The sequence below is a fragment of the Schistocerca nitens genome, chromosome 1, assembly GCF_023898315.1.
Source record: "Schistocerca nitens isolate TAMUIC-IGC-003100 chromosome 1, iqSchNite1.1, whole genome shotgun sequence".
NCBI lineage: Eukaryota > Metazoa > Arthropoda > Insecta > Orthoptera > Acrididae > Schistocerca > Schistocerca nitens.
The window spans coordinates 945244332-945485687 of NC_064614.1; the positions used below are offsets into that span (position 1 = coordinate 945244332).

At 43.9% G+C, this 241356-nt stretch overlaps 1 protein-coding gene across 4 annotated transcripts; it reads right to left on the reverse strand.

Moving 5' to 3' along the window:
- Positions 1-37074: 37074 nt before the first annotated feature.
- LOC126194106 (chitinase-like protein Idgf4) lies at positions 37075-216778 on the reverse strand. 4 transcript variants are annotated; one of them, XM_049932740.1, is made up of 6 exons: positions 216617-216764; positions 75973-76211; positions 67450-67582; positions 63248-63420; positions 47955-48144; positions 37075-37780 (listed from the first exon to the last, which is right to left on the reverse strand). In XM_049932740.1, exons 1-6 carry the CDS (start codon positions 216735-216737, stop codon positions 37329-37331), a joined length of 1308 nt encoding a protein of 435 aa, XP_049788697.1. In that variant the 5' UTR covers positions 216738-216764; the 3' UTR covers positions 37075-37328. The 4 variants fall into 4 exon arrangements, with proteins under 4 accessions (XP_049788697.1, XP_049788698.1, XP_049788699.1 ...); XM_049932741.1 differs by lacking the exon at positions 216617-216764 and adding an exon at positions 93264-93422; XM_049932742.1 differs by lacking the exons at positions 37075-37780; positions 47955-48144; positions 63248-63420; positions 67450-67582; positions 75973-76211 and adding exons at positions 117469-118023; positions 150289-150478; positions 157402-157574; positions 157918-158041; positions 167012-167250 and having other exon boundaries at positions 216617-216778.
- Positions 216779-241356: the final 24578 nt, after the last annotated feature.

Sequence of the window (241356 nt, forward strand, 5' to 3'; positions counted from 1 at the left end):
TCACTGCGTTCCTACACCTCCATGAGGTAGGAGAAAGGACCGTTTAAAACTTGAAGGGTTCCTAACTATTGCCGCCATTTTAAGTAAATTAATAACGTCTCTCTAAATTACCCCTGGATTATGTAGGACACTTTCTACATTACTTCATATTGGAAGTCTGTCTTTTGAAACTAAATGATGCTACTGTCAGTTTTCTTAGCGAGTTAACAAATCACTTCATCTACAAACATTATTTTCTTGTATGGAAATATTTCGCAACTCTGTTTTGCAGTTACTTACAGTTAGTTTCGAAGTATCCATCTCACCTGCTTTCTCATCTGTTATTTAAAGTCATACACAAAGACAACACATATTTTTGTGAAACTTTACCCACGAGAAACATAGGATGAGAATGCAGATGAGAACGGATATTTCGAAACTAATGAATTGCTCAAAATATAGTCACGTAATATTTCTGGACAAGAAAATTACGTTGGTAGATAAAGTGATTTGTTAACTCGACAACTCAACTCACTGTAATTTCATTTAATTGCTGATGACAAGCTAACAATATATAGAAAGGCTACCCAGCCATTGACATTCGTCTGTGCAAATGCACACAGGTTGCCCAAACTCTTACGGGAATCGCCAAAGCGTGCGCGAGAAATGAGTGGGTGGACAAATGTCTATAAGGTACAATACATATGTAGAATTGTGGACAGTTGAGAATGTGAGTCTCACGGGAAGCGTGCAAGGGATAAGTCCCTGCAGTCGCGCTATTCATCTGTGTCCTCGGTGGCTTAGATGGATAGAGCGTCTGCCATGTAAGCAGGAGATCCCGGGTTCGAGTCCCGGTCGGGGCACACATTTTCAGCTGTCCACATCGAGGTATATCAACAACACCTGTCGGCAGCTTAGGTTGTCAGTTAGACATGATTTAACATATAAATAGTTCAGAGCATAGATACGAAGCAGCAGCGCTGTCCAGTCGTTGAGAGACTAATAAAGAAATAGAGAGCTAAGCTTCCGTCTCTGCCCATACTACGTCTCGAATACCCCGTCGTGTTCCTCACACTGTTTATCCCATCTGCAGGACTATCGAAGGTCCTCTCTGCTGCCGCACCGCTGCCTACGTGCGGAGGAATGGTCGCTATTGTAGGTATAATTGAACGTGGTCCTCTCAATCAACTAACAACATTTCGTACTTACGAATCTACTTTCAATAAGACTACAGAAAATATGAAGTCTGTGTGACTACTAATGTCACAAACTCATCAGAATAATATTAAATTAAATTAACTAAAACCGTAATTCTGTCAGTTTAGTCCCTGGAGCAGTGCTTTGTTGTTTACGCCTTACAAGCTAGCTTCTTGGAGTATCACTACTGCTGGTTGGGTAGCATACCTATCAGGCGCTCTCGAACTGGCCGTTAAAAAACCTGAGAGTGATCTCCTACATAAGAGCTTAATATGCTTCGAAACTTTTTGTGTATAGGAGCGACAAATTTCGTAAATCATTGGCGAATGGGCACTTTAAGTCTGTAAACAGTATTAACGACACCAGTAAACAAGAAGATCCTGACTGAATTCCATTGGAAAACTTTCACTTTATCATCATCTTCCACACAAGACATATCGATTCCATTAAAACTTGAATGTAAATCACCATCACAGTTCAAATTCAACAAAAGCCACATTATCAGGAAAATTGTTTAAAGTTATTTACTACATGGCAACGTATAAACCCGACGACTCAACCGTGAACTTTAGTAATAGTTTATGGTTTTATGACATTTGTAGTCACACAGCCCACCATTTTTTTAGAGATCGTACTGAAAGTAAACTCATAAGTTGGAAATTTTGTTAATGCATTGACACGACTGGGTTTTATTACACCTATTAGTGCGACCATTCCCATGGAAGTAGGCACCGGAGCAGTAGCAAAATGTACTTCGGGAGATCCGCGGATGGGACAAACAGCTTTGGGAACGCCACCAGGTATCCGAGATACAGTATGCGGGATACCGAATATTAGCTCTCTTTTTCTTTATTAGTTCCTGCATGATTCGACAGCTATGCTGCTCCATACTTGCTGACTGAATTATTTCTTTCTTACGCTGTCTGACTGTAAAAAAAAAAAGAAAAAAAAAAAGACGTTCAGTCTGTGAAGAAGGGTGAATGACGTGTAGAACGCATCTTTGTATTTCAGACACATACGCATACGAGTACAATCATAACATAATATTGATTACCTTCAGAAAGTAATCGTGGGATTAGCGATGTCTGCTTAATGTCAGCTCTTAATCATGGTGCACGGATGCTGTTCTTGTATACCGCACTCCACTGAAAAGTCAGCTAGGTAACAGTTAGGGCACAGTAAACACAGCTTGCGGGCGCGTCTCGTTGACATTACCAGACGCTCGAATGGAGATAGCAAGGCTCGCAATCAACTATTTTAAATTTTCTACATCTAAGTAAAATACCACAACCATAAAATTCATTTTTTTCACCTAAGTGGGGCGTACAATCCGTTTCCGTATTCTCTTTAGTTCTCGTTCGAAATATTTTTACTTTCACTACAAGAGCATGTTCGCCAAATAAAGATACAGAATTTGAAGGAATCTGTAGTAAATTAAAACTGCAGTAAAACAATCTTCTGTAATATAAGATGCGAATACACTCCAGCGTGCATACATTATGCAGTAGTTCTCATAAGATTGCTTCAGTACTTCGCTTAAGCTCTATTGATTTAGTAATGTTATTTATGAACCTCGCTTTTAAACACCTTCCATACATAATAGCTTATTTCCCTGTCATGCAGAAATTCCGAAGTACAATAGTAATCGCATCCGTGATAACGGTCTTATATTTTTTACCAACAAAGTACAAAACAGGGTACCTGTAAGTCCTGTGAAATGATATTGCATACATTCTCCATTATCCACTATTAAGCTCAGCACCATCAGAACAGAGTTCTCCAGAGTAAATAGCTGTAGTGGGCAGACTGCTTGTTGTACGTCCGTGTAAAAAGTCACCTGTTCGCTTGTGCTAACCGTTACTTCGGTAGAGGAGAAGAAATAATACAAAGATACAAGAGCTTCAATCAATGGCTACTATAAATAAGATACCTGAGATGAAGAAACTGTAGTGTGATGGAGCAGCAATGTGAATTGCATGTGACACAGATACAGTTATGCCTCGTAGTTGTATTAAGGACTTCGCCTTACTCGCGAATTTCGACATGGAAACAATTTGAATTCCCTGTGCTTCGACCAGTATGACAGCAAAAGCGTTGACCAACTTGTTGCGTCGCTACCTTCTAACTTGATGGCTGTAATCTGCGCCCCAGCAAACAAAAATCTGTCACAGCGTTCTGACGCAAGAAGCTGTAGAGAGGCCGCACTGACACAAGGAAGTCTACGCCCTGGTCCAAGAGGGAGAGTAGTTACCATAGTTACCAGACGGCTAGCCCCCGAGGCTGAAACACTGCTGACACAGTATAGTATGGGGACCAGACTGGAACGGTGGAGACGCGGATTACACCATGTCCGAGCCTGGTTGGTAAATTCAGTTCTATTAAAATTAAGTTTCTTGACAATTACGACAACTTGACTCTTCAGCGTAATTGTATTATCTTCGTGAAGTCGTGTAATTGTGTCCTACTCGAGACTAATTGAGTGTAGTCCTTTGATATACTATCCAGTCTTCTTTTAGTTCCAACTAATTGAAAGTCAAGTCCAATATTCACTAGTTTCGTCAATAAAGTTCAATTAACCCGTTATGCTCGGTTAAACGCGTCTATCAGTTCCTGTCTCTGCTGAGAAAACCAGTTTCCGAAGTTCGTGAATCACGTCACGCAAGAAACACTTCTGAACGCAAAACAATCTCGTCGCGTTCCGTACTCTCAGTAACTAAGACAAGAATTGTTCTCGCACGTCTTTAGAGGACGAGAGCCAGCAGGCAACTTCTTCTGTGAAAGAGTATTGTAGGCGCATTGAATTTCTTCGTTGCGCTTACAACTCTCTTCCACACAAAAGTTATCTATGACTAACATCACCTTGGACTTAGCTCTCAAGATATTAATTGCAATTATCACTTGGATATTTGTCCATTAATTAAATATGAGGTTTCTTCCTCCTCTTTTCATAACAAAAACTCTCAGTGATGTATAATGTTGTTGTTATCAAAACTTCTTGGTGTTAGCTTATCGGCAAAGATGTATTTGCCAAGATAACTCTTCCATACTTCATATTATGATGTTATGTCTTAATTGACTTTAAGGGGGTCGTTGGGGTGATATAAGGCGTAGCGTCCATAAATACTACCTGTCCCGTTTGTATACAGTATCTGTTACAGTCTACAGGCAGCTCCGTCAGGTACTCTACTACAGTCATCGGCCTCAGAGGGTCTCTCAGCCTGTTGCTGCTAGATGCCGTCTCTGCTAGCTGTGGGACTAGGGGCTACAGCTAGTTCTTGATGCAGCGGGAAGCTGGACTGATGCCCTCCAGCTGGTGGCCAACTGCTGACTGACTTCAACTGACCTTAGGGCGCCTAACGAGGGGTCTCTGATTCGCACCTGCTCCTACCTAGTTGCCAAGCCGTTACCTGCGCAGCGTGCACGCACTCTGTTACCACAGACACTGTATCACATACTGGAATCCTTGGTTCGCCTCCACGCTTGGGTGTTCCATGCACTGAGCCCGCCCCATGCTATTAGCTGTTCATGCATCTGCATCTGCATCTGACGACGTGACTGATTTACTAAGGATCCTGCAGTCACTGGGTGCCTGCCACCTACCCAGGCTGCAGCAGCCCTCCACTCGATGAGATGCTGGCATCACTTCGTCACTACTGTTGCCTGCTCGCCTAGGCGACCCCGTGAGCTGGCCACCTCCCGAGGCTGAGTCATGAGCTGATAACACACCACCTTCCAGGCCCGGCCTCCGCCGCTGGGTGCTGACTACAGCAAGACGGAGCTCCGACTACCGTTGTACTTATAATGAATAAATTGAGTATTGCTTTCTCGCTGCTTCTATGACTTTCCGATGGCCGTCCACCGGCCTCTATATGCCTGCTGCCCCGCAAGCCATCCTCATAGTCACTGCGATCTGCAACGAGGTCAGCAAAACGCTCAGGACAACCTGACACCGCTGCAAGCTAAAGGAAGAGAGAAACTATGATTTTTTTTTCGCTTGTTAAAGAACTGGCCCATTATAGTGCCTCAGTTCATTTCAGACAAATACGAGGCGAGGTGGTAATGGGGCAGAGGGGTTCCAAGTTGGGAATAAAAACGGTTCAAAATCGAACTACCACTGCTTTCATACCTTGACAGCGTGGCACAGAAATGGTGTGTTAATGCTATGCAACATGACATATTTCAAAGTCCGACGGGAGCTCAGATCAACAAAGGGGGAATGAACAATTGTGAACTGCTGTTGAACATTAGGTTCTCACCATAGTAATAAACATCAGTATAGAAAATTTTTTTTTGACTATTGAAACAGAAGAATGCTAAGTATGAAATTGTTAAACGGTAACTCTTACATAACAACTCAAATTTATGGTACCCCATCCTAAAAGAAAGTAAAAATAGCCCAACTCCACAGAGGGAACATGGTTATAATATGAGCATGGACGCTGCGTGAAACATAATATTATGTTTATTTCGCAAGTTAAGCACCAATTTTAGTGTGATGATGAGTTCCAAATACAAACGTTAGGTCGTGCACGATGGCTGCGACTGAAACACGATTTGTAGGGGCCCAAGGGTTATTCAAGTCAGCTCAATAACCATCTATGCGTAAAAATAATAGCAAATTTGACGACCTGTGATCTCATGCGACAGTGTCCGGTGGACTCATTGTATTTCGCTGTTCTGAGAGGAAATTAGTTAATTTAGAACAGAATAGTAACAGAAAAGTAATAGAACCCAGTATGTTGCTCTCGATGGGAAGCTTTCATCAGAGACAAGGGTATCGTCAGGAGTGCCCCAGGGAAGGGTGATGAGACGGCTGTTGTTCTCTCCACAAATAACTGATTTGGCGGACGGGGTGTCAGCAATCTGCGGTTGTTTGCTGATAATGTTGTGGTGTACTGTAAGGTGTGGTAGTTGAGCGACTGTAGGAAGATACAGGATGACTTAGACAAAATTTCTTGTTGGTGTGAAGAGGTGAGATGACTGGCAGCTAGCTCTAAATGTGGGAAAATTTAAGTTAATGCAGACGAGTAAGAAAAACAAACCTGCAATGTTTCGATATAGCATTAGTAGCGTACTGCTTGACACAGTAACGTCGTTTAAATATCTGGGCATAACGTTACAAAGCGATATGAAATGGAACGAGTGTATGAGGACTGTGGTAGGGAAGGCGAATGGTCGACTTCGGTTTATTGGATGACAGTGTGGTTCATCTGTAAAGGACACCGCACATAGGACGTTGGTGCGACCTATTATTGAATACTGCTAGAGTGTTTTGGATCTGTACCAGGTCGGACTGAAGGAGGACATCGAAGAAATTCAGAGGCGAGCTCCTACATTTGTTACTAGTAGATTCGTACAACTCGTAAGTGTTACGGAGATGCTTTGGGAACTCAAATCCCCGGTGGGAAGGCGACGTTCTTTTCGAAGAACACTATTGAGGAAATTCAGAGAACCGGCATTTGAAGCTAATTGCCGACTGATTCTACTGCCGCCAACATACCACGAAGATAAGATACGAGAAATCAGGGCTCACACGGAGGCATATAGACAGCCATTTTTCTCTCGCTCTGTTTGCGAGTGGAATAGGACAGGTAAAGACTAGGAGTGGTACAGGGTACCCTCCAACACGCACCATACACTGGCCTGCGTTGTATATATATATATATATATATATATATATATATATATATATATATATATATATACATATAACAGTACTGTCAGTATAGTGTGTCTTGGTTTAAATATATGAAGAGTGTTTTCAAAAAATTGGTAACGGTTATTCGTACGAGAGAATCCCAGACAGTACTTATTATTCAGTTGGCGGTGCTGGTGAACATGATGAACGCGGTAGATAAATGAAGGCCACACGGTGAACAGGTACGTGAAACCGCGGCCCAGGTCAACACACAGTTGTGAATCACATTCTTCTGTAGAGTGATTCCATGTGTCGACTTAATTCAGACTCCAGAGTTTAGAATAATTGTGGTCGTGAACAGTGCGAAACGGTAGTCATGGAATGATCAGTTATCCGCCTATTAACATAATTCATGCGCAAGACACATGTTGCAAGCGAAAAAGAGCACCTGATAGACATGGGTACTGCAGCCCGTAATACTGCACTGACGTGCAGTGCCTGTAGTGCTGAAGGCGCTCTTGCCTGCCCCCGTTTGTTGCTTATTAATACGTTTTACGAGAGCCATTCGAAAATAAGGAACGATAGGTAGCGAAATGGAAACTACAGTGAAATCCAAAATTGTTTTATTCGCAACAGTTAGCTACAACTTCCAGCTACTTATATTCATAGTCGTCGATCAGACTTAGACGTTTGTCGTAGCGTTGTTCCAACTTTCCAATACCCTCGTTACAGAAGGTAGCCGCCAGTGCTTTCCACCAATTCTCTGTGCTGGCCTACAGCTCGTTGTCTGTGCCAAAATGTTGTCTTCATAGCCAGTGGTTCATGTGAGCAGAGATGAAACACAGAGGGAGACAATTACCGGCTGTATTGTGAGTAATCAAACATTTCCAACTGAAAACGATGCAGGAGCATCTTCATTGCCTCTGCAGAATGCGGCTGACAATTGTCTTGAAGAATAAAACGCACGACAGTTATGTAATGGTGGCTTCCTCACCAGGCCCTCGTACTGGGAGGGAGACACTATTGCTCTAGGTACCATTATGTGCTCCCTCTGCGCTCAGAACTAAAGACGTAACGCGATCGATGGCCATACTAGAGACACTGCCCAACACACCTGTGTAAAAATTCATCGGATTTTCACTGTGGCTTCCATTTCACTACCGATTGTTCCTTACTTTCCGAATTACCGTCATAGACGTCGGTGCGTCTCATTTACCGCAGCAGTGCCGAGGAAGCATACCGTGAAGTTGCGCTAACTTCCTCGAAACATGATTCTTCGAGAAAGCTTTGTGATTGTCAGTTTTCTGGATCCTCCAGCAAACACTCCAAAACACATAAATCGTGTAAACGGAGTAGTTTGCGATCTTTCTAGCCTTAAATATTAGTTGCATTGCGGCACTGTATTAGAATGTACAGGGTGTTTCAAAAATGACCGGTATATTTGAAACGGCAGTAAAAACTAAACGAGCAGCGATAGAAATACACCGTTTGTTGCAATATGCTTGGGACAACAGTACGCTTTTAGGCAAACAAACTTTCGAAATTACAGTAGTTACAATTTTCAACAACAGATGGCGCTGCGGTCTGGGAAACTCTATAGTACGATATTTTCCACATATCCACCATGCGTAGCAATAATATGGCGTAGTCTCTGAATGAAATTACCCGAAACCTTTGACAACGTGTCTGGCGGAATGGCTTCACATGCAGATGAGATGTACTGCTTCAGCTGTTCAATTGTTTCTGGATTCTGGCGGTACACCTGGTCTTTCACGTGTCCCCACAGAAAGAAGTCACAGGGGTTCATGTCCGGCGAATAGGGAGGCCAATCCACGCCGCCTCCTGTATGTTTCGGATAGCCCAAAGCAATCACACGATCATCGAAATATTCATTCAGGAAATTAAAGACGTCGGCCGTGCGATGTGGCCGGGCACCATCTTGCATAAACCACGAGGTGTTCGCAGTGTCGTCTAAGGCAGTTTGTACCGCCACAACTTCACGAAGAATGTCCAGATAGCGTGATGCAGTAATCGTTTCGGATCTGAAAAATGGGCCAATGATTCCTTTGGAAGAAATGGCGGCCCAGACCAGTACTTTTTGAGGATGCAGGGACGATGGGACTGCAACATGGGGCTTTTCGGTTCCCCATATGTGCCAGTTCTGTTTATTGACGAAGCCGTCCAGGTAAAAATAAGCTTCGTCAGTAAACCAAATGCTGCCCACATGCATATCGCCGTCATCAATCCTGTGCACTATATCGTTAGCGAATGTCTCTCGTGCAGCAATGGTAGCGGCGCTGAGGGGTTGCCGCGTTTGAATTTTGTATGGATAGAGGTGTAAATTCTGGCGCATGAGACGATACGTGGACGTTGGCGTCATTTGGACCGCTGCTGCAACACGGCGAACGGAAACCCGAGGCCGCTGTTGGATCACCTGCTGCACTAGCTGCGCGTTGCTCTCTGTGGTTGCCGTACGCGGTCGCCCTACCTTTCCAGCACGTTCATCCGTCACGTTCCCAGTCCGTTGAAATTTTGCAAACAGATCCTTTATTGTATCGCTTTTCGGTCCTTTGGTTACATTAAACCTCCGTTGAAAACTTCGTCTTGTTGCAACAACACTGTGTTCTAGGCGGTGGAATTCCAACACCAGAAAAATCCTCTGTTCTAAGGAATAAACCATGTTGTCCACAGCACACTTGCACGTTGTGAACAGCACACGCTTACAGCAGAAAGACGACGTACAGAATGGCGCACCCACAGACTGCGTCGTCGTCTATATCTTTCACATCACTTGCAGCGCCATCTGTTGTTGAAAATTGTAACTACTGTAATTTCGAAAGTTTGTCCGCCTGAAAATGTACTGTTGTCCCAAGCATATTGCAACAAACGGTGTATTTCTATCGCTGCTCGTTTAGTTTTTATTGGCGTTTCAAATATACCGGTCATTTTTGAAACACCATGTAATATCCCAGGGGCATTATTCATTTCTTCTTACCTCCTCTGTTCATACTTTGTCAGTTTTAAAGTCTGGGTTAAGTTCATACGTGGTACTATCGATAGAAATAGTAAGAAGAAAACAGGTACCCCTCAAATTTTTGTCGTCAGTTTTCTGACTGATCTGATGCGGTGCGCCAAAACTTCTCCTGTGGCAATCTCTTCAGCTTAAAGTAGCACTTATCCCCAGGTTCCTCAGTTATTTGCTGAATATGTTCCAATTTCTGTTTTCCTCTACAGTATTTACCCTTTACAGCTCCCTCTACTGCCATGTAAGTTCTTTCCTGATTTCTTAACAAATGTCTTTTCATGGCGTCCCTTCTTTGTCTCCTTGTCGGCTGAACGGAGGACCTCCTTATTTCTTGCCTTCTGAGTCCACTTACTGTTCAACATCCCTCTGTAGCATCACTCGCTGCATACATACTTTACTTCGTATTTCAGTTAATTAGCGACAAAGCAGCTGGATACACTGTACTTGATCTTGTCGATCGACCGTTCGTGTATCTGCGCTGACACTTCCTGAACCTGTAACAAAATATGCTTCAGGCTAAACGGTGAGCAACGAAGGCTGTAGAATAACATAATTTTTTTAAGAATCAGATTTTGTCAATTTCTTCTTAATCAAACAACTTATACGTTGATACGTTAACTTAACTACTGACAAAATAGCTGTAAGCTACACATTACCTGATCAAAAGTATCCTGATACATCTATGTAATTCAGGACTCATCACTAGATGTACTGACGGAGAAGGGCTGTCTAGTATTGTAAAAAGTCATAACAAATCAGAGAAAGGAATCCCTCGTGAGTTCCTAATTGCTACCAACAGTTAACTCGCACAGTGATCGCGTGTAGGTAATTAAAAGGATGAAGCATGCGAGGTAACGGGCGAGTTGTGGCGGCCTGGAAATATTATATGTCAGGAGTTGGGGCGGCCGCACAGGACGCTCGTCAAAGCCGCGGCCCGGCAGCGACCACGTGGTGCTGAACGCTAGCCTAGCAACTGCGTGATGCTGGACAACGGCCGGTCCAGCCACGTGGCTGGGAATTCCGTGGTGACGCAGTGTCAATGAGGGAGACACACCGGGAGTGCCAAAGATGGAGGACTTTGTGAAACCTTAATGGCAGACATTTCACAGTTCGTATTGAAATTAATAGTAGCCAAATGAATCATGGTATCTTAAAAAGAAACATGAACATTACCATTATTTGCACGACGATTCTGATGATGTAATCAGATTTTCAAAATGCTTCAAATGGCTCTGAGCACTATGGCACTTAATTTCTGAGGTCATCAGTCGCCTAGAACTTAGAACTACTTCAACCTAGCTAACCTAAGGACACACACATCCATGCCCGAGGCAGGATTCGAACCTGCGACCGTAGCGGTCGCGCGGTTCCAGACTGTAGCGCCTAGAATCAGATTTTCAATATCTTTATTAGTTTAAAGTTTAATATCTTACGGTGAATTATACAAGTAACACCCACAACGAATTTCCAAAATCTAAACGGTTCATCCGATTTTTTCGATCTACGTTTCTTTAGAAAGCTATTAGGGTAAACCTAAATTGGTGTAAATTACAGGCATGCAACTTGAATAGTGCATGAGTTATTGGAGGTCAAAGTGGCCGATTACTATCGATGGCGTCAGGCCTTAAGTACTCCACAGTTACACGGAAAAACGGTAGCAGCATGCTTATAAATATATTTATTCATCTATGTCTTTTTTTATATCCGATAAATACTATTCATGAAGAAATTGGTTAAATATTTACTGTGTTATAGAAAGCACAGAGACATTAGGCTACTGGCTGACCTTTTGCTCTATTCCTTTGATATATGTTTGTTTAATTTGTTTATATATCTAATAATGTGTGTTGGAGCGTGTTTATGGTCCAGCCGTAGGAACATTTATTTAATTTCAAGCTATTTAGATGTAAATCCAATACTTCGAATGTGTTTCATTATGTTTGTGTGGGTGCGTCGGCATGAAGACATGGCGCGAGCGTTCTAGCCAGTCCCAGCGCTCGTGAATGGGGAGACTGGATGGAAACGAGTTCAGGTGAAGAGTGCTGGGATGACAGTCGCACAGGACACGGGAAGTGGTGGACGTGACGGCGCGACGGACGCTCTGTCGCGGCAGAGACTTGGAGAGTGTGGATCGGTTTGCGCTTGGTCGCGGCAGATAGAAATACTTTGGAGTGCCGACTTGTGCACTTGTGAGATTTCCGTGGCTTCTACAGTGAAGACGTAGTGTGCGTTTAGAAGTGGATATCTCGCGAGCTATGTTGTTGTTCGTAACTAATTACGTGCTGTGGGAATCTGTTCAAAAAATGGTTCAAATTGCTCTGAGCACTATGGGACTCAACTGCTGTGGTCATAAGTCCCCTAGAACTTAGAACTACTTAAACCTAACTAACCTAAGGACAGCACACAACACCCAGCCATTACGAGGCAGAGAAAATCCCTGACCCCGCCGGGAATCGAACCCGGGAACCCGGGCGTGTGAAGCGAGAACGCTACCGCACGACCACGAGATGCGGGCGGGGGGAATCTGTTGTTTCCCTGTTATTCAACTTACATTTTATTTAATTGCTGAACCATCGACACCAATAAGTGTTCTGCAGAAATATACCGCATTCACAAAAGTACTTCTACTATCGTACTCATCATTTATAGTCGTTAAGATAGCACCTGCATATTTTATTCAATTGTAGTCTTTCATTTATAAATTTATATGTTACTTTCATAATTCGCAATTACCGAGTGATAGAAACCTTCGACCATTCGATTCATGTGTGTATTCTTATCGTATACTGTAGACTCAGCAGTATTTGGCTTGTAATATGGCAACTACATATCCCAGCCCCTGGACAACGAAACCACCCAAAACTTTTAATATTGCAACTCTGAGTCGGAGGGTGCGTAGTTATTGAAAGCCCGCAAGCGCATGGCCGAGGTATTTCTCAGAAGCTAAACATATCTGTAGTCAGTGCTAAGCGACACTTGAGCTGGTGTAAAGATCTGCACCATTAGCCAGTGGAATACTGGAAAATAGTCATTTGGTGTGGCGACTCGCGCTATTCCCTGTGGAATCTGATGGAAGGCTCTGAGTTTGTCAAATGCCTGGAGAACGTCACCTGACATCGTATGCACAGTGAATTGTGGAGGATGAGTTGTTGTGGCGGAATTGCTGTGGTTTTCGTGATCAGGGGAAAGGGGTGTGTCTCCCATTACTGCACTTAAGAAAACATTAAATGTGGCACGATATGAACACATTTTACAGCATTGTGTACTATGTCCAATGGTGGAACAGTTCGGCGACGATGATTCATTGTGTTAACAGGACGATGCACCCTGTCATAAAGGAGCATCTGTGAGGCAATGGTGGGAGGACAGTAGCTTTCCTGAAATGGTCTAGTTGGTCAGAGTCTAGATATGAACCAAATGGATCACGTTTGGCATCAGGTAGCACATCGACTTCACTCCACCGTCCAACATCACTGCCTTCTCTGGTTTCTTATAAAACGTCTTTGCCGGCCGCTGCGACCGTGCGGTTCTAGGCGCTTTAGTCCGGAACCGCGCTGCTGCTACGGTCACAGGTTCGAATCCTGCCTCGGGCATATATGTGTGTGATGTCCTTAGGTTAGTTAGGTTTAAGTAGTTCTAAGTCTAGGGGACTGATGACCTCAGATGTTAAGTCCCATAGTGCTTAGAGACATTTGAACCATTTGAAAACGTCTTCCACCTCATCTGGTACAGCTACCGAACAAAGATTATTCTTACATAGTCCATAATAATCTGATGATGCTCTACAAAGACGAAACGCGTCATTAAAGCTATAATTTCTCAACGAAGACTTTTATTTGAGAATTCCTTGGGTTTGGATCTTGAAGAAAAATGGGTCTACATTCGCTCAGAAACATTCAGACACCTCACTGAAAGCACAGTCTAATACATACAGTCATCACACTCTCTGGTGCGAAAGTTGTTACCGATACTACGGCGCCAAATGGTGAGAAAGCAGACAGTGACATGCTTATTTCCACGCGTTAGTAAGTGACCAAAACACATTAATAATCGTGAAATACGTGTAAAAAAAGTCGAATCACACTGATAAAATTCGTAAGCTACACTCAGTCATGAAAAAATGCTTTCGAATATGTTCCCATTTGTAGGCTATTCCACTGAAAGTAAGAGAATATAAACACATTTCATTCATATATTTCTATCGTTGGGTGTTGTTATTATCACAGCCAATTTACTTGGTATTTAAAATTTTTTATGGGAGCAAATGATTCGCCATTTGATACACTCCACTCGACTTTCTAATACACTAAAATTTTTGTAAATGCAGTTACTTGTACTTCAAAAGCGAATGTGTTGAAGATTCTTGCCGTTTGTCGCTCAGATTTAGCAATAATTGTGCAATTTGTGTCTCCTGTGTGGGAAACAGTTTTACTGCTTTTGACGATTTATTATCACGTCTGCGTCGTTTTCCCTTAAGCTAAAGATGTGTTGACTTATTTGGATCATTAAATAATGTAGGTATCAAATTCCTAGGTTCCATATTCACTGATATGGCTGAAAGCGTAGCGAGCAAAACTCTGCTTTGTTGAAGAGATATACGACTTCTTTCTGTAAAAGGCCAGGTCTTCTGGTATTTACTTGCAATTTTTTGTTACTGAAGAAAACCGGCATTATTCAGTAAACGTCTACACGTTACACGAGTCCTGCCGTGTAGTGCACCCTTTCGTATCTTCCGAAATACACCATTGGAACACCACCTCTGCCTCAAAGAGCACACGAGTTCCACACTCTACGAGCGGTGCCAACCGACTCCTCGATTTCGCGAGATTCAGAGCAGTTTAGAGAATTATTTACAAATTAGACCTTATAGCGAATCAGAATCAGGAGCAAAACGTAAGCATTTTCATTGACTGCTTCCTGCTCCCGCTTATGAGTAGGAAAGTAGGCAGAGAATAAATACTGTGAATATTTCAGTGATAGGATTCTTGTCGTCTGTTTCGACAGCAAACCAAAGCCGATAACGATAATTCAGGTACACATGCCACGTCACAAGTAGAATATGATAAGACAGATAAAGTATATGAAGATATTGAACGTGTAATTCAGTATGTAGTTGGAATGAAAATCTAATTATCAAAAGGGATTGGAACGCGCTTTTAGGAGAAAGAACAAGAGAATGGGTTGTGGGAACATGTGGTCTAGGCAGCAGGAATCAGGGATTACAAAGGCTAATTGTGTTCCGCAATAAATTTCAGATGGTAATAGCGAATACTCGGTTCAAGAATCACAACAGGAGGAGGTATACACGCAAAAGACCGGGCGACACGGCAAGTTCCAGCTGTATTACATCATGATCAGACAGAGATTCCGAAATCAGATATTTCATTGTTAGGCATGCCCAGGAGCAGTTATACATCATGAAGAGTAGACTCAAGTATAAGAGAATCGTCCGGAAGAATCAATGTGGGAGGAAGTGAGATACTGAAGCGTTGAGGATATGTTGAGAAGGATTTGAAGTTCGCAGAGGATGTGGGTACTGCAATAAGGAATGTTACAATTGCTAGTTCTATTGAAGAGGACTACACATCCCTCAAAAGGCCAATCACAGACGTTGCAGCCAGACATACGTACAAGGAAGCTAACAGCGAAGAAACCTTTGGTAACATAAGAAATACTTCAATTGACCAAAGAAAGGAGAAAGTACAAAAATGTTCAGGGAAGAACAAGAATACAGCAATATAAATCCCTTAGTAATGAGATTACTAAAATGCACAGTGCAGCCGAGGCGGTATGGCTGCAGGTAAAATGCGAAGAAATGCAAAGAGAAATGACCGTCGGAACGAGTGACTCAGCGTATAGAAAAGTCAAAACAACCTTCGGTGATTTTAAAAGCAAGGATGGTAATATTAAAAATACAATGTGAATTCCACTGTTAAACGCAGATAGAAGAGCGGTTGGGTGGAAAGAGTACATTGGAGAACTGTATGAGGGGAAGGAGTTGTCTGATAATTTGGTGGAAGAAGAAACTGGAGTCGGTAAGGAAGACATAGGTAATCCAGTATTAGAATCAGAATTTGAAAGAGCTGTGGAAGACCTGAGATCAAATAAAGCAGAAGGGGTTGATAATATTCCATCGAAATTTCTAAAATCATTGGGGAGGAAAGGGGGGGGGGGAATGGCAAACAAACTACTGTTCAAGTTGGAGTGTAGACTCTAAGAGACTGGCGGCATACCATCAGATTTTCGGAAAAATAACATCCACACAGCTCTAAAGATAGGAAGGACAGATAGGTGCGAAAACCATCGCACAATCAGCTTATCATCTCATGTATCAAAGCTGTTGACAAGAATAATACGTATACAGAAGAACAGAATAGAAAACTGAAAAATTCTGGGAAAAATAGGCGTAAGGTACATCTACATCTATATTTATACTCCGCAAGCCACCCAATGGTGTTTGGCGGAGGGCACTTAACGTGCCACTGTCACTACCTCCCTTTCCTGTTAGAGTCGCGTATGGTTCGCGGGAAGAACGACTGCCGGAAAGCCTCCGTGCGGGCTCGGATCTCTCTAATTTTACATTCGTGATCTCCTCTGGAGGTATAAGTAGGGGGAAGCAATATATTCGACGCCTCATCCAGAAACGCACCCTCTCGAAACCTGGACAGCAAGCTACACCGCGATGCAGAGCGCCTCTCTTGCAGAGTCTGCCATTTGAGTTTGCTAAACATCTCCGTAACGCTATCACGCTTACCAAATAACCCTGTGACGAAACGCGCCGTTCTTCTTTGGATCTTCTCTATCTTCTCTGTCAACTCGACCTGGTACGGATCCCACACCGATGAGCAATACTCAAGTATAGGTCGAACGAGTGTTTTGTAAGCCACCTCCTTTGTTGATGGACTCTGCCAATGAATCTCAACCAGGCACTTGCCTTACCAACAATTAATTTTATATGATCATTCCACTTCAAATCGTTCCGCACGCATACTCCCAGATATTTTACAGAAGTAACTACTACCAGTGTTTGTTCCGCTATCATATAATTATACAATGAAGTATCCTTCTTTCTATGTATTCGCATTAAATTACATTCGTCAATGTTAAGGGTCAGTTGCCACTCCCTGCACCAAGTGCCTATCCGCTGCAGATCTTCCTGCATTTCGCTGCAATTTTCTAATGCTGCAACTTCTCTGTATACTACAGCATCATCCGCGAAAAGCCGCATGGTACTTCCGACACTATCTACTAGGTCATTTATATATGTTGTGAAAAGCAATGGTCCCATAACACTCCCCTGTGGCACGCCAGAGGGTACTTTAACGTCTGTCGACGTCTCTCCATTGAGAACAACATGCTGTGTTCTGTTTGCTAAAAACTCTTCAATCCAGCCACACAGCTGGTCTGATATTCCGTAGGCTCTTACTTTGTTTATCAGGCGACAGTGCGGAACTGTATCGAACGCCTTCCGGAAGTCAAGGAAAATGGCATCTACCAGGGATCCTGTATCTAATATTTTCTGGGTCTGATGAACAAATAAAGCGAGTTGGGTCTCACACGATCGCTGTTTCCGGAATCCATGTTGATTCCTACAGAGTAGATTCTGGTTTTCCAGAAATGACATGATACACGAGCAAAAAACATGTTCTAAAATTCTACAACAGATCGATGTCAGAGATATAGGTCTATAATTTTGTGCATCTGCTCGACGACCCTTCTTGAAAACTGGAACTACCTGTGCTCTTTTCCAATCATTTGGAACCTTCCGTTCCTCTATAGACTTGCGGTACACGACTGTTAGAAGGGGGGGGGGGGGGCAAGTTCTTTCGCGTACTCTGTGTAGAATCGAATTGGTATCCCGTCAGGTCCAGTGGACTTTCCTCTGTTGAGTGATTTCAGCTGCTTTTCTATTCCTTGGACACTTATTTCGATGTCAGCCATTTTTTCGTTTGTGCGAGGATTTAGAGAAGGAACTGCAGTGCGGTCTTCCTCTGTGAAACAGCTTTGGAAAAAGGTTTAGTATTTCAACTTTACGCGTGTCATCCTCTGTTTCAATGCCATCATCATCCCAGAGTGTCTGGATGTGCTGTTTCGATCCACTTACTGATTTAACGTAAGACCAGAACTTCCTAGGATTTTCTGTCAAGTCGGCACATAGAATTTTACTTTCGAATTCACTGAACGCTTCACGCATAGCTCTCCTTACGCTAACTTTGACATCGTTTAGCTTCTGTTTGTCTGAGAGATATTGGCTGCGTTTAAACTTGCAGTGAAACTCCCTTTGCTTTCGCAGTAGTTTCCTAACTTTGTTGTTGAACCACGGTGGGTTTTTCCCGTCCCTCACAGTTTTACTCGGCACGTAACTGTCTAAAACGCATTTTACGATTGCCTTGAACTTTTTCCATAAACACTCAACATTGTCAGTGTCGGAACAGAAATTTTCGTTTTGATCTGTTAGATAGTCTGAAATCTGTCTTCTATTACTTTTGCTAAACAGATAAACCTCCCTCCCTTTTTTTATATTCCTATTTACTTCCATATTCAGGGATGCTGTAACGGCCTTATAATCACTGATTCCCTGTTCTGCACTTACAGAGTCGAAAAGTTCGGGTCTGTTTGTTATCAGTAGGTCCAAGATGTTATCTCCACGAGTCGGTTCTCTGTTTAACTGCTAGAGGTAATTTTCGGATAGTGCACTCAGTTTAATGTCACTCGATGAGGGAAAGACGGGTGATATACGGGGTGATTATAATTAAAGTTAAACTTTCAAAATGCTGTAGAAATAACATCACTGGTCAGAATGACGTCAAATTGCAACGGAATATTATCAGAGAAGGGGGGAAAAGGTATGGCACAAGGAAAAAAAGTGTGAGAATTGATCAATAGATGGCTCTGTGTGTCAGAATACGTAAATGAAAACACCTGTCATGCGCACGACCCACTGAAGTTGGTGTAAACACGCCGGGTACACGGCTTTTCCCCGTCATGATTGTCTCAATGCAGGATCGCGCTCTGCTTGTAAAGCTGTATTACAAGAATGATGACTGTGCACACGTCGCTCTGCAGAAGTTGCGGACACTGAAGAGTTAGAAAAAAGGCGTTGGTCCAATGACTGCCGTGGGTCTGGAGAAAATGATTCTGAAATTCGAAAAGACGGGTTCTTTTGATGTGTAACCTGCTAAAGTGAGGAAACGAATTGATTCGACGTCAGTGGAAGCAATGGATACAGCAATGCAGGACGAGAGGAGTGGTGGTGTGCAAACGTGTAGTGCACGGAGAAGTGGCTGAACATTGGACATATTCGTGAGCACACTGCGTAAAATCCTACGAAACATCCTTCTTTGCTATCCATTCAAAACTACCCATGTGCACGGGTTGTTTCCTATTGACCTGCCAACAAGAGAGACCTTTGCTTTATAATTTCTTGCTCGCATGGAAGTGGACAATGATTGGCCGTGGAAGATTTTGTGGACTGACGAAGCTCATTTCCAGCTGACAGGATATGTCAATACACAGAACTGTCGAATATGGGCAACGGAAAATTCAAACGGAGATCAACCAGTAACACTTCATCCTGAAGAGGTCACTGTGTGGTGAGGGTTTACGACTTAAATTTAACGTAGGGCCATACCTTTTTCGAAGAGACAGGTCTTCCGGTCCTGTTACCTGTACCGTCACTGGTAAGCGCTATGAGTGTCTTTTGCGCAACCACGTCATTCCAGCTCTCCAACAGCGTGGATGTGCGGATGGGATCATTTTTATGCAAGATGGCACACCTCCGCACATTGCAAACACAGTTAAGCAGCTGTTGAAGCGCCATTTTGGAAATGTTAGAATTATGAGTCGCCATTTCCCTACAGCCTATGTGATGACCTCAACCCACAGGAAAAATAATTATCAAAATCTGAACTGTGATGTCATCCAAAATTCTAGTTGTAAAACTACACTCTTTGTTATACTTCTGAATTGGTCACGATCCCACTTTGTTTATGAACTGAAAACTCTAATATTCACGAGAAACTGCTCTGAAATTAACCTGAACCGACAAAATTGCGTATATATTCTCTGAAACTTCAAAGACATCTAAGACAATATCTGAAAGAAATGAGAAAAAGTGACAAAATTTCATGAATCACACACAATACTGTTAACAATCGCATGAACACTGGGGGGTTTCACCATACATCTACCCACTTTTGAGTATAACCAGTGTCTCTTGATACTACGACTCGTAGCAATACAATATCAAATACTTTTATTATTGGGTAAACAGTCACTACGTGATTTGACAGCTGACATTTATAATTCCCGCTCACGTCAGGAAAAGCACCAATACGGGAACAGCAGCTTTTACGTTATTGGTCAGAACGCAAGCAATTATGGCGGTCGCCGTAATTTTCGCGCGAAGCCATATTTCGCGACAAAATACTCTTATTAGTCACTGTCATATATCTAGTCTCATAACAATACATAAAACTACATAAAATAACTACAATAATTTTCACATGCAAGGAGAATTAGTCCTAATGAGAGGAAGAAGTTTATATTCACTGGTGTTTCAACAATGACTACCAGGCAACTTTTAATTCACTGATTGTAATTTTATTTTCGTTAGCAGAAAGCAAACAAACTAAACAAAGAGTTTAATTAAATAGAGTCTGTAATTCTTATACTTTTAATAGAGAAAGAAAGTTTCTAGGTCAGGGGATAGCGTTCGGCGAAATCCCTTAACTTTTTGTTGCATACGAAGCGTTGCGCTAGGCAGCACGATGTCGGCGGGTTACGATGATGAGAGCAGGATACAGACAGTTCCGCTGGTTAATCTTCTCCGGCGAAACGCAAATAAAGTTTGGGCACAGCTGTATCATTAACCCCGTGGTGATTAACAAACCACAAGACGCCAGTATACGAACGTTGTTGACATGTCCTCTCTTTCAAAGTACATGACGTAGACATCGCTCGTTTTTACACTTTATGCACTGTCCGTGACGCTATCGTCCATAATTACACGGTTCGTCACATTCATATAGTCTTAGCCACAAATACACAGTTCATAGAATTGTTCTTGTGTGTGAAGCACACCGTAAACAATGTCCACTCTGTTCTCGCATTTCAAACTTCGACAACGTCACTGAAAGCCATTTATATTGCACAGTTAATTAGTCTTCACTTTCACGGCTTGATAGAATGTGATATACAACAGTTCCACCACCCAAAACCAATACCAGCAAAATTCATTCGCATAAAAGCACAGTTCGTGTCGGCCACAACAAAGTTAGCGGCACTTTCACAGTCCGGTTTATTTGCTCTTAAAGTTCGCTGGCGATGGCATTACCTACCGCAGTGGTAAAGGGAATTAACTATCTGATAGTTCGGTATCACTGACCATACAATTACGTATGCTTTTCATGAAACACAGTACTATTTTTCCCGCGCACGCTTCACAGACACGCCATTCACCATCCCCTCTACTACGCAACAATCTTTCGACTCTCGATATCACTATCGCTGTCCCCTGTCTATAGATGTTATATCGTTATCGTAAATCACATAAACTTTTATAAATGTTATTGACTGCATTTTTCACAATTAATAATATTCCAAAAGAGAACTTTACAAACTTTACCACAGGTAGAAAGCAAGAAACATATTTATCCATTGGCAAACGAAATAATCACAATTACATCTTTACATTTAAAAATCACAGTAGAATGTTACATAATCACAATTAGAAATGCCCATATGAACAAAAGAAAAAGAATAGAAATCTAAAGAAAACCACGAAAAAAAAATTTTATATGCGTCATTAGCAATGCCTTCACACCTGGCCGTCCCGATCACCTGATCTTAAGTCGTGTGACTTGTGGCTGTGGGGCTATCTGAAAGATGTTGTGTTCAGTGTTCCGACTGCAAACTTAGCAACGTTGAAGGCACGCATTGCGCAACACATTCTGAACGTGACACCGGAAACACTTCGATCAGTTGTGGAACATGCTATTTTTCGATTTTGATGCGGCTTTTGGCCTCAGGACAATTAAAACCTGATGTGATTGATGCTTGTGCTACACCCATGCAAACTGAACAGTACAGTGTGTTTAACGTCAAACGTGCACTTTAGGCATTGTTATATGATTAATTTGTCATTTGTAGTCGACCACTATTAAATTATGATGATTATAGAGCTACCTATTGCTACATTTTGCAACTATTTATTTTGCTTCTGCCATACGTTTTCTCCCTTCTCTGATAATATTCCGTTGCAATTTGACTTCATTCTGACCAGTGGTGGTATATCTACAGCGGTTTGAAAGTTTAAATTTAATTATAATCACCCTGTAAATTGCGTGCATTGCAGTCTTTGGCCCCTACTATTCAATCTATTCATGGAATAAGCAATAACGCAAATAAAAAAAAAGTTCAAGAGTGTAATTAAAATTGAAGGTGAAAGGATATCAGTGATAAGATTCGCTGATGACATTGGTATCCTCAGTGAAAGTGAAGAAGGACCTGTTGAATGGAGTCAACATGCTGATGAGTACAGAATATGAGCTGAGAGTAAACCCGAGAAATCAAAAAGTAATGAGAAGTAGCAGAAATGAAAATAGCGAGAAAGTTAACATCAAAATTGGTGATCACGAAAGCAGATTAGCACAGGCACAGAAGACATTGTTTACCAAGAGAAGTCTACTGGTACCAAACATGGGGATTAATCTGGGCAAAAAACTTCTAAGAATGTACGATTGAGCATAGCATTGCATGGTAGTAGACCATAGACAGTGGGAAGCCGACCGTGTCGCAGACAATAGCTACACGAAGAGAATACAGGCGCAGTGAGGAAATGAGATATTACACCATCTACATCTGGTTTATTTTATGTAAATGCCCTAGGATGAAGAGTGGGATATTGTACCGTTGGCAGCCCAAGCTCCGTCCATATGACGCGAGGGGTATGAAATAACAACAAAGAAAAAATTGTTTTCTCCCCACAGATATATTAAGTATATGGTGCTTTAGGCATCACAATTTTTACTATGTTGCAAGGAACTGAGACGTGTAATTTTTAATGTATTTATATTGTTAGGATTTTTGTTTGTTCTTGAATCTATGATAACGTTTGGTGTTGTTTTTACCACCAGGTACAGTAGCTTGACAATACTCAGGGGTGTGAAATTACTAATCCCCACTTCATATAATAAAGTATTTGTTTCAAAATAAAAGAAGAGCATATGCAGGAAAATTACTTCCCCAAGATATCTAGCGAGATGTTCGAATAACCTGTTGACAAAAGAGAACTCCTCGATTACTCTTTGCATAGATGCAACTTCGACCTCCAAAGGAGACAGTGCCATGTTTCCATGTTGGAACAAAAACTGTTACAAGTACCAGCACTCAAGCAGTTTTTGTTTTGTTACGCGAGCGCTAGAAGGAGAGAGAGAGAGAGAGAGAGAGAGAGAGAGAGAGAGAGAGAGCGAGCTTACAAGTTTGATGGAAGTACTGCAAATATTTTCATACACACTGCGATTTCTTTCTTTTGCACAATCTGGTCTTCCTTTCATTTTACAGAGTTGTACTATTCATGATCTTCGTCATAAAACATAAAATATAGGATCTTACCTGAATTATGTTACTCATAACGAAGTGTAGAGAAGCGAGACGTATGATAGTGTCCTATTATTTTTTGACCTGCTTGATCACACGTATTTGTAACCATTAAAGCATTCATGCGCAGGGGCTTAAGGGCAACGAGCGAAGTTGAAGTGGTAACAAAAGGTTCGTGGAACTGCGGACAAGATGCTAACAGACTGTTCCTTAGCTGGCTCGTCACACTTGCACAATGCCTCACTTAGCAGCCTGTGGGACGACGTTGCGAAAGAGTTCTTTTTTAAGTCGTCAGCATATTACGTGGATTTCTCATTCTTCACGACGGGGAACCACATCTTGTGGGTGATGACCTACTGAACAGGAAGACGTTGCGAACAACTCAGTCAGTTTAACGTAAATGGGAGAGGGGTAGCGTGGATGAGCGGACAGAGAAATCTGGCAAACCTGGACTGGTTTGTGAAAATTGCTTCATCGTTTTGGTCCGTTTCAACGTTTTTTCAGGGGTGCAATACCAACCTTGGCCAACTTTCTAATGGGAATACATTGAGTGTTTGTGACATAACAGCAAGAATTAAACACCGTTTCACATGTTCAGTATGGGAGATAGATATCTGGAAGTGGTAGTAGTCACCTGTTGTTGCCCCGTTAATCAAAGGAGTCTATTATTTCTTTGTTTGTTGAAAATGTAAATTCATTCGGCATGTTCGAATGAAATTCATATCTCTACACACAGAAGCTTTCCGTATAATTTAAAAAGTATCTGCGGTGTCTGTCCAAAAATTTTACGGGATATTTCGTTTTGCAACTATTCCACTCTACAAAGAAATGAGGAACTTAATGAAAAAATTTGAAAGGCTAGAGCAGAGTGCTGATCTGCAACACGAATACTGGTTGTACTTTTTAATAACGCAAAGTGAAGTACTAATTTTTTCTGAAACACTATGATCGATCCTACAAAAAGGTAGAGATTTCCGGTTGCAAATTATTCATCGAAATATAGCTGTTACTCAGGTAAAATTTTCAACGTGAGTTTTTAACGGAACAAATGAGAAATAAAAGCGCATTCCTAGCAAAAACAAAAACAGCAACCAGTTGTGCCAAATCGGCAAATCTGATTAGTATGTGACGTAACAGTTAGTATTATTACTTTTAGTCTAACTTCTACTATATTTATTTTCCAAGTAGGTTAATGAAAATATGAAGACTGTTGTAATTTTAAATTTGACTCCTCGCGGAGAGTCATTTTAAAGGGAGAAGTGGAGAATTTCAGGCCTTCCTTTAGTGACTAGTTGCTATTATCCAATGAGGCAGAACAGAACCAGGAAACAAAAGACAACACGTAGCGAGTTAAGCGTCCTGGAGCCTTTTGCTGAAGAGCCCTGGTGGAGAGGCACAACTGGAAAGGAAGATTCTACCAGGACAACCCCTTGTGAAGGACGAAGCCACCGTGTGTCCCACAGTACCCTACATACACTTATGAGCTGACATAGTACGATCACTGCCCATCTCGAATCTGAAGGCCACTTGTATATGAACGGAGCAAAGACGAATCGGAAATCGTTTCAGTGATGTTATGGACGGAAATTCGAAATTCGACTGATTGATTAATCGACTCTAACAACTAGCAGGTTCTTATGTCCCGGGCTCTGGGAACGAGTATCGCGGAAAGGGCGCAGCTGGTCGGCTGTCTGCTTGCTGCTTTCGAGAGTTACTACTGCACGTAAAGTGGTTGAAGGACGGTGTAACAACGAGTAGGCGAGAAGGCGTTGGACGTCCATGCCTCGTCACAGATCGTGGAGGTCGGAGCCTTGCACGCTCTGACAACAGGGTAGACCGCCGTCTGTGGCAGATCTGATGACATTCTACAATGCTGGTACAGGCAGAGGACATACTCTTCAGCGCACATTGTTAACATGGGTATTCGCTGAAGATGGCTCCTGCGCGTTTCTTGTTGATTCAACTGCATCGTCAGTTACGATTGTAATGGACACAGGATCATCGAAGTTGGACTGTGGATCAATCAAAACCTGTCACGTGGTTGGGGTAGCCGTCACTCAGGCGAATGGCTGCTCGAAATGCACTGAAGAGCCAAAGAAACTGGTACACCTGCCTAATATTGTGTAGGGCCCCTGCGAGCACGCAGAAGTGCCGCAACACGACGTGGCATGGACTCGACTAATGCCTGAAATAGTGCTGGAGGAAATTGACACCACGAATCTTGCAGAGTACGAGGGGGTGGTCACCTCTTCGGAACAGCGCGTTGCAAGGCATCCCAGATATGTTCAGTCAGGTTCAAGTCTGGTGGGTTTGGTGGCCAGCGGAAGTGTTTAAACACAGAAGAGTGTTCCTGGAGACACTCTGTAGCAATTATGGACGTGTGGGGTGTAGTATTGTCCTGCTGGAGTTGTCCAAGTCTGTCGGAATTCATAATGGAAATGAATGGCTGCAGGTGATCAGACAGGATGCTTACGTACGTCTCACCTGCCAAGAATCGTATCTAGACGTATCAGGGGTCCCATGTCACTCCAACTGCACACGCCCCACACCATTACAGAGCCTGAAAGGGTCCTGTAGCCACCTTTCATTAGTCCGGTAGCCCATTTGCACTAGCATTTCTCTTTCTTTCCCTTGTTTCTCTTTCCTCATAACTCTCATAGTGGTGTGATTGAACGAATGTCGTTGTGTGTCACGCTGCTACTAGGTGGCGTAGTCTGCTGCAGAAAGTCAGCGATAGTCATACAGATTCAGCAGCAGTTGTACAGAATAGCCAACTCTCGTAGTGGTCAAGTAGGCAAAGAGGTTTGCGCCACTGGTGAGAAACTCACCTGCGTTAGGTTGAGGGCGGAAATGGCATCCTTGGGTTTTCCGGGCCACGCAGAGCGTGGAAGAGGCTGGAGATGAAAAAGGGAGGCAGTCTGCCGCCGGTACGGGAAGCGTCCACAGCTGTGCTACAGTCGAAGAAGGGTGAGTTAGACTGACCGCGTGGCGCGCTGTTACTTGGCGAGGGGAGAGCTGTCAGCTTTTGGTCTCGCTTTTCAACTCTGAAAGATTGCTTTGCCTTGTCGCAGCGAGGAATGCAAAACTTTGGCAGATTTTTCTTTTAGTAAATTTCTATAGCAGACTTGGATCCACCGGAAGAGCGCCACACAAATGTGTCGATAAGAAGTGAGCACTCGCTTCTGTATGAATGTCTGTTTGCCTTCAGCTCTGCCTGTATGAGCTTTCATTTTTCTAAATATTAATAGCTTTGCCTTCTCGTAAATTTTCCTTACTTTATGTATCTTTCGTCCGTGGGTAGCCGTCCACGTGTTTGAACATTAGAGTTAGTTGGGCTACCGTCATCACTAACTGTCCCGTCTCATGTTTGTTTTAAAGAATGTTAACTGTTCATGATTGTGTGATGTGATATTGTTGCAACTTGGCCACGATACCTAGAAATTGCGTCTCCATAAACCACGTGGGCACGCGGGTGTACTGCGAAACGTGTACCGCTTCACGATTTATTGCGATCAGTTATCAGCCAACAGCAGTTGTATGAATGATTCAAACCAATGATTTTAGGTGTAGATTATAACGGTGTATGTATCGATGCTTTTCTTTAATGTCTTAGGAATTAATGTTATCAGGAATGGTGTACATGCCTCACATCCATATCTTAGGAATAAATGATTTTATACACAATTTTCTCTTGCATTCAGAGGTTACGTTTTTGCACCTAAGCCACTCACCTCGTAGCTTTCCTGTTAGCACATCTAACGCGATTCCTTACGCACAGGTCCAGTGATTAGTTTCCTCTTTTATTTTAAAACAAGTGCTTTAGATTAAGTCTTATTTTCAGGTGTACCGCTCGGAGCTGATCTTCTGCACAGTGTTCATGCATGTGCTATTTTATTTTAAATGGTTGATTGTCGTGGACAGTGTACGGGAAATACTATTAATTACATCGCATCCCCTACGAGCAATATCACGACGTACGTACTTTTATGAGTTTTTGGTCTGTGATCAAATTAATTTATTTTCCGACTCGACCAAACCTTTGATTAGTTGTATGGTTAGAGTCGGTGGCGACCCTAATCTTCTCACGTTAATTTCACAATCAATAAGCATTTCCATTCCCACTCTTAACATAATAACCCGTAGAAACAGGTTAGTTAGAAGCCTCCACCAGCTTGAACAATCCTCTGCTGACATGCAGAGTCCAGTGATTCATAAGGTTGTCTCCGTACCCGTACACGTCCATCCACTCAATACAATCTGAAACTACACTCGTCCGACCAGGCAACGTGTTTCCAGTCATCAACAGTGCAATGTCGCCGTTGACGGGCCCAGTTGAGGCGTAAAGCTTTGTGTCGTGCAGACATCAAGGGTACACGAGTGGGTCTTCGGCTCCGAAAGCCCATATTGATGATGTTTAATTGAATGGTTCGCACCCTGACACTTGTTGATGGTACAGCATTCAAATCTGCAGCAGTCTGCGAAAGGGTTACATTCTGTCACGTCGAACAATTCTCTTCAGCCGTCGTTGGTCCTGTTCTTATAGGATTTTTTTCCGACCGCAGCGATCTCGGAGATCTGGCGTTTTGCCGGGTTCCTGATATTCATGATGCCCTTGTGAAATGGTCATACGGGAAAATACTCACTTCAACGCTACCTCGGAGATGCTGTGTCCCATCGCTTGTGCGCCGACTATGACACCACGTTTAAAGTCACTTAAATCTTGATAACCTGCCATTGCAGCAGCAGTAACCGATCTAACAACTCCGCCAGAGACTTGTTGCCGTATATAGACGTTGCCGACGGCAGCGCCGTATTCCGCCTGTTTACTTATCTCTGTACTTGAATACGCATGCCTATACCAGTTTCTTTGGCGCTTCACAGTGTAGGACCATAATGTTAGGGGGGATAATATTCACCGGGGCGTCCATGGGACCTATTGTAGTAATCGAATGCACCACGACAGCTGCGAAGTACGTGAAGAGTATTGCGGGCCATCTACATCCCTTCACGCTTAGCCGGCCGTTGTAGCCGAGCGGTTGTAGGCGCTACAGTCTGGAACCGCGCGGCCGCTACGGTCACAGGTTCGAATCCTGCCTCGGGCATGGATGTGTGTGATGTCCTTAGGTTAGTTAGGTTTAAGTAGTTCTAAGTTCTAGGGGACTGATGACCTTAGCCGTTAAGTATCATAGTACTCAGAACCATTTGAACCTTCACGCTTACTGTCTTCCTCGATAACAATGGCATCTTCTAGCAGGATAACAGTTCGTGGCACAAGGTCAGAACAGTGATACAGTGTTTTGAGGAGCGCGTTAATGAATTCACGTTGATGACTAGGTCATCTAATTCATCCGATACGAACCCGATGGAACACTTCCGGGTTTATATCGCGCCAGCTGCACGCCCACAAACCACTGACTCGTAATTTACGGGAAATACGTGACCTGTACGTGGACACCTACTGCCAAGTACCTTCGGAAACCGTCCAAGGACTTGTCGAATTCATGCCACGCAGAATCGCTGCTGGATTCTGTTCGAATTCAGCTGGAACAACATGCTATTGTGCAGGTGGTTATAATGTTTTGCTCATCATTGTATTATGTCTTATTATGGTATGATCATCATGGAAAACCACATACTGGTTGTATTGCTAGAGATCACCTCCGCGAGTGTCGGATTTTAGAAACAGTTTGCATGTTAAAAAATAATAATAGTAAAATGAAAACAGAAATAAATTTCAGCATAACAACGAAACAGGGAGACTATATACGACAGCACATAAACAGACTGTTGGCATATCTCATTGAGGGTCGGAAATGTAGTAGCCCGTGTCACGTCCACGCTATTCGCCGCCTCATGCCTTCTGCATAAAGCTGGGGGCGAGCACAGCTAACAGCTGGACGTCTGTCGTAGCTGCAGAGGCTGAGAGACTGCTGTTGCATTGGGTTACAGTAACGACAGTGCCTTCCATGATTACTTAATGGCCGAGTGGCTAGAACATAGGGCACAGAATTCTGTGCACTCCATCCAACGCTTCATTTCCAACGTGTACTTCTTTCTCATATGATAAATAAGTCCCTATGGTAGCAAGTAAATGAGAGGATTCTCTTTTTTCTAAGCATCGTGGGGTGAGCTCTCATGTCGGTAACTTTTGTACTAGTGCTTGACTCACTGTGATAGTCTCCACAAGTCGATGTCAGAACTGTTTGTAATAACTTAACTTTTAGAGAACAGATGTTTAAAGACATCAAATAAGTGAATGTTGACATTTCTCCCCTCTTTCAACTACCTCCTTTGGTTAGCTTGTAAGCGTCTTATATGTAACTGATCTGAGTATAAGAAGATATTACTTCAGAAAAATGTCCTGAATGTATATCCATTTTATACACAATTATGACGCAAGAAATAAGTTATAATGCATCTGACCCCAGTTTCATAAACATATTGAAGAGTAGCTGATGCTTACATTGCACATCACAGAGAAATGAAAGTAGTGAGGCTGTGAAGGTGTTGTTGCAGTCTGCATTGTTGACAGATATCCCCTTCCTCCTCCCAACGATGCAATGTTGCCAAATTTCCCCCTCACCTATGACATCATGGATAGTTCCTAGATTCCCCTCCTTTCCTCTGATATAGCCCAATTGCTCTATGTATAAAATGGTAGGAAATTGAAGAAAATTCAAAACAGTCAGTTTTTTCTCCACTCCTACCAGGTAACTGTGGAAGTAGGATACTTGTTCAATGTGTAAAATGTTGGGAAGTTAAAAAAATCTAAGATGGGCAATTATTCTAGTGGTTGAAAAATCTAAGACAGCAGGCTGAGGAATACTGATATAGTCCTGTGACATCATAATCCGAGATGGCATCCCTACAGATACTGGCACAGCCTGCATCGTTGTCAGGTTCTCTTCAGCCCTGTGATGTCACAATCCGAGATGGTGGACCTGAGGATAATTCCACAGTCTGCATGTTCCCAGATTTACCAACTCAGTGCCGTTGTCTGCATGGTTGCCAGGTCACTTGTGCTATGTATAGAAGAATCTGGTCCTAAGTTACCCGAAATTTAAACCCAAAAGAGTTGACTTGCCTCAAGTTTAAAACTATGTGCTGTTTAAACATCTATTGTAAGAGAATATGGGAATATTTACACCACACTGAGTCCAGTCAACTCACCTGTGTTGATGCTGCCACCAGGTCAGAGGTACAAGCCTTACTCGCCTGCATGTCACACCATCATCCACAAGTGACAACTCCAGGTACAGGGGTGCGACTGTATATTTCCAATTTGACTAGCTAACACGAAGTGCAGCATGGCAGCTTCACTTTTTTTGAAAGACCGTTGGTTCTGTGTCCTTAAAATTAGCTACGAAAGTTTTATGGGTGGTGTTGACAGCAATTATTAAAATGTGTAATAACATCCCTTAACCATAGCCAAAAACCGCTGGGAAACTCGTCGATCTTATGCGCATCCATCATGAATTAAGCACATCTGACAGTAAAGAACGCTTATTTTATGCTGCAAGTCGAACAGTAACCCTCAAAACTATTGCATATGTATAACATACATAAAAAGAGCTATATTTCGCGATAGTAACGGTCTGTGATCTGGCAGGGCAGTGTCAGGTGCAGGACTTGGTGTCATCTAGTGAGGAGACGTTGAACACACTGCCGGCCGGAGTGGCCGTGCGGTTCTGGGCGCTACAGTCTGGAGCCGAGCGACCGCTACGGTCGCAGGTTCGAATCCTGCCTCGGGCATGGATGTGTGTGATGTCCTTAGGTTAGTTAGGTTTAAGTAGTTCTAAGTTATAGGCGACTGATGACCTCAGAAGTCGCATAGTACTCAGAGCCATTTGAACGTTGAACACACTGGTTAACAATGGCGCAGTCTTTCCTGCTACCTGCGGTCCAGGAAAGAGCGTTATACTTCATAAACAGAATGCAGTTACATGATTCATGCGCACTGCCCAGCCCTCTGCTGGTGCTAGCCCTCAAGACTACTTACGTACTAAGAGGTAGAGGTGGTGGATGATATCGCGACAACCGTCCAACACTAACGATTTTCGGAAGGTTATCGTGGTTGTAAGCAACCGCTGGGAGACTGGTACTTCTATTAGCTAGCAAGGTGGAACATATGCAGTATATGCAAATCATTGAATTTGTATCTCAGTTGCCTACCTAAATCACTGAAATATGTACCTTATAACACCATAACTCTGTGGATGATCGTACATTTTCTACATATTTTACGAAGTTTGTTTTATTAGCTGTGCTGAATATTATTCTTGTAAATATGTTGTCAAGTTACAAATGCTATTTGTTATATGAGAAAGAGGATACGCATGGAATGTTAACTTTTTTTAAGTAGACACACTGGCCTCGTCAGGGAAAAGCTATTGTCAAAGAGTGTAATAAATTGTAAATGCATTATCGCTGGGCGTGCGAGCACGCCAAAAAAGTAGCAGTTTAGAGTCGCGAGGAGACTGTTGTCGTTGGTTGAGTATATTCGCCGGTGTGGCTATGCAAAAGTGCGGAGATAAAAAGTCTGATTCCGAGGTTCGGAGCAGTGAAAACTGAAATTGTTATTTTGACCCATGTTTAATATGGGCATGCTATGTGTATGGCACTTATTGGGCACAATAGAAATGCAGCAAGAGTAATTCACATAACATCAAGAATACTTTGGGCCCTTGTTATTGGCTATGGTATGGCAAGATGATCAACCTGTGCCTTAATTTACCGCTAAATGAAGCCGCTCGACAAAAGAACGGCATGATAAACTAAAGTAAGATCAAGACTTTTTATGACTAGAAGTGCAATAGGCTGACTACTGTAGTTGGAATTTTATTGCTTAAATGACATTGTTTTCGTGCATATTGTCACGTTATCCAAGTAGTATTCTTCCTATCCCTTTGTACGATCCGAGGTAATCAGAAAATGAAATGAACATTAATTTATTAGAGTATCAAAACCTAGTTTTTCCAACTTTTGGACAATTACGTAATAATGAAATCTTTGGCTGTAGTATGAATAATGTCAGAAATAGAATGATGCAAAAGCCAATGTTAATTCATTTGCTAAAAGTAGAGTAACTTCCGTAATAAAAAAAAATTGGTAGTAAAACTTAAAGTAACTTGGACACTGAATTTCACAGTTTCTAATGTATAGCTTGTGGCATAATTTATAACTGTTATTACAAAGAAATATTGAAGTAAGTACTAGGTAAATGACGTAAATGACAGACCTTACTAATGAGTAAATTCAAACAATCTTTCTGCTTGCTACAATTTCGACAGACAGAATTACGGTGAGTAACGTAACAAAAAGTTTCTGTCCACAGTCAGTAAAAAATATTAAATTAATTGATCTTTGAAAATTAAAATAATATGTTGTTGCGTTTGCTATTTGATTATTACCTGGCTACTGTGACATGTGTGGTGTGAAGTACTTGAAAGTGTGCGTTAGGACTACACACCATGACGCCAATAACTATTCTTACGTAAAATTGCCTACGAGTAGTAAGTTCAATTTCAATTTAATTATTCTTGTTCCCTTGAGGAACTGGCGACCGTTGGTTATTGTCATTAATGATATGCTTTGAAAACCATTTTTCCAAATTTTCCACTAACTACTGTTACTTAAAAATTAGTTGACGTAATAAAAGTATATTAAGCCAACCGAACTTTGATTCTAATCGTTATTGCTAAAGTATTGAGCAGTACCGATTCGGTTATAACTTCATCTACTTCTCTCAGTTTTGCATTATTCTTCGGAGTAGATGCCTTTTCCCCACATATTAGGGACTTCAGGTACACGGTCATATAGAAAAGCCTAATTAGCCGGAGAGGTAGGAGGGTTATAGCCTAAAGCAATGAATTACGCTTAAAACCTGTTCTATATAGTTAAACGTCTAGGCTATACATAGCTGTTATGATTCCTGCAGGGCGCCTCTTATTTCGTTCGACAACTGGCATCACACTTCCTTCAAAAGAATTACAAACGAACCTCCGCAAATAATTGTAGTAGAGGGTTGGGTTGTTTGGGGCAGGAGACCAGACAGCGAGGACATCGGTCTCATCGGATTAGGGAAGGATGGGGAAGGAAGTCGGCCATGCCATTTCAAAGGAACCATCCCGGCATTTGCCTTAAGCGAATTAGGGAAATCACAGAAAACCTAAATCAGCATGGCCGGACGCGGGATTGAACCGTTGTCCTCCCGAATGCGAGTCCAGTGTGCTAACCAATGCGTCACCTCGCTCGATGATCATAGTAGAGTCTTCTACACTATTTGCTTTACAGTATGTGGAATTTTCCGAGAACCATTCCATTTACGTTTGTGTTTCTTAATACTGATTTAACAAACTCAGCAAATGGTTTGGTATGGAGTGTTTATGAGATTTCTGTCCGACTCTGGTTCGGCAACTGTGAGTTTTTTTAATCATCCTGACAGAATGACTAGTAACTTCTAAGAGTTGAAGAATGGGTCATAACTGAAATACAAGTGCTCCTCAACCCTCATAGCTCCAACATAGTCATATGGTATTGGTTTTTTTGTCCCCTAATCTCTCATGTTGTAATAGTTGTAGGAGCTATTTATAACTCACAAAGATTCAATAATTGGTGCAGTCTGCATGGTTGTCTGATTTCATTGCTCCAATTGCGTTTTCTCATAACGTCACAATGGAAGTAGGTCATTTTTGCTAAGTACAGAATCCAGGATGGTGACTAATTTTAAAATCCTAGATGGTGGACCTTTAATGTTGCAATACAAGGTGGTGATCCAGGATATCATCAGTGACGTCACAATCCAAGGTTGCTATGCAGAATGGCAGTGCTGCGGTTATAGGCAGATCCCAGAAGAGTTATTCCAATTTCTGTGACGCTGCAGTTGCTCACCTGCACCACTCTGCCACACCATCCACTCAGCAGGCGAAGTCAGCAGATGTGTTCAGTACACTGTAGTGAAAGATTGCTCCAATGAACTGTCATCGTAGATTGGCCACATCCAGACAGAGGAAACTGACTCACACACTTGAGTTTAATTACTTACCACACTATGTTTATAATAATAATAATTATTACAATTATGCATTATGTGTATTTGTATGTGCTTTCAAGGGTTTCATTTGTTATTTCTCCCTCAGTACAACAGCTCCCTGATGTGTAGCAGCAGCAATCAACTCAACACACAGTCAGACACCCTGATGTAGCACCTAATATGTTGAATATGTTGGAGCAGGACACAGAGTTGTTTCCAGACCTCGGGTTTCCTCTATATCCAGCATCTGCATCGATCATCGAGACGCCAGCATTGCATAGTGAACTAATATATCTGAGCAAACATTTTGTAAGTATGCAGAATTATTTCCACACTTTGATTACCACCATCGAACGATCGACATAACGTAACAAGCTGAACGTGAATGACAGTAAACGTGTTTTTACAGGCTTGGCATGTGATTGAGAGTTCAGTGTAGTAAATTCACGATTAAGTGACATGGAAGAAGTACTGCCAGACTACGAATGCTACCAATTAAGAGTACATCAGCGTTCATCACAAATATCTGCAATGTTCAACTTTCAGTTGCTATCGGTTATAATGGATTGCCGCACAGTATGCATTCGGGACTGTGATAATTCCATTTAGTGGACTCACTTTCAAGAACCTACTTTCACAAACTTGATGTGTGCTACCTCGGCCATCCAGTGCGCTGTGGACAAGCACCTCAGGTTACAACATTATGTGTATGGATTTTATGAAAATGTCTGATGCGAACACAACTAACAGATCAGAACTAAACTATGTTTCAGTTAATCGAAAACCTCAAATATGTTGAATTAAATAAGCAGTTAAGATTACTAAAATATAACTAGAATGAAATAAAATAATCAGTCATGATCGTAAAAAAAAGTTGTTTGGTTTATAATGACCGGTTTCAGTATTGAAACTTCATATTTGGTCCCAGGGAATCATCTTTTCCGCGATAGAGATTCACTATTTTATTAAATCAGATTGATCGTTGAGTTTGCCAATTATGTCACTGAAAATTATTAACTAGTATGATTTACATGTTCAGTAATCTAGATAAAGAGGCAGTCGATACGTATCTGAAGGAGGAATTGGAAATGTTCACCTATGGACAGGGACATGTGGTGTAACTGTAGCTCAAGTTTAAAAGAATAGTTGTCCATGCCCAAGATATATACATATTATCTAGTAAAACAATTCTTGAGGTGAGAACCATGAATTTACAGTCCAATTATTGCTATGTTGAAGGGATTCAGCAAATTTTTACATCAGATGAAACTTAACAGCTCAGCTTTTGTACTGTCAGAGTGTGAAATAGACTTAACAGTTGTAACAAAATACGTAACAGGAAAAATTGTATCAAAATACCCCATGTTTCAGCAAAAATTGTATCAAAATACCCCATGTTTCAGCAAAAATTGTAACAAAATATCTCTCCATTTAGTTAAACATTAATTTTGTGATTTATCTACATAAAGCTTATTAGCTAATAAAGCTTATTAGCTAATAAGCTTTATGTAGAGAAATGACAAATTTAACCAACTGAGATACATGAAACAGTAGGTGCAAAAGCATAAGATTACACCTGGAGAGAGATTTTCCAGTCCGAGTCGTTGCTGTGTCAACAGGACTTAGCTCATTTTACTCGAAATGAAACTCAATAGGTGAACTGATGCATTTTTCAGCTGTTGTTAGAAATGGTAGATCATCATTAGAAAATAAAAAGTATGGAATGTGATTACTCAAAAATTGAAATGTGAACAGGTTAACTATACAAGTCATGTATGGATGGCACCGAAAGTACTACTTGCAAGTAGCACCCTTAAGTATTGGACAGGACAGCATCTTGGATGGATGGTATACTATAGCCCTACATCCAAATGCAATATCCAGATGGGATAGTACAGCACATTAGCCAGATGGTATGGTATAGTGTAGTGTTGTACACAAATGGGTTGGTACAGCGTGTTAGCAGAACGGTATTCTATAGAGCTGTAGGGTGGTGCTGTATCCGAACATAGTACAGATATTATGCATCGTGGGACGGGGTGGCAGTCAGACCAGGACTGTGATTGAGCAAATAAGCCTACTGTATGAATGGAGGAGTGAAAAACCAAATCTGTACCCTGAGCATAGAGCTTGATGTACGTCACTGAACAATGGCAGTTACATTGGACGATAAGTGTAGGCACATTTAAAGGCATTAAATGCATGCCATAGTCTCACCATACTTCTCATAGTTTGAAGCCTGAGAATAGTCATCTGAAAGTAACCTCAATTCAAATATCGTCTGTCGACAAACAAGCAGAAACACCTGTCGTCCAGAACAGAACCGCATGCAGGAATCAGAAGGAACAGCAACTGAATGCAGGATGCCAAAAGCAGAAAGAATGCTTTGTCCAGCACTCAACAGGGCTCACAAACATGTGACATGGCCCACACAGGCCTATGATTGGCTCGTAATTGCTACCTCCAAAGTATAGGTCAGTAGACATCTCCCCAGAACTGAACATTGGACCCATATCTGAAATTGGCTTGTATGGTATCTACAGTAGACGATAAGTGATTTAGCGAATAAATAAATTAATATACCAAAAAATGTAACTATATAAATTACTTTTAACGAGGATATTTTATTATGTTACTATAAACTACATATAAATACTGTACAGATTAACATCTATAACTTTTGTTGTCCAGACATCATGCACTATTCAGTATGTAAAACAAAATATGCAAAAATGTAATAACACCTTTCATATAATGAAGGCTACACACATGTGGCACAAAAAATTGTTTGATTCAGTTGTAGTTGGACAGCTATCAAATGATAAATATCGACATAACACGTACAAATTATTTTTGCATTACTTGTAACGTAGTTTCAGTGTTCCAGCTCGCACAATGGGGTACTTGTCACCAGTGCATATGCCGTGGTAGTCATCGAGAGACAGGTCGGAGAACGCGATGCCGCCCAGGCTCTTGATCTTGGCGTACGCTGCCTTGTACTGGGCAACGTCTGGGTCTTCGTAGCCGACCCACAGGCCAGTTACCTCCCCAGAGGGCAGCCGGAAGCCGTAGGAGCCCAGGCGGTCGGTGGGGTCCGTGACGCGGCTCAGCGTCGTCTTGTAGCCGGCGTTGCCTGCGTTCGGCAGCAGCATGCACACCGTCTGGAACGCCATTATGCCGGCGGTGTTGGCGATGTTGTCCGTGTCACCAGCTCCGTCTGCCTCGATTGGTGGAACTCCCGACACTCTGCTGTCATCGTCCAGTTTCCACGTGCGAGCAAAGGTCGGAATGCCGAGGACAATCTTCCTGGCTGTAAAGAGAAGGCAATCCATGAAATCAGCAATTCCTGATTTCTTTCCTCGTATTGAGAAACAGAATAGTTACCTGCACCATTTAAGGATTTTAGGAACTTTTGAAACATGGAGCGATTGTTTCCTATTTCATCTTACGGTGGATACATTTTGTTTCTCGTAGGATGGACATCTACTTAGCAATCATATACAACCGCTCGCTCACCGATAGATCTGTACCTACAGATTGGAAAATTGCGCAGGTCGCACCAGTGTACAAGAAGGGTAGTAGGAGGAATCCATCGAACTACAGACCTATATCATTGACGTCGGTTTGCAGTAGGGTTTTGGAGCATACATTGTATTCAAACATTATGAATCGCCTCGAAGGGAAAGACCTATTGACACGTAATCAGCATGGTTTCAGAAAACATCGTTCTTGTGCAACGCAGCTAGCTCTTTATTCGCACGAAGTAATGGCCGCTATCGACAGGGGATCTCAAGTTGATTCCGTATTTCTAGATTTCCGGAAAGCTTTTGACACCGTTCCTCACAAGCGACTTCTAATCAAGCTGCGGGCCTATGGGGTATCGTCTCAGTTGTGCGACTAATTCGTGATTTCCTGTCAGGAAGGTCGCAGTTCGTAGTAATAGACGGCTAATCATCGAGTAAAACTGAAGTGATATCAGATGCTCCCCAGGGAAGCGTCCTGGGACCTCTGCTGTTCCTGATCTACACTCCTGGAAATGGAAAAAAGAACACATTGACACCGGTGTGTCAGACCCACCATACTTGCTCCGGACACTGCGAGAGGGCTGTACAAGCAATGATTACACGCACGGCACAGCGGACACACCAGGAACCGCGGTGTTGGCCGTCGAATGGCGCTAGCTGCGCAGCATTTGTGCACCGCCGCCGTCATTGTCAGCCAGTTTGCCGTGGCATACGGAGCTCCATCGCAGTCTTTAACACTGGTAGCATGCCGCGACAGCGTGGACGTGAACCGTATGTGCAGTTGACGGACTTTGAGCGAGGGCGTATAGTGGGCATGCGGGAGGCCGGGTGGACGTACCGTCGAATTGCTCAACACGTGGGGAGTGAGGTCTCCACAGTACATCGATGTTGTCGCCAGTGGTCGGCGGAAGGTGCACGTGCCCGTCGACCTGGGACCGGACCGCAGCGACGCACGGATGCACGCCAAGACCGTAGGATCCTACGCAGTGCCGTAGGGGACCACACCGCCACTTCCCAGCAAATTAGGGACACTGTTGCTCCTGGGGTATCGGCGAGGACCATTCGCAACCGTCTCCATGAAGCTGGGCTACGGTCCCGCACACCGTTAGGCCGTCTTCCGCTCACGCCCCAACATCGTGCAGCCCGCCTCCAGTGGTGTCGCGACAGGCGTGAATGGAGGGACGAATGGAGACGTGTCGTCTTCAGCGATGAGAGTCGCTTCTGCCTTGGTGCCAATGATGGTCGTATGCGTGTTTGGCGCCGTGCAGGTGAGCGCCACAATCAGGACTGCATACGACCGAGGCACACAGGGTCAACACCCGGCATCATGGTGTGGGGAGCGATCTCCTACACTGGCCGTACACCACTGGTGATCGTCGAGGGGACACTGAATAGTGCACGGTACATCCAAACCGTCATCGAACCCATCGTTCTACCATTCCTAGACCGGCAAGGGAACTTGCTGTTCCAACAGGACAATGCACGTCCGCATGTATCCCGTGCCACCCAACGTGCTCTAGAAGGTGTAAGGCAACTACCCTGGCCAGCAAGATCTCCGGATCTGTCCCCCATTGAGCATGTTTGGGACTGGATGAAGCGTCGTCTCACGCGGTCTGCACGTCCAGCACGAACGCTGGTCCTACTGAGGCGCCAGGTGGAAATGGCATGGCAAGCCGTTCCACAGGACTACATCCAGCATCTCTACGATCGTCTCCATGGGAGAATAGCAGCCTGCATTGCTGCGAAAGGTGGATATACACTGTACTAGTGCCGACATTGTGCATGCTCTGTTGCCTGTGTCTATGTGCCTGTGGTTCTGTCAGTGTGATCATGTGATGTATCTGACCCCAGGAATGTGTCAATAAAGTTTCCCCTTCCTGGGACAATGAATTCACGGTGTTCTTATTTCAATTTCCAGGGGTGTATATAAATGACCTGGGTGACAATCTGAGCAGTTCTCTTAGGTTGTTCGCAGCTGATGCTGTAATTTACCGTCTAGTAAGGTCATCCGAAGACCAGTATCAGTTGCAAAGCGGTTTAGAATAGATTGCTGTATGGAGTGGCAGGCGGCAGTTGACGCTAAATAACGAAAAGTGTGAGGTGATCCACATGAGTTGCAAAAGAAATCCGTTGGAATTCGATTACTCGATAAATAGTACAGTTCTCAAGACTGTCAATTCAACTAAGTACCTGGGTGTTAAAATTACGAACAACTTCAGTTGGAAAGAGCACGTAGATAATATTGTGGGGAAGGCGAGCCAAAGGTTGCGTTTCATTGGCAGGATACTTAGAAGATGCAACAAGTCCACTAAAGAGACAGCTTACACTACACTCGTTCGTCCTCTGGTAGAATACTGCTGCGCGTTGTGGGATCCTTACCAGGTGGGATTGACGGAGGACATCGAAAGGGTGCAACAAAGGGCAGCTCGTTTTGTTTTACACGTAATGGGGGAGAGAGTGTGGCAGATATGATACGCGAGTTGGGATGGAACTCATTAAAGCAAAGACGTTTTTCGTCGCGGCGAGATCTATTTACGAAATTTCAGTCACCAACTTTCTCTTCCGAATGCGAAAATATTTTGTTGAGCCCAACCTACATAGGTAGGAACGATCATCAAAATAAAATAAGAGAAATCAGAGCTCGAACATTAAGGTTTAGGTGTTCGTTTTTCCTGCGCGCTGTTCGGGAGTGGAATGGTAGGGAGATAGTATGATTGTGGTTCGATGAACCCTCTGCCAAGCACTTAAATGTGAATTGCAGAGTAATCATGTAGATGTAGATGTAGATGTATTTTCGTATTTATGTGGGATCAAGCGAAATGCACGTTATCTCACAGGACAAAATGTTAGTCATCCTCTTAAAGGAGCATACTGGGTACTTTGGTGTGCTGTATGTGGTCTAGGTGGTGATTATGTGACTATCCACTACTGACATAAGTCATGGCAGTCAAGTGATTCGTATATGCTAGTCTGTTGTATGCAATCATCTCAGTAAATCCTGTCTCACCCAGAGTAAGACTCACTGTATGCTTACTTGCTGCTTCATGTGAGGCTTCCAAGCGGTTTCTGACGACTGCTAGATTGTTTCCCTCGAGAAGGCTTTGCATGTTTTTGCGTGATAGCTCTGGATCTGTTTCCCTTGTAGTGTTCTCTGACTATTGGCTGTGGAAGCCATTTAGGAGCCCTGTCGGCGTCTGATATCACAGTCTAAAACCAGAGCCTCACCGTAAGTGCCACACCAGGGAGGCACTCTGCTGGAACTTAACCTCAAAGTGTCTATTAGTTACCACAGATGTCTCCACAGTGGATTAGAGATTCCTCTCTTGCCGGCCGGTGTGGCCGAGCGGTTCTAGGCGCTTCAGTCTAGAGCCGCGCGACCGCTACGGTCGCAGGTTCGAATCCCGCCTCGGGCATGGATGTGTGTGATGTCCTTAGGTTAGTTAGGTTTAAGTAGTTCTAAGTTCTAGGGGACTGATGACCTCAGATGTTAAGTCCCATAGTGATCAGAGCCATTTGAACCATTTTGAACTACTCTCTTAACTGATGCATACAGGGAAGAGGCAGTCTTCTATTTGAGAAAATTCGCAGGTAGTGCTTGAAGCGGTCATGCAACTCGCACCAGACCTTACACCTTGTGATTGGTCTGGCAGTCCCTATAACTTGCTAGTCAGCAGTGAAGTGTGATACGCAGCAAACTTACAATGAATCTTAATCGTGTGAGATGGTCTTAACATTGGTCGACATAGTGACAGAATGACAGGTAGAAGCTACCGTGTCTGGACTGGCCCATGGCTACACTGTGAACATAGTAGCTCGATTTACTGGCCGGTCAGCGCAGTCTTCGAACGTGTCTACAAGGAGGGGTGCACCATTCGCAGCCACGTAATATGACCTAACAACAAGGTTCGTCAAAAGACACTAATTCAAAGTAACTGGTGACAAGTGTCCCGCCTTATCGACGGTAATCGGTTTCAAACTCGACAGGAATTGCTGTTGTCACTGAATTCAGGTCCACCTCAATAATCTTCCGAGTGAACATTGGCAAGGCAGCTGCATGTACACTCCTGGAAATTGAAATAAGAACACCGTGAATTCATTGTCCCAGGAAGGGGAAACTTTATTGACACATTCCTGGGGTCAGATACATCACATGATCACACTGACAGAACCACAGGCACATAGACACAGGCAACAGAGCATGCACAATGTCGGCACTAGTACAGTGTATATCCACCTTTCGCAGCAATGCAGGCTGCTATTCTCCCATGGAGACGATCGTAGAGATGCTGGATGTAGTCCTGTGGAACGGCTTGCCATGCCATTTCCACCTGGCGCCTCAGTTGGACCAGCGTTCGTGCTGGACGTGCAGACCGCGTGAGACGACGCTTCATCCAGTCCCAAACATGCTCAATGGGGGACAGATCCGGAGATCTTGCTGGCCAGGGTAGTTGCCTTACACCTTCTAGAGCACGTTGGGTGGCACGGGATACATGCGGACGTGCATTGTCCTGTTGGAACAGCAAGTTCCCTTGCCGGTCTAGGAATGGTAGAACGATGGGTTCGATGACGGTTTGGATGTACCGTGCACTATTCAGTGTCCCCTCGACGATCACCAGTGGTGTACGGCCAGTGTAGGAGATCGCTCCCCACACCATGATGCCGGGTGTTGGCCCTGTGTGCCTCGGTCGTATGCAGTCCTGATTGTGGCGCTCACCTGCACGACGCCAAACACGCATACGACCATCATTGGCACCAAGGCAGAAGCGACTCTCATCGCTGAAGACGACACGTCTCCATTCGTCCCTCCATTCACGCCTATCGCGACACCACTGGAGGCGGGCTGCACGATGTTGGGGCGTGAGCGGAAGACGGCCTAACGGTGTGCGGGACCGTAGCCCAGCTTCATGGAGACGGTTGCGAATGGTCCTCGCCGATACCCCAGGAGCAACAGTGTCCCTAATTTGCTGGGAAGTGGCGGTGCGGTCCCCTACGGCACTGCGTAGGATCCTACGGTCTTGGCGTGCATCCGTGCGTCGCTGCGGTCCGGTCCCAGGTCGACGGGCACGTGCACCTTCCGCCGACCACTGGCGACAACATCGATGTACTGTGGAGACCTCACGCCCCACGTGTTGAGCAATTCGGCGGTACGTCCACCCGGCCTCCCGCATGCCCACCATACGCCCTCGCTCAAAGTCCGTCAGCTGCACATACGGTTCACGTCCACGCTGTCGCGGCATGCTACCAGTGTTAAAGACTGCGATGGAGCTCCGTATGCCACGGCAAACTGGCTGACACTGACGGCGGCGGTGCACAAATGCTGCGCAGCTAGCGCCATTCGACGGCCAACACTGCGGTTCCTGTTGTGTCCGCTGTGCCGTGCGTGTGATCATTGCTTGTACAGCCCTCTCGCAGTGTCCGGAGCAAGTATGGTGGGTCTGACACACCGGTGTCAATGTGTTCTTTTTTCCATTTCCAGGAGTGTATATTTGGAGTTAGGCACCTCGCAAAGGATCTTTCCTGACAGCGGTATTTAAAGCTGCGCATTGTGAGTGGCGAAAGACACAGAAACTCGTCAACTGATTGCGGGATGTAGATGGTGTGCTCTGGTGAGAGGACTCTCCGATGTGAAGTGCTTATGGCGTACAGATAATAGTGCGCCAAATTTCTTTAGACTGTGTTTTATATTCAGAGAAAAGTGTTGCAGCTCATTTACTGACAGATTTGCCTTCTATTTTAAATGACAGTCAAACGAATGTGGTAGATATTTTTGTTCCTGAGGGCCTAGTTTGCAAAATATATGTTGTAATTATATGATTAGATAACGAAATGCACTATGTGATCAAAAGTATCCGGACACCCCCAAAAACATACGTTTTTCATATTAGGTGCAGTGTGCTGCCATATCGGCGACCTCAGTAGTCATTAGACTTCGTGAGAGAGCAGAATGGGGTGCTCCGCGGAACTCACGGACTTCGAACGTGGTCAAGTGATTGGGTGTCACTTGTCTCATACGTCTGCACGCGAGATTTCCACATTCCTAAACATCCCAATGTCCACTGTTTCCGATGTGATAGTGAAGTGGAAGCGTGAAGGGACACGTACAGCATAAAAGCGTACAGGCCGACCTCCTCTGTTGGCTGACAGAGACCGCTGACAGTTGAAGAGGGCCGTAAGGTGTAATAGGCAGACATCTATCCAGACCATCACACAGGAATTCCAAACTGCACCAGGATCCACTGCAAGTACTATGACAGTTGGGCGGGAGGTGAGTAAACCCTGGATTTCATGTTCGAACGGCTGCTCATAAGCCACACATCACGCCGGTAAATGCCAAACGTCGCCTAGTTTGGTATAAGGAGCGTAATCATTCGACGACTGAACAGTGGAAAAAAGGTTGTGTGGAGTGACGAATCACGATACACAATGTGGCGATCAGGTGCAGGGTGTGGGTACGGTGCCAGAGTGTGTAGTGCCAACAAATTCGGAGGGAGTCGTGCTTTTCATGAAAGGGGATTGCACCCCTTGTTGTTTTGCGTGGCACAATCACAGCACAACCTTACATTGATGGTTTTAGTACCTTCTTGTTTCCCATTGTTGAAGAGCAATTCGGGGATGGCGACTGCATCTTTCAACACGATCAAGCACCTGTTCACAATGCACGGCCTGTGGGAGAGTGGTTGCAAAGACAGTAACATCCCTGTAATGGAGTGTCCTGCACAGAGTGCTTACCTGAATCTTATAGAACACCTTTGGGATATTTTGGAACGCCGACTTCGTGCCAGGCCTCACCGACCGACATCGATACCTCTCCTCAGTGCAGCACTCCGTGAAGAATGGGCTGCCATTCCACAAGAAACTTTCCACCACCTGCTAAAAGGTATGCCTGCGAGAGTGTAAGCTGTCATCAAGGCTAAGGGTGGGTCAACACCATACTGAGTTCCAGCATTACCGATTGAGTGCGCCACGAACTTGTAAGTCATTTTCAGCCAGGTCTGGATACTTTTGATCACATGTGTACCAGTTGCACTATGAGTTTTATTATCTACATCACATTCAGCTCATTTCACCATACTGCTGTCGTCAGGTGCTGTGTAAATACATTTATAGGCAGTATGCTTGATATTGTAAACTGTAACTATGATCATAACGGTATTACACATTCAGCTAGTGTTTTTTCCTTACTTGTAATATCGGTGCTGCCATACGCTGTCTTTGTTGGAATTTGTATTTAGACATTATTTGGATGTTCGTTGTACACGTAATGTTATATGTAATGTTTACATATGGATTAGTCCGGTTTTGCCCGCATCTCGTGGTCGTGCGGTAGCGTTCTCGCTTCCCACGCCCGAGTTCCCGGGTTCGATTCCCGGCGGGGTCAGGGATTTTCTCTGCCTCGTGATGGCTGGGTGTTGTGTGCTGTCCTTAGGTTAGTTAGGTTTAAGTAGTTCTAAGTTCTAGGGGACTGATGACCATAGATGTTAAGTCCCATAGTGCTCAGAGCCAGTCCGGTTTTGTGCCTTATTGTCTCTCTTGACAACTTGGATGACGATGGACCAGCGATATTACGTTTTTACATAGTTATCACTATAAGTAGTTGATGTGGTACTACTTTTAAGTTTTTAGGAGATGTCCTACTTGTTCTCTAAAATATTTTAGGAGTTTTTAATACATGAGGGTGGCTGGCTCATCCATGTTTCTATAAGTGATCAGCCAGTCATGTAATCCGGTGTCATTATTTTAGTTTTTTCCTCTTGTCTTGCATATGTTTTAATTGCTAGTTTGCTCGCCACCGTAGCTGTGGCCAGTGTGCACGCTTGTTACACGGGGGGCCCGGGTTCGATCCCCCGCTGAGTTGGGGATTTTCTCCGCTCAGGGACTGGGCGTTTGTGTCGTCTTCATCATCATCATCATCATCATCATCATCATCATCATCATCATCATCATTTCATCCTCCTCGACGCGCAAGTCACCGATGTGGCGTCACCTCAAAAGACGTGCACTAGGCGATCGGTTCTACCCGCCGGGAGGGCCTCACTACACGACATTTCATTTCAATTGCTAGTTTTAGAACATCTGACCAGTTTTACGCTTCTTAAAAGATGAGAAATAGTGTGATTGTGTGGGTAATACGTCGCAACAGCAGTCGTAAAAAGAGTGATTGAGTGTAATTCTGTCAGACTTAACTGTAACTTGCTTTATGACATCTTAGATGTTTTAACCACACTTGTTCCTATTAATTTTCGCACGGACATGGATAACGTCGCCATTGGGCGCCCATTAACGAAAATAATACACACACGACATTCAGCATCAAAATAATCGCAAGCAGCATTTATAATATCGTTTAATTCTGTGTAATATCGTTATGAACCATCACGTTTCACAAATATACATTATTTTTTTAACGTCAACTATTACGTTACAATATGATACTAGAACTCGGATTATTTTACAATATGAAGTCGCTACGTGTATATGTATGCAGATTTCGTATTTCATTTTCTATCCACGAGGATCTTAGAAAAATGGACGCAAGTTCGAAAAATGTTTAGTTGAAAAAGTAAACTTCTATAATACAGTTGATGCTGTCATTTACCGTCTAGTAAAGTTATCAGAAGATCAAAAACAACTGCAAAATGATTTAGACGAGACATGTGTGTGGTGCGAAAAGTGGCAGTTGACTCTAAATAATGAAAAGTGTGAAGTCATTCACATGAGTACTAAAAGGAATCCGTTAAATTTCTGTTGATCGATAAATCATTAAAATCTTAAGACTGTCACTTCAACTAAATACCTAGAAATTACAGATACGAACAACTTAAAATGGAACAATAACGTAAATAACGTTGTGGGGAAGGCAAAACAAAGACTGCTTTTCATTGGCACAACACTTAAAAGACGCAGCAGGGCTACTAAAGAGACTGCCTGCACTATTGTCAGCCTGCTACCAGAGTACTGCTGTGCGGTATGGGATCCTTACCGAAAAGGATGGATGGAGGACATCGAAAAAGTTCAAAGAGGGCAGCTCGTTTTGTCTCATTGCGAAACAAGGGAGAGAGGGTCACGGACATGGCACGCGAGTTGGAGTGGCAATCATTAAAACAAACACTTCCTGTAGTTTCAGTCTCCAACTTTCTCCTCCGAATTTTGTTGACACCCACCCACGTATGGAGAAAGCACCATTGTAATAAAATAAGATAAATCAGAACTTCCACGGAAAGTGAACCGTAAGAAAACAGAGTGAAAGTGATTCGATGAACCCTCTGCCAGCCACTTAAGTGTGAAGTACAGAGTAGTCATGCAGATGTACGTGATATTTTGAAGATGATTTTTTTAAGTACATGATTCTGTTTTTGAAATTCAGAGGTCTCCTTTAAATTACTGCCGGGCGGAGTGGCCAAGCGATTTTAGGCGCTACAGTCGGGAACAGCGTTACTGCTACGGTCGCAGGTTCGAATCCTGCCTCGGGCATAGATGTGTGTGATGTCCTTATGTTAGTTAGGTTTAAGTAGTTCTAAGTTCTAGGGACTGAAGACCTCAGATGTTAAGTCCCATAGTGCTCAGAGCCATTTGAACCTTAAATTACTCTTCCTGAAGAACATATCAGTTTCCTCCTTTATCTCCTGCTCCTGCGTATGACTTCTTCAGGACGAGGGAAAGGTCCTTCGTCTCTCGAAATATTGCGGACATATTACGACCTGAGGCGGCTGTAAACCTGGAATAGTTCAAGTTGTAATATGCCGCACAAATCTTCGAACACACAGATAATATTGTGGCAGGATTTATCATCATGTCCTTTGACACACACACACACACACACACATTCGTCATTCATTATTAACGTCACGTACAGGAACACACACACACACACACACACACACACACACAGACATGTTAACGAAATGAGAACGTAAGAACTTAGAGCCTATAGTCTGCTGCTCTCTAAACGAATGTACGTACAAGGGAAGCCCCTCTCGAGGAACCACCTCACGTTGCCGTCGGCCGTGAGGTCTGGGTCTCGCTTCCCCGCAACGTACAGTGGCGCCGGGTAGTCAGCTGTGTTGGGAGTCCGCTGAGGGGTGTGGTAGTCGTAGGCCAACAGGTGTAGGTGGTCCACGTGCGGCGACAGGGCTGAGCAGTCGTAGTACAGCTGCAACAAATTACAGACGCTCATTTCATATGACTCGTAGAAGTGCAGCAGTAATCTAAATACGTGCGCCAGTTCTTGTGGTCTAAAGCTACACCAGTGTAGAAAAGCTAAGCACAAGCGAGACACGATAGTATAATTTTTAATAGCATGTTTAAAAGGTTAAACAGTAGGGCAGAATGTAAACAGATCATATTGCGTACACAAAAATATTTAAAACATGTACTTAGGAAAGTTCTGAAAAAGGAAGAGGAGGAGATTAGTGTTTAACATCCCGTCGACAACGAGATTTTAAGAGACGGAGCACAAGCTCGGATTAGGGGAGGATGGAGAAGGAAAGCAGCCGTGCCCTTTCGAAGGCACCATCCCGGCATTTGCCTTAAGCGACTTAGAGAAATGATGGTAAACATGAATCAGGATGGCCGGACGCGGGTCTGAAGCGTCGTCCTCCCGAATGCGAGTCAAGTGTGCTAACTATTGCGCTACCCCGCTCGGTAGTTCTGGAAAACAAGAAACACTTTTCTTCTTCTGACAGTGAACAGGGGATGTCGCTATATCCCCGTACAAGTTCGGCAGTAAAGTGGTTTGTTATGTGGGCGCTTCAAAGGTAGTCGATCCCCGTGCTCAGGAGATAAAACGGTGCGTAACAATCCTATAGAAATGGAACTTATCCACGAAAGAAGTGGCTTGCAGAAGACTCGTCGACCAATACTGAAGTACAGCTCGTCGGTTTGGGCCCTTAGAATTCAGGTTTCATAGATGAAGTAGGGAATATGAGAGTATCCAATGAAGAAACCACGTTACGTCACGGGTTTCTCTAGAAACAGCGGAAGCATCATGAAATGCTGATATCTCCAGAGCTAGACGCTACAATAGATGTGATCAAAATCACGGAGAGGTTTAATGTTACACGTCCGTGTCCAAGGAAAGTCACACAGCATAATATTGCTTGTTCCCACGCATTCCCGCGAAATAATCACTCAGGGAAAAATCAGGAAAATTCGAGCTCATAGGGAAATGTACCGACAACCGTTCTTCCTGTGCACCAGTTTCGACTGGAACAGGAAAGTGGTTAAATCATAGTGGCACCCGAAGTAATCTCCGCCACACACAGAGTGGTGGCTTTGTAAGTATATGCGCAGATCTGTAAGAGTCCTTCAAGACTTCTGCTGAGCTGAAATTTTACTTCCGATTGTATCACATACAAGCTCCATAGTGGTCAGAAATATACACTCCTGGAAATTGAAATAAGAACACCGTGAATTCAGTGTCCCAGGAAGGGGAAACTTTATTGACACATTCCTGGGGTCAGATACATCACATGATCACACTGACAGAACCACAGGCACATAGACACAGGCAACAGAGCATGCACAATGTCGGCACTAGTACAGTGTATATCCATCTTTCGCAGCAATGCAGGCTGCTATTCTCCCATGGAGACGATCGTAGAGATGCTGGATGTAGTCCTGTGGAACGGCTTGCCATGCCATTTCCACCTGGCGCCTCAGTTGGACCAGCGTTCGTGCTGGACGTGCAGACCGCGTGAGACGACGCTTCATCCAGTCCCAAACATGCTCAATGGGGGACAGATCCGGAGATCTTGCTGGCCAGGGTAGTTGACTTACACCTTCTAGAGCACGTTGGGTGGCACGGGATACATGCGGACGTGCATTGTCCCGTTGGAACAGCAAGTTCCCTTGCCGGTCTAGGGATGGTAGAACGATGGGTTCGATGACGGTTTGGATGTACCGTGCACTATTCAGTGTCCCCTCGACGATCACCAGTGGTGTACGGCCAGTGTAGGAGATCGCTCCCCACACCATGATGCCGGGTGTTGGCCCTGTGTGCCTCGGTCGTATGCAGTCCTGATTGTGGCGCTCACCTGCACGACGCCAAACACGCATACGACCATCATTGGCACCAAGGCAGAAGCGACTCTCATCGCTGAAGACGACACGTCTCCATTCGTCCCTCCATTCACGCCTGTCGCGACACCACTGGAGGCGGGCTGCACGATGTTGGGGCGTGAGCGGAAGACGGCCTAACGGTGTGCGGGACCGTAGCCCAGCTTCATGGAGACGGTTGCAAATGGTCCTCGCCGATACCCCAGGAGCAACAGTGTCCCTAATTTGCTGGGAAGTGGCGGTGCGGTCCCCTACGGCACTGCGTAGGATCCTACGGTCTTGGCGTGCATCCGTGCGTCGCTGGGGTCCGGTCCCAGGTCGACGGGCACGTGCACCTTCCGCCGACCACTGGCGACAACATCGATGTACTGTGGAGACCTCACGCCCCACGTGTTGAGCAATTCGGCGGTACGTCCACCCGGCCTCCCGCATGCCCACTATACGCCCTCGCTCAAAGTCCGTCAACTGCACATACGGTTCACGTCCACGCTGTGGCGGCATGCTACCAGTGTTGAAGACTGCGATGGAGCTCCGTATGCCACGGCAAACTGGCTGACACTGACGGCGGCGGTGCACAAATGCTGCGCAGCTAGCGCCATTCGACGGCCAACACCGCGGTTCCTGGTGTGTCCGCTGTGCCGTGCGTGTGATCATTGCTTGTACAGCCCTCTCGCAGTGTCCGGAGCAAGTATGGTGGGTCTGACACACCGGTGTCAATGTGTTCTTTTTTCCATTTCCAGGAGTGTAGTTTCGCTGGCCTGTCCATGGGGATAACATCTTCATACGAGTAACTTCCACCCCCACCCCCCCTCTCCTCCAAGAAAAATGCGGACTGCCATCATCGGGCATAAGACGATGTCTGGAACACGTCTACCGCTGAAAAATGGCATAAATGTTTGCAGTAGCTCATCAGTGTCTCTGATCATAAAAACTTCTCCCCTGAACACAAAGAAAGACCGAAGTACTGTACGGCCATCCAAATTGGTACCTTTCCTCACCCTGATCTCACCGCCATCAAAGTGGTCCCTGATCACGGTGCCACTATGGTCGTTTTGACTACTACACTCCTTCAAGTAAACGTACGGGTAAAATTATTTTACGCTCTGAAGCGGAATTCATCTTTGAAAAGCGCATTTCTCCCACCCAATCTCGTTGTTGTTGATTCCATAACAAACGGGACAGTCTCTCTCGTGTCATGTGAAGGCCAAAGACCATCAGATGTCTGACACGCAGTAACTAGCTCGAGGACCCGGTAGTACAGAATTTGTTGGGAAACGTTCCTCCTGAGCCATCTAGACGTCTTGCCAGTCACCACTGGAGATCATAGTACATTTAAAATATCGGTCATGTTGCGCGGTTTTGCTGAAGGTTGACCTTGTACTGGTCTACGACGAACATTTCCTGGTTCCCAGGAAGGTCGCTAAAGCCTTGAAAGGGCTTTTTGCTACGTTCAATGCCACTGATGCTGTGATCTATTCACAATGAAGCTCAAGGTGTCCGAGAATTGTACCTCACAAAACATGATCCAAATGGGGTCTTTGTGATATGTCTTTGTAACTTGAGCAAGGAGCTACCCATTGCTGAGAACGAATTATATGGATAGTGCACTAATTTTCCTTGTCTTTGAATCATACGCCTACAGAGGCTGCACAGTTCTAGATTGTGGGACAATCAGGATGGTCATTTTTGATGATTCTTCCTCATGGTTGCATTTCATGTTCCTCTTTTCTCATTACACTAGTGTGGTATACCATGTGCGACTTAACCAACAATAAACTGATGACACAAAACATTATGGCCACCTGCTTAATAGCTTGTTTATCCGTCTTTGGAACGGAATGCATCACTGATTCTGCGTATCAGGAATCCGATAGTTCGTTGGAAGGTTTGTGGAGGTATGTGAGAAGTTGAGTATGTCGTATGCTGATAAAAAATCGAGTTGAGTTACGCTACTGTTGTCATTATTTCAATATTTCAGTATACTAGAGTAGTTAGTGCAGCGACCTGCGACCGTAAGTTTACTTCAGATATCTGTGCCTATTAATGAACAGGAAATCATAACAACTAACAGCTGAAATTTCAGATCGACCATTGAATAATATTTCAGTTAACTGAGACTTTGTTTATAGTCATTAGTAGAAAAATGAGTTAATTACGAATTGGATGTAACTCCCGCTACGTTGCTATGGGATAATTTCACTTCGCATCTGATGCCTTATTCTATTCTGTAGAGATCCTTAGGAACACATGTCACTATAAACAAAGTGTAGTACGGGAGTGGGGTGTTATACATGGCGACTGTGACAGGACATCGCAAATTGTTTACTACAGTTCCGAACTTGGTAAAAGCCCTTTTTGAAATTTGTAGTAGTAACATAAATTTCAGTAAGCAATAGTAAAGAAGGTCGAATTCGACAATGCAGGCGTAATTAGAAACACAAAATCACATTCTGAATATAGAGATGTTTGACAATCAATTAGACATCAAAAGTGAAGCAAAGAGTACTGAGGAAATGGAAGCTATAACTATAAACAGCGTAGTAATAAAGCATGAAATTTTTGATCATAGTCTGGAAAATGTATATGCAGATAACGCGGGATACTAAAGTCGTTTGGCCGAAAGGCTAACAGAAATGAAACGAGTAGTGGGACAGGAAATCATATTGGGTACAGACCATATGGATACGGTAATAGAAATGCTTAAATCAGTGATCTCTGGTTTAACTGCCTTGAACAGTAAAACTGACACATCCTATCAGTCTTTGAGCACTTACGCGAAGAATTCAAATCAATCTTTGAACACTGACGTAAATAATTTGAGAACTGGGTTCAGAAATTCTAATCAGTCTTTGAATAGTAAATCTGACACGTCTATTCAGTCTTTGAAAAATAAAATAGATAAGAAATTTGGAGATGAAACGGAAACCCTTAAAAATTTGTTTACCAATGAAATAAAGAATACGAAGTTAAGTGTACAACAGGAATTGAGCAGGTTATAGAAGAGAATAACAAGTATATTGTGTCTCAAATAAATCAGAATGTAGTTACAAAGATAAAGAAGATTAGTGATGCGTCCAAACAGATGTTGATCTAAAGATAGGAACAGTCAGATCAGAGGCAAAGCAGTCTGTAAATTCTTGGCATGAGGAAACAGATGGGGTTACAAAAGAACCGGAATCGCAATTACAGGGAGCTGTAACTGTGATGAACACAGAAACAAGCAAAATTCAGGCATGTGTTAAAAGCCTAGAGAGTACCAGAAGTCTTACTGTAGGCCAAGTGATAGGAGGATCGTGTCAAGTTTGATGCAAAAAAGCAGAAGCCATCTGGTCGTGTTCATGGATAAGTATACACCATTGATACGGAAAGAATTTCCCTAGGAAAACCGCCTGAGAATTGCTAGAACAAGATTGAGTGGAGATGTAGATATTTGAGCAGTTCACATCTTGGGAGGTTGCGAAATGCTAGACGAATTTTTTAAAGGTTTGAAAAAGAATATTTGTCAGTAACTAAGCAAGAGGAAGTGATAACAGAGTTTACTTTTCCTGTTAGGATATCGAGTATGAAAATCTACTGTGAGGACCTGTATAGAAAACTGTCAAATGTCAAATGTGTGAAAAATGAATGCTGGGCATATTGTGAGCCAAATCACCATGAAATGTCCGAGTGTACGTTACTGGAGACTGTGATAAAATCTCGTTTTAAAAGAAAGTGGGAGACTTAGATGTGCTGTACCGTGATGATGAAAATTGGTACTACAATAATGCTAACAACCATCCAAACTGAAACCGTTATAAAAACAACGCTACCAGAAGAGAAACCACAATAACGATAATGGCAATCATAATCGTCAAAATGGTAACGCGATTGCTACAATGTGAGATCAGCTCAGATAGATAGAGGGAGAAGAGGCGGAAGAAGTTTTGGTCCAGCAAGGGGAGATTATAATTACAAATCTCGTGAAAATAGCTATGAGAAAAACGACGATTCGCATTAGTATAATGGTGTACTTCTGCGGATAGGCCCTGGCACCAACGGGAAAGAAAGCAGTTTTGCTGCAACCATAACTATGACAATGTAACTGAAAGTGAATAAGAAAATATGTTTAGGCACAGTCAGGGTCGCGTAGAGGCTAGCGGGCCCGAACAACAGAACCCCAATGGCTTGTTTCAGGTACAAGATGAGTCAGAGGTAGACGCTCGTGAAACTACGAGTGTTGTCGGAGTGAACGCTCGCGTGTGCATGAATAGCGCTGCCACATTGGTTCTAGCCCAGTGTTCAGTTACAAATATGTAAAGTATCTCAGTAAATGAAGTCGAAACTGAATGAGGGCTTAGAATAATGGAAAAAGGGAAATAAAATAGGTTTTATAGGGAATAATGATGAAGCTAAGAGGAAGAGAAATGAAAGTGTACTTAAAAAGAAAATGAATAATGAATATATAATGAGTAAAGCAGATGAAATTTTTAGTTATTGTGAGAAGTGTGAAGAGTTTGGGGTATATGAGAACGATTTTGTTGATGCCATATCTGAACCGAATGATGATATAAGATTAGAAAGGACAGATAGAAACTGTACTATGGGGCAATCTATAGATGATTGTGGAAGATTAATAACTGAAACCGAATATTTTAATGTATATGAAGTTACAGCCGATGTAATACGTTCAGATGAAAGTGATAGAGAGAGTGTTCTTGGTGATACGATAAATAGTATAGAAATGAAGCACATTCTGCATGAAAAGGAAGAAAGAGCCTCCGGATAAAATGCAAAAGCAGGAGGAATTTCAGTAGGGAAATTTAGAAATTGAACAAGATTTATTGCGGAGAGATAAACGTAATGAAGTACGACGATGTGAACAACACTGATGGCTCTGAGCACTATGGGACTCAACTGCTAGTCCCCTAGAACTTAGAACTAGTTAAACCTAACTAACCTAAGGACATCACACACATCCATGCCCGAGGCAGGATTCGAACCTGCGACCGTAGCGGTCTCGCGGCTCCAGACTGCAGCGCCAGAACCGCGCGGCCACTTCGGCCGGCGAACAACACTGATCCCAGTGAAAGTATACCATATAGAAATACAAGTGTTAGTTGATAGTGGCAATGAAATTAGTGCTTTGGGTCAGTCATTTTATGGGCATATAAAAGGAAAATCGTAAATAGCAGAAATTCCCGTTATGAGAGTGAAAATAATAGGTGCAATGGGTAGTTGCAGCAAACCAATTGAAGCTCAAGTCTTGTAGAATTTGATACAGTGTTTCAACATGACTTTGTAGTGGTTCCTCAGTTGTATACTGAGGTAATTGTGGGTGTGTACTGAATGATGAAACATAAAGAAATTGTTGACTGTTATAGGGAAGTAATCGTTTGTTCAGTAGCGGACAATAAAATAGTAGAAACTGATATGAGAGAGGATGTAAATCTGAGAATTTTTACACTACCAATGTGTAGGTTTAAGTGAAGGAGCTGAGTGTTATTGTATTAGAAATGTGAACGGAGTGAACCCATCTGAACATGATTTAAGAGCCTGATTAGAAAGAATACCAAATGTATCATTAGAACATAAGAATGAGTTGAACAATATTTGGTAAGCAACAAACAATTGTTTTCAGATAAGCTTGGTTCAGTCCATGGCCTTGAATATAAAATAGAAATGGTACCTCATGAACCATTCTTTGGGCCAGTTTACCAGACACCACTAGGTAGGAAAGAAGAAGTACAAAAAGAAATAAATCGTGTGAAGGAATCGAGAATAATAGGAAGATCTAGGGGTCAGTATAACAATCCTGTAGATCGAGTCAACAAAAAAGATTGTGGAGTGAGGATCACGACAAATGCTCGTATCTCAATAAAGTAGAGAAACGCGTAAGTGATAGGCCAGAAAGTCTTGATGATATGCTACAGAAATTCCATATGGTAAAATATATGACGAGTCTTGATCTGACTGAGGGATGTTGGCAAATTGCTCTTGAACCAGATTCGAGGAAGCTGCCTTTATTTCTCTTTGCAGGCAAATGTTATTATTACAAAGTGGTCCCTTTTGGATTGAACACGTCTGTGTCAGTGTTTACCCAAGTTTTGGATGATATATTAGGGAAAGAACTGAGTTGCAGGATAACCATAGTTGTGGACGACTTTTTCATAGTGACATCATCATAGGAAGAATATTGTGAATTATTAGATGAGATTTTTTGGGCGTTAAAAAGAGGTGGAATGACTTTGCAAATAAAGAAGTGTGAATTTATAAAAAAGGAGTTGGAGTTTTTAGGCCATATTATTACGACAACTGGAATAACAAAAGATCCTAGGAAACTGGAAGCAATCAGGGACTGTCAGCCTCCAAAGACTAGAAAACAGTTAAAATCGTTTTTGGTTCTATGTAATTTCTGCCATACACATGTAAATGAGCAAGCCTTTAATGATACAGATTTATGTAATCTGCTGAAAAAGAATAGTGCATATCTATGCACAGAAAAATGTCAAGCTGCATTTGACAGATTGAAACAAGAATAATCAAATTATTCACCATCTAAATGTATATTTACCATTTCATATTGGGACTGATTCATGTGATTATGTCATCTGCAGTTCACACATGTCAGGAAATAGGAGAAGATAAAGAAAGTCTTTCAATAGCTATTGCAAATACCTTCATAACTGACAAGCAGATTAACTTCGGAAATATTAACAGCCAACTGTCACTAGGGTTTTAGTCAGAATAAGATTGTCAAAAGGGATGGGTTGGGATCCAGTCACACCTTGGTTGTTGATTGAAGGTAAGAGGTGCTTACTTTGAAGCGATCCTTATCATTGTCAGAACGGTTTCCTAATCTGTTTAACCATTAAGCACAGGTGCGCATCTTAACCCGGAACCTTTCGACATATAGTTTATAAATTTAAAAAAAAATTATGAAATGTGTTCCAATAATTGAACCACTCTTGTCATCTAATTGCTTATAGGTTTTCATGTGTTGCAGAAGGGCATTTAATAAGAGAAACTGTGTACAGCACGGTAGTAAACACCGCTGTTTCACCCGTAAACGGGCGGGCTGCAGGTCCAGTCGCCTTGTAATTATTGTCATGTTGTTCTTGTTTTGATTTCTTTTGCAAAAGCTTACTCATTTCACAAATTTGTTAATTTTGTAAAGAAAACAAATTTATGATTACATATGGTTAAATCAACAGGTTGTGTGGAAAGAAAGTTAAATTGGTGGGTCCTCCCTTCTACGTTTTCCTTAATTCCAGAAATATCACATCTCGATCTGATTTCGGAATCCCTGTCTGCCGTGACGTGAAATCTTCCCGTATGTAAATGAGCAAGCCTTTAATGATACAGGTTTATGTAATCTGCTGAAAAAGAATAGCTCATATCTATGCACAGAAAAATGTCAAGCTGCATTTGACAAATTGAAACAAGAACTTACTAATAATCAAATTCTTCACCATCTAAATCTATCTTTACAATTTCATATGGGGACTGATTCATGTGATTATGTCATCTGCAGTTCACAAATGTCAGTCCAAGTATACCACCTCCTCTTGTGATTCTTGAACAGAGTATTCGCAAATACTAGCTGAAATTTATTTTAGAATTCAGTTAGTCTTTCTCCTGTCTCATTCCTTGCCCCAAGCCCATGTTATCCTGTAACCTTTCCTTCTTTCCTTCCCCTACCACCGCATTATAGTCCCCCATGACTATTAGATTTTCATTTCCCTTTACGTACTCTTTTACCCTTTCAATATATTCATATACACTCCTGGAAATTGAAATAAGAACACCGTGAATTCATTGTCCCAGGAAGGGGAAACTTTATTGACACATTCCTGGGGTCAGATACATCACATGATCACACTGACAGAACCACAGGCACATAGACACAGGCAACAGAGCATGCACAATGTCGGCACTAGTACAGTGTACATCCACCTTTCGCAGCAATGCAGGCTGCTATTCTCCCATGGAGACGATCGTAGAGATGCTGGATGTAGTCCTGGTGAACGGCTTGCCATGCCATTTCCACCTGGCGCCTCAGTTGGACCAGCGTTCGTGCTGGACGTGCAGACCGCGTGAGACGACGCTTCATCCAGTCCCAAACATGCTCAATGGGGGACAGATCCGGAGATCTAACTGGCCAGGGTAGTTGACTTACACCTTCTAGAGCACGTTGGGTGGCACGGGATACATGCGGACGTGCATTGTCCTGTTGGAACAGCAAGTTCCCTTGCCGGTCTAGGAATGGTAGAACGATGGGTTCGATGACGGTTTGGATGTACCGTGCACTATTCAGTGTCCCCTCGACGATCACCAGTGGTGTACGGCCAGTGTAGGAGATCGCTCCCCACACCATGATGCCGGGTGTTGGCCCTGTGTGCCTCGGTCGTATGCAGTCCTGATTGTGGCGCTCACCTGCACGGCGCCAAACACGCATACGACCATCATTGGCACCAAGGCAGAAGCGACTCTCATCGCTGAAGACGACACGTCTCCATTCGTCCCTCCATTCACGCCTGTCGCGACACCACTGGAGGCGGGCTGCACGATGTTGGGGCGTGAGCGGAAGACAGCCTAACGGTGTGCGGGACCGTAGCCCAGCTTCATGGAGACGGTTGCGAATGGTCCTCGCCGATACCCCAGGAGCAACAGTGTCCCTAATTTGCTGGGAAGTGGCGGTGCGGTCCCCTACGGCACTGCGTAGGATCCTACGGTCTTGGCGTGCATCCGTGCGTCGCTGCGGTCCGGTCCCAGGTCGACGGGCACGTGCACCTTCCGCCGACCACTGGCGACAACATCGATGTACTGTGGAGACCTCACGCCCCACGTGTTGAGCAATTCGGCGGTACGTCCACCCGGCCTCCCGCATGCCCACTATACGCCCTCGCTCATAGTCCGTCAACTGCACATACGGTTCACCTCCACGCTGTCGCGGCATGCTACCAGTGTTAAAGACTGCGATGGAGCTCCGTATGCCACGGCAAACTGGCTGACACTGACGGCGGCGGTGCACAAATGTTGCGCAGCTAGCGCCATTCGACGGCCAACACCGCGGTTCCTGGTGTGTCCGCTGTGCCGTGCGTGTGATCATTGCTTGTACAGCCCTCTCGCAGTGTCCGGAGCAAGTATGGTGGGTCTGACACACCGGTGTCAATGAGTTCTTTTTTCCATTTCCAGGAGTGTAATTTCTCTGTCTCCTCATCTTCAGCTTGCGGCGTCGGTATGTATACCTATAATGTCGTTGCCGGTGTTGGTTTGCTGTCGATTGTGATAAGAACAACCCTGTCACTGAACTCTGCCGGCCATTGTGGCCGAGCGGTTCTAGGCGCTTCAGTCCGGAACCGCGAGACCGCTACGGTCGCAGATTCTAATCCTGCCTGGGGCATGGATGTGTGTGATGTCCTTAGGTTAGTTAGGTTTAAGTAGTTCTAAGTTCTAGGGAACTGATGAACTCGGATGTTAAGTCCCATAGTGCTGAGAGCCATTTGAACCATTTGAACAGCAACACTCTCTCTGCCCTACCTTCCAATTCATAACGAATCCTACTCCCGTTATACCATTTTCTGCTGCTGTTGATATTACCCTATACTCATCTGACCAGAAATCCTTGTCTTCTTTCCACTTCACTTCACTGAACCCTACTATATCTAGACTGAGCCTTTGCATTTCCCTTTTCAGATTTTCTAGTTTCCCTACCACGTTCAAGTTTCTGACGTTCCACTTCCCAACTCGTAGAACGTTATCCTTTCGTTGGTTATTCAGTCTGTTTCTCATAGTCACTTTCCCTTTGCAGTTCCCTCCTGAAGATCCGAATGGGGGACTATTCCGGAATCTTTTGCCAATGGACAGATCATCACGACACTTTTTCAATTACAGGCCACATGTCCTGTGGATACACGCTATATGTCTGCAATGCAGTGGTTTCTATTGCCTTCTGCATCCTGATGACGTTGATCATTGCTGTTTCTTCCGCCTTTAGGGGCAATTTCCCACCCCAAGGACAAGAGAGTGCCCTGAACTACTGCCCGCTCCGCCGCCCTCTTTGACAAGGCCGTTGACAGAATAGGGGTGACTTCTTATGTCGGAAGTCTTCAGCCGCCAGTGATGATTATCAATCAAAATTCAAGTGATGGCGGGTTTAGAACCCAGGACAGAGGAAGTCTTGATTAGTAATCAAAGACGCTAACCCTACACCACGGGTGCAACGTTTTGTTTAACAGCAATGAAAAGAAACCTTCCTTTAAATGTAGCATTTCCGTTTCATAGCTGTGTGAATGCATTGCGAGAAGCTGAGTAAGTTGTATGCTAATAAGAAATCGAACTGAGTTACGCTACTATTGTCATTAGTAGTAGTAGTAGTAGTAGTAGTAGTATTGTCGTTAGAGTAGTCCCTGCAGCGAGCTGGCGACCATAAGTATGTTTCAGTTGACTGTGCAAGTTAACGAACAGGAAATGAGACCAACTAACTACTGAAATTTCTAATAGACTTTTGAATAATATTTCAGTTAACCGAGGCTTTCTATCGTCATTAGTTGAATGACAAATCGGTTATAACACCCGCTATGTTACTAGAGGAAATTTTACCTCGGATCAGTTCTTTATTCCATATTGTAGGAATCCTTGGGAACACGGGTAATTACAAACGATGTGTAGTACAGGAGTGGGGGTGTTATAACATGTACGTACTCAAGCAAGGCAGCGGGAAAAAACTCCTCCTAAACGTCTGCATCCATTTCACCTAAACTTGGCACACACATTACTTCCTATCTGAAAGGAATTCTGTGAAGGTAAGAACCACAAGTCTGTTGTCGTGGTGGGAGTGATAACTTGCTGATGGAGAGGGAATACGAGGAGGTGGAGGAAATAGAGGGAGAAGGGGAAGGAGGACGTGGACACGGGTGTGCGTGAGAAGGAAATGAACAGAGAGGGGGAGGAGGAAATCTCAGAGAAGGGGAAGAGAGTGAAATGGATGGAGAGAGGGGAAGAAGGATATGCATAGCGGAGAGGGAAGATCAGGAGATAGACAATGAGAGGGGAGAAGGAGATTGACTTGTTGTTGTTGTTGTGGTCTTCAGTCCTGAGACTGCTTTGATGCAGCTCTCCATGCTACTCTATCCTGTGCAAGCTTCTTCATCTCCCAGTACCTACTGCAACCTACATCCTTCTGAATCTGCTCAGTGTATTGATCTCTTGGTCTCCCTCTACGATTTTTACCCTCCACGCTGCCCTCCAATGCTAAATTTGTGATCCCTTGATGCCTCAAAACATGTCCTACCAACCGATCCCTTCTTCTAGTCAAGTTGTGCCACAAACATCTCTTCTCCCCAATCCTATTCAATACCTCCTCATTAGTTATGTGATCTACCCATCTAATCTTCAGCATTCTTCTGTAGCACCACATTTCGAAAGCTTCTATTCTCTTCTTGTCCAAACTATTTATCGTCCATGTTTCACTTCCATACATGGCTACACTCCATACAAATACTTTCAGAAACGACTTCCTGACACTTAAATCTATACTCGATGTTAACAAATTTCTCTTCTTCAGAAACGATTTCCTTGTCATTGCCAGTCTACATTTTATATCCTCTCTACTTCGACCATCATCAGTTATTTTACTCCCCAAATAGCAAAACTCCTTTACTACTTTAAGTGTTTCATTTCCTAATCTAATCCCCTCAGCATCACCCGATTTAATTTGACTACATTCCATTATCCTCGTTTTTCTTTTGTTGATGATCATCTTATATCCTCCTTTCAAGACACTGTCCATTCCGTTCAACTGCTCTTCCAAGTCCTTTGCTGTCTCTGACAGAATTACAATGTCATCGGCGAACCTCAAAGTTTTTACTTCTTCTCCATGAATTTTAATACCTACTCCGAATTTTTCTTTTGTTTCCTTTACTGCTTGCTCAATATACAGATTGAATAACATCGGGGAGAGGCTACAACCCTGTCTCACTCCTTTCCCAACCACTGCTTCCCTTTCATGCCCCTCGACTCTTATAACTGCCATCTGGTTTCTGTACAAATTGTAAATAGCCTTTCGCTCCTTGTATTTTACCCCTGCCACCTTCAGAATTTGAAAGAGAGTATTCCAGTTAACGTTGTCAAAAGCTTTCTCTAAGTCTACAAATGCTAGAAACGAGATTGACTTAGCGGGATAAAAAAGGATATTGACTTCGAGGGTGGGAGAGGAGGTGGACTTAAAGTGGGACTGAGGCGATCCACAGAAAGAAGGGGAGGAGCAGATGGACAGACAGAGGGGTAGGAGCGGATGGACAGGGAGAGGGGGTAGCAGGAGATGGACTAGATTTTAGTAATTAACGACATAAGACGTTATGCACTGTGCAGTGATTTTCGTTGATTGGTCTAGAGTCTAGAAGCTGCCTGAATGATATTTAATAATTAACGTTTATCGAAATAATATTTGGATGAGCTAACAAGTAACGAGGCAATTTTCAGAGATAGTTAACAATGTGATTTATATGTGATAATATAAATCTTACACCTCTCTCCCATGTCTTTGACCATTATTCTTTGATATTTTTATCTTTTTTCCTAATCAATAGTTTAATCTACGAACTGAAATCAGTGGTGCAAGGTCATAGAGTACATACCAAATTACCTTCGTTCACCGCTTTCGTGGATGAAACTTGATTTATATTGGTTCCGAATGGGTACACAGCCACAACAATTTGTTTAAATAATAAAATATTCCACGCTGGTTGTTACTGAATGGAGTAAATATTTCTGTTTACTTTATTCCTACTTGCGTAGACTTAGGTGTGAGTCAATTCTCAAATGCAGATATGTGCACAATTCTTGAGCGTGTTCATGATGTGCTTAGAATAAAGAACCTGACGTGTGCAGCGCAATTTCAAGCCGTCAGCTGTATTGCCAGAGTCGGAGACAAAGGCATAACAACATCTTTGTCGAATAAAGTGATTATACAGTTAATCCACGCAATGGTTCGTGCATGTGTGCACACGTTTAATTTTAAAATGACATCATATCCGAAGCCGTCCAGTAATGCAAATTCAAATGAATTAAATAGAAATTTTATTTCATTTAAATTAAGCCAGCAGTGAAAAATTTTGCCATTTGAACAGAATAGGATTCCATTATTTGTAAGCAGCCTTTGCAGGCAGCAAAACATTTGACATCGGTATTCAGGACACAGGGAAATGTTTTATACTCACAGTATGATTGATGTAAGGTATCACGCTGAGGGTCAGCAGCGCATTTTCAGTTTTCAAAGACGTTTTCAGTTCCTGAATCAAAGATGAGAACTCTCTGCGATGTTCGTCTGCCTTCTCATCTTTGTGGCTATGTGCGAGGCCGATTACTTTCTTGAAGCCGTGCCAGATGGATCCTGAATAAGATTAAGTACATTATAAATAACTCTTAAGGATAAAACTAAACCGGGCGTAGCTACTTCCCTTTGCAAGCTAATAGTTAAGAGGAGTATATGACTGAATGGGCAGCATTATCCTCAAGTAATGTAGTGCTAACATGTGAGCGTGTCATATGCACTGACGAAAAAAAATCGCAACACAAAAAATGATTAATATATAGCAACAAAATTTCGGGAATCCATTTGTCTAGGTACCATTTTTAAGTGATCTACATGGCAAGATCACAATTTAATGTAAGCACGAGTTAAGCCATTGCAAATGTGATATGCTGGTACGTTAAGGGGGCTAGGACGTCAAACGGGCCGACTTGGAGCAGGAGAGGCACCACAGGACATTTTATTTTCTACTGTCTATACTTTTACAAATAAATTCATAAAACTTTGTCAGCATGACCAGGAAGGATTCAGGATATACTCTCATAGCAGTGGAAGTGCAAAAACATAACAAAATAATTTTTTGTTTTTTTAGATATGAAACTCTAGAATTTTCCAAATTTATTAAAAACTGTGGTAAAAATTGAGATAATTAACTACAAAATTCGATTTGTTTCTAAAGATAAAGTTTAAAACGTAACAGCTTATTCATTTTTTCATAAATTAAAGAGATTCTAGAGTTTCAGACACCTGTAAGTATGGTTTGTATGCTGTGCGAAATTCATCGCTCTTACTTATGAAGAAAATTGTACCTATAGCAACAAATGCAGCCAATAATAAGTGAAAAAATGATGAAATTTCATATTTAAAAAATATTATTTAGTTATGTTTTTGAACTTCCGCTGCTACGAGTGTGAATCCTGAATCCTTCCTGGTCATACTGACAAAGTTTTATGAATTTACTTGTAAAGGTATAGACAGTGGAAATTAAAATGTCCTGTGGTGCCTTTCCTGCTCCAAGTCGGCCCGTTTGACGTCCTACCCCCCTTAATAACCGGCATAACCGCCAGAATGTTGAATGCCAGATGCATTGTTTTGTGTAGGTGCCGGCTGTCAGTTCGTCTGATGGAGTTCCATGCCTTCTGCACTTGGTCAGTCAATACAGGGACGGTCAATGCTGTTTGTGGATGACGCTGGAGTTGTCGCCCAACGATGTCCCATATGGGCCCGATTGGAAACAGATCTACTGGACGAGCAGGCCAAGGCATGTCGACAATGTGTAGGGCATACCGAGTTACATCAGCAATATGTGGTCGAGCGTTATCCTACTGAAAAACACCCCATGGAATGCTCTTCATAAGTGGCAGCACAACAGGTTCAATCACCAAGTTGACATACAATTTTCTAGTCTGGGTGCGTGGGATAACCACGGGAGTGCTCCTGCTGTTTTACGGAATCGCGTCCCATACCGTAGCTGCAGCTGTAGGTCCAGTGTGTCTAGCAGGTTGTTTGCAGGGACCCAACTGGCCTCCTCCTATCCAAAACACAACCATCACTGGCACCGAAGTAGAACCAGATTTCATCACACACTGGTCTACAATGAGCTCTCGCATGACACCACTGAAGTCGCAAATGGTCGTGGTTTAGGGTCAGTGGAATGTACGCTGTTGTCTCTACATCTACATTTATACTCCGCGAGCCACCCAACGGTGTGTGGCGGAGGGCACTTTACGTGCCACTGTCATTACCTGCCTTTCCTGTTCCAGTCGCGTATGGTTCGCGGGAAGAGCGACTGCCGGAAAGCCTCCGTGCGCGCTCGAATGTCTCCAATTTTACATTCGTTATCTCCTCTGGAGGTATAAGTAGGGGCAAGCAATATATTCGATACCTCATCCAGAAATGCACCCTCTCGAAACCTGGCGAGCAAGCTACACCGCGATGCAGAGCGCCTCTCTTGCAGAGTCTGCCACTTGAGATTGTTAAACATCTCCGTAACGCTATCACGGTTACCAAATAACCCTGTGACGAAACGCGCCGCCCTTCTTTGGATCTTCTCTATCTCCTATGTCAACCCGACCTGGCACGGATCCCATACTGATGAGCAATACTCAAGTATAGGTCGAACGAGTGTTTTGCAAGCCACCTCCTTTGTTGATGGACTACATTTTCTAAGGACTCTACCAATAAATCTCAACCTGGTACCCACCTTACCAACAATTAATTTTATATGATCATTCCACTTCAAATCGTTCCGCACGCATACTCCCAGATATTTTACAGAAGTAACTGCTACCAGTGTTTGTTCCGCTGTCATATAATCGTACAATAAAGGATCCTTCTTTCTATGATTCGCAATACATTACATTTGTCTATGTTAAGGGTCAGTTGGCACTCCCTGCACCAAGTGCCTATCCGCTGCAGATCTTCCTGCATTTCCTAACAATTTTCTAATGCTGCAACTTCTCTGTATACTACAGCATCATCCGCGAAAAGCCGCATGGAACTTCCGACACTATCTACTAGGTCATTTATATATATTGTGAGAAGCAATGGTCTCATAACACTCCCCTGTGGCACGCCAGAGGTTACTTTAACGTCTACAGACGTCTCTCCATTGATAACAACATGCTGTGTTCTGTTTGCTAAAAACTCTTCAATCCAGCCGCACAGCTGGTCTGATATTCCGTAGGCTCTTACTTTGTTTATCAGGCGACAGTGCGGAACTGTATCGAACGCCTTCCAGAAGTCAAGGGAAATAGCATCTACCTGGGAGCCTGTATCTAATGTTTTCTGGGTCTGATGAGCAAATAAAACGAGTTGGGTCTCACACGATCGCTGTTTCCGGAATCCATGTTGATTCCTACAGAGTAGATTCTGGGTTTCCAGAAATGACGTGATACGCGAGCAATAAACATGTTCTAAAATTCTACAACAGATCGATGTCAGAGATATAGGTCTACGGTTTGGCGCATCTGCTCGACGACCCTTCTTGAAGACTGCGACTATCTGTGCTCTTTCCCAATCATTTGGAACCTTCTGTTCCTCTAGAGACTTGCGGTACACGGCTGTTAGAAGGGGAGCAAGTTCTTTCGCGTACTCTGTGTAGAATCGAATTGGTATCCCGTCAGGTCCAGTGGACTTTCCTCTGTTGAGTGATTCCAGTTGCTTTTCTGTTCCTTGGACACTTATTTCGATGTCAGCCATTTTTTCGTTTGTGCGAGGATTTAGAGAAGGAACTGCAGTGCGGTCTTCCTCTGTGAAATAGCTTTGGAAAAAGGTGTTTAGTATTTCAGCTTTACGCGTGTCATCCTCTGTTTCAATGCCATCATCATCCCGGAGTGTCTGGATATGCTGTTTCGAGCCACTTACTGATTTAACGTAAGACCAGAACTAGAACTTCACTGTGGTGCCAACTGCTGCCCAAAAGGCTGCTGCATATGCAGTGCGTTGCGCTTGAGCTATACCTCGAGCACGATGGTGTTACCTCTCGGTAGTGCCACATGGCCGGCCAGAGCCCGGTGTTCTTGCAATCGTACATTCTCGTGACCACAGTTGCCAGCAATAATGTACAGTTGCTACACTACTGCCAAGTCTTTCTGCAGTATCGCACATCCAGCTTCTCATACGCCTATTACACGACCTCGTTCAAATACATTGAGGTGTTGATAATAGCTTCTTTTTGTCACCTTAAAGGCATTCTTGACTAACATCAACTCACCACACCCAATATCAAAGGTAACTAACGCTCACGACCGTTACAGCGTACGTTTAAAGCAAACCTGATTTGCATCCTCACAGTGACTCTAATGGCATCGCTCTTATACGACTGGCGTGAAAGATGAATAGACATCATATTTCAGATGTTGAAACACGCTTACCAACTTTCGTTTATGTCTCACAACTACCTTTAATGCTGTAATTTTTTTCCGTCAGAGCAGTAAGACTGATGTTATCCAGCAAGTATTATATTTGTTTAAATATACGCTACACTGTGTAACATAAACACCAATGAAATTGTGTGCACTTACTATATCTACAACATTTGATGTCTGCATGTATTAGATACATCTAATTTTTTTTAGACAAGCAGTTATGTATCCTTACTGTACTTACCAAGCGTGCTTCGTTCTTTCTTTTCCTTGTTCATAGGGAATTCCCATGCTATGTCAATACCGTCAAAGTGGTATTGCTTAAGAAGGTCTTTCGCAGACTTCACAAAAGTTCTTCTGTGCTCATCACTTTCAAGCTAGAAAACAAGAAATAAGGTTAAAAGTAAACACCTTTCAATGTCTAAATTATTATTTCTCTAACAACATCATCGTAGGTGTTGCATATTTAATTGTTTTATGTAACAGTACAGAACTTTGTTTGCCAGAACTTCACCATTTGACGTTCAGTGCTGTTTCATTTTGCTGTTTGCTATTTTCTGACCACTGCAATTTTAAATACGTTAACTGCATTTTTTTTTGCCTTACAAGAAAGTATGCTCGTTTTCTTTGTCACACTAGTACCCTGTATGAAACTATTCAAAAATACTCGAAAAATGGACGAAAACAGTCTCGGCCGTAGAAACATTTATTTTGATGGTAACTTGTTTCGGTCAGTTTTTGACCATCCTGGGACCCTCATACTATGATGGTAGGCGGTGGCAGTGAATGGAGCGAGTACTTTAGCTCCACGAACGTCAACTGCTACAACATCTGCTCGATTCACTGCCACCGCCTACCATCGTGGTATGAGGGTCTGAGGATGGTCAAAAACTGACCGAAACCGGTTAACATTAAAATAAATCTTTTTGCAGTCGAGACTGTTTGTGTCCCTTTTAAATTACTTTTTGTAAGACCAATGTGCTTCACGAGATACATTCTATTCAAAAATAGTTTTTATTTCCTAATGTCAAATAGGAATGTATCATTTTTTGGGGAAGGATATGGAGATAACTTTAGATTCTCTTCTTAACAGAATAACAGAAAGGTAGTGTTACATATGACGCTATATTTCAAGACTTTTTTTCCAGAAGTAGCTATGAGTAGCAGCGTATGATTTCGGTCTTCTCTGCTGGTACAGCCCTAAATTTTTAAGAAATTAATGAGAATCGCTGGACGTAGGTGCGTCTTTTTATTTTCGGTAATAGCATTTCAGTAATGGTCCTATTCAATTCTTGAACTCCACTGAACATTTTACAACGAGCTAGAATTTGACTCGAACTCTTTTCAGCCTTTCTGACAGGTTCTTCTGTTTTCGTAATAACTAAAAACTCTAAGCGAAAGTATAAATGAAAAATGGCGGATACCTTTGATGTTATGACAGCAGAAATATTGTGTTCTTACGCTTTGTCATGTACGCACGTATTACCACCAAAACACTGCACCGACCATGATTAGATACAAGGTAAGTGGCTATAAAAGATTTGATAACAGACCAGCACAATGGGTCTGATCAGCTAGTTTTTTTACACATTTAATTATGAATTGTATTATAGCCTATATGGATTTGGAAACTTGGACTAAGTTTAGCATAAAGTCACCCAACGAGCAGAGGAGTTCCCGGTGGGATAAACGCTGCTGATAGGCTGTGTGCTGAATTAGGACTTGTTCGCCACCATATGCCGACCCACTTTCGAAACTTGGATTTTATTAAACCGATTAAACGGAAAACTAGAACAGTTTCTTTGACAAGGTCACGGTCGATTTCCTTACCTATCCTAGTCCAATCCTCGCTAGCGCTTGGTTTTCAATGTCTGTAAAGCATTCAACATCTCGCTAAAATTCGATAGAGTAATTATCATCACAGTACAGAAGAAAGTTGAGTGGCTAAGTGATGGAACTAGAGGAGTGTCATCTAATATAACGTACTTGTAAATTACCCACTATAAATGTGTGACGATGAACAGAAACTTGAAAATGCATTGGATGAACACCTATTCGGCCCTGTAATAGACCAAAGAAGTAATTTTTATTTGCATTTGATAATATATATATTTGAGAATGAAAGAAAAACGGCACACCTTGATGAAATTTTTGACTTGGAAGACGCTTTTCATGATATAAGGTGGAATACGATGCTCATGCTTTTTGTGAAAGATGGATGAAATACAGCGAAAGACATGTGATCTTAAGTACCTATAAAATCCCGCTGGTGTAATAAAAGTAAAGAAACTAGGAAGACGTGTTACCCAAGTTACCAGGTAAAATGTAAACCTCTACCCAGTGTCTCATGGAGTGAAGGCATAAGAGACAGTAGACTGTGTCACGTACTCCGGACTGAGACTGTAGCTCAGTGACAGAAGAGTATACCACAGGTCGATACAGGGTTTTACATTGCCTCTTGTGTTATGTAATCATACATAATGGTACAAACATTCATCACAGTTGCACTCACGACGAGACACACATTTGATACATTGCAGTCGTGGAAGAATACTATCACAGTATAAGAGGAGCCTTAAGAATCATTGAAGTCGATGTCAACGTTCGGATTCGAATCAATGATTTGTCAGGTAGGTAATTTCGTGAGTACTCAATGTACAGCGTTTCAGCGGCCTCTGGGAATAGGAGAACGCAATAGAAGGCTTCAAATGTGCAGAGACACAAGAAATAAACACGAACAGATGGTTTCCGAAACTTTAATTTTAGCTGAAAATAATGAGTAGTAACTTACTATGTTGATTAATCGGGTTCCCGCCGGTTATTCGCGTCTTTACTGTACGATATTTCAACTGCGTGTCTCGCAGTCTTCTTCAGGTCTGTCTGATACTGATTCCAGTGTGGAATGAGTCCGTATTTATGCCTATGGTGTGCAGGAAAGACGCGAATAACCAGCATAAACCCGATTAATCAACATGACAACGCCTCGCCGGGAAAACCTGAAGAATTAAAGTATCTTACTAGCTTGTCACAGGACACCTAAATCTCCTGTATTACTCAAACTACTTCTTGGAGTTCGACAAATTACTGGAGGAACGCAACCGCCAGTCGTGATATTGCGCTGATCACAAACTTAATGACACAGATCGTTATGGAAAACTTCACATAGCGCTCGGGGACGCGTGTGACAGTAACAGTTCTGTTATTTCCTTCATGCACCAGAAACTCTAGAGGACAACTGCCTAAAAGAAAAATAGATACGCACACGAATCTACCTATACACGAAAACAGAAACTCACACGAACCTACCTGTGTACCTAGATACACACCGAAGGAAACTGCAGTAGCGACTGTGCCATTTCTGATGACACTTTTTCGTGAACTGCCTCGGCGCTTAAAATACAGTTCGCTTTTATCTTGTTGTCGGTACCAAAGTTACCCTCTACCACACACTGACAGGTGGCTTGTGGAGTACTGACGTAGATGCAGATGTAAGAAGGATGGTTAGAGCTTAATATCCCGTCGATGTCAAGGCCATTAGAGGTAGAGCCCAAGTTCGGATCGGGGAAGGAAATCGGCCATGTCCTTTACAAAGGAACCAACCAGGAATCTGCCTTTAGCGATCTAGAGAAATCGTGAGTGGCCGGATGCAGATCTGAACCCGGGTCGTCTCCAACGATAGTCCGGTGTCTTATGTACGTTGCTCGATTTTTACGGCTTACAATAACAGTGGTAATTTGGGGACGCGAGTCTGGTGATTAAAGTCATGACTCTCCAGGTAATATACTGATCTAGCCCGTAAATTACAAGGTTCTGGAACTGTTTTCTTCCAGAGAGTATTAAAAGTGTGTTTCTTCTTTCGACCATAAACGCTGATCCACATTTTAATAAGTCGCAATATTAGAAGTATAGCTATTTTTCCTCCAAACGTTGCGTGTCATGCTTCACAATCTAACGTCCTAAACTGAGCGAGTCTCGTGCACAGTCAGTTGCAGAAAATATTAAACTTATTAATCTACCCGTCTGCCTTACCTACGACTTAAACAAGATGACGGAAACAAAGCACCAACAAAAATCCAATGCGCGTGAAATACACCGTAACGAGAATTATACGATTAGTATGGCTCTGAGCACTATGGGACTTAACAGCAGTGGTCATCAATCCCCTAGAACTTAGAACTACTTAAACCTAACCAACCTAAGGACATCACACACATCCATGCCCGAAGCAGGATTCGAACTTGCGACCGTAGCAGTCGCGCGATTCCGGACTGAGCGCCTAGAGCCGCGAGACCACCGCGGCCGGCTACGATTAGTATTTCTCATTCGTTGTCTCCACCAACTTACAACAGAACTGTGAACTTTGAAGCTAACCTAGATAAAGAAAATAAAAGAAATATCAGAAAACAAAAAAAAATGTCAGTATTCTGTATTCTCTGTTTGTCGACAGAGTGAGTTGGTGCAGTTGTCAGGACACGGGACTCGCCTTCGGGAGGCAAAGATCCCCCCGTCTAGCCTTTCATATATAGATACTCACTGATTTCTTTTGAAAAGGAGACGACCAGTTTCCTTCCTCATCGTTTCCCAGTCCGAAAATCTCCGTCTCTAGCGATTTCCTCGCCAGTGGTATGTTAACCTCTAATCTTCTTGTTCATCTTCATGCAGACTCCACAAGCCACGTTATGTTGTTTGGCGCGAAGTACATTATGCAGCAGTGTCACTTTCCAAGTTTCATTTTGCAGTCGCGACTGATACGTGAGAAGAACTATTTTTGATAATTCTCCTTGTGAGCTCTAATCTCTCCAAATATGCTCTCATTGTACTTTCCTGAGATAAGCGTAGGTAGAAGCAATATACTGGTTGGCTCATTTAGGAACGTACGCTCATGGAATTTGAACAGTAAACGACATCTCCTGTAACGTCTGCTGCTGGAGCTAGATGCGAATGTGCGACACACTTTCGTCCTAACTAAACGAACCTGTGACAAAACTCTGTGCTCTTCTTAGAAACTTCTCTGTTTCTTCTCTCAATTCTATCCGGTGTGCGTCCAAGACTGACGAACAATATTAAAGTATTAATCGACAGTTGTAAACTACCACTTTTGTAGGTCAAGTACCCTTACTGGGGATTCCTCTGATGAATCTTTCTAGTATCTGTCTTATGCGCTGTTAGTTTCTTGTGATAGTTCGATCTTAAATCGCTCTACACGTATACTCCTACATATTTAATGGATGTGCCTGCCTCCAGTGCTAGTTTAGCAGTTGTCTAATAATAAACACATCAAAAAAAGTGTTGCGTCACCTCGGCTCCAAGAGTTACGGAACCTGTACAGATAATTGGAATAGGGATCAGCATAAACATCATTTCCGACCTTTTTATTGCTCATGAAAACCACACCTTGCATGTTGTACCACCATACAGCGAGACCTTCAGAGATGCTGGTCCAGAATGCTGTACACACCGGTACCTCTAATACCCAGTAACACGTCCTCTTGCATTGACGCATGCCTGTATTCGTCGTGACATACTATATACAAGTTCATCAAGGCACTGTTGGTCCAGATTGTCCCACCCCTCAACGGCGATTCGGCGTAGACCCCTCAGAGTGGTTGGTGGATCACGTCGCTGAAAAAAAGCCCATTTTAGTCCATCCCAGTCATGTTAGATAGGGTTCATGTCTGGAGAACATGCTGACCACTCTAATCCAGCGATGTCGTTATTCTGGAGGAAGTCATTCACAAGATGTGCACGATGGGGGCGCGAATTGTCTTCCATGAAGACGAGTGTCTCGTGAATATGGTGCCAATATGGTTGCACTATCGATCGGAGGAGGGAATTCACGTATCGTACAGCCGTTACGGCTTCTTCCACAACCACCAGCGGCGTATGTCGGCCCCACATAATGCCACCCCAAAACAGCAGGGCTCCTCCACCTTGCTGCATTCTCTGGACAGTGTGTCTAAGGCGTTCAGCCTGAACGGGTTGCTCCAAACACGGCTCTGACGATTGTCTGGTTGAAGGCATATGCGACACTCATTGGTGAAGAGAACGTGATGCCAATCCTGAGCGGTCCATTCGTCATGTTGTTGGGCCCATCTGTACCGCGCTGCATGGTGTCGTGGTTGCAACGATGCAGCTCGCCATGGACGTCGGGAGTGAAGTTGCACGTCATGCAGCCTATTGCGCACCATTTGAGTCGTAACACGACGTGCTGTGGCTGCTGGAAAGCATTGTTCAACATTGTGGCGTTGCTGTCCGAGCCATAATCCGTAGGTAGCGCTCATCCACTGCAGTAGTAGACCTTGGGCAGCCTGAGCGAGGCATATCATCGATAGTTCCTATGACTCTGTATCTCCTCCATGCCCGAACAACATCGCTTTGGTGCACTCCGAGACCCCTGGGCACTTCCCTTGTTGAGAGCCATTCCTGGCACAGACTGACGATGGGGACGCGATCGAGCCGCGGTATTGACCGTCTAGGCATGGTTGAAGTACAGACAACACGAGCGGTGTGCCTCCTTCCTGGTGGAATGACTGGAACTGATCGTCTATCGGACCCCCTCCGTCTAATAGAGGCTGCTCATGCAAGGTTGTTTACATCTTTGGGCGGGTTTAGTGACATGTCTGAACAGTCAAAGGGACTATGTCTGTGTTCCAAGATCCACAGTCAACGTCTATCTTCAGGAGTTCTCGGAACCGGGGTGATGCAAAACTTTTTTTTGATGTGTGCAATAAAGTGCCTTTCCACCTATGTATGTGCAATATGTTGCATTTGTTTATGCTGAGTGTCAACTGACAATCCCTGCACGAATTTCCAATAGGCTACAGGCCTTCGTGAGTGTCGCTACAATTTCATAACGTTGCGATTTCTGGATATACATCAGAGTGATCGACGAACAGCCTCGTCGAGCTTCTGACATCCACTAGGCCATTTATACACGATGTTCGGAAATTCCCGTTACGAACTTCTAGGGCTTGTAGGCGAATGTGAGTACAAAATATTTTGTATAGGAATCCACGTACGGAAACAGACAGTTTGAATTGAGGCGTGTTACGTGCCCACATCTTCTGAGGGAAAGGGGAATGCATCAGAGTTGCTTGTCCTGGTATGCAATAGGGTAGACAGGATGACATGTAATACATCAGACGGTCACCTAATGTCACTTAACGTCAACCTTGCTGCGAGAGAGGAAGACCTGTTGGCACAAGTTCTGGCCGCTGCACTAGAATCTGAAGAGATACCAGGTGCGATGGAGAGTGAATACTAGAACATGATTCATCGGTAAAATGTCTGTAACAACGTTGTTGGTCGCCATGCTGTTGGAATACATCAGTTTTGTTCTATCCATCCAGCATGATGTGCTCTTTTTTGTTTTGGAATAATGTTAACACGTAATGTTTAAACGTTAGTACAAATAAATGTGCTTAAGCTATAAATGAGTGGTTCGTTTCGTTTTCTTTCGAATTTTTACCTAATAATTGTTCTTAATCATGCCTAATTCAGTTCCTCAAGCAGAAGTGGATGATTCAAACATTTGAACTGAAAGCATCTTGTAATGGAAACAGTACATTTCCAGACATGGATTCCTATTCGAAATATCACGCATTCACTTCGTTCTAAAAGTCGTAGAAGTTTGTAACGAGAATTTCCGAAGATCTTACATACATTATACAGTTAATATTCATGGCTCTAGATCACGCTCCTGCAATATGCCCAAAGCTAGTTTTATGACTGAAGATTTGTTAAGAATGACATGCAGTGTTCTGTGTCCCATGAACTCTTCACTCCAAAAACAAAATGAAAATGCAAAACTGTATCGAATTCGTTCCTGGAAATGAAGAAACACGGCTTCAACCTGGGCACTGGTGTGTATACGCATTCAGTGCTTGTGGACGAATAAAGTGAGCTGTGTTTCAAATGATCGTAGTTACCGAAATCCATGTGGATTCTTACAAAGAACATTATTGACCTCCAGAAATGACAAACATAAAACAGATTCCAAAATTCTACAACAGACCAACTTCGGCGATATAGGTCTATAGTTGTCTGTGTCTGCTCGACGGCCCTTCTTTGTTTGTGAATGTTTGACATTACGTGGCACGTCATCACATAGTCACAGGTCAATGCGGACGTTCGCTGTCGGTAAGTTCAATCGGCCCCAGTTGTTGACCAAAGTGAAGTGAAATGATCATATAAAATTAATTGTTGGTAAGGCCGGTGCCAGGTTGAGATTCATTGGTAGAGTCCTTAGAAAATGTAGTCCATCAACAAAGGAGGTGGCTTACAAAACACTCGTTCGACCTATACTTGAGTATTGCTCATCAGTGTGGGATCCGTACCAGGTCGGGTTGACAGAGGAGATAGAGATGATCCAAAGAAGAACCGCGCGTTTCGTCACAGGGTTATTTGGTAAGCGTGATAGCGTTACGGAGATGTTTAGCAAACTCAAGTGGCAGACTCTGCAAGAGAGGCGCTCTGCATCGCGGTGTAGCTTGCTGTCCAGGTTTCGAGAGGGCGTGTTTCTGGATGAGGTATCGAATATATTGCTTCCCGCTACTTAAACCCCCCGAGGAGATCACATATGTAAAATTAGAGAGATCAAGCGCGCACGGAGGCTTTCCGGCTGTCCTTCTACCCGCGAACCATAGGCGACTGGAACAGGAAAGGGAGGTAATGACAGTGACACGTAAAGTGCCCTCCGCCACACACCGTTGGGTGGCTTGCGGAGTATAAATGTACATGTAGATATAGATGTAGATGTGACGCTCACCAGGTGCAAGTACTTCTCCCGCTGGCCAGAGTCGGCGCTCCCTCCGCCGATGGAGAGCAGCACGTTGAGCGCAGGGAATCTCCTCTTGAGCGCCACCACGCTGGTGTAGTTGGTGCCCTCGCCCTCGTGCCGCGGCACAGCCTTGTAACTGTCCGTGTCGATGGTGGCGTAGCCGTAGATGAGTTGCGTGCAGTAGGTCAGGCTGGGCTCGATCTCCGACACAAGCATACGGTGTGGCTCTGCAACATACAGCAGACTCAATAGCAGTAGTAGTAGCAGTTTTATTTATCAGTTGATCACTTTAACAAAGATGTTGGACATGTCATGGCATTACAGTTGAAGAACAACAAAAATAACATAATTCATGTATACAGGCATTTAAATTCACTACTTGCCATTAAAAATGCTACACCAAGAAGATGACGTGCTACAGACGCGAAATTTAACCGACAGGAAGAAGATGCTGTGATACGCAAATGATTAGCTTTTCAGAGCGTTCACACAAGGTTGCATTTCAGAGCGTTCACACAAGGTTGCAGCTCTACTGTATGATTAAATGATGATGGCGTCCTCTTGGGTAAAATATTCCGGAGGTAAAATAGTCCCCCATTCGGATCTCCGGGCGGGGACTACTCAAGAGGACGTCGTTATCAGGAGAAAGAAAACTGGCGTTCTACGGATCGGAGCGTGGAATGTCAGATCACTTAATCGGGCAGGTAGGTTAGAAAATTTAAAAAGGGAAATGGATAGGTTAAAGTTAGATATAGTGGGAATTAGTGAAGTTCGGTGGCAGGAGGAACAAGACTTTTGGTCAGGTGATTACAGGGTTATAAATACAAAATCAAATAGGGGTAATGCAGGAGTAGGTTTAATAATGAATAAAAAAATAGGAGTGCGGGTTAGCTACTACAAACAACATAGTGAACGCATTATTGTGGCCAAGATAGACACAAAGCCCATGCCTACTACAGTAGTACAAGTTTATATGCCAACTAGCTCTGCAGATGATGAAGAAATAGATGAAATGTATGACGAGATAAAAGAAATTATTCAGGTAGTGAAGGGAGACGAAAATTTAATAGTCATGGGTGACTGGAATTCGTGAGTAGGAAAAGGGAGAGAAGGAAACATAGTAGGTGAATATGGATTGGGGGGAAGGAATGAAAGAGGAAGCCGCCTTGTAGAATTTTGCACAGAGCATAACTTAATCATAGCTAACACTTGGTTCAAGAATCATGAAAGGAGGCTGTATACATGGAAGAAGCCAGGAGATACTGACAGGTTTCAGATAGATTATATAATGGTAAGACAGAGATTTAGGAACCAGGTTTTAAATTGTAAGACATTTCCAGGGGCAGATGTGAATTCTGACCACAATCTATTGGTTATGAACTGCAGATTGAAACTAAAGAAACTGCAAAAAGGTGGGAATTTAAGGAGATGGGACCTGGATAAACTGAAAAAACCAGAGGTTGTAGAGAGTTTCAGGGAGAGCATAAGGGAACAATTGACAGGAATGGGGGAAAGAAATACAGTAGAAGAAGAATGGGTAGCTCTGAGGGATGAAGTGGTGAAGGCAGCAGACGATCAAGTAGGTAAAAAGACGAGGGCTAATAGAAATCCTTGGGTAACAGAAGAAATATTGAATTTAATTGATGAAAGGAGAAAATATAAAAATGCAGTAAATGAATCAGGCAAAAAGGAATACAAACGTCTCAAAAATGAGATCGACAGGAAGTGCAAAATGGCTAAGCAGGGATGGCTAGAGGACAAATGTAAGGATGTAGAGGCTTGTCTCACTAGGGGTAAGATAGATACTGCCTACAGGAAAATTAAAGAGACCTTTGGAGAGAAGAGAACCACTTGTATGAATATCAAGAGCTCAGATGGAAATCCAGTTCTAAGCAAAGAAGGGAAGGTAGAAAGGTGGAAGGAGTATATAGAGGGTTTATACAAGGGAGATGTACTTGAGGACAATATTATGGAAATGGAAGAGGATGTAGATGAAGACGAAATGGGAGATAAGATACTGCGTGAAGAGTTTGACAGAGCACTGAAAGACCTGAGTCGAAACAAGGCCCCGGGAGTAGACAACATTCCACTAGAACTACTGATGGCCTCGGGAGAGCCAGTCATGACAAAACTCTACCATCTGGTGAGCAAGATGTATGAGACAGGCGAAATACCCACAGACTTCAAGAAGAATATAATAATTCCAATCCCAAAGAAAGCAGGTGTTGACAGATGTGAAAATTACCGAACTATCAGTTTAATAAGTCACAGCTGCAAAATACTAACGCGAATTCTTTACAGACGAATGGAAGAACTGGTAGAAGCTGACCTCGGGGAAGATCAGTTTGGATTCCGTAGGAATGTTGGAACACGTGAGGCAATACTGACCTTACGACTTATCTTGGAAGAAAGATTAAGAAAAGGCAAATCTACGTTTCTAGCATTTGTAGACTTAGAGAAAGCTTTTGACAATGTTGACTGGAATACTCTCTTTCAAATTCTGAAGGTGGCAGGGGTAAAATACAGGGAGCGAAAGGCTATTTACAATTTGTACAGAAACCAGATGGCAGTTATAAGAGTCGAGGGGCATGAAAGGGAAGCAGTGGTTGGGAAAGGAGTGAGACAGGGTTGTAGCCTCTCCCCGATGTTATTCAATCTGTATATTGAGCAAGCAGTAAAGGAAACAAAAGAAAAATTCGGAGTAGGTATTAAAATTCATGGAGAAGAAGTAAAAACTTTGAGGTTCGCCGATGACATTGTAATTCTGTCAGAGACAGCAAAGGACTTGGAAGAGCAGTTGAACGGAATGGACAGTGTCTTGAAAGGAGGATATAAGATGAACATCAACAAAAGCAAAACGAGGATAATGGAATGTAGTCAAATTAAGTCGGGTGATGCTGAGGGAATTAGATTAGGAAATGAGACACTTAAAGTAGTAAAGGAGTTTTGCTATTTAGGGAGTAAAATAACCGATGATGGTCGAAGTAGAGAGGTTATAAAGTGTAGACTGGCAATGGCAAGGAAAGCGTTTCTCAAGAAGAGAAATTTGTTAACATCGAGTATAGATTTAGGTGTCAGGAAGTCGTTTCTGAAAGTATTTGTATGGAGTGTAGCCATGTATGGAAGTGAAACATGGACGATAACTAGTTTGGACAAGAAGAGAATAGAAGCTTTCGAAATGTGGTGCTACAGAAGAATGCTGAAGATAAGGTGGGTAGATCACGTAACTAATGAGGAGGTATTGAATAGGATTGGAGAGAAGAGAAGTTTGTGGCACAACTTGACTAGAAGAAGGGATCGGTTGGTAGGACATGTTTTGAGGCATCAAGGGATCACAAATTTAGCATTGGAGGGCAGCGTGGAGGGTAAAAATCGTAGAGGGAGACCAAGAGATCAATACACTAAGCAGATTCAGAAGGATGTAGGTTGCAGTAGGTACTGGGAGATGAAGAAGCTTGCACAGGATAGAGTAGCATGGAGAGCTGCATCAAACCAGTGTCAGGACTGAAGACCACAACAACAACAACACACAAGGTTGGCCCCGCTGGCGGCATCTAAAACGTGCTGACACGAGGAAAGATTCCAACCGATTTCTCATACACAAACAGCAGTTGACCGGAGTTGCCTGGTGAAACGTTGTTGCGATGCCTCGTGTAAGGAGGAGAAATGCGTACCATCACGTTTCCGACTTTGATAAAGGTCGGATTGTAGCCTATCGCGATATCGGTTTATCGTATCGCGACATTGTTGCTCGCGTTGGTCGAGATCCAATGACTGTTAGCAGAATATGGAATCGGTGCGTTCAGGAAGGTAATACTGGATCCCAACGGCCTCGTATCACTAGCAGTCGAGATGACAGGAATCTTATCCGCATGGTTGTAACGGATCGTGCAGCCACGTCTCGATTCCTGAGTCAACAGATGGGGACGTTTGCAGGACAACAACCATCTGTACGAACAGTTCGACAACGTTTGCAGCAGCATGGACTATCAGCACGGAGACCATGGCTGCGGTTACCCTTGACGCTGCATCACAGACGGGAGCGCCTGCGATGGTGTACTCAACGACGAACCTGGATGCTCGAATGGCAGAACGTCATTTTTTAGGATGAATCCAGGTTCTGTTTACAGCATCATGATGGTCGCATCCGTGTTTGGCGACATCGCGGTGAACGCACTTTGGAAGTGTGTTTTCGTCATCGCCATACTGGCTTATCACCCGGCGTGATGGTATGGGGTGCCATTGGTTACACGTCTTGGTCACCTCTCGTTCGCATTGACGGCGCTTTGAACAGTGGACGTTACATTTCAGATGTGTTACGACCCGTGGCTCCACCCTTCATTCGATCCCTGCGAAACCTTACATTTCAGCAGGATAATGCACGACCGCATGTTGCAGGTCCTGTACGGGCCTTTCTGGATACAGAAAATGTTCGACTGCTGCCCTGGCCAGCACATTCTCCAGATCTCTCACCAATTGAAAACGTCTGGTCTATGGTGGCAGAGCAACTGGCTCGTCACAATACGCCAGTCACTACTCTTGATGAACTGTGATATCGTGTTGAAGTTGCATGGGCAGCTGTACCTGTACACGCCATCCAAGCTCTGTTTGACCCAATGCCCAGGCGTATCAAGGCCGTTATTACGGCCAGAGGTGGTTGTTCTGGGTACTGATTCCTCAGGATCTATGCACCCAAATTGCATGAAAATGTAATGACATGTCAGTTCTAGTATAATATATTTCTCCAATGAATACCAGTTTATCATCTGCATTTCTTCTTGGTGTAGCAATTTTAATGGTCAGTAGTGTACTTACATCTCTAGTGTGCCGACGGTGGCATTATTTCGACTTAGCCTTCTAGGTTGGCACCAATTCCTCTGCCTTGCCGCCTGTAGGCAGTGAACGGATCCACGAGGGCACAGGCGGTTGCTCGGTGGCCGAGACGTGAGCTGAGAGCAGACTTGTTGCTGTTTGTTACTTTCAGCCTGTGCCCGAAATTCAATAAATGGAGACAAAAAAGATCTCTGGGTTATGTATTTGCTGTTAGTTCGCCTATGTTCCCTGTACGTCAGACACACGATGTGTGCATAACTGATCGTGGCAAGCAAGCAACATTCAATGCTGAACAGGTCATGTAATCGGATGAATACCATAACTGTTATTATCTAACAACTGCCTATGTGTGGTGTGTCGCTAGAATGTGGTGATAATTGATTGCAAAGAATTTGTGGCCAACTAAGGTTTATGCTTACGGTGCATTTTTACAGACTTTGAACGAGTGTATGCTGTCAGTGGACGGTTGGCTTGCTTGACTTCGTATGTTATGGTTACACGTGGCCTACGATATATACAGGCCTGAGCGCTCGTTTGTTTGACGTCAGCAATGTAGTTTTATTGCTGGCCGACACAAATGCATGAAACCTGAGGCCAGTATTACATTGTAAAAGGTCTTTCACAAAACTTTCGTCAAACCTCTACGACGATACTGTTTCACTGGAGCTATAACACTACCGTAACATTTTTCGTCGTAGTTGGTCGGTAATGGATGCCGAACAGTTAATCGCCTGTGCAACAGCCGAACAGGCGGAGTCAATTCACAGCTGTCGCATCGTGTTTGCCACATTGAGTCTCTACGTATGCGCGACTCAATTATCCGACAAGTACAAATTATATCGCCCGCTTAGCGAGTGGCCGTCATGGTGTAGACGACGCCACAATGTCTGTGTATGAGTGAGCATGTATGTGTTTCGGAATAGTTAGTGCGAATCCTGGTGGTGGACAGTGTATTGTCCCCAGTACTTCGCCTTGGCCTGTGAGAGAAGAAGAGGTGGTGACTTTAAGGAGCTGATTATCAGAACAAACACCAAAGTCCTGGTCTCGTTTGTCACAGCATGAGACAATATGAGTCCGTTGGTTTTCCGTCTGTCGGCCAGAGACGTGAAGTTCAGTGGCCCGTTGGAGTTACTCAATGGGAGTGACTATTTTCGCATTGTGTTTCACTCTCTCCATTCTCTCTTGCCGCCACCACGTATATCAATCCAGACGGTCTTGCGCCTCCCATTGACAGAGATAAGTCACTTGACTCCACATTTATTAATCAGTCGGTAACACTAAGGAGTTCCTCATCTCACCCGATAGGCACGGAATCCGCCGAAATGACGTCCAATTGAAAGAAATGAAGCATAGTGGAAGCTCTTCATTATTACTACTTAAGATATCCGACGATATTTTGGACACAATATAATTATACATATAAAGAAAAGAAGACTATTGTAATACGTATAGACAGCGATTTTCAAGCTCCCACTAGTCTTGCTTTGGCACTGGACTATCGTAGTAATGAAACCTGGTTTAGTTATGTGTAAGACTTTTTCCACATAATTCTCAGTGCAGCTTAACTTTTTTTAGTGTTAATTTTTCCCTTATCACATAATATCTACTGGGAATAAAAGGCCAAATGTGCCCACGTACTCTACGCTGCGTGACAGGAGTATGCGATAAATAACGCATATGCTGCCTTGCATAATGTGGGCACCCCAGATATTTCGTAAAACGTTCAAGATACCGAAATAAGTTTTACAGTAAGTGAAAAGACGCCAAGATTCAAGTATCTTGATGTGTCTTCATGAATCAAAAGTATTTCATCTACCGAGATATTGACGCAGCGACAGCATTTTCCAATGGAAAGTGTGCTCTTTAAAGGCTGCCTACAGCTGTTGAAAAGAAGCGCACAGAGATACGACGTGTGACAATGTTTGCAGTCAAACTTTCTATAATAATATCCGATACTATCTGATCAAAAGTGTTCTGGAAATTTGTGGTAAGCTTCTATGGAACCAAAACTGCCGAGGTCTTACTCTCAACTGAGTCTAACTTAAACTAACTTACGCCAAGAACAACACACACACCCATGGCCGAGGGAGGACTCGTATCTCTCAAGGGGGGTGCCGCGAGGACCGTGACCGCACGGCTACCCCGCGCGGCCAAAAGTATCCAGACACTCCTATGTAACGCGAAATCGACTACTAGGTGTTAGGAGAGGCGGATACCACAATACGAAGGAAGCGGGGAGTATTGTGTTATCAGCAGGGAAGCAGTAAGAGCGGAATGGGTCGGTCAGCAGAGCTCAGTGATCTCGAACATGAACCAGTCACTGGATGCCACCTGAGTAAAAAATGCATAGGGGCGTTTAAACCATTGTAAATGACTGTCGGTCATGGCGTTGTGAAGTGGAAACACGAAGGAACAACCACTCATAAACCGGGACGAGACAGACCCGCTGTACTGACGGACAGGCACCGCCGAACATCACATGAGATCAGCGGAAGGAGTGACTCATGGGTCCCAAAGTGCTAGCAGTAGTCCACCTAGTACGCTTACCGTGCGTAGCGAGTCAAAATGAGTGGGATACAGTGGTCGAGTGGCTCCTCGTAAGTCACACATTCCTGCAGCAAATGCTAAACGACGCTTGAGGAGGTATAAAGGGAGACGCCACTGGAGAGTCGACTACTCGGAACAAGTGATTTGGAGTGATGAGTCACGCAGTGCAGTGAAAGATTTTGTGTTTGGTGAAAGTCTGGAGAGCGTTACCTGCCATCATGTGTAGTGCCGACAGTAAATGGACATGTTATTACGGCATGGAGATGGTGTTACGGTATGGAGGTATTCTTCATGACCAGGGTGTCGTCTCCTTATTGCGTTTAAGAACACACTAAATGCAGAATGATAGCCTATGAACACACTTTACAGCACTGGCTATTGCATACAGCAGAGGAACAGTTCGAAGGTGATGACCGTTTACACCTGCACGACAGTGCATCCTGTCATAAAGCAGCATCTTTGAGATAATGGTTTGTAGAGTAATAACATCCCTGAAATGAACTCGCCTGCGCAGAGTCCAGAACTGAACCCAACGGAATGGAACACGTCTGGGATGAGTTAGAACGTCTGTTTCGCTCCAGGCCAAAGCATCCAACATCGCGACCTTCTTTAGCTTCGGCTCTTGGTGAAAAATGGGCTACCATTGCTTCACAGACCTTGACGCCTCACTGAATGTGTTCCCAGCGGACACGAATCATCGAGGCTACACACAAGCGATTGGAAAACATGATGTTTGAGAAAACTCTGAAAGAAAAGTCGAAGGATTTAGCGCCTAATGGAACGTCGGATGCACTAATACTGGGCGAATAATTTTCGTCAGATAGTGTATATTCGCCGTATAGTGTCACGTAAAGATAAAAAAAAGAAAGGAAAATGAGGTTTTAACGTTCCGTCGACGAAGCACAAGTTTGGACCGGGAAAGCAGATTTTCGAAGTTGCTGACCTAGAGCATCAAATGGTTCAAATGGCTCTGAGCACTATGGGACTTAACATCTATGGTCATCAGTCCCCTAGAACTTAGAACTACTTAAACCTAACTAACCTAAGGACATCACACAACACCCAGCCATCACGAGGCAGAGAAAATCCCTGACCCCGCCGGGAATCGAACCCGGGAACCCGGGCGTGGGAAGCGAGAACGCTACCGCACGGCCACGAGACGCGGGCCCTAGAGCATCGGTGAACGGTCTAAACTTAGCTACACAGGTTATCAATCAACCCTCAAAGCAATATTGTTCACTCGCTAAACCTGTTTCGACGCCTTAGTCATTTTCAGTAGTCCCTTTTACTTCTTAGCCGATGGCTGCGCCAAGCGTACTAAGAATGAGCATCCTCTCAAAAAGCCTTGAGGAGTTGTTCGATCGTACTGCCTTGTTACCCACTGAAAACATTTCGTCCTGAATTACCGAGAGAGTGGCACTCTACCATTCGCCAGTCACTACGATTAGTGAACCCTGGTACAGGGTTGAAGCAGCATCTTATGACGTGACCAAACCTGTACTGCCAACTGAATTTGATTTGATGCCCGGTCGGGTTAGAGCCGTAGTTGTTGCCAGTGGAGGCAAGTCCGAGTACTGAATTTCGCACCCTGTATTCCTCAGTATCCCCTACAAATTTAGTCATGTATCCCCCCTGATATAATGTACACGCACAGTCGATAAACTGTCGTTATTTGCCATCCATCCAATCTTAATGGCCAGATGTTTCAGGTGAAACCAAGGATATAGTGAACTGATAGCAGTTAAGCAGTCTGTCGGTTGGTTACTTTCTAACAAAATTGACGTTCAGGCGAAATGGAACTTCCAACCGCGTAATGGGTTCGAACCAACTCCCAGTCGTCGAATCTGCTACAGCAGTTTCATGCACAAAGCAAGTAAAAACATGAAGCATCATTCTGGCTGACTACGGAAAACTGAACCAGACAGGTGATATATGGACAGCTTTCCAGCGTTCAACACATAAGTATCTTTGGAGGATCCCTAAGGAATTCCAAATTCCTACGACTATCATGCAGCGAGTACTGCGAAAAAATCGTAGTTGTATTCAACCCAATTACAACTGCTGCAACCGGGGGACCTGATGTCAAGCCAGAACGAATGAAGTTTGTTGCGGGCATTCTTGACCGTTGAAATAGTATGGTGATTTCCTAACAACGCGACACCTTCCACTGTTTAGATGTTAGATCTAGTGAACGAACAAATCTAACGCCACGGCACAACCAGTGCACTTCCTGTTACCTGATGTCTGAGCGCATTATTGAACAGTTCATCATTTCTCAAATAAATGCTAAATCTGTAAGTGATTATGATATGCATGTGTTATGTGGTTTACCATAATAACCGTCTGTCAACCAAAAGTTGTTTTCGAACAACATGGTTCACCACCACACTGAGCCAAGACTGCGATGCATCTGTGATCAAGCGTATCTAGAACGTCGGTTGGCGGAGGTGACCAGCCAATCACTTTGTCCGTTAGGCGCTAAATCCTTCGACTTTTCCTTCAGAGTTTTGTCAAACATAATGTTTCCCAGTCGCTTGTGTGTAGTCTCGATGATTCGAATACTCGAATCACTGATACCATCGCCGCAGCTGGTTACAGAGGTGTCGCGCCGAATGTGGTTGATGCTGGAATAAAAAATATTAAGCGTTTTCGTGCAACTGTAGGAGCAAATATGGAAACAGGTTAGTAAAAAAATTTACAGTTGTGAATTACAGAAGCCATAAATGTTCTTATAAGGTATTTAGGCCGCTACGGTTTGTTGTCTTCTGCTAACCTCTTCATTGCATAGTGGAACTGTTTAGATCAGACGTGTTGGTAACTGCAGACGATTTATGTAAGAGGGTTTCAGCCACTTTATTTTTTGTGAACGACAATCTGCGTCCTATGATTCTGATCTACGGCTTCCGAAGTTCGCGTAAACGGCTAGCTGCGAACTCTGGGATAGTTACTGTAAGACTGTCACGAGAATCCCAGAGATCTGTTCTTTCCCATCTCAAACGGTTCTCTTTCTCAAATTATCTACATCTACATGCATATTACGTAGCCCACCACACGGTCCATGGCGGGTGGAAGCCCTGTGCTGGTAGATATTCCCTTTTCTGTTCCACTGACAAATGGGACAAGGGAGAAAACGACTGCCTATATGCTTCCACACGAGCTGTGATTCCTTTTGTCTTCCCTGTCCTTAAGCGAAATATGTATTGTTAGCAGTAGAATCGTTCTACAGTCCGTCGCAAATGCTGATTCTCTAAACCATCTCAATGGAGTTTTACGGAAGAGAAGTCTTTATCCTCCAGGGATTCCCATTTGAGTTCACCGTGCATATCGGTAATACCCGTGTGCTGATACCCGTAACAAATCTAGCAGCACGCTCCTCAAGTGCTTGAAAAATGTGTGTGAAATCTTATGGGACTTAACTGCTAAGGTCATCAGTCCCTAAGCTTGCACACTACTTAACCTAAATTATCCTAAGGACAAACACACACACCCATGTCCGAGGGAGGACTCGAACCCCCGCCGGGACCAGCCGTACAGTCCATGACTGCAGCGCCGTTCGGCTAATCCCGCGCGTGAAGTGCTTCGATGTCTTCCGTTAATACGACCTGTTGTGCATCACAAACACTTCAGCAGCACTCGAGAATGGGTCTCACAAGTGATCTTATTTACTATATAAATGAGCTATACATTTCTAGAATTCTCTCAGTAAAATGAAATCGATAATTCATTTTCCCTACAGCCGAACTTACGTGCTACTTGCATTTCTTGTCACTTTGCAACTTTACGTTCAGACATTTAATCGATGCGTTGTGGGAGAGTGGTTCTAGGCGCTTCAGTCCGGAACCGCGCTGTTGCTATGGTCGCAGGTTCGAATCCTGCCTCGGGCATGGGTGTGTGTGGTGTCCTTAGGTTAGTTAGGTTTGAGTAGTTCTATGTCTAGGGGACTGATGACCTCAGATTTAAGTCCCATAGTGCTTGGAGCCATTTGCACCATTTTCGATATCATCGATGTGACTGTGTAAACACTTTATTCCATTATAGGGTTGTTTTTCCTATTCATCTACATTAATTTACATTTTTCCACATTTAGAGCAAATTGAATTTCATCATATCAGATAGAAATTCTGTCCAAATCATCTACTACCCTCCTGCAGCCTCTCAAAGACGACAGTGTCCGGTACAGTACAGCGGTGTTAGAAAACAGTCGCATATTGCTGCTCACCCTATCCGTCAGGTCGTTCATGTATACGGGGTGAACATTAATAACGTTAAATCCTGCCTAGTCGTCAAACGTGAGGTGTCTAGGAAACCTGCTTTCTCTGATCACTGCACAGCAATTCACGCAAACCGTATTAATGAGTTTTATTACTTTGAGAATTACATAGATGTGTCGCAAGCAAAGGACGACAAGCAAAATAAACAAGCTTCTTTAATATATTCAGTTCCTAATACAAGTGAAGTAATACAGTTGACGCTTCTATTCAGGTCGCTAGTCTTGAAGCTTCTCTTCAGTTGGGCTGCGACCAGTCGGGCGCATCACTTAATTCCTCTTCGCATAGAGACCGCTGCTGTTGCGTTGTCGTCCTAGAAAGGGGTCAGTCAGCTTGCAATTCGCTGACGTCTTGTTCCCGACTGGCGTGCCCGCGCTTGACTTTACGCCGTAACAAATACTCGTAAAACCGACAAACTGCAGGGACGGATTCCAGACGGAAAACGGAGGAGAAAAAGTCCTACGGACATGTGTCTGGAGATGGATTGTTGCCACAGTAGACAGTGCTGACGAATGACAGTTCCTCTGACCACAAGCGATGTGTTCCTTGTTTGTTGCAGGCTGTGTTAGTGACGCAGCGTACTGTGAGCAGCAGAATGGTTGGGCATTCATGCCGAGAACAAGCTGAGATGTTGTTTGTGAGCAGCCAAGTAGATGGAAAAAGTCGAGAGACAGCACAGCTATACCAACACAAGTACCTTGACAGACATCTACTACGTCACACAACGTTCCAGGCCCTTTTTGGAACGTTTGTGTGATTATGGGTCCTTTCAGACAAACGAACATGCAGGGATACGGCGGACGGTGTGAACACCAGATTTGGAGGACCGGGTTCTGCAGGATATTGAGGCAAACCCTTGTACAAGGTCCAGGCAAGTGGCCTGCCAACACGGTGTAAGTCAAAGTACGATTATGTGTATCCTGCACGACAACCGCTACTTCTCTTTTACTTACAACGACTGCAAGAATCATTAGCAGCGAATTATCCTCTACGGGAAGAATTTTGTCTATGGTTTCTGCAACAGATCATCACAATTATGGGATTTCTATCATCAGTCCTCTTAACTGACGAAGCAACCTTTTCCAGAAACTGGCATCATCAATCTGCACAATCGTCATTGTGTGGGCTACAGACAGACCTCGGCGAATGGTTGAGGCGTCTCGTCAGCATCAGTTCAGCATCAACGTGTGGGCAGGGATTCTTGGCGACCATCACCGCGACATTAATACCGGACCATTCCGCTGCGTTAATCACACAGCCTGCGACAAACAAGGAACACACGGCACATAGTCAGAGGAACTTTCATTCGTCAGCGCCATGTACCGGGCAACGATGCATTTAAGGACACATGTTCATAGGAACCTTTTTCCTCCATTTCCGGTCAGGAATTCGTCCGTGCAGTCTGTCGGTTTTTATTAACGTTCACCCTATATAGAGAACAAAAGCGCTCTTATCGCACTTCCCTGACGACCTCCTGACTATACTCTTGTATTCAATAAGAGTTGTCGTCCAGGACGACATACTGGGTTCTGTTACTTAAAAAAGCCTTTGAGCAAATCACTGATTTGAGAACCTATCCCGTATCCTCGGACCTTTGGCAACAGTCTCCCACTCAGATACTAAACCTTGACAAGGTCAGTAGAAATTTCTAGCACGCGCGGTTTATGTGAAAGCGAATACTATGTCAACCCTTTCAGGTTTCAGCGTGTATGTTAGGCATCATAGTCATAGGGTTTCGTCTATTCAGCAAAATGCGATAGTCGTTTCTGGGTTGTTTAGATGCGTCACGTTCGATAAGCAGCTTATCTGCAATGTTTCTGTTCCATTTATGCGACCTTCACCCGGGTGTTTGCAATATGCAGAAGTCTCCTAGATTTGCATCGTTTATAATATTTCCAATAGTTTATGCCAAACGTAGAGAATAATTTCGTTATTGAATATGACGGAGATGGTAGCTCGCAATGCCTTTCTGTCTCGTTTCGTATAGATCGTGTGTTACACAACGGCATTTTCGTTAAACCACGGGCAGTTAAAATTATCCTAAGATTAATTCTGTATTCGATCTTTTTTCGGAATGCCATTAAGATTCGCAAGGAAGTGCTAAGATTAAACAATTCTATAAAGTCTACTCTTGTATTCTGCTCAGGGAATATGTCACCGCTGTACAAATCTGTTCTGTGTCCATCGGGGTTGCTCATTATACAACTCTCCTACGAGCATTAATACTTTGTGTCGACAGCAAATCACTGTGCACGGCTGCAAACAAGAAAATACAAGGAGACAGAGTGATGAGAATAATATTTAGGATATTATTATGTAATTGATTGGGGATCAGTCTTTTATTTCTCAACAGGTAGGTTATGTAATATTACTCTATGTGGTGCCCACTAACTTCAGCTGTAAGTGACGCCATTCGCTACACACTTTTGTGCTCAGAGTGAATTTCTCTAGCACATCTTTCACAGAACAGCGGATGGTGCACTGTGCTGCATAGTGGAAAGAAATGTTCGTGTAGCTCAAAAATTAAGCAAGTAGCATGTTAGATTATCATTCGTTTTGACAATCCAGTAGTTCAAGACTTCCTGCAGCTCCAAACGTTTCGATTGAAACTATCTTAGTTTCCACTGGCGAGGACTTGTGAGAAAGGATGCCTTTTTTTGTGAGTGAAGATCTCTTGCTCGCTTGGAACAATCAATGGGTAACAGAGGGCAAAAGATACTTGGGAAAACTATTTGATAATTGGTATCACACGATGAAGATATGGATAGTTTGAGACTAATCAATTGTAAATGGGGCTACAGCATTACTTCCATGTGTTCTCTTATCCACAGGCGCCCTAATTTTAACACACTGCGCTAGGTTGGCCACAATATTTTCTGGTTTACATATTCTTATACTGTCACACTCACGCCACGGTTGCGATGGTTACGCGTTTCGTTAATTCGATCATGCGAAATGTGGTCGTCTTTTGTTTTGCTTTTGTGGCAGCATGTTTATATCGTGTGTGCTATTCGACTTTATGTTGCTGTGTATCCGGCTATTTCTCTCTCTCTTTCTCTCTGGCTCTAAGCACTATGGGACTTAACATCTGAGGTCATTAGTCCCCTAGACTTAGAACTACTTAAACCTAACTAACCCAGGGACATCACACACATCCATGCCAGAGGCAGGATTCGAACCTGCGATCGTAGCAGGTTCCGGACTGAAGGGCCTAGAACCGCTCGGTCACAGCGGCCGTCTCTCTCCCTCCCTCCCTCCCTCCCCCCCCCACCCACCCCCCTGTCTTTCCCCGAGAACACATGGAAATAATGTAGGAGCCATAAGTCATTTTAACCATGAAAACTATTTGTGATCTTGCTAAACTGATTTGCAAACTAAACCACAACTGTTAGGTGACCACCGGTGATGGTTTAAGTATAGCGAACCGCGTCTGGTCCAAGTGAGACTTTATACAGTCACAGAAGACGGCGTAACTTTCAGATTACTTGTAAAACTGCAACAGCAGGAGAGAGGCGTCATAAATAGGACAACAAATCCATCTGAGTTTGAGTAACAGAGACATTCACGAACGCAGCACTACAAGGAACAATGGTGTGCATTACCATTTAGCCAATCTTAGGGGCATGAAAGAGTGAAATACGCAACTATAGAAACCTTCCGAAATTTACCCATGGAAATAAGGTTTCTGGCAGATGGTAGAATTCTTTTCAGATACAGATTGAAGGTGTTTCTCTTTAACAACTACTTTTATACCTTAGACGCAGCGGCCTTGCCGCAGTGGTTACACCGGTTCCTGTGAGATCACGGAAGTTAAGCACTTGGATGGGTGACCATCCAGGCCGCCATGCGCTGTTGCCATTTTTCGGGGTGCACTCAGCCTCGTGATGCCAATTGAGGAGCTACTCGACCGAACAGTACCGGCTTCGGTCAAGAATACCATCATAACGACCGGGAGAGCGATGTGCTGACCCCACGCCCCTCCTATACGCATCCTCCTCTGAGGATGACACGGCGGTCGGATGGTCCCGGTAGGCCACTCGTGGCCTGAAGACGGAGTGCTTTTTTTTATACCATAGAGGAATTTGTGAGCAAAAACACTTGGTCCATTACAATCTGGAAAAGCCCAATATGTAAAAATATTTTTTCGGCCCCTTTTTTCTGTACTGCGCGGATCATGTCGTTTTTGGAAACCCAGAATCTACTCTGTAGGAATCAACATGGATTCCGGAAACAGCGATAGTGTGAGACCCAACTCGCTTTATTTGTTCATCAGACCCAGAAAATATTAGATACAGGCTCCCAGGTAGATGCTATTTTCCTTGACTTCCGGAAGGCGTTCGATACAGTTCCGCACTGTCGCCTGATAAACAAAGTAAGAGCCTACGGAATATCAGACCAGCTGTGTGTCTGGATTGAAGAGTTTTTAGCAAACAGAACACAGCATGTTGTTATCAATGGAGAGACGTCTACAGACGTTAAAGTAACCTTTGGCGTGCCACAGGGGAGTGTTATGGGACCATTGCTTCTCACAATATATATATAAATGACCTAGTAGATAGTGCCGCAAGTTCCATGCGGCTTTTCGCGGATGATGCTGAAGTATACAGAGAAGTTGCAGCATTAGAAAATTGTAGCGAAATGCAGGAAGACCTGCAGCGGATAGGCACTTGGTGCAGGGAGTGGCAACTGACCCTTAACATAGAAAAATGTAATGTATTGCGAATACATAGAAAGAAGGATCCTTTATTGTATGATTATATGATAGCGGAACAAACACTGGTAGCAGTTACTTCTGTAAAATATCTGGGAGTATGCGTGCGGAACGATTTGAAGTAGAACGATCATATAAAATTAATTGTTGGTAAGGCGGGTACCAGGTTGAGATTCATTGGTAGAGTCCTTAGAAAATGTAGTCCATCAACAAAGGAGGTGGCTTACAAAACACTCGTTCGACCTATACTTGAGTATTGCTCATCAGTGTGGGATCCGTACCAGGTCGGGTTGACGGAGGAGATAGAGAAGATCCAAAGAAGAGCGGCGCGTTTCGTCACAGGGTTATTTGGTAAGCGTGATAGCGTTACGGAGATGTTTAGGAAACTCAAGTGGCAGACTCTGCAAGAGAGGCGCTCTGCATCGCGGTGTAGCTTGCTCGCCAGGTTTCGAGAGGGTGCGTTTCTGGATGAGGTATCGAATATATTGCTTGCCCCTACTTATACCTCTCGAGGAGATCACGAATGTAAAATTAGAGAGATTCGAGCGCGCACGGAGGCTTTCCGGCAGTCGTTCTTCCCGCGACCCATACGCGACTGGAACAGGAAAGGGAGGTAATGACAGTGGCACGTAAAGTGCCCTCCGCCACACACCGTTGGGTGCCTTGCAGAGTATAAATGTAGATGTAGATGGTCCCGGCGGAGGTTCGAGTTCTCTCTCGGGCATGGGTGTGTGCGTTTTTCCTTAGGATAATTTAGGTTAAGTAGTGTAAGGTTAGGGACTGACGACCTTTGCAGTTAAGTCCCCTAAGATTTCACACACATCTGAACATTTTTTTTCTGTAAATCTGTGTTTGTTCAATTCACACCCTCAACATCGCAGCATTTATCGTGAATGTAATGTACGGGACGAGTAACTCACCTGGTCGCCTGAGCGCTCCGCCGTCCAAATAGCAGACGACGCGAGTGGCGCCCAAGGCGGCGGCGCTCGTCCAACAGGTGGCGGCAGCCGCGAGGAGCAGCAGCGGGAGCTTCGCCATGACCGGGAGTCGGTGTGGCACTGTGCGGGCGCAGACAGCTGTTGGCGCGGTCACCGCAGTGTCGCCGGGAGGGGGCAGTACCGCGAATCGTAGCTTCTGGAGGGGACCGCTGACGTCGCTCGCTAAGTGGCCGCGCGCGGCCCCGTCACAGAATCCCACGGCCGGCCGTATCTCTCTGCATACGCGTCAATGTTAAGAACAGAAGCACGGGTCACACTTACGCCAAGAAGCCTGAAATTATTTTCAGCTTTAGGGCTCCGTAGATCCCTGACTTACAGCCTCGATTTAATATTGACCATGTTTCTTTCCTTTTTTCTTCTTTTCCATTCTTCTTCTTCTTCTTCTTCTTCTGTAGTGGTCAATCCAAGGATTGGTTTGCAACAGCTACAATGGCAGCTTGTCTCCATTCTGTGCGTCTTTCAGCTTTTCTCTTCATTTCTTTATAGGTGTCACATCCCACATCTTTCACGATTTGATCCATGTACCTTAGTCGTGGTCTTCCTCTTGGTCTTTTTCCCTCGACATATCCCTCTATGATTGTGTTCAGGAGTCCTTTATGTCTTAATAGATGGCCTGTAAATTGCACTCTTCTTTTAACAATGAAACTCCAGAAGCTTCTCTTCTCACCTGCTTTTTCCAGTACCACTTCGTTTGTGACCTTGTCGATAAATTTTATTTTGAGCATGCGTCTACAGCACCACATTTCAAAAGAATTTAGCTTCTGGTCTTCCTCTGTCCCGAGAGTCCATGTTTCACACCCATAGCATACCACACTCCACACATATGATTTCAAAAATCTTTTACCGGCCGCGGTGGTCTAGCGGTTCTAGGCGCTCAATCCGGAACCGCGCGACTGCTACGGTCACAGGTTCGAATCCTGCCTCGGGCATGGATGTGTGTGATGGCCTTATTTTAGTTAGGTTTACATAGTTCTAAGTTCTAGGGGACTGATGACCTCAGATGTTAAGTCCCATAGTGCTCAGAGCCATTTGAACCATTTTGTGCCTTATCTTTCTGGAGTATCTCCGACAACCGAGGTTTCAAATTTCTTTGTACACCGCTTAGTTGCTGCCGTTTTTCCTTGAAAACGGCAGGTGTGCTCCTGTCGAAATATCGGTGGTTGTCAACGGTGTCACCGGGCTGCATTCCTGAAGTTATTTGAATATTTCACTGAAGAGCCAAACCATTATGACCACAGTGTTTCGGTAAGTTTGTGCAGGTATGCGCCAATAGGTGTCTACGCACAGTCATGTAATTCATGTAGATAACGAGTCACTGATTTGCGCACACGGTGACGCGCCCGATAGCGACACATGTGGGTTGTATAGGATTTAAATCACGCGAATTTGGCCGCAGAGACATCAACGTGATTTCACTATAAAGCTCTTCAAACCACTGTAGCACCGTTCTGGCTCCGAGACACGGACAACTATACTGCTGGAAGATGACATCGCCGTCGGGGAAGACATGAAGCGCGAAGGGATGTAGGTGGTTCGCAGCTGTCAGCGTGTCTTCGATTACTGCTACAGGTTCCATGAAGTGCAAGAGAATGTCTCCCACAGCGTAATACAGCTCCCACCAGCCTGCGGCCGCGGCGCGCTGCACGTGTCGAGCTGCCGTTCACCTCAGTGACAGCGTTTGTGGGCACGACCAACGACCTAGTGTTTCATAGGTGATTCTCCCGAAGAGCCGACACGTTTCCTTTGATCGACGGTCGAATCCCGACTTTCTCGTGTCCACTGCAATCGTAACTGACGCCGTTGGGTCAAAGTATGAACACGTACAGGGTGTTTCAAAAATGACCGGTATATTTGAAACGGCAATAAAAACTAAACGAGCAGCGATAGAAATACACCGTTTGTTGCAATATGCTTGGGACAACAGTACATTTTCAGGCAGACAAACTTTCGAAATTACAGTAGTTACAATTTTCAACAACAGATGGCGCTGCGGTCTGGGAAACTCTATAGTACGATATTTTCCACATATCCACCATGCGTAGCATTAATATGGCGTAGTCTCTGAATGAAATTAACCGAAACCTTTGACAACGTGTCTGGCGGAATGGCTTCACATGCAGATGAGATGTACTGCTTCAGCTGTCCAATTGTTTCTGGATTCTGGCGGTACACCTGGTCTTTCAAGTGTCCCCACAGAAAGAAGTCACAGGGGTTCATGTCTGGCGAATAGGGAGGCCAATCCACGCCGCCTCCTGTATGTTTCGGATAGCCCAAAGCAATCACACGATCATCGAAATATTCATTCAGGAAATTAAAGACGTCGGCCGTGCGATGTGGCCGGGCACCATCTTGCATAAACCACGAGGTGTTCGCAGTGTCGTCTAAGGCAGTTTGTACCGCCACAAATTCACGAAGAATGTCCAGATAGCGTGATGCAGTAATCGTTTCGGATCTGACAAATGGGCCAATGATTCCTTTGGAAGAAATGGCGGCCCAGACCAGTACTTTTTGAGGATGCAGGGACGATGGGACTGCAACATGGGGCTTTTCGGTTCCCCATATGCGCCAGTTCTGTTTATTGACGAAGCCGTCCAGGTAAAAATAAGCTTCGTCAGTAAACCAAATGCTGCCCACATGCATATAGCCGTCATCAATCCTGTGCACTATATCGTTAGCGAATGTCTCTCGTGCAGCAATGGTAGCGGCGCTGAGGGGTTGCCGCGTTTGAATTTTGTATGGATAGAGGTGTAAACTCTGGCGCATGAGACGATACGTGGACGTTGGCGTCATTTGGACCGCAGCTGCAACACGGCGAACGGAAACCCGAGGCCGCTGTTGGACCACCTGCTGCACTAGCTGCGCGTTGCCCTCTGTGGTTGCCGTACGCGGTCTGCCTACCTTTCCAGCACGTTCATCCGTCACGTTCCCAGTCCGTTGAAATTTTTCAAACAGATCCTTTATTGTATCGCTTTTCGGTCCTTTGGTTACATTAAACCTCCGTTGAAAACTTCGTCTTGTTGCAACAACACTGTGTTCTAGGCGGTGGAATTCCAACACCAGAAAAATCCTCTGTTCTAAGGAATAAACCATGTTGTCCACAGCACACTTGCACGTTGTGAACAGCACACGCTTACAGCAGAAAGACGACGTACAGAATGGCGCACCCACAGACTGCGTTGTCTTCTATATCTTTCACATCACATGCAGCGCCATCTGTTGTTGAAAATTGTAACTACTGTAATTTCGAAAGTTTGTCCGCCTGAAAATGTACTGTTGTCCCAAGCATATTGCAACAAACGGTGTATTTCTATCGCTGCTCGTTTAGTTTTTATTGCCGTTTCAAATATACCGGTCATTTTTGAAACACCCTGTAGGAGTGCTCTGCTGCGGAGCTCCATGTTCAACAACGTACGAAGAACGGTGTGCTCCGAAGCACTTGTGCGTGCACCAGCGTTGTGCTCTTTCGGCATAGATGCCACCGACCTCCATCTATCCTACTTTACCAAGCAGACAGACCTCCGCACCCCACGTTCTGTGAAGAGTCGTGGACGTCCAACCATTCAGCGCCTAGTGGTAGTTTCACTGTCCTTCTTCCGCTTTCCGTCGATGCTCACGACAGTAGCACGCGAACAGTTGACTAGCTTCGCCGATTTGTACATACTCGTTCACAGGCTCTGCGTAATAATAATCTGCCCTTTGTCGATGTCGCTTATCTCATTTTCCCATTTGCAGCCCGTATGTGGTCGTCTTACATACTTTTGTCACCGCGTCACGTGCCCGCGGTGGGCAGTGCTCGTAATGTTTCGGCTGATAAGTGTATATAAGCCGGTAGAAACGCAGGTCCCGCATAGTTCACAGAGCTACTTTCATTTTCTCGATCTTTCCGCTCTCCAATAGCATGAGCGATAAATGAACGATTGAATCTTTCCGTCCGAGCTTAAGTTTCTCTTCTTTTATTGCAAAGCTCGTTTCTCTCTTCGTAGCTGGGAGTCAACGAAACAATTTCACGTTCGGAGGAGCAAGCTGGTGATTGAAATTTCGTGTATAGGTCTCGCGTCACCGAAAAAAGCCTTTGTTTTAATATTTGCCGCCTCATCTCGCTTATCAAATCCATGACACTCTTTCCTCTATTTCGAAATAACAGTAAAAGAGTTGGTCCTTTTCGAACTTTTTCGACGTCCTCAGTCGATCTAATCTGTTAAGTATTTCGTACCATGCAACATTACTCCAGAGGAGGACGGACAAGAAAGTATAGGCAGTCTCTTGAGTAAATTTGTTGTGTCTATTAAGTTAACCACAACATGGTTCTAATATAAGATGTTCGTAATTCTAATCCTCAGTTAGTTGAATCAACAACCTATAAATTTGGATTTTTTGTCGTTTAATTGAAATGTAACGGAATTTCTTTAGAACTAACGTCGAGAACCTCTTATTCTCCATTGTTTAGGGTGTGACAACACAAGACGCAGTCTCCACTGAAATGTAATCTAGTTAAATATGTGGTCAAAGACATATTTTAAGTTGCAATCGTGTACTAATCGCACTGTCTTTAGCTGGTGGATGTGACGTCGCACAGTGGATGCGGGAAGCGCGTCTGCAGAGCATGCAACTCTGGTGGCCAAGAGGGCTAGATATCTTACATCGGATCCTAAAATACCAGTGGGTATCATTGTCCTTGTTTACATATAGGAGAATTTATATAAAAGACTGTGTCCATAAAAAGTCGCTTATTTCATACCTAACTTTTTATATTACATGTATTTAAAATAATGTTGACATTTTTACGTAAAATTTTGTAAATTCTATTAACTCTGATAAATATGTACCACCGATTGCCTCTGACAAAGGTGTAAACACCTTGCTTTGTGTAGTATCTCTGTTCGTCTTCATTGTGTAGCGACTTGACAGGAAGTGGGTGTAAATGAAAATAGTGGTTTTGTGGTGCTACACAAGGCAGATGTATTATTTGTTTTATTTATTCAAACTGTTCCGTCATAATGTGTGAAATGTTGCAGAATACAAACGTTTAAAATTTCAGTTAATTTACTTCATTTAGTTTCTGAGAATTGCTGTCCTTCCATCAGTTAATTTTCTTCATACTATAAGAAAATCTGCGGACATTGTCACGCCTCCAAAGGAGACAATGAAGGCAACATCAAGATAATCAGTTAAGTAAAACTTCGCATTTTCACTTGTGGATGTGCCCTTCGATGTAGCTTACTTCAAAATAGTGATTAACTTTCGGTCTGAGGGCAAGTTATTGAATACATAGCACTGAAGACACACATCCCACCATTTACCATCTTGTTTTCTTTTTTAAAGGCAGGTATGAATTAATAACTCCTATCCACCACCATTTACATAGTACATAAACAGGAATTATTCTCTGGAATAAAAGGAGTTGTCAAGGAGAAACTTTTCAGTTTGTTTCAAAATTTAGCTTTGCCGTTTGTAAAACAATTTATATCATTGCATAAGTGATCAAAAATTTTGGTGGCTTCACTACACTTCCCTTTTTCTATTAAATAGAGTCTTAATGTGGGATAATAAACGTAATTTTTTCTTCTGGTGTCGTAATTATGTGTATCATTGTTCCTTTTCAACAGTAGTGGGTTATTTACAACAAACTTCACTAGGGAATAGACATAGTGTGAAGCAGTACTCAGACTGTCTAACTCATCAAACAGATTTCAACAGGATGTTTGTGGGAGGGCACCATATATTCTTGCAGCATGGTTTTGACCAGTGAAGACGTTCTTCCTTAACGACGAGGTACCTCAGAATATTTTCCCCCATGTCATTATTTAATAAAAATATGTAAAATACATGGCATATCGAAAAGAATCATCCGATTTAGCACGTCTATATTTCTGAAACTAATAATCATAACAATGAAATTTGTTTTTTGATGAACGGGAAACTCAAAGTTTTGTTCATAGCTTTCCATAGGTGTTCAACGTACCCCTCTTGAGATGCACGGTGTATAGTGAGGTACTCAAATTGTTCCCAGACTGCAGCTATCATGTCTTGAGTTACAGCTTCTACAGTTGTTGTTATGCGATGTCTCAGTTCATTAATTGTTGTTGGTAATGGAGGCACATAGAGTCCTTTATAAACCCCGACAAGAAATAATCACAGAGAGTCAGGTCAAGTGACCATGGAGACCAGTAATATAAGGCTGAATCATTTGGTCCAGAGTGACCGATCCATCGTTCAGTTATCCTTTGGTTTAAAAATTCCCGCACTTCCAGATGCCAGTGTGCCGGTGTCCCATCCTGAAATCGTTAGAATCGGTCTCTAAAAGTTGGGAACGAAAATTCTCGAGCATACCGAGATATGTCCTTCCTGTAAGTGTTCTCGGCAAAGAAAAATGAACCATACACATTTTCCCGTGAAACCCTCTCATATTGTACAAGTTCATGGGATTGTTTCGTACCCGATATTCTCAAATTACGACGGTTCACCTTCCAAATTGAATGGACTGTTGCCTCGTCAACAAACACTAAGTGTGGAAGAAAACTGTCATCCTCCATCTCGTCAAGAACGAAATTACATGACTCCAAACGTTGTTGTTTGTCGCCTTTACGAAGAGCTTACAGTGGCTGAATTTTACGTGGCTTCATGTGTAAACGTCTACTAAACACACGCCAGACGGACGTCGGGGCCATGTAGAGCTGTCGAGCTGCACGGCGAACGGATTTCTTCGGGGTCCTTGTGAAACTATGGCGGATGCGTTCGATGTCTGTGTCAGACACTCGGGGACGTTCCAGCGTTTTACCTTTACACAAACAACCTGTTTCTCGGAATTTCTCATGCCATCGACTGATGCACAAAACACTTTCTGTTGTCCCGTTACCACTTTTACTAGAACTTCAGTGGGCGCACACTGCTGCTACCTAGCGGGAACCATGTAAGACTCAGTTCCCTCTTTCCAACAGTACGTTGTTCAGCCATATATATCAAATAACACAATAGTTATGATTTTTTAACAATCGGATGATTCTTTTTGTTACAACCTGTATGTCTCTTCCCAAAATTTGCAGTGAAATGTAAATGCCTATCACTTGGCTTTGCTGCGACCTTCTCGGAAAAACCCAGAACAGCGCACCATTCCCTTTAGCTTTGTGGTGCGGCATATTTCTATCGGCACAACTCTCTTCAGCTCCGCAGAATCATGGTGTCATCGCTGTTTACCCCTCGCTATTTGTTCATGGTATGAAGGACGTTCACAGGTCTAATGGCTGTTTGAATAGAAAGAGGCAGTCTAGTGATGTATCGTCACACTCCTGTAAAATGACTGGGAATGACAAGAGAGGGATCAGATTTCTCAATTCGCATAAGGGACAGGTACTGCATACATGCTATGAAATGACAATAAAGTACCAGGCAGAAAGAATTTAAAGATTTAGTTAACAATGAAAGGGCAAAAAATTACAATAATCGACAGACGGAGTTTATTGTTCCGCACATCAAAAAGCACTTTACGCTCAATTTGTAGACGTGGAGCACGTGAAGATATTGGTGGTATGAAGTCACATGCACCGTTCCATTGTCATTTGCAACAGTTTTCAGTGGAACTAAACGAAGAGTATGGAGACTTCATACATTACTGCAAAGTACGTTGATTAAATCAAGTGACATGCTCGGAACGATTTTTCGATTTAAAACTCGCTTCTGTTGAATTTGTGAAGGAAAAAGGACTGCAAAAACGAAAATTAGATTGTCTGGAATGGATTGCAGACAGCACACTGCCCACAGTAAGACATTGCAAGGTCACTTCTTTCTGATTTGATGGGGATGCATTTAAAAAGGAAGTCCCGTTGTACAAGGGGCACTTCCTAACGAAGACAGTCCACTTCTCTAAGCTCACTGACATTAAAGAGAACGTGAGGTCTGGAGAATTCATTGTGGTCGTGAAAGAATTAAAAGGATAGTTTTATAATGTTTTTGAGGACATTTTCAATCTTCCATCTGTTTTCGAGCTGTTTTCGAGACCGTTTGCCATTTCAGTTGAAAGCGCTCCTGTACATGTGCAAATGTAACTCACTGACCTGTAAAGTAATTCTAGTTTTAGTGACAAATCTTGTTATGTTAAAACAGTCGAGGATGTCCACATTGTTCTCCTCAGGGACGGTCCATAACGAGATTGCAAAATTGCTACAACATTTCGATCTGTGAAAGACCTTTTTTCGATTTTGAAACTAAATACATCGTGGAGCCAAAGAAACTGGTACACCTGCCTAATATCGTGTAGGGCCCCCGCAAGCATGCAGAAGTTCAAACTGTTCAAATGCATGTGAATTCCTAAGGGACCAAACTGCTGAGGTCATTGGTCCCTAGACTACTTACACACGGCTTTAACTAACTTATGCTGAGACAAACACACACACCCATGCCGGAGCGTGTCTGAGGCAGTGCTGGAGGGAATTGACAATATGAATCCTGCAGAGCTGTCCATAAATCCGTAAGAGTAAGAGGGGATGGAAATCTTTTCTGAGCAGCACGTTGCAAGGTATCCCAGGTATGCTCAATAATATTCATGTGTGGGGCACTGGTGGCCATCGGAAGTGTTGAAACTCAGAAGAGTGTTCCTGGAGCCACTCTGTAGCAATTCTGCACGTGTGGGGTGTCGCATTGTCCTACCGGAATTGCCTAAGTCCGTCGGAATGCGCAATGGACATGAATGGATACAGGTGATCAGACAGGGTGCTTAAGTACGTGTCACCAGACAGAGTCGAATCTAGACGTATCAGTTGTCCCATATCACTCCAACTGCACACACCTCACATCATTACAGAACCTCCACCAGTTTGAACAGTCCCCTGCTGACATGCAAGGTCCATGGAGTCATGAGGTTTTCTTCATACCCGTACACGTCCATCCGCTCGATACAATTTGAAATGAGACTCATGCGACCAGGTAACGTATTTCCAGTCATCAACAGTCCAATGTCGGTGTTGATGTTCGCAGGCGAGGCGTAAAGCTTTGTGTCGAGCAGTCATCAAGGGCACATGAGTGGGCCTTCGGCTCCGAGGGCCCCTAGCGATGATGTTTTGTTGCACTGTTCGCACGCTGACACTTGTTGATGGCCCAGCATTGAAATCTGCAGCAATTAGCCGAAGTGTTGCACTAGGGTCACGATGAACGATCTCTTCAGTAGTCGTTGGTCCCGTTCTTGAAAGATGTTTTTCCGGCCGCAGCGATGTCAGAGATTTAATGTTTTACCGGATTCCTGATATTCACGGTACACCCCTGAAATGGTCATACGGTAAAATCCCCACTTCATCGCTACATCGGATATGCTGTGTCCCATAGCCGGTGCGACTATAACACCACGTTCAAACTCACTTAAATCTTGATAATGTGCGTCTGTAGCAGCAGTAACCAGTCAAACAACTGCGCCAGACACTTATTGTCTTATATAGGCGTTGCCGACCGCAGAGCCGTATTCTGCCTGCTTACATGTCTCTGCCTTTGAATCGGATGCCTATACCACTTTCTTTGGCGCTTCAGTGTAAGTCACGTTTACATGGAAACTTGAGTGCGTAACTCTGTGAAATTTTCTTTATCTACCCGTGTGCCACCAGTTTTTGCCGAATAAAAACTATATTTTGTCGTCAGTGATGCAAAGATAATTAAATAATACTGAAATTTGTTTTGTTTGTGAACTATGTTGTTGAGAAATGTGAAATGCAAAACAAAGCCGTATGCAATGCGACTGCACCGGCACTTAAAAGCAGCGCGTTCGCGGTTTTCCCCTCTTCCTCTTCCTCACGCTGACAGAGAGCGGCGTGGCGATGGCGGATATGTGCCAGCCATGGTGAGCGCTTTGAAACTTGGGCTCGGGGGTGGCCTGTGAACCAAAGTCTTGGCTGCCCGTGCTCTACACTGTCCGCAGACCAGTCTGACGGAAACGGTGGGCGGTCTGCAATTTTGCCACCGTAAATGTGTCTCATCTCGTCCTTGGCTGGGAGGAACTGAGGTATGATGCCTGGCCATTTGATTCCAAAAAGCCCGGTCTGCTGCTTTCTCCCTGCTGTCAGTTCACAGCCTAGCTATGAAAAATATATCGTTGTTGCATCCCAAGAGAGCGGCCCCTGTGGTGGGTCTTCTCTGACTCGTTCTTGTATGTCCTGGATAGGCCTGCGTCCGTGTTTTACACATCTAGATACTGAATCCTAATAAATGAAGAGCAAGCATAGATAGTAGAAACTGCCTCTGCAATCAGTGTCACATCCAACCTTATGATTCTAAGTGCGTTTGTCAGCATCTATCTGTCATTAGCGTATTACTCCGTTCTGTCTCTGATCGAGATTGAGAAGCGGCTAACTGGAAAGGATAGCCCCCTCTTAATAAGTTAGAGAAACTTTAGATGATAAACGTGCACTCAAGTGTAATCTTATGTATATGTTTGTTGAAAGGCAGAGAAAGATAGTTACATAGTGGTATCTCCTATACAATTAACGACCGTCTATGGGCCTCACATCATCTCTATTCCCGAGAACAAGCTTGTGTAGTCTCATGCTGGAATTAGTCTGTCGACCAGTGGAATCTAGGAGAGTGGACTTTCTGTTGTGATGCACGTGTCATGTGAATTTTTGAAGTTTCGTAACTTCTCTTTTTTTGTTTTCAATATTGTGCTACTACTCTAGCATGTAAATGCGACCGAATGGTCTGCTTCTCTTGGAAAGCATCACAGGAGCTGCCGACTGGCTCACCATTCTACAATCTAGTCTGATGATCAGAAACTTTTCGAATGACCCTGAATACAATCAGATAACCCTCGGTTATTTCTGGTTTGGAAAAGGCAAATACCGTGGCTTGGTGATGTTAAACATGTAACCTGGGTTTTTCCGTGCATTTTGATTTTTCCTAGGTGTATCGACTTTTCCATTACATTTCGGCCGTATACCCTTTGGCTGTCTTCAGAGAGGGCTGATAGACTGATGCTGCAGCGCTCTGATCCATTATTTTAAACACGATAACTGCATCACTGCGCTTGCGGCTTGTTGACTGGCATGTTCCCTGTCCAACTTCTGATGGATTACATTCAGTGTGAATACTTCATATGGATTTGATAAAATTGAGAGGCTAATCGTTTGTAACATACCTATATCTACATATACGTCCATACTCTGCAAACTACTGCGAAGTGCATGCAGAGGGTAAGTCCCATTCTACCAGTTTTTATGGCTTCTTCCCATTCCATCACGTACAAGACGTAGGAATAATATTTGTTTAATGTGTCTGTAGTGTTGTAATCAATCTAATCTTGTTCTTGTGATCGTTACTGGAGCGACACGCAAGGGGGTTGTAGTGTAACGGGCAGTCAGACGAAAATGAGACAATTGGGAAAAAAGTGAGTAAACTGTTTATTATTTCAAAAGTAATCGCTATAACCGTTAATACATTTATCCCGTTATGGGAGAGGACGGTTAGTGCTTTCATGGAAAAATATTTGTGGTTGTGTACGGAACCACGATTGTACCCAGGTTTGCACTTCTTCGTGCGAAGCAAATCGACGACCACAAATGTCTTTCTTCAGGTCTCTAAAAATATGGAAATCGCAGGAGGAGAGGTCGGGGCTTAATGGAGGATATATAACGGTTTCACAGTAGGTGCAGTAGGTCCATTAGGTGCAGGGAAGGTGCAAAGAAAAATTTTGTTGAGCATAATATCAGAGGTCAAGCATGCATTATCACAGTTCATTGTATGTATAATTTAATAGATACCTTTCTTCATTACAGTTCAGGATTTTTAGTTAATAACGTTTATAGATTTGAATAATTACATATTCTAGTCTAGAGATTTTTAATGATCAGCGTATTGCATTTTAATAACTCTTATCACAGTTCAGAGCAGAACTTAACATGCACTGGATCACTTTCGGTATTACAGATCAGAGTATTCACAAATTGGGTTACAATTCAAATAAAATTTTAAATAACTTTCGCATATTTGCTATACGTTCCAAGTGTCGGCTGACGGGTGCAGTTTATTTCACTGGAACACAGCACCTGAAACTTGTTCGTTAGGGGGCGGGTGTAACACCCTGGATTATCCCTGGTCCATGCCCTTACTGTACAGCGCCTCTAGACTTACCATTTACGTGCCACTCACAGTCAAGTGAACAATTAATGATCTGTCCCGTATTTACTGGAAATGAGACAGTATCCACGGGAGTGCACAGCACCTTAGGTACTTTTGGTATCTCTTGTACATGCCTCTCGGTACCCCGTCCCACACGTCCGTTTGCAACAGCTTCATGTCGCTTGTCAACAGTAAGGGAGATTTCCAGTGTCTTACAAACAGCAACTAACTCATCCCGTTCCCGAGAACAACATTCTTAGTGGATCTGCATTATGGTTACTGTAATGTTTTCCTCGGTAGTAAACAGAGACTTTAACGCTTCTGACTCTTTTAATGTCAGTTACCTTTAATAACTTCAGCTACAACGCCAAACAAAGCGATTTTATGTTTTAGAAAGAGAAAAATTTGCGATAAAATTTACTGATTCTCCGAAGCTAGTCGGAACTTTGTCACTAGAGCTTTATTGACATTATGCTCACTGACACTCCTGTAACTCGTAAACAGCAGAATTTTATGACAAACGCAGGCAGTATGCACTGCTATCGAAAGGGGGAGCTTACTGGAACACGATATAGCTGATGCAATATGTGCGTAACACACAATAGCTCTGGTACAATTGACTTCAGAGGAGGTGTGTTACGTCTGGATCGTAAACTCTCAATTACTTCTTTAGAACTACTGGTCAACAAACGGCAAAATGTAGAAATACAGCATTAATGACGTAAGTACCTTCACCGCAGTTGAGAGGGAATGGTTTTGGAGGAAGACCTTGTGACACAACGAATATAAAGACATTAGAGGTGGCTGATTTTGGTCGAGCAAGGCATTTGGTTCATTCAGCAATACACTTCTCAATAACATGCCAGCAGCCACAAAAAGTTTAACTAGTAATAAAGTTCAGGATGAAAGTAGTCGGAAGGGTTTAATGGTGGCCAACTTCTCCTACTCCACTGAAGAATTTCTTAGCAGAACCGACTGATGTGTGTATGCTTTAATAATATCACATGATGTGAATATTGCGTACAATCTGGCTTCTGCAGGAATTTTGTGCAGTAATGCGATCGTTGTAAATAAATGCTTTAAAACGATTGTTTTTTTTATTTGATGATGAGTGGCTGAAAAAGCCTAAGAATTATCACATGTACCTAAGTGTACTGAACGTTTCCTATTTGGTGACAAGTTTTATGATCTTTTTTAGTGTAAATACGCCTTTTTTAACCGTTCCATATACGCAAGTGCAATTTCATTTGGGATCTGTGGAAGATATATTAGTTTATTTGTTCTATTTTGTAAATATTTATTGTGGTATTCTTGTTTTCTGACATGTTCCACATCCCAAAGGATTTCCTCACTATGCATCAATTGGAACGAAAAGTACAGCTAATCTAACTTAATTTGCACGCCATACCAAGCAGACGGTGATCCCACAAACTGAAGCACTGAGGGCACGCAGACCTATCCAAATTCGCGTGGACCCAGACGTGTCGTTGTCTGCACCAGCTGCACGCACAAGGTCACCTACATTTACACACGTGCAATGCAAACCATGGTGTTTACAATGAATCACGATGCGCCGTTTCAAAGAGGAGAGAGCGGCAGTTCAACAGCTACAGAGGCACACTATGAAAGTGAGGTGTGTAATTAATAATAGAGCCCAGAAGGTTTCTGTGACGCTTTTTCACTAAATATTTAATAACAAATTTAATTGCGTCTCCACAAAATAGATCGACCCGTCAGATTACACCGTTAATCGATAAACATCGATTGAGCTCTATATACACTCCTGGAAATGGAAAAAAGAACACATTGACACCGGTGTGTCAGACCCACCATACTTGCTTCGGACACTGCGAGAGGGCTGTACAAGCAATGATCACACGCACGGCACAGCGGACACATCAGGAACCGCGGTGTTGGCCGTCGAATGGCGCTAGCTGCGCAGCATTTGTGCACCGCCGCCGTCAGTGTCAGCCAGTTTGCCGTGGCATACGGAGCTCCATCGCAGTCTTTAACACTGGTAGCATGCCGCGACAGCGTGGACGTGAACCGTATGTGCAGTTGACGGACTTTGAGCGAGGGCGTATAGTGGGCATGCGGGAGGCCGGGTGGACGTACCGCCGAATTGCTCAACACGTGGGGCGTGAGGTCTCCACAGTACATCGATGTTGTCGCCAGTGGTCGGCGGAAGGTGCACGTGCCCGTCAACCTGGGACCGGACCGCAGCGACGCATGGATGCACGCCAAGACCGTAGGATCCTACGCAGTGCCGTAGGGGACCGCACCGCCACTTCCCAGCAAATTAGGGACACTGTTGCTCCTGGGGTATCGGCGAGGACCATTCGCAACCGTCTCCATGAAGCTGGGCTACGGTCCCGCACACCGTTAGGCCGTCTTCCGCTCACGCCCCAACATCGTGCAGCCCGCCTCCAGTGGTGTCGCGACAGGCGTGAATGGAGGGACGAATGGAGACGTGTCGTCTTCAGCGATGAGAGTCGCTTCTGTCTTGGTGCCAATGATGGTCGTATGCGTGTTTGGCGCCGTGCAGGTGAGCGCCACAATCAGGACTGCATACGACCGAGGCACACAGGGCATCATGGTGTGGGGAGCGATCTCCTACACTGGCCGTACACCACTGGTGATCGTCGAGGGGACACTGAATAGTGCACGGTACATCCAAACCGTCATCGAACCCATCGTTCTACCATTCCTAGACCGACAAGGGTACTTGCTGTTCCAACAGGACAATGCACGTCCGCATGTATCCCGTGCCACCCAACGTGCTCTAGAAGGTGTAAGTCAACTACCCTGGCCAGCAAGATCTCCGGATCTGTCCCCCATTGAGCATGTTTGGGACTGGATGAAGCGTCGTCTCACGCGGTCTGCACGTCCAGCACGAACGCTGGTCCAACTGAGGCGCCAGGTGGAAATGGCATGGCAAGCCGTTCCACAGGACTACATCCAGCATCTCTACGATCGTCTCCATGGGAGAATAGCAGCCTGCATTGCTGCGAAAGGTGGATATACACTGTACTAGTGCCGACATTGTGCATGCTCTGTTGCCTGTGTCTATGTGCCTGTGGTTCTGTCAGTGTGATCATGTGATGTATCTGACCCCAGGAATGTGTCAATAAAGTTTCCCCTTCCTGGGACAATGAATTCACGGTGTTCTTATTTCAATTTCCAGGAGTGTATATGTGGCTACATGATTAACCTATAAGAGGCAATTTAATCACACATTTAATTAAAGTCAGCTTAATTAATAAACCAAGAGAGATACTTGATGAGCATGGCAGGATGTGTTGCCAAACATGTACCTGGTTTGCACACAACACTTAGATTATGCACTGCTGGCCACCGTAAATGCAACACCAAGAAAGACAAGAGGTAGCACAACAAAATTTATTTTGTAGATAACATGTTGACCAAGTATCAAATGATTACGTTTACAGACGTCTGTGACATGTGGTTCCTGCCAGAATCAGTAGCCAGAGTAGCCGCCATTGTTGGAGATCACCGCTGCCACACGTCTCGGCATTGAGTCAAAGAGACGTTGGATGTGTTCCTGGGGTACAGCAGCCCAAGCAGCTTCCACACGTTGCCAAAGATCATCTGGTGTGGCAGCTGGGGATGTAATCTGGGTCACTCCTTGAGCAACCATGGACCACATGTTTTCTATCGGCGAAAGATCCGGAGAGCGAGCCGGCCAGGGAAGCAATTCAATCTGGTTATTGACGAAGAACCTTTGGACAATGCGTGCCACGTGTGGTCGCGCATTATCCTGTTGAAATATGGCTGTGGCCGAGCCCTGAAGGTAAGGAAGGGCAACTGGCTCCAGCACCTCGGATATGTAGCGCCGGCTATTTAAAGTACCGGCAATGCGTACTAGAGGCGTGCGAGAGTAATATCCAATACCGCCCCATACCATAATACCCGGTGCAAGACCAGTGTGGCGGTGCATACTGCAGCTGTCCAGCATCCTCTCTCTACGGTGTCTCCACACTCGAATCCGACCATCGTGGTACTGCAGACAGAAGCGTGCCTCGTCAGTAAAGACAACGTCATTCCATTCTGCCGTCCACATCCGTCTGTCATCACATCATTGGCGACGGAGACGTCTGTGGTCCTGCGTCAATGGTAGACGAAGCAATGGACGTCTTGCGGTCAGACCACTCTGCTGTAAACGGCGTCGAATGGTACGCGCAGACACTGGATGATGCGTTACAGACGCAGTGTGCTGTGCTATGGTTCGGGATGTCACTGAGCGATCCGTCACTGCCATGCGCACAATTTGCCTATCAGCACGTGCAGTGGTGCACCGAGGTGAATGCGATCGACCACGTCGGTCCGTCGTACCCTCCTGCATCCAACGGTCACATATCCGCATTACAGTTGTTTGGTTTCGTCCAACACGACTAGCGATTTCTCTGTATGATAATCCACATTCTCGGTAAGCCACTATCCTTCCTCTGTCGAACTCGGATACTTGATCAAAAGATGTTCGCTGTTGTCTACGAGGCATAACTGATCGTCTTGTGAAACAACCACAAGGTAAACACACGTGCCGAACGTAGACTCGTCGAAATCGCCAAGCCTTAAATGGCGCTATGAGGTGGCGTCACAGGCGCGCGTGATGTGCGTCTGCGCTGAAATTCTAATCAGTTGCATATCTCATCGCTGCAAACTCATGGTGTAAATTTCACTCGATTCGGATGCTTCCTTCAGGGTGTTGCATTTACGGTGGCCAGCAGTGTAAGTTTATATGTTTACCTGACAAATTTCATTTCCTGGGAGATAAATGCACATCACATGCATGTACGATAATTATTCCAGGCACAGTGTGCAAAGATTGAAAATTGAAATACTGTATGTAATCACTGGAATTAGATTTATGAGCTAACTGCATAACATATTATTAAGTGTAATATGTCATTTTAATCAGGTTTTTAGCATACTTATGATGCATCGAGGCTGGATTTCTGTATAAAAAGATCTAAATAAGACTGTTGGTTTCTCTAACACTTTTAGTGACGTGAATTCTTGGAATTTGAGGAGATAAGGAAATGAATGCTAGGAATTTTATCTGTCATCATATGACTTTCTGGGAGTGTTTGTTGTAAAAAATGCCGCGCTGCACCGTGGTTGGGAATCCACGTTAAACTGTAGCTCTATAAATGACTGGGTAATTCAGCTCAGAGGTGGAGGAAGGCAACGGCGTACCGCCTCCAACAGAACCGTAGTGTTCAAAACAGTCTTGGGATTGATGACCGCTTTACTTAGTTAAGGCGACCAAACTTGTAAAAGACGGCGGCCATTTTGCCTCTGGCGCAGTTGACGCGTTTGAACAGGCAGGATCTGTGCTACTCTGAGCGATGATTTAGCAACATGCGTCTAACAACTTTTCACGATGAAGCGGTCGTGACACTTAGAAATATTGCGTGTTGTGGTTCAGTTATCATTTAGAAAATTACCCAGTGGTCAACAATAATTCGTTTGAGGTTTGGCGTAATTTGTAGTTTCTGTGTTGAGCTGATTCGAACTTAGATTAATCTTGTAACAAGTTGTACCCTAACTCAGTCTATTTGGTTGGGACTCTGGTTATTTTAGCTGTGGTCGACAGATACAATCATTTTATCGAGTGCCTGAGGGATTTACATTTGTAGTGTTTAATGTTGGTCTGAACATCGAACAATTTTGGCTGTGTAGACATGCAGTGTTGTTGGTTATTTTAAATATATATTGAGTTTACAAAATACTGTGTTGCTGTATTCATTCTGATTTGTACAAGGGGCGATCAGAAAGTTTTCGTTTGAGGGCGTTGCTGCAGCATGTATGCTACGTAACGCGACTCCGATGCGAGTACACAAGCACCGACGTGAGACAAGGGATTAGTCTGGCATTGGTGTCTTTCCGACTTGGGTGTGGAAAATGCGGAAACCTGAACAGTGACGAATTTATCACCAAATGCGTCCAAACAGAACCAACGTTCTAATATTCTTTTGTTGGCTGCCGAAGCACAAACACCGGTAGACATTTATCGCAGAATGAAGAATGTGTGTATAGATCTACATCTACATCTACATCCATACTCCGCAAGCCACCTGACGGTGTGTGGCGGAGGGTACCCTGAGTACCTCTATCGGTTCTCCCTTCTATTCCAGTCTCGTATTGTTCGTGGAAAGGAGGTTTGTCTGTATGCCTCTGTGTGGGCTCTAATCTCTCTGATTTTATCCTCATGGTCTCTTCGAGAGATATACGTAGGAGGGAGCAATATACTGCTGGACTCTTCGGTGAAGGTATGTTCTCGAAACTTTAACAAAAGCCCTTACCGAGCTACTGAGCGTCTCTCCTGCAGAGTCTTCCACTGGAGTTTATCTATCATCTCCATAGCGCTTTCGCGATTACTAAATGATCCTGTAACGAAGCGCGCTGCTCTCCGTTGGATCTTCTCTATCTCTTCTATCAACCCTATCTGGTACGGATCCCACACTGCTGAGCAGTATTCAAGCAGTGGGCGAACAAGCGTACTGTAACCTACTTCCTTTGTTTTCGGATTGCATTTCCTTAGGATTCTTCCAATAAATCTCAGTTTGGCATCTGCTTTACCGACGATCAACTTTATATGATCATTCCATTTTAAATCACTCCTAATGCGTACTCCCAGATAATTTATGGAATTAACTGCTTCCAGTTGCTGACCTGCTATATTGTAGCTAAATGATGAGGGATCTTTCTTTCTATGTATTTGCAGCACATTACACTTGTCTACATTGAGATTCAATTGCCATTCCCTGCACCATGCGTCAATTCGCTGCAGATCCTCCTGCATTTCAGTACAATTTTCCATTGTTACAACCTCTCGATACACCACAGCATCATCTGCAAAAAGCCTCAGTGAACTTCCGATGTCATCCACCAGGTCATTTATGTATATTGTGAATAGCAACGGTCCTACGACACTCCCCTGCGGCACACCTGAAATCACTCTTACTTCGGAAGACTTCTCTCCATTGAGAATGACATGCTGCGTTCTGTTATCTAGAAACTGCTCAATCCAATCACACAATTGGTCTGATAGTCCATATGCTCTTAGTTTGTTCATTAAACGACTGTGGGGAACTGTATCGAACGCCTTGCGGAAGTCAAGAAACACGGCATCTACCTGTGAACCCGTGTCTATGGCCTTCTGAGTCTCGTGGACGAATAGCGCGAGCTGGGTTTCACATGACCGTCTTTTTCGAAACCCATGCTGATTCCTACAGAGTAGATTTCTAGTCTCCAGAAAAGTCATTATACTCGAACATAATACGTGTTCCAAAATTCTACAACTGATCGACGTTAGAGATATAGGTCTATAGTTCTGCACATCTGTTCGACGTCCCTTCTTGAAAACTGGGATGACCTGTGCCCTTTTCCAATCCTTTGGAACGCTACGCTCTTCTAGAGACCTACAGTACACCGCTGCAAGAAGGGGGGCAAGTTCCTTCGCGTACTCTGTGTAAAATCGAACTGGTATCCCATCAGGTCCAGCGGCCTTTCCTCTTTTGAGCGATTTTAATTGTTTCTCTATCCCTCTGTCGTCTATTTCGATATCTACCATTTTGTCATCTGTGCGACAATCTAGAGAAGGAACTACAGTGCAGTCTTCCTCTGTGAAACAGCTTTGAAAACAGACATTTAGTATTTCGGCCTTTAGTCTGTCATCCTCTGTTTCAGTACCATTTTGGTCACAGAGTGTCTGGACATTTTTGTTTTGATCCACCTACCGCTTTGACGTAAGACCAAAATTTCTTAGGATTTTCTGCCGTGTCAGTACATAGAACTTTACTTTCGAATTCATTGAACGCCTCTCGCATAGCCCTCCTCACACCACATTTCGCTTCGCGCAATTTTTGTTTGTCTGCAAGGCTTTGGCTATGTTTATGTCTGCTGTGAAGTCCCCTTTGCTTCCGCAGCAGTTTTCTAACTCGGTTGTTGTACCACGGTGGCTCTTTTCCATCTCTTACGATCTTGCTTGGCACATACCCATCTAACGCATATTGGACGATGGTTTTGAACTTTGTCCACTGATCCTCAACACTATCTGTACTTGAGACAAAACTTTTGTGTTGAGCCGTCAGGTACTCTGAAATCTGCTTTTTGTCACTTTTGCTAAACAGAAAAATCTTCCTACCTTTTTTAATATTTCTATTTACGGCTGAGATCATCGATTCCGTAACCGCTTTATGATCGCCGATTCCCTGTTCTGCGTTAACTGTTTCAAATAGTTCGGGTCTGTTTGTCACCAGAAGGTCTAATATGTTATCGCCACGAGTCGGTCCTCTGTTTAACTGCTCAAGGTAGTTTTCAGATAAAGCAATTAAAAAAATTGCACTGGATTCTTTGCCCCTGTCACCCGTTATGATCGTTAGAGTCTCCCAGTCTACATCCGGCAAATTAAAATCTCCACCCAGAACTATAACATGGTGGGGAAATTTTCCAAATTATCCTTCAGGTGCTCGGCCACAACAGCTGCTGAGCCAGGGGGCCTATAGAGACATCCAATTACCATGTCTGAGCCTGCTATAACCGTGACCTTCACCCAAATCATTACACATTTCGGATCTCCGTCAATTTCCTTCGATACTATTGCACTTCTTGTCGCTATAAACACGCCTCCCCCTTCACTGTCCAGCCTGTCTCTGCGGTATACATTCCATCTGTCGAAAACGACCGTTGTGGAATGGTGTTGGTGCTTCATGATAACGTACACCCCCATAAGGTAAATGTCATAAAGCAGAAGTTACGCCAACTAAAACGGGAGGCACTGGAGCACCCGACCTACGGTCCTGACCTCTCCCCATGCGATTATCGTGCTTTCGGTCGCTTAAAAAAGATCTTAAGGCTTGACGAATCCTGGCGGACGAGGATGTACAGCAGGCACTTACGGACGTCTTCACGCACCAGGACACAGTGTTGTACCAAACAGTTAATTTGAACCTACTGCGTCGGTTGGATAATTGCCTCAATGCTCACTCTTATTTTGCCTCACTGCCATAACTATTCTACACTGTACTGCCTTCCAACACATACTTTTTGATCGCTCCTTATACATCATCAATTATTTTTGTTTAGGAGAGAGTCAGGTACTGTTACAGCATCCTCTATGTAAACGAGAACAGGGACAATTAGTTAAATAAAACTGTACAGTCCCAATTTGTAGAACGTATAAATGTGGTTTACAACAGTTGATATACTAAAAAATACGTTATGCACGCCATTAGTTACCTTTCGAAAACTCTCAAAAATATATCTTTAGTCACATAGGTATACACTGAAAATAAACAGAATACTATTGTTAAAATTTGTAGAAAGCTCAAATGTAGCTTACAAAAACGAATAAAGTACTAATTTTGCACGAAACTCATGAAAGTTCGACAATACGTAATATTATCATGACTCAAAAAAATTTTTATACACATTCCTTGAAAGATAATAGCTACGAATATCACGTTTAGTTTTTATGTACAATATTAAAATATAGAACGCTGATGCGAATTGGATATTCATAGTCTCACTGCTACACAACGGAAAAACTAAAGTTGGCTTGTATATGTAAATAAACTTACAGAGTGCACAGATTGTATACTTGCTTGTTTAAGTGGTAACTCTTACAGTATCATACCAAATATGAACGCTGTAGAGTCAGTTTGTAACACTTATAACAGAGAAAATCATGTAGCACTACTAACAAAGTACGTCTTCCGCTTCATGCGATATTTCAGTGTCTGTGTTATTCCGAATAAGATGCACAGTTTTTTGGCGTCATTCCATTCTACAGCTGATGTTTACCCATATTCGCAATTGCGAATACATTTATTGTCTTTCGTTTGAGGTGGCTAACAATGCAGAGAATCCGTAGACAGTGCACAACTTGGGCCAATGAGTTGATCGCTTCCTACAAAATTTGTCCCTCCACAAGCTTAAACTTCGTGGTCGAGGACAGTCGTTCACTAAAACATCACAACAAATAGTTTCTTAATTACGCTAGCAGTCTTAGCTTCTCTTTGTTTCAAGATAATAGATGGCACAGTTCATTACAATTTGCAGCACATTAGCAGCACATACGAATTAATGCGGTACGTTGCTCGATTATAGAGTTCCACAGTGGCGTAAGACAAATACGGTATCCTGCAGCACTGAAAATAAACTATCAAGGGACGAGCAAAAAATTATTGAAACCAATCATGTTTTAAAAAAATTAAATACATTGAGCACATGTTACTGTTTCTGACATTCCAATGCAACCAGTAGTACGGCACGGTGGTGTACTTCCTACGTTCACTTTGAACAAAACACAAGTTTGTCCATAAGTACCTCCAGGGTCCATATATCTGTGGACATAACATCTCTCCAGCTTTAAATTCCTAATATGTGCCTTGACGAAGTTAACAAGGAGCAGGTTTGTCACAAATGTAGACAAATCACCCGCTCCATATCGAATGAGTTCACACCTGGACATAGACAGCCCAACAAAGAGATTTCCAAAGGAGGGTGCTGTCTCTGCTTCCCCGGCAATTCGTGTCTGCGACTTCAGTGAACTGCACACACTTATTGGCGCTTGCCGCGTCACAAATGACGCCTAGTAGTACTAGTATCGCGAGTTGAAAACTTCGGGAGATTCCCCACCCACTAATTTGTGTCAATCTTTTGTATGTCAGTGAAAATGAGACAGATGGAAAAAAGTAAGTAAACTGTTTATTATTTCAAAACTAATCACCATAACTGTTAATACTTTTATCCCACTGTGAGGCAACACGGTCAGTGCCTTCGTGGAAAAATGGTTGCGGTTGCATACGGAACCATAATTGTACCCAGGCGTGGCCTTCTTCGTCCGAAGTAAATTGACGACCACGATGTCTTTCTTCAGGGCTCCAAAAATATGGAAATCACATGGAGGGAGATCGAGACTTTGTGGAGGACGTGTATGGACTTCCCGGCGAAACTTCTGCAACGTAGTCGAATCAACTATGGCAACACGTCGGCCTCCCTGAAGAAAAACATTTGTGGCCGTCGATTTGCTTCGAAAAAAAAAGTTGCACGCCTGGATACAATAATGGTTCTATAGCCAACCACAAACATTTGCCCATGAAGGCATTGACCATCTTGTCTCACAGTGGGATTAATGTATTACGCCGGTCGGAGTGGCCGAGCAGTTCTAGGCGCTTCAGTCTGGAACCGCGCGACCCCTACGGTCGCAGGTTCGAATCCTTCCTCGGGCATGGATGTGTGTGATGTCCTTAGGTTGGTTAGGTTTAATTAGTTCTAAGTTCTAGGCGACTGATGACCTCAGAAGTTAAGTCCCATAGAGCTTGGAGCCATTTGAACCATTAATGTATTGCTACTGGTGGCTATTACTTTTGAAATAACAAACAGTTTACATAATTTTTATCCATCTGTCTCGTTTTCTACTGACTGTCCATTGTAGTTTTCGCACATACACTCTTCTGAAACGCTGGAGGTACTTACGAATATGATGATGATGATGAGGTGCCACACTGCTTGACAGAGCGTAGGGGACGTTGCGGGGGAGTCGCGCCGCCGTACTAGGCAAGGTCCTAGCGGAGGTGGTTTGCCATTGCCTTCCTCCGACCTTAATTGGGGTGAATAACCCTGCGTTATTACAGCAGTTATTGTGAAGCAGCGCCCATCGACGTCATGTTTAAAAGTTGCGAATACTTGGCATCGCACATTCATACAAGATTCTTGTCAAAGTATTTATAATGTACTTCAGTGCCATTTCATAAAAGTTGAAAGTGCTATTGCCCTGAAGCAGAACTGCCTTCGCCGTTTGTTTGCATAGACTTTTCTTCAACTCCCTGTTCCAGAAAGAGCTTTCCGAAGTGTGTATCCTTAATTATGTAACTCTACTTTGTGTTTGATCTACAGATTTTTGGCTATTACGAAGCAAACCATATTTCTGTAACAGAGGATGACTGCAAATTTAGTGACACACAGTGTGTCATGATATGCGGTATGCATATTTAGACTTAATCGGGAATACAACAGAGTTTTGTATTTTATTGATACACATATTTATCAGTTATTTTACAATTTTAATCTTTAGCGCGAAGAAATACTGTACACAACACACTTATTTACACGCTAGTGGAGAGAAGTTTTAGTGTCCCGGCACGCACAATGGGGAACTTTTCACCGGTGCACACGCCATTGTAATCGTCAAGCGACAGATCGGAGAACGCGATGCCGCCCAGACTTTTCTTCCTGGCGTAGGCCGCCTTGTACTCGGCAGAGTGCTGGTTCTCGTAGCCGACCCAGAGGCCGGAGACTTCTCTGGTAGGCAACCGGAAGCCGTAGGAACCCAGGCGGTCCGTCGGATCCGTGACGCGGCGCAGTGTTGTTCTGTAGGCTGCGTTGGCGTCGTTTGGCAGCAGCGTGCAGACCACCTGGTAGGCGAGAAGTCCGGAAATGTTGGCTATGCTGCCAGCGACTCCAGGACCGTCGGCGTCGATCGGCGGAACGCCCGTGATCCTGCTATCTTTCGTCAGTTTCCAAGTGCGGGCGAACGTTGGTATGCCGAGGATGATCTTCCTGGCTGTAAACAGAAGGAAACAGGAATGCGAATTTCCGGTGGGGTGCAGACCGAAATATCCGCTAAAAGCGACCACTCTTTGACCATAGTTAGGAGAAACACTTCAGACAACAGGAACTATTCCCAATATTCGACCTTTTTTGGTCTCCGTTGACTGGGCTATTACGCCACCAGCATAATCGACTATTTCGTTAACATTATTAATCTAAACGTGCCCACGAGGATAATAAAAGAAAAACGACTTTTGTAAACATTAACCTCAAACTAATATTGCTGACAGTTCGATCCGAACTTAATCCTTACAAGCGAATAAGTTTCGTAGTCCGAAGGCCATGCGAATACAAAGAAGTAATTGTTTATTTTATGCTGTTCTTTTTAATTTAGTGAGTGACATACCACAGCCAGTCAATTGAATACCAAGAAAGGTCCATATGGGAAATAATTAGTGCAGTCACAAATTTTTGTATGGCGGTAGGAGGGAGTGCCATGAATAATTTACTAAAACCCCTGACCAGTGGGGGCTGAGTGTGGGAGTGGGGGTGCATTTGAAGTTCAATTTTGTACGTTTTTCTTGAATAATTCGAAAATCTATCCCAGTGTACAATTTAACTACATTAAATTTCCTACGAAAAACGCCTCCCCCCTTTTTTTTTTTTTGTCGCATAAAACGACAGCTGCAGTGGCAGCTGAATCAGCCTCTATATATATATAAAGCAGTGTGTGTGTGTGTGTGTGTGTGTGTGTGTGTGTGTGTGTGTGTGTGTGTGTGTGTGTGTGTGTATCTGGAATCTTCTCCCAAACACTTGGATCAATATGAAACAAATTTGGCACAGAAACAGCAGGCCTCCAGATATGAGCACTGTGGTATTCATAACCACCTAGCTCAACTAGGAGCAGAGATAAAGGCAAAAAGTAGTTCTCCAGTACTGGAGTATAAGATACTCTGCACAACAAGCATGTCGTGTGGGAACAGTAGGGGGCAGCCTATATGTGAGGGTCAGGAAAAGGTTTCCCAGGTCCCAACATGTTGGCTGCCCTGCATGACTGGCCTGTTATATTTGTGCAGTACTGCTGTATCAACCTGCTTTGCATGGTGACCTGCACGTGAAATGATTTTCAATTGAACTGTATTGCAAGGGCTACACATCTGTTGAGCACGGCTGGGAAAGATTGAGATGGATTGATTAGGGGATGGACACAGAGAGGGGAGGAAGAAAGGGACAGAGAGAGGGGAGGAAGGAGAGGTGGATAACGTAGACGGAAGGTGTAGAGGTGTAAGGGGCAGGTGGAAAAGAAAGAGGGGGAGGCACAAATGGAAAGAGAGGGGGAGGAGAATAAGGTCAGATGGAGGGGGAAGGAAGATATGGTAGGAGAGAGGAGTTCGCGAAAATGGACAAACAGAGAGACATGAGGAGATGAAGAGACAGAGAGAGTAGGCAAAAGGAGATAGGTAGAGGTGAGAGGATTAGGTGGACAGATAGATGGAGGAAGTGGTGGACACTGAGAGATGGATTAGGAGGTGTTCGATATATGTGTCGAATCCATACATGAGCCAAATGGAAGGGAAAGGCTAGTAAAATAAATAAATGTGACTGGCTGCAGAAACAACTATTTCACACAGTCACGGTACCTAAACTTAGCTAACGTGGGTATAAATAATTCTGTAGGTACTGGGAAGTTTCTCTTCAAATCGAAGTCCCTATGGTTTCTGTGTAGTGCTTAGTTAATTCCCTGCGTACTTCACTGGGAAAGTTTCTGAAGAAAGAATGGACGAAATGATTGAGGTTTAATGTGCAGTCGAGAACAATGTGACATGGATGAGGAATTTCAATCTCAGTCTTCCCGAATGCGAATTCATTGTGTAGCCTCGCTTGGTGATGTTGCCTCATACATATAATCAGGCGTCTGTAATATTATGTTCTGTACAACACTGTTGGTCATTAAACTTGCAACATCCTGAAGGCAGCATGCAATAAACTTCAAATTGTAGGAAGCGACTACGTGCTTGAATATGTGAATGATTACCATTTTAAGGCAACTGCACAGAGCAGGTAGGCGTAACACCAAATACATATTGTCTGCAAGAAAAGATTACGCAGTAAGTTTCTCATTCAGAAACCGCATTTGAATGTTGGTTTCTCGTGAGAAGATCATGTTATGTCTAGTATTAGAAGGAGAAACGCCTACCAACATATGACGGAATTCGACATCGGCAGGGTCGTGGCCCATCGGATCTGTGGTTTATCACTCAGCGACATTGCTGCTGCTCGTGCTGGTCGCAATCCCACCAATGTTAATACGAATATGGAACCAACGGTTTCAGGAGCGCCACACTGAACGCCGTACAGCATATCAACGGCTACATGCGATTAGCGCCCTGGAGGACAGATATCGTTCACTAGGCCGTGCAGGACAACACAGCCACGTCATATACTTTTAGTTAGTCAGGAAATGGCCTTGTTTGCTGCAAGACATCGGTACGGACTTTGCGGTAACAATTGGAGCACCATGGTCCAGCGGCACGGCGACCTTTGATGCAGCTGCTCTTCTTAACGTGGTAACAGAGAGGCGCCCCAATAGTGGTGCTCCCAGGGACGTCATTGGACGCAGGAGCGCTGCCACGTCTTCTCACAGGATTGCTAGTTCAGCGTAACTCATCGCGACGGATGTGGACATCTGTGGAGGCTTCGAGGAGACTGCACGTTGCCGGATTGCATTCGTCATCGTCACATGAGTCAACAACTGGCGGGGTAGTGGAGCTGACACTGGGTACACGACAAGAACACCTCTGTTTATCAGAGCAGCCGTTAAATTTATGACGTAATAAATGCGGTTCTTTGTCCTTTTTTTTTTCGAGATCGCTGTGACGTTATAATCTACAAACTAATGCAAGGCGTGTTGTCTGACGTACCTCGATACATTTGGTATTCGACACTTGCTCTGGGCATTTCAATCTCCAGACCTGTCATCCACTTATAACACATCGTCATGGATGCCAAAATCTACCACACCTTCAGCGTTTGATGAAATCTCATCAGCATAGAATGATGTACCCTTATCTGTCACCCATTCTCAAACCGCCTCGATGTCCAGCGGGATTACAGTCGTGTCTGCCACAGGTGCCAGCTCTGTGTATTACATCTATCCTGTGTCACCAACAAATTTAATGATATGTTCTTCCCACTATACTTCCTAGTGCTGTAATTTTAACTGCCGGCGGTGTAGATATTGCGTAACACAAACGATAAACTTGACAATTTTAGCAACATAGTACCATGGAAGTCCGAACAGCCAGTAGTACTAGACCAAGCGGAAGATCAGCTGCTGCCAGTCGGGAACCGTAAACGTTTCAACTCTTGTTACTTTGGCAGGAAGACAGCAATCTCGACACTCTTGTATACAACTGCGAGCGAGTTTAGCAGAAAATGATTAGAAGGGTGGAGACCGAGCTGACTTCGTCACCCTCGTAACGTTATGCTCAAGAGCCAATACTGACCTTGTGGGGTGCTACCTCGGACCACATATGCACCGATCTTAATATTAATAGGTAACCCCCATAAACTAATATGTTATGAGCCCCCAATAGACTACCTACAGTAAGGGTGCAATAGGTTTGCAGCTGACCTCGAAGCACTAATCGTTAGAGGCCGGCATCATTCAGAACACTTCGTGTTGCCTGTTCTCTGTTTTAGACAATTACCTCGGTCACCGACCCCAGGACTGTGATACTGTAATTGCCCGACGAAGCATTGTTGTGTTGTCCTTATGACGTGATGATTAATTGATTAACGACAGTAGCTGTACTTCTCTTCAAATGCGTTATGCAAAATAATATACGATCACAAATGTTTACTAAATGTTTTGAATGCCATTTTTCTTCTACTCATTGCATTGTATTACAACAGCCTTAATTTTATTTCATATTCCTTACCACAAAAGATGTACTTGTTTCTATAAGGCGTGTTCACGAATGCATGTTACATCCGTGTCAAAATTTATACCACAGAAGCTAACCTGTACGAGTCGCGCATGCCTGTGATTTTTCAGTACTAGAAGACAAACAATAAAACATTCGCCCCTCTCACATCCCTTAACCTCGCCGTAGCCGCGCTACTTACCTCTCTAAGCAACAAATTTCTTTTAGCTCACTGTCGACTTCGGCAACGCCAGTTAAATTTAAGCACATCTTAAAATATTACTATCTCTGTAAGGACTTTTTTTCTGAGCAAGGAGCTCTTCACGATCGTTGAAATCAACTGAAGTGCCTTCCTCGCTTCTGTCTGTACGTACGGCGTATTCTCAGAAACTGCAGTAGGGATTTTGATCCGCTTTTGGCATTGATTCACGAGAAAGAATCCCATATATAATTTATAATTATTTTGTAGAAACTGGCTGAACTACGACGAATTAAATTCTGCCACCCCTGCAAAAAGAGTTTCTATGCCATCCAGCGGTGCAGCCGCCGCAGCTCCTGACTGAATCGAAGCTTCAACAGAATCCGAGTCAGGACTGCAGGTGCAGCGCGTGCTTGACAACCGAAATGTCGCGGGATCGAATCCTGGCCGGACCACGGACCTCTGTCTCTGTTTTTAATCTAGCAGACACCTCTGAATGATGGTGGAGATCCGCCAGAAACGAAACGTGTTCCAGATTCCGCTTTCAGCTGTAGTTCTCCTTTTTCTGATTGGATAACTGTGTAGGGGGATGCAAATCGCCGAAGTGAGGTCCGGTTGAAATACTTACACCTGGACATTGAGTCACAGGATATTATTATTATTACCGAAATCTATACATATATATATATAAATACATTCTCCCCTTATACATGTTATAAATTAAAGATTCCACCCAGTTTTTCTGTCTGTATATGTATGGCTTGGGCTACTAGTTGCTATATGCATCTCTTGTCTTCTATATATACAGTGCTATTCAAATAGAAGGAACAGATTATGACCATTTATTGCTTCCAAACTACAAAACATAGAAACACAATTCCAATGTTCCTGGAAAGAGAAAAGTTCAAATTTGTATGCATTCAATGTGAGCACCATGTGTTACCACAAATATGAAACGGTGTCTCATTTCCTGCACATCCAAAGCAGCTGGCCTCTCGTTATCGAATTCACAGCTTCAACAACGCGATGTCGCAGATCTGGGAGGCCAGCGCCGATAAAGTTCATCTTCCGCTTCACCTCTTCCAATACAAGGCCCTGGAATGATATCATTCAGGTAACGACGAACGTACTTAGAGAAGAGCAGAACATGAACTTCATCGACCCAGGTCTCTATACCTCAAACCTTGTGACTTTTATCTGTGGTGTCACGTAAAAAAGACCGCGTTTTTATTCCCCCTATACCTCACACTCTGCGACAACGCATTGTTGAATCTATGAATTCAATAACGAGAGGCCAGCTGCTTTGGGTGTGGCAGGAAATGAGCCATCATTTTGATATTTGTCGTTTAACACATGGTGCTTAAATTGAATGCATAAAAATTTTAACTTTCCTCGCTCAAGGAGCGTTGGAATTGCGTTTCTATCACTTGCAGTTTGGAAGCAATAAATGTTTTATATCTGTTTCTTCCTTTTGAATAGTCCTGCATATAAAATTAGCTTTCCTTGTCGCTGCTATCGGCGTGTGCGACCTACTCTTAGGAACGACTGTAGGGATGTTGACAATCGCGGCGGACTGACGCGACCGCCCCGCCGACAAGTGAGTGGCCGAGTGGCCGCGGAGGTACGGCGCGTTTGAGGCACGTCTCGCATTGTTAGCGGGTTCCGGTCGGACAGTCCGCTCACGCATTTAAATCTACACTTACGTCTACATACCACCGTGAGGTGCATGGCAGCAGGTACGTCCCATTGTACCAGTTATTAGTGTTCCTTTCTGTTCCATTCACGTATAGAGCAAGGGAAAAATGATTGAATGGCTCTGTGCATGCAGTAATTAAATCTTATCCTCACGGTCCCTATGTTAGCTATGCGTACGAGCCGGTTTTTGAAACTTTGTTAATAGACTTCCTGGAGATTGTTTATATCTATCTTCCAAGAGTCTTCCAGTACGGCTCCTTGAGTGTCTCTGCAACAAACCCCCGTCGATTAAAGAAACCTGTCGCCAGTCTTGCTGCCCTTCTCTGTGTACGTTCAATATCCCCTGTTAGGCCTATCTGGTACGGGTCCCACACACTGGGGCAATATTCTAGAACTGGGCGCATTAATGTCGTGTGACTAGGGTTTCCTGTCGGGTAGACCGTTCGCCGGGTGCAAGTCTTTCGATTTGACGCCACTTCGGCGACTTGCGCGTCGATGGGCATGAAATGATGATGATTAGGACAACACAACACCCAGCCCCTAAGCGGAGAGAATCTCCGACACACTCTGGAATCGATCGTGGGACCTTAGGATTGACATTCTGTCGCGCTGACCACACAGCTACCGGGGGCGGACGTCGCATGAATGATTTGTAGGCAATCTCCTTTACAGATTGATGTACTTCCCCGGTATTCTACCAATAAATTGAAGTCTACCACCTGCTTTACCCACGACTGCCTCTATGTGATCACTCCATTTCATATCCCCACAAAGTCCTACACCACTTTCATGTGTTTGCCGATTCCACAGTAAGGCCGGCCAATGTGGCCGAGCGGTTCTAGGCGCTTCATTCTGGAACCGCGCTGCTGCTACGGTCACAGGTTCGAATCCTGCCTCGGGCATGGATGCGTGTGATGTCCATATGTTAGTTAGGTTTAAGTAGTTCTAAGTTCTAGGGGACTGATGACCTCACATGTTAAGTCCCATATTGCTCAGAGCCATTTGAACCACAGTGAGTCATAGATGTTATTGCCATAGGATACTATACTTTTTCATTTTGTGAAATACAACGTTTTATACACACATCAAAAACAGTTTTGCATCACCTCGGTTCCGAGAGTTCCGGAACATGTACAGAAAATTGGAATAGAGATCAACATAATCATCATTTCCGCCCTTTTTATTGCTCATGAAAACCACACATTGCATGTTGTACCACCATACAAGGAGAACTTCAAAGGTGGTAGTCCAGATTGCTGTACACACCGGTACCTCGAATACCCAGTAATACGTCCTGTTGCATTGATGCAGGCCTGTATTCGTCCTCGCATACTGTCCACCAGTTCATCAAGGCACTGTTGGTTCAGATTGTTCCACTCCTCAACGGCGATTCGCTGTAGATCCCTCAGAGTGGTTGGTGGATCACGTCGCCCCCTTTTCAGTCTATCCCAGTCATGTTAGATAGGGTTCATGTCTGTAGAACATGGTGACCACTCTAATCCAGTGATGTCGTTATGCTGGAGGAAGTCATTCACAAGATGTGCACGATGGGGGAGCGAATTGTCATCCATGAAGATGAATGCCTCGCCAGTATGCTGCCGATATGGTTGCACTAGCGGTCGGAGGATGGCATTCACGTATCGTACAGTCGTTACGGTGCCTTCCATGACCACCTCGTCACCCCAAAACAGCAGGGAACCTCCACCTTCCTGCACTCGTCGGACAGTGTGTCTAAGGCATCCAGCCTGACCGGGTTGCCTCCAAACATGTCTCCAACGGTTGTCTGGTTGAAAACATATGCGGCAGTAATTGGTGAAGAGAACGTGATGCCAATCCTGAGCGGTCCATTCGGCAAGTCGTTGGGCCCCATATGTACCGCGCTGCCTGGTGTCTTGGTTGGAAATATGGACCTCGCCATGGACGTCGGGAGTGAAGTTGCACATCACGCAGCTTATTGCGCACAGTTTGAGTCGTAACACGACGTCCTGTGGCTGCACGAAAAGCATTATTCAACATGGTGGCGTTGCTGGCAGGGTTCCTACAAGCCATAATCTGTAGATAGCGGTCATCCACTGCAGTAGTAGTCCTTGGGCGGCCTGAGCGAGGCATGTCATCAGCAGTTCCTGTCTCTCTGTATCTCCTCATATGTCCGAACAACATCGCTCTGGTTCACTCCGAGACGACTGGACACATCCCTTGTTGAGAGCACTTCCTGGCACAAAGTACTGCGGACGCGATCGAACCGCGGTATTGACCGTCTAGGCATGGTTGAATGACAGACAACACGAGCCGTGTACCTCCTTCCTGGTAGAATGACTGGGAATGATCGGCTGTCGGACGCCCTCCGTCTAATAGGTGCTGCTCATGCATCGTTGTTTACGTCTTTGGGTGGGTTTAGAGACATATCTGAACAGTCAAAGAGACTGTGTCTGTGGTAAATGTCCACAGTCAATGTCTATCTTCGGGAGTTCTGGGAACTGGGGTGACGCAAAACTCTTTTTTGTGTATTTCTGAACATTTAAAGCAAGTTGCCAGCCTCTAGACCACTTTAAAATCTTACCAAGATCTGACTGAGTATTTATGCAGCTTCTTTCTGATAGTATTTCATTGTAGATAACTGCATAATCTTCAAAAAGCCTGCTTTTACTATTAATATTGTCTGTAAGGTCATTGATACACTCGTACAAGATGAACAGCAAGGATCCCAAAACACTTTCCTGGGGCACACCCGAAGTTACTTCTACATCTGACGATTACTCTCCGTCCAAGATAACGTGCTGTGTCCTCCCTACCAGGGAGTCCTCACTCTAGCCACAAATTTCACTTGATGCCTCATAAGATCGTACTTTTGATGATAAGCGTACGTGTGGCACTGAGTCAGATGCTTTTCGGAAATCGAGATACACTCCTGGAAATGGAAAAAAGAACACATTGACACCGGTGTGTCAGACCCACCATACTTGCTCCGGACACTGCGAGAGGGCTGTACAAGCAATGATCACACGCACGGCACAGCGGACACACCAGGAACCGCGGTGTTGGCCGTCGAATGGCGCTAGCTGCGCAGCATTTGTGCACCGCCGCCGTCAGTGTCAGCCAGTTTGCCGTGGCATACGGAGCTCCATCGCAGTCTTTAACACTGGTAGCATGCTGCGTCAGCGTGGACGTGAACCGTATGTGCAGTTGACGGACTTTGAGCGAGGGCGTATAGTGGGCATGCGGGAGGCCGGGTGGACGTACCGCCGAATTGCTCAACACGTGGGGCGTGAGGTCTCCACAGTACATCGATGTTGTCGCCAGTGGTCGGCGGAAGGTGCACGTGCCCGTCGACCTGGGACCGGACCGCAGCGACGCACGGATGCACGCCAAGACCGTAGGATCCTACGCAGTGCCGTAGGGGACCGCACCGCCACTTCCCAGCAAATTAGGGACACAGTTGTTCCTGGGGTATCGGCGAGGACCATTCGCAACCGTCTCCATGAAGCTGGGCTACGGTCCCGCACACCGTTAGGCCGTCTTCCGCTCACGCCCCAACATCGTGCAGCCCGCCTCCAGTGGTGTCGCGACAGGCGTGAATGGAGGGACGAATGGAGACGTGTCGTCTTCAGCGATGAGAGTCGCTTCTGCCTTGGTGCCAATGATGGTCGTATGCGTGTTTGGCGCCGTGCAGGTGAGCGCCACAATCAGGACTGCATACGACCGAGGCACACAGGGCCAACACCCGGCATCATGGTGTGGGGAGCGATCTCCTACACTGGCCGTACACCACTGGTGATCGTCGAGGGGACACTGAATAGTGCACGGTACATCCAAACCGTCATCGAACCCATCGTTCTACCATTCCTAGACCGGAAAGGGAACTTGCTGTTCCAACAGGACAATGCACGTCCGCATGTATCCCGTGCCACCCAACGTGCTCTAGAAGGTGTAAGTCAACTACGCTGGCCAGCAAGATCTCCGGATCTGTCCCCCATTGAGCATGTTTGGGACTGGATGAAGCGTCGTCTCACGCGGTCTGCACGTCCAGCACGAACGCTGGTCCAACTGAGGCGCCAGGTGGAAATGGCATGGCAAGCCGTTCCACAAGACTACATCCAGCATCTCTACGATCGTCTCCATGGGAGAATAGCAGCCTGCATTGCTGCGAAAGGTGGATATACACTATACTAGTGCCGACATTGTGCATGCTCTGTTGCCTGTGTCTATGTGCCTGTGGTTCTGCCAGTGTGATCATGTGATGTATCTGACCCCAGGAATGTGTCAATAAAGTTTCCCCTTCCTGGGACAATGAATTCACGGTGTTCTTATTTCAATTTCCAGGAGTGTATATGGTATCTACCTGACTGCGTTGATCCAAAGCTTTCAGCATGTCATGTGAGAAAAGTGCGAGTTGGGTTTCACATGATCGATGTTTTCTAAATCCGTGCTGGTTGGTATTGAGGAGCTCATTCCGTTCAAGATACCTCATTATGTTCGAGCCCCTAATATGTTCTAATATTCTACAACAAACCGATGTCAAGGATTTGGACGGTAGTTCTGTTGATCGCATCGTCTACCCTTTTTTAGAGTGGTGTGACCTATTCCTTTTTCCAACAACTGGAACGGATTTTTGATCGAGGGATCTATGATAGTTTATAGTTAGAAGAGGGGCTAACTCAGCCACACGTTCAGTGTAGAATCTGACAGGGATTCCATCGGGACCTGGAGTTTTGTTCAATTTTAACGATTTCAGCTGTTTCTCAACACCGCTGACACTGATACTTATTTCACTCATCTTTTCAGGGGTAAGGGGATTAAATTGTGGCAATTCTCCTGGGTTTTCCTTCCTTAAGGAACATTTGAAAACGGAGTTAGGCATTTCAGCTTTTGCTTTGCTCCCGTCATTTTCAGTTCGTCTCGTTCACTAGGGACTGGACACTAATTTGCATACGACAAGAATTTCTTTGGGTTCTGTGAAACAGCACTAGACAATATTCTCCTATGGTAGTCATTGAAGGCATCACGCCTTACTCTCCTGAAAGCCAAACGCGTTTCATTCACCCTATTTCTATCTATAACCCTACGTTGTGTTTTACATCTATTACGCAGTAATCTCTGTTTCTTTAGAAGTTTTTCTTTTTACAGTGACTGTATACCACGAGGTTCCCTCCCATTATGAACTGTCCTGCTGGGTACATATCTATCTAGTACATGGTCAACTAATCTTTTAATCTTGTGCCAGAGTTCCCCTCTGGGCTCCTGCCCTGTGCTGAAAGTTTCATGTTCCTCAATGAGATACGACGCTACTGATTTTTAACTGGTTTACTGGACATATATATATTTATGCTTGTTTTAGTTGTCCTTTGTACTACGGTAATCATTGTTGCCACACCCGCGTCATGGCCACTGATACTAGTTTCGATGTGGACATCCTCCAAGGGGTCAGGTCCGTTTGTTGCCATTAGATCCAATATATTTCCTTCATGAGAGGCGTTCCTAAGTATTAGCTATAGGTAGTGTTCAGAGAAGGCATTTAGTAAAGTTTCACACAATGCCTTATCACGCCCACCACTAACAAAATTTCAATTTTCCCATTTAGGTGTGGGATGATTCAAGTCTCCAACGATGATTACAGTATGATTGGGGAACTTACGTGCAAGTGGACTGTGGTTTTCTCTAAAATTTCCGGGTGCATCAGGAGAAGGATCCGATTACCATTTTATTCCCACCCCTGATACGAAGTCTTGACCAAAAAAAATCTCACATGCAGCTTCAATTTCTACCTCGGTGGATTTGGGTTTCTTGTCTGCTCCGACAAACAGTACACCACCCCCACTTCCCATTTGCCTATCCTTTTGATATATAATTAAATTTTCCCTGAAAACCTCATTGATGTCAACTTCAGGTTTCAACATGTTTTCTGTACCTAGTATTACGTAAGCTTCATAGATTTTCATGAGCGCTTCAAACTCTGGTATCGTTGCGAATGCTTCGGCAGTTTGCCAATATGATTTTAATACTATCTCCTGTGGGAGGCGTTTCTTTCGGTCATACACAGATGCTTTACCCTTTACGCGCTGCAGTACGCCAAGTAGCGTTTCCTGCTTTAATCGTTGGGTGTATATGAAAGTTATAATATTCAGTCACCTAAGTTCTCCTTTGATTTTTGATCATAACTCTACGCCGCTCCCTACGAACAAAATTAACGCTACGGTAGATAAATCGTGTGTCAGTAGATACTGGGTTGTACCTATGAGGAGCCTGGGCGGGTCGCTAGTGTTACTAGGAAGTACCGCTGAAAATCGCGGGCCGCACAAACACTCGATTGGGGCCGCATGCGTCAGTTTTACGACCACTGACCTAGCAGATGTTTAACTAAGCAGTAAAGACACTGTAACAAACTTTTCCTGACAGTTAGAGAAGAGCAGAACCGATTGGATCATTACGAATGACGCTGAAGAGGAGAGCCTCTAGTTGACGACACAAATAGTCCACTCCCACTATCGTAAAGAACTCCATTAGTGGCATCGATGGCGTTCATGTCGTTCGCACTCGGTTATCTGGTTGCGGTATGGCAACATCTTGTTTGTGAGACCATTCTACCGTTGGTCTTACACCTGCTGCCTCACGGGAAGGTCAGCTATCCGTAGCCACGGACAACAAAGTCCAGCGTCCGGTACCGAAGTCTGCACAGCAGCCACCACTAATGGCTAGCCCAGGGGTCTACCAACACGGCTCCGGTCCAGGTAGAAGCCCGCCTTACATCAGCTACTTTCTGCTCAAAATCGACTGCTCAGTGTGCGGGCATCTTTTGTGCCTGCGTGTAAATCAACCGACCGCGACGCGAGTGTGTCTGTGACGTCAACGATCTGTAGGTTGTGCCGTGTAGGGAGTTCTAAATTTCCGCGTATGATGCACTCTTCACATTCGCAGAAAAAAGGGAATTTGGCGGCGTCTGCTAAAACCTAAAGTTTATCTGTCCTGGCCCTGCTCACATCTATTATAGAAACGGAGTTTTACTTTCGTGTCCCTTAATTCTTCATTGTATTGTTTGCTTTTTTGTCGAGGCACTTTGAAAATATACACAGGGTCCTGAAAAATTTTCCTACTAGTGATCTCTTACAAGATAGACGAAATATCTCAAACCAAAAATATATTTACGTATTACAGAAAAAAAGCCAACCCTATGCAGAGATAAGAATGTAACTGGATATAGTGTTTTGATGAAAATTATTCAACCGTGAAAAAGTCCGAGTTATTTGACGAGAAAAATAATTTCCGACGTTAGTTGGCACTTACAAGGGGAGGCCGCCAATTGTGAAATTCAGATTCGATTCATACTGCGCATAATAAAAGCTCATGGCCAGAGGTGTAATGTGGCAAAGCACCAAGATGCACTTCTCAGCCGTTGTCGAGAAAATCGACAGTTAAAAGTAACCGTTGCGGTGAAATACTCTCTACGATTAATAATTTTGTATACAGCGTCGTGGCGCAGCGGTAAGCGCTCGGGTTCGTAATGCGAAGGTCGCCGGAGCGAACCTCGCGGCATGCAATTTTTTTTAATATTAGTTTTTTGTAATTCATATATCAATATATTCATCAATAGTTTATATATATATATATATATATATATATATATATATATATATATATATATATATTGGAGAGCGATCCGCCTTCACCAAGATGCATAAGCAATTCATCAATAGTTTATATATATATATATATATATATATATATATATATTCTCCGTTTGTTTAACAGGGTGTATCAAAGCTCTCGCGTCCGCAATGATTATATATATATATATATATATATATATATATATATATATATATATATATATATATAATTCCCGGCAATCAGTTGCAACAATTATGCATATAATAAGTTGTTGAAAGTCGTTTGTCGTGGAAAAACTGGCGACTTCGAACATAATTATGTTTTCCGCAAACAAAGTTGTATTTCACAAATGTTGTTAATTGTCTTCAAATGTTAACCACGTATAGTTAACGGAAGGCGTAGAAACGATATTCCGAAACGAATACGTATAGCGTAAGCCAAACGTTCGAATTAGAATAGAACACAAATTTGCTGTGGCAGGTATGAAATATAAACTCCGTTACTCGCTCGTTACACTTGAAGAACAGATGTTGAATGGGCCGAAACGAGCCGCCGCATAACAGCGTAGTTGCCTGCTAACTTCGAAAGAAGGTAGATGCGGTCCCTAGCGCAACTTATAACATCGTGCGGACGTGAGAGCTTTGGTACACACTGTTAAACAAACGGAAAAACGGAGGCGGTACAATTGGAGAGCGATCCGCCTTCACCAAGATGCATAAGCAATACATTAATGTTTGAATTACAAAAAACTAATAATAAAAGAAAATTGCATGGCGCGAGATTCGATCCGGCGATCTTTTGGATTACGAACCTGAGCGCTTACCGCTGCGCCACGACCCTGTACAAAATTATTAATCGTAGAGAGTATTTCACCGCAACGGTTACTTTTAACTGTCGATTTTCTCGACAACGGCTGAGAAGTGCATCTTGGTGCTTTGCCACATTACACCTCTGGCCATGAGCTTTTATTATGCGCAGTATGAATCGAATCTGAATTTCACAATTGGCGGCCTCCCCTTGTTAGCAAGAAAAAAGATATAACGGATAAAGCAAAAAGACGCTGTTTACTGCGTTATGGATATCGTTTGATGCGTTTGCACTTTGAGAGTATACATTTCCTCCAGCAAATAAATGAATGTCAGTATGTTCTGAAATGTCTGGTTGACAGTTTTCCTATTCTTTCAGTTCTCAGGCGTGTAAAAAATTTATCAGCCTACATTCGACAAGAGCTTCCACTATGAATTCTGAGATGGACATCGATAAACTTTATTACCATTGCTTGTTCAACTATTTTGTTACTGTATTTGGATATTTTTGTAGAAAGGATAGTCCCTCATAACTTCACTTTCACCGTTAGGGTGCCAAACTGGGCAGCAGACAGCTCTCACAACACGTGCTATTTTGGCGCTGATGTCTAAACGAAAATGACCATTCAAGACAGACAGGACTCAGAAGGAGAGGTTCCCAGTAATGAGGTTGACTTCTTTTTGAAACCATCTATTCGGTGATCCAAGGTATCACACCCTTGTCGGCCATCGTTTGGGAGTAAATAATGTAAAAAGAATTTTGTGTGACGCTCAGTAGTATTTGAAGAAGGATCATTGGATTGACTGGTTGGATGGTGCAAAGGATAGGATAAGGCTTTCACTTGTAGAAAGTTGTGGCTTCGAATCTTGTCATTTATTTTAAATTTTATTCTTAAATTTTTATTGGTATGACTTTGATCATTGTGTTTAGTCAATTAATTGGTTTAAAAATAATTTTTATTATCTATTCCTTTGTTACATCATTTTAATCATAACTACAATTTCATTTGCTCTCATTTTTCTTCCAATCATTCTTTTTCTGTTTGAAATCTTTGTTCACGTTAATTTAATTAATTGTGTGTATTAATTTTAATTCAATTACTTTCTGTTTATAATTTCATTTTCTCGCCCATGTTACTGTACTCATTATTTCGATTCCGCATTTTGCTTGAATTTGTTTTACTTATAATCTCTTCTTTCATTTAAATCTTCATCTGCAATATTTTGTCCATAGCTCAATAGGAATTTAGGCTACGTTTTTAAATGTCTGTATGTTTATTATTAAAAAAGTTGCACATCTTCTGACTAACAATACATTTTTGAGATCATTGCACAGTCAATATACATCGATTATTTCATCTTTTGTTTTGTAACCGCTAGCTCAGCCATTTCAAATATTAAATTATTGTAATAAATAAATATAATTAAATTCACATTCACAAAAAGTCCTAGTGGAAAAAGAGTGTTATAAAGAAAAAATGAGCACAAATGAAAAAGTTCATACGATGATTAAAATGGTGTGACAAACGAAAAGAAATAAATATTTACATTTAAGCCAATTAATTGAATAGAAATAACGATCAAAGTCATTTCTGTAAAGGTTTGAAAATAAAAAGAATTATAGCACCTGGAAAGATTCGAACCCACAACCCTTTGCACGTGTAGGCCGTTCCCTATCCATTACACTATTTTTTGTCTTCCACAAAACTAGTAACAAAAGTGACTAGCTTACAATGAAATGATATAAACAAAGTGGCAGCTAATTGCAGTCATCAAGTACAGCATTCATAGAATGAGGAATTATATTCAGTCCTTAACAGAAGCACATGGAAACAAATTTAACAGCGTCCTCCATTCGAGAGGCATCTTCACTGTTACCTTCAACTGGTGACATTTTAGCAACCAGATTTTCTTCTTCTGCAGCCATTCGGTATTCAAGATGTTCATCACTTCCAAATTGTTAAAAATGTAGCTTGTGTTTTTCCATCAGCTAGATCGTTGCAGTATTTTTACCTGCGGGTAGTAGCTTTCTTCTGGTCTGTAGGAAATGTTAGTCGGTATATTGTTAGTTGAGCAGTTTTCTCCCTGATCCACCTAGAGTTGATAATCCAATCTCCAGACCTGTACCGATGAGGCTCAGTGTCAACAAGATTGCATTTACTACAGAGGTTTTTCTCACTTAAATCGATGACAAAGAGACACTCATTAGTGCTGATGATGTTACAGACTACCTCGAACCACGCTGTTCTCACGTCAGACGGAAGAATATTACTACTGATGTTTTTCCAGACCACATTCCCTGCTGTTCCGGCGTATTTAGTTTCCATGTTATTTTTCCTTTCGTGTTTCCTTCTTTCTTCTAAAATCGCCTTTGCTGTAATGGTTTTGGTTTTGAAAATCTTTTTGCTGAAGTAGATTCGTTCAAGATAAAATTCAATAATATACTTCAGTTTAAAGCCTATTTTTTTGTATATTGATCGGCGGTTCTACACTTTCCGGTCTGACAAGACCGTATAGTTTTGCTGTGATGGATTCTGGGTTGCTGCACATTATGCTCGATGTTCGTTTGACATATCTGATATCGGTTAATCCCATTTCTCCACAACTTGGGTCCGAAACAGTTCCCCTACCCGTAAGAAATTTGCTAGGGTGGACGTGATCGTTTCGCCATCAATGACGGGACGGGAAGTAATCATGCTATGTAGTAGGCCTTGGACAAGATATACGTGTTGGCAAACTGTATTCTGTGGAACTGGTCTGTGCTACGTTGACAATCTTCGATCAATGCTCCCTTGATTTTCCTTACTACGTCCCGCCAATTTATTGTTGTCATTTTTAAAAGGGAAGTTGTGAATGTTGTTCTAAGAGCCTTGTCTTCACTAATACGGTTCGCCCACTCAACGCGCAAGTTAGAAACATATTCAGAAATTGAATTTTATTTTCATTTACCCTGGCATATGATGCGTAACAATATTTCGCAAGTGTCATCTCTAGTTGTAACACATCTACGTCGTCTCTGATGAGTCCTCTTAGGCACCTAGCACAGTCTTTGTTCCTTGAACGGTAATGCCTGTCAGTCTATGATGTTGCTATCTCAGGAAAGGTTCCAGCGATAAAACGAACAGCAGCATTGGTAAGGGGCATCCTTGGATAACGCTTCTTTTTATTTCAGTTTGTTTTGTCAGTTATCAATTACCGGAAATTTGAACAGTAACACCCTTCGCCATGGTTTTTGGCGGTAAGTCCATTCGTCACATAGTCTCTATCAGGTATGCGTGATTAATTTGATCAAACGATTTATGGAATTCTATGAAAAGCAGCTTACATTTTATCTTACTTGTATGTGTTAGCTCAATGACATCTCGGTACAAAGCCGCAGTTTGTAAAGTCGTTCTTCTAAAAGCGCAGGTCTGCTGTTGGCCTATGATGTCAGTGGTGCTTGGTATAAGGCGCTTATCACTCGAGTTACAATTTTATAATACGAATTTAAAAGCGAGGTCGACCGTAGGTTATTTATTTATTTACTTTGCAACCTCTGTCCCACGTAATCAATCAAAGCAATAGTACTTTCTTTTTTAATGGTAGTTAGAGTCACATAGAATTTTTTTTTCCTTCATTTACTCGCAAGCGAGAGCCCTCCGGGATGAACGGCTGCAAGGTGAGATAACTGGGGATCCTAACCTATATCAGCGTATAGATGGTTTCAAAAAGTCAGTCCCTCGGCTGGGGACGTCTCCTTGTCAGTACAGGAAAAAAACGCTAAGGGCGCTGCAGCAGACTCCCCTTGTCTCGAGTAGTCAACTGAGACAAGAAAAGCGGTCGTGTAAAAGGGGATTTAAATTCGAGTGTCACGCGAGTCTGACGGCCTACCGTGCCGGTGGGCCAGGATCAGCATTCAGCACTCCATCACGGCTGGATAACACGGGCAGTGATCTGGGAGGGATTGAGTACTCCCCGAAATGGCTTGTGAATCAACACACACGTCGCGGTCACCGCCATCTCTAAGCTGAACTACCTACAGGGTGTGCCTACCTCGCCAGCGGGCGGATGACTGCCGCGCCAGGGTGTGATCGACTTCCGCTCAGAGCTGATCCAGCGTCCTCGGTTGGATTCAGCGGATTCCTTTATGGATTACGCAGACCTCAAGCGTCGTAAAAGAACACGGCAACGACCTGTATCATGAGTAATAAGTGGAGTAGTCTTCAGTACTGTTTTATTGCTCCTAACGATGACACCCATGTCCTCGGTCTGCATCCTGACAAAACAGCAGAGGTTTCCAGCCCGGCTGCGGGTGACCCCTACAGTATTCCAGGCGGTAGATTGTCTGCCAAGACAGTTCATGGTAGTTGCGCTGGACCACCAGAGAATCGAGAGCTTAGAACATCAAGTAAGGTAACTTCATAGGTCCTTGCATGAGGCTTCATCTAACAGTCTCCCAGGAACACTGAATATCAACACACTACAGAAAATTGTCAAACTGAAACAAATAAAAATATGTGCAGAAAAGATGGCACATGTTATTGTTGGCATTGCAGAAATTTGACATTCAGAAGTAAAGGCAATGGGATTGAAAGGATATAAAATTTATAAACGGCAACTGGACATAAAAATAAATAAAAAACAACAACGTTCGGAACTACAATTTCGGTCGAACAATATCTGACAGAATTAATTAAAAATTTTATATCACCGTCCCAACAAATCTCGCAGTTTCATTTACTCACTTTCATCAATACACACGCGTTCATCAAAACTGACAACAATTTTCCTCAAATTAAAGTGATCGTCATCTGTGTAGAGGATAGGAACAGGGCCTCTCTGTTGCTAGCTTCATAACTGGCGAGGTCTTGGAAGTCCGTTAATGGAGCTGCAACGAATACTGAGAACACTGAAAAAGAAGAAACCGCTTGCTTTGAGAGGGTCTTGCATGTCGTATGAGCGTCACGTAAATCCTTGTAAATGGGCGGTGACGTGCATCAGCTCGCAGCAAGCAGCTGGCACAGTCCCAATATGCCTCGCCTCTCGTGAAGTAGCTCACACGCGAATCGTGCAGACGAGGAACATGCAGTGACAAATTGCGACACTTACTAAGACTGGCAAAACATTTTGTTCTCGCTTACAGTAACTTATAAGAGGGTAGTCCGGTAAGTTGTGACCTATTGCTCATTCCCTCCGTACTGATCCTATGTGAGGTTTCTATCTGAGGTTGACTGGTTCCCTCGAAATCTCATATCTGTGTTGTGTCAGTCCCAATCCAAACAAGTTGTTATTGTTCTCTGTGACTGTTTACACTGAACTATGTGATACAAAGTTGCGCTGTTTCTGAGGTCAGAGATGTTATTGGATTTTTGAATTCTTCGAAGTTGACCTCTGCAGAAATTTACTGCCAATTAAAGAATTGTAAGAAATATTCAGTCTAAGAAGACTTTCGAAGCGGTAGCAGAGTAGCTGTTTCGATACATGCCCAATGGTCTCGATCGGTTATTATAATATTATAATATTCTATTTAGCTAATGTGTTCAGAGCGTCTACCGTACTTCTAAGTGAGAAATATTGGAAACGATCAGAAATAAGTGAATATCGGCCCGGAGCCATACCCCGTCTTCCAACTTCTATCGAAACAACCACTCCCGTACGCCACTGCGCTAAACTCTTCTTAGAGTAAACAATTAATATGGTGGTACTGTAATGACAGAATGAGTTCTGGAATTGTGCTCTGAAACACTGAATAATGAACGAACAAACATGCATGACGAAACTTGAAGCGGGCGTCTGAACCTCATCACAGGTGATATGAAGACACAAGTACCCACCTCTCTATCCGAGGTCAATAAAGCACGCCTGTGTAGATTCCATCGATCCTGAGGTGGCTGATACGAATCATGGTAGTGGGAGAAATTTTCAAGACGAGCACTTGGCCGGTAAGGGAATTTTCTCATCACCAGACACTGCGCCAATGTCCTGGATGAAATTCTACCCCTCTTCTCAGTGTCTCATGTAATGAGGGCGTGTGACATTGTTGTCGCATGGTGCTAAATCTGATGCGTAAGGCGGGTGTGGACAGATAGGAACCTTTCGTCGGCCAAAAACTCATGAATCAAAAGCGAGGTATGGCACGGCGCGTTTAAGGAAAGTCGCGAATATTGCTGGTCTTCTAGCGACTCATTTTCGCTTTTAAAACGCTCATACCACTTATAAGCAGTCTTCAGAGTTAGAGCATTATAGCTATACACCAATTTCAACATTTCTTGAATTCCTTTGTCACATTATTGCAACTTGCGCCAGAACTTCATGTTCACTCGTTGTTTGAAAGCCATGATGCACGCCAGATACGGTAAACAAAGCCTCACTGTAGCGTCTCTGGACGCTGACTGACAAAATAAGGACGTGTTCCAGCTTGACGCTGCCTGTCTCAACAGACCAGATTATTAGATAAATTATATCGAATAGTGGTAGCGTCAGCAGTTGCTGCTAAAATAATAATTGGTCGTATTTTTCGATCAATCTTCGTAAAATAGTCGGAACTATTATAAATAACCTTCGACGTGCAGATGATATCGTCCTGATGGTATAAAGCGAAGAAGAGCAAAAGATCCTCTTACTAAACGTGAAAGAAGAAAGTGCAAAAGCTGGTCTAACGTTGAATATCAAGAAAATGAAAATTATGGCAACTACACCTATCACTTCACGGCATATAGGATTAGAACCAATGCAGGTAGCTTCTATATTCTATTTTCTCGGCGCTCAGATTTCGCTGATACTGACTGCAGCCACAATATCAAGAGACGATAATTATTTGGTAGAAAGGCAATGTCCAGCCTTGCCAATCTTTTAAGGAGTAGAGACAGAACTTTATCAACTACGGTATGTACAGTAAAGGCTATGGCCTCTTCTATTGTGATGAATGGATGTGAGACCTGCACCATAAGAATGGTTGAACGACGTAGAATAGATGCCTGGAACGACAAGCAAACAAGTAGGTCAGTATTAAAAGGAAAAAAGAAAAGTAATTGATTACAACCTGTAAAGTCCGCATGAGAAATTGGAGGGTAGAAGAAATTGGGATACTTTAGGTCAAGGTGTCATGGAGAATTGGAATTGACTAAATAATTTGAAAGAGAAAGAGAGAGAGAGAGAGAGAGAGAGAGAGAGAGGCAGAGGCAGAGGGCTATATATGCTGGTACACCGGGCTGCACACCGCGCACATCATGCATGTACCCATTATAGTCACTTGCACTGAACGGACACAGTTCATAATTTTAGATACAGTTTACATGGATTTATAATGTTTCCTGTGCCTTGATTGTAAACACTGTCTGCTTCGCGTTCATTTACACTGAGGTGATAAAAGAGATAGGATAACTCCTAATACCGTGTCGGACCTACTTTTTCCCGGCGCAGTGCAGCAGTTCGGCGTGGCATGGACTCAACAAATCGTTGAAATTCCCCTGCTGACAAACTGAGTATGATGCCCCTGTAGCTATCCATAATTGTGTGCACGAACTGAGCTCTCGATTATGTGCCATAAATTTTCAATGGGATTCATGTCGGGAGATGAGGATGACCAGATCATTCACTCAGACTGTCCGGAATGTTCTTCAAACCAACCGCAAACATTTGTGGCCTGGGGACATGAGATCTTTGTTTGGAAACATGAAGTCCATGAATGGCTGCAAATGGTTTCCACGTAGCCGAACATAACCATTTACAGTCAACTATTGGTTCAGCTGGACCAGAGGACGCAGTCCATTCCATGTAAACACAGCCCACACCATTATGGAGCCATCAACTACTTGCACAGTGACTTGTTGACAAGTTGGGTCGTTGACTTCGTGGGGTCTGCGCCTCACTCGAACCCTACCATCAGCTCATACCAGCTAAAATCGAGACTCATCTGACCAGGCCACGGTTTTCCAGTCGTCGAGAGTCCAATCAATGTGGTCACTAGCAAAGGAGAGGCGCTGCAGGTGATGTTGTGCTATTAGCAAATACACTCGCTTCGGTCGTCTGCTGCAATATCCCATTAACACCAAATTCCGACTGCTCTGACGGATACGTTCTGAGGTTATTTCAAGCAGTTTTGCTTGTCTATTAGCACTGACATTTCTCGGTCTCTCGGTCGTTAAGTGATGGCCGTCGACCACTGCGTCGCCCGTAGTGAGAGGCAATGCCTGAGATTTGCTATTCTCAGCACAATTTTGACATTGTGGATCTCGGAATATTGAAATCCTTAACGATTTGCGAAATTGATGTCCCATGATCTAGCTTCAGCTACCATTCCGCATTCAAAGGCTTTTAATTCCCGTCGTGAGGGCATAATCACGTCGGAAACCTTTTTACGTGAATCACTTTCTACAAATGACAGCTCTTCAATGCACTGCCATTTTATACCTTGCATACGCGATACTACTACTATCTGTTTACATACATGATTATCACCACAGTATAATGTTATTGCTGTTAACAATTTCAGTGCCAGCCGCTGTGGTCGAGCGGTTCTAGGCGCTTCAGTCCGGAACCACGAGACTACTACGGTCGCAGGTTCGAATCCTACCTCGGACATGGATGTGTGTGATGTCCTTTGGTTAGTTAGGCTTACGTAGTTCTAAGTCTAGGGGACTGATGACCTCAGATGTTAAGTCACATACGCCGGCCGAAGTGGCCGTGCGGTTCTAGGCGCTGCAGTCTGGAACCGCGAGACCGCTACGGTCGCAGGTTCGAATCCTGCCTCGGGCATGGATGTGTGTGATGTCCTTAGGTTAGTTAGGTTTAAGTAGTTCTAAGATCTAGGGGACTAATGACCTCAGAAGTTGAGTCCCATAGTACTCAGAGCCATTTTTGTTAAGTCACATAGTGCTTAGAGTGATTTGAACGATTTTTTTAAAAAAGTTTCAGTCACTAACTCTACCTCGGCCAATGTTTGAACAGCGACGTCGTGGGCTTCGAGGGGATACCAAATGTTATAAGACACGCGCTGAGCAGAGATCTAGCTCTGTATACTGTAAATTTATTTGAATTCATTTTCGTATAACAATGTGCGGATAACTACCTACGTATAAAATTTTAATTGTACTTTTGCAGTTATCAGGCGGGCTAAAATGTGGTTCGCTTTTAGCTGACAGTGCTGTAATAGCTGACCCTTCCGATAGCGACTCATGGCACCATTCAGAGTTTCATCTGACTACTACATTACTTTTCCAAACAGAATTGTGGTTTATTTTCAGGCAAATATTTTATTTTTCAGTGCTTGTTACCTGATCCACAGACTAAACTGTTTAACATTGCTTTTCATATCGCTTCCACAGTTGTGAAATGAAACGGAATAAAATGTTTAAAATGATTTACATATTCTGCTAGTATATCGATAACAACATTTTCAATTTGGATTGTGTTTTGACTAGGAGAATCATTATTTTGTTTTTAGCAAGTGTTTCACATTGTAGTCAGTACATATTTCGTCATCTCATGCGTTTGTGTTTGTAATTCATTGTCCAGTTTTAAAAATATCTGCAAACTATTTTTTTTTCGAATTAGGATATGACATAATTTCTGAATGGAGGAAAAAATAGACGAATAATCTAGTTTTCAATGCTAAGGCCTACTACAGATGGCAGTAGTAATTTTGCATTGCGTCTCTTCTGTTGCCCAAATATATTAGTCGAAAGTGTTGAGAAAAATATAAATTTTCGAAGGAAATTTAGGAATTTCGGGTCAACAAGCGGCAAACGTGACTGAAGAAACATCTAATACTTCGCGAAGAGCTTTCTAGAATATTGCAAACCTAGTATTTATGACAGTATCCAGAAATATACATCAGCCGCGTACTAATTGCCTCGTCGGACGTCGAGGATAAAGTACCTACGTTAATAACAGCCTACACGGTCATTATTTGTACGTCACTGTGTGATCGGAATTCATAATAAGTGCCCCACGCGTTATTTGTTGACTACATACCGGAAAAAACGGATAGGTTTCCGTTGACCTGATTCCAAGGCTTCCTCCTCGAAATGTTCGGTATATGTTTTGGGGTCAGCTGGTGAAAATGGACTCCCCATGACTACTCCAGTTGGTGATGATAGACTCCCTGTGACTACTCCAGCTGATGATGATGATCTCCCCTGGCTACTTCTTCCGGCTGTTCGTACAAGCCATCGTCGGAAAGAAATTATGTCGACTACAGATACGCCTAAAAAGGTTGGTCGTCTCTATGTCAAATCACTGGCCAGTAAGTCACCAGGATTCTTATAAAAGCACTCTGGTGAAAAGAGAGACAACGTAAAAGCTCACGAGTATATCCGCATCATTAAGGCTAAAGTTGTTAAGGCTTCCAACAAAATCCACGGTGATGTGAATAATTCCCAACGTAAGGGCTGATCAAATACTTCAGGTGTTTCACGAGTGAGTACGCTGGGGCACCAATGTTGCTAACAATGATACATAAGGACACCTTATCTTGTGAACCTTCGGGAGTCCATAAAGTCTCTGCGAAAATGGTGCACCTCTTAACAGCTTCGTATGAGTAGCGGTTTCTTTAATAAGCGTATAACTTTTCTCTACTTGCTCTTGGTATGATCAGTGTCAATCTCCCGGTGTGAACTTTCTTCTGGCAGGTCCCCCATCTTTTCAGTGTAATTCTGATGAGTTGCATTGCCCTTGTCGGGTGATAAGACCACAATATGTGGATCTTCTGTTAGTTCATGTGTGGCTGCCTTTTCCCTGATAGGGACGTCCAGTTTAGTAGGTTTTGTTTGAGTAAGAGCACGACAGTTTTCGCGACGTACTTCTTCAGCTGATCAGGTGGAAGTCGTGTAGTTGTCTGTTCCGCTGCGCCGATGATGTCCGTGATAGCTGCGGTTTTAGGAATGAGTGCAAAATTGAGTCATTTTTTAAGAACTGAAACCTCTACCTTATCCAGTTGCTTGGCCTTGAGATTGATGATAATTTTGTAGAGAGCATCAGAAGGATCTCCTTCAGATACACGATCAAATTTCGTTTATGAGGAGACAGTTGTGCCCGTGAGACACCATCAATCCATTCCCACTCCACAAATTGAACTGGTTGGTCAGCTGTAGATGTAACTTGAAAAATTCTTTGTTAGACAAGGCAACAGCGGGTAAAGCACCATGGCTAGGATGACAAGTTTATTGATTTTTCTGCGGGTACCGGACTCGATATTATGCGTTACTTTGGCAAAGTTCAGCAACACATATTGTTCACGGTATCTCAAAAGGAATGCAAAGGCACTTAGCAAACGGTTTCTCCGGTGGCGCAAATCGTCAAGTCTCTTCACACTGTGGCACATCTCCTCCCCATAGTGATAGGAGACGTAATTCTTCAGCTTCTCCTGGCATAAATAGTGACGAAGTAGTTCATGGTTCTACGGCCCATGGTTGTACGGCCCTCCCTCGGGCATGGGTGTGTGTGTTTGTCCTTAGGATATTTTAGGTTGTGCGTAAGCTTAGGGACTGATGACCTTAGCACTTCAGTCCCATAAGATTACACACACATTTGAACATTTTTTGTAATTTTCCAACGGACGCAAGATTTCGACAAACAACCAGTTTATCATCATCAGGTGAAATGATAAACTGATTGTTTAAGAGTCGGTGCGGTGCTTTAATCTCTTTCCCCTCTTTCCTCCCTCTCCCTCTGACCTGACTGTCTGTACGCAGTCTGCGCTCAACATTTACTCCCCCCGTCCTTCTGTTGAAGTGCTCCATCTTCGGTTCGCGCCCAGGGACGCATGCTGGTGACACCTCAGGTGTTGCCCTGCTTTCCCTTGAAGTCAGTTAATTGTGGAATATCTCCTTACTGGTACTAATCACACTTAAGTGTGGGTTCCCATGCTCTACTAAGGATGTAATCACTATCAAGACTGATCAGCGATTCCCTTACTCGAATGTTGGTGGATTATTTAATGGCACAGTACCAGAAGTTATACGTCTGCCTCAGGACCTTAGTATGGTTGTAATCTATTCCGCATATTTCCGATCATACTATGGATCTGATGCAGGGGTCTAACTTCTGGCACTATGTCATTAACGACTGTATCGTGAGTCGAGTAAGGGACCCGGTCATCAGTCGTGATAGTGAGTACATCCTTAGCAACGTCTGGGAACCCATAGTTACTGAAGGAAATATCCCACATCGAATTGACTTCGGGGGAGGCTGAATAATGGCAGAGATGCCACCAGTATGGTTCCCTGGGTGCGAACCAAAGACTCAGAAACGTGTCGGAGCGAGGAGAGGGGGAAGTAATCTGGGCACAGATGGCGTACAAAATGGCAGTTAGTAGGGAGGGGAGGCAATAAAAGTACCGTGTTGCCCTCTAAGAAGTCAGTTCATGAGTTCACCTGACAGTAGCAATGTGGTCCTTGCCGAAACATTGTGCCCGTTGGACACTGACATACGGCCGTTGATCCATGAACTGTTTCGTCGAATGTACACATTGTTACTAACTGCTCAATAATGTGCTGATCAACGTTTGAAACGCAGTACAGCAGTGTTTCTGCGTAGTATCGATACGACAAGTCCTTCGTATGTTTCCTTAGGTTAGTGGCAACATATATCTACACACATACCACGTAGTTCCCGTAGATTACAAGCCGATGGTTTGCGGATGCACAGTTGGTGCTCAATAGCGTCTCAGATGTTCTCCATTGAGTTCAAATTAGACGAATTTGGTGGGAAAACGATAAACGTTAGCTCGTTAACGTACTATTCAAACCAGTTAACGCAGTTCGGACCTTGTGACCGGTACAGTTATCAACCTGCAACATGCCGTCGTCATCGGGGAAGACATCAAACATGAAAGGAAGCAACGGGTCCGCAATAATGTTCATGTTCACGTAATTCTCAGCTGTCACGATGCCTTCGATTATTACCACAAGTCATGTGGAAGCTCAGGTGAAAGTCCCCTATTACATAAAATTGCAACGTCATACTTTGCGTGTTTCAAGTAGCGGTTCCTTTGGGCGAGGCCGTATCCAGAAATTACCATCGAGCTGATGTAAAAAGAAACGTAAGACATCCGACACGTAGACACGATTCCATTGATCCACAGTCCAACCTCGTTGATCCTGTGTCCACTACAGTAGTAACTTACGATATCGTTGCATCAACATGGGAACAGTTACGGATCGCCTGCTGCGACACCCCGTGATCGAAACTATGCTCTGAACAATGTGCTCCAAAACACTTGTGCTTGCATCAGCATTGTACCGATCTGCTGCAGATCGCCACCTACACTGTGTGTTCGAAAGTATCCGGACACCTGGCTGAAAATTACTTAGTGGCGCCCTTCATCGGTAATGCTGGAATTCATTATGGTGTTGGCTCACCCGTAGCCTCAATGACAGCTTCCACTCTCGCAGGCATACGTTCAATCAGATGCTGGAAGGTTTCTTGGGGAATGGCAGCTCATTCTTCACGGAGTGCTGCACTGACGAGAGGTATCGATGTCGGTAGGTGAGGCCTGACATGAAGTCGGCGTTCCAAAACATTCCAAAGGTTTGGCTACGAAGGCTTTCCCGGCGTAATAATTTATCGAAAGCCTACGCACACGGACCGTTACCTGCATGCTTCTAGCTGTCATCCATCGTTCCAGCGTACGGGGGTCCTGCGGACGTTGGCGAGAAGAGCTTATGCCATTTCAGGTGGAGAAAGCTTGAAACAAGAATTGGACCATCTTAAGTTTGTGTTCAAGCAGAATGGCTATGCAGATAAACAGATCCGTCGTGCTTTCCAGTTTGGACCTTCGCCTGAACCACCAGAAGATACCTGCAAATCGGTGGCTTTTCTGCCTTTTGCTGGGAGCATTTCCTCGAAGATAGGAAGAATTCTGAAAAGATACCATATGAAAAGTATTTTTCGTCCGCCAGCCAAGATTAGAGCGCTCCTTGGCTCTGTAAAGGATGACTTGGCTTTGAGGAAGCCCGGTGTGTACAAGATACCTTGCCACTGTGGGAAGGCTTATATTGGTCAGACAATCCGGACCATTCAGGACCGATGTGTTGAGCATCAGCGGCACACACGGCTGCTTCAACCTGAGAAATCCGCAGTGGCGGAGCACTGTCTCACCGAGGGACATAGAATGCTCTGACGAGACACAAATGGTTGCCCCTGCATCTCGCTATTGGGACTGTGTTTTAAAAGAATCCATAGAGATTCGTTTATCTGACAATCTTATTAATAGAGACAAGGGTTATCTTGGGACCCGGTGTTATCTGACATTAAAAAACAACGGACTGTGTTTCGATCGTCGGAATAAAAATTTTTTAATTTTTGACAGCGATATCTCGATTTCGCCTATTTCCACCACTGGCGGCGCGGTATGTTTACTGCGCTAGAGGGCAGTTACGGCACCTTCTCGCGCACGCGTTGTGGGTCTTCTGCGGCCTATATAGGGGCCGCCGCTTGCGCTAGGAAGTTAGTGCTGGCGAGATCGTGCACCAGCACTCTCACCTGAAGATGGCGGCCAGTTGGACCGCGGAAATATTGTGTCATAAAGACGTTATGATCCGGCTGCATACCCGAGAAGAATATTATCATTCCAAAGGTGCTCTATAGCATTCAGGTCAGGACGCTGTGCAGACCAGTCCATTACAGGGATGTTATTGTCGTGTAACCAATCCGCCACAGGCTGTGCATTATGAATAGGTGGTCCATCGTGTTGAAAGATACGATCGCCATCCCCGAATTGCTCTTCAACAGTAGGAAGTAAGAAAGTGCTTAAAACATCAATGTAGGCCTGTGCTGTGATAGAACCACGCAAAATTACATGGGCTGCCAGCCCCCTCCATGGGAAACACGACCACACCATAACACCACCGCCTCAGAATTTTACTGTTGGCACTACACACGCTGATAGATGACGTTCACCGGGCATTCGCCATACCCACACCCTGCCATCGGGTCGCCACATTGTGTACCGTGATTCGTCAGTCCACTTCAATCGTCCAATCTTTACGCTCCTTACACCAAGCGAGGCGTCGTTTGGCATTTACCGGCGTGATGTGTGGCTTATGAGCAGCTGCTCAACCATGAAATCCAAGTTTTCTCACCTCCCGCCTAACTGTCGTAGTACTTGCAGTGGATCCTGATGCAGTTTGGAATTCCTGTGTGATGGTATGGATAGATGTCTGTTGTAAGGGGTCTGTAGGCCCTTACTATAAATTTGCACTCGGCACAGGGCGAACAATCGATTGTGTCGTGTTGCGAGAGCGAGTGTGGAGTTGAGCGAGTGCCATGTTGCGGGTAGAGGTGTGTAGAGGCCAGTTGTTGAAGTGCAAAGCTTTAACGGAGAAGGGAGTCGCCATCGCCGTGGTTAGACCCCTTTGTACTAGAAATAATAGCGGGAAAGTGAAGAAGTATAATTACGGAAGTGGTCAGTGACATTTCTAGTGCCGTTATTTTGGTTTCGCGTCTACCGCGCCGGCATCACTTTGGATTGCAGTGTTGGATTGCAGTGTTGGATGCAGTGATGGATTAGCGTGTGATGATAATGGAAAATGAAGAAGCCTGTGCTGAGATTAGCCGTAATTAGATATATATGACGAAGGCAGTGGCTGTCTCCTCCTTTTTGTGTTTTGAGACGAATATAGGTTCGTAATTAGTGAAACTGTGTTGGTGTTTTTCTTGTTACCAGGCATTTCATTATTACAGTATTGAGAAGGACGAACTGGAAAGTAACTACTTCCGTAGCAGTCAATTCCGATTGCCAGCCCCATTAGGTACACGGTCACATTAATAATAATTATTGGGCTGCTATTCGATCAGATCAGGTAGGGATAAATAAACGGAGGTGTTGCACTGCCTATTACACATTACTCTTCAACTGTCGGCGGTCTCTGTCAGTCAACAGACAAGGTCAGCCTGTACACTTTTGTGTTGTACGTGTACCTTCACGTTTCCACTTCACTATCACATCGGAAATAATTGATCTAGGGATGTTTAGGAGTGTGGAAATCTCGCGTACAGACGTATGACACAAGTGACACCCAATCACCTGACCGCGTTCGAAGTTCATGAGTTCCGTGGAGCGCCCCATTGTGCTCTCTCACGATGTCTAATGACTACTGAGGTCGCTGATATGGAGTACCTGGCAGTAAGTGGCAGCACAATGCACCTAATATGACAAACTTTTGAGCACATAGTGTATCTTGCTTATAAGAACGGGCAAGGCTTCGTTATTAACGTTTTGTGATGACGTCTAAATTTTTGTCATTATTAGTGCTTCCACCACCCTTCAACTACTTGTCGTAGATACTTACAACAGCCGACCAGCTTCGTCGCTTCTGGGACGCTACATCCCGGGCGCCTTGTCACAACAATTTGCTGTTTGTACTAGTCACTTATGTGAATGTATTTACGCGTTTTTGGCCCGTATCATCACTAGTATGATTAAATATTGGTCTCTGCTCTGCTGACGTGTACTGTTCTTATCGCGCTATATTTCCACAACGCTACCAGGCGGCTTACAGTCCCGCAGTTGGACAGAGGTTACATAACAGGTGCGGCAGTGAAACGGGCAATTTTGAAACCTCCACCAGCGATAAATATTTATTCACAGCGATAGAAAACATATGAAACATGAATTTACAATGCTTGCAATTAGAATTTCCCATCACGAAGGTGGCCGCCATTTTCCTTCACACAAATTTCAAGACGTTTACGTCACATCTTGTACGACTGACTCTGGAATTCGATTAAGTTCCTTCCTAATTTGATCCTTCATTTCCTAGATGGTGTGCCGTGGGTCACACCGGAAGACATGAGGTTTCCAATGACCCTAAAGCAAGAAATCATACGTTGAAAGATCGGTGGATGTTGGCGGCCAGGATAAGTCCCCGTTCTTGGAGGTGTACTATAGCGCGTCAATGGAATGCCGCGAAGTATGTATGGTATGTGGTCAAGTCTTCTTGGAAGAATGTGTTTGCATATACAGGAAGATCGGCAACATGTTTCAGCATGTGAGCATAGTGTTCTATGTTCACGTAACGGCATTACCACAATCGCCTTCAAGAAAATAAGGGCCTATAATTCCAAACGATCATAAGTCGTAACTCACTACCACTTTCTGTATGTTATGAGGCATTTCGTGAAGCATTTCAGGATTTTCACGTGACCAGCATCTGAAGTTCTGCTTCTTAACACAGCCTGACGCATAAAAATTGGCCTCATAGCTCATGGTCAGATTGCGCACAGTCCTGGGTTGTCGTTCATAAGTTCCAGCAATTCCCGGAAAAAGCATAGTTGCTTATGGAGATCGTCTGCATTGAGGTTTTGCACTATCTGAATTTAGTATGGATGATATTGACGCTCGTTGCTCCGTACACTACGATCCATTAATTTAAGTGCCAGCTCATGCTTACGTGCAGAACGCCTGGGACTTCGGCTGAAGGCTTCTTCCACTCTTGCGACATTCTCTGGTGTGCACATGCGCTTTGCACTTCCACCCTCTTTCGAGCCGTATCACCAGTTTCCTCAAAGATTTGTATTCATACTTTGATAGCAGGTGCCGACGGGACTGGGGCATGACGTGCGAGATTGCAATAAGCACGAAATACATCCTGCGCGGCCACATGGCTGTCGTTGTTCTTCTTCACGGTAACACCGCGTTGTTCACCGGTCCTCGACGCCATCTCGACTGAACATCGATATCAGGGTCAACTGAAAAAGTTCGTTGTCCACATGGCCCACTCTCCTTTTCTGATTCATAACATAACGTTCTGTTTCCAGGGCTGTCAAATCGTTCGTTTTACCGCCGCACCTGTTTTTATCTCGTCAGTGTAAATCTAAGTGCACGTATACCTATCGAGCCCTTCAGGAAACGTTGCAGCACACAAGTCTTCCTTAAAGGTCTGTACTCTACAGTTCAGTGAACAGTACGATGCACAGCTTGTTCTTCAAAATGCATTATTTACCAAGTCATGTCCACACACACACACACACACACACACACACACACACACACGCACGGACACACACACTTTGATGAACGTACGAGAACTTCTGTTTGTTATTTGGCAGTTGGTAATGAATGTACTTACAGGGGAACCCTTTCTCCAGGAACCACCTCACATTACCGTCGACTGTGAGGTCTGCGCTACGTTCCCCAGCTCGATAAAGCGGGGCAGGGTAGTCGGCCTTCTTTGGGGTACGCGTTGGGCTGTGGTAGTCGTAAGCCAGTAGGTGTAGTTGGTCGATTTCTGGCGAGAGAGCCGCGCAGTCGTAGTACAGCTGAAACAACATTTCGACCGATCAGTAGTTTTCATCTGACTACCAAACGTCAGGTGTAGAAAAGAATGTGTCACTAAAATTAGAGCCACAGGGTGATATCTCATAACACGACAAAGGGTTCTAACGTGTAAGCCCCGGAAGCGTTCGGAGAGAGACTCTCCGTGCTTCGCGGGTACACGGCTGCTTCATAAAACAATCTTTCCCACTTCTGGTATCAATAAATATCCGCAGTAAATTTACACCACCTTTGATACGCAATGGAGATGCTGATAACCGCGACTATACTGAACAAACCATGGTAAACAATGTCGTCTTCTGTCTGAAAAACATTTCATTTCCTGCACACATAATTTCATACCCTATGAAAGCATGTGCAAAAGGTGGTTAATCAGTTCCCGAAGATGGATAGCTACTGTCTGAAACACATCGTGCACAGTTGAAAAAAAAAAAAGAATCATTTGGCTACAATATAGAAGGTCAGCAACTGGAAGCAGTTACTTCCATAAATTATCTGGGAGTACGCATTAGGAGTGATTTAAAATGGAATGATCATATAAAGTTGATCGTCGATAAAGCAGATGTCAGACTGAGATTCATTGGAAGAATCCTAAGGAAATGCAATCCGAAAACAAAGGAAGTAGGTTACAGTACGCTTGTTCGCCCACTGCTTGAATACTGCTCAGCAGTGTGGGATCCGTACCAGATAGGGTTGATAGAAGAGATACAGAAGATCCAACGGAGAGCAGCGCGCTTCGTTGCAGGATCATTTAGTAATCGCGATAGCGTTACGGAGATGGTAGATAAACTCCAGCGGAAGACTCCGCAGGAGAGACGCTCAGTAGCTCGGTACGGGCATTTGTTGAAGTTTCGAGAACATACCTTCACCGAGGAGTCAAGCAGTATATTGCTCCCTCCTACGTATACCTCGTGAAGAGACCATGACGATAAAATCAGAGAGATTAGAGCCCACACAGAGGCATACCGACATTCCTTGTTTCCACGAACAATACGAGACTGGAATAGAAGGGAGAACCGATAGAGGTACTCAAGGTACCCTCCGCCACACCGTCAGGTGGCTTGCGGAGTACGGATGTAGATGTAACTGGTGATGGCGTTCATTTATCACTCAGTTAATAACAGTGATCTTTAAGATTACCCTGCAGTTCACGTTTAACTGTTTGGCAGAGGTTTCACAGAATCACTTCCAGACTGTTCCTCCACCATTCCACTCTCGAACGGCACGTGAGAAAAGTAAATACCTTAATCTTTCCGTGGATGCTCTGATTTCTCGTGTTTTATTACGATGATCAGTTCTCCCTATGTAGATAGGAGTTGACAAAACGTTTTGGCGTTCGGAGGATAAAGTTAGTTTTAATGATTGACTCCCAAACTCTCTTGTCATATCAGTGACACTGTCTCCTCTATTTCTCGATAAAATAAAACGAGCGGTCCTCCTTTGAATTTTCTCAATGTCCTCCGTAAGTACTACTTGGTAAGGATCGCGTACCACGTAGCAATAGTTCAGATGAGGATGGACATGCATAGTGCAGGCAGTCTCCTTAGTAGGGTTGCCTCATCTTTCAAGCGTTCTGACAACGAAACACAATCCATGGTACACCTTCTCCACAATATTTGCATCCAATGAAAGTTTCTCGAACCCCTAGGTATTTTTTTTGAATCTAGAGCCTTTAAATTCGGAGCATTTATCAGCACATTTCTTTATTATTTTGGTTTCACTTGCGGTTTTCGCGCCATACTGGTATCCTGTCTAAATCTTTTTGCATTTCGCTTTAGCCGGCCGAAGTGGCCGTGCGGTTCTGGCGCTGCAGTCTGGAACCGCGAGACCGCTACGGTCGCAGGTTCGAATCCTGCCTCGGGCATGGATGTGTGTGATGTCCTTAGGTTAGTTAGGTTTAACTAGTTCTAAGTTCTAGGGGACTAATGACCTCAGCAGTTGAGTCCCATAGTGCTCAGAGCTATTTTGCATTTCGTTTTTTCCATCTGAGGACTTTGCTACGATTAAATGGCAGCATAATCTGCAAAAAAACGTAAGAGTGCTGCTCAGATTATCTCCTAAATCATTTATATATATTAAGAACAGCAGATGGTCCGTAATACTTCCTTGGGGAACCTAAGATATCACATCGGTTTCACAACACGATTTCCTATCAGTTACTACTCTGACTTTTCTGACAGTAAATCGTGAATATAGCCTCACAACTAAGAGAATACTCCTTAGATACGTGATTTGATCAGAAACCGTTGTGAGGAACGCATCAAAAACCTTTTGAAAACCGGGAAATGGTGTCAACTTGAGATCCCTTTTCGTTAGAACGCTTTACTTCGTGTGAATAAAGCACTAGCTGGGTTTCACAAGAACGATATTTTATGAATCCGTGAATCCTGCATGTGTTTCCTAAGTGAAAAACGAACTTGAATTACTTTCACATTTAAGGGTCTCAACAAGTCGCTGACATCTCATTAAACATTTTTCACAAAATGTTTCCATAGGAGTTTGTGAATAAAAGAAGTTTAAATATTGAAATTATGACCGCAGATATCAGCTTCATATCGAAAGTTTTTGGACGGAGACAAACTGTAACTATTTAGGAAACTTTTGCGATAGGTGCTATTAAATAATTCAAGTTAAGAGCACTTTCCATTTTCAGATAGCTGTAACTGAGTTCATATGTACACTAAACTCCTGCCACACTTTTTATATTAGGCTTTGCTCTCTGCTGAAAAACATTTTGGTATCGTGTACCAAGAACTGACCAATTATTTTAAAAAATGCTGCAAATCTAGTTTGTTGTTGTTTTTGTGGTCTTCAGTCCTGAGACTGGTTTGATGCAGCTCTCCATGCTACTCTATCCTATGCAAGCTTCTTCATCTCCCAGTACCTACTGCAGCCTACATCCTTCTGAATCTGTTTAGTGTATTCATGTCTTGGTCTCCCTCTACGATTTTTACCCTCCACGCTGCCCTCCAGTACTAAATTGGTGATCCCTTGATGCCTCGGAACATGTCCTACCAACCGATCCCTTCTTCTAGTCAAGTTGTGCCACAAACTCCTCTTCTCCCCAATTCTATTCAATACCTCCTCATTATTTATGTGATCTACCCATCTAATCTACAGCGTTCTTCTGTAGCACCACATTTCGAAAGCTTCTATTCTCTTCTTGTCCAAACTATTTATCGTCCATGTTTCACTTCCATACGTGGCTACACTCCATACAAATACTTTCAGAAACGACTTCCTGACACTTAAATCAATACTTCATGTTAACAAATTTCTCTTCTTCAGAAACGCTTTCCTTGCCATTGCCAGTCTACGTGTTATATCCTCTCTACTTCGACCATAATCAGTTATTTTGCTCCCCAAATAGCAAAACTCCTTTACTACTTTAAGTGTCTCATTTCCTAATCTGATTCCCTCAGCTTCACCCGACTTAATTCGACTACATTCCATTATCCTCGTTTTGCTTTTGTTGATGTTCATCTTATACCCTCCTTTCAAGACACTGTCCATACCGTTCAACTGCTCTTCCAAGTCCTTTGCTCTCTCTGACATAATTACAATGTCATCGGCGAACCGCAAAGTTTTTATTTCTTCTCCATGGATATTAATACCTACTCCGAACTTTTCTTTTGTTTCCTTTACTGCTTGCTCAATATACAGATTGAATAGCATCGGGGAGAGGCAACAACCCTGTCTCACTCCCTTCCCAACCACTGCTTCCCATTCATGTCCCTCGACTCTTATAATTGCTATCTGGTTTCTGTACAAATTGTAAATAGCCTTTCGCTCCCTGTATTTTACCCCTGCCACCTTTAGAATTTGAAAGAGAGTATTCCAGTCAACATTGTCAAAATCTTTCTCTAAGTCTACAAATGCTAGAAACGTAGGTTTGCCTTTTCTTAATCTTTCTTGTAAGATAAGTCATAGGGTCAGTATTGCCTCACGTGTTCCAACAGTTCTACGGAATCCAAACTGATCTTCCCCGAGGTCGGCTTCTACTAGTTTTTCCATTCGTCTGTAAAGAATTCGCGTTAGTATTTTGCAGCTGTGACTTATTAAACTGATAGTTCGGTAATTTTCACATCTGTCAACACCTGCTTTCTTTGGTATTCGAATTATTATATTCTTCTTGAAGTCTGTGGGTATTTCGCCTGTCTCATACATCTTGCTCACCAGATGGTAGAGTTTTGTCAGGACTGGCTCTCACAAGGCTGTCAGTAGATCTAATGGAATTTTGTCTACTCTGGGGGTCTTGTTTCGGCTTATGTCTTTCAGTACTCTGTCAAACTCTTCACGCAGTATCATATCTTCCATTTCATCTTCATCTACCTCCTCTTCCATTTCCATAATATTGTCCTCAAGAACATCGCCCCTGTATAGACCCTCTATATACTCCTTCCACCTTTCTGCTTTCCCTTCTTTGCGTAGAACTGGGTTTCCATCTGAGCTCTTGATATTCATGCAAGTGGTTCTCTTTTCTCCAAAGGTCTCTTTAATTTTCCTGTAGGCAGTATCTATCTTACCCCTCATGAGCTAAGCCTCTACATCCTTACACTTACATTTGTCCTCTAGCCATCCCTGCTTAGGCATTTTGCACTTCCTGTCGATCTCATTTTTGAGACGTTTGTATTTCTTTTTGCCTGCTTCACTTGCTGCATTTTTATATTTTCTCCTTTCATCAATTAAATTCAGTATCTCTTCTGTTGCCCAAGGATTTCTACTAGCCCTCGTCTTTTTACCTACTTGATCCTCTGCTGCCTTCACTATTTCATTCCTCAAAGCTACCCATTCTTCTTCTACTGTCTTTCTTTCCCCCATTCCTGTCAATTTTTCCCTTATGCTCTCCCTGAAACTCTGTACAACCTCTGGTTCTTCCAGTTTATCCAGGTCCCATGTCATTAAATTCCCACCTTTTTGCAGTTTCTTCAGTTTTAATCTACAGTTCATAACCAATAGATTGTGGTCAGAGTCCACATCTGCCCCTGGAAATGTCTTACAATTTAAAATCTGGTTCCTAAATCTCTGTCTTACCATTATATAATCTATCTGATACCTTTTAGTATCTCCAGGATTCTTCCAGGTATACAACCTTCTTTTGTGATTCTTGAACCAAGTGTTAGCTATGATTAAGTTACGCTCTGTGCAAAATTCTACCAGGCGGCTTCCTCTTTCATTTCTTAGCCCCAATCCATATTCACCTACTACGTTTCCTTCTCTTCCTTTTCCAACTGTCGAATTCCAGTCACCCATGACTATTAAATTTTCATCTCCCTTCACTACCTGAATAATTTCTTTTATCTCATCACACATTTCATCAATTTCTTCGTCATCTGCAGAGCTAGTTGGCATATCAACTTATACTGCTGTAGTAGGCGTGGGCTTCGTGTCTATCTTGGCCACAATAACGCGTTCACTATGCTGTTTGTAGTAGCTTACCTGCACTCCTATTTTTTTATTCATTATTAAACCTACTCCTGCATTACTCCTATTTGATTTTGTATTTATAACCCTGTATTCACCTGACCAAAAGTCTTGTTCCTCCTGCCACCGAACTTCACTAATTCCCACTATATCTAACTTTAACCTATCAATTTCCCTTTATCTAGTTTATACTGCAGAAAACTTAACATTATATAGAAAACTCAAAAAGGTATGCTCAAACTGTACTGAGCTATGTGATTTTGTTTGTTTAGTGATAAAAATTTGATATTTTAAGGAATAAGCATTCACCATTTTAATGCTGGAATATTGTGTTACATAAGTGAAAATGATAAGATGCTGAAACAAAAAACGAGCTTCAGATATTTTGAAAAAATGTAATTAACTATGTTCCAAAGTTGAGACATGTAGACTGAAAAGAATTGTGGTTTCTAAAAGTAGGTTTAAATTGTTTTGTCACTTGCTGTGGAGAAAAAGAAATGAAACATCCAAGATCAGTAAGACTTGTTGCGCAGAAGCAGCACTTTGCACCTGGAAAACTGTCAAGCTTGTTTAGAAGGTATTTTACACTTGGAAATTAAGCCACTGTAAATTAATTGCGTATATACTTTCAGACATAATGTTCCTACCGCATGAAAATAATCTTGGTGGAATGGAATAAAACAGTTTTATTGAAAGAGACATACTGATTTCAAGTTTAATGTTGTGGTTCTTCTATGCTATGCAAGGCAAAGTGAAATTTGGAATAATTCTGAACTGGAATTAATGTCATTATCAGTGTCATGTAAAACAAATATGTGTTCTGTCCGCATAACAGTTATGGAAGACTTTCTGGAGAATAAGAAGTGACTGTATGGTCTCTGAGGCTGATTTCTGTCGTGATTCTGTGTTTCATTAAAAGTGAAGAGAAAAATTAACAGCATATTTAAAATTTCAATGAATCTATTCAAAGTCCATACAAATGCATTTACAGGGGAAAAAAAATACTTAGGCAGTGAATTGGCAGCAATTCCAAGAAAAGTAAGACGTTAATGTTTTCTAATTTTTAAATCCCACGAAGTATTCACACAGGAAGAAATAAAAAGGGTTGAATATTTAATAATTTACACAAACTATACAGATCTTTGGATTAAGACACATGTTGGTTGTATGCAGGAGTATAAAGCACATACTTATCAATTGGTAAGACATACTGAGAAAGTAACTAGCTTATGTAAGTGAAACACCAATGTTCAGAAAACAAAGAGGAGTTTTCATCAAATAATAATTGCTATGACGTTCTTATTTTGTACGTTGATACCAATAGGGAAAATTATAAAGGAATTTCATTTTAAAACAGAAAAAACTTACATCACAATCTCAAGTGTTGTTTAAGCAAGTAAATTTAGTAAACGTAAGAAACCTGTACTGCAAGTGAAACAACTGCATCTGATATCAGGACGGAATAGAAGTATTTTATACTCACACTATGATTGATGTAGGGTATTACACTCAGAGTCAGCAATGCATTTTGAGTTTTTAGAGATGATTTCAGTTCACGAATTAAAGCTGAAAATTGCCTGCGATGTTCATCTGGATTCTCATCTCTATGACTGTGAGCATAGCCTAATACTTTCTTGACACCATGCCAAACATTTCCTGAAGAAAACAATTGAGTCTGGTTTTAGTTGCCAGTGAAAATCAAGAAGTATTATTGAATAGCTTCTACTGCAAGTTAACAACAAGAGAAATATCAATCTGAATTACAACCTGCTCAGTATATATAAGGTTATTAAAACAATAATAAAGTTTGCTTTTGAATTTCACACTTAGCCAACTAATGTGATGAAGCTGATATACTGTGCATTAATGTTACTTTTGAGTAGTGAATACCTGTACATATATGAGAAATACTGCATCATTTAATAATAAATAAAATGTAGTACATGCATGTGTTTAAGAGGTTGAACTAATTTAAATATTTCGTATTCACCAAGTGCACCTCGATCCTTGTTTTCCTTTCTGAAGGGGAATTCCCAAGCTATATCAATGCCATCAAATCTGTTTTGTTGAAGAAGTTCTTTTACTGAGTCCACGAATGTCCGTCTGTGTTCATCACTTTCAAGCTGTAAAATAAATAAAGGTTTAAATAAGTTTCCTGCACTTCAGTTTTTTTTTTTTTACATCTGAAGAATATTTATCTTGTTTTGTGCATCTGAACACCATAGAATACTACGTCCAGATAACACATACAAAATGTATTTTGCGAGATGCCCGAGATGGAGGTAGGACGTTACTGACCGTTATGTACGTAATCTGTCACTGGACTGCCCTCTCGAAACACTCCACCCTCAAGAAACCCTTCTTTTATTGTACACAAAGCATTGATGACGCAAATTAATGTGAATGAGCCCTAGAAAATAAAGAAGGCATTAAGGACAGGATTTATGAGGGATAAGTGTAGTACTATAACGACTGATGGTTGGAATATAACAATAGATTTATTGCAAAACAACATAAACTGAATTGGTATTAAACACCTGGGTGTAAATAAGCATATATGAAGTCAAATCTATCTCTGTTTTCTAACACAGCACAGATTGATTGGCGAATTAGATTCGAGGGGTATGGAAATATTGTTCATGAGACCCAGAAAATATTAGATACGGGCTCCCAGGTAGATAGTATTTTCCTTGACTTCCGGAAGGCGTTCGATACGTTCGATACAGTTTCGCCTGTCGCCTGATAAAGTAAGAGCCTACGGAATATTAGACCAGCTGTGTGGCTGGATTGAAGAGTTTTTAGCAAACAGAACACAGCATGTTGTTCTCAATGGAGAGACGTCCATAGACGTTAAAGTAACCTCTTGCGTGCCACAGGGGAGTGTTATGGGACCATTGCTTTTCGCAATATATATAAATGACCTAGTAGATAGTGTCGGAAGTTCCATGCGGCTTTTTGCGGATGATGCTGTAGTATACAGAGAAATTGCAGCATTAGAAAATTGCAGCGAAATGCAGGAAGGATCCTTAATTGTATGATTATATGATAGCGGAACAGACACTGGTAACAGTTATTTCTGTAAAATATCTGGGAGTTTGGGTGTGGAACGATTTGAAGTGGAATGATCATATAAAATTAATTGTTGGTAAGGCGGGTGCCAGGTTGAGATTCATTGGGAGAGTCCTTAGAAAATGTAGTCCGTCGAGAAAGGAGGTGGCTTGCAAAACACTGGTTCAACCTATACTTGAGTATTGCTCATCACTGTGGGATCCGTATCAGGTCGGGTTGACAGAGGAGATAGAGAAGATCCAAAGAAGAGTGGCGCGTTTCGTCACAGGGTTATTTGGTAAGCGTGATAGAGTTAAGGAGATGTTTAGCAAACTCAGTTGGCAGACTCTGCAAGAGAGGCGCTCTGCATCGGGGTGTAGCTTGGTGTCCAGGTTTCAAGAGGGTGCGTTTGTGGATGAGGTATCGAGTATTGCTTTCCCCTACTTATACCTCCCGTGAAGATCACGAATGTAAAATTAGAGAGATTCGAGCGCGCACGGAAGCTTTCCGGCAGTCGTTCTTCCCGTGAACCATAGGCGACTGGATCAGGAAAGGGAGGTAATGACAGTGGCACGTAAAGTGCCCTCCGCCACACACCGTTGTGTGGCTTGCGGAGTATAAATGTAGATGTAGATGCAGATGTAACAATTCCGTTCAACTGTTGTGAGCAGGACGACAGCTGACCTATTGGCTGTATTGCATTGTCGCGTCACATTGAGTGAGCACCTGGCCGAATTATTCAACAGTTCATGTAACTAGTGACTGCTGTTGCCACAACACGGATACTCTCACTGCTGAGGGTGTCAGTGCAAATCGATTAAGTTCCTACCGAGTCGGAGCTGCCAATTACACTACCACAGTCAGCTGCTGGCGCCCGTCGTCGACAGCTAGACAATGAAGTGCTGCTCGTTGGCGATGTGCAACTGCTGTACCGTCTCTTCAGATGTGGACTCTGACAGAAGAGGCCGCGAGTTTCTCATCTCAGGAAGTACTCATAAGTTTTCGAGAACGCGAAACACTAACAAGACTGTCCAAGGTACCGAGACAGCAACACTTGTTCCTCTAGCGGTCCGGAATGGAATCTCTCCAACATTCCACCACGCAGCGATCCCTGAGAACCTGGGGCATTTGATGGTACCAGCTGACTAGATTTCTAGTCACAAACTCCGGCGGGAAACGTTACACCAATCGACTGGCTTCTCGCCACTTTACATCATCAGCCTTTCGCCTGTGATCATGCTCGCCTATGGCGTGCGCGGGAAAACTGCAGGCGAGCCAACGCCCTCGCACCGTGGGCACCTGTTCGTCACACTCCCTGCTGCGCCAAATGTGCCATCCCAGGAAGAGGCGCACAAACAGAACCCACAGAATAATATACGATCCCCAAAGCTCGCTTCTTCCGCCGTGAAGCGACTGCGGCGGTGCCAGTGCCTTGCATTGACCCGTACTCTGAACAGGGTAGTGGACCTGGACGCCAGACACACGTCGGCGACCTCCTCCCCGGCTTTTGTGCCCAGCCCCATCTACTGTGTCGGAGTGGAACATTCACAGAATCGCGACAGTCCGCTGGTGAGAGCTTTTCCCTCAGCTGTCCCAAGTGGCAGAGAACAGTTCACAGAGAATTGCAGCCAAGTAGTTTCATCTTCGAAATCGCATAACTGTCTGACGTTCGGCAGTCAATCGCCGATGTATCAGATCAGTAACAGCTTACTCTCGCTGATTACACCGCGAGTGTGTGTAATAAAAGGAACAAATAAATAAATGAAAGAAAGATTGATCGTCACCTCACCTGGATCCCTCATCTCCACTCCATCCACTCCAAAGCCCACAACCGCCTCCGACTCCTCAAACTCCTCTCTGGACGGACATGGGGGTTGCACCCCTCTAACATCCTTCACACCTACAAATCCTTAATCCGTCCCATCCTCTGTTATGCCAGTCCCGTCTGGATATCCGCCCCCCCTCCCCACACAAATTCTATAAGTCCCTCCAGATCCTCGAGCGCCATGCACTCCGCCTCGCCTTCCGTATACGCATCCTGTCCCCCACCTGTATCCTCTATAACCTCATTCCTTTCCCCCATCTGCTCCTATTCCTCGAACATATCTGCATACTCTATGCCTCCCGCCGCCTTGATCCCCCTCACCCCCTGGTTGCTCCTCTCCTCTCCAATCCCCGCCCTCTGCCATGAGTTTAATGTTGTGCCCCCCCTACCCTCCATCTCTACACCCTTCATCTCCTTTCCCAAGGTGGCTTCCGTCAACTCGCCTTCCTGGATGATGCCCTCTGTCCCTCCATTTATCCCTCCTATCAACTCTGATCCTCACCCCCCTCCTCCTTTCTTCTGTCTCTGTCCTTCCACGGGCTCCCTCTTCCCCCTCCCCTTCCATCTTGTTTTCACCCTACCTAACCTCTCTGTCTCCCCTCTCACACCCTGCTGAGTCCTTTTGTATACCCCTCCTCTGCCTTTCCCCACTCCTTGTCGTGTCTGCCCGGCAGCCCCCACCCGCTCTTATGGGTCCTTGTCCTCCATCGGCTCCTTTCCCCCCTCCCCCCACTTCGTTTTTTCCTCTCCTCCCCACCTTCCCCCCTTTCCTTTCCCATCATCTGTCCAGGTTCCCCCCATCTGCCCTCGGCTCTGGTATATCATATTTGTGCCAAATTTTTAGTGCAGTGTTCAAGTGAATGTTCAGTGTTGTTCGTCTTTCCAAAGTGTTGCGAACAGAAACCATGCTGTCGCTGGGTGTAAATTTTATATCGCTTGCGAACAGAAACCAGACTGTCGCCGTGTTTTTTAATTGTCTGTCTATTCTTTTACCTGTCTGCTTCATATGTATTTTATTGGCATAATCAACCATTTGTTCTATGTTTTAAGTTCCCCGATTTCCGCCATTTTACCATTTAAGTCACCGATTTTATCGCCTGCTTTTATTATTTATTATCTTCATCTTTTTAAAACAAATTCTGTAGGCTGAAGAGTGGCGTACTAAGCTGCTGCCAGCCCGCCCCCTTCAGGGGGAATCGAAACTCAATAAAGTAAAAAAAAGAAAAAAAAAAGACTACTTCACACCTCTCTGCTCTCTGCCGAACTTCAGGTCCTCCGAATCACTGAACACGTCAGCAAAGGCTTCAACGCTGCCAAGTCGACAGCTGCGGTTTTTCTGCACTTGCAGAACGCCTACGATAAGATCTGGACCGACAACCTCGTGCGCAAGATGCTGACGCAGACACCAATACCGGACATCTATGTGAAGATTGTGGGTGACTTCCTCCGCGGTAGGACTTTCCTCGTGGCTCACCGGGGAATGCGTTCTGGCATTCGCCCATTGACAGTTGCCACTTCTAACAATACCACCACTTGCAAAGTAGGTTAGAAATCAGATTAATAATGTTGCTGACGCAGCATATGTTCGCTTTATCGGGCAACAACAAAGTTATTGACTGTGGATGGTATCATCAGAATGGAAATAATGAAGTCACTGTAAAAAAGTCATGAATTTTGGCACTTATCTTGAACGGATTCCCACGTAGATTTCGTCGAAGTTGTTATGGCTCATTTTATTGATTCTAGGGTGATTCCACTTTGACTGCTAGAAGATCCAGATCTGTATTTTAGCAATATTTGAAGACCTAACAAATGCGTTTTTCAGGAAATTCTTAATGATCAAACAATCCCAGATCAGAACAAAGGTGTGGCAGAAATAATTTTTGACTTGGTGTTCACGATCCACATTTTTATTAAACTTCTTGTAAATTCACATATACTTCTTCTTAATTGGCACATTACCAAGAAAACAGTTTTGTATCAATCTTCATATATTTAATTTCCACTTTAACCAAACACAAGACTTGACTGTTCTTTTACAAAGCGAAATAACAACTTAACTTCTGCAAAATGAAACAAAGACTACTCTGTGCGCAATCGCGCCAAAACGGTTACAAGTAAGTCAAAGATTATGACAGTCGCACAGAAATGAATACACACAAGAACCATATCACTGTAATATATCGATACATCGGAGTACCTATACATTAATAAAACCAAATGTGAATATTGTCACAAAAATATGTCTGTTACTTCGCTGAAAAGTAGTACGACATTACTGGTATCGAGAACTGGGGTTGGAGTGCCATAATGGTCACGTAAATAAAGAACTATTACACACTCCACAGGGATCCGTGCTATCTCCCATTCTTTTTAACATTTACGTGAATGATATGCCGGTCATCCCCGAGTGCCAACTGGCACAATATGCTGATGACACAGCACTCTATACCACTGGACGTATCACTGACGCCGTGCCGCGCGGGATTAGCCGAGCGATCTAGGGCGCTGCAGTCATGGACTGTGCGGCTGGTCCCGGCGGAGGTTCGAGTACTCCCTCGGGCATGGGTGTGTGTGTTTTTTCTTAGGATAATTTAGATTAAGTAGTGTGTAAGCTTAGGGACTGATGACCTTGGCTGTTAAGTCCCATAAGATTTCACCCACATTTGAACTGACGCCGTCATCGCCCGCCTCCAACGACAGGTGGACGCCACCATCACCTGGTGCCGGACAAACAAAATCGCTCTTCATGTCACCATAACTACGGCGGTCTACTTCCCGAAACGGCGCCCAGTACTCCGCCGCAATATTTCGATTGCAGGCGTGCAGGTGCCCTGGTCCCCGACGACCACCTATCTCGGGGTACGGATGGACCACAAGCTGCTGTTCCACTGTCATGCACAGAATGTCGCCAACAAGGGGCAAAAGCTGACCAGGACCTTGTGCCCCCTCTTCCGCAGTAGGGAACTTAACCTGCCTACCAAGCTCCGTATCTACCGGGTCGCTATCCTGCCTGCCCTCACGTATGGCTCCACTGCATGGGCCACGATTTGTGTCACCAGGATGCGGACGTTGAAGCGCCTGCAGAACAGGGTTCTCAGGTGGAGCCTGCACGCCCCGCCACTCACGCGGATTGTGACTCCATGAGAAAGCAGATATCGTCTTCCTCAAGGAGACCATACGCAACAACGCGCGGCGGCTTTATGAGAAAGTGGCTGCCCTACGGAACACTGTCCATGGGCTACGCCACGTTGGGACTACAGACCCACGTCGCTGGCATCGCCAACCGGTTCCGCTGACCATCCTCGAGGAATCGGCTTCCGAACAGGACTAGCCCTGGGCCTGGCACACCCACCACGGCTGCCTCCTTTGCCAGGACTAGCCCTCCATTCCACGTCCACGACTTTCTAATCTTACCTGCCCATCTCGGACTACGTTTTTATGGCGGACAGAAGAGTACTGTCACCGTTGCAGGGTAGCATGGGACTCCAAGTCCCACCGCCACACCTCCAAAGTGTATTGCAGTGTCGCAGTGTTTCGTGCTGAGCAGTCAATCAGCAGATTAAAAAGAAAATTAGAGTTTTCTCATTATATTGTTATCCCGACTTTCCTGTATTGAATTGTACTAGTCTTTTTCTAATTCTTCTTTTTCCCTCATGTTCCTCTTGCCCAACGTATAGGGTATTGTAGCCCGCTACGATTTATTATGAGTGATGCACGTCTTTTCTTATTCAGCCTCGTTGTATTTACCTCTCTGTCTGATACATATACGTCTTTTTCGAAATGCAACTGTGGACTATCTGTCTAAAGTATTTATTAATTTCGTCCTACTCGTAATTTTATAATTTTGTGTTTGCAATTACATTCTTATTCTACACTTCTTTCGCGGTCTACGCTTATGACGCCCTATTCCTCTCAGAAATATGTCAGTTCTGCAGTTTGTGATATTCTTTCTTTTTCAGTAGAGTACAGGCACACTGATATTGTGTTGTAATATTTAATTATGCTGTTTTGTTTAATTTTATTTCTGATAGTGTACAACAAATTAAGCACTCCTATTTTATCTGTACTGTCCACGTTTTCTACAAATGATGAGGTATATCGCTAAATGTCGAATGAATTTACCCTTTATATTTGTTTATTATCAGTTACTGGTTACACCTGATAGATTCTAGCCGAAACGCTACCTAATGAGTGAAGTTCATAGGTGAACAATTAAACACACACACGTACACACACACACACACACACACACACAGTCTGAGACAAAGAGATAATTATGTATTGAGAACTTCCTCCGCAGGACATTACCTTTAAAAATTACGTTATTGTCAGTCAGCGTATTCATTTCACTTCGCAGAAGTAAAAGGTGTTTGAGTATTTGAGAACTTAATTGGCTGCTGTGTTCCAAAGACATTTTTTCCACTCCTTGGAGTTGGGCAGGCTGTTGTAGAATAAAGTCTTGTTCTTTTCAATCAAGTGTCCTAGCTGGCTGTAAGTGGTGCAGAATGGATATGTTGTCCATCTCTACAGCCAAACTTACAGGAATTACTGTCGTCTGTGAGATTGTTACAGACAAATATTGTCATAGCACTGATGCCTATCCTGTAGACGTTGCTTTTTTCTGGACATACCTAGGTAACAGCAACACATTACTCTTTTATGTATCTCTTTTCTCTATTATGTTCATGTTAACTTTCAGTCAATAAGGCTAGCCAAAGTACACACAAGAAACAAAATATTTACAGGTTAAATTGTCCTCTTGGAATCCAAAGAGACCAGTGTCACTTTCGTTTGAAATGCTATCTGTTTCTGCCATCCCCAAAATTACTTTAAGGATAAACTATCCCAAAGTACCTGTAAAGCACATGAATCTTTAAGCTCGTTCATTAGCTTATGACAAACCCCATTTCGAAAGATCAGACTGAAACATCATACGTTTGTTTCAACGGCGCAGTTTTACCGCGAATACGGTAGAAAATTTCTCTTGGTATTGATTTTCCATTCACTTTTGTCCGCGTCTTTCCAGCAAGTGCGCCGTCCATTCGTACTTTTTTTAACCACGTAACTTTTAATGTCTTTCAGTTGTAACTGACTCTAAACGCTTATCTAAGCTCCGTTTCAAGATTTACCTCTGATCATTATTAGCACCTGTCCAATGCGTTTCTCCACAAGTACAAATTTCAGAACTTATTCTTCCGTCCTAGGACATTATCAGAATTAAACTTGTTATTCAACGAAATACTCTTTCGTGTGACCGGTATTACATCTGATTTCTTCCTTGCTTAGCCATCTCGTTTTGCTTCACAGGTACCACCATTCTTTCATGTTAGTTGATACTTCGAGCGATTCTTCTTAGCACAACTTCGTATGTAAGGGTGAAAATCTTATAAAGAACGTTTAGTTCCACTAATATTTGTTTATTATTACTCAATTTTTGCTTATTAGGCCATCGTTAGGTGACAATTATGTAGTGTCCTCGAAAACACTAATGCCCAAGAAAGTTTCGACAAATTGTTATTTTCTTCTCTACTTCCTTTTATTTCCTTTTATCTAACGTATTCTGTGTTAGTCTTTCCGTTCTTTTAAGTTTTCTGCTTTGTGCTGGAATGACCAATTTTCTTCAGTTTTCCTTTCACTAAAAGATGTAAAATCATATTTGTTACTCGGTTATTTTGCCATCTCCTTCAATATCTCTTCAGTGTTTCACTCGCTTCTTCTAAGTGTTATTCTAATGAAGAACTGGTATGTATGCGATATTCATCGTGCTTGTGCTTATTGTTCTATGAGAAGTTAACAGTTTTTAGCAGCTGATGTTACACGTCGTGTGCTCCTTATGTCGGGGACAGAAGATCGAACTCGTATTATTCTAATCCCGCAGTTCATGTCTGACATCAGCAACTGTGAAGTTATTTCATTAACTAGCGCTGCCATGCTTGAGTTTAATTTTCATTAAATGTCCCATAATACCCCGATATTAACACTGAGTTCTCTTTTTGCTCCACACCCACTTCTTTGTTCTTTTCTAACAGTACTGTACAGCTTTTCCTGTCTGTGTCTGCCTCTTTGTCTCTCTTTCAGACACACACACACACACACACACACACACACTTTGTGCTTTCGAGAGTTTGTTTATGCCGTCATCAGATCAAAACCTCTTAACCTCACTGTATGGTCTAAGTAGTTCTCTTCTATGACAATCTATTACTACGACACTAACCAGCTCAAAGTACTTCTTCCGCTGGTCTGCATTGGCGCCTCCACCACCGATGGACAGAAGCACCTTCAGCGATGGGAAGCGCTCCTTGAGCGCCACCACGCTGGTGTACTTGGAGGTGTCGTCCTGGTATCGCGGCACCGCCTTGTAACTGTCCGTGTCGATGGTGGCGTAGCCGTAGATGAGGTGCGTGCAGTAGGTCAGGCTGGGCTCTATCTCCGACACGAGCATACGCTTCGGATCTGCAACAGTTGTTACGTTCTCAAGCAAGTAGGATGTAAAGATTGAGGAGATAATCTTTCTCAGCAAGTGTCGTTTCCTCGATAACTGAACTTTAAAAGAAGTTTAGGGCTTCCAGCCGCTCTTCGTTTACTACACCCCAAAATATTTCGCCAGGGTGCCTGTCAGTCATCCTCCGGAGAGCCAACAAAGACTGACGAAGTCTTCGCCCATCCTGAAACTTATAATCGCAATGAGTTTGTTTCGCACATGCATCAATATCGTGGTGACAGACTAGCAAATCATCTTGCCAATAGGTAATTTTGAAAGGCATGAATACAGTAAGCAGATCCAAATGATTGCATGTTGCAATAGTTATTCACGGATGAAAACACTTGCACATGATAGAGCGAATTGGGGGACTACATCAAAACCGTCTTCTTGCTATAGACCACATCGACAACCATGTCCACTTCTTCTTCGTCTGTTCCGGTATATCCTCGAATTTCGAATGAATTTTTTCTTCTGTGTGTTCATTATCAGTTACTATTTGACTTCTAATAGTCAAACCGCTAAGGCTGTTCTCTGTAGCTATTATGTGCAATTCATTGACAAGTCATCGAAATGGTTCCTATACCACCAATTATATTTTATTATCAAAAATTTACTGCTAAGTGACAAACACACACGCACACACACACACTCGCGCGCACATAGATGCATATTGTAGTCTGAGATAGAGACACAATTACTTATTCAAATTTCTTCTGACGAACAGAGAAAGTTGCAAACATAAAAGATTTCATTTTGTCTTTAAAAAGTTCTTTATTGTCTATAAGTATATTTAATCCACTTCGCAGAGGTAAAAGGGAATTCAGCGTTCCATTTTCATCTATGTTCCAAGAAAAATGTATGTGTTTGCCATCTTGATTTGTAAAGATCCCACTGTTAGAGTTCGTTAACAACAAAAATCAGGGGGCAGTACCTATTTCACACACAGACACACACACACACACACACTATATATATATTTCGCAACTGATTAGATTATCAGTTGACGACATGAACATTTTAAACGACAGACGAAGTACTCTTAAAGTTCAGTGACTAATAATGTTTTGTAATTACGGTGAATAAAACAGAAACAGTAAATTAATAAACTTATAAGACATGATATGATGCTTGCTAAACTGACCATAGCATGTGTGTGTGTGTGTGTGTGTGTGTGTATGTGTGTGTGTGTGTGTGTGTGTGTGTGTGTGTGTGTGTGTGTGTGTATTTCTCTGTCTGTCTGTCGGTCATGGGATAGCCGTGTGCACATACACTGAAGAGCCAAAGAAACTGGTACACCTGCATAATATCGTGTTGGGACCCGGCGAGCACGCAGTAGCGCCTAATCCAATGTCTGAAGTAGTGCTAGAGGAAACTGACGCCATGAATCCTGCAGGACTGTCCATAAATCCGTAATAGTACGAGGGTTTGGAAATTTATTCTTAATAGCACGTTGCAAGACATACCAGATATGCTCAATAATGTTCGTGTGTGGGGACACTGGTGTCCAGCGGAAGTGTTGAAACTCAGAAGAGTGTTCCTGGAGCCACTCTGTAGCAATTATGGACGTGTGGGGTGTCGCATTGTCCTACCGGAATTGCCGAAGTCCGTCGGAATGCGCAATGGACATGAATGGATACAGGTGATCAGACAGGGTGCTTAAGTACGTGTCACCAGACAGAGTCGAATCTAGACGTATCAAGGGTCCCATATCACTCCAACTGCACACACCTCACATCATTACAGAACCTCCACCAGTTTGAACAGTCCCCTGCTGACATGCAGGGTCCATGGAGTCATGATGTTTTCTTCATACCCGTACACGTCCATCCGCTCTATACAATTGAAACGAGACTCGTCCGATCAGGCAACATGTTTCCAGTCATCAACAGTCCAATGTCGGTGCTGACGGGCCCAGGCGAGGCGTAAAACTTTGTATCGTGCAGTCATGAAGGGTACATGAGTGGGCCTTCGGCTCCGAAAGCACATATCCATGATGTTTCGTTGAATGGTTCGCACACTGACACTTGTTGATGGCCCAGTATCGAAATCTGCAAAAATTTGCGAAAGGGTTGCACTTGTGTCACGTTGAACGATTCTCTTCAGTCGTCGTTGGCCCCGTTCTTGCAGGATCCTTTTCCGGCGTCAGCGATGTCGGAGATCTGATGTGTTACCGGATTCCTGATGTTCACGGTGCACTTAATCGCTACCTGGGAGATGTTATGTCCCATCGCCCGTGCGCCGACTATAACACCACGTTCAAACTCACTTAAATCTTGATAATCTGCCATTGTAGCAATAGTAATCGATGAAACAACTGGTCCAGACACTTGTCTTATATAGGCGTTGCCGAGCCAACCGCTGCGCCGTATTCTGCCTGTTTTCATGTCTCTGTATGTGAATTAGCATACCTCTACTAGTTTCTTTGGCGCTTCAGTGCGTAACTATGGCGACAGTACCGCATACACCAGGTATAAAAGGGCAGTGCATTGGCGGAGCTGTCATTTATGCTCAGATGGTTCACGAGAAAAGGTCTCCGACACAATTCTGGCCGCACGACGAGAATTAACAGACTCTGAACGCGGAATGTTAGATGGAGCTATACGCATGGGACATTCCATTTCAGAAATCGTAAGGAAATTCTATATTCCGAGATCCATAGTGAGAAGAGTGTGCCCAGAATACTATACTTCAGGCCTTAACTATTCGGAAAGCAAGTTCCAGTCGGTCAAGAAATGGAAACCACTGTGAAAATCTAATAAAGCTTTGCACATATGTGTTCAACAGTGTCTCTAGTATCCCTGTCGGTTGCATCACTTCGCTCTTTTCAGTTCTGAGAGCATGGTGAGCACATAAAGTTGCGTAAAAAATAGTGTCTCCCGCAAAGTATGAGGTCCTGGTGAAACATTTCGCCTGATCTTATGCAGCCCAGAACTGTTATACAGTTCCTAGTTCGTGACAATTATCGGTCACAATCTGCAGGGGCAATGAAAATGCTCCTGCAGCATTTTCGATGGGAAGTGTTTGATCACCCGCACTGCAGCCAGTAATTGGTTCACGCTGTGTTTCATCTCTGCTAGCATTAATTACTGGCTATGAAGACAACATTTCCGCACAGACAACGAGCTATAGTTGAGCGTAGAGAATTGGCGGGAAGCATAGGCGGCTGCCTTCTATGACGAGGGTATTGGGAAGTTGGTATAACGGTGCGACATATGTCCTAGTTGAAGCGGCGACTACGTAGCGAAGTAGCTGGAAGGTGGAGCCAGCTGTCGCAAATAAAACATTTCTGATTTTCAATGTAGTTTCCATTTCACGGCTGTTCGGAACTTACTTTCTGGACAAGCCTTGTATCATCACGGACACCGCAGTGGCCGACGGCCTTCGTTTAACGACCTAGAGTAGCGGTGTTTGCGTAGGGTTGTCAGTGCTAACAGACAAGCAACACAACTTGAAATAACCACAGACTATGATGAACGTAACCGTTAGAACAGTGCGGCGATATTAGGTGTTAATGGGCTACGGCAGCAGACGATCGACGCGAGTTCCTTTGCTAGCAGCATGAGATCACCTGCAGCGCCTATCCTGTGCTCGTGACCATATCGTTGGACCCTAGATGACTGGAAAACCGTTGGGTCCCGATAGCAGTTGGTAAGAGCTGATTGTAGGGTTCGAGTGTGGACCCAAGTTGTCAACAAGACACTGTGCAAAGTGGTATTAGCTCCGCAATGGTGGGTGTTGTATTTACTTGGAACTGAACTGATCATTGACCATTTGCAGCCCTTCATGGACTTCGTGTTCCCAAATAACGATGGGATTTTTAGGAATGGCTACAAGTAATGTTACCGGACTGTAATTCCTCTCAACTAGTGAGAAGAACATTCTGAATAATTCGAAAGAATGATTTGGCCTCCCAGATCACGTGACATGAATTCCATTGAATGTTTGTGGGACATGATGGAGGGATCATTTACTGCACAATCTCCTGCACCGGCAACACTTTCGCAGTTATGGGTGGGTATAGAGGCGTCATGGATCAATATTTCTGCAGGGGACTTAGAAAGATCTGTTGAGTCCGTGACACGTCGAGTTGCTCCACAACACCGGGCGAAAGCAGTTCCGATACGATATTAGGAGGTATCCCATGACTTTTGTCGCAACAGTGTATGCCCGGGATGAATTCTAAGCATCATTCTACGTAGTCTCCTATGTTTCCCGCTTATTAGGATGGTGCGTTAATCACTAAGCCATGTCGGCACAACAGTTCACGCAACTGCACTGATTATGCTGGTATGTCTCCCTCCTCGAGCCACATTCTCAATGTTCTTACTTTAAATTCCCCATTACTCGATTCATGGCCTACATACAAATTTTCACTGGCCGCTTCAGTCTAAATACGTAAAATCATACCTGTATGGGACCAGTAAAGTCACTGAAATTGCGTAATTTCATTTGTATAAGGATGGATTCCGTTGGAGATTCAGAGGCTAGAAATGGAGCCAACTACGAGGGAGTACTGTCAATTAATGCCTCCGAATTTTTTGTTCTGTTCTCAGTATCGGCTGAGGTATTACATGTCATACACGTTACTCGAGCGACTTTCCCGCTTCGCTGTGCTATCAGAATGGCACGGAATTGTAGCGCGTAACATAGAAGTGTGCAACATAACTACACTCCTGGAAATTGAAATAAGAACACCGTGAATTCATTGTCCCAGGGAGGGGAAACTTTATTGACACATTCCTGGGGTCAGATACATCACATGATCACACTGACAGAACCACAGGCACATAGACACAGGCAACAGAGCATGCACAATGTCGGCACTAGTACAGTGTATATCCACCTTTCGCAGCAATGCAGGCTGCTATTCTCCCATGGAGACGATCGTAGAGATGCTGGATGTAGTCCTGTGGAACGGCTTGCCATGCCATTTCCACCTGGCGCCTCAGTTGGACCAGCGTTCGTGCTGGACGTGCAGACCGCGTGAGACGACGCTTCATCCAGTCCCAAACATGCTCAATGGGGGACGGATCCGGAGATCTTGCTGGCCAGGGTAGTTGACTTACACCTTCTAGAGCACGTTGGGTGCACGGGATACATGCGGACGTGCATTGTCCTGTTGGAACAGCAAGTTCCCTTGCCGGTCTAGGAATGGTAGAACGATGGGTTCGATGACGGTTTGGATGTACCGTGCACTATTCAGTGTCCCCTCGACGATCACCAGTGGTGTACGGCCAGTGTAGGAGATCGCTCCCCACACCATGATGCCGGGTGTTGGCCCTGTGTGCCTCGGTCGTATGCAGTCCTGATTGTGGCGCTCACCTGCACGGCGCCAAACACGCATACGACCATCATTGGCACCAAGGCAGAAGCGAATCTCATCGCTGAAGACGACACGTCTCCATTCGTCCCTCCATTCACGCCTGTCGCGACACCACTGGAGGCGGGCTGCACGATGTTGGGGCGTGAGCGGAAGACGGCCTAACGGTGTGCGGGACCGTAGCCCAGCTTCATGGAGACGGTTGCGAATGGTCCTCGCCGATACCCCAGGAGCAACAGTGTCCCTAATTTGCTGGGAAGTGGCGGTGCGGTCCCCTACGGCACTGCGTAGGATCCTACGGTCTTGGCGTGCATCCGTGCGTCGCTGCGGTCCGGTCCCAGGTCGACGGGCACGTGCACCTTCCGCCGACCACTGGCGACAACATCGATGTACTGTGGAGACCTCACGCCCCACGTGTTGAGCAATTCGGCGGTACGTCCACCCGGCCTCCCGCATGCCCACTATACGCCCTCGCTCAAAGTCCGTCAACTGCACATACGGTTCACGTCCACGCTGTCGCGGCATGCTACCAGTGTTAAAGACTGCGATGGAGCTCCGTATGCCACGGCAAACTGGCTGACACTGACGGCGGCGGTGCACAAATGCTGCGTAGCTAGCGCCATTCGACGGCCAACACCGCGGTTCCTGGTGTGTCCGCTGTGCCGTGCGTGTGATCATTGCTTGTACAGCCCTCTCGCAGTGTCCGGAGCAAGTATGGTGGGTCTGACCCACCGGTGTCAATGTGTTCTTTTTTCCATTTCCAGGAGTGTATATCGGTACGTGAGAAACGGCCTGCTGTAATCGAGTTTCTAACCGCAAGGAGCACGCTCTCCTTCAGCATGACTATACAAGACTATTCAAGAGCGCTGTGACATCTGCAACAATCCGGGTTCACAGTCTCGGTCACCCTCCGTACAGCCCCTACTTCACCCCTTCCGATTTTCATCTGTTTCCAAAACATAAATAAAACCTTCGAGGACTTCACTTTGATAATGATGAAGCGGTGCAAGCAGAGGTGAGGTTGTGGCTGCGTCAACCAAGTCAAGCTTTCTACAGAGCCGGCCACTGTGGGCGAGCGGTTCGAGGCGCTTCTCTCCGGAACCGCACGACTACTACGGTCGCAGGTTCGAATCCTGCCTCGGGCATGGATGTGTGTGATGTCCTTAGGTTGATTAGGTTTAAGTAGTTCTAAGTTCTAGGGGACTGGTGACCTCAGATGTTAAGTCCCATAGTGCTCAGAGCCGACGGTATCAACAAACTGGTCTCTCGTTGGGAGAAATGTGTTCGTCGCCAGGGTGACTGTGTTGAGAAATAAATATGTAGACAAGAAAAATAAAGATGCAGAGTTTTAATTAAGTTCGTTTCAATTAGAAAAAAAATGTTCAAATGTGTGTGAAATCTTATGGGACTTAACTGCTAAGGTCATCAGTCCCTAAGCTTACACACTACTTAACCTAAATTATCTTACGGACAAACATACACACCCATGCCCGAGGGAGGACTCGAACCTCCGCCGGGACCAGCCGGACCGTCCATGACTGCAGCGCCCCAGACCGCTCGGCTAATTCCGCGCGGCCTTCAATTAGACAGCTTTAAGAGTTTTGAGATAAAAAGTCAGAGGCGTAAATTCACAGCGTGCTCTCGTGCAATCATAAATCATGATAATAATTACTAAATCAACCATTTTGAGGTAATCGCCTCGAGCGAAAACACAGATACTTCTCGTAGTAATTGGATCCAGAAACGTTTTGATATCAGTTGTTTTTGTGAGATATGTTTAAACGAAATTACTTAGATGTCAGTTCTTACGTTAAACTGGCACAAATTGTTATTTTGACCATTGTTTTTACTAGTGCTGTAAATGTCTTACGTACGGATTTAAGAAAGCCGACGACCTGTGAATTAAACATGATTCATTACTTAGGGGCTCCTTCAGCAGCCACCCTGAGGGAACCCAAGTGGCGCAACGCTTCCGCTGCTGAGGATCGCTACAAGACAGAGCAGCCGTGAGACTGGACTGCCACAAGTGGGCCAGTGGATCCCCGCCACGTCACTGCCCTGACCTCAAGACTGTTGTTCAAGGCCTTACACTGAGTTCTCTGCCAGGTAGCCAAGCGTAGCAACCTTGTACTGCGCAAGAGAGGTAGCTCGTTCCAATTCAGCGCAGCTACACGAACAAAACAACTTTCTCTGGAAAATGTGAGGTGACGTGACAGTGTTTTACTGTGCTGGAAGGCCCTTGCCGATTCCAGAGTTGTCCAGTGAACGCAGCAGGATCAAACTCAGTTACAGGCAAGAACAACACACAGCGGAAAGCTGAGGATGTCGACAACGCTTAGAAATTGGAATAGAAGCGTTAGTTGAGTGTTTACAGTTGTGCTATTTAGTCTGTAGATTGGTTTGATGCAGCTCTCCAAGCTAGTCTGTCCTGTGCGGTCTCTTCATCTCTGCAAAACTACTGCAACCTACATCCTTTTGAATCTACAATTTTTGGTCACCACATTGTCTTCCAGTTTGGAACTCATGATGCATTCGCCATATGTCCTAGCTTTCGATCTCTTCTGTAGTCAAGTTGTGCAATAAATTTCTTTCTTCCACAATGCGCTTCAGTACCTTTCCATTAGTTATTCAATTAGCCCACCTAATCTTCAGCATTCGCCCTTAGCATCACATTTCGACAGTTTCAATTTGCTTTTTGCCTTTAGTGTTTACTGTCCACATTTCACTTCCATACAAGTCTATGACACAGTCAAATATCTTCTGAAATGACGTCCTAACATTTAAATTTAGATTAGATGTCAACAAATTCCTCTTTTTGCGTATGCTGTTCTTGTTACCACCAGTCTCCATTTTAATATCCTCGCTGCTTCGGCCATCATCAGTTGTTTTGCTACCGAAATAGCAAAACTTGTCTACTACTTTTACTGTCTCATCTCCTAATCCAATTCCATCAGCATCGCCCGATTTTATTCCACTACATTTTATTATTATTGTTTTACTTTTGTTGGTGTTCATCACATAATCTCTTTTCAAGACACAACCCATTCCGTTCAGCTGCTCATCTATGTCCTTTGCCATATCTGACTGAGTTACAGTATCATCAGCATATCTCAAGATATTTATGTTTGTAGTATTTTGCATAAAAATGCTATTTTCATGCTGCACATTAATTTTTTGTTTTACTTATGCACCCACTGTCATTTCGCCTAAAAAAAAGCATTTTCAGTGGGTGTCTTGGAAAATTACATGATTTTCCCGTTGTCACACATAAGTTATAGTGTTACAACAGGTCATGGAAGTATTTTGTATAATGAAATGGAGAAGTACTTACAGGTCAGTGTTTAATTCTTCAGTTATAAAGCAAGCAGCATTCCACAAATGAAAACTGGTTGAAAGCTTCCACTTTTTCTAGTACCCATAGTGTTTTCGTAAGATAACACTTTAACTTCCTTTTTTCTCTGTGTAGAGTCTCATTCGTTTTCGTAAGTCTTGCCAACTTTCGTGGTCTTTACTTCTAGCTGTTTTCGTTTGACTGTATATGTGGCAATGTAAGTTTTGTGTCTCAGCATCTCTCTCTCTCTCTCTCTCTCTCTCTCTCTCTCTCTCTCTCTCTCTCCGTGTGTGTGTGTGTGTGTGTGCGTTTGTGTGTGTGTGTGTGTGTGTGTGTGTGTGTGTGTGTGTGTGTGTGTACGTGTGTGTGCGTGTGTGTTTGTGTCTATACAGTTGTTTTCAATTATGTTCTTAGGACAGGAATGTAATTTGTGATCATCTATTGGAATGTTTGTCTGTTATATGATCAATTAGTGTAAACAATGAATGTCATATTCACTTGGTCATTTAGTAGTAGCTTCTTTCTGCCTTTATTTTGTATATATGATCATTTTCTTGTAAAGTTAGCAGGTGTGTTCCCTTATTTATTCTATTTTCATACCTTTATCTCTTGTAGTGTGCTTGTGACTCATTTCCTTGAACGTTATGCAACAATTGAGTGGATTTTCTAATATTTCCATTCTCAGATGTTCTTTGTATGGGGTGTCGAGTGTTCTGCTGGTGTTTCTTACTTACCTTGAATGACATGTGTTGCATAGTAGTTGGTATATTGCTGCCTTCTGGCAGATGTCTTTGTCATTTGCTACGTTAGATGTTAGCTGTTTGTCTGAATGCTGTAGTTACGGCTCGTTTTTTTAATGTTTGTTATTGTATGTGTGAGTTTCCGATTGTATGCAATTGTGAATGACCTAGAATCTTCTGTCGTATTTTCTTGTATTGTTTGTGTTGTTGTTCTGTCACTGTGTGTGCTTGTTTGTGTGGGCTTTGTTATGTTGTTGTTTGTGGCTCTGTGAGTGTATTGCGTTTACGTGCATTTGTTGTGACTAGACTGCATTTGTACCCTTTGTTTTTTGCTATTTATTTGACGATTTTGTTTCTGGAAATTATCTCTGCTGAGTGGTACTGTGTTGACCCTGCAAACTATGTATATAAGAATTGCTTGATTCTGTGAGTGTGGGTGATTTGAAGTTTGATGTATGATTGTGCCTGATGTTGTAGGATTACACTAAATTTCAAAGCCGTGGTGTTTGTTTTGTTTTTTAATTGTTATATCTAAGCAGTTCATTTTATTGTCATACTCCCTTTCCACAGTGTATCTTATCTTTTTGTGTATTGTGTTTATATCTGCATGTAAATTACCCATTTGTTTCTGGTTCATTAATTAAACAAGGGATCATCTGTCTATCTGACTTAGTGTAGTATGTTGTACCTCTTTGTGATAAAGATTTTCTTCGTTGTTTATGAAAATGTTTGCTAGGGAACCTGACACTGGTAATCCTACTGGTAGCTTAGCTTCTTGTAAATAGTATTCATAATTAAACTGAAAGTAGTTTTGTTCCATTATCAGTTACAGAGACTTGTTTATTTCTTTGGTATATTCATAAGGAATTTGGTTGTTATCTTTCAGGTTTTATTCTGTGACGTGCATTTTTTATTACTCGTATGCATGAAAACGTATTTTCTGTGTAAGAGAGAGGATGGTAGTTGTGACTAGGACTTCTATAACTTTTATAAGTCATATTAACTGCGAAGTGTTCCTTATAGTTCTATCATCTTCTATTTTATACTTTTAAAAAGTAATTTCAACAAGAGTCCTGCGAATCTGGAAGTGGTAGCTTTCTTGAATTTTATAATGGATATTACTGGGATATTTGGTGTATGGATTTTTAGTTGGCATCGGAGGGTGGGTACAGTGAGAATACTCTGTATTAATTTTCCTTTTTTCTATCTTCTAACGTGTAGTCTACATTTTAAGACACTTTTTATCTTCAAACTTCCTGGCAGATTAAAACTGTGTTCCGGACCGAGACTCGAACTCGGGACCTATGCCTTTCGCGGGCAAGTGCTCTACCAACTGAGCTACCCAATCACGACTCACACCCCGTCCTCACAGCTTTACTTCCGCCAGAGTCTCGGTCCGCCACACAGTTTTAATCTGCAGGAAGTTTCATATCAGCGCACACTCCGCTGCAGAGTGAAAATCTCACTCTGGACTTTTTATCTTACTCAAAAATCTGTTTGTCTGGATCAGATCTGGGTGCATGAGTAAAATAAAAAATTAATATGGAGCAGGCAAAAGGCATTTTTTCTGTACTCTGCTGCAACTGTTTTTATTTCTTCTCTCTGAACATTAATTCCCTTTCTAAATTATTTGTTGCTTTTCTTTATTGCTTGCTCTGTGTACAGATTGAATAACCTGGTGGACAGGCTACAATCCTGTCTCACTCCCTTCTCAACTACTGCTTCCTTTTCATGTGCTTTTACTTGTATAATTGTAATCTGCTTTCTGCACAAGTTGTAAATAAGCTTTCACTCTCTACATTTTACCCCTGCTACTTTGAAAATTTCAATGACTGTAGTCCAGACGGTATTGTCAAAAGATTTCTCTAAATATACAAATGCTGTAAATATATGTTTCCCTTTTTTCAGCCTATCTTCTAAGATAAGTGATAAGATCAATATTGTCTTGTGTGTTACTACATTTCTGTGGAATTCAAACTGATCTTCCCCAAGGCCAGTCTCTAGCAGATTTTTTTTCCGTTTTCCGTCAATATTTTACAATCATACTTATTAAACAGATGGTTCGGTAAGTATTCACACCTCTTAGCACCACCCATTCATTGTTATTGAGATTACTCTATAGTTCTTGAAGTCAGAAGGTATTTCGCCTGTCGCATATACCTTGCAAACAACGTGGAATAAAACTTCCTCGTCGATTAAAACTGTGTGTCGGACCGAGACTCGAATTCGGCACCGTCGCCTTTCGCGGGCAAGTGCTCTACCAACTGAACTATCCAAGAACGACTCACGACCCGTCCTCACAGCTTTAATTCCGCCAGTACCTCGTCTCCTATCTTCCAAACTTCACAGAATCTCTCCTGCGAACCTTGCAGATCTAGAAGTCCTGAAAGAAAGGATGTTGCTGAGACATGGATTAGCCAAAACCTGGGCGATGTTTCCAGAATGAAATTTTCACTGTGTAGCGGAGTGTACGCTTTTATGAAACTTCCTGGCAGATTAAAACTATGTACCGAACCAAGAATCGAACTCGGGACCTTTGCGTTTCATGGTACACACTCCGCTACAGAGTGAAAATTTCATTCATGTGGAATAGTTTTATCATGACTGGCTCTCTAAAGAATCTCAATAATTATGAGGGTATGGCACCCACTTCACGGGCTTGTTTCTGCTTAGGTATATCAGTGATCTGTCAAATTATTCTCGCCGTATCATATTTTCAATCTCATTTTCACTTACTTTCTGTTCTGTTTGTACAATATTGTTTTCAAGTTTGTTTTCCCTGTATAGATCCCCTACACAGTACGTCCATCTTTCGTCTTTCTTTTCTTGCGTAGTACTTTCTTTCCATCTGAGCTCTTGGTATTCATGTCGCTGCTTCTCATATCTCCAAAGGCCTCTTAAATTTTTCTCCAGGTAGCTACAATCACTACCCTAGTAATATATGTTTCTACAACCGAGCTTTTGTTTTCTAGCAATTTTTACTTTTCATTTGGCATTTTTTATCAGTTTCATTTTCCAAACATATATACTCCCTTTCACGTACTTCACTTGCTGCATTTTTATATTGCTTTCCTTTCGTCATCAATTTTATATATGAATATCGGTTCAAAACAGTTCTTCCGAAGCTGAAGATTTGAATAACGCTTATTGGACGAACAAGAAATTTCGTAATTAGATGATGTGGTTTTTAATTTGATAGAGAGAGAATAACTTTTTATAACAATTTAGCTTTTGAGTATACTTCATCACATGCTTACCGCCTTTTCTAAGTACACTTCAGCTAGTTCCCACGCGCTCTAAGTATCCTGAAGTATCTTTGGATTTGGGAGCACTGTGCTTTGAAAATTCGGCCTTTCATATCGTATCTCTTTACTGATCTCTTTGGAACGCCCCCATCACTCCGCCTGTAGAAACAAATATATAATCAATGGAACCGTATAGACCAATCGAAAGACCACGAAAAATGTGATTTTAAATATTCCTGGTATCATAAAAAAATAATACTCTCCCTGCCGCCATTGACAAGCAGCTGCCAGCAGCAAGTCGTATACTCTTAGCTCACTTATTTGTTACATAGTTTAATTCTTAATTTCTTTGCGTGTTTTTGGGTACTTGCATTGTTTAATTCATAAATTTCGGGCGTATTATAGTATTTGAGAGTTGTAGCACCGCGCTTTCGTACCTGAATAGTGTAAAATCGCGTAGTCTCCTTCTGCCACCAAGCAGTGTGTCAGCAGTGCGCAAGTAGCAGCATTACTGAATTTACTAGGCAATCTTGTATTTTAATAACCGTTTAAATTTTGTGTTGAATTGTTTGTGCTCTCTGTAGATTAGTTCAGACGTTCTTTGCACAATAGTTTTTAGCATGGATAGGGACTGCAACTGCTGTGTTCGGATGCAGGCTGAGTTGGCATCCCTTCGCTCCCAGCTTCAGGCAGTGTTGGCTTCGGTCACACAGCCTGAGGCTGTTGCCAATGGGCATCACTGTAGGGGTCCGGATGGGGGTTTGTCGGGGACGGCCAGCTCGTCCCACGCATCCCCCGATCGGACAACGACTGTGGCTGCCCGGGATACTGCCCACATTGAGGCTGATCCCTCACCTGTGGTAGAGTGGGAGGTGATCTCGAGGTGTGGTAGGGGGCGAAAGACATTCGCGAGAGCTGAACGGAAGGCCTCTCCAGTTTGTCTGACGAACCGGTTTCAGGCTCTGTCTCCGGCTGATACTGATGTTCGGCCGGAGATGGCTGCTTGTCCTGTTCCAGAGGTTGCCCCTCAGTCTGCAAGATCCGGGTGGTCGCAGAGGGTGGGCTTACTGGTAGTTGGGAGCTCCAACGTCAGGCGCGTAATGGGGCCCCTTAGGGAAATGGCAGCAAGAGAGGGGAAGAAAACCAATGTGCACTCCGTGTGCATACCGGGGGGAGTCATTCCAGATGTGGAAAAGGTCCTTCCGGATGCCATGAAGGGTACATGGTGCACCCATCTGCAGGTGGTCGCTCATGTCGGCACCAATGATGTGTGTCGCTATGGATCGGAGGAAATCCTCTCTGGCTTCCGGCGGCTATCTGATTTGGTTAAGACTGCCAGTCTCGCTAGCGGGATGAAAGCAGAGCTCACCATCTGCAGCATCGTCGACAGGACTGACTGCGGACCTTTGGTACAGAGCCGAGTGGAGGGTCTGAATCAGAGGCTGAGACGGTTCTGCGACCGTGTGGGCTGCAGATTCCTCGACTTGCGCCATAGGGTGGTCGGGTTTCGGGTTCCGCTGGATAGGTCAGGAGTCCACTACACGCAGCAAGCGGCTACACGGGTAGCAGGGGTTGAGTGACGTGGTCTGGGCGGTTTTTTAGGTTAGATGGCCTCGGGCATGTACAGAAAGGGCAACAGCCTCAAAGGGTGCGGGGCAAAGTCAGGACATGCGGGGGCCAAGCAGCAATCGGTATTGTAATTGTAAATTGTCGAAGTTTCATTGCAGGAGTCCACTACACGCAGCAAGCGGCTACACGGGTAGCAGGGGTTGAGTGACGTGGTCTGGGCGGTTTTTTAGGTTAGATGGCCTCGGGCATGTACAGAAAGGGCAACAGCCTCAAAGGGTGCGGGGCAAAGTCAGGACATGCGGGGACCAAGCAGCAATCGGTATTGTAATTGTAAATTGTCGAAGTTTCATTGGTAAAGTACCGGAACTTCAAGCGCTGATAGAAAGCACCGAAGCTGAAATCGTTATAGGTACAGAAAGCTGGCTGAAGCCAGAGATAAATTCAGCCGAAATTTTTACAAAGGCACAGACGGTGTTTAGAAAGGATAGATTGCATGCAACCAGTGGTGGTGTGTTTGTCGCTGTTAGAAGTAGTTTATCCTGTAGTGAAGTAGAAGTGGATAGCTCCTGTGAAATATTATGGGTGGAGGTTACACTCAACAACCGAGCTAGGTTAATAATTGGCTCCTTTTACCGACCTCCCGACTCAGCAGCATTAGTTGCAGAACAACTGAGAGAAAATTTGGAATGCATTGCACATAAATTTTCTCGGCATATTATAGTCTTAGGTGGAGATTTCAATTTACCAGATATAGACTGGGACACTCAGATGTTTAAGACGGGTGGTAGGGACAGAGCATCGAGTGACATTATACTGAGTGCACTATCCAAAAATTACCTCGAGCAATTAAACAGAGAACCGACCCGTGGAGATATCATCTGGGACCTACTGACAGCAAACAGACCCGAACTTTTCGACTCTGTAAGTGCAGAACAGGGAATCAGTGATCATAAGGCCGTTGCAGCATCCCAGAATATGGAAGTAAATAGGAATATAAAAAAAGGGAGGAAGGTTTATCTGTTTAGCAAGAGTAATAGAAGGCAGATTTCAGACTACCTAACAGATCAAAACGAAAATTTCTGTTCCGACATTGACAATGTTGAGTGTTTATGGAAAAAGTTCAAGGCAATCGTAAAATGCGTTTTAGACAGGTATGTGCCGAGTAAAACTGTGAGGGACGGGAAAAACCCACCGTGGTTCAACAACAAAGTTAGGAAACTACTGCGAAAGCAAAGAGAGCTTCACTGCAAGTTTAAACGCAGCCAACACTTCTCAGACAAACAGAAGCTAAACGATGTCAAAGTTAGCGTAAGGAGGGCTATGCGTGAAGCGTTCAGTGAATTCGAAAGTAAAATTCTATGTACCGACCTGACAGAAAATCCTAGGAATTTCTGGTCTTACGTTAAATCAGTAAGTGGATCGAAACAGCATATCCAGACACTCTGGGATGATAATGGCATTGAAACAGAGGATGACACGCGTAAAGCTGAAATACTAAACATCTTTTTCCAAAGCTGTTTCACAGAGGAAGACCGCACTGCAGTTCCTTCTCTAAATCCTCGCATAACGAAAAAATGGCTGACATAGAAATAAGTGTCCAAGGAATAGAAAAGCAACTGAAATCACTCAACAGAGGAAAGTCCACTGGACCTGACGGGATACCAATTCGATTCTACACAGAGTACGCGAAAGAACTTGCCCCCTTCCAACAGCCGTGTACCGCAAGTCGCTAGAGGAACGGAAGGTTCCAAATGATTGGAAACGAGCACAGGTAGTCCCAGTCTTCAAGAAGGGTCGTTGAGCAGATGCGCAAAACTATAGACCTACGTATATCTCTGACGTCGATCTGTTGTAGAATTTTAGAACATGTTTTTTGCTCGCGTATCATGTCGTTTCTGGAAACCCAGAATGTAGTCTGTATGAATCAACATGGATTCCGGAAACAGCGATCGTGTGAGACCCAACTCGCTTTATTTGTTCATGAGACCCAGAAAATATTAGATACAAGCTCCCAGGTAGATGGCATTTTCCTTGACTTCCGGAAGGCGTTCGATACAGTTCCGCACTGTCGCTTGATAAACAGAGTAAGAGCCTACGGAATATCAGACCAGCTGTGTGGCTGGGTTGAAGAGTTTTTAGCAAACATAACACAGCATTTTGTTGTCAATGGAGAGACGTCTACAGACGTTAAAGTAACCTCTGGCGTGCCACAGGGGAGTGACCTAGTAGATAGTGTCGGAAGTTCCATGCGGCTTTTCGCGGATGATACTGTAGTATACAGAGAAGTTGCAGTATTAGAAAATTGCAGCGAAATGCAGGAAGATCTGCAGCGGATAGGCACTTGGTGCAGGGAGTGGCAACTGACAAATGTAATGTATTGCGAATACATAGAAAGAAGGATCCTTTATTGTATGATTATATGATAGCGGAACAAACACTGGTAGCAGTTACTTCTGTAAAATATCTGGGAGTATACGTACGGAACGATTTGAAGTGAAATGATCATATAAAATTAATTGTTGGTAAGGCGGGTGCCAGGTGGAGATTCATTGGGAGAGTCCTTAGAAAATGTAGTCCATCAACAAAGGAGGTGGCTTACAAAACACTCGTTCGGCCTATACTTGAGTATTGCTCATCATTGTGGGATCCGCACTGGTCGGGTTGACAGAGGAGATAGAGAAGATCCAAAGAAGAGCGGCGCGTTTCGTCACAGGGTTATTTGGTAACCGTGATAGCGTTACGGAGGTGTTTAATACACTCAAGTGGCGGACTCTGCAAGAGAGGCGCTCTGCATCGCGGTGTAGCTTGCTGACCAGGTTTCGAGAGGGTGCGTTTCTGGATGAGGTATCGAATATATTGCTTCCCCCTACTTATACCTCCCGAGGAGATCACGAATGTAAAATTAGAGAGATTAGAGCGCGCACGGAGGCTTTCAGACAGTCGTTCTTCCCGCGAACCATACGCGACTGGAACAGGAAAGGGAGGTAATGACAGTGGCACGTAAAGTGCCCTCCGCCACACTCTGTTGGGTGGCTTGCGGAGTATAAATGTAGATGTAGATATCTTACTGTAAGAACGGTTAATCCAAGAAAAAGGTGCAGTTTTTAATGTTGCAGTGTAAATAATAACCATAATTATAATGAAACATCATCTAGCAATTCATTCAATGCTTGATGGAAAATTAGGAGTGTTTCCTGACATTTAGCTTGCGGCATTCATAAAATAATAAGATCTGCAAGTTGATCGTCGATGGATCTACGCTAGTTTATCTTCTAGTGACTTTACTCTACTGCTCTAAAGCATTGTGGATGTTTACTTAGTCGTTTGATTTGAATGTGGCCTCATCAGCCCACAGACAAAAGTCGGTAAATCTAGACTTTAAATTACGAACCGGGTGTTAAAGGTGATTCTGGTATGGAAATCATCTTGTCTAAAGTCAGATGAACAAGACTGTGAAACATCATCATATAGAATTCTCCAGACGGTATTTGTTTCCACTCGGGAAATCTGTGCTAGTCTTCGTGTGGAAAGAAATGGGTCACAATTTATTGTAACGAGAATCTTTGAACTTCTGCCGTCGGAACACATCTGCCGTTTTTGTTATGACTGTGAGTCATTTCTACTGTTCATGGCCATGATTGTGATTCCGAGTCTCCAATAGGCGAGAAACATACTCGTATGTTCACCGGCGTGAACGGTCTTGATATTTCTCTGCATAAACGTGTTCACCTTGTCGTTAATTCTGGGAACATTTCCGAATACCATAAACATGTCAAATCCCTCTCCTTCAGAATGCGTCCTTACCGAACAAATAACGTAAGCACAATAAAAGTCGCAACAGAGAAGCGAAGAACAGGTTACGCTACCTACTGTCAACACTACGCACTCACTTAAGCTGCGCTGAGAAGTTATGCCATGGGTCGCTGTCAAAATGCTGTCGAATTGGCCCAAAATACACAAAGACTTTTTAGACAAAAGATGTTTAGTTTTCAGTGCTCTATTAAATGGTACGAATATTGTGCCATATTGCCATTTAAAATTATGAAGCTTTGTGGGAATTTAAGTTGCACCCTACAATTCACCCTTTTGGTTTGCCAAAGTGCACGATTCGTATAAATTTGAGCAGTCGTCCGATATAGGCCATCTCTATAGAAAACAAATGCAGTTTGCCAGGATCCTACCAGCGATCGAGTCCTGTCATTTGCTTTGCCTACCGTTGAATGTACAAAGGACAGGCAAATGAAAATGAGGCACATGGAAGAAAAGTAAATAAACTGTTTATTATTTCAAAAGTAATCGCCATAATTGTTAACACATTTATCCAGCTGTAATACAAGACGGTCAGTGTCTTTATAGAAAACCGAGCGAGGTGGCGCAATGGTTAGCACACTGGACTCGCCTTCGGAAGGACGACGGTTCAATCCCGCGTCCTGCCATCCTGATTTAGGTTTTCCGTGATTTCCCTAAATCGCTCCAGGCAAACGTCAGTTTGGTCCCTTTGAAAGGGCACGGCCGACTTCCTTCCCCATCCTTCCCTAATCCTATGAGACCGATAACCTCGCTGTTTGGTCTCTTCCCCCAAACAACCAACCAACCAATCTTTATGGAAAAATGTTTGCAGTAGTCTTCGGAATCATGATTGTACGAAGGCTTGAGCCTCTTCGTTTGAAGCATATCTACGGCCACGAACGTCTTCCTTCACGTTCAGTAAATGTGGATGTTGCATGGGGAGAGATCAGGACTGTATGGGTGACGCGTAAAGGCTTCGCAGCGAAACGTCTGCAGCGTAGTCGAAACAACTTTGGGAACAAGTGGGCCCACCCTTTCTCGACGAAGTCATCAACCATCTTGTCTCACAGTGGGATAAACGTATTAACAAATCTGGTAATTAATTTTGAAATAATTAACATACGTCTTTCCCAGCTGTCTCGTTTCCATTTGACTGCCTCTTGCACAGGGTGGTTATAATTAAACTTTCAAAACGCTGTATAAATAACACCATTGGTCAGAACGACGTCAAATTGCAACGGAATATTATCGAATAAGGGGGAAATCATAAGGCAGAAGAAAAAATAGTGTGAAAATTGATCAATAGATGGCACTGTACGTGTCAGAACACGTAAATAAAAATACACGACCCACTGAAGTTGGTATAAACGCGCCTCCTTTCGAGTCTGCGACGTTCGCCGTGGCTGTCTCAATGCAAGATCACGCTCTGCTTGAAAAGCTGTATTACAAGAATGATGACCGTGTGCACGTCGCTCTGCAGAAGTTCCAGACACTGAACGGTTTGAAAAAAGGCGTTGGTGCGATGACTGCTGTGGGTCTGGAGAAACTGATTCGGAAATTCGAAAAGACGAGTTCTTTTGGTGTGCAACCTGGTAGAGGGAGGAAACGAATTGCTTTGACGTCAGTGTAAGCAGTGGCCGCAGCAATGCAGGAGGAGACGAGTGGTGGTGCAGGAACATTCGACATACCAGTGAGCATGGTGCGTCAAATCCTACGAAACATCCTTCTTTGCTATCCGTTTAAAATTACCCATGTGCACGAGTTGCTTCCTGTTGACCTGCCAACAACAGAGGCCTTTGCTTTAGAATTTCTGGCTCGCTTGGAAGTGGACGATGATTGGCCGTAGAGATTTTGTGGATAGACGAAGCCCATTCCATCATACAGAATTGTTGAATATGGGCAACGGAAAATCCGCAAGCAAATCAACCAGTACCACTTCATCCTGAAAAGGCCACTGTGTGGATGCGGGTTTACGACATCATTTATCATAGGGCCATATTTTTTCGAAGAGACAAGCGCTTCCCGTCCTGTTACCTGTAACGTCACTGGTAAGCGCTATGAGTGTCTTTTGCGCAACCACATCATTCCAGCTCTCCAACAGCGTGGATGTGTGGATGGGATCATTTTTATGCAAGATGGCGCACCTCCGCATATTTCAAATCCAGTTAAGCAGCTGCTGAAGCGCCATTTCGGAAATGCTAGAATTATCAGCCGCCATTTCTCTACAGCCTGGCCGTCCCTATCACCTGATCTTAATCTGTGTGACTTCTGGCTTTGGGACTGTCTGAAAGACGTTGTGTTCAGTGTTCCGATTGCAAACTTAGCTGCATTGAAGGCACGCATTGTGCAACACATTCTGAACGTGACCCCAGAAACACTTCGATCAGTTGTGGAACACGCTGTTTTTCGATTTCAACTTGTTGCAGAAAACGGTGGACAACATATTGAACATGTTTTGCGCCAGACGCACGGAATTTAATAACGCAATTAAAAAGCTATATGACTGATGCTTTTTATGAGGTTTTTGCACTCAGGACATTTAAAAATCGGTGTGAGTGATGCTTTTTACGCGGTTTTTGGCCTCAGGTCGATTAAAAACAGATTTTTCCCGTCCGATGTAATATGATGTTGCCATGGTGGATGGGCTTACGTAACTAACAGTATCACATCTGTACACCCATTCACACTGAGTAGTACATTTTCTTTAATGACTGACATACAACTAAGCATTGTTGTATGATTCATTTGTCATTTGTAGTCGACCACTATTACATTATGATGCTTACAGCGCCATCTATTGCTACATTTTTTAACTATTTATTTTTCTTTTCCAATACGTTTTCTCCATTTGTATGACATGAGAGATTCTAAATCTGACTCATTAACATTGTAGTTCCTTGAAACACTGAACTACAGTTTTCTTGGCACTTACAAGGGAACCTACCCATCGCACCCCTGTCAGATTTAGTTATAAGTTGGCACAGTGGATAGGCCTTGAAAAACTGAACACAGATAAATCGACAAAACAGGAAGAACTTGTGTGGAACTAGGAAAAAATTAGCAAAATATACAAAGTGAGTAGTCCATGTGCGACATATGCAACATCGTGGAAAACGTGAGCTCAGGAGCTCCGTGGTCCTGTGGTCAGCGTGAGCAGCTGCGAAATGAGAGGTCCTTGCTTCAGATCTTCCCTTGAGTGAAAAATTTATTTTCTTTATTTTCGCAAAGTTATGATCTGTCCATTCGTTCATTGACGCCTCTGTTCACTGTAATACGTTTAGTGTCTGTGTTTTGCGACCGCACCGCAAAACGGTGCAATTAGTAGACGAAAGGACGTGCCTGTCCAATGGGAACCGAAAACATTTGATCGCAAGGTCATGGGTCAACCGATTCCTCCACAGGAAAACACGTCTGATATGTTCTATACGACACTGGTGACAGATAATAATTGTCTGAAAATAAAAAATTAAACTCTTCACTGAAGGGAAGACTTGAACCCAGGACATCTCGTTCCACAGCTGCTCACGCTAACCACGGGACCACGACGTTCCTGAGCTCGCACCTTCCTTGATGTTGCCTATCTTGCACATGGACTACTCAGTTTGTATATCTTGCTTATTTTTTTCATAGTTCCACACAATTTCTTCCTGTTTTCTCGATTGATCCGTGTTCAGTTTTTCAAGGCCTATCCACTGTGCCAACTTATAACTAAATCTGAGGGGGGTGCGATGGGGAGGTTCCCTCGTTAGAGGTAACTGTATTTGCAAAAGATTAATATACTGTCGAGATATGAATTGTGCATTGTAGGCAGTCAGAGTGAGCCTATTATCGAGAAGATTGAGGGATTTTTCAAAATTTTTATTTCAGTATATTTTATTTTTGTGACCCTTATACTGCGTGTAAGGATGGAAAAGCTGTAGCGCCTGGGCTGGCGAGGCACCAGATGTTTCTAGATACGCACCTACCCAGTCGCAGTTCACTTGTGCAGCGTTCCGACATCTGCTGAGCAGTGGACGCTATTTCAAAAGCATTGCTGACAAAGGGATGCGTTGAGTTGCCCCTCTGCCAGCCAGACGGAGGGCTGGAAACGGTCAAGCAGGACAATGGCAAAGGTAAACAAAGCAAACATTCCGTTACATTTACAACAACAGTTCCGGATGTTGACATTTCGTCAGAACGGAACTCAAGTATGATGAGGTTGTTTTCTGTTCTTGTGATTCAGATAACTATTTTGTATTTGGCATTTCACATATGGGGATGATTTACCCCGTATGGGAATCAACCGTGCCATATTACTAAACAGCTGCCAGTAAACGTGCAATTATCGTTACCTGTAACTTGTGCAAATTGTGAATTCGAATGTTACCATCTTCAGTCCATCCAGTAGGTTGTGCGACAGCCCAGAAACACATCATTTGGCAAATCAAGTATATTTTAATGGTTAGTGAAGACCATCAAGGGGCAACAGCCTTGCCGCAGTGGATACACCGGTTGCCATGAGATCACTGAAGTTAAGCGCTGTTGGGAGTGGCCGGCACTTGGATGGGTGACCATCCAGCCGCCATGCGCCGTTGCCATTTTTTAGGGTGGTGCACTCAGCCTCGTGATGCCAATTGATTAGCTACTCGACCGAATAGTAGCGGCTTCAGTCAAGAATACCATCATAACTACCGGGAGAGCGGTGTGCTGACCCCACGCCCCTCCTATCCGCATCCTCCTCGGAGAATGATGACACGGCGGTCGGATGGTCCCGGTAGGCCACTCGTGGCCTGAAGACGAAGTAAAGACCATCAAATGCATTCAGGTATGCCATTTGATGGCTTTCAATCCTGCATTCACACCCTTACCATTTAGGATTTGGGCGAGTGACTGTGACATCGCACTATTTCTAGAGAAAACTAAAACGCCTTCTTCCCTTCGTTCTGTTGTTGCGACACATGAATCCTGGTTCGTCCCTTTCAGAAACAGTATACCATACTCTGTAGCACAACCCTTTATGGTAGTTCAGCTTTGCTACAATCATGCATTTGTCTCTCAGACCTATTGGATAGCTTTGGATGACAATGGTGTTCTTTTTAACAGTTCCTCTCTGATGTAGTGACACCCACTGTCAAACTGTCTGCCCGTCTAACACACGCACACAGTGCTTGTATCAAATCTTTTTACTCTACCTGCCTGAAGCTCCGTGGTGTTGCATTAGCCTGACAACCTGCCTGTATTGCCAAATAACACCAAGGTTCGTCTCTTGAAGTATGTCGAGTTGTTACCTTGGAAACAAGGGCAGATTACTCTTGATCGTGCGACTGCTCACATTGTTGGCTGGAACACTAAGGATTATCTAACTCTGTTATATTCCTAAAGCTACATCGCTTACTCTGACTGTGATCATTATTTGTTTTGTTATATGGATTCTATATATGCAAGGTCACTGTAGACATTGTAAGTCACAACTGCCAGCACTACCTGATTAGCAGCCATCAGGCAAATATCGTGATTGAAGCACTGTGGAACATTTTACACTCAAGCATGACCCTCCATCCTAGATTAAGGCTTAGGAATTATGTGTTCACGACAAATAGCTGTTTTCCTTAAACGAAGCGTTTACATTTTGATGTATCTCATACTATAGAAATAATTTAACTAAATGTAATAGGAAGGCAGTAACATGGGATTACTGTTCTCCATTTGATCAGCCCCCAAAATTGGATGTGGGATTCTGAAGATAACTTCTTAAAGATATATACCATTGAAATATAGAGGAAATAATACAGGTTTTTTACGCTTATAAATGTTTGTAATTGATTGTCTTACTTGTTATGTGTAAACATACTACTGCTGTGAACAGTTTGTACCACTTTAACCCGTAACATCCCCTACCCCTCATATTGACACCTAAATATGAGCCTCCATTACTGTGTCCCCGTAACTGTGTGTTGTAGTCTCATGTAAGCCGCAAGGCCTGATCACTGTGACTGCTGACCTTCCTTTGACAGTGTCAACACTGTCGGTTTTGAGCACAATCCTTCATCGCTTAGCTCAGACATTGTCAGTGTGCCAGCTCAGCTGTTGCCCAGCTGACACTTCCATGCCGCCGCCCTCATCAGCTCCATCCACCATCATCACCCGCAGTTCGTCTCCAGGCTGGCCACATCACATCAGCGATCTAAACCAAAAGAACCATTTCCTCCATATTTTTTTCATTCTCGCACAGCTAAAATGACTTACTGTACAAAAACTGAGTAATAATTATTGCTTCGAAACTATTGACACTGTAACCATTGCTCTTTTGCCACTTTAAAACTTTTTTTCCAATTTGGGAACCACCCACCAATAGAATAAGTCCCCTACTAAATGTCGGCACAAGATATCCTAGGAATCCATAAATTCTTGCTATCTATTGCGACTGTTACCTCATTTTCAAACCCACACATGACTCCTGTGGAAGAGGGAGGGTTGTGTGCGATGAGCAGTCATGCAGAGTGGATTATCAAGAAGATTGAGGGATTTTTCTAATTTTTTTCAGTTGATTTTATTCTTGGGTCTATGATGGAACAGGGACTGCAACTGGGCTGGTATGGCACTGAATGTTGATAGATACTCATCTATCCAGGCTCAGTTCACGAGGGCAGCGTTGCCACATCGAGTACTGCTGCGCACGGGACGCTGTTGAAGAAGTATTGGTGACAGAGGGACGCACTGAGGACCCCTCTGCCAGCCAGTTGGTGGGGTGGTAATGGTCATGTGGGGAATGAAGAGTGGGCTCACAAGCCTGTGCCGTAGGGTCGGTCTCTAGCCTTCCAGTTCCCCTCCCTACGAGACACCTTTCCTGGTTCCTCTCCTTGCATAAGATGTCCTCTGTCTACCAGGGCAACCTCTTGTTGCTGCAGATCGCATCTCCTCTGTATCTACTATCAGTACGATTTGGAGCCAATAAACTAAAGTAGTAACAGCAAGATGAAAAACGTTGCAAATTTATGTGCTGTTTTTCATACACTCCTGGAAATTGAAATAAGAACACCGTGAATTCATTGTCCCAGGAAGGGGAAACTTTATTGACACATTCCTGGGGTCGGATACATCACATGATCACACTGACAGAACCACAGGCACATAGACACAGGCAACAGAGCATGCACAATGTCGGCACTAGTACAGTGTATATCCACCTTTCGCAGCAATGCAGGCTGCTATTCTCCCATGGAGACGATCGTAGAGATGCTGGATGTAGTCCTGTGGAACGGCTTGCCATGCCATTTCCACCTGGCGCCTCAGTTGGACCAGCGTTCGTGCTGGATGTGCAGACCGCGTGAGACGACGCTTCATCCAGTCCCAAACATGCTCAATGGGGGACAGATCCGGAGATCTTGCTGGCCAGGGTAGTTGACTTACACCTTCTAGAGCACGTTGGGTGGCACGGGATACATGCGGACGTGCATTGTCCTGTTGGAACAGCAAGCTCCCTTGCCGGTCTAGGAATGGTAGAACGATGGGTTCGATGACGGTTTGGATGTACCGTGCACTATTCAGTGTCCCCTCGACGATCACCAGTGGTGTACGGCCAGTGTAGGAGATCGCTCCCCACACCATGATGCCGGGTGTTGGCCCTGTGTGCCTCGGTCGTATGCAGTCCTGATTGTGGCGCTCACCTGCACGGCGCCAAACACGCATACGACCATCATTGGCACCAAGGCAGAAGCGACTCTCATCGCTGAAGATGACACGTCTCCATTCGTCCCTCCATTCACGCCTGTCGCGACACCACTGGAGGCGGGCTGCACGATGTTGGGGCGTGAGCGGAAGACGGCCTAACGGTGTGCGGGACCGTAGCCCAGCTTCATGGAGACGGTTGCGAATGGTCCTCGCCGATACCCCAGGAGCAACAGTGTCCCTAATTTGCTGGGAAGTGGCGGTGCGGTCCCCTACGGCACTGCGTAGGATCCTACGGTCTTGGCGTGCACCCGTGCGTCGCTGCGGTCCGGTCCCAGGTCGACGGGCACGTGCACTTTCCGCCGACCACTGGCGACAACATCGATGTACTGTGGAGACCTCACGCCCCACGTGTTGAGCAATTCGGCGGTACGTCCACCCGGCCTCCCGCATGCCCACTATACGCCCTCGCTCAAAGTCCGTCAACTGCACATACGGTTCACGTCCACGCTGTCGCGGCATGCTACCAGTGTTAAAGACTGCGATGGAGCTCTGTATGCCACGGCAAACTGGCTGACACTGACGGCGGCGGTGCACAAATGCTGCGCAGCTAGCGCCATTCGACGGCCAACACCGCGGTTCCTGGTGTGTCCGCTGTGCCGTGCGTGTGATCATTGCTTGTACAGCCCTCTCGCAGTGTCCGGAGCAAGTATGGTGGGTCTGACACACCGGTGTCAATGTGTTCTTTTTTCCATTTCCAGGAGTGTATTTTTATTAATTTAAAACTATGCTTTTAAGTGCCTTACAGAGTATTGAATCGACAGGTTACGCAGATTTGTTATGGCTTAGTCGAGGCTGAGCGACAAGGCAGATCTCGCAGGGGGCAGTCACCAGTGGCATGCTCTCGGCCGTCAGATAAATATCTTTACAATGCAGAGGCGACTCCGCCCGCTGGGACACACACTATTGTTTCGCAAGGGGCCATAGCATATGTGCAGCTGCATGTAGAAAGTCGTTTTTGCCTCCGAAGTATACAATAGGCCTCAGGCCCTGAAAAATCTCATAAAAAGCTTTCTAGTTGCATTTTAATGCACTATAGGGTGGAAAGAGTGTTCCACACCCCACAATGGTCAGACGGCTCTCTTGGAACTTAGTCTTAGAATTTCGGCCAAAGGACAGTGGAATACGTTCCACAACCACTGCTGTTTTTATAGAAACTGTAAACTGTGCGTGAGAAAACTGTAACTTTAGCAATGTGTAGAGAGAGAAATGTTGACTGGATTAAGCATGGCGTCAGAGGGGCGTTGGGAGGCGCTTTCCTGACAATCATTCTGTTTCCCAATTTTCTGCGTTCAAGCTCACTGATTTACAAGATTAAAAGTCGTCTCTATGTCTGGCTGTCCTAGCAATGGACAGGAGGTATTTCTCTTTGGCAGTCAGCAAGTGCTGACCAGCTACCTGCCTTAGCACACAGCCAAGTATACAGTTTTTTGTTTAATCCTCAGTTGTGACAGATTAAAATCTATTCATAACTACAAGATGTGATAGGCTTCTGGTTATGAACATGGAAACTGGAAAGGACTTTGTTTTAAATTCTGCACAAGTTTAGAGATAGGTTTTGGCTCTTGCTTTGGACGCATACTGTTATCCTCTTTGACGTAAATTTTGTAAGGATCTTTCGAAAAATTAATTCAGCATAGGGTAGGTTTAGACGTGATTCAACCACTGCCAGACGACTCTGTAAACACAGGCCCGGTATGCAGAGGACATCCGACCAGCACCAGTCATCACAGCCATTGCCACAATCATTCAACTATGATAAATTACTGATCAGCTCTAGCATGGTACAGAAGTCATGTGGCAAGATTCAGCATAATTTCTTTCTGTTCGACAGTTATTTTTCTTTTCTGTTTAATGCATGCACAATTTTTGGTAACATCTGTCATGCACATTCATTCGGGAAGGACAATTTGTCTTGTGAAGGAGAAGTAGGAAGTCCGTTGGTTTCTATTTACCTTTATCCCGTATCCTAAGACACGTCACCTAATTCAGTTAAACTCATTCTTGTTTTTCTAATTGACCTTATTGGTCATGTTTAAGGTGATCAGTAGCTGTTGAAATCATGTTCAATGTCGATTTTTATATGGTGAAAATAAATGCCATTCATCTTTGCTTCAAGTAGTAGCACTAGTCATCTTAAAATTTTTTGTATGCTATGCATACAGATTGAAACAAGCACTAAATTTAAATTCATGTAAGTCAGATGTTTATTACAAACAGTTAGAATCAGCAGTAATTTGTGCTAAATGCCAGACCTTGAACTAAATATCACAGGGCTAAATTCATTCCTTTAGATGCGGTTTTTCAGAATCTTGGGCGTGTTTATTAAACATTGAACTTGAGTGGAGTAATGTGGCATTTCACATACACACACGTGAGTCAAAGGACAGTTAATAAAATAATAACTTCAACCAGTACTTCGCAAAGTCTTATGGTCATGGATTTTTCCTGAGAACTTTCCTGACAAGCCCGGACGCCCATATCCCGTCTCCGTTCTAACTCGACTGTACCTGCACAGAAAGATTATTAATAAACTTCCCTTTTCTTGAAACTTCCTCACAGATAACTATGTATTCTGCTATTGCAACTAATACTATTTGCTAATATACTCTCTCCAATTAGTAAACAATAATATAGCAGTGACCTCATCACACAAGCAACTGATACTTCCGAGGTTACTTCTGCGTCCTTACATGAGCATTTGCGTAGTACAACGAGCCACTGTCTGTCTCTGAAGACGTCCTGTGACTAGTATAATACTGAAAGCGTCCTACTCCTTTTTAAACTTAGTCTGAATACAAACTGGTATGTCTGCAGTATCAGTTCCCTGAAAACATTCTCCTTGTGTACATGATTTTCACCCATGAATGAATATTTAAGCGATCTGGCTTCTTTTTATGAGATATTGGGAGATACGAAAGACTTTGATACGGCAACGATAAAGATAGGGGATGCTGAACACTAGCACCAACACACTCAAAGCTGGTAACGCAACTTGAAATATACTACATCCACCATTACAAGGAGGCCGCTTGTATAATGTCAAGCCTACTTGTAAAACGGCATTACTCACAACAGTTGCTCTCAAGGTACTAAGGATTAGCACGTGGCTCGTTCTTAGCTCAGACATACCTTATACTCACTGTGACTTGCATGCGAAAAAATAATTACATAATGTGTTGGTAACAGCTTTTCTAAATAACGATTTCACTGAAGGCAGAACGTATTCAGTTAAGCGTGTTCACGTCATTTACTGACTATAGACAAAAATTAAATGAGCACGTGGAAGCTGACTAGGAAAGCATGACAAATTATAAATGGTTTCTGGATGAGAAATTCTTGAAGATAAATTGGAATAATTATTGATTATTATTGAAGAAAACCAACACGATAGATCAGCAATGAAATTACAGACGTTCTCCGTGGGATAACGTGGAACACAATAATCACAAATCATCAAAGTAAGAACAAAAGGAACACTACATAATTTCTGATAGGGGAATACGAATAACTAATGAAGAGTTGATCATTATGCACCCCGTGTATAGTTCCACTGCACACAATGGAGAAACGGCATGGCGACGCTATGGTCAGTAGTACCCACAGTAACAGCAACTACATCTCAATAATTTTACATTCGTTCATAGGCGCCCACGAATAACTGGATCCTTTCTTTCTTGTCCCTAGGTTTTGGTGACTGTATTTCCACCGTTCTGAAAAGATTTCACTGAAACTAAAATAATTCTGGTAAGAAAGCCGACTAAATCTTAATTAAATTATTACTCCGTAACGACCTATTGAATATCAGTCCCTTGAATCAAAATACTCAAAAAAACATCTCTGAACAACCTCCGAAATTTCGTTGGAAGGGGTTCTGGTTGAGCCTGTGTATCCACTTCATGATCCGTAGGATTTTTATCCATGCTAGGAAAGCATCTCGCTACATGGTAGCACCAGACGTCCAAAACTGCATATTCCTTTAGAGGGACATAAGTACCTATGAACCACGTAAGGGTTAAGAGGATAATTAATAGTTTTTTGTGGTGTGATTCGCACTATAGTTTTGAGCCCTTTGCTGGAAACTATAAAGCCTAAGCATGAACTTTTACTAGAATTATTTCCATTCATTCGTGGCATATACACTTTGTCATGACTACCGGTTTTGGGGCTAGCCATCTTCAGTCTGCTAAAGTAAATATATAAGAAAAACCACAGGTAACAACTGAATTACACCAAAGATAATGACCTACAGTTCACATTAATATTACAAGTAACATAGGTATGACGTGCAAACATACCATTTTTTGCTACTGCAAAGTACAAAATGTATCTTCTTGTAAATGTGCTCTGCATGTACATGCCATTATTCTGAAAGTGCTGCAAATGCATAGTTTTAGCATATTTATACAATCATATATAGGTAAAATAGAAGGTGTGCTTCATTATGTGTTATCCTGAATAGCATACTTTTAACGTAAGCAGTTATAAAGAAAACACATGAGTGTACATTAAAAAATGAACTGACAATTCATTAAGGTTTTACAACTCGTCACATTTTTCTACACAATACTGATTCATTTTTGCTATCATTTCATAATTAACTTTATTTAGGGCGCACTTGGTACTTGTGTTATGAGAAAAACTTCGTATTTTCTCATTAGAGAGGCATTTTCCTTGTGTTGTCTCTGGGACGCTCTTTGTCGGCAGGAGGCGATCAATGAATATCGTTAGGAAGACGGAAAGTCCCTTGGGTGTTGGGCTGTTTTTGCGGAAGTAATCATGCGGCCTACTTTGCGCCTTTGTCCGCCGAGCCGGTGGCTCTTCTAGCCTTCAGCGAAGAGCACCGTGCCGTCACTGCCATCCCCTGAGAATGACTGAGCACGGCATTTTTGCCTGTTCTTTTCGGACATGAGAGGACGAGAAGCCGAGACGCCACCCTACCAGTGTGGGAAGGGCCATTGTTTTCTCTCCAAAATTTGATGCACCCAGTCAAATTGAGTCGCCCTGCCAATGTGCTTGGTGAGAAGAAGCCGACCGAGCCATTTGATCCTGCTTCATCCCACTACGAACCCCTTACTTGTTAGCATGTGTTTTGTATGCCAAAAGCGGGATGTTTCAGCAGCGCCTCCCGCTTTTTCATGAAACTGACAATGGTACTGAGTCGTCCTGCCCACACAAGATTTGTTTTTTTATGGACCTCATCTCCCAGCCGACCTTTGGCGCTGATGGGCACAAGGTTTACTGATTTCGAGGAAATGTAGGTGTTGCAGTTCTGGTAGTTCGATCCATATTCTGAGCAGCTCGCAACTTGCTTACATTATATGCAACTTGTGTTGCTTAGTTTGATTATAATTTGTGGCATATTGTTCTATCGTTAACATTGATTTCGCGAGCTGCTCAGATTAGCATATCCTGTTACTTGCTCTCCATACACTTCTCCACACTTTTTGGTACCTTCTCAAGGTGTTAGTGTCATTTTGTAATTGATCTCAGTTTTAGAGAATTTCATTCTCTCTCGATTTTTATTGCGATTACTGTCAGTCATTGGAGCAAATAAATATTTGTTAATCTCAGTCTTGACTTAGTTAATAAGATCCTTTACACTGTCCTGCAACTTTTCCATGGTTAAGTGACCCTCTAATAATAGAGATAAGCTGGTGCATACCTAAGTACGTTGTTCGCACTGTGACGGCACTATCGATGAGTACGGTGGCCAAACTCAACGATCAGTTAGATCAAGAATTCAGAGAAAAGAGCGAGCATTCGCCCCCGCTCGTCTTGTATGATCAAAGATTTGTTTTTAACTAGCTGTGCACTTGACACCCCGGCTTCCATACAAAACAGGGTCCCAACGTTCAAACTATGAACATAATAAAACTAAAAGGAAATTGAATATGTATCCTAACTTGTTCTCATTAAAATAAGACACATACTAGATGAAACGAGCTATACGGTCCACATTTGATTCAGGCATATATAATTGATATTTTTTGGAGTCATTAACCTTATGATTAGTTCGATGTGCCCCGCCATCTGTTCCCCTCTTGAATCAATCTCTTTATCTCAGAGTAACACTTGCACCCTACGTCCTTCATTACTTGTTGGACGTTTTCTAGTCTGTCTCCCCCTACAGTTTTTTACCCTCTACAGTTCCCTCTAGTATCACGGAATTTATTTACTGATGTCGAAACACGCGTACTATTGTCCTCTCCCTTCTTCTTGTCAGTGTTTTCCATATGTTGACTTCTTCACAGATTCTGCGAATGGCCTCTTCATTCCTTACGTTAACAGTCCACCTAATTTTCCACATCCTTTTACAACACCACTCTACTCAATGCATAGTGTGCACTCATTATACTGTTCATTCAATTCAACAGATGCTACAATTATTCTCCTCTTTGGCTGAGGATAGAAATGTCATTAGCGCATCTTATCACTGATATCCTTTCATTATGAATTATGACTAATAACCTTTCTCATATTTCCGTGATTGCTTCTTCGATGTATAGATTGAACTGTAGGAGTGCGAGACCACCCTAGCGAGTCCCAACTCTTCATTCTTGATCTTCCGTTCTTATTTTTCTTTCTTAATTCTTGTACGTATTGATTATTACCCGTTTTTCACTGTAGCTTACATTTATTTGTCTCAAAATTTCGAACTGCTTGCACTATTTTACGTTGTCAACGCTTTTCCTAAATTATTACTCCCATTATTAAGCGCAATGTAAGAACTGCGTCTCTGGTGCCGCCATTTTTTCTAAAGTGAAACTGGTACTGATTTAACACATCCTCAGTTTTATCTTCTGCTACTTTCGTTAAGCCTGGAGACTACGAGTACGATGTGAATCTGCCACCGACCAAACGGTAGAAGCATAAAGCGATCAAAAAGGGCGTGGGCCGAAGGACCTGAAGGGGCCGAAGAGTGCCAAATCCGTGAACAGGATGATGACGTCGAAACGTAGCAACTTAATGAAACAATGAAACAACCTACGAATTACAGAGAGGTTTGTGGAAAGACAATGAGTCACCCGGTGCTTCATTCAGAAGCTGATGTAAATGCTTATAGAAACACATACAGTGCATAGCATCAAATATAACCTCACCTATTACGGTGATATACGTCAATCGTTGAACGAGACTTCTAATCGAGAAACCACTTGAAGCCGGCCGGAGTGGCCGAACGGTTCTAGTCGCTGCAGTCTGGAACCGCGCTACCGCTACGGTCGCAGGTTCGAATCCTGCCTCGGGCATGGATGTCTGTGATGTCCTTAGGTTAGTTAGGTTTAAGTAGTTCTAAGTTCTAGGCGACTGATGACCTCAGATGTTAAGTCCCATAGTGCTCAGGGCCATTTGAACCATTTTTGAAATCACTTGACAGGTGGGTGGGATCTCTATGACAGCGTGATTGAACTCAAAGCAATTCAGCGTCATGAGTACACGAGACACGTAACACCAGCATGTTAGGATGTCCTGGCAGTGATTTATTCTATCGGCACATTTCCATTTTGTAGTTCATCGAGAAAGTTTTACATGTAGCTGTTTTCTTTCTTTTTTTCTTTTTTTCAAACAAAGCACACCTATTTAGCTCTATGAGTATAGACATAGTTAACTTTCATTTTAATTTGCTTTCCACAAATTACGACGGCATGCTGAGAAATAATGCCTCCGGTATTCTTATGTCAAAACTCTTAAAGCTTTTTTAAATAAAAGAAACTTTATCAACATTCTACAGTTCGGTCTTCATGACTACATATATATTTCTCAACATAGTCACCCCTGCTACGAACACATATCTCCCAATGAGAGACCAGTTTGTTGATACCGTCACTAAAGACTTGTTAACGAAACCACAGTGTCGCCTCTGTTAGCACTACTTCATCACTATCAATGCGAAGTCCTCGAAGATGTTCTTCCAGTTTTGGATACAGATGAAAATCGAGTGGGACCAAGCCGGGAAGTATGGAGGATGATCGATGACACGGTGAACACAACCCGTCGGATTGTTGCAGACGTGGCAGCGCTCTTGTGTATTCTGGCATTGTCATGTTGAAGAGAGGGTGGTCCGTGTGTGGAAGCTCTTCGAATTCGTGCTTTCTGTTTTCTCACGCACCAATATACTTAAGTTACACACTGCCATGTTACACGCTATAATTCGGTGCCCTCTAGCGGCAGAGAGTTGCAACTTCGGTCAGCGAAGCGGGAAATTGGACCGTATAACATGTATAGCACGTAATATCTCAACCGATATTGAGAATAGAATTAAAAATTTTAGGCCATTACTTTTCAGCACACTCTTGTATATTCTCCTGAACACTATGTTCGATTCGCATTTGCAAACTTACATTCCTTAGCACACAGGTACTTAAAAAGTATCCCATTTTCTTAGAGGAGATGATTTTAGAGAAGACTAGAAAAAGCTCTGTGAACAGATGGCCGGAAACCAAAACCTTTTCGAAATATGTTACATTCTGTCTCACGACAACCATATCTCTGTTTTCACTGCAAGAGTTACCGACTTGTTTTTCACTCATTTTTCCTCGTTCTTCGAATTTGGTAAAACGGATGAGACAAACCCTCCTGCAACGTATGAAAGTTATCGATAGATGTTGCAGTCACCAATGCCTTTAAATGTCCCCACACAAAGAAATTCTAAAATGTTAAGGTCAGGTGAACAGGGAGACAATCTTACTGATCTTTCTCGATCATTGTATCTCTCTTTAAACGAATGGGTTAGGTAATGTAGTACGAGATCAGAAAGTGGGATGGGCACGTACTCAGTGAACCACGTCAGCCGGCCGTTGTGGCCGAGCGGTTCTAGGCGCTTCAGTCCGGAACCGCGCTGCTGCTGCGGTCGCAGGTTCGAATCCTGCCTCGGGCATGGATGTGTGTGGCGTCCTTAGGTTAGTTAGGTTTAAGTAGTTCTAAGTCTAGGGGACTGATGACGTCAGATGTTAAGTCCCATAGTGCTCAGAGCCATTTGTACCAAACGACGTCAGTACCACTTATGCGTACGTCCCTTTGAATCCGTCACTCTCAGTTCTTTTCCATCAATTGATACTAAAGCGAACATGATCTTTTGCTGCAGTAATCGCCCGAGAGTTTCCATCTGCCCACAGGTGGTTATTGTGGCGCGAATCCCACTTCCTCCGTAAATAAAATGCGAGATTTGAACTGCGGATATTCAGCGCTCAGTACTATACACGTAGAAGACAGTTGAAAGTGGTATGAGTGACAGCAACGCCACAGCCAGTGGAGTAAATACACAGACAAACACAGCGGACATGGAATGGACAACAAACTCTAATAAGGAGAGAGTACTAAATACCGAACATTCTCGATACAAATAATCAAGACTGATGAACAAAAACAGTGTGTCCACTTGTTGAAACATTGCCTATATACTTCTGTCTGACGTTTTAAGGCTGACATTTGTTTGACGATTTTTCTGACGTTTAGCCAGCACTAGAGGCTGCCACTGTCAAAACTTCACCTTCCATTCTCACCAGCAATGGAGGATGAAGCCGGCCGCTGGTGGCCGAGCGGTTCTGGCGCTACAGTCTGGAACCGCGCGACCGCTACGGTCGCAGGTTCGAATCCTGCCTCGGGCTTGGATGTGTGTGTTGTCCTTAGGTTAGTTAGGTTTAAGTAGTTCTAAGTTCTAGGGGACTTATGACCTCAGCAGTTGAGTCCCATAGTGCTCAGAGCCATTTGGAGGGTGAAGTTTTGACAGTGCCGATCATTTTTGCTAACGAAACTTCACAAAATTCGTCAAACCGACGTCGGCCGAAGGACCCCAGACAGGAGGGCAATAATTCAACAAGTGTCACGAAAGGTTCAAAATGGTTCAAATAGCTCTGAGCACTATGGGACTTAACATCTTAGGTCATCAGTCCCCTAGAACTTAGAACTACTTAAACCTAACTAACCTAAGGACATCACACACACCCATGCCCGAGGCACGATTCGAACCTGCGACCGTAGCGATCGCGCGGTTCCAGACTGAAGCGCCTAAAACCGCTCGGCCACACCGGCCGGCTGTCACGAAAGCTTCAACAGTTTTGTGTTATCACCACTGTCCACCGCGAGATTGAATGGTGCCCGGTTGTGTTGTGGTCACGTGACGTGGCGAGGAAAAGAATTTAAGCGGAGCAGAGACCAACGAGGCATCCTTCTAGTGACGATATGAGCGGCAGATAGCGCAATTCACTCACATAACAACTCTGACAAAGACAGTATCTTACGTCCGGTCATCTCGTACGCAACGGAGATGGATGGCTGCTCGCATGCTGATGTACTGTTCGTGAAGAACTGTGAAACCAAGAGGAGGCAACAATTTGGTGGACTTCCGTGTCTCGCCAAAGAACAGAGGTTTGAGGCTTGCCCACTCTCTAAAGCAGAATAAGCGGCGATCTGTGGCACATCTGACGACAGAGTACAGTGCTGGTGCGGGAACACGGGTTTCGGAGCACACAGTTCAGCGCGCATTATTGAACGTTATCGTCAGTTATAATAGTAGTGCACACCGGATCATAGAGATTCAACCATGGGTGAATAGGAACATGTCGTCTGGTCCCGTGTTTCGATATGTCATCATCAAGGTGAATGGCTGCTCAAAACATGCACCACATCACGGATGCAGACCGGTGGGGGCAGTATTGTGCTGTGGGGAACATTAATCTGGCCTTCCTGGGCCCTGTCGTAATAGATATCATGACAACTGTGAACTATGTGAAAATAATTGTAGACCACTTGCATCCCTTCATGCTTGATATGTTCCCCGACGGCGATGGCATCTTTCAGCAAACCAACTCTTCATGTCACAAGGCCAGAATCATACTATTGTGCTTTAAGGAACATGATAGCGAACTCACGTTGGTGCCTTGGCCACCAAATTTACCTGATCTGAACCTGAGGGAAGACTCTGGAACGGTATTTCACGTCACCTCGATGCTCACAAACCACTCTTCCTTAGCTTATGGGAACTGTGTAACTTGTACATAGACGTCCGGTGCCACATATCTCAGGAATCTACCAAAGACAAGTCTAACCCATGCCAAGCAGAACAGCTGCTGTACTGAGTGCAGAGGTGATCGAACACGTTATTAAGCAATGGTTATGATTTTTTGGGTCATCAGTGTGTATCTCACAAGGTATTTGATTTTCGGTTCCCTCCATGAATCAAGGACCTTGCCAAGAGATGGCGGCTCGTTTTCCGTAGTTGCAGGGGCAACATTTTGGACGAATGACTGATTAGCCTTGTAAGATTAGCCAACATGACCTTGTTATATTGGTACTGCGAATGGCTGAATGCAAGAGCATGCAGCTCTACTACAGGACTTAATGGTGATGACATCCTCTTGGGTAAAATATACCAGAGATGAAATAGTCCCCATTTGGATGTCTGGGAACTACTCTGGAGGATGTCGTCACCACAAAACTCAACACACGCATTTTTTTGGTCAGAGCGTGGGATATAAGACCCATTAATTCGGTAGGAAGGTTAAAGAATTTAAAGAGGGGAATGAATATGTTGAAGTTAGATATAGTGGGAATCAGTGTTTTATAAAACAATTTAGACGTGAAAATATCTGATTTAAAGGTTTACTGTTTCTTACACCAAGTGTGGTACAGAGATGATTGCATGTTACACCCTTTATGAAATGGCGCAAATTTCAGATCGTTTGGATACATTTGAGTATGTCACCGTAATGGCGACTATCAGAAGTGACCGAGTTCCGTCTTCTTTGAATTTTTTTAAAAAATTTAAATTTTTTTTATTTCCGACCAGCACACTAGTTTCGTTCCGCCGTTTTGCGTTTTTAAATTTACTATCACCACCATGTTGCATATTTAAGCTTCTCATGAGCTCCACCTTTGATTTCGCCATGTTAGTTCGTGACTTTAGATGGGACTTGGCTCCTCTCGGAACTAACCATATGGGAAGTGCGCCAGGTTAGTCGTAACTATAGTACTATTGTGATTCTCTTAAAGGCGGCACACGACATGGAAGAGCAGTTGACCGGAATGAATAGCGTCTTGAAAAAGATACTATAAGATCAAAATCAACAATATTAAGGCAAGGGTAATGGATTATCAAATTAGATCAGGTGTTGCTGAGGGAACTAGATTAGGACATGAGACAACGTGAGTAGTCGATAAGTGGTGTTATTTGGACAGCAAAAGAACTGACAATAGCCGAAGCAGAGAGGATATAAAATGCAGACTTGCAATATCTAGAAAATCATTTCTGAAAAAGAGGAATTTGTTAATGCCTAATATAAATTTTAAGTGCTAGGAAGTGTTTTCTGAAGATATTTCTCTCGCGCGAACTTGGGAGATAAACAGTATAGACAAGAAGAGAATAGTAGATCTTGAAATGAGGTGCTGCAGAAGAATGCCGAAGATTAAATGAGTAGATATAATTCAAAAAGTGGAGATATTGAATCGATTTGCGGAAAGAAAAATTATTTAATAACTTGATTAAAGAAGAAATCGATAGACAGGACACATCATCGTCAGTTTGGTAGTGGAGGGAAGTCTGAGTTGGGGGTGGGGGTAGGGGTAGAAGTTGTAGAGGGAGGCTTAGGCTTGAATATAGTAAGCAGATTGAAATGGATGTAGGCTGCGGTAGCTCAGCAGAGGCGAAGAGGCTTGGTGAACATAGACTAGCATGGAGAGCTGCATCAAACCAATCTTCGAAATGTACAGCACAACAACAGTAATAACATTTGAATTCTGGACATACTTCTGTAGCTCTTTTTCTAGCGCCCATCAACACTGACTTCTGTGAGAACATAAAACACTTCTTCAAACATCCTGTGTATTGACTAGCATCTACGTGTAGTATCTCTTCGCAAAACCATTACTTTGCAGATAATAAAATACAGTAAATGAGGTTTGTTATGTCTTTGCTATATCTGTTGTACCCAAACAGTATTACAACAATTCCATACTGGGATGCTATTGAGCCTGACAAGTGTGTGTTTGTTTTCTAAACATCTCATTTTTGCCCGATCTATCACGAGTTCCTCAGACTCATTACGTATGTTATGAATTTCTTCTGGCTGATAATACTCTACTGCGTATAAAGTTTTCAGTACTAGACTAATTTCATAATGTGCTTCTGAATATCATGTGTTATCGCTTACGTGACCGGTTGCTGACCTCTACGAACGCACAGTTCCGTGAATGTTCTGGGAGATCAGCGTAACGTAAGACGCGATAAAGAACGCGACTGATCAATTTCCAAAAGTAATTTGCACTAGCTTTCCTGAGTACAAAAATATGTTATTCCTCACGTCGTAAACATCACCTGTACAAGGTGTTTTTAAATTGTGGGCTACTAACATTGCTAAGACGAGGTACTAATAGTCTGTGAAGAATTGAGCCGGTGAACTACATCATTGTTTTGACTTAAAGTAAGAGTCGAGAGCCTTCTACACTTTTGGCTGTTATGGGACACTTGTTCCGTTCCTACATATACACTACGCCCAACGTTCTTCACACGCCAAGCTATTACTCCCATTTTTGTGTGCCTGTTAATTTTTCCTCTCTGCAGCTCTATCCAGTGCTAAGATAATTACTCCAAAATGTCTCTCAGCAGTTTCTCGTGGTAAAGCCTTTCATAACCCTGTTTCCTTATTAAAGGAACAAAAATATCGTGACAGATAAGCTACAGCACTTTATACTGGGTGGAGACCCATCCTACTTGTAATAAGGTAGTTACAGTTAATATTATACATGAACGGCCATTAATAATTTAGCGAGTGGTACCTTTGCAATATTTGACTATTTCTAGAACAAAGTAAATTCTGTCCGACAAAAATGTTAGTAATATCCAGTAAGATCTCAACAAAGTATCAAACTGACGTGAAGTCCATCAGTTAGTCCTTAATACAGAGGAATTCAAACTTGAGCTCTTCACGAAACATGGCATACTTCGAGTACGGGATTAATGAGTAACAAGTAGTCAGTCATGCCATACAGACAGTTGGGAACAACAGTGTGTAGAGATATGAAGGAGAGCCATCATAAGGTAAAGAAAATGGCAGGCTACGACTCATTGGCGTGATACAAGTAAGCGCCTCGTAGGAGGTCAAGTTCACAACGAAAATTCCCAGAAACCTCACAATTTCACACTATGGGTCTAAACACTGTGGGACTTATCATCTGAGATCATCAGTCCCCTAGACTTAGAACTACTTAAACCTAACTAACCTAAGTGCGTCACATACATCAATGCCCGAGGCAGGATTCGAACCTGCGACCGTAGCAGCAGCGCGGTTCCGGACTGAAACGCCTAGAACCACTCGGCCACAGCAGCCGGCCCTCACAATTTTCGGCTTTATTTTAGCTTTTCGCTTTTATTTCGGAAACTATGCGTTCTTCGAAGAAATTGATTGGTTCTCATTACTGCACTGAAACCCGCGCCTCCTGGCTTCTGTGCCAAGGTCGGTGTGGGTGTAGGCCGGCAGGACTGTTCTGCATGAAACTTTGCCAGCAATGTGCAGGGCCGTGCTCCAACGTTGACGTGTTCATATAGGAGACGAAGACGAGCTGGACGAGTCCTGTGCAGTGCAACTGTCTAAGCAGCTGAGGCGGCAGAAGGTAGGGTAATACCTCGCAGAATTATGCATCTTTACTGATCAATTTTTCTATATGATATTAATCATTCAATAACAGTTTTTTCGGTTGAAAAACAGCAATTACTCGCGGTTCAGCCTTGACGTTCTACTGCCCCTTATACTTTTCTTGGACCTTCTATTGTCCGAGAGCCTTCTAAATGACTTCGGTATAGGCATTTTTCTCCATACATCGACAGTTCACATCACAACTTATCTGTCTTTTGTATCCATATTCTATCACTAAATGCCTTCTTTCTTTTCACTTGAAGTGATGATCCAATCCTGGGCTCGACATTCACTCATTTCAAGCCACATGTATTACCTATAGATTCCGTATTCATTGTTCTATTCATTGCGATGTACCTAATTTTTGTGGATATAGCTTGTTAATGTTTTCATCAAACATGCTTACGTGTTTACATTATTCCCAAAAAAAAACAACATACTGTACGCACGGACATGTTCAAGTATTAATACAAACTAATGTGCTTAAGTGATAAAAGAATGTTTCGCTGTGTTTCCTTTCGAATTGCTGCCTAATAATTGCACTGCATCGCACCTAAATTAATTCCTCAAGCGGAAGTGGATGCGTTAAACATTTGAACTTAAACCGTCGTACATTTCTGGACATAGGTTCCTATTCAAAATATTATGTACTCACTCCCCTCTACAGGTTCTAGAAGTATATAACGGGAATTTCCGAATGCACTGTATACAAAGAAGGACGGTACGAATAATCGCAGACGTTTGACTGGTGAGAGGAAAAAATGTAGAGACATATTAACTGTCAGATACTGAAAGCCAACGTACATTTTGCAAGAACCTACTTAGAAATCGTCCTCTTTCGTAAGTGCTGCCATGCGGAGGACCGGGATTCGGTTCCCGATACTGCCATGGATTTTTCCTTGGTGAGAGGACTGGTACGGGGTATATTCAGCCTCGTAAATCCAATTGAGAGACAAACCTGATGGAGAGATAGCGGCTTCACGGTCTAAATGTCGACAATGGTCGGAAGTGTGGTGGCCTGACCCCATGCTCCTCCTTATGGCATCCACATGACGCCGCATGGTGGAAAATGACATGGCGGCCGATGAACAAGGCGTGGTCTTCAGGGTCTGTTCGTGTGGTTTGTTTTCTATTTTTCCAACTTAGAAATCTACAAGGACCTTCTTTCGGGACAGAAATTACAAATATTCTTTAGCCCCTTAACAATCTGTCTGGTAGAGGCAGTACACATGAAATTAAGCTAACAACATCTCACAAAGATGCATACAATCAGTCACTGATCCTGCACTCCATCCATAAACAAAACGACAAAATAGCCTGATGAGTCAAAACATTATGACCACTACCCGAAGGAGGCGTCGCGGTCACGTGACGCGGTAAGGAAAGTATAGCGGAGCAGAGACGAATGGGAAATTATTCTAGCAACAAGTGCTGGACACAGGGAAATCTATTTACATAAGCGACTTTGAAAAGGGTAGACTGCTATCGGCACCAGGGAGAGTGCATCACGGAAGCGGCAAAGCTGGTCAGCTGTGCTGGAGCCTTTGTCACGATCACATATGGAAGGTGGTTGAAGGGCGATGAAGCCACGAATAGGCGACAAGATGTTTGACGTGTACGTCCCATCATGAAAACTGCTTGCCCGCTCCGTAAAATAGGATAGACGGCGATCCGTTTAAGATCTGACGACAGAGCAGATTGTCGGTGCAGGCGCAAGTACACTCCTGGAAATTGAAATAAGAACACCGTGAATTCATTGTCCCAGGAAGGGGAAACTTTATTGACACATTCCTGGGGTCAGATACATCACATGATCACACTGACAGAACCACAGGCACATAGACACAGGCAACAGAGCATGCACAATGTCGGCACTAGTACAGTGTACATCCACCTTTCGCAGCAATGCAGGCTGCTATTCTCCCATGGAGACGATCGTAGAGATGCTGGATGTAGTCCTGTGGAACGGCTTGCCATGCCATTTCCACCTGGCGCCTCAGTTGGACCAGCGTTCGCGCTGGACGTGCAGACCGCGTGAGACGACGCTTCATCCAGTCCCAAACATGCTCAATGGGGGACAGATCCGGAGATCTTGCTGGCCAGGGTAGTTGACGTACACCTTCTAGAGCACGTTGGGTGGCACGGGATACATGCGGACGTGCATTGTCCTGTTGGAACAGCAAGTTCCCTTGCCGGTCTAGGAATGGTAGAACGATGGGTTCGATGACGGTTTGGATGTACCGTGCACTATTCAGTGTCCCCTCGACGATCACCAGTGGTGTACGGCCAGTGTAGGGGATCGCTCCCCACACCATGATGCCGGGTGTTGGCCCTGTGTGCCTCGGTCGTATGGAGTCCTGATTGTGGCGCTCACCTGCACGGCGCCAAACACGCATACGACCATCATTGGCACCAAGGCAGAAGCGACTCTCATCGCTGAAGACGACACGTCTCCATTCGTCCCTCCATTCACGCCTGTCGCGACACCACTGGAGGCGGGCTGCACGATGTTGGGGCGTGAGCGGAAGACGGCCTAACGGTGTGCGGGACCGTAGCCCAGCTTCATGGAGACGGTTGCGAATGGTCCTCGCCGATATCCCAGGAGCAACAGTGTCCCTAATTTGCTGGGAAGTGGCGGTGCGGTCCCCTACGGCACTGCGTAGGATCCTACGGTCTTGGCGTGCATCCGTGCGTCGCTGCGGTCCGGTCCCAGGTCGACGGGCACGTGCACCTTCCGCCGACCACTGGCGACAACATCGATGTACTGTGGAGACCTCACGCCCCACGTGTTGAGCAATTCGGCGGTACGTCCACCCGGCCTCCCGCATGCCCACTATACGCCCTCGCTCAAAGTCCGTCAACTGCACATACGGTTCACGTCCACGCTGTCGCGGCATGCTACCAGTGTTAAAGACTGCGATGGAGCTCCGTATGCCACGGCAAACTGGCTGACACTGACGGCGGCGGTGCACAAATGCTGCGCAGCTAGCGCCATTCGACGGCCAACACCGCGGTTCCTGGTGTGTCCGCTGTGCCGTGCGTGTGATCATTGCTTGTACAGCCCTCTCGCAGTGTCCGGAGCAAGTATGGTGGGTCTGACACACCGGTGTCAATGTGTTCTTTTTTCCATTTCCAGGAGTGTATTTTGGAGCGCATCGTTAAACGCAGGGCTCCACAGCAGTCAGTCCCTACGTATATGTAAACTGACACCATCAGTTACAAATGGCAGGGCATCGTCGAATTTGGTCCATGGACATACAGAAATGCGTCGTCTGGTTGGATGAATCACGTTTTTTAATACACCAGGTCGATGGTAGTGTCCGGATACACCGCACCAGGGACGTATGGCGGTTTGGTCAAAATTATAGTATGTGGGCCATTCATACGCTCTTACATGAGACATGTGGCAGTAATCGAAAGCGCAATGACAGGTGTGGACTACGTGAACGCTGCTTTTACGGAGCACCTACATCCCCTCATGCTTGACGTCTTCAAGACGCCGATGGCACTTTCCAACAGGATAACTGTGTCACATAGTCACAATCGTGATACCGTGTGTTGAGGAGTATAGCAGTGAACTCAGGTTGATATCTTGGTGACTAAATTCGTCTGATTCCAATCAAATTGAACGCATATCGCACGCGCTATTGGCGCCAGCTTCGCGCGCACCAAACACCGGCCCGTAATCAGATGTACTTCCAAGGTAGTACCTAGTTCCATGAGGCCGCATCGTAATTCAGGCCCATGAGTGCAAATGAATTCTCTTTCTCAAAGTAATCTCCTGCGATGATTGTACGTGACAAACCTGAGTCCCACATCGGAATTCGAAGCCAGATCCCTGTCTTGCACAGGCAGGCCCTGCCATGTACATCATCCAAGATTTCTTCACAGACTGGCTCAAAGCTTCAGCTTAGACCCATAAGAAAACTTGAGAACAAGTCTATATTATTAACAATCGGCAAACAGTGTGCTTAATATGCAACAAAATCAACGTTTCTGTTACTGTTGCCGCAATCGTTAATCATTATATCTACGAGGGCGAGTCAAATGAAAACCTTAAATTTGTAACAAGAAATCGAAATTGCGCGCCGTTATCGTGTAAGTTGGTAAGCGTGCTACAAACAGCGTGCAGAATGGCCTGTAGGTGGCAGCATAGTGGAGATGCACACATACCGTCGCAGTATCAGTGTAAAGATGGACGCCTCACTTGTGACTTGCACCAGGGAGGAACAGCGTTCGGTTATTCGGTTTTTGCGTAGTGAAGGTGTGAAACCTATTGAAATTCATCGACGATTGAAGGTTCAGTACGGTGATGCATGTTTGTGACAGCAGCAAGTCTACGAATGGAGTAGCAACTTAGCAAATGGTGTGATTTCAGTGGAAGATGCTCCTCGTCCAGGTCAGGCGCAACGAGTTGTGACTCCGCAGGACATTGCATCAGTTGAAGCCATAGTGAAGGAAAACCGCCGAGTGAAACTGAATGACATTGCAGCATGTTTACAGATTAGTCATGGGTCAGCACACCACATTGTGCATGATGTGCTCCAGTTTCACAAAGTGTCTACAAGATGGGTGCCACGGCAGCTGACTCCTGAAATGAGAGAACGACGTGGTGATGCTTGTGAAGAACTTCTTCGGCGCTTTGAACGAGAAGGTGATGGCTTCCTTGCAAGAATCGTTATTGGGGACGAAACCTGGGTTCACTTCCACCAACCGGAAACGAAGAGAGCGAGCAAAGAATGGCGCCATTCCTCATCACCAAGTGATTTCCATATGTTTGGACCACTCAAAGACGAAATGGGAGGAAAGAAGTTCCGTTCTGATAAAGAGGTACGCCACGCAGTGCATGAGTGGTTGCGCGAACTAACAAAAGAATTTTTTTCTAAAGGAATTTATGCACTTTGTAAGCGCTGGAGAACTTGCATTGAGCTTGGAGGGGATTATGTTGAAAAGTGATACAGCTTCGTACCACTTCTGCACAATAAATAATATTTTAAAAAATATTTAAGGTTTTCATTTGGCTTACCCTCGTACTTGCGATGTGCAACAATAGCTCTTTACGACCTATTCGGTCCGCATCCCTATAGTTATCACAGTCAGCGGCTTCCTGACAGCGCATGTGATGAGAAGATAACGGTCATATAGGAAATCGATTGCAACTTCGCCGCCGGTCAGTCAGAAACCACTGCACCGAGAAGGTGCGATGCGGGTTTAATGACACTGGGTTCAGCCTACGAGAGGTCGATTAAACTTCTTTTTTTCTTTAATGAACACGAATTCTAGAGTGTGGTACTGCAAAGAGACAATTTTTGACATTTTATTAATTTTTGTTTTTTATTCGTAACTTTCGGACATGATCTACTCAGCCAGCCTCCAATACGTGACACGCTGTCCAGTCACATTAAGGTGCCCACCTGTCAGAAGCCTGGATAACCACCTTCAGGAGCGCGGACTTGCAGGAAACGAGTCAGTGAGGTTCGGGAAGATACCGGCGGGGATGTGGAGCCATGCCGACTCCAGTGGCGTGGCCAGCTCCGATAGGTTCCTCGGTTTAGGATCCATGGTGCGAACAGCCCCATCGAAGTAGTCCCACAGATTCTCGATTAGGTTTAAATCCGGGGAGTTTGGTGACCAGGGAAGTACGATAAACTCATCCTGGTGCTCTTCGAACCAAGCATTCACATTGCGAGCTCTGTGACACATTGCATTGTTCTGCTGGTAGATGTCGTCGTACCGAGGAAATACAAACTGCATATACGAGTACATAGGAGTGTACACGGTCCCGAAGGATGGATGCATACTTGTGTCGATTCATTGTGTCTTCCATAATGACGAGATCACCCAGGGAGTGCCACGGATATGTTCTCCACACCATAACGCTCCCTCTGTCGACCTGACCCTTTCTTAAGATTATTGCAGTGTGTTTGGAGCATAAAACGTAGTTCACCTGAAAAGGCCACCTATCTTCACTCATTGGAGGTACATTTTGGATATAGATGTGCAAATTCCAGTCTTCGTCACCGACGAACAGCGGTTAGCGTGAGTGTATGAATCAGGACCTGCTGCGGAGGTCCATCTGCAGCAACGTTCGCAGAACAGTCGTTGAGGATACACTGTTGTTGGCCCCTTGGTTCATCTGGGCGGTCAGTTGCTCAACAGCTGTACCTCTATTCCCTCGTACACATCTCCGCAGCTGCAGATCGCCTCTGTGATTTATGGCTCGTGGTGAACCACAGTTGCCTCGGCGGTGGTTTCACATAGCGTCGTTTTGCCATACACGATATTCTTTAACCACGGTGGCACGCGAACAGTTTTCAAACTTAGTCGTTTTGGAAATGATTCCACCGTTGGTCCGAAAGCCAATGATCGTGCCCTTTTGGTCGTCAGATAAATCGCCCAATTTCCACATTGACAAAGGTTGCATTGTTTTTCCGTGTTCCCCCACCCCCCACCCCCCACCCCTTCCCTCCCTCCCCTCCCCTCCCCCGGTCGCGCTTTCTATACCCTCTAATGCTACTGCCACCACCTGCCGTCTGTGAGTGCTTACTGCACGTCGACGTCGAATATAAGCGGTGGTCACATTAATGTGACTGGACGGAATATGTTCAAATTAAAAGGCATATTCAATGACACACATCATACCACACACAATAATTACGTTTGTTGTACTCATAAAAATTAAATAGTGCTGCGTTTATCCGCCGAAAAGTTATGTATATTTAATTAACTACGCCGGATATTACTGAACCAATTGACGTCACATAAACAATAGTCACGACATACAAATAGTAGTCACGTTGACAAATGCTATGTTTCATATTAGACGAAACATCGGCTTTTATTATTGATTGGAATATTCTCGCACTGTGGCAAATGCCACATCGCTGTCCGAATTAACATTTCAGCTAACATTTCTGCTTTTTATGTAATAGACTATTTCATGTATACCACCAAAAAGACTGTTCAAAATTGGCTCTGAGCACTATGGGACTTAACTTCTGAGGTCATCAGTCCCCTAGAACTTAGTACTTAAATCTAACTAACCTAAGGACATCACACACATCCATGCCCGAGGCAGTATTCAAACCTGCGACCGTAACGGTCGCGCGGTTCCAGACTGTAACGCCTAGAACCGCACGGCCACTCCGGCCGGCAAAAAGACTGTCATAAAACTTTATTCTCTTGGAACTAGTTCCGTCCATTTACGTCATCATCCGGTAGGCTTTGTTTCAACCTGAGACGACTAAATTTCTTGACGCATCGTATGACAAAAATGTTGTACGTCATAAATTAATATTGGTAAAGAGGACACCTGTCTGTGCTATAGTCGCTTGCTAACCGCCCCTTCTGCGTGGGCGGTATCAACTTTGTATTTTCAAATGAGCTCCTCTCCCCCCGTATTTTTATTGCCTATTCGCAGTCTACGCACAAAAAATACATACGGTTTATTCAAACCGTTGTTTCCCATTCGTGGACAATGGCGCAGTGATCGATAAATATCATGTGTCCTTGTTTTTGCAAGTAAGAACCGACGTATTCGAGTCTACATTTCACTTACAATGTATGCAAACCTTTGCTTCCTTATGGTTCATATTTATGTCCAAAATTTACTTTAGTGTTGTAAATTTGATTGTACAGTACACTATTATTACGTTTCAATGTCTGGTAAGAAACTACGTTAAGCGTCATCGAGAAACACTAACGCAATAACGTGGATGTAATAATTTTCTATTCCCATCGGGGTGCTTGTTTTTTGGTGAGTCCCATTGCCTCTCGGCGTTGGGTTGCTTGATTAGTCCTCTTGGCTCTCACCTGAGGAGTACTTGATTTCGGAGAGTACCCTTGGCAAGTGCGCTTCTCACTATCAGTTCTGGTCATTTAACCTTATTGCAATGGTTGCGGGTCACATTCCTCCGGCAGCCGCACAGCGGCCAGTGCGTGAGTTAACGCCGGTTGGATCGAAACACACACCGAAATCAGTCACACCGATGGCGGAGTTCGAGGACAGCCACCGAAATCAAGCATTCCGACGGTTTGGAGTCTCATCACAATCAAACTCGTAGGGAACAGAAAACTACGTTACCATACAAGTAGCTTTTTTTTACCAGAAATGTCGATGTCTAGCACTATTATCTGTACTGTACAATCACATTTGCAACACTCAAGTAACGTTTGAACATCAGTATTCACCGCTAGAGCACAAACGTTTACATTTACCTCGTAAATGAAATGTGGAATCAAATGCGTCTCTTCTTAATTGCAAAGACAGGCGCACACAATATTTGTCGATTATAGCGCTTTCTACCACAAATCGAAAACAATGATTTCAGTAAACCATACGTATTTTTGGCGTAGAGTCCAAACATGCAATACAATGGGAGGTTCCCATTTGAAAATACAAAGTTAATCCCGCCCAAGCAGGAGCGGTAGTTCGGAGGTGGCCAATTATAAGCACAGACAGATATCCCCGTATTTAAAATATACTTTTCACCTAGAACGTTTTTTCATACGACACTTCGGTTCCGATATGTTTAGTTGTCTCAAGGCAAAACAAACACCCTGCATATGTTAATGCTATGTAACATATCTTGCAATAATGGACATTTGGTATACAGCATTATAAGTTTAAAGCTTGATGACGTAAATTGCGGAAACAAGTTGCAGCGCATTAAAGCTTTATACCGGCTTTTTGGTGTAAGATATTAAAACTTCTGTTATTAGACTTGTGTAATACAACCTAAAAACTTGAAATCCATGCTATTTTTACATTTTGTGTGCTACGGCACGTTTATATTTCTCTGAATATGCATCCATTTCTCTGAGGCGCGTCAACTGTGCCCATCTACAGTTTCTCTGACTCACCTACCTCTATCTGTTCATTACGAAACGTCTGACGTCATCATACTCTAGTATGACATCACATCCGTCACAGTCTTCCTTCGCTCCACGCTCCCTTCCCTAGACAACATGGACGTCACAAAACATAAAACACTCTGGAGGTTACCTGGTCGTCTGAGGGCAGCACCATCGAAGTAACAGACGATGCGGCGGTTGGAGGCGACGACGGCGTGGGTGGCGGACCAGAACGTGGCCACAGCCACCAGAAGCAGCAGGGTCTTCGCCATGGCGGGGAATACCACACTGTGCGATGTGTTGCGGTGCAGACACCAGCTCTTTACCAGCGATGGCGGGGGGCACGGGTCGGGAGGGGAGTTGTGACGTCACTTCAAGGTGGCTCCGTCGCATCCGCCAGCGCACTTCTTCCTCCTACCGATCGTGAAAGCAATTTCAATGTTGTGCGGAACTGGAGCTGTACAAAAGTTTACCCTTCAAGGTGAAAACTAGGGGTCAGTCAGATCGTAATATCCTGTTGAAATCGATGTCCTTAGAGATTACACTGGACTAAAACGAATACGAAATCGATGGAGACCATATTGCAGCATACATTCCATTTAATTTTCAGAAGATGGTTCTGACTTTACCCTGTAAGATCATAGACAGATTGGATAGCACCTCCTTCAGAATGTGACAGAAGGCGGAAGGAAAGTGAGAAATTCTTGTCGACATTGTGATTTTCCGACGCGACGAGAACTTGGCGATAAAACTGAATATTTTTGACCTTGCTGATAGAACTGTCCTAAATATCAGATGAAACAATCTGACGTAAACTGCGGAAGTCCAAAATGTGCATCATCAGATGAAAATTTCAGTCCCAGTCAGTCCAGGCAGCGAGAACACATAACAACACAACTTCCAATGCTACTCGTACATACAATCTGTGTCAGTGTAATGGTTGTCAATGTTGTGTTTGCAATGGAATGGTCACGCCGAACGGTGAATTAAATTAGCCCTGCTATTGCCAACCTGCAACCGGGAATAACATGGGAATAAATCCCTAAATTAGGACAATACTCTTATTTAATCAGGATCGCTATTTGGACTCTAATCCCAGAAAAAGTAGAACAGTTGGCGACAGTGGAGTTTTTATTACAAAAAACAACACCAAAAAATGCAAAGCGAACAGGTATTGACATATAACATTAGCTCCTACTTATTAATCTAAATTTGAGATCGGTGAAGCATTTATGACTTCACACGAAATCGCGCCCCCGTTTATTCGACTGGAAAACTAAGTGGTTGATACCAATTAGCATCGAAGTTAAGAAAGCATCAAAAATGTTCAGATGTGTGTGAAATACTAAGGAACCAAACTGCTGATGTCGCCGGTCTTTAGACTTACACACTACTTAAACTAACTTGCGCTAAGAACAACACACACAGACCCATGCCCAAGTGAGGACTTGAAAGTCCGGAGGGGGAGGCCGCGCAATCAGTGATATGGCGTCTCAAACCGCGCCGCCACTCCTCGCCTAAGAAAGCCTCCACCCTGACTAACACTGACAGTAAAGAGCTCAGAGATCAAGCAAATGGAACTTAACACGTCTGCTACTAAAGATGCCCTGTCTGGCGATGCATGGTGCTTGTGTCACCAAATTCAGTGCTGCTGGCAGTCGTGCATTCAAGGTGCGTTGCCTAGCTGTAAATTGTGACAATAGAGTGGATATGAACTAGCATTTGCAAACTCCAAGGGTCGAAAACTACACTCATGCTCATAAATTAAGGATAATTGCAGACTGTGGTGCCACACAACGTAGCACTACACAAAACTGGCACTAATAGCATAGGCAAACAGGGAACACACACGACACAGATCTGTAAGTCCACGATATTGGTGATAAGTTGACAAAACCGTCCCGAAACACATGTGCTACAAAACGACACTGTTTTCTGCGCATGTACCTCGACATCAATATGGGATATGATCACCATGCACTCGTACACAGGCCGCACAACGGGTTGGCATACTCTGGATCAGGTGATCGAGCAGCTGCTGGGGTATAGCCTCCCATTCTTGCACCAGTGCCTGTCGGAACTCCTGAAGTGTCGTAGAGGTTTGAAGATGTGCAGCGGTACATCGACCGAGAGCATCCCAGACGTGCTCGATTGGGTTTAGGTGTGGAGAACAGGCAGGCCACTCCATTAACCTGACATCTTCTGTTTCAGGGTACTCCTCCACGATGGCAGTTCGGTGGGGCCTTACGTTATCATCCATCAGGAGGATGGTGGAACCCACTGCACCCCTGAAAAGGTGGACATACTGGTGCAAAATGACGTCCCGATACACATCTGTTACAGTTCCTCTGTCAAAGAAATGAAGGAGTGTACGTGCACCAATCATAATCCCACCCCACACCATCAAACCATGACCTCGGTACAGGTCCCTTTCAAGGACATTAAGGGGTTGGTATCGGGTTCCTAGTTCACGCCAGGTGAAAACCCGGCGAGAATCACTGTTCAGACTATACCTGGACTCGTCCGTGAACATAACCTGGGACCACTGTTCCAATGACCATATACTGTGTTCTTGACACCAGGCTTTACGAGCTCTCCTGTGACTAGGGGTCAGTGGAATGCACCTTGCAGGTCTCCGGGCGAATAAAGCATGCCTGTTCAGCCGTCTGTAGACTGTGTGCCTGGAGACAACTGTTCCAGTGGCTGCAGTAAGGTCCCGAGAAAGGCTACCCGCAGTACTCCGTAGCCGTCTGTGGGCACTGATGGTGAGATATCGGTCTTCTTGTGGTGTTGTACACTGTGGGCGTCCCGTACTGTAGCGCCTGGACACGTTTCCTGTCGGCTGGAATCGTTGCCATAATCTTGAGATCACACTTTAAGGCACACGGAGGGCCCGTGCTACGACCTGCTTTGTTTGACCAGCCTCCAGTCACCCTTGTATTCTACCCCTCATAACTTCATCAATATGTGTTCTTTGTACCATTTTCAACACAAATTCACCATTAGCACATCTGAAAACGTCTGCACACTTACTCGCTCCATCTTACTCTGACGTGCACCACCACACCTCTGCGTATGTGGACTGCTGCCAGCGCCACCGTGCGACGACCGCAGGTCAAAAGCACCGCATGGTCATACCCCGAGATGATTTAAACCCGCAAACTGCCCACCAGAGCGTAGTTTCCCCATGTATCAGCATTATCCATAATTTATGAGCATGAGTGTACATCAGTGCAATGCTAGGCACGAATCAAGGCTTCTGCGTGCTCATAATTCAGGAGTGTGTGGTCGTAAACAAGGGCTTTGTAATGCTTCTGTCTCCGCAAAGAAGCATAGACTCGTTTCACTGCTCACATGAAATGAGTGATTTCACTCCTAGTGACGAAATCAGCACTTTGTGAAAACTAATACTGAGACTGTTCACTGGCTCCTTAACAGAAATATCTCAAAATACTCTCCAGTGATGCGTGTCTTGTCGGCACCCTCTAGGCCTAGAGAATCCCGACACGTGGAACTCCAGTTTACAGCACACCTCACGTCATTGGCATGCACACGCCATGTGGCCAATCTTCGCGCCCATTACAGACGGAATGCCTCTCATGTTACGAGTCATGAAGCTGTCAGCCAACTCATGCGCAGTTCGGTAAAACTTTCTAGAGCATTCCGTCTACTCCTATGGCTAAAAGTTCAGCCAGATTCGTTTCTCTTCCTTGTGGCTGGAATATGACATGGTGTCTTGTGTGAGAATTCCCACGACTATTAGCTCGCATCTGCATTAGGCGCCTCTCTCACATTCCTTCATGTGCGGTGTTATCTCTACGATCTTAAACTTTCAGCTATCGCCTCGCCCTCAACCCTTTTACCACTGACATGCACCTGTTCTCCTATTCTCTTCAGAGGCATAAAAACTGTCCTACCTCCAGCGCCATTTCCCTCGGCCTGTGTCTCTCTTTGATGGCGAAGGCCCTCGACTTCTCGCTGCTGTCAGAACCAGTGCAAATTTACTTTCCAAGGGTGCAACTCTACAGAAATGTCAGTATGAGACTACCCAGTATCAAGCAATAAATAGTTAATAATTCGATTACACCACCTAAAATGCGATCCCATACTAAGTAAATATGAAATATACATCCTCAAAATTGTCGCCTTACAAAGTTCCTGCACCTGAAGAAGACAACTGTGTCGGTCGTCGAAATGTTAAACATAAAATAGAAACAACAACTCGGCTGAACAACAGTAAGTACATCATTACACAATGAGTCTGAAAAAACCGGAGAGATGGTTCCGCTGCAGTTTACTGGGATGGGTGGGGTATGGTAGTTGGGCCTGCTTGTTGGGGGATATCTATGGCTGTTGGTTCGAACATCGATCCTCAGGTTCATATCATGTGTTCCTTCATTTCAACATGACTAAGGCAGTCCATATCTTCGATACTCTGATCTGAATACCTACACCTACACATGCTGTCCCTGTGATTCATTCCTTCAACATACCTTCAAATTCAGTTTTCAGCAGTGACTCATTTGATATGTGCCCAAACATTCCGGAATGCTGCCCGTTGAAACTGTAGCAAACATCAATTTGGGGTGGTGTGTAGAACAACTTGAATATGCAAATGACTGCCATTTCAGTGCAACTGTACAAAGGTGGCTGGAACTTAGCGATCTGCCTTCAGTGGCTCGGTGGCTTAGTATTGATGTACAGCACTACAAATCCAAAGGTCTCAAGTTCGATCCCCAATCAGTCATGTGGCTTTTGTCTGTCAATTATCACTTCTTTCACCTCTGGTAATGTTTGTTGATATGTTAAATTACAGAGCTAAACCATGGCTCAGGCTTCAAGTTAAACTGCAGCTCCTTCTATCACTGGCTGGGTAAGTCAGTCCAGAGATTGGAGGAAGGCAATGGCATGGTACTCCTAACAGGATCATGCCTATTAAAGCACTATGATGTCTAGACCAACAATCGGATTGATGACAGCCTTACTTTACACTCTGTAAGTAGCGCTTTGCCATTCAGATACCGCCTTGGAATAGTGCTTGTTTGTGGGGTAGGCTGACTTATCTCTCGTGTAACAAGGAACGTCCACCAGTGGTTGACACTGTGGTTTGTCGTTACGCTGTGTTACTGAGCCCGCTAGATTGTGTCCCACTACTACCATACGAACATAAAATCTCTGGGTGCAGGAGGGCCAAACTCAACGCACTGGAGGATCTCAACAGGCCGAACAACTAGCGCTCAAGAGGGCAGACATGCTCAAATGGTTTGCTCGACCATGCAGGATAACGTGACCATGTCAAGGTACTTCGAATCAGAAATGGGTTAGTTAGCAGCAAGACAAGTGTCAACAGTGCCACGACGCCTGGAGCATCACGAGATATCAGTACAACGACCATTGATGTAGATTCCGTTGATACAGCAGCAGAGAGAGCGAGGTGATGTGCTTAATGGCAGCACTGGAAACAGGAATGTCACCGCATCGCCTTTTCAGACTTGTTTCTGCATAAGGCGTTACCGATTCCCATATCTGCGTATGGAAGCTCTACGGATAAAGAACGCTGATGGACTGAACTCGTAATCCTCATATAGGCCCAGCACGGAGTGTGGTGAAGCTATTTGCAGACTATGCGTTTGTTTATAGGAAGGTATCAACATAAGAAAAACTGCAGTAAGATTTGCAGAGGATTGATGGATCGTGCAGTGACTGGAAGCTGGCCCTGAACGTAAATGAATGTAACATATTGCGCATACATATGAAAAGTAATCCACTACTGTGTGATTACACTATTTTGGAAACAGAAACTACCATAAAATACCTAGAAGTAGCCACCTTTAGCCACCTAAATTGGAGTGATCACATAAAACAAACTGTAGGAGTAGGAGAGGCAAATCTGAGATTCATAGGAAGAATCTTAAGGAAATGTAATTCATCCACGGAAGAGTTTGACAAAGTGCCGCACCATGGACTGTTGACGAAAGACCGGGCTTACGGATTAGATTCCCAGACACTCGAAAACTTCTTAAGAGTCGTGAAGTACGTTTTCGTCAACGAAGAGTCTTCAGCAGAAACAACGGTATCGTCAGGAGTACGCCTGGGAACTGTAATCGGGCAACTCTTTTTCTCTACACACATAGATGATCTGATGGACAGGATGAGCAGCAATTTATGGCGGTTTGTTGATGACACTGAGGTGTATGGAAAGGTGTCATCGTTGTGTGACTGTAGGAAGATAAAGGATGAGTTAGACAGAAATTCTACTTGGTGTGATGAATGGCAGCTCGTTCTAAATGTAGAAAAATGTAAGTTAATGCGGATAATTAGGAAAAATAACCAGCATTATTAGTGTGCGGTCCGACACAGTCACATAGATAAATATCTAGCCGTAACGTTGCGAAGGGATATGAGATGGAACGAGAAAGTCACATTGGTAGAAGGGAAGGGTAATGGTCGGCTTCGTTTTGTTGTGGCAACTTTGGGAAAGTGTAGCTCATCTGTAAAGAATACGGCGTATAGAACACTAATGCGACCCATGCTGGGTACTACTCGAATGTTTAGGATCCCCACCATGTCGGATTCAGCGAAGACGTCGAAGCAATTCAGAGAGGTGCTGCTAGATTTGAACGATAGGTTCGATTAGTAGGTAAGTATTACAGAGATTCTTCGTGAACACGTATAGGAATCCCTTGCGGCAAGACGACGTTCTTTTCGCGACGCACAACCGAGGAAATTTAGGGAACCGCGTTTGACACTGTCTGTGGAACGATTCTACTGCCGCCAACGAATATTTCACGAAGGACGACAAACATAAAATGAGAGAAATTAGGGGTGATGCGAGTGGAAAAGCAAAAAAAAAAAAAAATGACTAGTTGTGGTACTTGGTACTCTCTGCCATGGACCCTACATGGGCTTGCCGAGTATGTACACTGACGAAAAAATCTCAGCACCAAAAAACAAATAATGAAGAGTAATGAAATTTGGGGAATACATTTGTCTACGTAACATATTTAAGTGATTAACATTGAAAGATCACAGGTTAATGCAAGTGCGAGATAAGATATTGTAAACTTGAAATGTTTGTACATTAACAAGTGGTGTAAACGTCAGAATGTTCAATTCAAGCATGCAGAAGTACATGCATTGTGTTATACAGATGCCGGATGTTAGTTTGTGGAATGAAGTTCCATATCTGTTGCCGTTAATCGATCAATAGAGGAACGGTTAATGCTATTTGTGAATGACGCTGGAGTTATCATCCAGTGATATCCTATACGTGCTCAGTTGGAGACAGGTCTGGTGATCGAGTAGGTCAAGGCAACGTGTCGACACTCTTTAGAGCATGTTGGGTTACAATTGTGGTATGTGGGCGTTGTCCTGTTGGAATACTGTTCATGAACGGCAGCACAACATGTCGAGTCATCAGATGGATGCACGAATTTGCTCCCATAATGCATGGGATAACCGCGAGAGTGCTCCTGCTGTCATACAAAAAATCACTGCAGACCATAACTCCAGGTGTAGGTCCTGTGTGTCTAGCACGCAGACACGTTGGTTGCTGGCCCTCAACTGGCCTCCTTCTAATCAATATGAGGCCAACCCTGGTACCTAGACGGAACTAGCTTTCATCAGAAAACACAAGAGTTCCATCCCACTCTCCGCTGAGCTCTCGCTGGACACCACTAAAATCGCAAATGGCGGTGCTTTGAAGTCAGTGGAATGGAGTCTGGCTCGGAGCTGTCCTTCATGTAATCTATTTGTAAAATTTCTTCGTGTCACTATGGTGCCAGCTGCTGCTGAAATAGCTGCTACAGATACAGTAAGGTGCGTCAGAGTCATACACTGAACACGATGTTCTTTCCTCTCGGTAGTACCACGCGACTGTTTGGAGACCGGTCTTCCTGTGACTGTACATTCTCGTGACCACCTATGCCAGCAGTTATGCACAGTGATTACATGCCTGCCAAGTCTTTCTGCAGTATTGCAGAAGGAACATTCAGCTTTTCCGTAGCTCTATCACACCACCCCTTTCAAATCCAGTGAGATGTTGATAATGGTGTCTTTATCTCCTTAAAGGCATTCTTGACTAACATCAACTCACCATGTCCAATATCAAAGGCCACTAACGCTCACGGCCGTTACAGAGTGTATTTAAAGCAAACCTGATGTGCATCCTCATAGTGACGCTACTAGCACCAATCTTTTGCGACTGGTGCGAAATTTGAATATACAGGGTGTCCCAAAAAGAATGACTTGTAGTAATATTGAGACAATTGTCACTATGTAACTGAAACAGCGCTAGATGTAATTGTTATGGTCTAGAGTTTCAGAAAAAATCCGCTAGATGTTGCTACGAGCGCTGACCTGGAATGTGCAGCCAGTCTTGCGCAATATGGCGTCCACGCAACAGAAGACGTATTGTGTTACTAAATTTAGTCGTACTCAATCAGTGATCGCAGTTCAGCGGGCATTTCATATTCGATATGTTAAACAATGTGTTTACATTCCTCCCTTACCTCGTGACATTGAGGAACTAAAAATCAGAATATCAGCTGCTGTAGCTTCAGTGACAGAAGACACCGTATGCTCAGTTTGGGATGAAGTCGGCTATCGGCTAGATGTCGTCAGTGCAGCCAGTTGAGGACATACTGAACATTTATGATGGATTTTTATAATGTTCTGTCTTTTCTGAGTAATTTAGTATGCAACTTGATGGTGTTAAGCCCTTCTTCCTAGTAAATAATTCTGTTTAAATTCGGATCATTCTTTTTGGGACACTCTGTACATACATCTTCCAGATTTTGAAATACGGCTGCCAACTTTCGTTTACGCCGCACAACTCCTTCTTGGTGTCGCGATTTTTTCCGTCAGTATACGTAGATGCAGAAGCACTTATAAGGCACCTGTTCGGCCGATTAGTGAGTAGTGCTCATCAGTCTGGGACCTTTAGCAGTTTGGATTAATAGAAGACATACACAAGGTCCAACGAAGAGCGGCACGTTTTGTCGCGGGTTCATTTAGTCGGTGCTAGAGCGTTATGGAGATGCTCAACGAACTACAGTGGCAGACGTTACAAGAGAGTCTGTGTGCATCACTGAGACGTTTACTATTGAAATTCCGTGAGAACACGTTCCGTGAAGAGTCGGGCAGCTTACTTGTTCCTTCCATACACCACTCGAGAAACGGTCACAAGTGACAACGAGAAACTGGAGAAATCAGGGCTAATGCGAAGGTCCACGATATCATTCTTCCCCCCGAACTGTTCGCGAATACAACAGGGAAGGGAGGATCAGGTAGTGGCGCCAGAAGTACCCTCCACCATATACCGTCAGGTGGGGTGGGGAGTATAGAAGCCGGCCGCGGTGGCCGAGCGGTTGTAGGCGCTTCAGTCCGGAACCGCGCTGCTGCTACGGTCGCAGGTCCGAATCCTGCCTCGGGCATGGATGTGTGTGATGTCCTTAGGTTATTTAGGTTTAAGTAGGTATAAGTCTAGGGGACTGATGACCTCAAATATTAGGTCCCATAGTGCTCAGAGCCATTTGAACCATTTGAGTATAGATATAAATATATATGTACACTACGTCAGGTGCCACTCGGTCACATCTTCTTAGCAGAGCTGGTAATTTGGGCAGTAGCCATTACGTTTCAGATATCATGATAAGGCTGATGGCTGTGCCATATTTTCGACGTCTTTCAGCAAAATAACGCACGATAGCGCGGTGCCAGTACTATCCTGACCTACCTCGTTACGGATCGTGTTTGATTATTTCCCTGACCAGCACGTTCTCCAGATCTCTCTCGTCTCTTCATAGGTTGCGAGAGACTGGAGCACCACTATTTCCTCACTAATACGTTGCGGGATGTCTTCATTACTTACTCATTCAATCCATTTGATAATCAACAGTTTTCGGTAACACTGTATTTCGAAGACTTCTGATCGTTCCATTCCTGTTTTCGAAACTGTCTTTATTCTGCACCCATACGCAGCTGTGTTCCAAACATAGTTTTTCATTAATCTTTTTTTGGTGTCAAGATACATATTTTTGAATGTTTCGAGCTTCTTCTTCTAATATACCGCCCTTCACTTTGTGAAAAAAAGGTTCAAATGGCCCTAAGCACTATGGGGCTTAACATCTGAGGTCATCAGTCCCCTAGAACTTAGAACTACTTAAACGTAACTAACCTAAGGACATCACGCAGATCCATGCCCGAGGCAGCATTCGAACCTGCGACCGTAGCGGTCGTGCGGTTCCAGACTGTAGCGCCTAGAACCGCTCGGCCTCACCGGCCGGCTCACCTTGTGGAAACCTTGGTATTATGTCTTTCTTCCAGCTTGCTCGAGTATCGACCCTAATTCGGACATAGCAAAGTTCTACCGTCCTTTCAATGATCATTCCTTCAAATTTAACCTTTAGTCATCCAGCACGCCCGCTTCCTGCGCACATCATTAACCTTTTTTTTCTTTCCGTTTATGCCCATAAGGTAAGCCTCACATCGTTAAACACCCGGTGGTAAGCCTCACACCATTAAGCACCCGACTGAGTACCCTTTCTCCTTCGGCGATTATCGTGAGCGAACTGCGTTGTGCTGATTCGCGGTCTGTGACAAGCAGTTCCCATATTGAGGTAATCTTTTTGTCTCTTCAACATTCAAAGGAATTGTTAGTGGCTACAGTGAGCAAGTCTGTCTTACATACATTCAAAAAAGAACAGTGAATAATGCTTCATTGATGACTGGCTTCTGTAGGAAGCACCATTCTCAAGTCAACGTAAAAATGGAATATAATAAAAACGGCCTGGTTGGATGGGTAACGCGTAGAACAGTTGTCTTGGCCGAGAAAATTTACGTCAAAAATTCCTTTACTGCTAACATATGTTCTCCAGGTGTCGAGATTAACAGCAGCACTCTCATCGTGTCTGGTACTGGAGTTTTATAAGCATCTTCATGAAGTTGCTGCGCTTATTAAACGCTAAACGAGCTCGGGGTGAAACTGGTTGCTCTTCGTCTGTTCTATTAATCCTACTCCTTAAGAGCTTAGGGCCACCACCGAATAATTAGAATCGGTCGGAAAAGGATTTTGTATTTTTTTTTTTTTTTTTTATGAATCACATTTTCTTAGAATTTTGCTAGTGAATTTCTGTTAGGCATCTGCTTTCCCTTCAGTGAGCTACATATGGTTGTTCCACTTTAGTAAATGCGGTTATACACTCATAGCTATTTTACAGCTTTTTACCGTGATTAGTAATTCATAACCAATAATATAATCAAAGGGTAATGAGTTTTTCTGCACGATTTTGCGAAAAAGGTTACATTTATATTGAGTGTCAGCTGGCCCCCGCAAAGAGCCTCACTTAGTTTCTGATGCTGTTCGCTACATCATTTATATGTACTACAAAAACAGTAACGCCTCTCTGACACTTCCTTTGGGAATTCAGAAGCTACTTTTGTAGCTGGAGATTTCACACCGTTAAGAATGACGTCTTGAGTTCCATCTGCAAGGAAGGAGGTTAGGTTAGTGTTGTTTAACGTCCCGTCGACAACGAGGTCATTAGAGACGGAGCGCAAGCTCGGGTTAGGGAAGGATGGGGAAGGAAATCGGCCGTGCCCTTTCAAAGGAACCATCCCGGCATTTGCCTGAAACGATTTAGGGAAATCACGGAAAACCTAAATCAGGATGGCTGGAGACGGGATTGAACCGTCATCTGCAAGGAAGGAAACCAGCCAGAAACGTGGTAGGAGTTTCCGTAAGCTTTTATTTTGTTCACTGACGCCGTTACCGACTAGACGTTAAACTCTGACCTCCCTTCCTTAACTATTGTTTTCTGTCTGTCTTCTTACGTTTCTGTTCCGGTGGGATTTCAGACTGTCATAAGGATTAGCTCGATATAACTGATTACGTCAGACTAAAACATCTCAGTATTTTGTGTTGGATTGGAAGAGAGTATTTCACTTTCGAATCACTGAGCGCTTGTTACATTTATCTCCCTACATTCATTTTGGCTTCTTTCAGCTTTTGGTTCGTCGACAAGGCTTCGAATTCCTGTAAGTCTGTAGCGAAGATCTCGTTGCTGCAGTTGGAAACAACGTTCCCAGTAAACAACCATAGTCTTTCTTAATTTTCACAACCTTGCCTAAAGAGCACTTTGACACTTTCAACACTTCTTTCTTCCTATTCATGTGTTATTCAAAGGAGCAGGTCTCCGTCTTTTGTGTCACCACGCGTGCCCTTAGACATCTTATGCCGCTATTATTTCATGCTTCGAAGCACGTCACATGGCAGAGACTTCTTTTGCAACGTTGGGTTTCTGAGAAGACGCTAAGAACAGCAGAGCGAAGTACTGCTCTCTCAATAAACGCTTGATGAGTTCATGGAAGTCGGTGTTCATGTGAAGAGCGCATTATTTGACGAAGTTACATGACGTTACAGTCTCCAGCGCTTTCAGGACGCAAAAAAATATAATTCACTAATATGAGGTTTGTACTCATTCTTTTCATCCATTTGCCCGGTATCAGTGAAGGGCTAAGACGTTGATCTAAACGTCAGTCTCTCACTGCCGTTGGAGTGTATCAGTAAGTTTCCTGTAAACATGGGTCAATAGGAACAAAACAACGTTTGCAAGGCTAGCGGGTCTTAAGTTTATCACTTGCTCCGGATCACTGGGAATGTGGTGACGTACACTCAACTGAGCTTCTGTCGAAACTCGTTAGAGGAGGAGGACGAATAATAGTGGTAGGAGGTCAACTGTTCCGTAAACATCTAAGGAATGGGACAAGATGAAAAAATATCGTTGAGAAGGTTGAATAAATAAATAAACACCAACGGCGTGCATCACCAGGGATTTAGGGAAACAACAGAAAACCAAAATGTGAACGGCCGGACGGCGATTAGAACACTGCTGCTCGCAAGCTCTGCCACAGCCTCAACCATTGCGGCGTGTTGCTCGTCGCTGGAACCTAGTTTCTGCTCACGATGAAGAAATAAATGTATTCTTTTCACTGCACTATGGCCATTTTATTGTTGTAAACGATGCCTGCTGAAGAAATCCTAAGAAACGAAAAACTGAAAAACACAGAGAAATTGTTTAAGAACAATGGATTCATCTGTGTACTATCAAAGCAGTCTTTTCGCACATGTTTTTGTTGTTTTCGAATTTATCATGTTGCAACATAAAAAAACCTTTGCAATATGAAAGTTAAACCAAGCACTTGATGCCTTTAGAAGTGTTCCAACTCTGAAATCTGGTCTGTCCACTGACCTGGAATGTTTTCATTACGACGTCCTAGACAAGGCGGTGAATGCAGTGCGCTGTAGCCCTCCTTCACCGTGAGCTAACGTACTTCTTGTGATAATAGGGTAATGGCACATGACGGCGTGGTCATTGGCACTCTTGCGCGTTTCAATGGTACACCATTCTAGGTGAATTAAATACGAATTTTACTACTGCAAGTCGTTTTAGGAAGTACTATAAATACCTATAGTGATAAGCCAAAACATTATGACCACGCGCTTAATAACGTGTTGATACACCTTTGAGCTCCAATACAGCAATGATCGTGCGAGCATGCATTCGACTAGTCCTTGTAAGGTTGCCAGAAGTATGTGGCACCTAGAAGCACAGGTCACCCAACTCCTTAAATTACGTGCCGGTGGTTTGCGCACCTGACGGCCATAAACATTCCACATGTCTTCCATTGGGTTCATATCAGACAAATTTGGCCGCCAAGACCTGAACTGACTTTAGTATAATGCTCCTCAACCACTGCAACACGATTCTGGCCTTGTGAGTTGGACAGTTATCCCTTATGGAAGTAGCCACGTCTGTTGGGATGAAGTTTGCATGTTGTCCACGTAGTCCACAGCTGTTACGATGCCTCCAGTTACTACACGAAATACCGTGGAAGCCCAAGTGAATGTCAGTGATTGTTTCGAGCACCCGTTCGTCTGGATGACGGCGTACCCATCCAAGCGACACGCTTCCATTGATCCATGCTTCACTCTCAATCGAACCCATGAATATTGAAATCATAATTGAGGATGTCGTTGAGTCAATATGAGAACACTTAGGGGTCCTCTGCTGCTACGTTCCATGTTCAGCAGTGTGCGCTCAGCAGAGAGCCCCAAAACATGTACCTGCACAAGCATTGTACTAATTTAGAATTATATATTAGTACCTTCATCTGCTGACGGTCATTGATATATATCAAAGGGGACAGGTGAAAATGTGTGCCCCGACCGGGACTCGAACCCGGGATCTCCTGATTACAAGGCAGACGCTCTATCCATCTTCTTTTTTTTAAATTTTATTCGATATAGTTCGTTGCATTTGGTCTGGGCGGACGTCACAAGACATCTGTTCAAGTTGATCGTTGATCCCTTGACTCACTTTTTTTTTATTACAGAGAATCTATCTGAGCCACCGAGGGCACAGAGGATAGTGCGATTGCAGGGACTATCTCGCGCACGCCTCCAGCGAGACCCACATTCTCACCTTATATGTCCATACATTACATTTGTAGTGTCCCTACCCAACACACTCATTACTCGTGGAAGACATTCTTACCAAGTCCCGTAAGAGTTCGCGTAATATGTGTGCATCAGCACAGGAGAGGAAGGACATGACCGGTATTTCCATAACTGTATATTTAAATGGATATTGTGTCTGTTCTTTCGGACATGTCTTTCGGACATATCCATATAAGTATGTAGCACTGTACTATGTCATCAGATTCGTCATGAATCGCGGCCTGTCCTGCTTTACACAGCGGATAAGAGCTTGACCTTCACATTCTGTGATTACAGTGAATGTAAAGCGTCTTGTCGCCTCCTCATAGTGTCACCCTCCCTCAAGCACGCTACTAACCTATCAGCTTTGCCTTTTCAGAGAAGCTTGTTCCCAGGCATCGTGTCTTAACGATCCGCCCGCTGCCAAAACCGGTTATGTCAATGAATTTCCGCGTTTGTGGTCCGTATCGTCGATTCGTGTGATTCCCTATTCGTCTTTCCTCCGCTTGCATGCTTCCCTTACCGCATCACGTGGGCGCAAGGCCACCAGACAGCAATCAGCCTCGAGGTGGACAGTGGTCATTATATTTTGGCTGATCACTGTATAAAATTACTGATACCACCATTCACTCTGAGGGAATTAGAATTTCAGCTAGAATATAGATATTCTCTTATCTCTAAAATTATGTGGGTATTAGAAGAGAAATTTGCATAGGCTCATTGTTGTTAGGCAACGTTGATGGTATGTCTGCATTCAAACCTGACCTCTCATTAGGAAACATGGCATATTGTCACAATAATTGGCGTAATCTGTCAACCACACTGGTGAATTTTCCCTCTAAAGAAGAACTAAATGCATCAATGGACGGTGTAAAGCAGTGTTAGGAGGATCTCGTATGGTCTCAGTGGCTAAAAGGAGCCAGTTTGTATGTTCAATCGAATGCCACTTAATCATTCACTTTCAGCAACTCTTCCTCCCAGATACACATGATCCTGCACGCCAACAACTAAGTTATGGCACGCAGTGGGATCGCTCATGGTGTGCGCTTGTAAGATGGCGGTGCCTTACGGGCACGCCACTGACGTGGTAATGTCCATCAGGCACTTCCCCTTTCATCTAGTTTCGGTGATTATCATGCAGTTTCATTCGCCTTTGGTTTATCTAAATTGTCCCTGACTGATATTAAACTGATGTACTATTAGGCATACGAGGTGTGGCTAGAAAAAAACCGGACTAGTACTGGTGAAACAATGAAACGAATGCAATAAGGCTGAAAGTCGCGTGGCCTGTCACGTGACTCTCGCTCCGCCTACTGCTCGAGTTTCATCTGCCTCCTGCACTCAGTCTGCCCGTGGCGTCTGTTTTAAGTAGTTGACGTTTTGTCTGTGCGTCGGAAAATGTTGAGTGTACAGAAAGAACAGCGTGTTAACATCAAATTTTGTTTCAAACTAGGAAAATCTGCAAGTGATACGTTTGTAATGTTACAACAAGTGTACGGCGATGATTGTTTGTCGCGAACACAAGTGTTTGAGTGGTTTAAACGATTTAAAGATGGCCGCGAAGACACCAGTGATGACACTCGCACTGGCAGACCATTGTCAGCAAAAACTGATGCAAACATTGAAAAAATCGGTAAACTTGTTCGACAAGATCGCCGTTTAACAATCAGAGCAGTGTCTGAGTTAACAGGAGTTGACAAGGAAAGTGTCGAACAAGTTTACCGATTTTTTCAATGTTTGCATCAGTTTTTGCTGACAATGGTCTGCCAGTGCGAGTGTCATCACTGGTGTCTTCGCGGCCATCTTTAAATCGTTTAAACCACTCAAACACTTGTGTTCGCGATAAACAATCATCGCCGTACACTTGTTGTAACATTACAAACGTTTCACTTGCAGATTTTCCTAGTTTGAAACAAAATTTGATGTTAACACGCTGTTCTTTCTGTACACTCAACATTTTCCGACGCACAGACAAAACGTCAACTACTTAAAACAGACGCCACGGGCAGACTGAGTGCAGGAGGCAGATGAAACTCGAGCAGTAGGCGGAGCGAGAGTCACGTGACAGGCCACGCGACTTTCAGCCTTATTGCATTCGTTTTATTGTTTCACCAGTACTAGTCCGGTTATTTTCTAGCCACACCTCGTACAGTAAACCACTGATTGATCTCGCAGTACTTGGATGACTTGAGTAGCAGTAAGAGAATTAAACTCGGCTGTAGAGACAGATTTTTGGACGCTGTAGGTGACTATTGCATTAGGGGCAGCTTTAGAACTTTCCCAAAACAGCGGCAAGTTCTCGGCACCTTCTCATTGCTATCCTTTGTAGTCACCGAAACTGGTCGTGGGCACTGCAGGGCAGTTGTTTATGGGCTGCCATTATGGCGGTCCGCCTTGTTTCACTGGCGGCCAAGCGAGAATATGAGAATGCCGTGGCTGAATGCGAAATGAAACTGCTTTAGAAACCGGTTGCGCCGGGCATCCTCGCGCCGGCCTAACCGCTTTATTACCGAGTGGACTTGGTGTGGGAGTCTGGACTCATTATTGCGTGTGCAGGTCCAGGTAAAACGGCGTCGGGCTGGCGCTCATCTAATACATTACTGGCCATTAAAAGTGCTACACCACGAAGATGACGTGCTACAGACGCGAAATTTAACCGACAGGAAGAAGATGCTGTCGTATGCAAATGATTAGCTTTTCAGAGCACTCACACAAGGTTGGCGCCGGTCGTCAACCTACAACGTGCTGACATGAGGAAAGTTTCCAACCGATTTCTCATACACAAACAGCAGTTGACCGGCATTGCCTGGTGAAACGTTGTTGTGATGCCTCGTGTAAGGAGGAGAAATGCGTACCATCACGTTTCCGACTTTGATAAAGGTCGGATTGTAGCCTATCGCGATTGCGTTTTATCGTATCGCGACATTGCTGCTCGTGTTGGTCGAGATCCAATGACTGTTAGCATAATATGGAATCGGTGGATTCAGGAGGGTAATACGGAACACCGTGCTGGATCCCAACGGCCTCGTATCACTAGCAGTCGAGATGACGGGCATCTTATCCGCATGTCTGTAACGAATCGTGCAGCCACGTCTCGGTCCCTCAGTCAACAGATGGGGACGTTTGCAAGACAACAACCATCTGCACGAACAGTTCGACGACGTTTGCAGCAGCTCGGAGACCATGGCTGCGTTTGCCCTTGACGCTGCATCACAGGCAGGAGCGCTTGCGTTGGTATACTCAACGACGAACCTGGGTGCACGAATGGCAAAACGTCATTTTTTCGGATGAATCCAGGTTCTGTTTACAGCATCATGATGGTCGCATCCGTGTTTGGCGACATCGCGGTGTACGCACATTGGAAGCGTGTATTCGTCATCGCCATACTTGCGTATCACCCGGAGTGATGGTATGGAGACACCTCTTGTTGGCATTGACAGCACTTTGAACAGTGGAAGTTACATTTCAGATGTATTACGACCCGTGGCTGTACCCTTCATTCGATCCCTGCGATACCCTACATTTCAGCAGGATAATGCACGACCGTATGTTGCAGGTCCTGTACGGGCCTTTCTGGATACAGAAAATGTTCTACTGCTGCCCTGGCCAGCACATTCTCCAGATCTCTCGCCAATTGGCGGAGCAACTGACTCGTCACAATACCCCAGTCACTACTCTTGATGAACTGTGGTATCGTGTTGAAGCTGCATGGGCAGCTGTACCTGTACATGCCATCCAAGCTCTGTTTGACTCAATGCCCAGACGTATCAAGGCCGTTATTACGGCCAGAGGTGGTTCTTCTGGGTACTGATTTCTCAGGATATATGCACCCAAATCGCGTGAAAATGTAATCGCATGTCAGTTCTAGTATAATATATTTGTCCAATGAATACCTGTTTATCATCTGCATTTCTTCTTGGTGTAGCAATTTTAATGGCCAGTAGCGTACGTTTATTACAGGAACAGCGTACCCTGTGAGAGGGGACGACGAATTTCTCCAGATGTCACGTTTCTTAGATGCCGTCGCGCCTAGCCAAAACGGTGCCCGCTAAATCCTTTTATGGACGAGACGGAACGTTTTTTCACTGGGAAGCTTCCCTCATCTTGTGAAATGCGCCGGGGATTTGGCTGCAGGACCTTAAGGCATTGTGTGTAGTGTTTTTGGAGAACAGAATATATACTGCATTGCAGTGATTGGTTGAGGAAGATTGGATCTCCTTGTTAGAAAACAGATAGGCAGAGTAACCACTGCTGGGCCATGATAGGTTTATTCAAGAACATTGGGGGAACGGCTGTTTTTTGGAAGGTTTTGAGCAACGGGAGAGGCTGGTGTCTTGCTTCACGACCGTCGCAGAGTACAGTCGCTAGAGATCTTCCTTTTCTATAGAGAGAGCAATTTGTTGTAAAGACGTCTGGACACCCGGGCGAAACTGCAGATTTGTGGGGACGTGAGACGATCACCGACGGACATGGGATCATCTCTCACAGTACGATGCGCCAACGAACCTAGCGGCTTCGGCAGCAGACAACAGCACCTCGTCTTTCATCGCTACATTGGTAACGTTGTGCACCTTCGGCAAATTCAAAACCTTAGCAATCGTTTTCATAGCCATCTTTTTTTTTTTTTTTTTTTTTTTTTTTTTTATTTTATTTTTTATAGCAGCCTTGTATTCACAGTAGTCACTCCCAGTGTCCATTTAATGCTTAACTATAATTTGTTGTGAGAGACCAATCAGTGGAACGATACAATAGAGTGTGCTAGCCTACATTGGCATTCTTCCACTCACAGTAGTCAGTCTCATCTACACCTAGATTCCACTCAGTTTCCCCAGGCCTATTGCCAATCAACATGTCAATGAAATGTTATAAAGTTGAAGTTTCTGTTTATACGTTTGTTCTCTCTTGACCTTGATATTAGTTTATAAGTTTCTTTGTCATACCCTAGGACCTTGTTATTCATTTTTTCAACCACACCCATTCTCTTTCCCTATGATATCATTTATTTTGTTGTGGGTTTGAAGGAATTAAATTAATTTCATGTGAAGTTAGCCAACTCTTTAGGTGACCCACACAGGGACCACTATTGAATGAATATCAGATATTCCTTTGCTATTGATAAATGTGGCACCTCTTGGGTTTGGTGTTTACAACGTTTTAGTTGTTTGGCAGATGGAGAACTGCCGCCACCAAAAAATGGTTCAAATGGCTCTGAGCACTATGGGGCTTAACATCTGAGGTCATCAGTCCCCTAGAACTTAGAACTACTTAAACCTAACTAACCTAAGGACATCACACACACCCATGCTCGAGGCAGGATTCGAATCTGCGACCGTAGCAGTCACGCTATTCCAGACTGAAGCGCCTAGAACCACTCGACCACCACCGCCGGCGCCGCCACTACAGGCTAGCTTGCACCGTTCTACCATGGTATAAAGCCCGTGTATTGACATTGCCATCTACTCAACGTGTAAGGAAAAGGGGCTATCTTGAAAGTACTCAATTTGTTTCTGTGCTGAGAACAGGTGCTGAATCGACTGAAATTGATTTAGGTAGCAATAGAGAAATGTTTTGAAGTGGTGACCTGAGGACTGTATGCAGCTCGGCACTATCGATTTCTGTAGTCAGTGAAACTTGAGGGCGCATCGGGTAATACAAAGGAGCAGTCTACGAAATTGTCATGTTTAGATCGATTAGTGTATACACCGACGTAATTGGTGTACTCAATTATAAGGTTACACAGACGCCAAAAATTTATTCACACATATTTTTATTTATGTAGTAATACAAATTTAAGAAATGACTTGGCAGCCTCAACTGACAATGTGATAAACGCCTTACCCACACTTAAGAAATGCAATTTATCCACTGCTGATGATGTATTTTATGATCTCCATTGTTCATCGATGACTTCCTTGCGGTTAAGTTGTTGGAAGACAAGCAACAATACACAAGGCATGTAGTTTGGAAGACAAGAGGGTTCTGTTATTTGCCACACCATGAGGAGACGGCACCTGATGGCAAGTGGTGGTCCATCAGTCTCAGGTCAGATAATAGTAACTGCGCTGTTCTTCAAAGGTTCTTTTCTTATCCTGCTCACCTCCTGGTGAACACAGTCGACAATTATTAGAAAGGTTTTCCGAGCTGAAGCACAATCTGAGCACCCATAATCAAGTCGGGATCTCCTGTAAGCTTTGTGGAAGTAATCGGACAAATTCGGTCTGACGTCCCCTTTAAGTCCATGATCTGTAGCTGGGGCGCTATAAGATTTTCAGTGCTTTACGAACTTTTGCATTCAGCTGCAGTAACCATATGCCCTCCACAGAAAAAAAAATCGGCTGGAAATTCAAACCATTTGGCAACATAATAACCTGCTCACGGTGTGACGACAGAAAAAGGAAGTGAGTCATTGCTACAGAAAAGATACGCGATGTACACTGTAATCACCTGTACCTGGGGTGCTAAGGATTGGTTACTTCTCTGGCTACACAGCTTCGAATCACAGCAACATAACACTTGCACCTATGAGACATCGAAGCTGTAAAATCTTGAGAATGCCCTATCTAGGCTTAACTGGAATTAACTAAGAATGAAAATCCCATTATACTTACATGTTTTTTTCTGACAACTCGTATTTTTTAAACTGAAAATAAGTTTCCATGTTTCGGAGTAAAGACTGATGTCACAAAATTACCTACCACGATCGTATGGAGTCTTGTATTCAGTGATACGACCCTCGTGTCTCTTTCTCGTGGCGTAATGGATTGGGGTGCGGAAGGATAATATGAAAATACAGCATTCGTAACTCCATGCTCTAATTTATAAGGAACGTTCAAAAAGTTTCCGTTCGAGAGTCGTACATTAAAAAGTCTGCATCCCAATCACGCAAAATCACCTAGGGCATTGAGGCAAGTTCAAAAAGTTTCCGTTCGAGAGTCGTACTATAAAAAGTCTGCATCCCAATCAGGCAAAATCACCGAGGGCATTGAGGCAAGTTCAAAAAGTTTCCGTTCGAGAGTCGTACTATAAAAAGTCTGCATCCCAATCAGGCAAAATCACCGAGGGCATTGAGGCAAGTTCAAAAAGTTTCCATTCGAGAGTCGTACTATAAAAAGTCTGCATCCCAATCAGGCAAAATCTCCGAGGGCATTGAGGCAAGTTCAAAAAGTTTCCATTCGAGAGTCGTACTATAAAAAGTCTGCATCCCAATCAGGCAAAATCACCGAGGGCATTGAGGCAAGTTCAAAAAGTTTCCGTTCGAGAGTCGTACTATAAAAAGTCTGCATGCCAATCAGGCAAAATCACCGAGGGCATTGAGGCAAGTTCAATAAGTTTCCGTTCGAGAGTCGTACTGTAAAAAGTCTGCATCCCAATCAGGCAAAATCACCGAGGGCATTGAGGCAATCGCCTCACCGACACACCAGGTTGAAGTTACCTGTTTGGTAAAACATCGGGTCCTGCTGTGTGAAGAAGTCCGTAACTGCCTGCTACACATCATCGTCCGACAGGAACTGTCGACCGATCAAGGCCTTTTTTAATGAAGCAAAGGCGCGATAATCGCATGGGGGCGGGTGCTCGAGTGTCTCCCACTTGTGTTGCCTAACTGCCGCGTTACGGTTGGTTGGTTGGTTGGTTTTGGGGAAGGAGACCAGACAGCGAGGTCATCGGTCTCATCGGATTAGGGAAGGACGGGGAAGGAAGTCGGCCGTGCCCTTTGAAAGGAACCATCCCGGCATTTGCCTGGAGCGATTTAGGGAAATCACGGAAAACCTAAATCAGGATGGCCGGACGCGGGATTGAACCGTCGTCCTCCCGAATGCGAGTCCAGTGTCTAACCACTGCGCCACCTCGCTCGGTGTGCCGCGTTACGAAATTTGCGATATGAGGATGTGGGTAGCAGCAGCACCCATTGTTGCGCGTCATTCGACAACGGCGGTTTCCGACAGCCGTGCTGTTCCATACACATTCTTCAGTATCCGATTAAGGCCTATCGGTGTTTGCCCTTCGGCAGCCAAGAAAGGAAACACGTTCCCGTATTTACGCCACGCACGTCGGTGGCACGTATACCACACTGATGCCTTGCCTACATATTAGTGCTAATATATTTGCATCCTTGTTTCGACGTAAGACCTCAATAGAAAGAAAACGACTGCGAAATTTTGCAGAATGTTTAGTTAAGTTATGCAGTCAAGTGTAAGAGTAACGAATTAGTGACTGCTTTCTTCCCCCGAAACCGGTTGTAGATACGGTGTCTTACATCAGAGAAGGAAATTTTCAGTGCATGGTTTCTTAAAAGAAATAACAGAATGTGAAAATCATTTCCTCTTCAGTGTATAAAATGTTACCAATTCGTACAGTGACAACAAACACTTATTCTACTTAAGTGTTTAGATGCACTATTTACATTTTCCCAATAAATTAACGACAGGGTACTTGACCAACAGCGTACGAGTAAGAATATAGGAAATACTTGTGCACCTACAAGAAGCCATTAAAGCTATCATGAATGAGCAGTATTATCAGAATAGTATCATTACATTACTGGGTCACATACTTCGCAGAAAAATTTAACTGTAATATATAAAGTCTATTACGGACTTCTGGAAATGAATTATACATGCAATACAGAGTTTCACGGAGAAGTCAGAAGTGAGACTGAAAGCTGGAGAGTATTCTGAAACGCGTAAGGCACGTGGAGAAGCCTCAGCAGCTGTTAACTCCGTTCTTCTTACAAAGAACGAGAGTTGAATTAAATAAAAATTTTGGCCTCCTATTGCTTAGATAACCATGAAATCAGTTATACTCGTTACAGGCCTTTAAATCAATTAATTAAAAAGTATAAATCAGTCAATTTATGCATCAAAATCAATTTTCCTCTTCCAGTTGAAACCACGGATGGCTTACTTGTGTGTAGGAGCAATGAATGGTGGAGGCAAGCAGTTTTAATGCTCGCCAGTCAATTAATTCACAAGAGCGCGAAAATCTGTAAAGTCCGGGGTCGTTAGTTTCAAGTTCTAGCTGCAACCACACCGATGCTGAAGGGCACTACCGCCACAGAACTGGTGCCACCACTCGGTGCAAAGAGGTCAAGGTGCTCCTACGATCAAAAGCAGCCGCAACCATATGCATTGCCACTGCCCACTCCAGTTGGTTATAGGGACTTTCTGCTATTGGAGTGTTACAAAACTACGGTGAGATGGCGTCCCAACCCTATTGTTTGGCTGCGTTTCGTTATTAGTAGTTGCTCAGGAATTGCTGCTACATATTGTACATGTGTTGTCTTCCACAACTTTGGAAGCAACCAAGTGGAGATTCAGTCAGTTTTAGTCAAGATGTTTCAGAGTAGAATGCTCGTAGCAGCTTTGGCCAATGAACCGCGCACATTACGTCATAAGGATTCAAGGTAAAATGTGCCCTGTAGTCGCTATATCTTTAGTACCTGTTCATAATATTAGCCCTGTTTTCTTGAGACACAATTCAGCTCTTGGACACGAATTCTGGGACACTGTATGTCGTGTGGTACAAAAAAAAATTTTTTTGCTGACGAATTCATGCAGTCATATGGCGAATCATTATGGTAACAATGGCACAGAGCAGTGGCAGAATTCGGGAGAAGCTTTTGAACAATAGCGGAACACTAACGGCTAGCAACAAACATAAGAAATTAACGAAGACAAACAGAAAAATGCAAACATGGATGTCATTACCGATGCGCTGGGTTCAGCTCGAACCGGCGACGTCTAGTTATATTCGTGGTGCTGACAGAGGATCCGCAAGAAGTACTGAACTATAGGGCATGTAAGATACTTGTCCCTTGTTAAGTGACCCTGAGGTAAGCACAACGTTCGGCGAATACAGCAGCACTGTGATCAGTTTAGCATTCTGTTATTGCATGGGGAGGGGGTTGTAAGAGTCCTTTAAGACATTATCTTTTTCTAAATTTAGCTAAGTGAGACTGACTGGTAATTTTTGATGTCTGTTTGTGTATCCTTTGCATATCTGCCATACGTGAACCGTGTTTTATAATTCTCCGATTCTCTCTAACAGAAATAGTGTTACCTTCTATTGTTTCTGTCATCGTCTCTCTGTTAGCAAAAAATTCTGTATTTTCGTTCGAGTTGTCTAAGTGAGCGTGATAAGCATAATCGTGGACATTTTTACAGCTTTTCTTAATATGGTACAGCACTTACAATATGGAAAGAATTAATCATAATGTCAAACTTCTTGTTCGTCCTGGTCATTTTGTATACTTGCTTTTTTCATTATGAAAACATTCTGATACTTAACATAATCCAATGTTTCTTTGATGACTTCCTGACAGCTATCGCAGAACTACAACCCGTCTATGGTCTGGGGAGCTGAGCAGGAAAAGCTTTAATCTCTCTGAGTATTCTTCA

Coding starts and splice junctions, on each gene's coding strand:
- LOC126194106 (XM_049932739.1), bottom strand. CDS start 216,737: ATGGCGAAGACCCTGCTGCTTCTGGTGGCTGTGGCCACGTTCTGGTCC. Junction 167,251..216,616: donor TGCTGCCCTCAGACGACCAG/GTAACCTCCAGA, acceptor CAACTGTTGCAG/ATCCGAAGCGTATGCTCGTG. Junction 118,024..150,288: donor CCTGGAGAAAGGGTTCCCCT/GTAAGTACATTC, acceptor TTCTGTTTACAG/CCAGGAAGATCATCCTCGGC.